Source organism: Aquarana catesbeiana, linkage group LG03, assembly GCF_042186555.1.
Source record: "Aquarana catesbeiana isolate 2022-GZ linkage group LG03, ASM4218655v1, whole genome shotgun sequence".
Lineage (NCBI taxonomy): Eukaryota > Metazoa > Chordata > Amphibia > Anura > Ranidae > Aquarana > Aquarana catesbeiana.
Genome location: NC_133326.1, coordinates 465,798,872 through 466,087,229, shown reverse-complemented (window position 1 = coordinate 466,087,229; position 288,358 = coordinate 465,798,872). Strand labels below are relative to the sequence as shown.

Genomic DNA, 288,358 nt, shown 5'->3' with positions numbered 1-288,358 from the left:
CATCCTCAGGGTACTTTGTCTGGCAAAGCAGCTGCCAACGCGGCCTCTTCCCTCGGCTCAATGGCATCAGTGACTCCTTCCCTAGTCCCACCATGTCCTCCTGAGGAGTCCCTCGAACAGTTTGACCACAGTGTTGGGTACATGCTCCAGGAGGATGCCCAGCGTTTAGAAGGCTCTGATGATGATACTTAGCTAGATGTAGGCAGTAACGTGAGCACGGACAGAGGGGGTGCCCAAGAAGGACAGCAATCTGGCAGTCATGCTCCCCCTGCTGCAGCATACTGCCAGGTTTGCTCCAGTGATGAGGAGGGGGGGATGATGAGGTCACTAACTCAACGTGGGTGCCTGATAGGAGAGAGGAGGAGGAGGAGGCACATCACCAACAAGGCAGGATGCCCTCCAGGGGCCAGCCTAAGGGCAGCACACTGACTGCATCACACCCCAAAGCTCCGCATGTGCAGGGCGCTGCTGTCTCTGCATGTTATTCCAAATGTTCTTTGGTGTGGGCCTTTTTTGAGATGAGTGCATCAGATCGCACCGCTGCTATTTGCAACATATGTCTTAAGCATATCTCACGTGACCAAAACATCTCCCGCTTGGGCACCACATACTTGACCAGACATATGTTGACCTGCCATGCAGTTCGTTGGCAAGCGTATCTAAAAGACCCACACCAAAGAACAAAGAGGATCTCTCCTTGCTCCTCATCAGCTGAGATCTCCAACCCCACTATACCTTCAGTCCTCTCTGAGACCTGCACTGAAAGGAATGAAGGTGTAGAATTAGGTGTGTCACAGCCAAGTACTTGTGGGCAATCTGCTTTCGATACACCGACGTCAGATTGTACCAGGCAAATTTCCCTGCCCCAGCTGCTGCACCGCCAAAAGAAGTTCGCTCCCAGCCATCCATATGCCCAGCGATTGAATGCTAGCTTGGCAAAATTGCTAGCACTTCAACTGCTGCCTTTTCAGTTGGTAGATTCTGCCTCCTTCCGTGAGTTTGTGGAATGTGCGATTCCTCAGTGGCAGGTACCCAAACGCCACTTTTTCTCACGGAAGGCGATTCTGGCTCTCTACCGGCATGTGGAAGGCAATGTCCATGCCTCGCTGGACAGGGCGGTCAGCGGCAAGGTGCATATTACCGCTGACTCATGGTCCAGCAGGCATGAACAGGGATGTTACCTAAGTTTCACCGCGCATTGGGTGACTCTGCTGGCAGCTGGGAAGGATGCAGGACAAGGTGCAGTAGTGTTGGAGGTTGTTCCACCACCACGCCTCCAAAATGCCACTACTAATGATTGTGACACACCTCTCTCCTCCAGCCCCTCCTCTTCTTCTCCCTCCATGGACTCTTCCTGTGCTTTGTCCTCGGAACCAGCGGTGCTCCGTAGCCATTCAAGGGGCTATGCAAGTATGCAGGCCAAAAGATGCCATGCGGTGCTTGAGCTGGTGTGCTTAGGGGACAGGAGCCACACTGGGGCAGAGGTTCTGTCAGCTCTGCAGGGGCAGGTTCAGAGGTGGTTGATGCCATGCCAACTTAAGGCAGGAATGGTGGTTTGTGACAATGGCACCAACCTCCTCTCTGCCCTCTGACAGGGACAAATGACCCATGTGCCCTGTTTGGCTCATGTCCTTAACTTGGTGGTGCAGCGGTTCTTGGGCAGGTACCCTGGCTTACAGGATGTAAGGCCAGGAAAGTCTGTGTGCATTTCTGCAGGTCATATAATGCCAGTGCTCGGCTGGCAGACCTCCAAAAGGAGTTTAACCTGCCCAAGAACCGCCTAATCTGTGACATGCCCACCAGGTGGAACTCAACGTTGGCCATGCTGCAGCGGCTGCACACACAACAGAGGGCCATCAATGAGTACCTGTGCGACTATGGCACCAGGGCAGGGTCAGGGGAGCTTGTTTTTTTTTCCCCCACGCCAGTGGGCCATGATCAGGGATGCATGCACTGTCCTGTCATCATTTGAGGAGGCCACGAGGATGGTGAGCAGTGACAGTGCATGCATCAGTGACACTGTCCCCCTTGTCCACCTGTTGGAACACATGCTGCGTGGAATAATGGATAGGGCACTTGAGGCAGAACAGAGGCAGGAAGAGGAGGACTTCCTTAGCTCTCAAGGCCCCCTTTATCCAGACAGTGTTCCTACGTGCCGGCTGATCACACAGGAAGAGGAGAAGGAGGAGGAGGAAGAGGAGGATTGTGTCAGTATGGAGGTGGAGCCTGGCACTCAGCATCAGCAGCAGTCTTTAAGGGATCAGTCCCAAGAAACACATGGACTTGTACAAAGCCTGGAGGAGGTGCCTGCGGACCATGTCGTCCTTAGTGACCCAGAGGACTCCGGACCGAATGCCTCAGCAAACCTACGCTGCATGGCCTCCCTGATCCTGCAAAGTCTGCGGAAGGATCCTCGTATTTGTGGTATCAAGAAGAAGGACCAATACTGGCTGGCAACCCTCCTTGATCCACATTACAAGGGTAAGGTTGCGGACCTTATCTTGCCGTCGCAGAGAGAGCAAAGGATGAAACATCTTCGGGAGGCCTTGCAGAAAGGTCTGTGCAATGCTTTCCCAGAGACTGGGAGGTTACAAACTCCTGTTTCTGGACAACGTGTTGCTGAGGCTTTGGTCAGTCAAAGAAGGAGCGGTGGAGAAGGTGGCCATCTGACTGATGCGTTCAGACAATTTTTTAGTCCACAGCCCCAAGGTATGATCGGTTCCAGCAACCATCACCAGCGTCTGTTTTACATGGTGCAGGAATACCTAGGGGCAAGATCTGACTTGGACACCATTCCCACCGAAAATCCTCTGGGTTACTGGGTCTTGAGGATGGATCACTGGCCAGAGCTTGCACAGTATGCAGTTGAGCTACTGGCCTGTCCTGCTTCCAGCGTTCTTTCGGAACACACATTCAGTGCTGCTGGAGGCTTTGTAACCGATCACAGGGTGCGTCTGTCCACCGACTTGGTCGATCGACTGACCTTCATAAAAATGAATCAGTCTTGGATCACCCCCAGCTACCAAGCACCTGATGCTGATGTAACCGATGTAATTTTTTTTGAAATCTCAGATCCCTTCAAAGACTGCCTATGCTGATGCTGAGTGACTATCCTGAGTAATTATCCTCTTTCTCCTCAATGAACACGCTGATAGCTTGAAAGAACATTTTTGGTTCTGGGCGCCGCCACCAGTGCCTAAGGCCCAATTTTTCAGCCCCTGTTTAACAGGGGCGTGTAATTACAATTTTTGATGCAATATTTTGCAGCAGGGCTCATTTCTGCGTTCCATCTAGAGTATCTGTGAGGGGTTGCAGTGTTGTGGCACCAGCACTAGTGCCTAAGGCCTAATTTTTCAGCCCCTGTTTAACAGGGGCGTGTAATTACAATTTTTGATGCAATACTTTGCAGCAGGGCTCGTTTCTGCGTTCCAACTAGAGTATCTGTAAGGGGTTGCAGTGTTGTGGCACCAGCACCAGTGTCTAAGGCCCAATTTTTCAGCCCCTGTTCAACAGGGGCATGTAATTACAATTCTTGATCTAATATTTCACAGCAGGGCCCGTTTCTGCGCCCACCAAGAGCGAGTGAGGACTTACAGTGTTGTGGCACCAGCACCACCACCACCACCAAAGGCCCAATTTTTCTGCCCCTGTTCAACAGGGGCATGTAGTTACAATTCTTGATCTAATATTTCACAGCAGGGCCCTGTGAGGGCTTGCAGTGTTGTGGCCACAACAACACCTAAGGCCCAAATTTCTGCTGAGTATATAGGGCAGGCCCCTACTTTCAAACATCCAACTTACAAATGACTCCTACTTGCAAACGGAAGGAGACAACAGGAAGTGAGATGAAATCTACCCCTAGGAAGGGAAATTCTCTCCTGTAAGAGTTAATATGGGAAAAACATTTCTCCTTTCCACTGATGCTTTATCACCAATCCTTGTTTCAGAAAAAACTCCATATTTTCAAAAAACATTTGTCATGGGGACAAAAAGTGAGGTGAAATCTTCTGAAGAGAAGCACAGACAGCAAAACAAATGTCACATGGGGGATAACCCTTCCCTATGTTTTCCAAAAAGCTTAAAATAGATTTTTTGGCAGGAGCTAAACACGTTAAAAATGTACCAGTTCAAAATTACAAACAGATTCTACTTAACAACAAACTTACAGTCCCTGTCTTGTTCGCACCGCTTGTATACTGCTGTTCAGAGCACAGAGCCTGTATACTGCTGTTTCCTTTTTTAATTTGGGTGCGGGGTTCCCCTTAATATCCATACAAGACCCAAAGGGCCTGGTAATGGACTGGGGGGTACCCATGCCGTTTGTCTCACTGATTTTCATCCTATTGCCAGGACCCGACATTACATTAAAGCCGCAAGCAGTTTTAAATGACTTTTTTTCCTTTAAAAATGACATTTTGTGCAGGGACTGTTCTAAGCATGGGAAACACGCGCCACTTTACAGGCATACTATAGACACCCCCAGGTACGATATTTAAAGGAATATTTCACTTTTTTTTTTTTTTTACTTTAGGCATCATTAAAATCACTGTTCCTGAAAAAACTGCCGTTTTTAAGTTTTTTTTGCATTGATACATGTCCCCTGGGGCAGGACCCGGGTCCCCAAACCCTTTTTAGGACAATAAAATGCAAATTAGCCTTTAAAATGAGCACTTTTGATTTCGAACATTCGAGTCCCATAGACGTCAATGGGGTTCTAACGTTCGTGCGAATTTTCGGTCCGTTCGCAGGTTCTTGTGCGAACCGGGGGGTGTTCGGCTCAGCCCTACTGTGTAAGCTCTGGCCAGTGATCCATCCTCAAGACCCAGTAACCCAGAAGATTTTCGGTGGCAAAGGTGTCCAAGTCAGATCTTGCCCCTAGGTAATTCTGCACCATGTAAAACAGACGCTGGCGATGGTTGCTGGAACCGATCATACCTTGGAGCTGCGGACTAAAAAATTGTCTTAACGCATTGGTCAGATGGCCACCTTCTCCACCGCTTCTTCTTTGACTGACCGAAGCCTCAGCAACATGTTGTCCAGGAACAGGAGTTTGTAACCTCCCAGTCTCTGGGAACGCGTTGCACAGCCCTTTCTGCAAGGCCTCCCGAAGATGTTTCATCCTTTGCTCCCTCTGCGACGGCAAGATAATGTCCGCAACCTTACCCTTGTAACGTGGATCAAGGAGGGTTGTCAGCCAGTATTGATCCCTCTCCTTGATACCACGAATATAAGGATCCTTCCGCAGGCTTTGCAGGATCAGGGAGGCCATGCAGCGTAGGTTTGCTGAGACATTTGGACCAGAGTCCTCTGGGTCACTAAGGACGACATGATCCACAGCCACCTCCTCCCAGCCACGTACAAGTCCATGGGTTTCTTGGGACTGTAAATGATCCCTTAAAGACTGCTGCTGATGCTGAGTGCCAGGCTCCACCTCCATGCTGACACAATCCTCCTCCTCCTCGTCCTCTTCCTGTGTGATCGGTGGGCACGTAGGAACACTGTCTGGATAAAGGGGGCCTTGAAAGCTAAGGAAGTCCTCCTCTTCCTGCCTCTCTTCTGCCTCAAGTGCCCTGTCCATTTTTCCACACAGCGTGTGCTCCAACAGGTGGACAAGGGGGACAATGTCACTGATGCATGCACTGTCACTGCTCACCATCCTCATGGCCCCCTCAAATGGTGACAGGACAGTGCATGCATCCCTGATCATGGCCCACTGGCGTGGGGAAAAAAAAACAAGCTCCCCTGACCCTGTTCTGGTGCCAGAGTCGCACAGGTACTCATTGATTGCCCTCTGCTGCATGTGCAGCTGCTGCAGCATGGCCAACGTTAAGTTCCACCTGGTGGGCATGTCACAGATTAGGCGGTTCTTGGGCAGGTTAAATTCCTTTTGGAGGTCTGCCAGCCGAGCACTGGCATTATATGACCGGCGGAAATGCACACAGACTTTCCTGGCCTGCCTCAGGACATCCTGTAAGCCCGGATACCTGCCCAAGAACCTCTGCACCACCAAGTTAAGGATGTGAGCCGGAGTTGCATTCTTGGTGTGAGCATGTGAGAGGTGGACGTTTAACACAGTTCCCGCCGACGACCAGCTTAATTACTAGCTAGGAGGAGAGGAGAATACCAGGTACTTTTTTTTTTTCTCCTTCTCTTGCAGTTCGCTTTGCTGGAGGCTTCCCCACTTCAAACTGATTGACTGTTTGCCGTTGTGCCGTTAAGAAGTTTCTTCCATACCCTGCTGTTTGAGCAGCTAAGGCTTTGTGTTTTCTGCCTTCTGCGATCTATTACATTTCCCAGAGTGCACCCTGCAGTCCCATACAGTAACGAGAGCGATGGGGAAGCGTCTCAAGGTAACTGAAGTAAACAGAACTGCTGGGGAGACAGGTGAGAGGAGCACACAGGAAAATGTCACTAAGCCCCAGCTCCAGACTGGGAAAAAAGACAAGGGAAGGGAGGCAGCAGCAAGGCTGGAAGGATTTGCCTGGAACCTGGCTCGGGACTTAAACGAGACACCGAATAAACCTGGTATGTCTACAGCATCTAGCATTTCTAGCATTCCTAGCATGTCTGAAATGTTTACTGAAGCCCCAGCCAATAAAGCAGTAGAAGTGTTGGAGGAGATGAGGAGACTTGGAAAGTCTGTTAATGCTGTGAGTTCTGTGCCATGTGAGGAGACGGGGATGGAGGGGGCTATACAAATAGAGCAGACCGTGGAGACAGGAGGGGAAAAGAAGGGGAGTACAGACCCAAATGCTTCTGGTGCTGCTGCTCTGCCTCTCCAGGCTGATTTAATGAGAGAGCAGACAATTAGGGATGTGTTCTTGGCAGTACAAAACTGTAATTATACCCTGACATCTCTATCCACTCAGTTTAACCATCTTAGGGAGGATGTGACTGTAATGCGCCAGGAAATGCAGAAAGTGCATGAGCAAACATCAGCTGTGGAGGGGCGAGTTGCCACTTTGAAGGATGAAATGGGTCGAATTCAGAGAGATTTTAAGGAAATGGGTTTGCAATCTGATCGCTGTGTAAATCGCATAGACGACCTCGAGAATAGACTCAGAAGAAATAACGTTCGAATCCTAGGTATGCCTGAACGCCTGGAAGGGGGGAAGCCAACTGAGTTCATAGAGAAGTGGTTGCTGGAAGTGTATGACAAACAAAATTTCACTCCCTTCTTTGCGGTGGAGAGAGCGCACCGTATTCCTGCTAGATCCCTTCCTCCAGGTAAACCCCCTAGGCAACTCATCTTAAAAATGCTCCACTACAGGGACAGAGACAAAATTCTATCGTTGGCCCGTATCAAGGGTAACATTGAAGTCAATGGTTCAAAAATTTCCTTTTTTCCGGACTACTCTGCTGAGGTTCAAAGGCAAAGAGCTCAATTTATAGATGTTAAAAGACGCCTTTGAGATATTCAAATTCAATACGCCATGCTTTACCCTGCTAAATTAAGGATTACAGCTAGAGGAGAAACTTTTTTTTTTGATAGTTCTAGGGCGGCAGTATCCTGGCTTGATAAGAATGAGCAGCACATGTCATCAATTATTAGCACTACTAGCTCTTGTGATGTGCAGGGAAATGGAATTGTTTGGAGGGGGGGGGGGGGGGGGGGGGAACACTCCCTTAGGCTGGATTCACACCTATGCATTTTTAGTGCTTTTTGCATTTTTCAGATTTGCACTGCAGAACATGTTCCATAAAAGCACTAAAAATGCATAGGTGTGAATCCAGCCTTAAGAAGCGACTAGGATGCGACAGGGTTGTGATTGGGAAATGTGAATGGGAAAAGTGTTGTTTTTGTCCCATTTCTTGCCCTTTTTTTGTCATCCTCTTAGTTCTCATTTCTTTTCCCCTTCTCCCCCCTTTCCTTCCCTATCCCTCCCCATTTCTTCCCTTTTTTTTCTTTCTTCTCCTCCGCTAACTTTTTCTTCTTTTTTTTTTTTACAATAGTAGCTAAAGGCGGGTTTCTCTGTTGTGCACGGTTACTAAGTGTATAAGCGGGATACAAAAACAACAGTTACAAATAAAGAAATCCTGCACTGCAGGGATTTATGCCCAGGCTCAACCCTGGATGGACTTTTGTTCTTCTCCCCCTTTTTCTTTTTTCCATCTTCCTGCGGGAATGTGTTTTGCATCCAGAAGTCTGGAATGCGCGTGTTTTTTTTTTTGTTTTGTATTTTTTTTTGGGTAATAAATGATATGATACTGTTCTATGTGACCCTGCGACATTATGGTACACTAAAGCTATTACCTGCATGGTGGGTTGGTCAGGACTTGTTCCCTATTTTGTCATCTGTAAGATCATTAAGATGGAATAATGATCTTGGTTATGAGTTATTCTTTTGTTTATATCATTCTATGGCGAATACTTGGATAAGATGCGCAGTAGGTCATTTAAACATGGCTAATAATGACTGCTGAGATTGGGATATGGTCATGGAATATTAGAGGGATTAAGAATCTTATTAAGAAAAATGCTATGTTTGCAGAATTGGCCCGGTGTGGTCCTCTGATTGTTTGCCTGCAGGAAACACATCTAACTAAGGATACTGTTAGCTTAACCACTTACCAACCGGCCCATAGCCGAATGACGGCTGCAGGGCGGTTGGATAACTCTGGGAGGACGTACTATGACGTCCTCCCAGAATTCCCCTCTCGCGCGCCCCCTGGGGCGCGCACCCGAACACATCCGTGACCGCCGGGTCCAGGGGACCCGGCGCATCACGGATCCCGGTAAATGGCCGCTGATCGCGGCCATTTACCATGTGATCGCGCCGTCAAATGACGGCGCGATCACATGTAAACAGACCGGCGTCATCTGATGACGCTGGTTCCTCTCCTCCCCTCCTGTGTACCGATCGGTACACTGTGAGCGGAGAGGGGGATGGATGGATGTCTGCAGCGCTGTGGGCTGGATGTGTAGTGCCCACAGCGCTGCACAGAGACATCCATCCATCCATCCATGCTCAGCCATCCCTACTACTATGCAATGCTGTGCAGTACTCTGCAATACCCCCACAATACTCTGCAATGCTGTGCAATACTCTGCAATGCTGTGCAATACTCTGCAATACCCCCACATTACTCTGCAATGCTGTGCAATACTCTGCAATACCCCCACAATACTCTGCAATGCTGTGCAATACTCTGCAATGCCCCCACAATACTCTGCAATGCTGTGCAATACTCTGCAATGCCCCCACAATACTCTGCAATGCTGTGCAATACTCTGCAATACCCCCACAATACTCTGCAATGCTGTGCAATACTCTGCAATGCCCCCACAATACTCTGCAATGCTGTGCAATACTCTGCGATGCTGTGCAATACTCTGCAATGCCCCCACAATACTCTGCAATGCCCCCACAATACTCTGCCATGCCCCCGCCATACTCTGCCATGCCCCCGCCATACTCTGCCATACTCTGCCATACTCCGCAATACCCCGCCATACTCCGCCATACCCCGCCATACTCCGCCATACCCCGCCATACTCCGCCATACCCCGCCATACTCCGCCATACCCCACCATATTCCGCCATACCCCGCCATACCCCGCCATACTCTGCAATACCCCGCCATACCCCGCCATACTCCGCAATACCCCGCCATACCCTGCTATACTCCGCAATACCCCACCATACCCCGCCATACTCCTCAATACCCCGCCATACCCTGCCATGCTGAGCCATGCTCAGCTGTACTCGCCCTCTGTATGTGGCCAGGCTGTGGAAGTCTCACACATGTGGTATCGCCGTACTCAGGGGGAGCAGGAGAATCTATTTTGGGGTGTCATTTTTGGTATGTACATGCTATGTGGTAGAAATATTGTATAAATGGACAACTTTGTGTTAAAAAAAAAAAAAAAAAGCGTTTTAACCACTTCCCGCCCGCCGGCCGTCATACAACGTCCTTGACTTTGTGCGGAGATATCTGAATGATGGTTGCAGCTACAAGCATCATTCAGATATCAGCTTTTTCAGCCGGCGATTCCCTACACCATGAGAATGATCATAGCAGCTGTTCCACTGTTTGATCGTTCTTACGGGAGGCAAGAGGGGATGTCCCCCCCTCCCGCGCTTCTACCGACTCACCGCTACGATCGAAGCCAGGATCGTTTTTTTTTTTTTTTTATTTCAGGCTTCCCAGCCTAGAGGTGGGATGTGGGGTCTTATTGACCCCATATCTCACTGTAAAGAGGACCTGTCATGCCATATTCCTATTACAAGGATGTTTATATTCCTTGTAATAGGAATAAAAGTGGTCAAATTTTTTTTTTTTTTTGGAAAAAAGCATCAAACTAAAATAAATAAAGTAAAATGAACAATAAAAAAAAAAAATTTTTTAAAGCGCCCCTGTCCCTGTGTGCTCGCATGCAGAAGCGAACGCATACGTAAGTCCCGCCCACATATGAAAACGGTGTTCAAACCACACATGTGAGGTATTGCTGCGATCGGTAGAGCGAGAGCAATAATTTTGGCCCTAGACCTCCTCTGTAACTCAAAACATGTAACCAGTAAAAAATTTTAAAGTGTCGCCTATGGGGATTTTTGAGTAGCAAAGTTTGGCGCCATTCCACAAGCGCGTGCAATTTTGAAAGGTGACATGTTGGGTATCTATTTACTCGGCATAACTTCATCTTTCACATTATGCAAAAACATTAGGCTAACTTTACTGTTTTGGTTTTTGTAAAGCACAAAACATTTTTTTTTCCAAAAAAAACGCGTTAAAAAATTGCTGCGCAAATACCGTGCGAGATAAAAAGTTGCAATGACCGCCATTGTATTCTCTAGGGTCTTTGCTAAAAAAACATATATAATGTTTTGGGGTTCTATGTAATTTTCTAGCTAATAAATGATGATTTTTACATGTAGGAGAGAAATGTCAGAATTGGCCTGGGTGCTCCAGAACGCCTGAAGGTGCTCCCCTGCATGTTGGGCCTCTGTATGTGGCCACGCTGTGTAAAAGTCTCACACATGTGGTATCGCCGTACTCGGGAGTAATAGCAGAATGTGTTTTGGGGTATAATTTGTGGTATGCATATGCGGTGTGTGAGAAATAACCTGCTAATATGACAATTTTGTGGGAAAAAAAAAAAGTAAAAAAAAACCTTGATTTTGCAAAGAATTGTGGGAAAAAATGACAACTTCAAAAAACTCACCATGCATCTTTCTAAATACCTTGGAATGTCTTCTTTCCAAAAAGGGGTCATTTGGGGGGTATTTGTACTTTTCTGGAATGTTAGGGTCTCAAGAAATTAGATAGGCCGTCAGTAATTCAGGTGTGATCAATTTTCAGATATTCGCACCATAGCTTTTGGACTCTATAACTTTCACAAAGACCAAATAATATCCACCGATTTGGGTTAATTTTACCAAAGATATGTAGCGGTATAAATTTTGGCCAAAATATATGAAGAAAAATTACTAATTTGCAAAATATTATAACAGAAATGAAGAAAAATGTATTTTTTTACAGATTTTTCGGTCTTTTTTCTTTTACGGCGCAAAAAATAAAGAACCCAGCGGTGATTAAATACCACCAAAAGAAAGCTCCATTTGTATGAAAAAAAGGACAAAAATTTCATATAGATACAGTGTTGCATGACGGAGTAATTGTCATTCAAAATGTGAGAGCACCAAAAGCTGAAAATTGGTCTGGTTAGGAAGGGGGTTTAAGTGCCCAGTTGTCAAGTGGTTAATACAGAATAAAAAATATCCTATTTACTATCACTCAGTATATTCAGCTTATGCAAGAAGAACAAGTATATTCATTTCCTCAAAAGCTCAGTTTTCCTGCAGGCAAGCAGTGGTGGACCCACAGGGCAGATTTATTTTGCTGGTACCCTGTTTCCCCGAAAATAAGACCTAGTGTGATTGTCAGTGATGGCTGCAATATAATCCCTACCCCCCAAATAAGCCCTGCCCTGTTTCCCCAAAAATAAGCCCTACCCTGAAAATAAGACCTACAAGGACTTTAACTAGGGCTTATTTTGGGGGTAGGGCTTATATTGAAGCCATCACTGACAATCACGCTAGGTCTTATTTTCGGGGAAACAGGGTATGTACATTATTTTCTATGCAATGTATTTTGGGGTGAATATATATCCCACCCCCATATAATTGCGAAGTAAAGCGACGTATAGGCTCGCTAATTGCAGATAATCCCTAGTGCTGATTATGGGGGACTTCAATATTGTATGTAACTTTAGTTTGGATAGATATCCAGCAGGCCCTAATGTAGATACTACCTTTTATAGATATATCCGGGAGTTGGGACTACAAGATATATGGCGTCTAAGAAATTAGTTTTCTAAGGAATATTCCTGTTGCTCCAGTACCTATCAGACCTTATCAAGATTAGATATGTTCCTGGGTACAGACTGAGTTCTTCCTTGGGTCTCTAATATTCAATATTTAACTAGAGGGTTATCAGACCATTCACCTATAGTAGTAACTTTAGACAAAATAAAGCCTAAAACTAGGACTAACAGGCGGGTCCCCTCTTTCTGGTATAAATTTCAACATCAGGCAGATTCAACGAACCAGGCTCTAACAGAATTTTTTCATATTAATGATAACTCGGCTTCCCCACAAGTGGTATGGGATACCATGAAGGCCTTTTTGAGGGGACTCCTGCTTAAAACCATAAGTGTTTATAAAAAAACTAGCCGGGAACAAGAATCCCTGCTAGCAGCTGAGGTGAAGCAGAAAGAAGCTCAGTATATTCGGGACTCCACTATTACCAACCGTGGGGCTTGGAAGGATGCACAATCTTTATACAGACCGGTTTCTATGAACAAGGCCGTGCGGACTGACTTTTTGTCCAGATGTCGTAGTTTTGAGGAGGGTGAAAAAACGGGCAGAATGTTATCTGTAATTGCGAAGTCCCAGGGAAACACCAAATTTATCTCAGCCATTCGTACAACAGGGGGAGATATTTCTCAAGATCAGAATGTAATCCTGGGATCTTTTGTCTCTTTCTATAGTAACCTATATCAAAATAAAACTAAACACTCCAAGATAAGAATTAAGGAATTCCTAGACCCACTAAAACTCCCCTCCTTATCGGTAAATTCTAAAGAGGAAATTGATGCCCTCCTGACCTTAGAGGAACTGGTCAGGGCAGTATCAAAAGCCCAAATGATAAGGTGTCGGATATTGACGGCCTACCTTCAGAAGTATATAAACATTATGGAGAGGTGTTGCTTCCAGAACTACTGAAGGTTCTCAATCATGCCTTGGAATCATTCAAGCTTCCAGATTCTATGAAGGACGCTTGTATCATTGTATTGCCAAAAACTGGAAAGGACCCTTTGGCCCTGGGAATCTTACCGCCCGATATCATTGTTAAACTCGGACGCTAAGATTCTAGCCAGGGTCCTTGCCACAAGACTAAATAGACATATTCAGAAATTGATTCACCAAGACCAGTGTGGCTTTATCCCTACAAGATCTGCAGCAACCAACTTGAGAAGGCTATATTTAAACATGCAATTACCATCTGATAACCCTGGGAGCAGAGCGATTTTGTCACTCGATGCTGCGAAAGCTTTCGACAGCACTGAGTGGACATACCTGTGGGAAGTGATGGGTGCGTTTGGCCTCAGGGAAAGATTTATACGGTGGATTAAAATGCTGTGTTCTACCCCAAGGGCCTGTATGCAAATAAATGGTATGGTATCTGAATCTTTTTCATTATACAGAGGAACAAGACAGGGATGTCCCTTGTCTCCTCTGCTATTTGCAATGGCCATCGAACCCCTGGCTGAAGCCATCCGACAATCAGAATCAATCTGCGGATTTATTAGAGGAACGAAAAAATCTCTCTATATGCAGATGACGCTCTGCTCTTTCTCGGGGATACGGATAAATCTTTAAGATCTTTATTGGCACTTATACAAAATTTTGGCCTGCTTTCGGGATATATCATTAACTGGGATAAATCTGTTTTGCTCCCTTTAGACAACCCTAGCTTGTCCAAGCTAAGAGAGGCTCTTCAGGTTAAAATTGTTTCTTCATTTAAATACTTGGGAATAATGATACATTCCAAGGTAGAAAATTATTTGACAGATAATTTATCTCCTATTCTTACTAAATTATAAGAGCATAAGAGTATGGCATGGACTAAGTTACCATTATCGGTGGTGGGTCAAGCAAACCTTATAAAAATGATCTGGGCCCCTCAATTATTATATATTTTTCATAACTCACCGATATGGATACCTCTCAAATGGTTCAAAAAGATTGAATCAATTTTTCGAAGGTTATTATGGAAAGGAAAAAATCCCAGGATTAGGTTATCAATTCTCCAGAGAGAAAGGGATGGGGGCGGATTGACGATACCCCACCCTGGACTTTACTTCATAGCTGCCCAGCTTCAGCATTTTGCTGGCTGGGGAGTTGCGAACTGGTTGGACTCTATTCAGGCCCTACTGCTAAGTAACAGTTCTCACTATAACTTCTTGGCCCAGCTGGAATCTGGGGTCTTTGCTTATACCTGTAAGAGCCCAACAATGATACTCATGAATAGAGTTTGGAAGGAAATGAGGAGCATAATGAAATATGCAGGTGCTTCGGAGTATTCACCACTCTGGGGGAATAGGCAATATAAAGAACTAGGTAAACTGAAGGGATATGAAAGCTGGCGCTTTAAGGGCCTCAAATATATAACACAGTTGTACTCACACAATATTCTACGCTCCTTTCAGGATCTGCAAGCATCTTTTCACTTACCTCATCATAATTTTTTGAAATACTTACAACTACGACATGCGGTCCAATCTCAGTTTAAAGGGGAAAAGAAAGTGATAAACCAATGCCACTTATAACTTTATTAGCACGGATGACAGAAAAAAAAGGCTTGATCTCATCTCTATATGGTCAACTTATGAGATCATATCGAGATGAGGGTGCTAGCCCGGGCAGAAGAGGGTGGGAGCTAGATATAGGGGATATTTCGGATGAAACTTGGCAAATAATATTAGAAAGGGTACCCCTAGTCTCATTATCACCAGCACAATGTCTGACCCAATTATTTATAATTTACAGGGTATATAGAACACCGGTCAAACTATTTAATGGGGGGCAGGCGTGATTCCCCGGACTGTCCACGGTGCCAAAAATCACCTGCTGATTTACGACATATGTTGTGAAATTGTGCTAAACTGGCTAAATATTGGCGAGAGGTGGTGAATACCATTAATGATGCATTTAATACATATATCCATAAAGACCCTAAAACGTGCCTGCTGGGCTACCTTGATGAAGAACTTATGCCCCATGAGATTTTGATACCAGTTAGCAGACTACTGTTTTTGGCACGAAAGCTAATTGCCCTAAGGTGGATATCTCCAAGTGCACCTTCCTTTGAGGAATGGCGCCTTCATGTAAACGACAATATTCTGAAGGAACAACAGATCTATTGTAACAGAGACATACCCGATTACCTGTACAAACTGTGGAAGCCATGGATCTCGGTTCCACGGTTAGCCCCATCCTCACCAGCTTTTGCGGATCTTTAGTAGGGTGGGCAAGTATAATTATGGATAGAGAATTTGGTACCAGACAGAAAATGGAGGTAGAGGGCAAAATCAGCGGGGAGAGAAGAGTCTACTGACTTAAGCAACCAGCAGAGGTAACTTTTCACATAGGTACAGATGCATAGAATACTATAGTGGGCAGGAAATGGAACAGTCATCCGAGTTGCTTGTGCTGGGGAATTTTTTTTTGTTTGTTGTTTTTTGTGTGTGTTGTTTTGTTGTATGTTGTTATTATTTGTGGTTAAATACTTGTTATGTTGATTGGAGAATATATGTAAGAAAAAGATAGAAAAATTTCAGAATTTGCTGTGGATAGATCATATGTATGGTATTCGAAATAAGGAATTTATGTACAAACTGTATAAGTGATAAGTACTATATCCAATAATATATTCTAGTTTATAATGTTGAAATATTTATAATAAAGAAGTAAGGAATTAAAAAAAAAAGGACGTGAGCCAAACAGGGCACATGGGTCATTTGTCCCTGTCAGAGGGCGGAGAGGAGGTTGGTGCCATTGTCGCAAACCACCATTCCTGCTTTAAGTTGGCGTGGCGTCAACCACCTCTGAACCTGCCTCTGCAGAGCTGACAGAACCTCTGCCCCAGTGTGGCTCCTGTCCCCCAAGCACACCAGCTCAAGCACCGCATGGCATCTTTTAACCTGTGTACTTGTGTAGCCCCTTGAACGCCTACGAAGCACCGCTGGTTTTTGAACATAAAAATCAACAAAATACCGCTCACAGGATACCAAACACTGAACCAGTCTGAAAGGTGATACTCCCACAGCCACACAGGTGCCGGCTCTGCACGATGAATAGATAATGAGTCGAAGGAGTCTGGATGGCCGCACCGCCGTGAAAAAAAGCACCTTTATTCCATAAAATGTTGCAAGTCACATAAAAGTGGATACAGAGGACAAGAAGCAGCTAACGCGTTTCACATCAATGGATAAGCTATGAGTAAGCATCCATTGATGTGAAACGCGTTAGCTGCTTCTTGTCCTCTGTATCCACTTTTATGTGACTTGCAACATTTTATGGAATACAGGTGCTTTTTTTCACGGCAGTGCGGCCATCCAAACTCCTTCGACTCATTATCGAAGCACCGCTGGTTCCGAGGACAAAGCACAGGAAGAGGCCATGGATAAAGAAGAAGAGGAGGGGGTGGAGGAGAGAGGTGTGTCAGAATCACCAGAAGTGGCATTTTGGAGGCGTGGTGGCAGAACAACCTCCAACACTACTGCACCTTGTCCATCCTTCCCAGCTGCCAGCAGAGTCACCCAATGCGCCGTGAAACTTAGGTAATGTCCCTGTCCATGCCTGCTGGACCATGAGTTAGCGGTAATATGCACCTTACCGCTGACTGCCCTGTCCAGCGAGGCCAAGACATTGCCTTCCACATGCCAGTAGAGAGCCAGAATCGCCTTCCGTGAGAAAAAGTGGCATTTGGGAACCTGCCACTGAGGAACCGCACATTCCACAAACTCATGGAAGGGGGCAGAGTCTACCAACTGAAAAGGTAGCAGTTGAAGTGCTAGCAATTTTGCCAAGCTAGCATTCAACCGCTGGGCATGTGGATGGCTGGGAGTGAACTTCTTTCTGCGGTGCAGCAGCTGGGGCAGGGAAATTTGCCTGGTACAATCTGACATCGGTGTACCGATAGCAGATTGCCCGCAAGTACTTGGCTGTGACACACCTAACTCTACACCTTCATTCCTTTCAGTGCAGGTCTCAGAGAGGACTGAAGGTATAGTGGGGTTGGAGATCCCAGCTGATGAGGAGCAAGGAGAGGTCCTCTTTGTTCTTTGGTGTGGGTTTTTTAGGTACGCTTGCCAATGAACTGCATGGCAGGTCAACATATGTCTGGTCAAGCATATGGTGCCCAAGCAGGAGATGTTTTGGCCACGCGAGATACGCTTGAGACATATGTTGCAAATAGCAGCAGTGCGATCTGATGCACTCGTCTCAAAAAAGCCCCACACCACAGAACTTTTGGAATAACGTGCAGAGACAGCAGCACCCTGCACATGCGGAACTCTGCGGTGTGATGCAGTCAGTGTGCTGCCCTTAGGCTGGCCCCTGGAGGGCATCCTGCCTCGTTGGTGATGTGCCTCCTCCTCCTCCTCTCTCCTATCAGGCACCCACGTTGAGTCAGTGACCTCATCATCCCCTCCCTCCTCATCACTGGAGCAAACCTGGCAGTATGCTGCAGCAGGGGGAGCATGACTGCCAGATTGCTGTCCTTCTTGGGCACCCCCTCTGTCCGTGCTCACGTTACTGCCTTCATCTAGCTCAGTATCATCATCAGAGCCTTCTAAACGCTGGGCATTCTCCTGGAGCATGCACCCAACACTGTGGTCAAACAGTTCGAGGGACTCCTCAGGAGGACATGGTGGAGCTAGGGAAGGAGTCACTGATGCCATTAAGCCGAGGGAAGAGGCCGCATTGGCAGCTGCTTTGCCAGACAAAGTACCCTGAGCCTGGGTGAGGAGGATGAGGACGGCTTGGTCATCCACTCGACCAAGTCTTCCGCATGTTGCGGCTCAACACGCCAGCTGCCGAAAAAAGGCCAAGCGTGTCCCATGGCCACATGCTGATTGGGATGCACCATGTCCACGACCAGCACTGTTGCCTCTAGACACAGAGCCTGCTTGCCCTCTTTTATTGGCTTGTGACTGTCTGCCTCTCCTTGTTGGCCTTCCAGACATACTATTGGCCTGCAATGATCTGCACAAAACTGGGATATATATATATATATATATATATATATATATATATATATATACCGATTATACTGCAGCTAGCAGAATCAACTGCCTGCCTTTAGTATTATTAGTATGATAACACCTGCACTTTTCTTCAGGTAGCTATACTGTAGGTGCAACTGTACAGGGTACACAGTACAGTAACTGGAAATACGTCAAGAGCCTACACAAGCACCTTGCTGCAGGTAGCTTTACTGTAGGTGAGACTGTGCAGGGTACATAGTACAGTAGCTGGAAATACTTCAATGAGCCTACACAAGCACCTGGCTGCAGGTTGCTATACTGTAGGTGAGACTGTGCAGGGTACACAGTACAGTAGCTGGAAATACTTAAATGAGCCTACACAAGCACCTGGCTGCAGGTTGCTATACTGTAGGTGAGACTGTGCAGGGTACACAGTACAGTAGCTGGAAATACTTCAATGAGCCTACACAAGCACCTGGCTGCAGGTTGCTATACTGTAGGGGAGACTGTGCAGGGTACACAGTACAGTAGCTGGAAATACTTCAATGAGCCTACACAAGCACCTGGTTGCAGGTTGCTATACTGTAGGGGAGACTGTGCAGGGTACACAGTACAGTAGCTGGAAATACTTCAATGAGCCTACACAAGCACCTGGCTGCAGGTTGCTATACTGTAGGTGAGACTGTGCAGGGTACACATTACAGTAGCTGGAAATACTTCAATGAGCCTACACAAGCACCTGGCTGCAGGTTGCTATACTGTAGGTGAGACTGTGCAGGGTACACAGTACAGTAGCTAGAAATACTTCAATGAGCCTACACAAGCACCTGGCTGCAGGTTGCTATACTGTAGGTGAGACTGTGCAGGGTACACAGTACAGTAGCTGGAAATACTTCAATGAGCCTACACAAGCACCTGGCTGCAGGTAGCTATACTGTAGGTGAGACTGTGCAGGGTACACAGTGCAGTAACTGGAAATACTTCAATGAGCCTACATAAGCACCTGGCTGCAGGTTGCTTTATTGTAGGTGAGACTGTGTGGGGTACACAGTACAGTAGCTGGAAATACTTCAATGAGCCTACACAAGCACCTGGCTTCAGGTAGCTTTACTGTAGGTGAGACTGTGCAGGGTACACAATACAGTAACTGGAAATACATCAATGAGCCTACACAAGCACCTGGCTGCAGGTAGCTTTACTTTAGGTGAGACTGTGCAGGGTACACAGTACAGTAGCTGGAAATACTTCAATGAGCCTACACAAGCACCTGGCTGCAGGTTACTATACTGTAGGTGAGACTGTGCAGGGTACACAGTACAGTAGCTGGAAATACTTCAATGAGCCTACACAAGCACCTGGATGCAGGTTGCTATACTGTAGGTGAGACTGTGCAGGGTACACAGTACAGTAGCTGGAAATACTTCAATGAGCCTACACAAGTACCTGGCTGCAGGTTGCTATACTGTAGGTGAGACTGCGCAGGGTACACAGTACAGTAGCTGGAAAAACTTCGATGAGCCTACAAAAGCACCTGGCTGCAGGTTGCTATACTGTAGGTGAGACTGTGCAGGGTACACAGTACAGTAGCTGGAAATACTTCAATGAGCCTACACAAGCACCTGGCTGCAGGTAGCTATACTGTAGGTGAGACTGTGCAGGGTACACAGTGCAGTAACTGGAAATACTTCAATGAGCCTACACAAGCACCTGGCTGCAGGTAGCTTTATTGTAGGTGAGACTGTGCGGGGTACACAGTACAGTAGCTGGAAATACTTCAATGAGCCTACACAAGCACCTGGCTGCAGGTAGCTTTACTGTAGTTGAGACTGTGCAGGGTACACAATACAGTAACTGGAAATACTTCAATGAGCCTACACAAGCACCTGGCTGCAGGTAGCTTTACTTTAGGTGAGACTGTGCAGGGTACACAGTACAGTAGCTGGAAATACTTCACTGAGCCTACACAAGCACCTGGCTGCAGGTTGCTATACTGTAGGTGGGACTGTGCAGGGTACACAGTACAGTAGCTGGAAATACTTCAATGAGCCTACACAAGCACCTGGCTTCAGGTTGCTATACCGTAGGTGAGACTGTGCAAGGTACACAGTACAGTAGCTGGAAATACTTCAATGAGCCTACACAAGCACCTGGCTGCAGGTTGCTATACTGTATTTGAGACTGTGCAGGGTACACAGTACAGTAGCTGGAAATACTTCAATGAGCCTACACAAGCACCTGGCTGCAGGTAGCTTTACTGTAGGTGAGACTGTGCGGGGTACACAATACAGTAACTGGAAATACTTCAATGAGCCTACACAAGCACCTGGCTGCAGGTAGCTTTACTTTAGGTGAGACTGTGCAGGGTACACAGTACAGTAGCTGGAAATACTTCAATGAGCCTACACAAGCACCTGGCTGCAGGTTGCTATACTGTAGGTGAGACTGTGCAGGGTACAGAATACAGTCACTGGAAATACTTCAATGAGCCTACACAAGCACCTGGCTGCAGGTTGCTATACTGTAGGTGAGACTGTGCAGGGTACACAGTACAGTAGCTGGAAATACTTCAATGAGCCTACACAAGCACCTGGCTGGAGGTTGCTATACTGTAGGTGAGACTGTGCAGGGTACACAGTACAGTAGCTGGAAATACTTCAATGAGCCTACACAAGTACCTGGCTGCAGGTTGCTATACTGTAGGTGAGACTGCGCAGGGTACACAGTAAAGTAGCTGGAAATACTTCAATGAGCCTACACAAGCACCTGGCTGCAGGTTGCTATACTGTAGGTGAGACTGTGCAGGGTACACAGTACAGTAGCTGGAAATACTTCAATGAGCCTACACAAGCATGGCTGCAGGTAGCTATACTGTAGGTGAGACTGTGCAGGGTACACAGTGCAGTAACTGAAAATACTTCAATGAGCCTACACAAGCACCTGGCTGCAGGTAGCTTTATTGTAGGTGAGACTGTGCGGGTACACAGTACAGTAGCTGGAAATACTTCAATGAGCCTACACAAGCACCTGGCTGCAGGTAGCTTTACTGTAGGTGAGACTGTGCGGGGTACACAACACAGTAACTGGAAATACTTCAATGAGCCTACACAAGCACCTGGCTGCAGGTAGCTTTACTTTAGGTGAGACTGTGCAGGGTACACAGTACAGTAGCTGGAAATACTTCAATGAGCCTACACAAGCACCTGGCTGCAGGTTGCTATACTGTAGGTGGGACTGTGCAGGGTACACAGTACAGTAGCTGGAAATACTTCAATGAGCCTACACAAGCACCTGGTTTCAGGTTGCTATACCGTAGGTGAGACTGTGCAAGGTACACAGTACAGTAGCTGGAAATACTCTAAAGACACCTGCCTGCCTATATGTATATATAATATATATATATATATATATATATATATATATATATATATATATATACTGACAGGCAGGCAGGTGTTTTTAGAGTATTTCCAGCTACTGTACTGTGTACCTTGCACAGTCTCACCTACGGTATAGCAACTTGAAACCAGGTGCTTGTGTAGGCTCATTGAAGTATTTCCAGCTACTGTACTGTGTACCCTGCACAGTCAACACCTGGGATGCATATATATACACAATACACTGTAACTGCAGCTAACTGACTCGACCTGCCTACGCTATCTAACTTAAATCAATTGACACTGTCTGTCTCTCTCTGTATCTCTCTATCTGAACGCTGGAACACACTGCACAGGGCCGCCGTGCAGGTGGCCTTATATAGTGTGGGGCGTGTACTAAAACCCCTGAGCCATAATTGGCCAAAGCCTCCTTGGCTTTGGCCAATTACGGCTCTCTGTTCAGACGGCGCTGTGATTGGCCAAGCATGCGGGTCATAGTGCATGCTTGGCCAATCTGCAGCCAGCAATGCACTGCGATGCTGCAGTGAATTATGGGCCGTGACGCGCCACTCAAATTTGGCGCGAACGGCCCATATCGTTCGTAATTCGGCGAACGACCGAACACACGATGTTCGACTTGAACACGGGTTTGACTCGAACACGAAGCTCATCCCTAGTATATATATATCCACTGCATACAGTTTAGCTATATCTCACTGCAGGCCATACTGTTTCTAATATACTTCAGGCAGGCAGGTGATTCAGCTAGCTGCACTGTATTTACTATATATATATATATATATATATATATATATATATATATATATATATATATATATATATATACAGATAGTCTTGTGGACTCATTAATGACGGGAATAGTACCGCTGGATTGGCGCAGGGCGAACGTGGTGCCTATATTTAAAAAGGGATCAAAGTCTTTACCAAGTAACTATAGACCTGTTAGTTTAACTTCTATAGTCGGGAAGATACTGGAGCGTTTAATAAAAGACCACATAGACGAGTTCTTGCTGGAAAAAAACATTTTAAGCAACAGACAGCATGGGTTCATGAAAGACAGAAGTTGTCAGACAAACCTGATTTCTTTTTATGAAGAGGTAAGTAAAACCTTGGACAGAGGGGTGGCTGTGGACGTGGTTTATTTGGATTTTGCAAAAGCGTTTGATACAGTTCCGCACACACGGCTCATGTGTAAGTTAAAGTCTACAGGCTTGGAAATATCAGTTTGTAAATGGATAGAAAACTGGCTAAAAGACAGAATTCAGAGAGTAGTGGTTAATGATTCTTACTCTGACTGGTCTAAGGTTATCAGTGGTGTACCCCAAGGTTCAGTGCTGGGACCCTTACTCTTTAATATCTTTATAAATGATATTGGGTCTGGGATCAAAAGTAACATTTCTGTCTTTGCAGATGACACCAAGCTATGCAGTGGAATAACGTCCTTACAGGATGTCTCCAATTTACAAGCCGACCTCAATGCACTGTCTAATTGGGCGACTATGTGGCAGATGAGGTTTAATGTTGAGAAATGTAAAGTTATGCACTTGGGGGCTAAGAATATGCATGCATCATACATGCTAGGGGGAGTACAACTGGGGGAATCTGTAGTGGAGAAGGATCTGGGGGTTTTGGTAGATCATAAGCTCAATAATAGCATGCAATGCCAAGCTGCGGTTTCCAAAGCGAGCAAAGTTCTTTCTTGTATTAAGAGAGGTATGGACTCCAGAGAGAGAGATATCATTTTGCCCCTGTTCAAATCATTAGTAAGACCTCATCTGGAATATGCAGTTCAGTTTTGGACACCAGTTCTCAAAAAGGATATCGGGGAACTGGAGAAAGTGCAGAGAAGGGCAACCAAACTGATAAGAGGCATGGGGGAGCTCAGCTATGAGGAAAGATTAGAGGAACTGAATTTGTTCACTCTTGAGAAGAGGAGAATAAGGGGGGATATGATCAACATGTTTAAATATATAAGGGGTCCATATAGTGAACTTGGTGTTGAGTTATTCACTTTACGGTCAACACAGAGGACAAGGGGGCACTCTTTACGACTGGAGGAAAAGAGATTTCATCTTCAAATACGGAAAGGTTTCTTCACAGTAAGAGCTGTGAAAATGTGGAATAGACTCCCTCCAGAGGTGGTTCTGGCCAGCTCAGTAGATTGCTTTAAGAAAGGCCTGGATACTTTCCTAAATGTACATAATATAACTGGGTACTGACATTTATAGGTAAAGTTGATCCAGGGAAAATCCGATTGCCTCTCTGGGATCAGGAAGGAATTTTTTCCCCTGCTGTAGCAAATTGGAGCATGCTCTGCTGGGGTTTTTTGCCTTCCTCTGGATCAACTGTGGGTATAGTATTGGGTATATTGGATTGTACGTTTTTTTTTTTTTTTTTTTTTTTTTTTTATGGTTGGACTGGATGGACTTGTGTCTTTTTTCAACCTGACTAACTATGTAACTATGTAACTATGTGTATATATATATATATATATATATATATATATTTAGAAACGATGAGTCAGGATTGCTGCACAGGAAATTTATTTCCATAAAAAATCACAAAGATTACAAAGACATCGAACTGATACCAGATGCAGCTGGCTGCGACGTTTCGGGCTTTCACAGATAACGCCCTTTCTCACAATCATATGTCTGCAACTGGTTACATACATCACATGTTATATATACACATAAGTTCATAAGTTTGTTAATTATACTTGATTAAGCCAGAATTAATTAACCCACATTTGGTAACAGGTTTTTTAACTAGTCATTTCTCCTCATTTTACGTGGTTGGAACAATCAATTATCCACAGGTGCTATTACTTCTTTGCCAAAAAAAGGAAAAAGGAAAAAGAAAAAAAGAACAAAAAATTATTAGATAAAAAATTATTAAATCAAAAACAAAAAAAACAAAAAAGAGGAAAAAAGGAAACAGAAGAAAAAAAATGAAACAATAAACAAAATATGGATAATAACACAAAAGTTTTCTCATAAAGAAAATATTCTTCCTAGAAAAACTTCCTTTTATGACATCTATAAAAACATAAAAATGCAACAATAAATCCGGAATGTTATCTCTTCACAATAACATCTAAACGAATAAATACAAATCAAAATCGGTATTCAACCCTTTAGGCTGTATCATATTTAAACGGTTAATCCAATAAACTTCACGTTTTTTCAGAATAAGTTCTTTATCACCCCCTCGTCTATTCATGGGTATACCACCGATGACCATATATCTTTTTTTTTTTTTTTTGACAAATTTTATTGAAAGTGAAAATACAGTACACGTTATGCAAGACGTACAATATAGGAAATTTTTCAGCTTACAATATTTGGTAATGCATATTACATATCTTATTACAGAATTTAAGAGTATATGGTTAAGTGTTGACTAGCTTCAGTAAATAGATAGTCATTGTACACTTGGTAGATTTAAAAATGTATTTTCATCTGAACGTGTCAGAATGGTGAAGAGAAATATCCGAATTCGTAAGACGGGATAAAATTGCTTTGCAGCCATACCTTCAGTAAATGTAAATCCCAAAAAGTTCTGTGTACTTGACTTATTTATATATGTTAGTGACAAGGGGTTTGGGTAGAGTCAGTAGGATTAGAGGTATATGTGGTTGGGGGGTCTCCTGTTTCCCTCTCTCTCCGCCACAGCCCCCCCCCCCCCCTCTCTTTCAGGATATACTCGTTTTGTATTCATCTGTGGTAAGAAAATGTAGCCAGCAGGCCCATGTGTGATTGAATTTGGTGGGTGTGTCTTTCGTTTGATGTATGAGTTCTTCCATTTCTGCAGTCTTTTGTATACGTTTGTACCAGTTTGCTACAGTTGGTGGGTCGGGGAATCGCCATTTGCATGGAACACACATCTTTGCTGCGTTTACCATGTGCATAGCAAGAGAGCGAAAGTATGAGCGTGTTAGAGTTGTGGAGTGGTGAAGGAGGAATTGCTCTGGGGTGTAGTCAAGTGTGTAGGTAGTTACTTGTTTGATAACTCTGTGAACCTCTTTCCAGAATGGTTGGATTTTGGGGCATGTCCACCATATATGTATGAGGGATCCAATGTCTGTATGACATCTCCAGCAGTGTTGGGGAAGAGCGGTGTTAAAGTGGTGTAGTGTAAGTGGGGTTCTGTACCACCTGGATAGTATTTTGAATGCATTCTCCTGTATTTGAACATTAATGGTTCCCTTGTGTATGTGCGTGTATATATTTTCCCAGTCTTTTTCTGTGAGGATGATAGCCAGTTCTTGTTCCCATTTTTTGTTGTGCCATAGTAAGTTTGAGTTCTGGTTCGAGAATAACATGGTATAAGTAAGAGAGATTAAGTGTTTTTGAGGTTCCTCTGTCAAGCATAGGGACTCGAAAGCAGTGGTATGTCTTGCCCATTCTGGTTGGGGTTTGGGTCTATTAAAAAAATGTCTAATTTGTACATATGTCCAGAAGGGGAATGAGGTTGCATTCATTTTGGTGGCCAATTCTTCTTGAGTCAAAAGGCGACCATCAGTAAAAAAGTGTTCTGCTCGAATGTTTGGATGAGGCCAGCCTTCAGTTAGAAAGGAAGGATATGTTCCTGGTGTGAACTCTGGGTTGTGTGCTAATGGAGTCATTGGACCTAGGATGGAAGAAATACCATGTTTGTTGCATGCTTCCCGAAAGGAGATCAGTGTTGGATTTATGAGTGGGTGAGATTTACATTCTGTGGGGACGTGTTGCGGTGTGGTCCAGGGGAGTTGAGCTAACGGGAGGGGTGACATTGATTGTTCCAGTCGGATCCAGTCTTTATACTTAGTGTGTACGTTCCAATCTATGATCCTTGTGAGGTGACATGCTTGTTGGTATTTTTTTATGTCGGGTAACCCTATTCCTCCCTTAAGTTTGGGATATGTGAGCCTGGTGTAGTTAAGTCTTGGTTTTATTTTACCCCACACAAATTTTATGCAGGCTGTGCGATACGTTGAAAAGAAAGCAGGTGGGAGTTTGATTGGGATTGTTTGCAAAAGGTATAATAGTCTGGGTAAAATGTTCATTTTAATGATTGCGTTTCTCCCAAACCAGGAAAATAACCCGGAAGCCCAGTTTGTTAGATCTTTAATTATGTTTTGTAGCAGTGGTAGGTGGTTTAGGGAGTATAGGTCAGTAAGGGATTTTGGGAGTTGTATGCCCAGGTAGGTGATTGCACGGTCGTTCCAGGTGAATGGGAATATTGTTTGGCAATGTTGGTATGTTGCGGGTGGTAGGGTGACATTTAAGGCGTTAGATTTTGTGAAATTAATTTGGAGGTTCGTTAGAGTCTTAAAGGTATCAAAGTCTTTGAGTAGGTTTGGGATAGTGGTGAGCGGGTCAGTAAGAAAAAGCAGTATGTCGTCCGCAAAGGCTGCTAATTTATATGTGCGGTTTTTAATATCTATGCCTTTCACATCTGGGTTCTCCCTTAGTCTTCTCAGAAGTGGTTCAAGTGTGAGGATAAATATTATAGGGGAAAGGGGGCATCCTTGGCGTGTTCCGTTCGATATGGAGAAGGCGTCCGACAGGTGGCCATTAACGCGGACTCTTGCGGTTGGGTTAGCATATAGCGCCATTATGAGGCTTAGCAGTTTTGCTGGGAGGCCTATAGCCCGTAAAGCTTCCGTCATGTAGTCCCAGGCCACTCTGTCGAACGCCTTCTCCGCATCGAGGGAAAGCATGAATCCTTGGTGTTTGGTGGAGGTCAGCCAATGGTGGACGTTTAGGGCTTTGAGCATGTTATCTCTCGCTTCTCTTCCCGGGACAAATCCAACTTGGTCGAGGTGTATAAGCTGGGGGAGGAGGGGGAGAAGTCTGTTTGCTAATGTTTTGGCGTACCATTTGAGGTCTACGTTGAGTAATGAGATGGGTCTGTAGTTGGAGACTATATTTGGGTCTTTATTTGGCTTAGGGATTACAGTAATATGGGCGCTTAAGAGGTCTCTAGGGGGTTCCGAGGAGGACGTGAACGAGTTGAAGGCGGATAGAAAAAATGGGATAAGTGTATCTGCGTATGTTTTGTAGTATCCTACAGTCAGACCGTCTGGTCCGGGACTTTTGCCTGTTTTTAGTTGTTTCAATGCTTGGGCAACTTCTTCTATGGTCAAAGGGTTGTCAAGATCTTGTGCCATGGACTCGGAAATAGGGGATGGACTGTATTTTCGTAAAAAGTCAGTGATTAGTTGTTTTCTTGTCCCTTCAGTTGCTATTGGGGTCGTGGGGGAGATGTTGTATAATTTAGTGTAGCATTTAACGAAATGATTTGCTATGTCCGGTGTCGAGTTCATTTTTTTCCCTAAGGTATCTGTGATTGAGTGTATTGTCGTTGAAGATTTTTTGTGCTGTAAGGATCTCGCAAGCATTTTACTGGCTTTATTGCCATATTCATAAAATGTTTTCTGCGATAGGATATATCTACGACGTATTTGTTTTCCTAGAAGGTCCAACAGTTCCTGTCGGGTTTGAATAAGTTCAGTTAGGGTAGTTAAAGCTTGTGTGTGCTTGTGTGCTTTTTCTAGATTTTGAATCTTTTCCGTGAGTGTTTTATATTGTCGTTGTCGTTCACGGTTACGTTTCGCTGCTGCTGCGATAAATAGGCCACGGACCACGCATTTGTGGGCTTCCCAATTAGTAAGTGGGCAGGTGTCGGGGGGTTTATTGTCTTGGAAGTACTGTTTAAGGCGGTTTTCGACTTCAACTGCGATGGTGGGGTCTGTGAGTAGGGAGGGATCCAGTCGCCATATCTGTGAGCGAGGAATGGTAGTAGGGATGGTCAACGTCATGGAGATAGGGTGGTGATCAGAGAGAAACATAGCGTCTATGGATGCGTGTTTGAGCATGGGCAGATCTTTTTGTGATATGAAAATGTAATCTATTCTGGAGTAACGACGATGCGGCGGTGAATAGAAGGTGAAATCTTTGCCATTGGGGTATAACGTTCTCCAAGCGTCGTGAAGTAGCAGGGTTTGAAGAAGTGATTTTATTTTTCGAAGGGCGGTATAGGGAAGAGATGATGTTCCCGTTGAGGTGTCTTGCGTTGGGTTGAGTGGTATATTAAGGTCTCCGCCGAGAAGGAGGATACCTTCTGGAAGGTGGTTAACAAGTCAGTGATGTTGCGAAAGAAGGATACCTGGTTGCTGTTAGGTGCATATATGTTAGCTAGTGTGATTTTCTGGTTCAGGTATGATCCTTTCAGAAATAGGTATCTGCCATCTTTATCAAGCAATGTGTCGGTTAGTTGAAAAGGGCATTTTTTCCCTATGAGAATTGATACCCCTTTAGATTTGGAGAGTGGGTTGGTTGCATGGTATACTGTCGGATAATGATGGTTGTGTAATTTTGGTGTGGAGTCGGACCGGAAATGGGTTTCTTGTATAAAGATAATGTCAGCTTTGTTTCGGTGCATTGTTAAAAGAAGTTGAGAGCGTTTTTCTGGTATGTTGAGGCCTTTAGCGTTAAGTGAGATCATTTTAAGAGTGGGCATGACTGCAGGATTTAACGGGGAGCACATCTTGCCAACTTATCAGTGAGACTGCTGGTGGAAGCGTGTAGTATGTTTGAGGGGCTGTGGCAGAGAGACAGGCAGAGAGATCGGGAAGCTGGAAACTTTGAGTGTGGGTGTAAGTAGTAAATGTATTTAAGTTTGTGGTGGTCTAGGAGCAATTGAGATGTGTGTGATGGTTTCTGTTTTGGGGGGGGGGGGGGCGTGTGGAGAAGGAAAGGTGGGAAGAGGGTGGGGGTGTTCCGGAGACAGGTGGCAGATGGTTCACCTGTCCGGGTGGGTGGGATCCACAAGTGTGGATAATCCGGAAAGTGTCAGTGGCGTGTGTTATTTGAGTTGAAATATGAGGAGGTAAGCTCGTATTATGCCACTGTGTGGGGGTTGGTCTTTCCAAAGAGGGATGTAAAACAAGTTTTACAGTCTGAGCCATCGGACTCATAGCCCATTCATGCGCATGTGTTAATAATTGGGGTTTAAGTGTCTGAGGTGGACACGTGGTACGGTGGGATAGTGATTATGCCTCGGGGTATGAGTATTTGGGACACAGAAAAAGTGTATATTGGAGGCTTTTTCTACTGCGTAGCAGTGATGGAACCCTTTGGGGAGGATGTAGTGGCATGTGCTTACAGTGTATAGACGAAGTCTTGTGTGGCGTAAACTGTAGAACTTTTAGATAAGTGATAAACCTGTGAACAATAAACTCACAGAATCTAAGTTTAACAACTCTGTAATTGCTTAGTTACTTTATCCCTCTCTGGGACTGTATTATTATTGAGAGTTGATGGTATAACAGGGATAAAGGTAATAGAGGAGGGGGGAGTTCCGCTGTCCCTGTTTCGTACGCTTCCCTTTCCTCTTCGTTGCATACCTTATGTGATGGTATAGACTTTTCCCCTCTTTCTCATCTGCTTTCTGCAATGCCTGTGTTGTTATGTATTAACAGAGCGGCTAGTTGCAGAAGTCAGAAGTGGCAGTCATTCACATATGTTTCACAGAACGCCTAGATGGGTAGAGCTCAGAGGTGGTTGTGAAGGGTTAGGCGGTATGCAGACGTTTTGGAACCCGGTTGTGTATTATTTATGAAAGTGGTAGAGGTATGGGAAAGCGCATTTGTGGGATATACCAGGCATCGTTGTTGAATTGGGGGAGAGAGAAGTTGTGTGCGGTTCTCTCTGTATCATAGGGATTATTCAGTTAGGGCATTTGGGTCCACACAGGATCGGGGCAGCTATGTTGTTAGCGCGAGGGAACATGGGAGGAGAGGTTAGAATGATCGTTAACTAAACCACCTCTGAGCTCTTGCTGTCGCTAGATACGTAAAACAAGTATCGAGGAAACCCTTCAGGAAAACTTTGCACTGCAAGATTAACTAGTAAACTGAACTGATCTGAAAACAAAAAACATGTATGAAGACATAGCAGATAGTAAATTACCCCAGTTAATGTCTAGTGGAGAAGAGAAGTCAATCCAAGGATAAGTGCTGTCAACCAGACTTCGTGTAGAGGGGTAGATTAACTTTGTGTTTGTCCTGTGGTCGCGATGATCGGTGAAGGGAGGTTGATTGAAATCTGCTCTCCAGGGTACGCTAGACCGTTTGCAGGGCAGCCGACCTGCAGTTGTACAGTTAATCTGTGAGAGATGTTTTTGTCCCATTGTTACCGAGATCATCTGGTGTAATTTAGGCATTGTGGGTTGGAAGTCCGGCTTCGGTAAGAGGGTAGAGTCTGGAAGAGTCGCGATAAGAGCTGTGACTTTTGCGCGTTCCTCGTAGTCGGCAATGTCCGTCGGTGTGGGGAATACTGTGATCTCTGCAAAGTGTGGAGTGTAGATGGGGGACTGTATTGGGGTTCGCAGCTCCTGTGAAAGGTTGGGAAGGGACCGCGTCAGTGTAGAGCCTCTCCTTGGATTGCGTTGGTGAGGTGGCGTGCAGGAGGATAGGGGGTAGGAGCCGAGCAGAGTGGACCGGTTAGAAAAATTTAAAAGTAAAAATAACGGCAAAGAAGGAAAGATGAAAAAAACTCTTGCAGGGGCTCCAGTACTGCGTAGGGAGGGTGGTGGTGTGGGACATTTCAGTAGTCACGACGGGCTCTGCGAGGCAGGGGAGCAGACATTGGACTTGCCGGTTGTCGCTGCAGTGTAGCATTGGAGCCGGATCTGTGAGCCAATGGGGATCTTTTCCTCCTGAAGGTCGAGTTTTGGGCTTCCATCGGTTCTTCTCGGATCGAGCTTTCCGGGTGAGAGAAGGTAAAGTCCGCATACCAATTTGGCACATCGACATAGGGTATGTTTAGGACTTGGCAGAAATTCTCCAGTTCTTCAGGAACTCTCAATAGGGCAGAGTTCCCTTGGTGTGTGGCTTGCAGGCCGAATGGGAACTTCCAGCGGTATCGGATTCCCTTGTTCCTGAGGACATCCAGTAGGGGCCGCAGGTCTTTACGGTGGCGGAGTGTGATCGCCGAAAGATCTTGATAAATGTGGATTGGGCGGCCTTCGAAGGTTAGTTGTTGTTTAACACGGGCTTTTTTTAAAATATCTTCTTTGAGGGCGAAATCGTTTATGTGGCAAACGATATCTCTTGGCGGGTCGGATTCTCTGCCACGAGGTCTGAGGGCCATGTGTATGCGTTCCATGGCAATAGGCGTGTGGCGCGGCTGTTCAAGGAGGCGGTTGAATAGGTCTGACACTGCAGAGAGAATCTGGTCATTATCAACAGATTCGGGGAGGCCTCTCACCCTCAAATTGTGTCTTCTCCCTCTGTTGTCGAGGTCTTCAACGTGACGCTGAAGATCTCGTAATTGTAAAGTATGTGTGTCCACCTTATGATGTATTTTCCGGATAGCGGTGGTATGTTGGGCCGTTGTGTTTTCTATGTGCTGTACTCTTCCCGCTATGGCCTGCATTTCGTGATGGAGGTCCGTTATGGCCGCAAACAACGTGTCCTTTATATCAGCAGCAACTGCTCTTAAATCGTTCAGGCTTGGTTGCTGGTTCAGGGCTGGGTTGTTGTCAGTTGGAGCGGGGGGTTGTTCCGTAGGGGTCAGTGTTGTCCCCTCAGGGCTGCGAGCGGTGGATGAGGTGGGAGCTGGAGCCGCCATGTTGGTTCTCTGGGTCCTGAAAATCTCCGGTATGTTCTGGCTGATACGGCCGCTGAATTCCCTCGGTGAGCGGGATCTTGTTGCTGAGGGTCCACGGGAGGAAGTCCCCATGCTGGGAGACTGTTTGTCGGGTGTGTTCCCCTGTTGTGTGCTTAGTATGGGCTATGGTCCGACGGAGCTCGAGGATTAAGCAGCCATCTTCTCCAAAGGCAAACCACGCCCCCCCCCCCCCGATGACCATATATCTTAACTGAGATACTGTGTGTTTCTGTTCTGTGAAATGTCTGGATAATGGAAGTTTATCCAGTTTGTCACGAATCGAGTACTTGTGCCTTGCGATTCTATTTTTTACCTTCTGGGTTGTTTCTCCCACATAAAGTAAACCACATGGGCATTTGATAATGTATATAACATAGGATGACTGACATGTGAAATAATCTTTAATGTCAATGTTGTAACCTCTATGTGGGTGACAAAAACTTTTCCCCGTTTATTATGCTGGTGCATTGGGTACATGATAGACAAGGATAGGATCCATGGTTTGGGGGACCTAAGAATGTAGTGCGAGGAATGGGTGTGCTATATTGATCTGATTTGACCAATCTATCACGCAGCGTTCTACCCCTATGATATGATGGTGGGGGGGGTGGTAAAACTCAGGGATGGTCGGATAATATTTATTCAATATTGACCAATGCTTTCTAATTATATTATTGATTTTATTAGAGAATGTATGAAATTGTGAGATGAAAGGCAGTCTATGGGTTACATTTTTTTCTCTATTTTGATCCAAACTGATACGTTCTTGCTGAACTATGTCACCTGGATATCCTCTTATATGTACAGTGCCTTGCAAAAGTATTCACCCTCCCTTGGGATTTTTCGTGTTTTGTTGCTTCACAACCTGGAATTAACACGGATTGTTTGAGGATTTGCATCATTTAATTTACAGAACATGCCCACAACTTTGAAAATGTTTTTTTTTTTTTTTATTGTGAAGCAAACAACAAATAGGACAAAATACCAGAAAAAGTCAATGTGCATAACTATTCACCCCCTTAAAGTCAATACTTTGTAGAGCCACCTTTTGCGGCTATCACAGCTCCAAGTCGCTTTGAATAAGTCTCTATGAGCTTGCCACATCTTACCACTGGGATTTTTGCCCATTCCTCCTTGCAAAACTGCTCCAGCTCCTTCAAGTTGGATGGCTTGTGCTTGTGAACGGCAATCTTTAAGTCTGACCACAGATTTTCTATTGGATTGAGGTCTGGGCTTTGACTAGGCCATTCCAACACATTTACATGTTTCTCCTTAAACCACTCAAGTGTTGCTTTAGCAGTGTGTTTGGGGTCATTGTCCTGCTGGAAGGTGAACCTCCGTCCAAGTCTCAAATCACACACAGAGTGGTACAGATTTTGCTCAAGAATATCCCTGTATTTAGCACGATCAATCTTTCCCTCAAATCTGAGCAGTTTCCCAGTCCTGACTGCTGAAAAACATCCCCACAGCATGATGCTGCCACCACCATGTTTCACTGTGGGGATGGTGTTCTTTGGGTGATGTGATGTGTTGGGTTTGTGCCAGACATAGCATTTTCTTTGATTCCAAAAAGTTAAATTTTAGTCTCATCAGACCAGAGCACCTTCCTCCATACATTTTGGGAGTCTCCCACATTCCTTTTCGCAAACTCAAAACGTGCCATTTTGTTTTTTGCTGAAAGTAATGACTTCTGGCCACTCTGCCAAAAAGCCTAACTCTATGGAGCGTACGGCTTATTGTCATCATATGTACAGATACTCCAGTCTCTGCTGTGGAACTCTGCAGCTCCTCCAGGGTTACCTTAGGTCTCTGTGCTGCCTCTCTGATTAATGCCCTCCTTGCCCGGTCCGTGAGTTTTGGTGTGCGGCCGTCCCTTGGCAGGTTTGTTGTTGTGCCATGTTCTTTCCTTTTGATTATGATAGATTTGATGGTGCTCCTAGGGATCATCAAAGATTTGGATATTTTTTTTATAACCTAACCCTGACTTGTACTTCTCAACAACATTGTCCCTTACCTGTTTGGAGAGTTCCTTGGTCTTCATGGCAGTGTTTGGTTAGTGGTGCCTCTTGCTTTGGTGTTGCAGCCTCTGGGACCTTTCAAAAAGGTGTGTATATATAATGACAGATCTTGTGACACTTAGATTGCACACAGGTGGACATCATTGCACTAATTATGTGACTTCTGAAGGTAATTGGTTGCACCGGAGCTTTTTATGGGCTTCATAACAAAGGGGGTGAATACATACGCACATGCCAATTATCATTTTTTTATTTCTGAAAAATTGTTTTGTGTATATATTTTTCAAATTTTACTTTACCAACTTAGACTATTGTGTTCTGATCCATCACATATAATTCAGTTTAAAAAAAAACATTGAACTAAAGACTGTAATGTAACAAAATAGGTAAAAATCCAAGGGGGGTGAACACTTTTGCAAGGCACTGTAGTCTGTCTTCCATCTCACTCAATCGCCTCTCTCTTATATCCATCTGATTTACAATCCTAGATATACATTTCAACTGGCCTCTTGGTATAGATTTAAATATCCCCGGGGGGTGAAAGCTGGAGTAGTGTAGTAACTGATTTCGGTCTGTAGGTTTTCTATACAGGTCAACCATTATACGGTTGTCCTGTATACTCAGCAGAGTATCTAGAAAAGGAACCGTTGTATCTGAAGAAAATATATTAAATTTCAAACCAGAACCAGGTTATTCAAATAAAAGTCAAAAAGATACAATGAATCTTGGTCGCCCACCCATATGCCAATCACATCGTCTATAAATCTAAACCATGTGATGCAGTTGTCTGTATATAATTTACAATGATAAATAAATGCTTCTTCTAACATGTTCATAAACGCATTGGCATATGGGGGGGTGACATTCGAGCCCATCGCTGTGCCTGTGCGTTGCAAGTAATATACATCCTTAAAAAGGAAGAAATTATCTTCAAATACTATAGTAAGCAACTCCAAAAGAAATTTGATTTGTCTGTCATCATATATTTTGGATGAATGTAATAATCGCTTGCAAGCTTCCAGTCCTAGGGTGTGTGGGATGGCAGTGTATAGATTAGCTACATCCCATGTTACCAATCTAGCACCTAATGGAAGGGTTAAATCCTGTATTTTAGACAAAAAATCTTGAGTGTCCTGAATATAAGATTTAGTGTTCTCTATCAGAGGGGTAAGATGTTTATCCAAATTTATCTATTGGCAATAGACATAGTGGCTGAATTAATGCTAAAAACGATTGGACGACCCGGAGGGTTATTCGGGTCTTTGTGCACCTTGGGTAGCACATAAAAGATAGGTGTAATGGGATGTTCTGGTATTAAATAGGTTTCCGTATTGGTATGTATTATTCCTGCCTGTAGGGCCTTCTTTACAACTTTTTAAATTTTAGTTAAAACCCGTGTGGTATATATATATATATATATATATATCCACTGCATGCAGTTTAGCTACATCTCACTGCAGGCCGTTCCTGGTGTACTGTTTCTAATATACTTAGAATATACTTAGAGTATACTAATATACTTTAATATTCAGTATACAGTACTGTGCACCCATAGTGCAGTTGCTACTCCTTTTCTGGTGGTGTACACAATACAGTACACCCATAGTTGTTATTACACTTCTGTTGGTGTACACAATACCGTGCACCCCTAGTGCAGTTGCTACTACTTTCCCGGTGGTGTACACAATACATACAGTGTATCCATTATTGTTATTACACTTCTGTTGGTGTACACAGTACTGTGCACCCCTAGTGCAGTTGCTACTACTTTCTTGGTGGTGTACACAATACATACAGCGTACCCATAGTTGTTATTAAACTTCTGTTGGTGTACACAGTACCGTGCACCCCTAGTGCAGTTGCTACTGCTTTCCTGGTGGTGTACACAATACATACAGTGCACCCTAGACATGTGCGTCGTCAATAAATTTGTTTAGTTTTGTTCCGTTCCATTCCGTTTCCTATTAGCCGTTAATTCATATTTTGTAATTTGTGTCCAAAATTCAATTTGGATTCATACGAAATACGAATTTGTACCCCTGCTGTGCTCATTATGAGGGGGCTCCCACCATCCCTGTGCTGTGCTGACTTCCTGGGTTTGTACCCCTGCTGTGCTCATTATGAGGGGCTCCCACCATCCCTGTGCTGTGCTCATTATGAGGGGCTCCCACCATCCCTGTGCTGACTTCCTGGGTTTTTAACGTCATCATAATGAATAATCTTAATTATTATGACAATAATAGAACTATATTAACGAACATTCTTATTTTGCCCGATTCTGAATCTCCCAGTACCAGTCTCCCACTCCCATATTAAAAAAGGTAATTTTCCCAATCCTCAGCAGAAGAAAACCTCTGATTGGTCAACAAAACACCAGTCACGTTTTCGTTGTAACGGAATTTGGATCCGAAATTCGTCAGCGAAATTTCCTATTTTGTATACAATTTGGAAGCATAGAAATTCATATTTCGGATGCTTCCAAATAAACGAATTTTCGGAAATGAACCGCACATGTCTAGTACATCCATTATTAGTTATTAAACTTCTGTTGGTGTACACAATACCATCATAGGCGTGTGCACAGGGTGTGCCGGATGTGCCCAGGCACACCCTAATCACCCCATGCGCATTAGTGTTATCGCTCTGTGTAGCAGCAGGAACATGGGAAAGATCTCCCTCTTACTGGCTCTGCCATAAGAGAAGTGTCTATGATCTTCTCTTTCACTGTGTCGGCAGGGAGATCAATGTGCCGGGGGCATATATATGTAGGCACATACACATGCATATGTGTTTGAGCTTAAGGGTGCACACCCTAATACAATAGGCTGCGCACACCTATGAATACCATGCACCCCTAGTGCAGTTGCTACTATTTTCCTGGTGGTGTACAAAATACATACAGTGCACCAATAGTTGTTATTAAACTTCTGCTGGTGTACACAGTACCGTGCACCCCTAGTGCAGTTGCTACTACTTTCCTGGTGGCGTACACAATACATACAGTGCACCCATAGTTGTTATTAAACTTCTGTTGGTGTACACAGTACTGTGCACCCCTAGTGCAGTTGCTACTACTTTCCTGGTGGTGTACACAGTACACAATACAGTGTAGTGTGGTTTTGCTAAGCATGTCTGGAAGGCCACCAAGGAGAGGTAGACGCTGACAGGTCACTAAAAGAGGGTAAGAAGGCTCTGTATCTACAGTTGACAGTGCTGTTTGTGGACACGGTGCATCCTCAGCACGTGTCCGTGGGGCACACTTGTCCTTTTTTTCTGCAGCTGGCCATTCTATTGAGCCACAACATGCAGAAGAGTTGGTGGAATGGATAACAAAGCCCTTCTCATCCTCCTCATCCTCTGTCACCCAGGCTCAGAGTAGTTTGTCTTCCAGTGCAGCTGCCAAAGCGGCCTATTCCATTGGCTCCATGTCAACAGTCACTCCTTCCCTAGCCCCACCATCATGCACGGAGGAGTCCCCCGAACTATTCAACCACAGTGTCATGTACATGCTGCAGCAGGATGCGCAGCAATTTGATGCCTCCGATGATGGTACCCAGATTGAAGAAGGGAGTAACGTGAGCCTAGAGAGAGGGGTTGCCCAAGAAGGTCAAGAAACTGGCAGTCATGTTCCCCCAGCTGCAGCATACTGCCAAGTTTGCTCCAATGACGAGGAGGGAGGGGATGATGAGGTCACTGACACTATTTGGGTACCTGATAGAAGAGAGGAGGAGGAAGAGGCACATCTCCAATGAGGCAGGATGCCCTCCAGGGGGCAGTTTAAGGGCAGCCACCCTATTGCATCTTACCACAGAGCTAAGCAGGTGCAGGGTGCTACTGACTCCCCACATATTTTGAAAAGTTGTTTTGTGTGGGCCTTTTTTGACATGTGTGCAGCAGATCGTACTGTTGCTGTTTGCAACATATGTCTGAAGCGTATCAAAACAGCAGCCGCTTGGGCCCCACATGCTTGAAAAGACAAATGACGCCCTCCCATGCAGTCCGTTGGCAACAGCACTTAAAAGATCCACATCAAAGAACAAGGCGGACCTCTCCATGCCTCTCATCAGCTGGGATCTCCAACCCCACTATACCTCCAGTCCTCTCAGAAACCTGCACTGAGAGGAATGAAGGTATAGAAATAGGTGTCAAAAGTACTTGCGGCCAATCTGCTAGCGGTACACCAACATCGGATTTTAGCAGGCAAATTTCCCTACCCCAGTTGCTAAACCGAAAGAAATTCAGTCCCAGCCATTCACATGCTCAGCGTCTGAATGCTAGCTTGGCCAAATTGCTAGCACTGCAACTGCTGCCTTTTCAGCTGGTAGACTCTGCCCCTTTCGTGAATTTGTGGAATTTGCGGTACATCAGTGGCAGGTTCCCAAATGCCATTTCTTTTCACGGAAGGCCATTCCAGGTCTCTACCAGCATGTGAAAGGCAATGTCTTGGCCTCGGTGGACAGGGCGGTCAGCAGTAAGGTGCATATTAATGCTAACTCATGGTCCAGCAGGCATGGATAGGGACGTTACCTTTCTTTCATGGCGCACTGGGTAACTCTGCTGGTAGCTGGGAAGGATGCAGGACAGGGTTCAGTATTGTTGGAGCTTGTTCCGCCACCACGCCTCCAAAATGCTAGTGGTGATTCTGCCACAGCTCTCTCCTCCACCCCCTCTTCTTGTTCTTCCTCTACGGCCTCTTCCTCTGCAGATTTCTCCTCTGAACCAGCGGTGCTCTGTAGGTACTCAAGGGGCTACGCAAGCACTCAGGCAAAAAGATGCCATGCAGTGCTTGAGTTGGTCTGCTTAGGGGACAGGAGCCACACTGGGGCAGAGATTCTGTCAGCTCTGCAGGGGTAGGCTCAAAGGTGGTTGATGCCACGCCAGTTTCAGCCAGGAATGGTTGTATGCGACAATGGCACCAACCTCCTCTTCAACCTCCGACAGGGACACTTGACCCATATTCCCTGTTTGGCTCACATCCTAATTTTGGTGGTGCAGCTGTTCTTGAGCAGGTACTCAGGTTTACAGGATCTCCTGAGGCATGCCAGGAAAGTCTGTGGTCATTTCCGCTGGTCATATAATGCCAGTGCTTGGCTGGCTGACATTCAAAGAGAATGCAATCTGCCCAAGAACCACCTCATTTGTGCCATGCCCACCAGGTGGAACTCAATGTTGGCAATGCTGCAGCGGCTGCACAAGCAGCAGAGGGCCATCAATGAGTACCTGTGTGAGTATGGCACCAGGACAGGGTTAGGAGAGCTTGTTTTTTTTTTCACCACGCCAATGGCTACTGATCAAAGATGCATGCACTGTCCTGTCACCATTTGAGGAGGCCACGAGGATGGTGAGCAGTGACAGTGCATGCATCAGTGATACTGTCCCTCTTGTCTTCCTGTTGGAGCACATGCTACATGGAATAATGGACAGGGCACTTGAGGCAGAACAGCGGGAGGAAGAGGACTTCCTTACCTTTCAAGGTCCCCTTTATCCAGATACTAGTATTCCTGCAGGCCCGCCAATCACACAGGAAGAAGAAGAGGAGGAGGAGGATTGTGTCAGCATGGAGGTGAAGGATAACACTCAGCATCAGCATGCAGTCTTCAAGGGATCGTTTGCAGTCCCCAGAAACCCATGGAGTTATACATGGCTGGGAGGAGGTGGTTGAGGATCATGTGATCCTTAGTGACCCAGAGGACTCAGGATCAAATGCCTCTGCAAACCTACGCTGCATGGCCTCCCTGATCCTGCAAAGCCTACCAAAGAACCCTAGGATTCATGGTATCAAGGAGAGGTATCATTACTGGCTGGCAACCCTTCTTGATCCACATTACAAGGGTAAGGTTGCAGAACTTATCCAGCCTTTGCAGAGGGAGCAGAGGATGAAACATCTTTGGGAGGCCTTGCAGAAAGGTTTGTGCAATGCGTTTCCAGAGACTAGTGCTGGACAACGTGTTGCTGAGGCTTTGTGCAGTCACAGAAAGAGCAGTGGAGAAGGTGGCCGGCTGACCGATGCCCTCAGACAATTCTTCAGTCCACAGCGCCCAGGTCTGATTGGTTCCAGCAACCATCGCCAGCGTCTGAATTACATGGTGCAGGAATATATAGGGGCAAGATCAGACTTGGAGACCTTTCCAACAGAGTATCCACTGGGTTACTGGGTCTTGAGGATGGACCACTGGCCAAAGCTTGCTTAATATGCAATTGAGCTACTGGCCTGTCCTGCATCCAGCGTTCTTTCTGAACACACATTCAGTGCTGCTGGAGGCTTTGTAACCTATCACCTGTTCGAGTGCGCCTGTCCACAGACTCTGTTGATCGGCTCACATTTATAAAAATTAATCAGTCTTGGATCACCAGCTACCAAGCACCTAATGCTCATGTAACTGGTTGATTTTTCTATGGATGTGGGATCCCTTGAAGACTGCATATGCTGAGTGACTATCCTATTATGATGAGTGACTATCCTATTCCTCCTCAATCTTAATGATGATAGCTTCTAGGAATATTTTCGGTTCAGAGAACCACCACCACTGCCTAAGGCCCAATTTTTATGCCCCTGTTTAACAGGGGCACATAATTACAATTTTTGATCAAATATTTAACAGCAGGGCTCATTCCTGTGCTCAACAAGAGTATCTGTGAGGGGTTGCAGTGTTGTGGCACCACAACCACTGCCTAACGCCCAATTTTTATGCCCCTGTTTAACAGGGGTGCGTAATTACAATTTTTGATCTAATATTTCACAGCAGCACCTGTTCCTGTGCTCAACAAAAGTATCTGTGAGGCTTTACAGTATTGTGCCACCACCGCCTAAGGCCCAATTTTTCTGCCCCTGTTTAACAGGGGAGCAAAATTATGATTTTTGATCTAATATTTCACAGCAGGACCTGCTGCTGCGCTCAACAAAAGTATTTGTGAGGCTTTACAGTGTTGTGCCACCACCACCACCACCAGCTCCTAAGGCCCAATTTTTATGCCCCTGTTTAACAGGGGTGCGTAATTACAATTTTTGATCTAATATTTCACAGCAGGACCTAATCCTGCACTCAACAAAAGTAACTGTGAGGGCTTACAGTGTTCTGGTACCACCAACACCTAAGGCCCAATTTTCCATCGAGTGTATAGGGCAGGCTGTATAGTATATACAGGTGGTCTCCTATTTTCAAACATCCGACTTACAAACGAATCCTACTTACAAAGGGAGGGAGACAACAGGAAGTGAGAGGAAATCTTCCCCTAGGAAGGGAAATGATCTCCTGTAAGAGTTAATATGGGAAAAGGTGTCTCCACTGATGCTTTATCACCAATCCTTCTTTCTACAACAACTTAAAATTTTCAAAATCCAATTCTCATTGGGACAGAAAGTGAGGTGAAATCTTCTAAACAGGGGCACAGACAACAAAACAAATGTTACAGGAGTGATGATAACCCTTCCAATGTTATTCAAAAAGCTTAAAAATAGATTTTTTGGCTGGAGCTACACTTAGAAAATGTACCTGTTCCAAATTACAAACAGATTCAACTTAAGAACAAACCTAACAGTCCCTATCTTGTTTGTAACCCGGGGGTTGCTGTTCAGAGTATATAGGGCAAGCAGTTTTAAATGACTTTTATGCCGCGTACACACGGTCGGACTTTTCGTCTACAAAAGTCCAACGGACGCTGACGGACTAAAGCTGGCTGGTAATCCGATCGTGTGTGGGCTTCTCCGGACTTTCAACGGACTTTTTTAGCCTCAAATCCGACGGACTTTAGATTTGAAACATGCTTCAAATCTTTACGTCGTAAGTACGACGGACCCCGAAATCCGCTCGTCTGTGTGCTAGTCCGACGGACAAAAACCCATGCTAGGGCAGCTATTGGCTACTGGCTATGAACTTCCTTATTTTAGTCCGGTGTACGTCATCACGTACGAATCCGTCGGACTTTTGTGTGGTCGTGTGTAGGCAAGTCTGTTCGTAAGAAAGTCTGCCGCAAGTCCGCCGAAGGTACGTCGGAAGTCTGTCGGACAGGCTGTCGGACTTTTGTAGACGAAAAGTCCGACCGTGTGTACGCGGCATAATTCCTTTAGAAATGTCATTTTGTGCAGGGACTGTTTTAAACACGGGAAAAATTCGCCACTTTACAGGCATACTATAGACACCCCCCAGGCATGATATTTAACGGAATATTTCACTTTTATTGTTTCACTTTAAGCATTATTAAAATCACTGCTCCTGAAAAAACGGCTGTTTTTAAAACTTTTTTTTGTATTGATTCATGTCCCGTGGGGCAGGACCCAGGTCCCCAAACACTTTTTATGAAAATAACTTGCATATTAGCCTTTAAAATTATCACTTTTGATTTTTCACATTCGAGTCCCATAGATTTGAACAGGGTTCGCATGTTCGCACAAATTTTTGGTCTGTTTGCATGTTCTGCCGCGAACCGAACCTGGGGGTGTTAGGCTCATCCCTACTTTTAATGTGTAAATGGACCGACTGACTATCTGTCTATGCATGTACATTCAGGAATATGTTTAATTATCACACTTGCAGTGGGAGAATAGAACTTGCTTGCTTTTGTAAGCAACACAAACTACCATGCACCTGCTAAATCTTTTACCTTTAGCAAAATGCCTTGAGTTGGCAGTTAAAGTGGTGTTCCGGCCGAAATGATACTTTTTAAATAAAAATACCCCTATAATACACAAGCTTAATGTATTCTAGTAAAGTTAGTCTGTAAACTAAGGTCTGTTTTGTTAGTTTATAGCGGTAGTTTGTTATTTTATAAACTTACAGCAGGCAGTGGCCATCTTAAGTGTGGGCATCTGAAGCCAGACTGTATTTCTTCCTGGATCTCATCCTTGCAGATCTCGCACATGCTCAGTGCAGCGCACTGTAACAGGTTTCAGGTCAGGTTTCCATAGCAACGGCAGTGTCAGAGGAAGTTGCCACCCCTTCCCAGAAGGCATTGCAAACAGGAAATGATGCGATGGGCCGCGGCCAGGGAGGAGGAAGTGAAAAATGAATACAGCAGATATACAGTAGGTGCTGAGAAAAAAAAAAAATATCCAATCTGTTTACAGTGCGCAGTTTAGTGAGGGATGCTGAAGAGTTGTAAAAGTGGGTGGAACTCCACTTTAAGTGTGAGATTCCAAGAGCAGGTGATCATAAATCATGAATGTTTACTGAGATGTCAAATTCTAAACTAGCAAGGAAAAGGGGCATACCAACAGTTAGACCCCTTTCACACTGAGGCAGCTTTCAGGTGTTTTAGCGCTAGAAATAGCTTCTAAAAAGCACCTGAAAACTGCCTCCCATTCTTCAGAGCTTTCACACTGGGGCAGCGCGCTTGCGGGACGTTAGAAAAAGTCCTGCAAGCAGCATCTTTGGGGCTAATTCGAAAGCGCCGTAAAACGGGTGTTTTTAGGATATTTTTAAGGTCACTTTGTCATGTGACCTTAAAAAAAGACTCACTAGCGCCCAAAAAGTGCAGCAAAAGCGCCACTATAATGCAGCTAAAGCACTGCAAAAACAGCCGGCACTTTAGCGCTGTGTGAAAGACGTCTAACAGCATATGTTAACTGGGTTTGTTCACATAAAGCATTGGTAGATAGAGATAGGGAGGGACTATAGCGGTGCCAATAGAAAAAGGTCAACCATGAGCATTAAAAAGTGACAATTTATTTTATTTACATATATAGAAAAAAGACATACACATAGGGTATACATACATAAACAAATCTATAATGAATGCATACATGTAATATAAAATATAAAACAGGACAGGCCTGGGTGTTATAGGCCAGTGATACAGGTAATCAATTCCTACATGTTTCGCCAAGGCTTTGGCTTCCTCAGGGATATGATATAAGCCTGTGCCAAAATTAGAAGGTTCTAGGTAAAAGAAAAAATGAAAAAACATAAGATGACAATACAACTTTGTTTACATTGGATATAATAGAGCGACCATTTATTATTGGATGCATAGCATGGTAACAAACCCACCCATGTTGGAGACCCAACCCGACAACCCATGTACGTACCTCCCCACCCCCAATGGGAGCCAAGCAGGAGAAGGCACCCTAAAAGAGGCAACCAAGGCTGCACCACATCTATGGCTGTAGGGGGCAGACAGAGACCTAGCAATAAGAAAAAGCATAAAAATAATTATGGTATCATGCCACATGGAAAATGTTGGGATAGACAATATCCCAAGACGAGAGGAATAGGGCTAACATAGCCTCAATAACTTACAGTTCTATGTTGTAAACGCAGGGGCGCCTGTAGCAGTATTTTACACAATAGATTGAAGTACATCGATACAAGTGAAGATCGTTGCAGTGTGTGTAGCTATAAAAAGAGGAAAAACAGTAATTAAACAAATAGATGCCAGGCACAAATAAATACATGCCTGTGAGGTGTAACCGATCAGTGAGCGGACAAGGAGGCTCCCACACATGCGCACCGCAGTTTGCACATGGAGCCTACAATGCCCATAGTGCAGTGCGGGAGAGTTCCGAGTCACATGGCGTGACACTTGGAAGGTTCAATTTTTTGGGTCTTCAAATAAGTATAGACCATGATGGAAACATTCACTCTGCCTATACCGCAAGCCATCATCTGGCAATACTATTCTCCATGCCAGCAGTGCCCATCCCAAACCCCTTTTAGACAGCATCCCCTTTAGCCAATATCTAAGAATTAAAAAATATTGCACGTTAGAAGCCGATTTTGTAAAAGCATCACGTGATTTATACATGAGGTTAAAAAAAAGAGGATACAGTCATTCCCTTCTAAAAAAGCCTACAACAAAGTCCAAAAACTAGATAGAAAAAACCTTATCTTTTCAAATAAGCCATTGGATACTCCTCAAACGGTTCATCTAATTACTCAGTTCTCCAGACAGCATGCTCAAATTAGAGACGTTTTGAAAAAATTCTGGCCCTTATTAACTGCTGACTCGGTTGTTAACAAATATATTAAGTCACATCCTGACATAACATATTGACAATCCCCTTCACTTAGGGATCGATCGTCTGATTACGAGTCACCATTCCCCTGCTCAACCGCAGTCTAACATGAATACCTGTACCTTTCAATGTGGTAATTGTGATGTCTATGTTTTTATTTCCAACTCTCGGGAAGTTACCCTTCCCAATGGGCTCATTCATACCATTAAACACCGGGTTACCTGCAAGACGATGGGAGTCGTATACTTGGCCACTTGCCGATGTGGTTCATATTACGTCGGCAAGACCAAACAACCTTTCTACGTCTGCATTAGAGACCACATAAAACCAATGTATAAACAAGTCTCCACCACAGCTATCAACAAACATGTTGGAGCACAACACAATTATGATCCTCATGCTGTCAGCTTCGCCGCCCTAGAACATGTACATCTACATGCTAGAGGTGGCGACATTGACAATAAATTGCTTCAACTTGAGACCAAGTGGATCCACAAATTGGATGCCACCACCTTTCCAGGGTTAAATGAATACATAAGATTTAAGTCCTTTTAATAAGTACATGGACATCTCTTATGTCTCGCTTTACCTCTTTTTATTAATGCCACCCTATATCCAACATTGTCGTCTACTTGTGTATAATTCTACTTATGCTTGTCCTCAGTCTCCCTTCCCCTTTTATTCTTTGCCTTTCCTTCTATTCTACAACCCCCCCCCCGCCCCATCAAGATCCCTTCCCCCTTTTTCTTCCCCCCTCCTCTCCTCCCTTCCCCTCTCCCTTCTCTCCCCCCTTTCTCACCACTTTTCTTCTTCTATGCCATGGATTTATAATCTGGGTTTTTATAGTATTTCACTTATCAGTTTCCAAAACTCTTTTCAATTATTATTACGCTTTATGCTTCTCTCTTCACTGTTACTTCTTATTACCTTGTCCCTATAAAAATACTGTAATAATATGATGTTGATGCAATTTTGTATTCTCTTTAATTGTACTTTGTATTCTTTTATAATTTTTGTTTAATATGTTGTTGTTTGTCTATGGATGCATGGCATGGTCACCAGTGGTGGGGTGTACCCTTGACCTACCCCCATCCTCCCTTGGTGTTAGGTCATTTTTGGGGGAGTCCCTTGGTCCGGCCCTTTCACCGTGATTTCCTCCCCCCATTTGGGGGCTCCCCCCGTGTCCCTGTGGCGTGTCCCCCACTCCTTGTGTGCTTGGTGGCAGATTGGTTCCCTTATCTGTGTCGCCAATCCTGCGCTACTGTTGGCTGTATGGACACCCAAGGGCAGCACTATTCCCACAGTGCTTGCCTGCCTCTGCTCCCATCCTTGCGGTGATTTTCCACCTATATCACCCGCCCTACCAACTGTTCTGGCTTGCTGTCATATCAGCTTCATGCTGACTGACAGCTCATCCATTGAACCTTCCGAGTGTCACGCCATGTGACTCGGAACTCTCCCGCACTGCACTATGGGCATTGTAGGCTCCATGTGCAAACTGCGGTGCGCATGTGCGGGAGCCTCCTTGTCCACTCACTGATAGGTTACGCCGATCAGGTGTGGGGGCTTATATAGCCAGCCAGTCCACTCACCACCCTGTCGGACTTCAGGGGCGCCTACACCGTCGCTGTATATCACCTGGGTATGTTTTATTAACACCCGCTGTATTGCTAGCCTAGTCTTTTTACACTCTGATGCTTATCTTTGGCTGCATACCTTTCTTTTAAATAGAGGCTTTGGAATACTGTTGCCGATCATTTTGGTACGTTTTTCTCCTATATCGGTCCCCTTTTGTCGCTTTTTATTTCTGTCCACCCTCACAGGCATGTATTTATTTATGCCTTGCATCTATTTGTTTATTTAATTACTGTTGTTCCTCTTTTTGTAGCTACACACACTGCAACGATCTTCACTTGTATCGATGTACTTCAATCTATTGTGTAAAATACTGCTACAGGCGCCCCTGCGTTTACAACATAGAACTGTAAGTTATTGAGGCTATGTTAGCCTTATTCCTCTTGTCTTGGGATATTGTCTATCCCAACATTTGCCATGTGGCATAATACCATAATTATTTTTATGTTTTTTCTTATTGCTAGGTCTCTGTCTGCCCCCTACAACCATAGATGCGGTGCAGCCTTGGTTGCCTCTTTTAGGGTGCCTTCTCCTGTTTGGCTCCCATTGGGGGTGGGGAGGTACGTACATGGGTTGTCGGGTTGGGTCTCCAACATGGGTGGGTTTGTTACCATGCTATGCATCCAATAATAAATGGTCACTATTATATCCAATGTAAACAAAGTTGTATTGTCATCTTATGTTTTTTTCATTTTTTCTTTTACCTAGAACCTTCTAATTTTGGCACAGGCTTATATAATTTCCCTGAGGAAGCCAATGCCTTGGCGACACATGAAGGAATTGATTACCTGTATCACTGGCCTATAACACCCAGACTTGTCCTGTTTTATTTTTTATATTACATGTACTGCATTAATTATAGATTTGTTTATGTATGTATACCCTATGTGTATGTCTTTTTCTATATATGTAAATAAAATAAATTGTCAATTTTTAGTACTCATGGTTGACCTTTTTCTATTGGCACCGCTATAGTCCCTCCCTACCTCTATCTACCAATTTTACCTATTGGGATGAGGTGCAGTATCTGTTGAGGATCTCCCAGCCATACCCCGATTTTTCTTCACATAAAGCATGTTTTGCATACCCATAAAAGTCTATAGTATGTCAAACCCACTTAAAGCAGTTCAAATTCAGGTCGGAAAGATATCAGCTGCAAGTCAAATGCACCTGGAAATGAATTCTGTATGATCTCAGAAGTGTCTCCAACTGATGTCAAACTAATGTCATTGACAGAAGCCCAAAGTCTGTCGACACAGGCCCTAATGCAAACTAAACTGTTTAGGAGAAGGAACTTTTATTTTCCCTCTTTTAATACAGTGTGAAGCAAATATTTAACCTCTTCCAGGGTGGCTATTGTACTTGTATGACCTGGTTGCTCCCCTACTGTTGCGGGAGGACGTACCATTACGTCCCCCGAGAACTGTGCTTCTCTGTCGCTTATGCATGCACAGTCCGGAGATCACCCTGTGATTGGACACAGCAGATCACACACAAAATATATAGAGCTAAAGGGAAAGGCTCTGTACCATATGATCACTGTGGCCAATCACAGCTAGCAGCTGTATGTCACATACTGACAATGGGTGTGTGAGATGAAAGAAAGTCTCCTGACCACCAGCCACAACTAGTGCAATACAGTACACTGCCAACAATAATAAAATACACCCCTCTAATGCCATTCGCCCCTCTATAATATGACAGCCCCATCCATGTCTCTTATTTAAACTATATATTAACCCCTTGGCGCCGACCATACGCATATATGCAATCTCACGAAAGTGGTTCTTTATCCCTGAGGCCGCATATATGCGTACCTGTCTTTATGTTGGTAGTGCGACACACAGTGTGCCCCCAGCATAGAGACTGGGCTCTCACCGCGAGCCCTGAGTCTAGTACTAACTATCAGGATCCGAGTCTCAGGATCTCGGATCAGGATCTGAGATTCAGAGTGGCAAGGATGTGGAATTCTCTTCCACAGGCGGTGATCTCAGCGGGGGGCATTGCTAGTTTCAAGAAACTAGCTTATCTAGTTTTTAGATAAGCACCTGAACGGCCGCCAACATACAGGGATATACAATGTAATACTGACATATAATCACACACATAGGTTGGACTTGTTGGACTTGTGTCTTTTTTCAACCTCACCTACTATGTAACTATGTAACTCCCTGTTCCTGGTCACCTGATTGCAGTGATAGCCTCTGATTAGCCAGCACAGTAGATTGTTTTAACCACTAGACATCCGCGCTATGGCTGAATGACGGCCACAGCGCGGACCTGCATTCCCGGGAGGACGTCATATGACGTCCTCCCCTGTGCACGCTCCCTGCGCGCGCCCTGCAGGGCGCGCGCCGGGCGCGCTGTGATCACCGAGTCACTGAGACTCGGCTGATCACCGATCTGAGTAAGGGGCCGGTCCCGGCCCCTTACCATGTGATCAGCTGTCAGCCAATGACAGCTGATCACATGATGTAAACAGGAAGATCGGTAATCGTTTTTTTTTTTACTCGCGCTGACAGCGCGAGTAGAGAAAAAAAACGATCACCGGCTCAGATGTCAGGGACATCGGTCCCGAAGTGGAAGCACAACACATTCCTCATCAGTGCCACCCAAAAGTGCCACCTAACAGTGCCCACAGTGCCACCTAACAGTGCCCACAGTGCCACCTATCAATGCCAACAAGTGCCACCTATCAATGCCCACAAGTGCCACCTACCAATGCCCACCTGTAGTGCCAATCAGTGCCACCTGTCAGTGCTGCCCATCACTGCCACCCATCAGTGCCCATCACTGCCACCCATCAGTGCCCATCACTGCCACCTATCAGTGCCCATCACTGCCGCCTCATCAACGTACATCAATGAAGAAGAAAAAGTACCCATTAAAAATTTTTTATAACAAAATATAAAAAAAAATTTTTTTTTTTTTTTAAAAATTCAGGTTTTTACTTTTTTTTTAACAAAAAGTAAAAACCGCAGAGGTGATCAAATACCACCAAAAGAAAGCTCTATTTGTGGGAAAAAAATGATAAAAATTTCATTTGGGTACAGCGTAGTATGACCGCGCAATTGTCATTCAAAATGCGTTAGCGCTGAAAGCTAAAAATTGGTCTAGATAGGAGGGGGGTTTAAGTGCCCTGTAAGCAAGTGGTTAAAAAAAGGCCTGTGATACTTTCCTAAATGTACATAATATAACTGGATGCTAATATTGATAGATAAAGTTGATCCAGGGAACATCCAATTGCCTCTTGGGGATTTCTATCAAGGAAATCATTTTCTCTGCTGGAGCAAATTGAATCATGCTTTTTTGGGGATTCCTCTGGATTAACTGTGGCTATAGGATAGTGTACTGTATATGAAGGTTTTTTTTAATTAGTGTGTGTGTTTTTTTTCTCTGTTGCTTGAACTGGATGGACACGTGTCTTTTTTTCAAACAGATTAACTATGTAACTATGAATGATCTAGGATCTGGGATATAGCATACATTATTGCATGCATGGAAGCCACCTATGTGCCAATATAGATTGGACATATATGCTGGAGGGGTGGTGTGTCCATATGCTTGCTAATATATGACAGGACAGAGGAACTGGGACTCTGAAGGGATCAGAATTTTTGTATTATTTTACATATACTCTGGTGGACTTGCCATCTTTGCTGGATCCAATAAATGCTATGCTCTCTGGAAAGAACCAAAGTTGCTGATTGAAATTTGGCACCATATTATACTGTATATTTACAACAATAACCATTTCATAACTGGAGTCTATATACCCCAATCTGACAGGGATATTTTTGAACATACTGTATATCAGGGGTCCCCATCCACTGAGCCTTGGTGGGGGGTGGATGGCATAAGAGAGCCAGGTGGGCGAGCGAGAGAGCCAGGTGGGTGGACAGATGAGATTGCCGGGCTGGCGGATGAGAGAGCCGGGCAGGTGGATGAGAATGCCGGGCGGGCAGGCTGGCATATGAGAGAGCCGGGCGCATGAGAGATCTGGGCAGGCGGGCGAGAGATGATATAATCCCTCACCGCCTGCCCATCACTGTGCAGGCACAGGCAGCAGAGAGATTACATCATCTCTCACTGCCCGCACTCACTCTAGGAGCCATGTGATAAAAAGCTGGGGAGAGACTGCCAGATCTGCTGTCACTGTTGCCTGCCACCATATTGCCTTTACATTTAAAAAGTAACAAGCTGCATCTGGTATTTTCTGGTGACAGGCAACAGAGGGAAGCTTCAGCTGGTGGCAGGATAGTGACAATCCACATCTGGTGGAAGGCGATGTGACAAGCTGCATTTGGTGGCAAGTGACAATCCGCATCTAGTGGCAAGCGATGTGACAAGCTGCATCTGGTGGCAAGCAATGTGACAAGCTGCATCTGGTGGCAAGAGAGAATCCGCATCTAGTGGCAGGCAACGTGGAAAGTGACAATCCGCATCTGGTGGCAGGTGACATGGCAAGTGACGTGGCAAGTGACAATCCGCATCTGGTGGCAGGCAATGTGGCAAGTGACGTGGCAAGTGACCATCCGCATATGGTGGCAGGGGACATTGCAAGTGATAAGCTGCATCTGGTGGCAGGTGACATGGTAAGCTGCATCTGAAGGCAGGTGATGTGACAAGCGACAAGCTGCATCTGGTGGCAAGTGATGTGGCAAGTGACAAGCTGCATTTGAAGACAGGCGACGTGACAAGCTGCATCTGAAGGCAGGTGACAAGACAAGTGACAAGCTGCACCTGGTGGAAGGCGATGTGACAAGCTGCATTTGGTGGCAAGGGAAAATCCGCATCTGGTGGCAAGCGACATGGCAAGTGACAATCTGCAGCTGGTGGCAAGCGACATGGCAAGTGACAATCCGCATCTGGTGGCAAGCGATGTGACAAGCTGCATCTGGTGGCAAGCAATGTGATAAGCTGCATCTGGTGGCAAGAGAGAATCTGCATCTGGTGGCAGGCAACGTGGCAAGTGACAATCCGCATCTGGTGGCAGGTGACATGGCAAGTGACGTGGCAAGTGACAATCCACATCTGGTGGCAGGCGATGTGGCAAGTGACCATCCGCATATGGTGACAGGGGACATTGCAAGTGATAAGCTGCATCTGGTGGCAGGTGACATGGTAAGCTGCATCTGAAGGCAGGTGATGTGACAAGCGACAAGCTGCATCTGGTGGCAAGTGATGTGGCAAGTGACAAGCTGCATTTGAAGACAGGTGACGTGACAAGCTGCATCTGAAGGCAGGTGACAAGACAAGTGACAAGCTGCACCTGGTGGAAGGTGACGTGGCAAGTGACAAGCTGCATCTGGTGGCAGGCAACGTGGCAAGCGACACGCTGCATCTTCTGGCAGGCAACGGTGGCACGTGACACACTCAGGGCTCCCACTGATTCTGCATTATGGTAAGATTAACTATTTCATTTTATATTACAATGTAATAATAGAAATAATGCACTTCAATCATCCTGGCACCATATCAACCATGGTCCCATGATGATTAAAGCGCCAACACCAGCCATTGCTCCAACAAATTGCCCACAAAGAACCGCATCGACCCCCCCGGCCTTGGCATCATTTTCTTACACGCAGCCCATCCCCTGTGGTCCCCCTCCGTTAGGGACCATTGCTGTATATTCTACAGTGGGGACGGAAAGTATTCAGACCCCCTTAAATTTTTCACTCTTTGTTATATTGCAGCCATTTGCTAAAATAATTTAAGTTAATTTTTTTTCCTCATTAATGTATACACAGCACCCCATATTGACAGAAAAACACAGAATTGTTGACATTTTTGCAGATTTATTAAAAAAGAAAAACTGAAATATCACATGGTCCTAAGTATTCAGACCCTTTGCTGTGACACTCATATATTTAACTCAGGTGCTGTCCATTTCTTCTGATCATCCTTGAGATGGTTCTACACCTTCATTTGAGTCCAGCTGTGTTTGATTATACTGATTGGACTTGATTAGGAAAGCCACACACCTGTCTATATAAGACCTTACAGCTCACAGTGCATGTCAGAGCAAATGAGAATCATGAGGTTAAAGGTTCTTAAGGTTCCTAAGAGCACAGTGACCTCCATAATCCTTAAATGGAAGACCTTTGGGATGACCAGAACCCTTCCTAGAGCTGGCTGTCCGGCCAAACTGAGCTATCGGGGGAGAAGAGCCTTGGTGAGAGAGGTAAAGAAGAACCCAAAGATCACTGTGGCTGAGCTCCAGAGATGCAGTCGGGAGATGGGAGAAAGTTGTAGCAAGTCAACCATCACTGCAGCCCTCCACCAGTTGGGGCTTTATGGCAGAGTGGCCCGACGGAAGCCTCTCCTCAGTGCAAGACACATGAAAGCCTGCATGGAGTTTGCTAAAAAAACACCTGAAGGACTCCAAGATGGTGAGAAATAAGATTCTCTGGTCTGATGAGACCAAGATAGAACTTTTTGGTCTTAATTGTAAGCAGTATGTGTGGAGAAAACCAGGCACTGCTCATCACATGTCCAATACAGTCCCAACAGTGAAGCATGATGATGACAGCATCATGCTGTGGGGGGGGGGTTCAGCTGCAAGGACAGGTCGACTGGTTGCAATCCAGGGAAAGATGAATGTGGCCAACATGGGATATAAACCTTCTCTAGAGTGCTCAGGACCTCAGACTGGGCCGAAGGTTTACCTTCCAACAAGACAATGACCCTAAGCACACAGCTAAAATAATGAAGGAGTGGCTTCACAACAACTCCGTGACTGTTCTTGAATGGCCCAGCCAGAGACCTGACTTAAACCCAATTGAGCATCTCTGGGGAGACCTAAAAATGGCTGTCCACCAACGTTTACCATCCAACCTGACAGAACTGGAGAGGAACTGCAAGGAGGAATGGCAGAGGATCCCCAAATCCAGGTGTGAAAAACTTGTTGCATCTTTCCCAAAAAGACTCATGGCTGTATGAGATCAAAAGGGTGCTTCTACTAAATATTGAGCAAAGGGTCTGAATACTTAGGACCATGTGATATTTCAGTTTTTCTTTTTTTAAAAATCTGCAAAAATTTTAACAATTCTGTGGTTTTCTGTCAATATGGGTGCTGTGTGTACATTAATGAGGTAATAAAATGAACTTACATGATTTTAGCAAATGGCTGCAATATAACAAAGAGTGAAAAATAAAAGGGGGTCTGAATACTTTCCGTCCCCACTGTATATGCCCATCTGCAGTCTTTTTTTTTTTTTTAAATATTTATTTATATAAATTTTTCAATACAAAATTACAACCATATATAACTCTCTTCCAACAGAGAGAATACAGTCTCACTTTTAATAACAACATTCCATCACAAAAACCCCACCTAATTCCCCCCTTCCCCTTCCCTACCCTCAACCCCCCCCCCCCCCAGCCCTCTGCAGGTTTGGAGTGCAACAGTTCTACCTGGGTTGTCAAATATTTCCTCAAAATCAGTCACACCTTGTCACCTCATCCAGATAGCTCCATGAATTTTTATAAATCCGCCATCCTGACCATTTATCACCCCGGGTCTCCCCCTCCTCAGAATCCAGTCCCCCTCCGTCCACTCCCTCCATGTTGTATATCTTGTTTATACAGAAGAGCCAATCTCGAATATTTGGACTATCTGGTTCCAGCCAGTTCTTCGCAATCTGTCTCTTGGCCACATCCAACAGTATAGAAACTGCGGAGTTTTGATATTGCTTAATTGGCTCCTCTGTACCGTGAAACAGACATACCCATGGGTCTTCTGCCACAGTTTTACCCGTAATAGTTTTAATCAATTCCATTATTTTTTTCCAGAAAGTTTTGATGACCGCACAGTCCCACCAAATGTGCGCCATCGTCCCAACAGCCCCACACTTTCTCCAGTATTCCTCTGATTTCTCTGGATCGAACTTGTTGAGTTTGTCTGGTGTGGCGTACCACCTTGCCAGACATTTGTAGTTTATCTCGGTCCTCTTACTGTATACTGCTGTTTTATGTAACAACTTCCAGATTTTCAAGAGTATAAATTTATCACAACGTGACCCTAATTCCCTTTCCCAAGCCTTGATATAATGAGGAACCCCCACCTCCTCTCTCTCACTTAGAATTTTATGAACTTGTGATACCAGACCCCTCTGGCGCTCCCCCTCACAGAGCTTTTCCAGTGGCCTATATTCTTCTACCCCCCTAAGGGGTTTCGGCAATTTCCCAATAAACATAGACAGCTGAAGTTACCTCCAAGGATCGATGGACAAGTCCTCAGGCTTCTCTTTTAATTCAGAATACGTGCATATTTTCCCCTCTCTAATTACATCTCTTATTTGTGCACTTATTTTACATATGAACCTGATCCCACAACTTCAAAGCGTTATGTTTTAGTGTCGGCATCCATTCTGTGTCTAGTGCTCTGTATTTGGGTGGGTTCCATATTATGTGGCTTAGAACCTTATTACTCATACTGTGCTCTATATTTACCCACCTCCTTTCTAGACCCCCCTTTGACCATTCTATAACTCATGTCAAAACCACCGCTTTGTAATATTTATAAAAATTTGGCAATGACAGTCCTCCTTTCTCTTTCCTCCTACTCAGGACCGAACTGGCAATTCTGGGCTTTTTACCACCCCAGACAAACCTCAGTATTAGGCCTTTTAAAGCCCTAAAGTACACCTGGGGGAGGGGAATAGGAAGCATCTGGAACTTGTATAGAATTTTGGCCATTATAGTCATTTTCACCGCATTAATGCGTCCAAACCATGAAAGGGGGCTATAGGACAAACCTCCCACCTCTCGTCTAATTTCGTCTAACAGGGGGATATAGTTGTTTAAATACAAATCCTTCAGATTATTCGATAGCTTGACCCCCAGGTAACTAATCATTTTCCTCCAAGGGAAGGGGAAAGACCCTGCAAGGCTCTCCTCCTCCTCCTTTCTCACATTCATATTAAGCACCTCCGACTTCCCAAGATTGATTTTAAAGTTTGAAACCTCCCCAAATTTTTTCATATTTTTCAGAATGTTCGGGAAAGTAATTCTAGGATTTGTGATAAAAAACAGTACGTCATCTGCAAAGGCCGCTAATTTATGTTCCTCTAGTCCTATTTTCACCCCGCTGCAGTCGGTGAGATTCCCTCTATATCATTAGTTCTGAAAAAGAATTCTAATTCATCTTTGATTTTTTCTACCACTTTAGGATCCGATAATAAATTTTCATTTAATTTCCAAGAATAAGACTGATTTTGTATTTCTGTGATCCTCACCCTTAGTGTTACTGGCGCATGGTCTGAGAGGGAAATCACCCCTATTCTAGACTCCTTGACAGAATCCACCAAACTGTGATCCACCATTTTATAATCTAGCCTCGAGTACATCCCGTGCACAGGGGAGAAAAAAGGTATAATCCTTGATTTTTGGATGCTGCATCCTCCACACTTCTATTAAATGATTTTCCTTTAACCGTTTTTTAATCATACTTACTTGTTACTTTAATCAGCCTTACTTGTCCCCTGTGCCCGGGACGTACTATCATATTCGGGGTCCAGACAGAAATTAAAATCTCCCGCCATCACCACCTCTCCCTCCCTAAATTCCACCAACTTAGAGAGCATCCCCTTCCAGAATGTCGTCTGTTTCTTATTGGGACAGTAGACGTTCACCAATGTAAGCTTTTTCTTATCCAACATACCCTTAAGAAACAAAAAAACGGCCCTCTGGGTCCGTCGATCTCCCCGATTCTAGGAATTTCACGGAGCCAGAAAGCCCTATTGCCACCCCCTTAGATCTACTTATTGGTGTGTCACTATAGAACCAGTTAGGCATCCATGAAGAATACAGTTTGATATTTGACCCCTGCATCAAATGTGTTTCCTGTATGAATGCTACATCCGCTCTATAGTGCTGTAGCTCCCTGAGAATCTTGTGTCTTTTTCCTGGGGAGTTCAGTCCCTTGACATTATAGGACAGTAGATTTAACTCAGCCATATCTGCTTCATCCCATTTTCTCTGACTAATTCTGTATACTCCCGACCTGCAGTTACGTCCCCCTTCCCCCCCAACCCACTCCTCCCACCCCCCTCCCTCTCCCCCTCAGCCCTATCAGCAGTTGACCTGAGCATATGGGACCGACTAGGTCTCATATCCCAAGCCACTTCCCCAGGGGTGGCTCTCCTCCAATGGCCACCGGTGCCCACCTCCCTGCCACCACATTCGGCAGAGAGCGTGGGCTAGCGGGACCTTAGCGTGCATTCCAGTCGGGTCGTGGATCGCAACCTTGTCACTCCAGCCCTATATATTTTATATTGCTATAACCCCATATCCCTAAGCCCCATCCCCCACCTCTCATATCAGAAAACACAAAGTCACAAAGTCGCCATCTTCAATCTGTCTCTCCGTCCGACCCCAAGACTTGGGGAGCAATGAGTAAGAAGGAGAGAAAGAAAGAAGGGGAAAAAAAAAAAAAAGTCCTCAATTCTTCTCTTCCTCTTATCCTTATCTTCATATCTCCTATCCGATTTTCCTCACATAGGCACATCTGGTGGTGTAATACCCAGATTTCCACAGAAGTCCCGTATTTCCTCCGGATATGTTTGAATGTTCTTCCTTCTTTTATCACTAGTAGGGATGTTGGGAACCTCCAGCTATATTTCAGGTTAGCCATTTTCAGTTGATCCAACAGGGGTTTTAGTTGCCTTCTTCTTGCTAATGTTCCTGCTGATAAGTCTGAGAAAATGTTTAACTCTTTGTTATCATAGCTGAGGGGAGGAGCCCCTCTGAGATTGGATCATATCTTCTCCTTGTCTTCATATGAATGAAACTTGACTATTACGTCTCTTGGATGTCTTGCCTCATATTTGGGGGTTTTCTGATCCTGTGGACCCTGTCAATCCTCAGGACCTCATCTTCTCTTCTTCCCAGGATTGGATTAAATAATTTCTGCAACTTGTTTCTCAAATCCTCGTTTTGTTGTTCAGGGAGGTCTCTTATGCGCAGATTTTGTTTCTGCTTTGGTTTTCCTGTTCTTCTAGTTTATACATCAATAGACGATTATCATGTTGCATTTTCTTCATTTGCTCTTTTAGGTCCTGTATCTCTTTCGCCTGCGAGTCTGCTGTTTCTTCTATTTCTTCCACTCTACGTAGGAGATGGCTCATATCTGATCGCACACTTAAGATTTCTGTTTTGATAAAATTTTCTAACTTCATGAACATTTCTGTCATCTCAGCTTTACTTATGGTGAGTATTATGTTTCTTATCTCCTCAGAATCGCTCAGGGCGGCAGCGCCCTCTTGCTACATTTCTTCTCTGGGCTTCTCCCCCTGTCCCCCTTTTTGTTTCAACTGAGTTTTTTTATCTTTCGTTCCTGCTTGCTTCATATCGGCAACCGGGCTTTTGGCGTTTACTTCCTTGAGATATTTCTGTATTGTGCTTGTGTTAAGGCTCTCCCTGGGAGTCTGGGGTTCAGCTGTTCTCTGATTGCTCCCTCTCATGCTTCACCGGGTTTGCTTAAAATATACCCAATCCCAGTACGCGGTCGTGTACCCGACTTTCACCCAGTCTTTCGCCCTTTCCGTATGACTTTTTCTATTAACACTGTTAAGCTGTATATAGAACTCTTTGGGGGGCAAGCGCCTAACACATTTATAATTCTGTGGCTTTGGTTACAGGCTTCTCACCTTCTTCCTACCAATGCCTCCTTCCTGATAATGCTTTAGGGATTAAGCGGGTAGTTGCCGGGATAGGTGAGCAGGGATAAGTGGACAGACTCTTATATACTCCTTTCCTTCCTCCTCCTATATTTTCACCTCCTGCCTCACCAGTCCATATCCATTATCATTTCATATTTCAATAGTTCATCAAATCAAACATAATCATACCTGGGGAGGAGGTTTTCTTCTGTATTTAAACTCACCAGGTCCTTATTTTTGCAGTGTGCTGTGTTGTAGTGTTTCTATATGATCCGGTCTCCTCTAGGTCCAGTGTGAGATGGGATGGGGGGGATGGCGCTGTTCATCAGCTTGATTTCCGTTTTTGACCCTGGCTCTGTTATGTGGGACTGTCACAGAGAGAGTCTATACAAGCCTCCCTCCACTCTATCGCTCTGCTCCCCTGCCAGGGTCTCCACGTGGGGATCTGTTCCTCCTCCTATTGCTGGATGTGGCAGGGATGCCGGCCGCGTCCTCTCAGGCACGAATGGCGCGGAGCAGCATCAGTCCCTCACCTCGCCGCCCGCCCTCTGTGCGCCGATCTATTCCTCCTCCCGTTGCTGACGATGATAGGGGCAACAGCCGCGTCCTTTCAGATACACAGGGCAAAGCAGCTTCAGTCTCCCCTCGCCACTCTCCCTCTGCACGCCGACCCACTATGTCCTGCACGCCTCCGTCCTCCACTCCGGCGCCACCTTCGGGCCCCTCCCCCCGTCAGACGTTCACGTCTGCATCTCTTTCCTCCCATGCCCATCTGCAGTCTAACACACTATTGGCTGCCTTAGATCACGGCCAGGCTTAAAGGGGTTAATCATTCCAGTTTACTTACAATTTGCTGTTCCTCACACAGATTACACATAATGTTGCCTCTAGGAATCAGTGATGTACTCCAATGTCCCAATGGGGGTGGGGGGTGGAGCTGAGGAAAGTGCTCTTATTTATATAGTCAATCATCCACTGTTGAAATCCCTTTAGATCACAGAAAAAGGAGATATCTTAAAGGCTATGTTCACCTTTAAAAAAAGGGCATTTTATTTTTACGGGATCCTGAAAATTATTGCACCCACAGCATGGTGGTGGTGGTTGGGGGAGTATTTGCACTAAATACAGGTGTCACATGTAACAAAGGTGAACTTAGCCTTTAATTCTCTAAATTATTAATACATCATCAATACATTTATTTTTTTAAATGCAAACAATGCAAGTAGCTGAATTTGACTTGGTAACAGTCTCTTGTTTTTTACAATCCCTTTACAATAAGGCTGGTGTGTGAGAGAAAGAAGCAGCACAGTTAGCTGATCAGTTCACGTGCTGTCAAGAAACATGCTGATGGCAGGAGTAAGCAGAGAGATAAGCTGCTTGAGAGGCTTCTCCCTTCACTGTGCAGTCACAGACTGTGGTGGGTCCAGGATGCCCTGAGCTCAGAAGGAGTGGGTTGAATGATGCTAACTGTAATGCCCCATACACATGGTCGGATTTTCCGACGAAAAATGTTCGATGGGAACCTTTTTCCGGAAATTCTGACCATATGTAGGCTCCATCGGACAGTTTCCATCGGAATTTCCGTTGCACAAAATTTGAGATCTGGTTCTCAAATTTTCCGACAACAAAATCCGTTTGCATAATTCCGATCATGTGTACACAATTCCGACGCACAAAGTGCCACGCATGCTCGGAATCAAGCAGAAGAGCCGCACTGGCTAACTTCATTTTTCTCGGTTCGCCGTACGTGTTGTATGTCACCGGCTTCTCGACGTTCGGAATTTCCAACCAACTTTGTGTGACCGTGTGTATGCAAGACAAGTTTGAGCCAACATCCATCGAAAAAAAAAAAAACATGGATTTTGTTGTCGGAATGTCCAATCGTGTGTATGAGGCATAAAACTGAGGACTTCTAGCAGAACAAGAATGTACTGTGGGGAAAGTCTCTGGACTGAAGGCAGGGGCAGCTCCAGCCAATTTTTTTTGCAGGTGCTATGCAGGTGCTAGGGGTAAAAGTGGGGAGCTAAGTCTCAAAAGCAAAACAAAACAAAACAAAAATGAAAGGCAGAGACACCAAATGACATTTGGACTAGAAAATAAGACATTTATTGTCTTAACAATTGATAAAAAAACAGTGCAATAATCACAGGAAGACTGTAAACACAGAAAATTAAATGTCATGCCCTGGAGAGAACATATGAAACCAGCAGAGGAGAAAGTCCATAGAACCCAAGAGGATTCCCTTTTATGTGACATTAAATCGGGTGGCACATTGTCCTACTCTTGTTTGATCATATCTCCCACAGGCTACAGGAAGTCAGCTAGGGCCTCAGGGCTCCTTTGTGATGCACATACAGTGGGTATAGAAAAGAACCACTCCCTCTAAAATAATTACATTGTGGTACACCCAATTGAGAATTTTTTTCCAATCCAAAACGGTCTTCATTTCAGGCTGCAAAGCAACAAAATGTGATTTTTAAGGGTGGGGGGGGTCTTTTCTATACCAAATATATGTGCATCACAAAAAAGCCACCTGGTCCATTTGCAGTGGATACATGCAGTTAAGCATTCACAGTAAAGAACCAAAACCCATCAATTTCTGCAGAGGCTATGGGTTTGCAACTGGATCCAGAGAAATTTAGATCCACAAAAAAATGCACAGGATGGAGTAAACCATAAATGCAATGGCAAGCAAGCCTAGGCCATTAACAGTCACAGAGCAAGAAGGAGCCCAAGTCATAGCCGACCTATGCTGTGGCCTGTGAGAGATATCTTTCTTTAAAATATTGCTTTATACTTACCTGCTCTGCATTTACAGTGAACAGAACAGCTCAGAACCTTCTCTTCTGGGGTCCCTTGCCAGCAATTTTGGCTCTTGCTTCTGTGTCTGTCCACATAGCAGCTAGCTATGAAAGCACACGTGTGGGCTTTGTTCTCGAGCTGGGGTGTGTCCATGGACACACAGCCCAGTTTGGCCACACCAGTTAGCCTCTGCTCAGCCTCATTGAGTTTAATTGACAGAACCAGGAGCCAATGGCTCCCCCTGCTATCTGCAAGGCCTGTGAGACCAAAAAATGGGGAAAGAAAACTTGCAGCCAAGACATCGCTGGGTCATCAAAGGACTCAGGTAAGTATTGGGACAATCAATGTCACTTTTTTTGTGTTAATAAAGTGAAGGCATCAAGGTAAAAAACCCTTTACAACTACTTTAACAGCACAGGTAAAGTACCATCAATACCTTTGAGCAAACGCACCCAGGACAAGGTTCTCCTAATAGAAAGAAAACTCTGCATGACCTTACCTTAAAGCAGAACCTTGTTGATGTGAGGCCTGAGAACAAGAGACAGTGGTGGATGACCCAGTAGACAGCAGTGGATGAGCAGCGGACTGGCAACCAGCAACTGTTGAGGCAAGAGGTAATTCAGAGAACAGCCAACATTCGAAAGTTTGAAAGTACTGTTTAAGAGCAGACCCAGGACATGACTCAGAACACATGGCACAAACCTACCTTAAAGCTGAACTTTGTGAAACTTGCTGCTGATTAGGGCTTAAAAGAGTGGTAGATGACCTGAAGATGGAATTGGCACCCAGTAGACAGCAGTGGACTGTTTAAGAGCAGACCCAGGACATGACTCAGAACACATGGCACAAACCTACCTTAAAGCTGAACTTTGTGAAACTTGTTGCTGATTAGGGATCAAAAGAGTGGTAGATGACCGGAAGATGGAACTGGCACCCAGTAGACAGCAGTGGACTGGCAACCAGCAACTGTTGGGGCAAGAGTCAATTCTGAGCACAGCCAACATTCCACACAACAGAAAGTGATATTAAAGTCTTGTTTTAAAAAGAATAAAGAAAAAAAACATTTAATACTTACCTGCTCTATGCAATGGTTTAGCACAGAGCAGCCTGGATCTTCCCAAGCAGGTGCGCTCCTGAGATGTAGCTCTGCATGTCCATTCACACACAGAGCCGAGCCTGATTAGCTCTCTGGCTGTGATTGACAGCAGTGGGAGCCAATGGCTACTGCTTCTGCCTCAACCAATCAGGAGTGAGTACCCACAGAGCCGAGGCTCTCGTGCACATCGCTGGAGCACGATAGGACTCAGGTAAGTATTAGGGGGATGCTACACAAGTTTTTTTTTATCTTCATGCATATGATGCATGAAGGTAAAAACCTTGAGCCTTTACATCCACTTTAAAAGCAGACCCAGGTCATGACTCATAAAGAATGCATTGCAGGAACCTACCTTAAAGCAGAACTTTGTGAACTTGTTGCTGGTTGTGGATCAAAAGAGGCAGTAGTGGATGACCTGAAGATGGAATTGGCACCCAGTAGTCGTAGACAGCAGAACTTTGTGAAACTTGTTGCTGGTTTGGAATCACGAAAGACAGTGGTGGATGACCTGAAGATGGAATTGGCACCCAGTAGATAGCATTGGATGAGCAGTGGACTGGTAACCAGCAACTGTTGGGGCAATAAGAAGTCAATTCAGAGCACAACCAACATTCCACACAACATAAAGTGATAAATTCTTGTGGGTTTTTTCTTTAAACATTTTATACTTACCTGCTCTGTAATGGTTTTGCACAGGAGCAGCCTGATCCTCTTTTCAGGTCCCCTGCCGACACTCCTGCTGAGTGCCCCCCAGAGCAAGCAGCTTGCTCTGGTGGCACCCAAGCAGGAGCACTCCTGGGATGTGGATCTATGTGTCTATTCACACAGAGCCATGGCTCGGCCTGGCCCCCTCCCTCCCTCTCCCTATTGGTTCACTTTCTGTGATTGACAGCCAATGGCTCCCACTGCTGCCTCAGCCTGCCAAAAGGAGTTAGTCCCCACAGAGTCTAAGATCTTGTGCACATTGCTAGAGAATGATGGGGCTCAGGAATTAGGGGGTGCTACACACAAGATTTTTTTTTTTTACCTTCATGCATGCAATGCATGAAGGAAAAAACCTTGAGCCTTTAGAACCACTTTAAGAGCAGGCCCAGGACATGACACAGAAAGAACACAGGAACAGGAACCTACCTTAAAGCTGAACTTTGTGGAACTTGTTGCTGGTTCTGGATCAAAAGAGGCAGTCGTGGATGACCTGAAGATGGAATTGGCACCCAGTAGTCATAGACAGCAGTGGATGAGCAGCAGACTGGAAACCAGCAACTGTTAGAGCAATAAAGAGAGGCAATTCAGAGCACCACCAACATTCCACACAACAGATCGAAAATATTGTTTAAGAGCAGACCTAGGACATGATTTAGAAAGAACACATTGCAGGAACCTACCCCTAAAGCTGAACTTTCTGAAACTTTTTGCTGGTTGGGGATCACAAAAGACAATGGTGGATGACCTGTAACTAGAATTGGCACCCAGTAGACAGCAGTGGATAAGCAGCGTACTGGCAACCAGCAACTGTTGAGGCAAGAGACGTAATTCAGAGTAAAGCCAACATTCCACACAACAGATAGAAAGTACTGTTTAAGAGCAGACCCAGAACATGACTCAGAAAGAACATTGCAGGAACCCACCTTAAAACAGAACTCTGAAACTTGTTGCTGGTTGGGGATCAAAAGAGGCAGTGGTGGATGACCTGAAGATGGAATTGGCACCCAGTAGTCGTAGACAGCAATGGATGAGCAGCGGACTGGCAACCAGCAACTGTTAGAGCAATAAAGAGGTAATTCAGAGCACTGCCAACATTCCATACAACAGATCGAAAGAAGTGCTTAACCGCTTTGGGACCACCCCATAGCAGCACCCCATATACACATGATTCTGCACTTCCAGGCTTTTACACAGTGGGAGCTAATCAGCAAGACCCAGGGACCGAATGTCCACCGGGACCCGCTGATCATTCAGTACTCTGACAAAATGAGTATGTAAACAAGGCAGATTGTCTTCTGTACACACAGAATGACATAGATCCTGTGTTTATGAAGCAGAATCACTGATCCATATCATCCAGTATGAAAAGGACCTTCCCCACAATTAGCAAGCACTCCCTAGGCACATATTTAACCCTTCGATCGCCCCTGATGTTAACCCCTTCCCTGCCAATGCCATTAGTACAATAACAGTGCATATTTTCAGCACTGATCACTGTAATAATGTCACTGGTTCTCAAAAGTGTCAGTGTCCAACCTGCTCACTGCAATAGCGCAGTTTCGCTATAAGTTGCTGATCAACACCATTGCTAGTAAAAAATAAAAATTGTATATCCGTGTATATATATTAATTTGTAGACACTATGGGGTTGATTTACTAAAGGAAAATAGACTGTGCAGTTTGCAAAGTGCATTTGCCCTTAGAAAGTGCAATTGCTTCAAAGCTTAGTACATAAGGTAAAGCTTCACTTTGGAAAGAATACCCAATCACGTGCAAGGAAAATAAAAAATAAAAAAAGTGTTTTTTCCTTGCACATGATTGGATGATGGAAGTTATCAGAGCTTCTGCTAATTTACTAAGCTCTGAAGCAAAAGCACTAGTAGAGTGCAATTGCACTTTGCAAAGTGCACAGTCTATTTGCCTTTAGTAAATTAACCCCTATAACTTTTGTACAAACCAATCAATATACGCTTATTGGGATTTTTTTTTTACCAAAAGTATATAACAGAATACATATTGGCCTAAATTAATGAAGACATTTGATTTGACGTTTTCTTATTGGATGCTTTATAGCAAAAAAGAAAATATTGGGTTATTTTCAAAATTGTCTGTCTTATTTTGCTCATTTAGCGTAAAAAATAATAAAAATGCAGAGGTGATCAAATACCACCAAAAGAAAGATCTATTTGTGGAGAAAAAAAAAAGGACACACATTTTATTTGGGTACAGCGTCACACAATTGTCAGTTAAAATAACACAGTGCCGTATTGCAAAAAATAGCCTGGTCATGAAGGGGGTAAACCTTCCAGAGCTGAAGTGGTTAAAGTGATATTTAAGTCTTGTTAAAAAAACACACACTCTAGTTCTGTGCTCTGTGCCCACAGCAGGACAGTGACCTGTACAGTGTAATGGTGCACTCTAATGGGGATACCTAATCATCATTTGGGTACTGACTGTACTGATCTGGGGGGACATTCTAATGATTGCAGTGCCAGAGTGCCCAGGGAAAATCAGAGTGCCAAGAATAGACCACAGGGCAGGATGACTCTTACAACAGCTCAGCTCAGACTCCAGATTAGGCTGCCTGCTGCTGACATAGATCAAATGAGACTGAGGATTGCAAAGTGGAGTCCCACTCCCCCCTCCCCCTATCCAGGCTCACTCAGCAGCAGCTCCCTTATGAAAAGAAAAGCCAGTAGCAGCAACCATCCTTCAAATGCTTCCTCCTTCTCCTCCATGGACCAACAACAGGAAACCCCCCTTCTCCCCCCTGCTCTTGTCAGATGTGACATCTGACTAGCACAGCAGACTCAGTCAGCTCGCTGCATACAGTAGCTCTTCTCCCTCCCCAGCGGTCTACCATGTAAAGAAACAGCCAGCAGGCAGCTCAGCTGTTAACATACCTTCAGGCTTCTGGGCTGGGCTCAAGCTCTCTCTCAACACTATGTGCTTCCTCCATCCCCTTCTTTTGCGCGCCAAATGCAGAGGCACCACGTCTCACAGGTAGGGATGAGCCGAACACCCCCCTGTTCGGTTCGCACCAGAACTTGCGAACAGGCAAAAAATTTGTTCGAACATGCGAACACCGTTAAAGTCTATGGGACACGAACATGAATAATCAAAAGTGCTAATTTTAAATTATATGCAAGTTATTGTCATAAAAAGTGTTTGGGGACCTGGGTCCTGCCCCAGGGGACATGGATCAATGCAAAAAAAGTTTTAAAAACAGCCATTTTTTCGGGAGCAGTGATTTTAATAATGCTTGAAGTGAAACAATAAAAGTCTAATATCCCTTTAACCACTTGCCGCCAACCCCAATTAAACAATGACGGCAAAGTGGTTTGACAATCCTGATCGGACATCATATGACGTGATCAGGATTTTCCGCTATTGCGCTCCCCCGGGGGCGCGCACCACGGCGATCGGGGGAGACGCTTGTCCCTCGGACACAGCGCATCCCCGATCAGGGTAAACAGCCAATGAAATTGGCTGTTTACCATGTGATCGGCTGTGTCCAATAACCGCCGATCACCTGTCATAACAAATCGGGCACGCGCGCAATGCGGGGCCCGCAGTGCGCCGATCGGAGAAGGCGAGTGTCCCTCGGACAAAGCGCATCTCCGATCAGGGTAAACAGCCAATGGCTGTTTACCCATGTGATCGGCTGTGTCCAATCACAGACGGTCACAAGTATAAACACTGTGGCGGTTTCCAGGGATCTCTCCTTCTCTCTCCTCACACACCGATCGTGTGAGGAGAGAGAAGGAGAGATCTGATCAGTGAGTAAAACATCTTTACTTTTACTGTCTGCACAACATGAACCCCCCCTCATCAATAAAGAGAATCTGTCACAGCCCATCAGAACCTGTCGCAGCCCATCAGGATCTGTCACAGCCCATCAGGATCTGTCACAGCCCATCAGAACCTGTCACAGCCCGTCATCGGTACCGCCATCAGCACAGCCACCGCCATCAGCACCGCCACCGCCATCAGCACTGCTACCGCCATCAGCACCGTCACCGCCATCAGCACGGCCATCGGTACCATCTGGATCTGACAGCCCATCTGTCACACAGGCCACCATCAGTACCACTAACGGTACCGCTATTAGTACCGCCATCGGTAACATCTGGATCTGACAGCCCATCTGTCATAGCCCATCTGTCACACAGGCCCGCCATCACTACCGTCGCACAATCCCGCCATAAGTACCGTCACACAGGCCATCACTAACCTGTCAGTACCATCACACAGGCCCAACATCAGCGAGCTGTCAGTAGCACCACCAGTTCTGTCACACAGGCCCGCCAAAAGTACCACCATCATGTCCCAAAGAGTTTATACACCTGAGGTGGCATATAACATCCTTACCATGTCGGATGATGAGAGCAGCGGGGAGCTCTCATTATCCGATTCTGGTTCGGAATACGAGCCAGTGGAGGGAAGCGGATTGGAGTCCGAGTCATCGGAGTAAACCGCCCCTCCTAAAAGAGTGAGGAGATCAGGGCCTAGATCAGAAAACCTGCCTACCACCAGCAGCGCCAGACCCCAGGAAGAGGAGCCCAGTACTGGAATTGCACATCCAACCAAAAGAATCCGGGCCCAGTCCTACCTTCCAGATGCCCTGGCAAACCCCTTATGGTTGCCTGCCAACTCAGGATCCGCTACAATCCCCCCTTTCACTGCACAGCCAGGTGTGCAGCCCAACACTTCGAATTTTTCATATTCGGACTATTTCCATTTGTTTTTCCCAGAAAATTTGTTGCAGTACATGGTGGACCAAACAAACCTCTATGCAGACCAATTTATTGCTGCCAACCCCAGTTCGTCCTACCCCCGTATTTTCCATTGGCAACGTCTCACACTAGACGAATTCAAATTGTTCTTGGGCCTTACTTTTAATATGGGGCTTACAAAGAAAAACGAACTGCATGCCTACTGGTCCACCCACCCCATCCACAACTTGCCCCTATATTCTTCTGTTATGTCCAGGACATGGTACAATATGATAATGCGTTTCCTACATTTCAATGACAATTCACAGTGCCCTCCCCAAGATCATCCCAACCACAACAAATTATATAAGCTTCGCCCCCTTATAAAATCTTTTACCAAACGATTTTCTGAAGTCTTTATCCCTGACCAAAATATTTGTGTAGACGAATCCCTTATCCACTTTACTGGCCGGCTGAATATCAAGCAGTATATCCCAAGTAAGAGAGCCAGGTACGGGGTGAAATTGAACAAATTATGTGACCGAGCCACTGGTTACGTGTACTCATTTCGTATTTATGAGGGAAAAGTCTCTCAGCTCCAGCCCCGTGAGTGCCCCAAATACATAGGAACCAGTAGTAAAATTGTGTGGGACCTTGCAAACCCCCTGTTCAAAAAAGGTTACCACTTATATGTAGATAATTACTACAGCAACTTGCCCCTTTTCCATCACCTTTATTGTGAAAAAACCCTGGCCTGCGGTACCTTCCGAAAAAATAGGAAGGGCTTCAAACAGAATTTACTAGCAGAACGGCTACAAAAGGGGGAAGCCGCATTCATGAGGAATGAGGAGGTGTTGGCCATGAAGTGGCGGGACAAGAAGGATGTTCACATGATGACTACCATTCACAATGACACCTTGGTGGAGGTTCAGAGAAGACGTGGCCCCGTAGTAAAGCCTGAATGTGTCCATGACTACAATCTGTATATGGGGGGGTGGATTTAAATGATCAGATGCTGCAACCATATTTGTCAACCCACAAGTCCAAATATTGGTATAAAAAAGTTGCATTCAAAATATCAAATATATCAAAATATCAAATATCAAAATATCAAAATTGCATATCAAAAATAACCCGAAAACCAACCCATCACCTACCTCAAATATATTGAAAACATTGTCATTGCACTTATTTACCAGCAAGGACCCGCCCCAGGAAGCATTCGCTCTGATAGTGTAAGTCAACTTCATGAGCAACATTTTCCCTATAACATTCCCCCCGCAGAATCTGGAAGAAGACGCCAAAAGAGATGTCGTGTATGCTCAAGTGGAGGAGCTAGAAGAGATACAAGTTTTTATTGTCCCCAATGTCCCTCCCAACCTGGCCTGTGTATCGGTGATTGCTTCAAAAATTATCACACATCCATCAGATATTAGTTCCCCTTATTAGTAACAGACTGCCATTTCCCCATTTCAATTACCTGTGTGCATCATTTGCCTGCCACCATGTTTCTACCTTCCATGTTAACTGACCCTGGCCTGTTTACCGACAATGTCTTTGCCTGCTGTTTTAACCACGTTTCTGACTTCCACATGCACCGACCTCAGTCTGTTTACTGATGATGCCTTTGCCTGCCGTTATAACCATGTTTCTGACTTCCACGTGCACCAACCTCAGCCTGTTTACCGACGATGCCTTTGCCTGCCATTTTAAGCACGTTTCTGACTTCCACGTGCACCGACCTCGGCCTGTTAAATCAACCATGTTTTTGCCTGCCACTTGGACTGATCTTTTGCCCTTCTACTTCAGTACACAGGGGTCTCACATATGTGAGGGGCTTCAGAATAGCGTTCTGAGTAGAGAAAATCAGTTTTTGGTTTTCTGTGTTCCCAGAACAGGGTCTGGTTGCCCAGAGGCTTCAAAGAGATTTGTGTGGGAGAAGCCTCTACCCCTGTACCCCTGGCCCTAAGCTTGATGGTTCTTCCTGCTGCCTGGACCAATACTTTGGCAGTGCTGACCATATCTCGGCCTGCTGCCTCTACTGACTATAGACAGTATTTTTGCCTGGACATCTCTGCCTGCTACCTGGACCAATGCTTTGGCTGTGCTGACAGTATCTCTGCCTGAACTAACTATGGACAGTATTGCTGCCTGGGCAATTGCTTTTGCTGTTGCTGACCACATCCCTGCCTGCTGCCTGGACTGATGCTCTCCTCTGTGGACCACTAAACTACTAAAACCACAGGTAATCTTTTGTTATTTGGTATGTACGTGTTATGTATTAGAAATATGAAGGGCCTTCAAAAATATGATCGGTAGTCATGAAATTATATGTGTAATTTATGGTCCTAGAACGACTGAAGGTGGTATTTGGATGGTGGGCCTCTGTATGTGGCCAGGCTATGTAAAAGTGTCACACATGTGGTATCGTTAAACTCAGGAGGAGTAGCAGAACGTATTTTGTGGTGTCATTTTTGCTATGTACATGCTATGTGTTAAAAAAATCTTATAAATCGACAACTTTGTGTAAAAAAAAAGTGTTTTCATTTTTCTCCCACGTTTTGCGAAAACTTCTGGAAAAAAATGAACCGTTCAAAAGACTCATTATGTCTCATAGATTATACGTTGGGGTGTTTGCTTTCCAAAATGGGGTCATTTTGTGGGCGTTTCCATTGTCCTGGTGTTCCAGGGCCTTCAAAAGGTGGTATCGCCATACTCAGGAGGAGTAGCAGAATGCATTTTTGGGTCAGTTGCAAGTATATGCATGCTGTGTTCAAGAAATAACCTGTCAATACAATAAGTTTGTGTAAAAAAAAAAAAGTCTTCATTTTCCCAAGAATTGTGGGAAAAAATTACAACTTCAAAAAACTCATTATGCCTCTTACTAAATACCTTGGAATGTCTACTTTCCAAAAAGGGGTCATTTGGGGGGTATTTGTACTTTCCTTGATTGTTAGTGTTTCAAGAAATGAGGCATTCAGTACATCAGGTGTGATCAGATGTGATCTATTTTCAGTGATTTGCACCCTAACTTGTAGACTCTATAACTTTCACACAGACTAAATAATACCCACTAATTTGGGTTATTTTTACCAAAGATATGTAGCAGTATAAATTTTGGCCCAAAGTTATGAAGAAAAATGACTTATTTGCAAAATTTTACAATAGAAGCTAAAAAGGTGTTTTTTTTCAAAATTTTCGCTCTTTTTTCACTTATATCGCAAAAAAAGAAAAAACTCAGCGGTGATTAAATACCACCAAAAGAAAGCTCTAATTGTGAGAAAAAAATGATAAAAATTTTGTTTGGATACAGTGTAGCAAGACAGATTTTTAAAATTTTTGACAGTTTTTTTAAAGAAATGGTAGGGGTACTTTTGTACCCCCTTACCATTTCACACAGGGGGGAGGGCTGGGATCTGGGGGTCCCCTTGTTAAAGGGGGCTTCCAGATTCCGATAAGCCCCCTGCCCGCAGACCCCCACAACCACCGGGCAAGGGTTGTGGGGATGAGGCCCTTGTCCCCATCAACATGGGGACAAGGTGTTTTGGGGGTCTACCCCAAAGCACCCTCCCAATGTTGAGGGCATGTAGCATGGTATGGTTCAGGAGGGGGGGCGCTCTCTCGTCCCCCCTCTTTTCCTGCGACCTGCCAGGTTGCGTGCTCGGATAAGGGTCTGGTATGGATTTTTGGGGAGACCCCACGCAATTTTTTTTTATTTTGGCGCGGAGTTCCCCTTAAAATCCATACCAGACCTTAAGGGTGTGGTATAGATTTTGAGGGGGACCCCACGCAATTTTTTTTTTTAATTTTGGCCGGGGTTCCCCTTAATATCCATACCAGACCTGAAGGGCCTGGTATGGAATTTAGGGGGACCCCCACGTCATTTTTTTTTTTAATCTTGGTTCAGGGTTCTCCTGGGGGGAATTCCCATGCCGTTTTTATCGATGAACTTTTATGTGGATTTTCGGACCGGCAATTCATTATAGCCGCGAGTAGTTTTAAATGACTTTTTTTCCTTTGCAATGTCATTTTGCTGTCAGACTGTTCTAAACACGGGAAACATGCGCCCATTTACAGGCATACTATAGACACCCCCCAGGTACGAAATTTAAAGGGATATTACACTTTTATTGTTTCACTTTAAGCATTATTAAAATCACTGCTCCCGAAAAAACGTCCGTTTTTAAAACTTTTTTTTGCATTGATTTAGTTCCCTGGGGCAGGACCCAGGTCCCCAAACACTTTTTATGACAATACCATGCATATAAGCCTTTAAAATTAGCACTTTTGATTTCTCCCATACACTTTTAAAGGGTGTTCCGCGGCTTTCGAATTTGCCGCGAACACCCCAAATTGTTCGCTGTTCAGCGAACTGGTGAACAGCTGATGTTTGAGTCGAACATGAGTTTGACTCGAACTCGAAGCTCATCCCTACTCACAGGGTCTTTTATAAGGTAGCACCTCTGCACAACATTCTGGATCAATCCCCCCCCCTCTCAGCCGGTGTTCTGCCGAGAAAGTTCCCCTTGGCTGATAATGACCCCCCTGTAGTGCGCAGGCGCAGCGCTTGCGCAGTAGGAACAACAAGGGAGCCGCCGAAAAGAGCCAAAGCTGAACACCTGAGTCAGCTGTACACAGCGCCTGTGTGCCAGGACTATAGTAAAAAAAACACTTTGTAACAGGCCCCTCACGGGCTCGCTACGCTCGCCACGCTTCGGGCATGGCCTCGCTGCGCTCGGCATTTTAATATTCTAACTCTATGTCCACTTGAATGGTCGAGCTTTAGCGTGGACTTAGGTCAGAATGTAGTGCGCAGGCGCCGTATAGAGCTGACGATCAGCTGTCTTTCTTCGGCAATTTTCGGCGGCTCCGTAGTTGTTTGTACTGCGCAAGCGCAGCACATGCGCAGTACAGGGGTGTCCTTATCCGCCCGAGGAACTTTCTCGGCAAGACACCGGATTTAACTAAGCATCAGCGGCTTATGCTGCTGTATCCCTCCTCTTCAAAAAAGAGTCCATAGCCAAGCAGGACAGGATTCACATCATGTACAATATATTTTTTCTTTAAATGTGCACATTTTATGCCAATACCTCAGTGGAATTTTTGGGGGTGCTATGAGGGTGCTTGAAGATATTTTGGGGGGCTTCAGCACACCCAAGCACCCACCTGGCGCTGCCCCTGACTGAAGGTAAATATTGCAGTAAAAGCTGGTTTGTTAATTTATGTCATTTTTATATTGTTATATTTGGCTGGAGTTCTACTTTAATTTTTTTTTCTTCCAGGCAAACATTTTAGTAGGGATTAATTATAGCTTAGGCTTTACAGAAGATTGCAATGACTACTAAACTGGAGAGCTGCACGATTCTGACCAAAATGAGAATCACAATTTTTTTGCTTAGAATAAAAAGATCACGATTCTTGCAGCGTAAAATCTTTCACATTATACAGAAAAAAATTGGGCTAACTTTTACTGGTTAGTTTTTTTTTTTTAATTCATTAAAGTAATTTTTTTACAAAAAAATTGCATTTGAAAGACCGCTGCGCAAATACAGTCTGACATAAAATATTGCAACAACCACCATTTTATTCTCTAGGGTCTCTACTAAAAAAATATTTATAATGTTTGGGGGTTCTAAGTAATTTTCTAGCAAAAAAAAAAAAAAAAATATTTTAACTTGAAACCACCAAGTGTCAGAAAAAGGTTTAGTGTTTAAGTGGTTAAACTTTCTTCACTACACACTTCCATTGACAAATTGTTACAATGTTTATAGTTAACTTTCACTGCTAAAGAATGTTCTGATTCTTGGGGACTGCCCAGATTTTTTCTTCCCTTCTTATGATGGCTGTGGCTTCAGAAGAGCAGAGAGAAAATTCCTTTGCATCTACTGAACAGTCGGGGGATTTGGTCCTTAAAAGTCAGGAAACTTTCACAATGAGTTGGCTAGTTACTCCAGCCAGAGCAAGATAACAGCTGAGGAACCAAGGGCAAGGGATGGTCCTCACTTCAGGAGAAAATTAGTGGAGGGTGGAATTCTTGTCTAACATTAAATATAGGACAAACCACTGATCTAAATACTCAAAACTTTTTTTAAATAGTCAATTCTGTTACCTATTAAATGGTTATCATAAGCCTTTAATGTTACCATAGTCATACAAATAAACAACTTGGACCTTTAAATAACTCAAAGTGTGTTACTGGAATGTTATATACCGTATTTACAAAAAATATACATAATAGGAAATGAAACCACTTTCTTGGTCATAAACTCTAATTTACTGACAGGAGGAAGGAACTCTGGTTCACACTAAAAAATTACCTATACAGCTATCTCTTTTTAGTGCTTGTGAAAAAAATGTGACTTCCTTTTGAACAGGTATCCAGCACATTAATTGCACTTAAGTAGTAAGCTGGAAGGATCCCAGTAACCTACATTTGCAATTTTGTGCTGCCCACAGAGCAGCAGCAGAAAGTACAGATGTGGCCGTTTAATGAATTGACTATCTGCATGTTGGTTTTGTGCATGGAGTTTACTTTTTCGTCTTGTGAGTAAACCTTTGTTCTTTATTGTTATTAATATTATTATCTCCACTCAAAATTGAATGGTTAACTCTTAGTTTGGCTTGGTTGAATTGCTTACCAACTTCGTATATAACATTGAGATGATGTAGCGGGGGTTGGAGCAAGGGATAAAAGGTAAAAGTAGGTAAAAGTGTTTTTATTGGTACACTAGACAAAAATGAGCATTCACTTTTGAAGTGTGGGGTGAACAGCACACAGTTGGCTTTGGAATAGATTTTTTTTTTCTACAATTTGTTTGGCTAATCTGAATTATTCTATTAGAACCCTTTTGCTGTCAGAGTTGTTTTGCCCTGTGTTTTATTTTGCACACGTTTAAAAAATCATTTTAAGTCTGAAAAATTAGGTAAAACCCTTAAATATTCGAAATTTTATAACAGCATAAAGAATACAATTGTGGTAGATCCAAATTTGTGTGTTGCACAATATTGCCACAGCTGTTTATCACATTTTCAGAAAAATTTTCAATAAAAAATACATTTAAGTAAATTTTTAGGGCATACAAACAGAATATATGACCCATTTTTGGTACAATATAAAATTGAAAGTTGCACTGGATAAATAGATAACAAACATGTCAAACCTTCAAACTGCATGTGCTTATGAAACAGCAAAGAAATTGGGTACACAACATTTTTCATAGGTAACCCTTTAAAGCTCCTACAGGTCATTAACTTATAGCTTTTCATACTGGACATTACCCTGGCATGAGTGTCAGTATGTAACATGTGTAGCACAGTCAACGTTTTTGCATGTAGGCGACCTGGACTAGCGTGTTAACATTCATGTGAACATGTACATAGGAGCTAGCTCAACATTCTGGCATGGTTTTAAGTGCTTGACTGTAACTTTGATTTTTTTTCCACGTAAGTCCCTTATGTGATGGCATTTTGTTTAGACAGGTTCTCTTTAATGAGACATCAGGGGTCTGTTCAACCCCTGATGTCTTACCTGCCTTCTATTGAAGCTAAGAAAATGAGATTGGTGAATGTGTTCAATTCATTCGTTATATCCACTATAATTTCTTTCGTATTAGTTGAAATTTGATATTTATGTATGTATATACAGTATATTTGTGATGATTCGTAGTTTGGAAAGTCGTTTGTTTATTGAATCTGTTAACACACACAATGACAATATCTCTTCTCCTCTGCTCAAATACAATACAACACCCTTTTCACTCAGTTCTCAGGAATGCACTAATCCAACCTCCAGCACAAAATTAATCAGCTGATTAGACTGTAAAGATTTACTTTGAGTTGACCTTTTGTTTCATTAGATCTTTAATGAACTACAGAATCATGTCAAATTCATTCGTTATATCCGCTATAATTTCTTTCATATTAGTTGAAATTTGTTATTTTCTTATTCGGAATTTATTCGATGCATCCGAATGTCCGAAAGATGCAAAATTCGGGCGAATTTCGATTCGTTACGAAACTGATTGCACATGTCTAATAATAAACACAAACATGTATGTGTGCAAAGTCCACATAAAATAATCTGTTATGCCGCATACACACGACTGGACTTTCTGTGAAACTAGGTCCGACGTTCTTCCCGCCGGACTTCCCGCCGGACTTTATGAATGGACGGACTTGCCTACACACGACCGGATTTCTGGCAGGCTAGGTCCGCCCGTCTTCCCGACGGACTTTTGCCGGAGTTACGGCGGACTTTCCGAATGAACTGACTTGCCCACACACGGACAAGTCTGTTCATTTTGAATGTGACTCGGGTACGACGGGACTAGAAAAGGAAGTCAATCTCGCCGTTTTTATCAGCGAGATTGACACCATGCGAGCCCCGTCACGGGGCATACCAGGCCCTTAGGTCTGGTATGGATTTTAAGGGGAACCCCTACGCTGAAAAAACGGCATGGGGTCCCCCCCAAAGTCCATACCAGACCCCGATCCGAGCACGCAGCCTGGCTGGTCAGGAAAGGGGGTGGGGATGAGCGAGCGCCCCCCCCCTCCTGAACCGTACCAGGCCACATACCCTCAACATGGGGGGTGGGTGCTTTGGGGGAGGGGGCGCCCTACGGGGCCCCCCCCACCACAAAGCACCTTGTCCCCATGTTGATGAGGACAAGGGCCTCTTCCCGACAACCCTGGCCGTTGGTTGTTGGGGGTCTGCGGGTGGGGGGCTTATCAGAATCCGGGCCCCCTATAATAAGAGATCCCGGCCCCAAACCCTGTGTGAATGAGTATGGGGTACATGGTACCCCTACCCATTTACCTAGGGAAAAAGTGTAAAAAAAATCTGATGTGACTTATGTAGGCAGAGATGCCGCCCCCTTATGCCGTCACAGTCCCTGGGCATGCTGGGACTGTGACGTTTTAGGGGGGGCTTGGTCAACATCACCCGATGACCATGCCCCCTAAAACGTCACAGTCCCAGCATGCCCAGGGACTGTGACGGAATAAGGGGGCGGGGTCTCCGCCTATATAAGTCACATCGGAGCGCTCAGAGAGCATTCCAGCCGGAGAGACCGTTGTGTCAACATTGGAAGAAGAGAAGAGGGAAGAAGCCGAGAAGCCAGAAGCCAGAAGCCAGAAGTCCGGGTCCCCGCTAGCAAAAGAGCGGCATGAAGATAGCTGAGGAGCCAGCAGAAGAACTGGAACACCGGGAGCAGAGGTCAAACACCGGGAGAAGAGGCCAGAGAGAGCGGAGAAGAACCAACCAGACGCCGGGAGAAGAGGAACCGGAGGGACCCCCCGAAGTCAGAAGAAGACCCCCGAAGCCGGAAGAAGACCCTCCCGGAGCTGTCTAATAAATTACTTTAAAAACCTGTGTAGTGTGTTTTTTATTGACACTTTTTCCCTAGGTGAATGGGTAGGGGTACCATGTACCACATACTCATTCACATAGGGTGGGGCCCTCTTATTATAGGGGGCTCCCGGATTCCGATAAGCCCCCCACCCGCAGACCCCGACAACCAACGGCCAGGGTTGTCGGGAAGAGGCCCTTGTCCTCATCAACATGGGGACAAGGTGCTTTGTGGTGGGGGGGCCCCGCAGGGCGCAAAAGCAACCACCACCCCATGTTGAGGGCATGCGGCTTGGTACGGTTCAGGAGGGGGGGCGCTCGCTCGTCCCCACCCCCTTTCCTGACCAGCCGGGCTGCGTGCTCGGATCGGGGTCTGGTATGGACTTTGGGGGGGACCCCACGCCGTTTCTTCGGCGTAGGGGGTTCCCCTTAAAATCCATACCAGACCTAAGGGCCTGGTATGCCCCATGCTCGCCGTATTGGAAAATTAGTTTTTCCTATTGCAGCGAGCGTGAGATGCAATACCCTGCCCTTGCATCGTATCTGGTCTGTCGGACCAGCATACAGATGAATGGGCTTTCCGTCAGGAACTGAGTCCGGCGGACTTACGATGGAAAGATTTGAAACATGCTTCATTTCTAGGTCCGGTGAACTCTTGGGAAAAAAAGTCCGCAGGAGCCTACACACGATCGGATTGTGCGGCGGACTCTGGTCCACCGGACCAAGTATGCCGGAAAGTCCGCTCGTGTGTACGCGGCATAACTCCAATCCAAGTAAAAAGGAATTAGAAAAAAGATGGAGAAATGTTCAAGATGATCCACCACCACCGAAGGGAACTTGAGATAGCCGGGAGAATTAAAAACTCTTACCAGATAGAGAGGACCTCCTATTAGAAGTGAGGTCAGCAGCGCCTGCGGATCTCGGTGGGACCGGCATTTTTAGACTCATCCTAGACCCCGTAGAGGGCTATATCTGCAGGCGCTGCTGACCTCACTTTTAATAGGAGGTCCTATGTATGTGGTAAGAGTTTTTAATTCTTACGGTGTATACCCCAAGAAAAGGGCTATCTCAAGTTCCTTTCGGTGGTGGTGGATCATCTTGAACATTTCTTGAACACCTTTTTTCTAATTCCTTTTCACTTTTGGATTGGAGTAACAGATTATTTTATGTGGACTTTGCACACATATACATGTTTGTGTTTATTATGTGATTTGATTCATTTAAATTACTTAACGTGGACTTTCTATGCATGTTATTTCTATTGATGTTTTTTCAATTTTTTAGACCAATAATTTGTGTTCAGAAACATTATTACTATTCACTTAATTTTTTTTAGGTCTTCACCTATGTAGTAGCGCGACTATTCCCCCCTTTTTTACATATTTTACTTACATGAATTTATCGCATTTTTTTTGTGTCGCTGCTTCTCCTTTCACTATTAGTTTAAATTCAAATTTTCTTTCATTAGCGCGGTATATACCCCACTTGCTTACATGGAATTTATACAAATCTGTGTCCAGAAACACCAAATTCCAAGCATAACGCCCATTATTGTCCTTTACACGACGCGTTTCAGTTTATTTCCTTTCCTCAGGGGTGTTTGTTAGGAAACAGATTGTACGCCTATAACATTATAGATAAATATTTAAATATCAATAAACATAGTTTGCTTTCAATAGAATATTTATGATAGATACAGTATTCAATATCTGGTAGACTTACATATACTATGGTAGTGTCACAGCTGAACATTCCATTGAAATATATTTTTTCTATATTTTTCTCAATACATAAGTGCCTATAAAGTCCGCTTAGGGGTATTCATTTTGTTTCTATTGAAGCTAATGGAGTGCAGGTCAGGCTGGTCAGGAAAAGTGACAGCCAAACCCAGAAGTAACATAATGCATTTCACTTCTATGTTAATTCTAGCTAGGGAAGATCAGCTAATGGATGTTCCCTGGCTTCTCTCCCCTCTACCCAGAAACACTCAGGGGCCTGGCTCTGGGAAATATTGCAGGGGGATCATGATGGGGGGGTCTGCAGCAGTGCAGGGACAAGGGCAAAGATGCCATACTCTGCCCCCTTCTCCTTGATGTGGGCACCCTCCCCATCATCTTCTGCAGTTGGGCTCTATGATATTAGCACAACCACGCTGCTTCTGCCTGTCTTACAGTGGCGAGGTGCAACAAGAAAGAAAAAAAGGCTAGGTAGCCAGAGTGCAGGAACTTGGTGCAGACCACACCCCAGAATCCCCCTAAGTATGCAACTGGTGCAGATAATAGAACTCACCACCAGAGACATCACTGTTCCTCTGCTGGGGCTCCTCCTGTCAGGAATGGAAGTCTCCAGGCACGTCAGTGGTAAAGGATGGAAGAGTAGAGGGTGGGCTCTCTTCTTGGCGGCTGAATGTGCTCTATAGGCTGCTGCTTCCAACATAGAAAGACACTGTGCCCAGGGTTTCTGCTCCTTCTGCCCCCCCCCATCATTCCCGGCCTTGGGCTGTATTACTAACGGCCTGTGGAAGTGTTTAGGCACAGCTGTACAGCTGCTTGACTGCCTGCTGTCAGGTGAAAGCAGTCAGTTTGTCAGAATTACATGCAGCCGGGTGTGTGTGAAACCCCCTGCTGCTGCCGACATATATCGGTGGAAGGCAAGGGTTAAATGTAATTTTAAAAGCATCTCTACACGAAACCCAAACTGTGTGTGCTATATATACTATGGGAACATTCAAAATCATAGGACTTTATGTGGACATGTATAAAAAAAACACACTTTTATTTCATTCCATTTAAAACTTTACAAACATATTAAAAATACTCTACAAAAAAAATTAAAAAATACTCTCTATTTAGAGGTTCACAGGGACACTTTTTAAAGGAAGCTAAAGAGTGCAGATATTTTCATTTAGCATACAAATTTAATAGTTGCAAATACTTAATCCACAGGGGATACAATATAAAGATAAAGCATACCTACACATTCAAGACCACTCCCGATCCTTATGAAGATATCAAAAGATATGGTTGGCTGGAATTTGCACCCTGAATATATTTCCCAAGGAGGTGCATCTGAAAAAGCCAAGATAGAGTCACTGCTTCTCAGGTGCAGACATTCAAAATTAGTCGCAAACCAAGCAGTTTCGCAAGTATAATCTATTTAGGGACATACAGATCAATGTATATTTTATTCAGGTCAAGCAAGATCACCATACATATATATATATATATACCAAGAATATACCAATATACCAATATTGGAATATACCAAGAGTCTACCTTTTTATAAGAGGATCTATAATGTGTAGCTATAATGTCTCAATAGGAAAAGGTGGCCAGCATAGCCAGTAGTTAAGAGCTTGTATATTCCAATAGTCTTCTGCTATCCATATGTACACCCTGCTCTGCCTGACTATTTGACACTGCTCTTTATTTTTGGTAATATCCTCTGCTGCCTCATATACAATAAACTTGTATATTTAATGCTAGCTCTATAACAAATGCACTGCACTAACCACATAACTTGTGATTGATTCTCAACTCCATTTGGTATGAGTGATCAAGAGACTCAATTACCTTTAATGACCCTAGCCTGTTGCTGTGGCTGGTCTGGTATTGTCCATCTCCCCTCACATATTCATGTGTCTCAAATCAGACCCTATATTGATCAATTGACAAATGCTTGCCTATTTAATCTTTCTATATATTTAAAGCGGCCCATGGGGAGGCGCAGACAGGGGCAAGGCGCAGACACCATGTCTCTTTCCTGAGTGTCTCTGTCACGAGTGTTGTGCAGTTTCACTGCTGCAGTTTAACTAAAGCAGGATAACTGAAGCTGTATGAAGATACAACAAGAACTCTGCTCCACTCTGGAAATACGGCAAGCAAGCCAACTTGTGACATTTAATTTTTTTGAAGTCAGATTCCCACTCTCTATCCACTAACATGCTCCTTCTTAGGGATGAGCCGAACACCCCACTGTTCGGTTTGCACCAGAACTTGCGAACAAGCAAAAAATTTGTTCAAACACACGAACACCGCTAAAGTCTATGGGACTCGAACATGAATAATCAAAAGTGCTAATTTTAAAGGCTTATATGGAAGTTATTGTCATAAAAAGTGTCCCAGGGGACATGGATCAATGCAAAAAAAAGTTTTAAAAACGGCCGTTTTTTCAGGAGCAGTGATTTTAATAATGCTTAAAGTGAAACAATAAAAGTGTAATATCCCTTTAAATTTTGTACCTGGGGGGTGTCTGCCTGTAAAGGAGCACATGTTTCCCATGTTTAGCAAAGTCTGACAGCAAAATGACATTCCAAAGGAAAAAAGTCATTTAAAACTACTTGCGGCTATTAATGAATTGCCGGTCCGACAATACACATAAAAGTTCATTGATAAAAACGGCATGGGAATTCCCCACAGGGGAATCCTGAACCAAAATTTAAAAAAAAAATGACGTGGGGGGTCCCCCTAAATTCCATACCAGGCCCTTCAGGTCTGGTATGGATATTAAGGGGAACCCCGGCCAAAATTAAAAAAAAAAACGGCGTGGGGTCCCCCCAAAAATCCATACCAGCCCCTTATCTGAGCACGCAACCTGGCAGGCCGCAGGAAAACAGGGGGGAGGAGAGAGCGCCCCCCCTCCTGAACTGTACCAGGCCACATGCCCTCAACATTGGGAGGGTGCTTTGGGGTAGCCCCCCAAAACACCTTGTCCCCATGTTGATGGGGACAAGGGCCTCATCCCCACAACCCTTGCCCTGTGGCATCCTCCTGGAGCATGTACCCAACACTGTGGTCAAACAGTTCGAGGGACTCCTCATGAGGACATGGTGGGGCTAGGGAAGGAGTCACTGATGCCATTGAGCCGAGGGAAGAGGCCGCGTTGGCAGGTGCTTTGCCAGACAAAGTACCCTGAGCATGGGTGAGAGAGGATGAGGAGGATGAGGACGGCTTGGTCATCCACTCGACCAAGTCTTCCGCATGTTGTGGCTCAACACGGCCAGCTGCCGAAAAAAAGGGCAAGCGTGTCCCACGGCCACGTGCTGATGAGGATGCACCGTGTCCACGACCAGCACTGTTGCCTCCAGACACAGAGCCTGCTTGCCCTCTTTTATTGGCTTGTGACTGTCTGCCTCTCCTTGTTGGCCTTCCAGACATACTAATGGCCTGCAGTGAGATGTAGCTGCACTAAGCTGGGATATATATATATATATATATATATATATATATATATATATATATTTACTGATACTGCAGCTAGCAAAATCAACTGACTGCCTGTAGTATTATTAGTATGAGAACACCACCAATCTTCTACAGGTAGCTTTAGCTGAACACTGTGCAGAGATCACACTACACTAACTTGTAGCTTTAGCTGAACACTGTGCAGAGGTCGCACTACACTAACTTGTAGCTTTAGCTGAACACTGTGCAGAGGTTGCAGTACACTAACGTGTAAATAATGTAGCTGCCTGCGGTAGTGATAGGAACAGGAAAATACCACCAACCTTCTACAGGTAGCTTTAGCTGAACACTGTGCAGAGGTCGCACTACACTAACGTGTAAATAATGTAGCTGCCTGCGGTAGTGATAGGATCAGGAAAATACCACCAACCTTCTACAGGTAGCTTTAGCTGAACACTGTGCAGAGGTCGCACTACACTAACGTGTAAATAATGTAGCTACCTGCGGTAGTGATAGGATCAGGAAAACACCACCAACCTTCTACAGGTAGCTTTAGCTGAACACTGTGCAGAGGTCGCACTACACTAACGTGTAAATAATGTAGCTGCCTGCGGTAGTGATAGGATCAGGAAAACACCACCAACCTTCTACAGGTAGCTTTAGCTGAACACTGTGCAGAGGTCGCACTACACTAACGTGTAAATAATGTAGCTGCCTGCGGTATTGATAGGATCAGGAAAACAACACCAACCTTCTACAGGTAGCTTTAGCTGAACACTGTGCAGAGGTCGCACTACACTAACTTGTAGCTTTAGCTGAACACTGTGCAGAGATCGCACTACACTAACTTGTAGCTTTAGCTGAATACTGTGCAGATGTTGCACTACACTAACTTGTAGCTTTAGCTGAACACTGTGCAGAGGTCGCACTACACTAACTTGTAGCTTTAGCTGAACACTGTGCAGATGTCGCGCTACACTAACTTGTAGCTTTAGCTGAACACTGTGCAGAGGTCGCACTACACTAACTTGGAGTTTTAGTTGAACACTGTGCAGAGGTTGCAGTACACTAACTTGTAGCTTTAGCTGAACACTGTGCAGAGGTCGCACTACACTAACTTGTAGCTTTAGCTGAACACTGTGCAGAGGTCGCACTACACTAACTTGTAGCTTTAGCTGAACACTGTGCAGAGGTCGCACTGCACTAACTTGTAGCTTTAGCTGAACACTGTGCAGAGGTCGCACTGCACTAACTTGTAGCTTTAGCTGAACACTGTGCAGAGGTCACACTACACTAAAAAATAATGTAGCTGCCTGCGGTAGTGATGGGATCAGAAAAACACCACCAATCTTCTACAGGTAGCTTTAGCTGAACACTGTGCAGAGGTCGCACTACACTAACTGTAAATACTGTAGCTAATAGGACCAGAAGAACACCAGCAATTTTCTTCAAATACTGTAACAACACCTGCCTGCCTGTCAGTAGGAAGATAATAAAAGGAACGGATCTAGCTAAACTGAATACAGTGTGTGTATATATACATATTTATATATATATATATATATATATATATACACAACACCTGGGATGCATATATATACACAATACACTGTAAGTGCAGCTAACTGACTGACTGTCCTGCCTAATCTATCTAACTTAAATCAAATGACACTGTCTCTCTGTCTCTGTCTCTCAAAGAGGCGGAACACACTACACAGGGCCGACGTGCAGGCGGCCTTATATAGTGTGGGGCGTGTACTAAACCCCCTGAGACATAATTGGCCAAAGCCACCCTGGCTTTGGCCAATTACAGCTCTTTGTACAGACGGAGCTGTGATTGGTCAAGCATGCGGGTCATAGTGCATGCTTGGCCAATCATCAGCCAGAAATGCACTGTGATGCTGCAGTGAATTATGGGCCGTGACGCGCCACTTGAATTCGGCGCGAACGGCCCATATCGTTCGCAATTTGGCGAACGATCGAATAGACGATGTTCGAGTCGAACCCATGTTCGACTCGAACACAAAGCTTATCCCTAATGTCTAACTAAAAATAAGAATACAATTATATTATATATATAACAGCTTTCACAATCATTAAATAAATTAAAATGGATGTCTGCCACAAAACACATACATAATAATAAAAAAAAACACTAAACAAAACTACACGTTTTTAGTTCCTCATTTAACCCCTTGGGGTTAAGTGAATCAAACATTTATATCCAGAACGCTTCCCTTTTGCATAACAGGGAAAATCCCTCGTTTATAGTTAGTGTTCCTTTGGGGATGGTTTCTATCACAAAGACCTCCAGGCATTTGATATCTTTATTATGAAAACGATGAAAATGCCGGGGAACACTGTGTTCGTCGCACCCCTTAGTAATGATTCTATGGTGGTCGCCTATTCTAGCACGTAATGCACGAATAGTACGACTCACATAGAAGAGGCCACACGGGCACCGTAGGACATAAATCACAAAGTCCGTAGAGCACGTAATAAATTGCCTGATTTCATAGTTTTTACCTAAATTTGTGGTAATTATCTTAGTCCAATGGACAATGAATTGGCAGGTCAGGCATCCTCTTTTTTTGCACCTGAAAATGCCTTTCCTTTCATCAAAGTACGACCTAATATCCAGAGGGGATCTGGTTGATTTATTTTATATTTTACTGGGAGCCAATACATTTTTTTATAGTGCGAGCTCTTCGGAAAGTGACCCGTGGAACCTCTGGTAGTTCTGGAGCTAAACGTTGATCTAACAATAAAATATTATAGTGTTTTTTTTATAATTTTAGATATTGATTTAAAACTATCATTAAAAGTTGAAACAAATCTTACAGTATGGTTATTTGCTAATTCCTCTCTAGAAGCCTTCTTTTTGAGAGGGGGGGGGGTTCATATTGGACAAAAAGGCTTCATTAACGAGCTCATGTGGATATCCTTTTTCTTCAAACTTTTTTGTCATCGTAGCCCCTTGTTCTATGTAATCCTCCACTCTTGAACAATTCCATCTCGATCTATTAAATTGTCCCTAGGAATACTACTTTTCCATGTGGGATGATGACAACTTCTAAAGTGGAGATAAGAGTTGCCATTGGTCGGCTTAACATGATTTTTTGTAATAATCCTGTTCTGATCATGAGATAATACTAGATCCAAAAATACGAGTTCATGGGAATCTAGTACATGCGTAAAAGACAGAACGAGGGGGTTAGAATTGCAATGGGCCAGAAATTTACTATGTGCTCTATGGACTTCGTGATTTATGTTCTACGGTGCCCGTGTGGCCTCTTCTATGTGGGTCGTACTATTCATGCATTACGTGCTAGAATAGGCGACCACCATAGATTCATTACCAAGGGGTGCAATGAACACAGTGTTCCCCGGCATTTTAATTGTTTGCATAATAAAGATATCAAATGCCTGGAGGTCTTTGTGATAGAAACCATCCTCAAAGGAACACTAACTATAAATGAGAGATTTTTCCTGTTATGCAAAAGGGAAGTGTTCTGGATATACATGCTTGATTCACTTGCCCCCAAGGGGTTAAATGAGAAACTAGAAACGTGCAGTTTTGTTTAGTGGATTTTTTTTTTTTTGTTGTTTTTTTTTTTTATTATTATTATTTATTATTGTATGTGTTTTGTGGCAGACATCCATTATAATTTATTCAATGATTGTGAAAGCTGTTATATATATATAATATAATTTTATTCTTATTTTTAGGTAGACATATGCTACACTAGACTCTAAAATAGCTGAGGATAGTAGTATTTATTGTGAATCCTCCGAGCAAGAAGGGGTTAATATTAGAAGTTTGATTTATCCCGCCCCTTAGCTTGGTTAATCTTTCCCACCCCAATTTTTGTCCCCCCCCTTTTTCTATTTAAACTTCTTTAGTTGCCCTTATCCTTGACTGTTATAAAGCACTGGAGTGCGAAACGCATCATCGAGGCAACTTGAATTTGGCATTTGGACTAGTCCCACGTCCCATCTATTATCAATTTTTGGGACCTTCATCATTGACAAACATTGGCAGTACAGACAACCTTCCCAGCCTGTCTGTTCAGACTTTCCACCAGTGTGGTTTACATCTTACAATAGCGGTTATACATCGGGTGACACCATAGGTGGAAGAGGAACCCTCACTATTGGGGAAGCATTGGACTGCATCGCGAGTGGCAGAGCGATCCATCAGCTGACACAGCAGCGGCTCCACCTTAGCGACGCTGGGCTTTCCCCTTCCTGATTCAGTGTCTCAGCTGGTCTGACGTCACTGACCCATGTGAGACAGAGCTCTGTTCCATCCTCCCCGCTGTACGCGGCTGTGTTATCCACCGCTCCACGTGCTGGATCGCTGTCTGTTGCTGGTGAGTTGTTTCCCCAGGGATCATACTCCAAACCCAGCAGGGACTCAGTTGGCTGTCTGCTGTTGATCTATCCAATTCACCCTCCCCCCTGTCCTTTGTTTTGGGAGAACCATTTTGGTTGGGACTCTGCTTTAGCTCTTTGTTGCTCAATGGATGGCTAGTGACCACACAAATCTGTTTATTTTTTTATCGTCATTGTGAGTGTACAGGACTGGTTTATATTTATTGCTATTTTGAATTAAATTATTCATTATTCAACATAATCTTTTCAAATGCTGCGGACTGATTTCTTTAACCCTTGGAGTGCTGGACTTTTTGTGTTTTAATCTATACATGTTGTGAACCTCTAAGTGTAGAGTATTTATAATATGTTTTATAATTTCTAAATAAAATGATATTCAGTGTTTTTATATATGTTAACATAAAGTCCTATGACTATGAATCTTCTCATAGTATAAATTTTAAGAGCATCACATGTGACAGGCTGATATAGATTGGCCAGTGGTTCATGGAAACTGTCCATTGGCACAGACCTTATTGTCGCCATATGGGAGGATCGTGAGTAAGCTATGAGAGAGCTTGACTTTATAGAACCCTTTGTATTGGTCTGAGAAGCAGACCCAAGGCTTAGGTTCGAGGCCTGAAGCAGCAGTGTGTTAAGAGTATAAGCCAGGAGGCTGAAGTATGCTGATTGTGCAAGTTAGAGTAATGGTGGAACCTCTTTTTTTAAATAAAAGTGGGCTACCATGCCCCTAAAAATAAAGTTTTGGACTGGCGCACTCATTGAAAACACACCTACCGCTTTAGTCTAGTCACCCAAATCTTACAGTATATAAAAACTACTCATACTAGGCAGAAAGCCAACAAGTCCCTCATGGCACAAGCCCCAGATCCAGGCAAACCTCCTGACTGAGGAAAAAAGAACCCCTAGAGAAGCTGCCTTCATGACCGAGCCCTTACTCAAAACTGGACTCCCACCTGGAACACTGTCAAAGGGTCCTAAAGGCCCTGCTTCTGAAAAACTTCCTGCTTAGGATGTAGCCCTTAGAGACAGGGTCTGCAACCCATCGATCGTGATCTACCTGTCAATCGCAGGAAGCCAAAAGGTAAATCACAATCTGGTCTGTACCAAGCTGATCCCCCAGTCTATGCCAGCGCTGCTCTCCCTTCTGTAGCAGAATGGAGTGAGAGGCAAAACAGTGCTGGACAGAGGGCAGGAGCATGGCAGTTGCTTTAGTTAACTTTGCAAGTTAACCAGCAGGTGATTGGCTGCTAGGCAGTCCTAGCAAATAATCTTCAGCTTTTTAACATTAAAATTTAACTAAAGCAGCTCCTGGTCCTGCCCTTTATCTAGCATTGTGCTGCACAGCTGCTGTAAGGCAGGAGAGAGCTACAGCTGTGTGTTTTCATTACTTATTTGGGAGAGGAAGAGAAACAGAGGAAATCGCTACAGAAGGGCTATGCAGGGGGGGCAGAGGACACTGATAGGAGGGGCACTACAGAGGGGGGAGGGCAGAGGACACTACTACGGGGGGGGGGAGAACCAGAGGATAGTGCTTTGCAGGGGGGTAGCGAAGAGCATACCACTGTGGGGGGGAAGGGATTGCAGGGGACACTGCTATGGGGGGTAGTACAGAGGGGGGGGCAGAGGACACTACTGTGGGGGGGTTGAAGCAGAGGATAGTGTTATGTAGGGGGGCGAGGAGAGGACACTACTGTGTGTGGGGGCGGGTGCAGAGGACACTGCTATGGGGGGCACTACAGGGGGGGCAGAGAACACTACTGTGGGGGGAAAGGCAGAGGACACTGCTATTGGGTGGCAAAGGGCATTACAGAGGGGGGCAGAGGACACTAGTGTGGGGGGGTTGCAGAGGACACTGCTATTGGGGGGCACTACAGAGGGGTAGCAGAGGTCACTGCTCGCTTATGGGAGGGCAGAGAGTACTACAGAGGGGGGAGGGGGCTGGGGACACTACTGTGTGTGTGGGGAATGGAGAAGACAGTGCTATGGGGGGGCAGAAGGCACTACAGAGGGGGGCAGAAGACACTACAGTGGAGGGGGATGGCAGAGGACACTGCTATGGGGGCAGAGTACACTACAGTGGGGGGCAGAAGATACTGCTTTGGGGGGCACAGGACACTACTGTTGGGGGGGGTTCAGAGGACACTACCGTGTGTGTGTGTGTGTAGGGGGGAGGGGGGCAGTGGACACTACAGTGGGGGGGCATAGTATATTACTGGGGGAATGATGTGAAAGGGGGCAGAAGACACCACTGGGGTGGCGGCAGGGGATACTACTGTGGGATAAAGACTGATTTGAAGCAGGACACAATATGTGTTTTTATTGGAGGTTTTTTTTTAAAGGGCGACAAAGTGTCCCCCCCCACCGGGGATCTTTGATTTTCTACATGTTGTCCAGGTAGATCTCAACCTCTGAAAGGTTTGTCCTTACTCCAACTGGACTGGAGGTGATCCCACTTGGAGCTGTAAGTCACCAAAGGATCCTTCCCAGCTCAAAGTTTTGATCACGGCAAACTTCCTGGCTGAAGAGACAGCCCTTAGAGTGCATGTCTTCATAGCTCAGTCTTTACCCAAGGTGGACTGAAAAGAGATTTCATCTGGAGCTGCCAAGGAAGTCCAGAGAAAGTAGTAAATCCTACCTATAAAGTATTGGCTCTCCCTCAAGTCTCATATGCATCCCTCCATCAAAGTATTGGATGAGTAAGGGATAGTCCACCCATGAGACATTGTATATGACAGGGACTGCAGAAATATGCCTTCTAGAAGAGCTTAAGATCAGTTGTCCAGTAGTCCAGAATGTACCTAACCATAGGACCATAGGCGTGCGCACAGGGTGTGCCGGGTGTGCCCAGGCACACCCTAATCACCCCGTGCACATTAGTTTTATCGCTCTGTGTAGCAGCAGAAACAGGGGAAAGATCTCCCTCTTACCGGCTCTGCCATAAGAGAAGTGTTTATGCTCTTCTCTTTCACTGTGCTAGCAGGGAGATCAATGTGCCGGGGTCATATATATATATATATATAAACACGCATGTGTGTTTGAGGTTAAGGGTGCACACCCTAATACAATAGGCTGCGCACACCTATGCATAGGACTGAAGCAAAAGAAAGTAGCAGTCCAAACTGAACAAACTTTATTCAAATCCTTTTGTAGGATTTATAGATATTAGCTTAGAGAAAAATATATAAGCCTAATCAGTCTCCTCCTGCCAGGGTGAGAAACTGGAAGAGCTGAATAAGACTGGAGTATTGGGCTTGGCGCAGGCCCCTAGGGAAAAGCTTTCTAGCTAGTAATAGTAAGGAGATGCTAGCAGATCTAGCACTGACATCTTATGTAGGAACCACTTGTTGCCAACTTGGGCCACAGAATATGAATTCTTCCCAGAAGTTCTGAATGTACACTCAAATAAGATGATAGAGAGATTCTACTCCAACCAGATCACAGTCATTTCTACCTCTTCTCAGTGGACTGACCCTGCAGGTTCTGACCTGCCCCCTGATGTAGGACACCACTGTGATGTTGTTCAGCCTCGTTGGAGACTGAAGCCTGCTGTCAGGTGATGAAAGGCAAAAAAAGCATAAAAGAGCTTGCCAGAAAACCAGAATGTTCAAAACAACTTCCTGACAGGGGAGTTCCACTGGCAAAGCAACTTCCTAACAGGGGAGTTCCACTAGAAAAACAAATTCCCAACAGAGGAGATTCACTTTTTATATAGCTCTGCAGCACAGAAGGTTTATTACTGTGCCAGTACCCAAGGCTTCATCTTCTTGTTTGCGAGACCTACAGTATCTCACAAAAGTGGGTACACCCCTCACATTTTTGTAAATATTTTATTATATCTTTTCATGTGACAACACTGAAGAAATGACACTTTGCTATAATGTAAAGTAGTAAGTGTACAGCTTGTACAACAGTGTAAATTTGCTGTCCCCTCAAAATAACTCAACACAAAGCCATTAATATCTAAACCACTGGCAACAAAAGTGAGTACACCCCTAAGTAAAAATGTCCAAATTGGGCATAGTTAGCCATTTTCCCTCCCCCGTGTCATGTGACTAGTTATTGTTCCAGAGTCTCAGGTGTGAACGGGGAGCAGGTGTGTTAAATTTGGTGTTATAGCTCTCACGCGCTCATACTGGTCACTGGAAGTTCAACATGGCACCTCATGGCAAAGAACTCGCTGAGGATCTGAAAAAAAGAATTTCTGCACTACATAAAGATGGCTTACGTTTTAAGAAGATTGCCAAGACCCTGAAACTGAGCTGCAGCACGGTGGCCAAGACCATACAGCAGTTTAACAGGACAGGTTCCACTCAGAATAGGCCTTGCCATGGTCGACTAAAGAAGTTGAGTGCACGTGCTCAGCATTTATATCCAGAGGTTGTCTTTGGGAAATAGACGTATGAGAGCTGCCAGCATTGCTGCAGAGGTTGAAGGGGTGGGGGGGGTCAGCCTGTCAGTGCTCAGACCATACGCTGCACACTGCATCAAATTGGTCTGCATGGCTGTCGGCCCAGAAGGAAGCCTCTTCTAAAGATGATGCACAAGAAAGCCTGCAAACAGTTTGCTGAAGACAAGCAGACTAAGGACATGGATTACTGGAATCATGTCCTGTGGTCTGATGAGGCCAACGTAAACTTATTTGGTTCAGATGGCATCAAGCCTGTGTGGTGGCAACCAGGAGAGGAGTACAAAGACAAGTGTGTCTTGCCTACAGTCAAGCATGGTGGCAGGAGTGTCATGGTCTGGGGCTGCATGAGTGCTGCCGGCACTGGGGAGATACAGTTCATTGAGGGAACCATGAATGCCAACATGTACTGTGATATACTGAAGCAGAGCATGATCCCCTCCCTTCAGAGACTGGGCCGAAGGGCAGTATTCCAACATCATAATGAACCCAAACACACCTCCAAGATGACCACTGCCTTGCTAAAGAAGCTGAGGGTAAAGGTGATGGACTGGCCAAGCATGTCTCCAGACCTAAACCCTGTTGAGCATCTGTGGGGCATCCTCAAAGGGAAGGTGGAAGAGTGCAAGGTCTCTAACATCAGCTCCGTGAGGTCATCATGGAGGAGTGGAAGAGGACTCCAGTGGCAACCTGTGAAGTTTTGGTAAACTCCATGCCCAAGAGGGTTAAGGCAGTGCTGTAAAATAATGGTGGCCACACAAAATATTGACACTTTGGGCCCAATTTGGACATTTTCACTTAGGGGTGTACTCACTTTTGTTTCCAGCAGTTTAGACATTAATGGCTATGTGCTGAGTTATTTTGAGGGGACAGCAAATTTACACTGTTATGCCCTGTACACACGGTCGGATATTGATTGAACATTCCGACAACAAAATCCATGGATTTTTTCCGACGGATGTTGGCTCAAACTTGTCTTGCATACACACGATCACACAAAGTTGTCGGAATTTCCGAACGTCAAGAACGTGGTGACGTATACCACCTACGACAAGGCTGTAAAAGGGCAGTTCAATACCAAGCGTAGCACCCTTTGGGCTCCTTTTGCTAATCTCGTGTTAGTAAAAGTTTGGTGAGAGACGATTTGCGCTTTTTCAGACTCATGGTTTTCAGATCGTATTTCTGCTGTTCAGTTTGTGCTTGTGGGTTTGTATCTGGTCTTCAGTGCATGCAGTGAGTTCCCATTGATTTGTCATTGTGTTCTTGTCCGTTCGTTACTGGTTTTCAGGTCGCTTTTCACAGGCCTTACTGTTCTTCAGTGCACTCTGTTACTGTTCTGACCAGCCGACCATTTTATAGCCATGTTGCATGTACGTACTCATCGTAGAGTTCATGCTGTGTGGGGGCTTGGTGTTGGGGTTCCTACTTTGACACAAGTCCAGTCCATGAACAGGGCGAGGAGGAGTTCATGGACCAAGAATTGGTTGCTCCAGCGTGACCAATTCTGTCACATGCCTTTGCTCTGTGAGATCCGTGAGAATAATCCTGACAATTTCAGGAACTTTCTCCGGATGACGGACCCCGTATTTCACTGTTTGTTGGCTTTGCTGACCCCTTATATCAGCAGGCAGGATACCTGCATGAGGCAAGCCATCACTCCGGAGCAGAGGCTAGTCGCCACCCTGCGGTACTTGGTGACGGGGGGAAGCCTACAGGACCTCAAGTTCTTGACAGGCATCTCCCCCCAGGCTCTGGAGATCATTATCCCAGAGACCTGTTCTGCCATCATCCAGGTCCTGCAGAAGGAGTATATTAAGGTAAGATTTTTATCCTTTAACATCACATTTTATTGTACTTAATGTTTGCTAATGTAATGTATTTCTTTCCTTATCCCCTAATTACCATGATTGTAATATGCTGTGAATGTCCCTTTTGTCCTCATGCATGCTGGTTTTATTTGACATTTTTTTTTTGTCCTTCATACATATTTGCCTTCACTTACCTCCCCAGCATGCTCTCCTGGGCCTATATCCACCTCGCCTAGTCACTTAACAATGTATTTTGTCAGCTCCATAGTAGTGCTTTACCCTAAAATGTGTAAACATGTTATTTGTGCTTTAAATTCAGGCAGAGTGCCAGAGGCTTTTTTTTGGGTCCCAAAATCATTTGAACCCTCCCTCCCCCCAACCGCTAACTCAGCTGATACCAATCCTCTATCTGCTGACTTTGCCAAACCCATACACACTATACCTATCTCTTTTGTGGTCAGATTTATGGATGAATTCCCCAAAGCATGTAGTGCAAGGGCCTGCCTGAATACTTTCAAATGGTACTGTTTAAAGTTTTTGTATCCTATTATTATCTTGATAGGTAATATCAGAATGTAAAAATGTGCTAAAATGTGTACAGTGTGTATTTATATCTTTGTATTATGACACTTCTTACCTGTCCAGTGGGCTGCCAATAGTGTAAAGTAAGGAGGGGCTGGCCAAAGTAATACACATTATTTAGGTATTCATCTCTCAATGAAGTGGAGAGGGTTACCTGTCCAAAACATCTCCCCCCCCTAAATTTTTAAAATAGCCCATGGGGGGGGGGGATCTGATAGGTGGACCTTTGTCTTTAAATGCTCCCTAAAATAAATGTTATACTGATGTTGGCCAAGAATGTTTGTGTCTAATGTGCTTTCATTGTTTATGTGCAAAATGATTAATTTTTGGTTCTTGTTTGACTCCACAGTTTCCTTCCAACCCACAGGAATGGCAGACTGTGGCCTCCCACTTTGCCCAGCGGTGGGACTTTCCTAACTGCGGAGGGGCAATTGATGGGAAACACGTCCACGTCGTCCCACCCACCAACTCGGGGTCATACTATTACAACTACAAGGGGTTCAATAGTATTGTGATGTTGGCAGTGGTGTCGGCTACTTACGAGTTCCTGTATGTGGACATGGGGAAGAATGGCCGGATGTCAGATGATGGAGTCATCACCCAGACGGAGTTCTACAGGCGTCTCCAGAATGGAAGCTTGGGCTTGCCACCTCCAGAAGACAATACGGAAGGACTCCCATTCGTCTTCGTTACGGATGAAGCGTTTGTGCTGGGGGACCATCTTATGAGGCCATTCCCTATGAGGACCCTCACCCTGGACCGGAGGGTTTTTAATTACTGGCTGGCCAGAGCCAGAAGAGTGGTGGAGAACACGTTTGGAATAATGGCTAGCCGGTTCCGCCTATTTCTTACACCCATACACATGGTGGAATATAAACTCAATCACATCATCCTGTGTTGCTGTGTTCTCCACAACTTTTTAAGGAGACATTTTTGGAACTATGCTGCCTCAGTTGGGCCTGAGGCCGGAATTAATAATAATGAACCAAACCTGACGGCGCTTGAAGCTGGCCGTCCTGGCTTGCCCCCCCAGAGTGCCCGCGAGGTCCGTATAAGACACATGGAATACTTTGTGGGTAGGGGGGCCATCGATATGCCAGAACATGTCTGAGACATTTTTTAAATAAAAATATATTTTAAACTGAACAAATATTTGCTTTGATTTCCTGCTTAGCTTTCTTTTAGCTGTCTCCTCGGTTATCTTTTATTAATGGTCTAATTTTTGGGCCTTTTTCTTCAACAGTGCAAACGAAATTTCATTGACACATGAGGTGACAATCTCTTCTTCGGCTAACTATTAATTATTATGTGGTGGGTCTGCTACACACACACACCTTGTTTTTTTTTTTTGTGAATGAATGTAATGCATTACTGACAAAAATAATAATAATTTTCAACACCATGCCCTAAATTTTGTTGAGTCCTGAAAATGGCGTGATTGTGTAAAATTAGAAAGCACTGTTGGGTGTTATTTACTAAAGGAAAATACACTTTGCACTACAAGTGCACTTGAGACTGCACTGAAATGGCACTTGTAGTGCAAAGTGAATTTGCCTTTAGTAAATAACCCCCATTGTCCCTGAAAACACCAACTTTGCTACAAAAAATGCTTTTGAGCATTGAAAGAAGAAGCCACACATTGTTGATTATCAATCTTTTTAATCAAAGCACAATCACATGTTTGTTGTATAACAATTTTTTGGGTCACATTAAAATAATTAGAAATTACCCTTTAAGGTAAAATGGGCATGTTTAAAACCATAAAAAATACACAACTCTGGAACTTACAAAGTTCAACTTTTACAGAAAGTGAAGGCAATATCAGACATGAGTATTTTTAAACTGTGTTTGATATTGTGTTCAGCAGATGGGGTGAAGTCACCCCTGGAAAAGCCAAATTTTTAAGATGCACACAAATTGCCTAATGTCAACATGTGCTAGCTGCCATCATGGGGGATCAATGGACGTGTTTTGTGTGTGCAACCCCTTCTTCTCAGCTACTTTATTATTGAGGAAGGGGTTGCAAATCCCTATTACACCCCATTATCTCCCCAATGAGGATCTGGGCACTTTCACTGGTGAAGTGACATTCCTCTTCCACAACATCACGATCACCTAAAATATAAAAAAAAAAAAACCACACCATGTATTATAAATATGCAGGCACCCATCTCTTACCTGAAGCTGTGGTCGAAGACACTCACCTGTTGTGGTGACAATTTCCATAACGTCTCCCTCCTCCTCCTCTGGTTGGGTTTGGGGGACTTCCCCTTCTTCCTGAGGTGGGGGGTCCATGGTCTCCTCTGATGAGTGGTGTCCTCCGAGTCTTTTCTCCCCATGTTAAAAAAAAATAGCTATACTTAGCACACACATATTTGATGGCAGAAATAGGAATATGAAACATTGCTTGGAAGTGGGGTACAATTGTCTGTTTTGGCAGAGTTCCAAGATGAAGAAATATTTTTGTCCTTTGTCAAGCTTAAATACTTACCTGTTTTGTACAAGCTTCACAGATGGAGTCATAGTATACACTGGAGCACCTGTGTGGGCCCCCTAATAAAAAGCTCCAGCGTCCAGATGTGTAAACTGCTGCTGAGTGTCCTCTCCTTACACAGAATCTAGTTTGCATTTCATTCTAGTTACTAACCCATCTAGACAACAAACTTATTTTAAGAGAAGTAGGCCAGAAAAAAATGTATTGAACTGCATCTGGACAAAACATGGTGTTTTATTGGCCGAACGAACAATGTTTCCTACGAACGAATAATGTGTCCATGAACATGAAAGTTGCCATTTTAAACTGTACAACAGTAAAGAAAAGTACATGGAGCAGCACGAATGTAAGAAAAATAAAGAATAGGAACACAGGACAACTACTTGCTTTTTTACAGCACTCTCCTGATCCTTCTATACTGATCGGGCTCCCTTAATTTGAGATCCGACCATCGCTTAATCAGTTGATCCTTGGATCGCCGTACCCCAAAATTCCTGTGCAGACTCTTCACAACTTTCACCATGATCTTGGCCTTTCTGACATTGGGGTTGGGGTAAGGTCCATGCTTCCCGTCATAGTCGGCCCTCTTCAATATGTCCACCATCTCCACCATCTCTACAAAGGACATATTTGATGCCTTAAATCTTCTCCTCCGGGATCGTGACATTTCTGGCTCCGGGCTTTCCTCCTCCTCGTTGCTGTATTTATCATGCACCTGCTCTGTCTCCGTCATGTGCTCTTCCCCACTGCGCCGAAAGAGAAGGGGCGGGGAATAGACTAGAAAGAACATCAGGGGCGGGCGGAGTTTCACGCATGCGCAGTGTATATAAAGTGTTAATATAAAGTGTTTTACATATCAATAGACAGTAGTGGGCAAAAATAATTGGGACAATAATGAAAAATGCTGGGCTCAGAATGATAGTCTTTTATATTTGCTAACATTCAATTTGCAACAGTCATGAGGTGAAAATTGTGTGTGATTGATGAAGAAAAAACTAAAACTATGTCCCTTTTTCATAAACGGGAAGACCTCAGCCAGGAGGAGGCTGTGGAATATGGCACACAGGAGGAGGCTGTGTAATGTGGCAGCCAGGAGGTATCCGGTGTAAGTGGCAGCCAGGAGGAGGTGGGGGTAAGTGGCAGCCAGGCCCAGTAGGAGCCTCACAGAATCGCAGATCCCTCCCCTCCGCCTTCCAAACAAAAGACCCAGGAAGGGGAGTAACGTAGAGGAGTCAGCGCTCAGGCTGATTCAGGAAGCTTCTGCGTCTCTCAGAGCCACCCCCACTTGTGGAGAGGCCTTTGCTTGCATGGCTGCCACCAAACTGCAGGACATGCAGGAAGGCCAACGCCTCATGTGTGAGGACATCCTTTATAAAACATTAACTAAGGGGGTAAGGGGCAAAATCACACCCAATACCCACCTGTGTGAGTTGCGTCATCCTCCTCCTCCTCCTGCCACATCTCCAACACCACAGACACAACGTGGAAGGAAGCGTGGAAGGAAGACAAGAAAGTGATGGCCTGGGTTCAGTCTGGTCTGACAAAAGATACAGCCTCTTGTATGACCACAGCCTGGGGACATGTATGTCATCTGCTGCTGTTCATGATCTCTTGGACTTCTGGACCAGATTGTATTCCCTTATATATGGACTCCTCAGGCCACCAATTTTGCCTCAAAATAATTGATGTGTGCCCTGGGGGCCAAAGGCTTCGCCAATTTCTGCTGTTTCTCCAGCGTTGCCTCCCTCTTTCTTTGGTTATGACCCCTTAATAAATTTTTGGTTTGTTTTATTATACTCGCCTATGTGTGTTTTCCTTCAAAAAGGACGGTTTGTTTGTGAGGAGGCAGGTACATTTCAAAAATACAATGTGAAATTAAGAAGAGACACCAACAACAAGCATCCTCCTTGAGATTAAATAATACAAGATAATAATCGTGTTGTGGTAACTTGACACACAAAACACACCCAAAACTATTCTGGAGTTAAAAAAAAATATATACAAAAAATAACAGGAGATCAGGATTTCTAAAAATAAAAACAAAAAAAAAATCTAAAAACATCCAAAAATGTAATTCTTTTCGGGAGATGTGACAAATAAAAATATTATATTCATGAAATCACGATAAATAATAAAGAAAGAAGTTTGTGATAACTCTGTGTGAATATGAGCAGCAAAACAACTTCATTCTTCTAACATTATAAAGAAGAAGAGAGTGCGCTGCATTAAACAATTTAAAACATTGCAGCGTGACGAAAGTGCTAGATCCATTACGAACGCTAATTTTACCAGACCGAACAGTTCCATCTTGGAATTTGTTCTGAGCATGCGTGGCACTTTGTGCGTCAGAATTGTCCACACACGGTCGGAATTGACGCGGACAGATTTTGTTGTCAGAAAATTTTATAGCCTGCTCTCAAACTTTGTGTTTCGGAAATTCCGATGGAAAAAGTCCGATGGACCCCACACGTGGTCAGAATTTCCGTCAACAAGCTCCAATCGCACATTTTCCATCGGAAAATCCGACCGTGTGTACAGGGCATTATACAAGCTGTAAACTCACTACTTTACATTGTAGCAAAGTGTCATTTCTTCAGTGTTGTCACATGAAAAGATATAAAAAAAATTTACAAAAAATGTGAGGGGTGTACTCACTTTTGTGATATACTTTAAATAGCTGGGTGCATGATCAGTATGGGAGAAAAAAACCCTTTCAGGACAGGGAGCCTTTTCCATTGAGCCCACCTCAATATAGGGATGGGAGAGACTATGGTCCTGATTATCGGGCATCAAGATGCTGACAGGTGAAGAGAGGAAAGCCAGTATTACCCGGCATCCTACCACCAGTATGCTCTAGTGGCAAAAACAATGTTTCCTGAACCGTGGTGAATTAAGCACCCAGATACACAAGGATTTGCATAGGAGTCAGATGACCCTTTTTGAAAGACTAGCCAGCTAATCTCTGTCAGGGTTCTAGGAACTCCTTCTGTATTCTTGCCAGGGATTCCTGTCTAGTGAAGGAGTGGATCGAGAATCCAACCAGCAGACATGTACAGTATGCTGCATAATGTCTTGACCCATGTAAAAACAGAGGTATTTCAGAGAGAAGACAGCTTTGGGAGTTAGAAATAGGCAACCATAGCACTCATCTTAAAATCACCTCTACTGGAATTGGAAATGCCAACTCTACTCCTAGAGATGATTGATGTTGACTAGCAGAACTTGTTTATTGTTGCTGGAACAAAGGATTCCTCCTGGCACAGTCAGAGGCTTAAAGGTGACTAAAGGTTCTGCATGGCCTGATGTGCTTGTCCTGACAGTCCAGCCATCCGAGACCAAAGCTGTACCCTCCTATCAGAAGAGGAGCAACCAGGTACCCATAAGATATGTATGGGTGGCACAATCTGAAAAGACCAGTAAGCAACCTCTCCCCAGAAGTGGAGTTCTTTGCTGACTACTTGGTTGAGGGTACTCTTTCTCTCTTCAGATCTTTCTGGACTCCAGACCAGCACTGCAGGAGCAAACTCTTTAGAGTTAGACACCAACTCTAGAACTGCAGTCTTCTTCATTTGACAAACATTTATTCTGAAGCAGGAGGCCAGGCTAAATGCAGCTCTTTGCTATTAAATGAGGCTAGCCCTTGAAGGAGACTATTTAGACTCTCACAAAGCAGACAAGAATATCCAATTTTTAGAATTATCCCCAGCTCTTTGCTATCAAATAGAGCTAGCCCTTTAAAGGGACAGTTTAAGTTCACGCAATGCAGACCAGATTGTCTCACTTATCAGAATTATTCTTTAGGACGGAAATAATATTCTTCATCCCAACTTCCATTACATTTGTAGAGAGGCGATAGGCAAGGGTTAAGGCAGGTTCCCATGCTGCAACTGCAGACAGATATCCCCCTTAAGGACAAGTCCCACACCCAATTGGCATGATTGAGTATACCCTTGAATGACACAGCATCCTCCAATGACAACTCCATGCATATGACTAAGCTCATGAAGCTCATGAAGGCCACATCACACGTTATGCTGGAAAACCTCTTCCTCATAAGTGCCTAATCTGACATCCTGCAGTGCAGGTAGAAGTGTCCTGATTGGGTTTGGCACTGAGCAACCCAGTGCTGCAAGGTGTTGTCCTCTAAGACATTCTGCTGCTCTATCCTTCTATTCAGTTTGCACCCCTCTTCTAGAATGAGCTTCTAGCTTAAACATCATAGGGGAAAAAGGCAACACACTCCTTTGGAAATGCTAAAATACTTGCATTGCAGGTACCTCTGCAGGATCTTATATTTTAGGCCTCCTAACAGCCTTATAAAAGGCTGTTAGATATAGATCATCCTCATCTGCATCTTTTTTTTTTTTTATATTTATTGAGTTTTCACAATGACCAAATAGGTACAAACATGAAGTACAGAACTGAAGAGCCTTAAACACAGACTCTGTACACTATGCAAATATGACATAAACAAGGGTCCAACAAGGACAGGAGGGGAGAGTGGAGAGGGGAGGGGATAAAAACAAAATAAAGGGGGTGGGGGAGGAAGGGTAGGGAGGCAGAATCACCCGTAATCAGTATAATGAAAAAGATGCAAAGTGATGCAACAATTTGAAATAGAACCCTCAAGAGTAGAAATGGAAAAAATGTAGCAGCGCTGAAGACGTGAATGAAAAAAACAAATATTAACTAAGTGTAAACCAGAATGGCAGTGGTGTTTCTATTCAACCCAAAACCAAACAATGATTATTGAATAATGATTATTAGCACTGCTAAAACATATTAGCGTATAGGAGAACACAAGTAAGTATGGGATATTGTTCATCCGTGATATAACTGTCCATCTAAAACAGAACTGTTCATAACGCAAAATCCATAAACCGAGTGTATATGTGGAAATGATACTGAAGAATCCTCCACCGCAAACAAAGTGCCAACACCACATGAAGTGCACGCTTAGCATAAGGCAAGCTAGGTAAGCTTGCGGCCAATTACCCGGCCAGGGCCTTTATCCAGACATGGAAAACGGTGCTTCAATAGGATCCATAGGGTATAATCAGCAACCAACACGAATCCCCCAGGCCAGAAGGTTCCAGCAGAGTACTCAGATGTTGCCCAAAATGAAAAAGGAACTCACCATAGCATAATTCTGATGGACCATCATTTATTAAAAAGATAAAATAACACTTACAATATCCAAGATAAGAAACGGCAACAAAACAGCCGGCCGGCTAATGCAAACACCCGTCCGCTTAGACTGCAACACGCGATGTCAGCACGTCAGCTCCTCCCGACACGCGTTTCATCATATAATGACGTCATCTGGGGCACGGGCGACGCACTGACGCATCTCGTTTTATACAAGGCCAGGATGAACCAAGCCTCGATGTGAATCAGGACCGGAAATCATCGCATGCCATACAGAAAAGACTGGCGGACCGCCAGATCCGCCATACCAGAAGCTAGAAAACAGTCTGTCACAACTATTTCGCCAGCCTCAAAAATTAGAAATAAAGAAAAAAGTAACGAATTTTATTTAAAAAGGATCTAACAACAGCGAATAACGATGAGAACATCCAGGTCCAGATTGGTAACTAGAAATTATCTAAAAAAACATCTAAAAGAACGCTTCAGTCCCCACACACACCACAAAATTGTGAATAGGGGCAGTGGGCATGTGGGAATAGATGTTTGGGGCAGCGAGAACAAATGGGACATTATAAATGATTATATAAAAAAAAGGATGGCACACACAACCAAACTCGGTAATTATGTGACAACCAAAATATATATATGTATTGATGAACTACACATACTGTATTTATTGGCGTATAACACTCACTTTTTCACCATGAAAATCGGGTGCAAATAGCGTGTGCGTGTTATACGCCAATACTTCAATTTTAGCTGCCTCGGAGGGGACAGTGAGGGGGGCGGGACGAGTGCCATCAGATTACATACAATGAGAATCTCCTGTTTATTTGGCGGCCTCTGTAATAGGAAGTCCCATCTTCTGGGCCGCCATTGGACCACTGTTCTGTCTATCATAGGAGATTCTCACTGTATGTAATCTGTCGGCGCTCGTCCCGCCCCCTCCCTGTCCCCTCTAGGCTGCAGATGGGCATCGATCAGGCTGCACTGATGGCAGTGGTGAGGCTGCTGCATTGATGGCAGTGGTGAGGCTGCTGCATTGATGGCAGTGGTGAGGCTGCTGCATTGATGGCAATGGTGAGGCTGCTGCATTAATGGCGATGGCAAGGTTGCTGCATTGATAGCAATGGTGGGGCTGCATTAATGTGGACTAATGAGGCTGCATTGATGGCACTTGTGAGGCTGCAGATGGTCATTGATCAGGCTGCATTGATGGCAATGGTGAGGCTGCAGATGGGCACTGACCCTTATTTTGCTTCAAAGTTCCTTATTAAAAATTTAAGTTTTTTCCCTCTTAAAATGAATGTGCCTGTTATACGCCTGTGCATGTTATACGCCGATAAATATGGTATATATTATGGACATGAAGAATACCACATAAATAATTTTATCTAGACTGTGACTCATTATTTTAAAAGACAAAGTTAGGACAGAATGGCCAACTAAATGGTCAGTATTAAGGAAACTTGTACTATCATGAGAAATAAATCCAAAGACAGGTGAAGTCAATAGTAGAATTAATTAGAAGCGGACCAGATCATTCAAATTTAATCGGAAAAAAATATAATCTGTATTTCCATCGTGGTGAAGCTAAAGATGATTTCCACTGATCCACATAGAGCCTGTGGCACCCTCTCAGGCATAATTCCATACATAGACAATAAGAACCAATAAAAAATAACAAAAAAATAATAAATAATATATATCACTCCCAACAAGATAAAGAATTATCTTGGTGTCCACATCCACATTTAGACCATAGGGGGTATAACATTTCATTTTATGAACCCATAGCATTTCTAACCTAGAAATGCTCCTAACCAAGGAACTCCCTCTCCAATGAGGGCAGTATTTGTCAATCCCCATAAAGATGGTCTTAGAAGGATCCTTGTTGTGTGCTGTGAGATAGTGCTTGGAAACCGAATGCTTAAGAAAACCATTCTTTATATTTGTGATGTGTTCATTCAGTCTGATGGAGAGGGGTCGTTTTGTCCTACCCACATATTGGAGCCCATAAGGGCACTGGATCAGGTAAACGACCCCCTCCATTGAGCATGTGATAAACGGTTCAATCTCATGCTCTTGCTGGGTAGTGAGGGAAGTGAACTTTTGAGTACGTCTTTGTATGCACCCATTTATAGAACATACCCGACAACGTCCACATTTGTAAAAACCTGTAAGGTTTTGAAAGAAACCCCTTTTAGTAGTAGGGGGATCTAAAACATTCGGGGCCAATCTATCCTTTAATGAAGGGGCACCCTTATACACAACCTGTGGCCTATCAGGTAGGACAGATCTCAGCAATGGGTCGTTGCTCAAAATGTGCCAATGCTTTCACAGGTTTTTTTATACTATTGTGCTGCACCGAATACGTAATAACAAATGGGGCAAGGGAGAAATTATTCTCACAGGGTGGCCTCTCTGCCAATAAGTCCTTTCTATCCAGAGTTTGATTTCATCTAAAGTGTTTGTTAATGAATCAATAGGATAGCCCTTTTCAGTGAATCTCTTCACCAGAATGTCAGCTTGTTCCAGGAATTGATCAGCATCAGTACATTTGCGTTTAATACGCAAAAATTGACTCTTGGGTACGGATCGGAGCCAAGGCTCGTGATGACAACTATCTACTGGTATATAAGAATTACGATCCGTATGTTTAAAAAACGTAGAGGTTATGAATTGATCATGCCGAATTGCTATGTTAAGGTCCAAAAAGTTAATAATGGACTGACTAGCCTCAAAACTTAGATGGATTCCCTTGGTGTTCTCATTATGATTTTCCATGAAGAGATCAAGTTCATCCTGGGTTCCATCCCATAGGATTTACCTAGCCCACAGCTTCAGCTGGGGTCTCTGCAAACATGGACAACATCCACCTCACAAAGGGCCATAAAAAGGTTAGCAAGACTGGGGACATATTTCTCCCCCATAGAAACACCACCATCCTGACGATAAAATTGCTGATCAAACCAAAAATAATTGTGTGATCCTGCATATTCTAGAAGCTCCAAAATGAAATGGATTTGCGCATCTTGAAGCCCCGAGTCACGTCTAAGATAATGCTCCACGGCAAAGAGACCCAAGTCATGGGGTATTATCGTATAGAGTGATGTCACGTTTGCTGTGACCATCCACATATTGGCAGTGGAAGTAAAACTGGACAAAAGGTTGATTACTTGTCTTGAATCCTTTATAAGAGAGGGCATCTTGGCCACTAAGGGCTGAAAGAAATCAATATACCTGCTGGGACGTGATGGAATCAATCCCACTCACAATGGGATGTCCCGGGGGGCAGGTAGGATGTTAATGAATTTGGCAGGTAGTATATAATCGGGGTATGAGGCGCTTTAGGAATAAGGTACAACTTCTCTTTCTTATTGATTATACCTTGTGAGAATCCTCTTTGTATGATCTCAACCAATTGTTTCTGATAAGAGATCTTGGGGTCAGAAATAAGAGGGGTGTACGTATCCCGGTCACCCAAAATCTTGTACATTTCTGACAAGTAATCTCCTCTATTGAGAATCACAATCCCCCCCTTTGTCAGCAGGTCTAATAACCAACTCTTTGTTATTACATAAAGAGTCCAGACCTGCCTTTAGTTCCTGACTGCTTCTCACCCTTTTAATGGGCATCTTGTCAAGATCCCTATGTAAAACATCCCTAAATACCTTAATGGAGGGAGCTACTGCCCCAGGGGGATTAAAAAGAGAGACATTTGCAAGTCCTGAATGTTGATAATCTGTGGACACCTCTCTATTATCCCCAATTGGGTTAGAAAGCATATACCGCATGATATTTAGTTTGCCAATGAACTTATGTATATCCATGTAGGTTACAAATTTATTGAGCCTGCGTGGGGGTGCAAATTTCAGACCCTTGTCTAATACTCGTTTCTTTTGTTCACCTAAATTGACCGTAGTTAGATTAAAAATACCTGTCCCGGCTACAGCCTTTTTCTTTTTAATTCGTACCCATCTCCCCCCTCTGTTTCCTCTCCTTGGTCTACAGCTCGCTTGGTGCCCTGGCTCGGCATGTGAAAACCCCACTGCTGTGGGTCCTGGCCAAACTAACCTGGGCCACCATGTGTAGCACCACTGTTATTGATGGGGTAGAAGAGTAGAAGCAGAGTAATATGCATGTAAGTGGTGAACACAAAGGATCATATGATGGCATTAGTGATGAACAGGGAAACCTATCAGGGACATTTGAGTTAGAATAGGCCAGTAGTCCCCTAACAACTCTGGTTTTCAAGGGAGGGAAAAATCAAGGGGCTCATTAGGAGCTGGTAGTTTAAGTTTTCCTAAAGAGTTGGTAAGGTCTCGTTTCAGATACCATTCAATGTAGCGAAAAGGGCTCATAGCAGAGGATAGTTGTTCCTGGGTAAATGTGAACTCCATAAATATTCACCATCTGGCAAAGAAGCGTTGAGTAGAACGAAAGTACATCATAATGGTGTCTAGCCTTTCTAAGTTATGAAGCAACAGTATCGCTCGTTTTACAGCCGGAAGACAAGGTGGTGAGGATTTGATCCAATTATTCATGATTGTCCTGCGAGCTATCAGTAAGCATATTTGAGTCCTTTGTGAGAGGTTGTTCGATGTAATTGTTGCAGATGAGAGAGCTGGTACTTCACATCCAAAAAGGCATAGTAAAGGGTCTTTGGGTAGTTGAGTCTTAGTAACTTTGAGATGTAGGCAATAACAGAGTCCCAGTATCGAGAAATAGTCAAGCAATCCCATAAGCGGTGTAGCAGTGTAGGGTGTGGTACTGTGCACCAAGAGCATTGTGCTTGCCAGGAGTCTGACGAGGTAGTGCGGAAGTGGAGGTAAGCCCTGTGGATGATCTTAAACTGAGTTTCCCGCCAAGTCTCTGATACAATACGTTTATGGATGTAGCGGTAGCTTTTAAGGATTTTCTCTTGTAGGTCAACGTCATCAAATATGGAAGCCTACTTTCGGAAAAGAACAAGATGGTATTTGTCCGACTGATGCAAGATGAGTTGTGAGTATAGGCTGGATATAGAGTAGTCATCACGTTGGAGCACTACATCAACAAAGTACTTTTGGAGAGGATCAACTTGAGAACCATGGCAAGTTCGTAGGTAGCTAAGTAGTTGTTGATGATGGAAGAAGTGTGAACATGGCAGGGAATATTCTTGTGCAAGGATCCGGAAAGTTTTAAACGCACTAGGGCTGCCATGGTATGGCGCCAATGATCAAAGATTTTATAAATGGTAGATGGGAGAAACAAGGGGTTACCCTGGATAGTTAAATGACAGGATATGTTAAAGGGTAGCCCCAGCAGCCTCCGCACTTCCCTCCATGCGAAGACTGTGTCGCTAATGAGATTATTGGATCTGAGGTGAGACGGTAATGCCCTTAATGTGGAATGAAGAACGGCAGGGAGGGCGAGCGGGGAGACCAGGGCATCCTCAAGCATAAGATTAGAGTAATGGAACTTTCCAGATATCCAGTCTAGGCCCTGCCTGAGTAAACAGGAGAGATTGTAAAATCATAAATTGGGCAGGCCTGCACCACCCTCGGACTTAGGGAGACAAAGCTTCTGGAGAGCTATGCGTGGTCTCTTACCATACCACAGGAAAGCAGTCAATGCCTTATGGATTTTATGTACATCAGAGTGTTTCAGTAACAGTGGTAAGGTTTGCAGTGGATATAATAGACGTGCAAAATACACCATTTTAAAAAGGTGACATCTCCCAAAGATCGAGAGGGGGAGGACCGCCCAAGCTTCCAACTCCTTAACAATCTTAGTTACTAAGGCTGGTTAAGGCTGTATAGAGAGGAAGGTTTGCAGCCTATGCGTATGCCCAAGTAAGTAATGCACTGTTTAGCAACAGTAAATGGGGAGGATAATCACCAATTAGCAGACAGTCTAGGATTTAGTGCTAGGACCTCACTTTTGTCAAAGTTAATTCTGAAGCCAGAGCTAAGTCTATAGGTCACAAACAGTTTCTGGAGCTTGTCAAAATCCGATGTAGGATTGGTGGAAAACAGCAAAATATCATCTGCAAAAAGGGCAAATCGAAAAATTTGGTCTCCAACATTGATACCACTAACACCAGCAGAAGAGTTGACAAGTCTAGATAGGGGCTCAATGGCTATATTGAAAAGTAGAGGGGAGAGAAGGCATCCCTGCCTTGTTCTGTTTGTCAATGGAATGATGTCTGAAATAAAATCTGGAGTGACAAGGCGGGCCGTCAGAGATGCATTCGTTGAAGAAAACTCACGACCGAACCCGAGAAAACAAATGCAGCCATCACTCTAAACAGCCAAGAGAAGCTAATGTTGTCAAATGCATTTTCAGGGTCAATAGAGATGACGGCGACATCTCGGTCAGGGTGTGATTTAGCATATTATAGTGCTAGCAAAACTCTACGTATGTTCAGGGTCGCAGACCGTCCCGAAACAAAGCCGGATTGGGCTGGATGAAGCATGGAAGGTAGTAAGGGAGCTAAGCATGATGCTATCTTGGAAAGTATTTTTACATCTACATTGATTAGGGAAATCGGCCGGTGTGAGCCAGGGTGAAGGGGATCTTTCCCTGTCTTGGAGATAAGTTTAATATGCGCCTTTGTTCCCATAGGGAGATAAGGACCACCTTCCCATAAGGATGTATAGACATGTTTTAGTGAGTTTGTAAAATTCGACCATGTAGCCATCAGGACCTGGGGCCTTAGCCAAAGCCAGAGATTTAATGGTCGACTGGATGTCTTCTAGGGGGGTGGGAACATTAGGAGCCTCTAAGTGGATCGAATTAAGTTGAGGTAGATGCACTTTGGCTAGCAGAGCTTCAGCTGCTGTGTGATTGATCGGGTCCTCAAAATAAAGGGAAGTGTAATAATCAGCTAGGACTTTGCTAATCTCCACAGGTGAAGTAACAAGGGAATCTGTGGAATTCTTTAGAGCAGAGATATACATGGGTCGACTAGGACCTGCACAAAGTTTGGTTAAAAGTTTGCCCACTTTGTTACCAAATCTGTGAAAACGCAAGGTAGAGTAAAATGTCTTAGCTGCCTCTTGTTGCTCTGCCCACAGGTCAAAGATATGTTTGGCCAGTTGCCAGGTTTTTATAGTAGCCAGCGTATGAGCCTGTGTTAGGGTTTCATGTGCTTAACGCAAAGCTTCACTAGCCTGTTGGAATTACTGCTGGGAATGCTTTATAACCACTTCAATATAGGGCACTTAAACACCTTCCCCCCCAGACCAATTTTCAGCTTTTAGTACTCTCACACTTTGAATGAGAATTACTCTGTCATGCTACTCTGTATCCAAACAAAATTTTTATCATTTTTTTCTCACAATTAGAGCTTTCTTTTGGTGGCATTTAATCACCGCTGGGTTTTTTATTTTTTGTGATATAAGCGAAAAAAGAGCGACATTTTTGAAAAAAAAACCCACTTTTTTTTAGTTTGCATTGTAAAATTTTGCAAATAAGTCATTTTTCTTCATAAATTTGGGCCAAAATTTATACTGCTACATATCTTTGGAAAAAATAACCCAAATTAGTGCATATTATTTAGTCTGTGTGAAAGTTATAGAGTCTACAAGTTAGGGTACAAATCACTGAAAATTGATCACATCTGATCACACCTGATGTACTGAAGGCCTATCTCATTTCTAGATACACTAACAACCAAGGAAAGTACAAATACCCCCCAAATGACCCCTTTTTGGAAAGTAGACAGTCAAAGGTATTTAGTAAGAGGCATGGTAAAGTTGTAATTTTTTCCCACAATTCTTGTGAAAATGAAGACTTTTTTTTTTTTTTTTTTACACAAACTTATTGTATTGAAAGGTTATTTCTTGAACACAGCATGCGCATACTTGCAACTACACCCAAAAATACATTCTGCTAATCCTCCTGAGTATGGCGATACCACATGTTTGAGACTTTTACACAGCCTGGCCACATACAGAGGCCTAACATCCAAGTAGCACCTCCAGGCATTCTAGAAGCAAATTTACACATATAATTTCATGACAACCTATCTCAATTTGAAGGCCCTAGAGCACCAGGACAATGGAAACGCCCACAAAATGACCCCATTTTGGAAAGCAAACACCCCAACGTATTATCTATCAGGCATAATGAGTCTTTTGAAAGGTTAATTTTTTTCCAGAAGTTTTTGGAAAATGTGGGAAAAAAATGAAAACGCATTTTTTTTACACAAAGTTGTCCATTTATAAGATATTTCCAACACATAGCATGTACATAGCAAAAATGACACCCCCAAATACATTCTGCTACTCCTCCTGAGTATGGCAAAACCACATGTGTGAGACTTTTACACAGCCTGGCCACATACAGAGGTCCAACATGCAGGGAGCACCTCCAGGCATTCTAGGAGCAAAATTACACATATAATTTCATGACGACCTATCTCACTTTTGAAGGCCCTGGAGCACCAGGACAATGGAAACGCCCACAAAATGACCCCATTTTGGAAATCAAACACCCCAACGTATAATCTATGAGGCATAATGAGTCTTTTGAACAGTTCATTTTTTTCCAGAAGTTTTCAGAAAACATGGGGAAAAAATGAAGACGCATTTTTTTTACACAAAGTTGTCCATTTATAGGATATTTTCCTTGTCAAAAGAAGTTTATTGAGTATACAATGTTATAAAGATACATAAAGTAAGTTTACAAGGATCTATAAAGTAAGCTCATTGTTTTACAGTAGGGTTTATATAGGTAAATATCATGAAATTTCAAATATTAAACATTGGGTTCACGTAAACCTAAATTAAAGATATATATCATTTCCTTAGTTACTTTTGTAGGTATTTAAATGATTTATACCTACTATACATATTGTTTACAAGTAGAGTGTATATAGGTCAAATAAATTCTGATAATGAGCTTTAATCGTAAGGTGGAGAAAAGGAAAGAGAAAGAAGAAAAAGGGTTGAAAGGTAGAGGTATGGTCCACAAGGTTGTCCCGCTTGTCAGTTTATTATTCTTTTTAGTTCTCTTTGAAGCCTTAGAATGGGTGTCTCTGTAAGTCATTTAATCTGTTACCATGGCAACAGGACAGAGTCATTGAAGTTTGACAGGAACTGTTGTTTTATCCAAGGATGCCAAAGTTTTTCAAATTTTGGAATTTGATTTTGATCAATGGCTACCATCTTAGCATGGGACATTGTATTATTCATTCTGTGAATTGTTTCTGCTAGTACCAATGTAGGAGATTTCCATGCCTTGGCCACTGTTTGTTTTGCAGCCGTTATTAGTTGGATCATAAGTTTGAATTTAGAGAGTGTTAACCATTCCGGTTTTAGATTAAGTAAAGTTAAATATGGATCTGGTTGTATTATTTTTTTAAATATTTTAGATGCAATCACGAAGACTTCCTTCCAGAAGGTTTGGATTACTGGGCACGTCCACCATATGTGTAAATATGTGCCTATTTCTGGGCATCCTCGAAAACAAAGAGCTGAGGTATTAGGTGAATATTTTGCCACTCTAGCGGGTACAAGGTACCAGCGAGTTAGGACTTTATAATTTGTCTCCAGTGCTAAGATGTTGGGTGAAGATGACTTAGATGTGAGCCATATGTTAGACCAGTCCGTGTCTTCTAAAGTTCGTCCCAGGTCCTCCTCCCACCTCTGAACGTAAGAGGGTCTATTAAGATTTGCTACTCTATATAATTGATTATAAAGTGATGAAATTGTACCTTTAGCAAATGGATCTTTTGTACAGATTGATTCAAAAATGGATAATTGGGATAATGGTGTATCCCCCTTTAGGAATGGTGTATAGAAATTTTTGATTTGGAGATATCTAAATATCTCAGAGTTTGGTAGATCATATTTTTCTCTAAGCGATGGGAATGAAAGGAATGATTTAGATGCTATGAAGTCATTTAGTGTCTGAATGCCTGATGTTGTCCAAGCTTTAAAAGAATTTGGGTAGATCCATGCCGGATAAAAGGCCGGATTTCTGATGAAAGAAAGGAGAGGATTGTGTGGAGATTGTAACTGATATTTGGTTTTTAGTTTATCCCAGAGAGATAAGAAGTGTTTAGTTATGGGATTATGAATTTTAAAGCGGTCTTTAGGATCAAGCCATAATAAATTTGATATTAATAGAGGGTCATTTTCTGAAGCCTCTATAAATACCCATAATGGGATTTCCTGTTTTGCATGGTATTTGGACAGACTGGCCAAATGTGCCGCTCTGTAGTAGTTAGTAAAATTAGGGTATCCCAGGCCTCCTTTATTTTTGGGAAGCTGTAGTGTGTGTATAGGTATACGTGGTTTAGAAGAGCCCCATATAAACGAAGTTGCTCTTTTTTGTACTATTCTCAAAAAATAGGAAGTAATTGGAATAGGGAGGACTCTGAATAGATAAAGCAATTTGGGTAGAATAGTCATTTTGATTGCATTAATCTTCCCCATCCAGGATAAAGGAAGTTGCGACCATTGTTTTATTAGATTTGTGATCTGTCTTAATACAGGAGGATAATTGGTTGAGAATAAGTCAGAATGAGATGCTGTTAAATGAATTCCAAGATATGGGATTGATTTTTCTGCCCATGTGAATGGGAGTGCAGCCCTAGCCGGGATCAATTCCATGTTTGTGAGTGAAATATTAAGCACTAGGCATTTCTTAGGATTATTCATAAGGCCGGATAGGGCTGCAAATCCATCAAGAGCTGGTATTAAGTTAGGACCAGAGACCTGTGGTGATGATAGAAAAAGTAATATATCGTCTGCAAATATACATAATTTGTGTGTAATACCTCCTACTTCAATGCCAGTTATAGTTTGGTTTGTTCTGATATATTGGGCCATGGGTTTGAGTATAAGGGCAAATAATAAGGGAGATAATGGGCAACCCTGTCGGGTACCTCTTTCGATATTAAAGGCTTCAGATTTGTATCGAGCATATTTTATATAGGCTTTGGGTTTATTATATAATGCTTTGATCCATGTTAAAAAGTGGGGTCCAAAACCCCATTTTTGTAATGAATATTGCATATATTGCCAGGATACTGTGTCAAATGCCCTCTTAATATCGAGAGATAGAAAACATAAAGGGATTTTCCGTTTTTTAGCAATATGTGCCAATAACACTGCCCTGCGTATATTATCGCCTGCCTGTCTATTTGGCATGAAGCCTACTTGATCTCTATGTATTAATTTTCCTATAATGCTATTGAGGCGTTTTGCTATTATTTTTGCTAATAATTTAATATCGAGGTTTAACAGAGAGATAGGCCGATAATTCACACAGGAAGTATCATCAGAAAGGGGTTTTGGGATCATACAAACAATTGCCATTAGTGTTTCTTGCCGAAAAGAATGTCCATCTAGAAGTTTGTTAAAAGTTTCAGTGAGAATGGGAGAGAGTATTTCTGAGAATGTTTTATAGTATAAAGCCGAGTAGCCGTCTGGGCCTGGTCTTTTGTTAAGTTTTAGGTCTTTTATGGCATTAGCAACTTCATCTATAGTTATAGGCTTATCCAAACTGCTTTTTTGATTCTGAGATAACTCAGGTAAGGTTATTTTTGAGAAGAAGGATTCAGCCTCTGTAGGATTAAATTCATTGTTTGTCTTGTATAAAGTTGCGAGATGTGAGTGAAATTTATGGACTATTTTAACTGGATTACAAGTGTAAACATTTTTTGATAATTTCAAACGTATTGGTTTGAAAGATTTGTTAGTTGAATTTAATGCCCGAGCCAAATATGTACCTGATTTGTTTGTATTCATGTAGAAATTGTGTTTGGAGCGTTTGAGGGATTTATCAACTGACTCAGTGAGAAATAGATCGTATTCCAATCTAGATTTTTCCAGATGGGATTTTGTACTCTGAGATGGATTATCTTGAAATGATATGTAGGCTGCATTAAAATTGAGTTCTAGTTTTTTTGCTAGATTTTTGCGTTCCCGTTTAAATAGTGCCATTTGTCTTTGTATTGTACCACGCAAGACAGGCTTATGAGCTTCCCACAGTGTTATTGGGGAGATGTCTGTTGTATTATTAATTGATATGTATTCCTTTAAAGCTTGTTCAATGGCCATCTGATGTAGTGGTTGTTTGAGCATTATGTCCGGTAAGTACCACGTTGGGTAATGCGCTTTTGGTATGGCTGAGGCTATAGTAGTGTATACTGCATTATGATCAGACCACGGAATCGGAATTATATCTGATGCAATAATTTCTGGTATCATTCCTATTGTTAGAAAAATATGATCTATTCTGGTGAAGGTTTGATGAGGGTGCGAGAAATAAGTGAATTTCTTTTTCATTGGGTTACTTTCTCTCCATGAATCTACCAGATTGTATTTGGAAAGAAGTTGAGAAAAAGGTAATCTAGAGGTTATTTTGGATGGTGTAAAAGGTGATTTATCTAGAAATGGGAGGAGGACCTGGTTCGAATCCCCACACATTATCACTGTTCCTATTTTGTGTGTATTAATCACTTGTAATATATGTGAGAGGAATGGTGTAGGTTGTTTGTTAGGAGCGTAGTAGGAAATCACTGTGATTGCTGTATCCATTATATAACCCATGAGTATCAGGTATCTACCTTCTGGGTCTTTAATTTCTGATGATAAGGTGAATGGTGTGGATCGGTGAAATGCAATTAGAGTTCCCCTTTGCTTGGTACAGGCAGAAGCCGTGTAAATTTGTTGATAAAAAGGAGAAATATATTTTGGAGTAGAATCTTTGGTGAAGTGTGTTTCTTGGAGGCATACTATGTGAGCCTTCTTGTTATGGAAAGTACGGAAGGCTTTGGTCCTTTTTTGAGGGACATTTATTCCCTGAACATTCAGGGAAAGTATATTCAGTGGTGCCATGGCAATAGATCAAATAGTTTTGACTTACTTTTTGTTATGTAGAGCTGACTGCGCAGATCAACCTGTGTGGACTGAAGAGATGAATAGATAGAAAAGAAACCAGTGAATTCTGGAGTAAAGAGTAAACAAAAAACATATGAGATTAGATGATACATTGTATAAATTATTTTTTGCAAATAATCACAATTTACCCGTGAAAGAGAATAAATATCTCTCTCAGGGGAATAAGTGCCTTCGTCACACTCCCACATAATATGGTTGGGAGAATGAGGAGGGCTAATGGGGGTACACGGATCTTCCGCTTACAGGAGAGAAGTGCTATGTCAAAAGACATCAAAATGATGTTTCATTATTGGAGTGCAGAATATAGTTTTTGTTGAAATTATTTATTCCAGGGTGGTTGTATATGGTTAGTCTTGCCCTAGGCTAAATAATTCAGTTAGAAAGGTACGGTTAATAACTTTGGTATTGATGAAGATAGTTTGAATTATTTTGGGATTTTAACCCTTTTAGAGTAAAAAATTACATATTTTATTCATATGTAACTGTTTAGATATGTTAATTCATAAAATTGAGGTTGTATTGCTTCAGATTAGAATAAACAAAAACATAATTCTAGGAACTAGTTAGGTAATAATATATTTGTTTTAAGAAAAGAAAGAAAAAAAAAAAAAAAGCTTCCATTACGTCTGGATTATTGAACATATTTGTCCTAAAAAGTAATAAATCTATTGTTATTACCTGATAATATATAACTGAACAAGAATTTCCTTATTTCACTTATATATTCTAAGGCTATATGAATCAGAAGTAATAAGAAATATAACTGGAATGTAACATGATCCCACACAGTGTGTGACTATCAGAATGCAGTTACATTCAGTTATAAATATAGGTTTTTTATAGAGAACCATCTCTTAGTATAATAAATGAAGAGATATCAGGAATTAGGATGTCAGTCCATTGAATCTTCTTGGTCCATGGATGATGTGGCATAACGGCCTCTTTTGTGAGAATGATGATTCCCATTTTGTTCTGGAATTTTCTGGGTGCTGCCTGAAGGTGAAGATGATGTCATTCTTCTGCGTGTGGGAGTGTTGCTGCTTGTGGGTTCTGTCAGATTTAATTTTAAAAGGGTTTGTTGTAGTTCATCTGCTGATCTGCTTCTGTAAATTGTACCTTGGTAGTTAAATCTGACTGAAAAGGGGAAGCCCCATTGATACATAATGTTGTGGCATTGCAGTTCCATTAGTTGGGGTTTCATGGATCGTCTTTTAGTAATAGTAAGTTGGGATAGGTCAGCAAAAATTTGATAATTGTGTCCTTGAAAATTAAGTTCCTTTTTTTCTCTTGCAGCAATTAGTATTTGTTATTTCGTTCTGTAATAATGAAATTTTGTGATTATATCACGTGGGGGTCCATCTTTCTTTTTGGCTGTGAGGGCTCTGTGTACTCTGTCCAGTTCTAAACGTTCAATAGGGATATCTGGCTTTAGTTCTTGTAATAGAGCAGTAATAGTAGATTGCAGGCCTGTCACAGTTTCAGGTATTCCCCTTATGCGTAAGTTTGAACGTCTGGCTCTATTTTCGTAATCTTCGAGCTTAGTTTGAAGTATTAAATTCTCTTTTTTTAATTGTTCCAATTCTGTTATATTTTCTTGGGTTGTAATTTCAATTTCATCCATTTTTATTTCTAAGGCTGCGGTGCGGTTTCCCAGCTCTCTTATTTCTTTGGTTAGGCTTTTTGTTATTTGGTCTGAGGTTTGTTTTAAAGCCTTATGAAGCATCTTTTCAAATTGTAATAATATTACTGGGGATACTGAGGAGGCTTGTGGAGAAGTTTGTGAGAGTATTTGTTCTGTATCTGACTCAAATGGAGAGTCTTGCTGTGACAATTTCTGTCTGTGAGAGCGCCCTGATGCTGTATCTTGTGAGGTGACTGGAGCTGCTTCAGCTGCAGTGAGTGCCTGTGAGCTCTTTGTGAGGTGATTTTTATTTCTGCCACGGTTTCCTCCCAGTACCATATTTCCTGCCCAAACTTTCACAGTTTGTTCCCTGGGGCAAAAAGGTTCAAATGGATACCTTTTGAGCCTGCAGGCTCCGCTTTGTCCTTCTCTTCTCTCCTCAGCGGTGTGGAGCTCTAACAATGCATGTCTGCTCCGCTAGGCTCCGCCTCCTGCCCCCTTATAGGATATTTTCAACACATAGCATGTACATAGCAAAAATGACACCCCAAAATACATTCTGCTACTCCTGAGTTTAATGATACCACATGTGTGACACTTTTACACAGCCTGGCCACATACAGAGGCCCAACATCCAAAAAGCACCTCCAGTCGTTCTAGGAGCATAAATTACACATATAATTTCCTGACTACCAATCACATTTTTGAAGGCCTTTATATTTCTAACACATAACATGTACATACCAAATAACAACAGATTACCTGTGGTTTTAGTAGTGTAGTGGTCCACAGAGGAGAGCATCGGTCCAGGCAGCAAACAGGGATGTGGTCAGTGACAGCAAAAGCAATCGTCCAGGCAGCAGGCAGGAATACTGTCCATAGTTAGTACAGGCAGAGATACTGTCAGCACAGCCAAAGCATTGGTCCAGGTAGCAGGCAGAGATGTCCAGGCAGAAATACTGTCTATAGTCAGTAGAGGCAGCAGGCCGTGGTCAACACAGCCAAAGTATTGGTCCAGGCAGCAGAAAGAAACACAGTCCATAAAGTCCTGGGTCATTACAGGCAGCGATATGGTCAGCACAGCCAAAGTATTGATCCAGGCAGCAGGAAGGACCATCAAGCTTAGGGCCAGGGGGACTGGGGTAGAGGCTTCTCCCACACAAATCTCTTTGAAGCCTCCGGGCAACCAGACCCTGTTCTGGGAACACAGAAAACCAAAAACTGATTTTCTCTACTCAGAACGCTATTCTGAAGCACCTCACATATGTGAGACCCCTGTGTACTGAAGTAGAAGGGCAAAAGATCAGTCCAAGTGGCAGGCAAAAACACGGTCGATTTAACAGGCCAAGGTCGGTGCACGTGGAAGTCAGAAATGTGCTTAAAATGGCAGGCAAGAAAAAAGTGGAAACTTCCCCACGGGGCTTTTTAGCAGCAAATAGGAGTCAAATATTTTGTAAAAAAATCACAGATTTTTTATTATTTCAAAAGGATGGTTAGACACAAAACATATATAAAAAAATAATTAAAATATGAGCTCTGATATACAAGGCGAGACAAATTAGGCTAGGAAAGGTTATACATCAAGAGTGATACACTGTTACACTTGAAATTGCACTATCCGATGCATGGAAATGCCCCAATGCATTTCGACCTCAAAGGTTATGGTCTTCTTCAGGGGGTCCTTACATTTCTATAAATACATCAAGAGGACAGATTTCAATATTCTAATTGTCATGTAATTTAATATCCAATACAGTATCATTTATTACGTCTACATTGTTTCGTGTTTGATTTATGTATTCACAGTGTATTTACCCTTTCCGCCAGGAAGGCTCGCTTAACCAGAGACTTCTTTAAAAAAACAGATAATCCTCTCAAGTACGATCCCGGACCCACTGAGAGCCTGTCCATGCCCTCAACCCAAGGGGACGACCCAGATCAGTGAGGCTTACAAGTGGTCACATGTTTAACTGCCCCCCCAACGGGGAATCAAATGGGCAGGAGCACCCGAAAATTGTAATTATACATAATTAGCATACCGAAGAGGTAAAGGTAGTTTTTTAGGACATTGTGAGAGGGGGAGAATCCTAATGAAAGGGGTCACCCTCTGTGCGTTGCCGGGGTTGTTTCAATGTTAACTCAGCATATAATCTAAGTTTTTTCTCCATAGAGGGGTCGGGAAGTTTATATCCAATCCCTATATAGGAGAAACCATGTCACGCCGTACATGGTATATCATTTTCTATTTGGTTGTAGTGGTGAATTATGCGTTGTTCCCACAATCATCTTAGTATTAGGCATACAACAGATGATCTGGGTATGTTATAAACAGTAAGGAGTGACACAATGATATTGTGTCAGCAAGATAAAGAGAGGAAATAGGTGCATGTGTATGTGTGTGGTTACCGCTTATGGCGGCCAAATGAGTGTAATACCATTAGAAAAGATGCATGTCATAAAAAAGGGTGTAGTAAAGAAAATATATGTGTATTAACCACTTGCCGACTGGGCCATAGCCGAAAGATGGCTGCAGCGCGGTCGGCTAGTTCTGGGTGGACGTCCATGGGACGTCCTCCCAGAATCCTGCTCTCGCGTGCCCCCTGGGGCGCGCACCTGAGAACTTCGCGGCCATTTACCATGTGATCGCTCCGTCAAATGACAGAGCGATCACATGTAAACATTTCATGACGCCGGTTCCTCCCTCCCATCTCTGTACCTATCGGTACAGTGCGAGGGGAGAGGGGGAGGGATCGGATGGCAGCACCGCTGTGGGCTGCATGTGTGGTGCCCACAACGGTACTCAGTGACAATTGCAGTCACATCCATCCATCCCTCCATGCTCAGCCATCCCGGCAATACTCTGCAATATGCCCGGCAATACTCTGCAATATGCCCGGCAATAGTCTGCAATATGCCCGGCAATATACCCAGCAATATACCCAGCAATATACCCAGCAATATACCCAGCAATACTCTGCAATATACCCGGCAATACCCTGCAATATACCCTGCAATATACCCTGCAATATACCCTGCAATATACCCTGCAATATACCCAGCAATACTCTGCAATATACCCAGCAATACTCTGCAATATACTCTGCAATACTCTGCAATATACCCTGTACTACTCTGCAATACCCCGCAATACTCCGCATGTTAGGTATCTATTTACTCGATGTAACTTCATCTTTCACATTATGCAAAAACATTGGGCTAACTTTACTGTTTTTTGTGTTTTTTTAAAGCACAAAACTGTTTTTTTTCCCAAAAAAACACGTTCGAAAAATTGCTGCGCAAATACCGTGCGAGATAAAAAGTTGCAACAACCGCCATTGTATTCTCTAGGGTCTTTGCTAAAAAAAAAAAAAATATATATATATATATATATATATATATATATATATATATATATATATAATGTTTTGGGGTTCTATGTAATTTTCTAGCAAATAAATGATTATTTTTACATGTAGGAGAGAAATATAAGAATTGGCCTGGGTGCTCCAGAACACCTGGAGGTGCTCCCTGCATGTTGGGCCTCTGTATGTGGCCACGCTGTGTAAAAGTCTCACACATGTGGTATCACTGTACTCGGGAGTAATAGCAGAATGTGTTTTGGGGTGTAATTTGTTGTATGCATATGCTGTGTGTGAGAAATAATCTTCTAATATGACAATTTTGTGAAAAAAAAAGAAAAAAAATCTTGATTTTGCAAAGAATTGTGGGAAAAGATGACAATTTCAAAAAAACTCACCATGCATCTTTTCAAATACCTTGGAATGTCTTCTTTCCAAATAGGGGTCATTTGGGGGGTATTTGTACTTTTCTGGCATGTTAGGGGCTCTAGAAATTAGATAGGCCGTCAGTACTTCAGGTGTGATCAATTTTCAGATATTGGCACCATAGCTTTTGGACTCTCTAACATTCACAAAGACCAAATAATATACACCAAGTTGTACTTATTTTTACCAAAGATATGTAGCAGTATAAATTTTGGCCAAAATTTACGAAGAAAAATTACTAATTTGCTAAATTTTATAACAGAAACAAAGAAAAATTCATTTTTTTACCAAATTTTCAGTCTTTTTCTTTTATAGCGCAAAAAATAAAAAACCCAACGGTGATTAAATACCACCAAAAGAAAGCTCTATTTGTGTGAAAAAAAGGACACAAATTTCATATGGGTACAGTGTTGTATAACTGAGTAATTGTCATTCAAAATGTGAGAGCACCGAAAGCTGAAAATTGGTCTGGTTAGGAAGGGGGTTTAAGTGCCCAGTGGTCAAGTGGTTAAATCAAATATAAATTGAGGGTGTGCACATGAACAATTTCTGTCCATACCACAAAACAGGCAAACATAAGTGAAAAATAAAATAGGAATGTTAAAAAGGTGACAAAAACTTACAAGTGTATTATATTCAATAAGGTTTACAATGAATGAGACAAAATACGTGGTGTGATATTAATGCATCCAAACCAAAAGGACGAGAGGATGCCTAGTGAAAGTAAGTGTTACAAAGAGTGCTATGGAGTAACCATGTATTACATAAACAAAAAGTAAAGGGGATTAAAAAATAAAATAATTAATACCTTGTTGCGTTGTTGAAGTAATTGTGTGTTCAGATCAGAAGAGTACTGCATCTGTGTTGAAGAAATTTGTAATGAACTAATCAGTAATAGATTTTTTCAATAATGAAACCCAGCAGCACACTAATGTCTGTTCTTACCCATCCATCTTGCAAAGCATGTATGTGTGCTCTCCCCGGGCGTCGTCTGAGGACTGCTGGTGGGGGGCATATCTTAAGTACCTTTGTAATTACTTTGAAAATGGATAACAGGTGTGTGCTTCTGCCTCTGAAAGTTCCCCTTTGGGGGAGGGGGCCAATGAGCCGTCTATGGCAGCCCTTCTGTGGCCACCTCGGCGTTTCTTCAACACAGATGCAGTAGTTATACTCTTCTGATCTGGACACACAATTACTTCAACAATGCAACAAGGTATTAATTATTTTATTTTTAATCCCCTTTACTTTTTGTTTATGTAATACATGGTTACTCCATAGCACTCTTTGTAACACTCACTTTCACTAGGCATCCTCTCGTCCTTTTGGTTTGGATGCATTAATATCACACCACGTATTTTGTCTCATTCATTGTAAACCTTATTGAATATAATACACTTGTAAGTTTTTGTCACCTTTTTAACATTCCTATTTTATTTTTATTTTTTATTTTATTTTTCACTTTTGTTTGCCTGTTTTGTGGTATGGACACAAATTGCTCATGTGCACACCCTCAACTTATATTTGATTTAATACACATATATTTTCTTTACTACACCCTTTTTTATGACATGCATCTTTTCTAATGGTATTACACTCATTTGGCTGCCATAAGCGTTAACCACACACACACATGCACCTATTTCCTCTCTTTATCTTGCTGACACAATATCGTTGTGTCACTCCTTACTGTTTATAACATACCCAGATTATCTGTTGTATGCCTAATACTAAGATAATTGTGGGAACAACGCATAATTCACCACCGCAACCAAATAGAAATTGATATACCATGTACGGCGTGACACGGTTTCTCCTATATAGGGATTGGATATAAACTTCCCGACCCCTCTATGGAGAAAAAACCTAGATTATATACTAGGTTAACATTGAAACAACCCCGTCAGGGCACAGAGGGGGACCCCTTTCATTAAGATTCTCCCCCTCTCACAATGTCCTAAAATACTACTCTTACCTTTTTTGGTATGCTAATTATGTATAATTACAATTTTCAGGTGCTCCTGCCCATTTGATTCCCCGTTAGGGGGCCATTAAACATGTGACCACTTGTAAGCCTTACAGATCTGGGTTGTCCCCTTGGGTTGAGGACATGGACAGGCTCTCAGTGGGTCCGGGATCGTACTTGAGAGGATTATCTGTTTTTTTAAAGAAGTCTCTGGTTAAGCGAGCCTTCCTGGCGGAAAGAGTAAATACACTGTGATTACATAAATCAAACACGAAACAATGTAGACGTAATACATGATACTGTATTGGATATTAAATTACATGACAATTAGAATATTGAAATCTGTCCTCTTGATGTATTTATAGAAATGTAAGGACCCCCTGTAGAAGACCATAACCTTTGAGGTCGAAATGCATTGGGACATTTCCATACATCGGATAGTGCAATTTCAAGTGTAATAATGTATCACTCTTGATGTATAACCTTTCCTAGCCTAATTTGTCTCACCTTGTATATACCAGAGCTCATATTTTAATTAATTTTTTATATATATTTTGTGTCTAACCATCCTTTGAAATAATAAAAAATCTGTGATTTTTTTTACAACATATTTGACTCCTATTTGCTGGTAAAAAGCCCCGTGGGGAACTTTTCACTTTTTTCTTTTCAAAGATTGTAATTGGGATGTGCAGCCCTCTCAGACTCTCATATATGTGTCGCTCTATGATATAAAATGGAAGGCAAAGGCATCGTCGGTAATCAGGCTGAGGTTGGTGCACGTGGCAGTCAGAAACATGGTTAAAACGGCAGGCAAAGACATTGTCAGTAGGGATGGGCTATCTGTTCGAGTCGAACATTGAGTTTGACTCGAACATTGGCTGTTCGTCCATTCGCCGAACAGCGAACAATTTGGGGTGTTCAAAGAAAATGAAAATATGAGAATAATAAGTGTGCTAAATCTGCCAACATCCTATATTATATTTATAGAAAAAGAGCTGCAACAAAGTGCATAGAAGGGATGCCCCCTTGGATTTTAAAGGGCAGAAGAAATAGTAATAAGAGTAAATATAATATAAAATGCACCAAAATGCCAACTTTATTTGTGTACAAAAATAGTTATTGAAAAGTGAGCAAAGTTCAATCTTGTAAAACAACGTATCAATGAGTTAATATGTAATTTGAAATATACAGTACATATCACCCAGAGCTAGCAATCCCAATTATAACCTCAAAAAAGCTGAGTTCAATTGTTGATTAGTAGCTAATATTTACACCCCAACATGTTTCGGATAATAGAAAAAACGTATCACTTCTTCTTCAGGGGAGTTTATAAGGTTGGGTGAATTATTCATTTATCTGAAATATAGATACATATATATGTAATATATTGTAATGACATTGACATAACATCATAAGAAAGACCTCAAAACACAGTCTATAACTTATTTATGCGGTTACATAAAGTACCAAATACTCCCATATATAGACTCATTGGGGGTTAAATAGAAAGGGAAAATACATGCTGGGTTTGAAATTCCACATAAATAGCCACAAGTAGTCCATGCGTCCATAGGCCAATCCTCTGGAGCACTTTCACAAAAGGCGCCTAGTGCTACCAACAGCTAACAATTTCAATATCACTGTGGGAGCAAATATAGCACAAAAGTGATAGAGTCTAGCTTCTGAATATACACATGAGAGGATAAAAAGAGTATTTATGACAGGCGTGGAAATATGTCCATGTTATCACATGGCATATAAGGACCAAAGTATAGGTATTTACCTCAGAGTGAAAAGCTGAGCATACTGCTGACATCCCAGTGATGGCCAGTGAACTGACACTGACCATCCGGTTGTGAGCGATTAAATAGCCAGGTGCCTAAAGAGTAACCAATGGATACATCCATATTGCCGACACAGCTGTAAACAATACAGCTGATTGCGGCGATCAGGGCGTCTTTTTGACGGGGGGCGTGCATCGTGGCCACGCCCATATGTGAGGGGGCAAAGATAGAGGATGTTCCCCCCGCTGCACAGGCGGAACCTACCTGCCGGGTGTCTGCGCAGAAGCAGAGTGGCAACGATGCTGGGGACACCCTGTGGACAAAAACATGGAAACAGCCAGCAGGTTTATGAAGTCGACTCACACTATCAAAGCGAATGCTTCCTGGGGTGGGTCCTTGCTGGTAAATAAGGGCAGTGACAATGTTTTCAATATATTTGAGGTAGGTGATGGGTTGGTTTTTGGGTGATTTCGGCTGAATCTGTGCCCACAATTGCCAACAATCTGTGCCCACAATTGCCAGCAATCAGTGCCCACAATTGCCAGAAATCAGTGGCCATTAGTGATACCAGTCAGTGCTGGCTATCACTGCTGCCCATCAATGCCTTCCATCAGTGCCCATCAGTGCCGCCCATCAGTGCCGCTCATCCGTGCCCACCAGTGCCGCCTATCAGTGCCCATCAGTGCACACCAGTGCCACCCATCAGCACCACTTATCAGTGCTCATCCATGCCACATATCAGTGCCACCTATCAGTGCCTATAAGTGTGGCATATTCGTGTCTCCTCATCAGTGCCACCTAATCAGTGTCCATAAGTGCAACCTCATCAGTGCCCATCAGTGCAGCCTATCAGTGCCCATCAGTGTCACCTCATCAGCACCCATCAGTGAAGGAGAAAAATTACTTATTTAAAAAATTTACTGACAGAAACTAAGAAAAACTATTTTTTTTCAAAGTTTTCAGTCTTTTTTAAAAAAATAAATAAATAAATAAAAAACCCAGAAGTGATTAAATGCCACCAAAAGAAAGCTCTATTAGTGTCAAGAAATTGAAAAACATTTCACATGGTTACAGTGTAGCATGACCGCGCAATTGTCATTCAAAGTGTGACAGCGCTGAAAGCTGAAAAATGGCCTGGGCAGGAAGGGGGTGTAATTACCCTGTATTGGGGTGGTTAATCACACTGTGTGATTCTTTGCATTCTATTTTACTAATATAAGTCTCTAAATTGCATAACTGCATTTAGAGCAGAACTCCGGCCAAAACATTTTTTCCATGTCCTTGTTGCTGATCTCCTACCTTCACCCACTTTGCCATCCATGTTCTTCTGAGCTCTCTAGTTCCTCTGTAATAGGCTGCTGAACTTGCTGAAAAACTCTTATTGCCTGCTGACTTCTTGTTTGTAAGACCACTGGCTGCTATCCCTCTCCTAAGCTCAGCCAGCGGTCTGACACCCCATTGTAGTCCTCTGAAAGCGAAGCAGGAGGAAGCAGACATGTTGTGGGTGGAGGAGGTCTCACAGTCCCCGGTCTGTGCTGCCCATGGAGGAGGTGTCCTCCTTCTCCTCTCTCATCCCTCCTCCTCCTCTGCTCCCTGACAGTCACCGCTCCATCTTACCTCCACTCCATCCCTGCTGCACCGCACCGCCCCTTGCCTGCTATCATCAGTATTTACTTGCATGACACATCTCCCATTGTGTCCGGTATTGTATATGAGAACACCGATGCTGATGTCACACACCCCCGCCATTATAGGAACAGTGCGCTGTCAATCACAATAATGGCGGGGACGGGGCATCAGCGTTCTCATATAACAATACCGAACACCGCAGGAGATCCCCGCTGTGTACATACAAGTAAATACTGATGATAATCCCCGCTCTGCAGTGGTGGTTTCTGACAAGTGGCACTGGTGGTCCCTGACATGGTGGTCCCTGACAAGTGGCACTGGCGGTCCCTGTCATGGTGGTCCATGACAAGTGGCACTGGTGGTCCCTAACATGGTGGTCCCTGACAAGTGGCACTGGCGGTCCCTGTCATGGTGGTCCTAAACAAGTGGCACTGGCAGTCCCTGTCATGGTGGTCCCTGACAAGTGGCACTGGAAGTCCCTAACAAGTGGCATTGGTGGTCCCTGACAAGTGGCACTGGTGGTCCCTGACATGGTGGTCCCCGACAAATGGCACTGGTGATCCCTGACAAGGTGGTCACTGACAAGCGGCATTGGTGGTCCCTGACATGGTGGTCCCTGACAAGTGGCACTGGTGGTCCCTGACATGGTGGTCCCTGACAAGTGGCACTGCTGGTCCCTGAAAAGTGGCACTGGTGGTCCCTGACATGGTGGTCCCTGACAAGCGGACCCGGTGGTCCCTGACATGGTGGTTCCTGACATGTTGGTCCCTGACAAGCGGCACTGGTGGTTCCTGACATGATGGTCCCTGACAAGTGGCATTGGTGGTCCCTGACAGGTGGCCCTGGCGGTCCCTGACATTCGGCACTGGTGGACACTGATAAGCTGCACTGGTTTGCATTTATATTAAATGCATTAAATGTATTAATTTAATTTAAATGTATTTATTAAATGTATTAAATTAATATTATATAAATATTCATTTAAATTAAATTGCTTTATGGTCACACACGTTATGGTCTTTAAAACCAATAGAAATGTTATAAAGACCATAACGTGTCCCTTCATTTTAAATTACACTATAACCAACGCCTTGGGTCTAAAATTTTGGGGTATTGACCACATTAAGCCCGCATGGAGGGGCTCCAATATGGTGAGAGAACTCTCAAAGAGAGAAACTCAGTGGATCTATTTGACTGATAGTCTTACCCCTAGAGGGTTAAATGAAGATCTTGATCTCAATTGCTTTATAAGTGACTATTATATACACAAAGTTTATTTTGGGGTCAGTGTATTTATATTGTTCAATGTAAGGCTTATTTTTATCCTTGCTTGTAATAACGCAGTGTCCCTTTAAGAACGATTTTATTTATTTATATATTGTTCCTAATGTAGAATTATTCTGTGGGTGTCATGATATCTAGTGTTTATAGATTTTGTTTAGATTTTAATTTACTTTTTACCTATGGGTGTAATTAAAGTATGTAATTTTGGTCATTTTTAATATACTTAATCCGTCTTCCATTTAAGATAACTTCTTTTTTTTAGCTCTTTATGTGAAATTAGTGGATAGTTATATATATATATATATATATATATATATATATATATATATATATATATACACATATATATATATGGATCTGTAGTTTCAGTGTAAATTATGCCAGATATCCGTATAGTGGGTCTATTCGAGAGAACTAAATATTTGAGAGAATAATTCAATGACCCATTATAAGTAATGTAAATTAAAAAAATATATATATATATATATAATGATGCGCTAGAGTGTGCTAAACGTGTCCCTAACACGGCACAAAGAGATATAGCACATATACAACAAAGTACAAAAGTGTCTGCCACACTATATACTATATCCCATAAAATAAATGAACATAATGTGCACAAATAAACAGTACAATTAGCATATAAAGTAATAATAATAATGATAATAATAATAATAAAAATTTTTGCTTCAAAAATAATTCATAAGTGCAAACAGATGCTAAAAAGTGACATGTGCCAACCAAAAGTGCTAAGCGTCCCACAATGCTTATACTTAATAGTCCATCATGAACTAAATATATATTGAAAAAAAGTCCTTAAAAAAAGTAATGACAAGTGATCTTCAATGGTGATGTATTTAAATGTGCTTAAAAATCCACGTGCCACAGATCATGCGATGGTGAATCAAAAGGTGACCCCCCCAAGGAAATGCGCTCACCTTAGAGAAAGTCGCTAGACAAAGTCAGAAAACGCTTTTGAGCCACCCAGGGCTCTATGTGGATCACAGGATTACAGGCTCAAACAGTAAACAGGGAAAAAAGAAAGGGGACCATATAGTGTGATATCGTTTAAAATATTTATTCCAAGGTCAGATAAAAAACTCTCCCCCAAAGGGGGTACTCACATTTTGAGGGTGTGTCAGTGCACCACTCTGAACAAGCATATAATCTGGATGTAACAGTGAGGATATGGAGACCATCCCAGCACGGACAGCTGCTGCTGCCTAACACTCCGTCCTGGCCCCTCCCCTTTTTTCTTCCATTATAAGTAATGAATGCTGTTTTATACCTATTCTTTTATTAAGAAAAGACATTTAACTTGGATTGTAATGGTCCTTAGTTTGGTGTCGGTAGTTGCCATTAAACATTGACTAATTGACTATCCATGGTTAACAGCTTGCAGCCTCCACTATGCACCTGTTTATTATGGTGGCTACATGGCTTACAAAGAGTTAATGGTAATTGAGAAATTTTGGAATAAATTCCGGGACACCGCGCCGTGAAACCACGCCCTTTGACAAAGTTGGAATGACGAAACTGGTCAGGGTGTGATCTCACGGCGACCAGAAGAGACGTAACCAACGCTGCGTAGCGTGGCCTCGAGATACGCACATGTCAACATTTCTCTGCTTTGAGCTGTTCCGGTTTCAGGCAGGCGGGCGGTGTAACGCACGCTATACCACGCTGCCCACCAGCTGTGAGCCGGCTATTGGAGCGTTGTTAGCTCCTGTTTTTTAACTAGATTACCCATTTTTATGGATCTTAATAATAAATTTAATATTTTCGGATTCACGCTATGAGGTTTTTTTCTTTCTACCTCATATGGATGTCTATTATTGGGGATACCACAACATCAGAGAAGGATAAAGCACCCTCAGACGGAGGATCGCTTCCTGGGTTCATCATCACAGGATTTTCTACACATGCCTCTCACCCCTGCAGGGGTTAGGCAGTCCGGTGAGTGAAAGCACGAGTGGGGGTGCAGTGAAGGACGGGGGCAACACCAGTTATTGCTGAGACTACATTTCTTCCACCAGAGGGACACACTTTTAGGATTTTTATTTTGGACACTTACCGTTTTCCACAGATTTGGGATTTTTTAACACTGTTTCCATACACAAAAAAATTTTTTATACACAATTGTATTTATTATTGGATTTCTTATGTACACATGTTGGGGATTCTTACTGTTATAATTGTTTGCATTTAGGATTTTGGCATTCTTTCTGTTTTTTTAGCTTCACAGTTTTGGGTACATTCCTTTATATACAGTATATAGGTATTTGGTATATACTGAGATTCTGGTACGTGTATACTTATATTAGGAGCACGTTGCATTTTACCACATAACATTGTTGGGCGTGGTTTCTGCACCTAGATATGCTTCAGCCCTCACAACACATTGGTTACACGTATAAATAATTTTCATTTTTTATTTTATATATATATTTTATATATATGTTTTTTGTACACATATTTTTATGGACACTTATATATGAACCACCATTAATGCACATATAGCCGGACAGCGGCAATTCCCCTGTTTAGAGTACACGTAACCAACGCTGTGTTCCAAGGACCTAGCTGAGAAACTGGAGGGAGGAAGTGCTAAGCGGTGAGTGTATTGAGACTGTTCCCGCAGCACCTCCAGTGCCTCTGACCTCCCAGTAAGGACTAACAGATAGATCGGTATAGCGACACCCAACTATGCGATCAATTGTGGAACCAGGACTTGTATTAGTTGGTAGATTTTTATACAATATTAAATTTTAACCGGAGGCACACAATAGAAAGTTAAAATGGAACTGTTCTATGTGGCGTTTATTTCTCCTTATGTTCCTGGATTTCCTGATCACGTGAGGCTTTCCAGTGTGATCAAATCCGTGTATGCGGCAGGTTATCGTGGACGTTTGGGATTAGATTATATCTCCATCCCGACTTTTTAGTGTGATTGAATCTGTGTATGGGTCAGGATAACGTGGATGTTTGAGGCTTGATTAAATCATCATTCCGGTGAGTTTAAACCCCAGTGGGGTGTGTGGAGGATTGTGGTGAAAGGTGCACTCGCCAGCTGATTCCCTTAGGTCCACTGATTAGACTTATCACGGACTGTACTCTTTATATCATCCACTATACTAATTTATTATTCTGCCATTTTGCTAGTTTATTCAATATTTTATATTTATTGATCGTGTATGTTTATATGCATATGCTAGCCAGTCAATATGTTAATTTTGACAGGAGCGCCACTTTGATAGAATTGTTATATCTGGTTGAATTTTCGAACAGCGGTACATTTTTTTATCAAATGCTAGTATATACTGTGTTTTTAAGTGGCTGCTGAATGACATATATGTCTTTTGTGCAATTATAACATCAATTGCCTTTATCGTCTAAGCTTGAAACCCATAGCGCTGAGATAGGGGGAAGTAGGAGCAGTTTATAGTGATTTTCTTCCCTTTTTAACATGTATTTCTATGTGCTACTCTTGCCACAGTAAACAAATTTAAACTGCTTTATTTATACAGTCACTTATTACGGGAGGAATTGCAGAGTTGGGACAACCAGTGGGGTACAGATTCTACCAGCGGCCCTCACGGGGGTAGCGCTACACTTATATAAAAAGAAGAGTTGGCTTAAAGCATTTGTTAACCCCCCCCCAAAAAAATGGATCCTGCTCCTTTAAAGCATGTTATATGACACAGTGCTTATCCTGTATCATGTGGCCCCCTGTAACACCTAAAAAACCTGATGATCCTGCCAGTTTCTGCCCTCCCCTGTTACGTACAGCAGAGCCCGAGATGATGAGGGTGGCCTCTTGCACAGTTTCCGGTCCAAGCACCCCTGGTGGTGGACACAGGGACTGCTAGGGCAACGGAAGGGTGCAGACGCCTGCAGGCTGAAGCTTGGAGACACAGGAACCTCTGTTGAGAAGATGTGGAAACTGTTTACCAGACTTGTTCAGCGGGAGCCAATTAGGTAAGTACAGGATCAACGGCAGCGTCAGGAACAGGCAGAGGTTGGCAACGGGGTACACAATCAGAAGGCAGAACCGTAGTCAGGGACAGGCAGAGGTTGGCAACAGGCTGGCAGCAGGGTACACAATCAGAAGGCAGAGCCGTAGTCATAAGTCCAAGCCAAGGTCAGTACTGTAAGCAGAGGCAGATGAACAGGCAGGGAAGATCCAAGAGAGTGGTCAGAGGAAGCCGGGTTTTCAGGAACAAGGTCAGCAAGCACCAACAGTAATCAGGAACACAGGGATAAGGTGAAGACAATCCAGCACTGACACTAGGCAGACTCACTGTTTATATAGGGCACCGTGTGCCAGGATTAATGGATGTGTGTGTGTGCGCGCTAACGCACATTCGCTCATATGGAAGCGCCATTGCGCATGCATGCTCCGAATTTCACTTGTCTCTGTCTAAGACTCTGCGCATGCACATTGGCATGGCATTAGAGGAACAGGGATTGGCAGCTGCTGCATGGAGACGAGCACTTGCTGTATGAGTTCTCTGACATTGCCCCCTCCTTAGGGGTAGCCTCCGGATGCCCATTTGAGCCATTTTCTCTGGGTGAGAACGATGAAAGGCCTGTATAAGTCTCTGGGCATGGAGATTTGTCTCAGGCTCCCAGGAATTTTCCTCCGGGCCAAAACCTCTCCATTTGATCAGGTACCGGTTCTACCTTTGTCGTTTCCTACAATCCAAAGTAACTTCAGTCTCAAATTCTTCTTCCCCTTCCACCATTATAGCTTATGGGGGTCCCACTTCACAATCCAGAAAGGGATTCACCACTTCAGGCTTTAGTAGAGAGGCATGAAACACAGGGTGAACCTTAATTGACATAGGAAGTTCAAGTTCATAAGCTACTGGATTAATCTTTCTCTTAACCGGGAAGGGCCTCAAGTATCTAGGTCCCAGTTTCTTGGAAGGGCATGCCAATTTCAGATTTACTGTTGAAAGTCACACACGGTCACCAGTCTTTAAGTCCAGTTCCCCCCTCCTTCTCTTATCAAAGAAACTTTTATTATCCTCCTGTGCAAAGAAGTTTAATCTAACCTGGATAGCTGGCAAAGGAGAGTCCGGTACCAGTGTTGGCAAAAAAGAGGGATGAAAACCATAGTTGGAGAAGAAGGGTGATTGGTCTGTGGCAGAGTGGGTAGAATTATTAAATGCGAATTCCACCATGGGCAGCAGTGAGGCCCAATCTTCCTGGGTGAAAAAGGAGAAACAACGTAAGTACTGCTCCAGCGTTTGGTTAGTAAGTTCAGTCTGCCCGTTGGTCTGAGGGTGGTAGGCCGAGGAGAAACTGAGTTTGATGTCCAGTGCTTCACATTGTGCTTTCCAGAACTTTGACTTTAACTGTACTCCACGATCAGAAACAATGTCACCGGGAATTCCGTGAAGCCTAACAATTTCTTTAATGAACACCTTGGCAGTTTCTGTTGTTGATGGAGTCCCGTTCATGGGGATAAAATCTGCCTTCTTGGAAAGACGATCAATCACCACTTCAGAAAACCCTTCAGAAGGAGGAAGCTCAACAATGAAGTCCATTGCGATCCTATCCCATGGTCTTTCCGGAATGGGCAGTGGTGTTAACAATCCCCAAGCCTTGTTTTTACTGTTTTTGTTCCTGAGGTAGGTTAAGCAAGAACTAATGTATTTCCTGCAATCCTTTGCTAGGTTGGGCCACCATAAATGTCTTTGAACTAAGTCCATAGGCTTGTATCACCCGAAATGACCTGCCAAAGGATAGTCATGGCAGACCTGTAAGATGGTGGTGCGCAGGTTCTGTGGTACAAAGGTTTTATTTCCCTCCCAGTAAAGTCTTTTTCTTGAAGGTTCGTGCCCGGGGTTAGGGAAGCTAAGGGGTTAGGGATGCCTGACGGATCTGTGACATTAAATCAGATTGCGTTAACAGAAAATTTCCAGCTTGCAGGATAGTATCTGGTTGGGATGAAACTTCGGCTTCCGTAAAACATTATCTTCCGTGAAGATAATGCATCGGGTTTAACATTCTTGGACCCTGGCAGGTAAGTATGCAATATGAAAATTAAGGCGTGAAAAAAAGCCCATCTCGCTTGTCTGGGTCTGAGGTGTTTGGAAGTTCTGAGATATGAGATCAATAATGGGTGTGCTGCTCCCTCCAAGAGGTACCGCCACTCACTCCTCCAAGGCTGATTTTATTGCAAAAGTTCTCGGTCCCCCACATCGTAATTCCTTTCCGATAAACCTATTTTTTTTTAAAAGAAAGCCACGGGGTGCATTAAAGACTTAGGTCCTTGGCGCTGGGACAGGATGGCCCCCACTGCACTCTCTGATGCATCTACCTCTAGGACATATGGCAGAGCAGTATCAGGATGTTTTAGTACTGGAGCAGAGGTAAATAATTCTTTTAGCCTGTCAAATGCAACTTGAGCTGCTTCAGTCCATTGAAAACAGCTTTGTTTCTTTGTGAGCTGTGTAATAGGTTTTATGATACTGGAGAAATTTTTAATAAATTTTCTGTAAAAGTTGGAAAACCCGATAAAACGTTGTACCCCTTTCTTATTGGTTGGGGGTGGCCAAGACATTATAGCTAAGACCTTCTGAGGGTCCATTGCTATACCCCCAGTTAATATTACCAGGCCCAGAAAGTGAATGGTCTGATGTTCAAATTCACATTTCTCGGCCTTAACATAAAGTCCGTTCTGTCTCAGTCTGTGGAGAACCTGCTTCACATGGTCACGATTTAATTCCAGAGAAACTGAAAATATCAGAATGTCATCCAGGTAGACAATCATGAACAAGTCTAGGAAGTCTCTGAAGATGTTATTAACAAAATGTTGAAAAGTGGCTGGTGCGTTGCAAAGTCCAAATGGCATAACGAGATACTCAAAGTGGCCAAAACGTGTCTGGAAGGCTATTTTCCACTCATCCCCCTCACGGATTCTGATCAAGTTGTAAGCACCTTTATAAATCTAGTTTTGTAAATGTAGCGCTGGTAGATTTTTTAATCTACCGCTGATAGGTAAATCTTGTGGGTTACTTGTTAGAGGAAGTTAGATTTGCCTCTGTTCCAGCTTGGCTGAGTTGCGTGTAGTTCCACCCTGCGGCGGTGGGTGTCGTTGTCACCATGGGCTGGTTTTGGAAAGGCAACATGTTGAAGCGTATGAGTGCTCCTCTGTCCCGGAGACAACAAAACCCGACAACAAAATCCGTTGTCGGAAATTCCGATCGTGTGTACACAAATCCGACGCACAAAGTGCCAAGCATGCTCAGAATAAATTAAGAGACAAAAGCTATTGGCTACTTCCCCGTTTATAGTCCCGACATACGTGTTTTACGTCACCGCGTTCAGAGCAATCGGATTTTCCGACAACTTTGTGTGACCGTGTGTATGCAAGACAAGTTTGAGCCAACATCCGTCGGAAAAAATCCTAGGATTTTGTTGTCGGAATGTCCGATCAATGTCCGACCGTGTGTACAGGGCATAACAGGAGAGAATTTCCCTTCCTAGGGGTAGATTTCATCACACTTCCTGTTATCTCCTTCCGTTTTCAAGTAGGAGTCGTTTGTAAGTTGGATGTTTGAAAGTAGGGGCCTTCCCTATATACTCTGCAGAAATTGGGGCCTTAGATGTTGGTGTTGCCACAACACTGTAAGCCCTCACAGTTACTCTTGGTGGGCGCAGGAATGGGCCCTGCTGTGCAATATTAGTTCAAGAATTGTAATACATGCCATTGTTGAACAGTGGTAGAAAAATTGGGCCTTTGGTGGTGGTGGTGGTACTGGTGCCACAACAATGTAAGTCCTCACAGTTACTCTTGGTGGGAGCTGAAACGGGCGCAGGAATGAGCCCTGCTGCAAAAAGTTGCATCAAAAATTGTAATTACAGGCCCCTGTTAAACAGGGGCTGAAAAATTGGGCCTTAGGCACTGGTGCTGGTGCCACAACACTGCAACCCCTCACAGATACTCTAGTTGGAGCACAGGAATGAGCCCTGCTGCAAAGTATTGCATCAAAAATTGTAATTACACGCCCCTGTTAAACAGGGGCAGAAAAATTGGGCCTTGGCCACTGGGGGCGGTGCCCAGAACCAAAAATTTTCTTACAAGCTATCAGCATGAAATTTGAGGAGGAGGAGGATTGTGACTCAGCATAACAGGATAGTCACTCAGCATCAGCATAGACAGTCTTGAAGGGACCTCACATTAAAAAAAATCAATCAGTTACATCAGCATCAGGTGCTTGGTAGCTGGTGATCCAAGACTGATTCATTTTTATGAAGGTCAGCCGATCGACCGATTCAGTGGACAGGCGCACCCTGTGATCAGTTACAAAGCCTACAGCAGCACTGAATGTGCGTTCCGAAAGAACGCTGGATGCAGGACAGGCCAGTAGCTCAATTGCATACTGTGCAAGCTCTGGCCTGTGATCCATCCTCAAGACCCAGTAACCCAGGAGATTTTCGGTGGGAAAGGTGTCCAAGTCTGATCTTGCCCCTAGGTAATCCTGCACCATGTGAATCAGATGCTGGCGACGGTTGCTGGAACCGATCAGACCTTGGGGCTGCGGACTAAAAAATTGTCTGAACGCATCGGTCAGACGGCCACCTTCTCCACCGCTCCTTCTGTGACTGACCGAAGCCTCAGCAACACGTTATCCAGGAGGACCAGGAAATTGTAACCTCCCAGGCTCTGAAAACGCGTTGCACAAACCTTTCTGCAAGGCCTCCCGAAGATGTTTCATCCTCTGCTCCCTCTGCGATGGCAAGATAAGGTCCGCAACCTTACCCTTGTAATGTGGATCAAGGAGGGTTCATCTAATAAAGAAATAGTACGCTACAATTAACTTCCTATTGACATATTAAAATAAACCATATCATATACTATGAAGAATGCCATGAATAAATCCAAAGATAAATGTGAAGCACATGCCTATTTAGAAAATACCACAAATAAAATAAAATATAAATGTTCCATAACTGCCTTCATGTGGTAAAAAACAAAAAAAGTATCAGAAGAAATATTGGATGATAATCTGGATCCTTCAGGAGATATAAGCAAATGTTCTATATGTGCTCAGCAGAAGAACACACCGCAGATACTATTGCTGGTTGCTTTAGTCAACAGTTTCTATGGAATGTGTGAACATTTGCTTATATCTCCTGAAGGATCCAGATTATCATCCAATATTTCTTCTGATACTTTTTTTGGTTTTTACCATATGAAGGCAGTTATGGAACATTTATATTTTATTTTATTTGTGGTATTTGCTAAATAGGCATGTGCTTCACATTTATCTTTGGATTTATTCACGGCATTCTTAATAATATATCATATGGTTTATTTTAATATGTCAATAGGAAGTTACGTATTTATCGGTGTATAACACGCACAGGCGTATAACACGCACATTCATTTTAAGAGGGAAGTTTCAGGAAAAAAACGTAAATTTTAAATAAGGAACTTTGAAGCAAAATAAGGGTCAGTGCCCATCTGCAGCCTCACCATTGCCATCAATGCAGCCTGCTCAATGCCCATCTGCAGCCTCACAAGTGCCATCAATGCAGCCTCATCAGTCCACATCAATGCAGCCTCACCATTGCCATCAATGCAGCAGCCTCACCATTGCCATCAGTGCAGCCTGATCGATGCCCATCTGCAGCCTAGAGGGGACAGGGAGGGGGGTGGGACGAGCGCCGACAGATTACATACAGTGAGAATCTCCTATGATAGACAGAACAGTGGTCCAATGGCAGCCCAGGAGACGGGACTTCCTATTACAGAGGCCACCAAGTAAACAGGAGATTCTCACTGTATGTAATCTGACAGTGCTCATCCTGCCCCCCTCCCTGTCCCTGCCGAGGCAGCTAAAATTGAAGTATTGGCGTATAACACGCACCCACTATTTGCACCTGATTTTCATGGTGAAAAAGTGAGTGTTATACGCCAATAAATACAGTAATTGTAGCGCACTATTTCTTTATTAGATTTACTTACATTGTAGTGTCATCAGAGCACTTTTATATGGGTGCGGCTTAATTATTTGGTTATTTCCTAGCACTTTCCTATATCCCATTAATTGGGATTTTTTTTTTGCACAACTATTCACGTATAACCCATTTTTTTGGGATTTTTTTGCATACATTTTTTTCATAATATTTTTTCAGAATATTTTTGCACAGCATCCACTCCACAAACACAATTCACATATCAGCGCTTTAGTATAAATACTTATTATGATCAAGGAGGGTTGTCAGCCAGTAATCATCCCACCCCTTGATACCACGAATACCAGGATCCTTTCGCAGGCTTTGCAAGATCAGGGAGGCCATGCAGCGTAGGTTTGTTGAGGCATTCGGTCCAGAGTCCTCTGGGTCACTAAGGATGACATGATCTGCAGCCACCTCCTCCCAGCCACGTACAAGTACATGGGTTTCTTTGGACTGTAAATGATCCCTTGATGACTGCTGCTAAGTGCCAGTCTCCACCTCCATGCTGACACAATCCTCCTCCTCTTCTTCATCCTCTTCCTGTTTGATCGACGGGCACGCAGGAACACTGTCTGGATAAAGGGGGCCTTGAGAGGTAAGGAAGTCCTCCTCTTCCTCCCTCTGTTCTGCCTCGAGTGCCCTGTCCATTATTCCACGCAGCGTGTGCTCCAACAGGTGGACAAGAGGGACAGTGTCACTGATGCATGCACTGTCACTGCTCACCATCCTCATAGCCTCCTCAAATAGTGACAGGACAGTGCATGCATCCCTAATCTTAGCCCACTAGCATGGGGAAAAAAAAACCTAGGTCCCCTGACCCTGTCCTGGTGCCATAGTCGCATAGGGAATAATTGATAGCCCTCTGCTGCTTGTGCAGGTGCTGCAGCATGGCCAACGTTAAGTTCCATCTGGTGGGCATGTCACAGATTAGGCGGTTCTTGGGCAGGTTAAATTCCTTTTGGAAGTCAGCCAGCCGCGCACTGGCATTATATGACCTGCGGAAATGCACACAGACTTTCCTGGCCTGCCTCAGGACATCCTGTAAGCCTGGGTACCTGCCCAAGAACCGCTGCACCACCAAGTTAAGGACGTGAGCCAAACAGGGCACATGGGTCAGTTGTCCCTGTTGGAGGGTGGAGAGGAGGTTGGTGTCATTGTCACAAACCACCATACCTGGCTTAAGCTGGCGTGGCGTCAACCACCTCTGAACCTGCCCCTGCAGAGCTGACAGAATCTCTGCCCCAATGTGGCTCCTGTCCCCCAAGGATACCAGCTCAAGCACCGCATGGCATATTTTTGCCTGCATGCTTGCGTAGCCCCTTAAAAGCCTATGGAGCACCGCTGGTTCCGAGGACAAATCAGCACAGGAAGAGGTCATGGAGGAAGAAGAAGAGGAGGGGGTGGAAGAGTGAGGTGTGGCGGAATCACCACTAGTAGAATTTTGGAGGCGTGGTGGCGGAACAACCTCCAACACTACTGCACCCTGTCCTGCATTCTTCCCAGCTGCAAGAAGAGTCACCCAGTGCATGGTGAAAGATAGGTAACATCCCTGTCCATGCCTGCTGGACTATGAGTCAGCTGTAATATGCACCTTACCGCTGACCGCCCTGCCAGACATTGCCTTCCACATGCCGGTAGAGAGCCGGAATCGCCTTCCGTGGGAAAAAGTGGCGTTTGGGAACCTGCCACTGAGGAACCGCACATTCCACAAACTCACAGAAGAGGGCAGAGTCTACCAACTGAAAAGGCAGCAGTTGAAGTGCTAGCAATTTAGCCAAGCTAGCATTCAACCTCTGGGCATGTGGAGAGCTGGGAGCGAACTTCATTTGGCGGTGCAGCAGCTGGGGCAGGGAAATTTGCCTGGTACAATCTGATGTTGGTGTACCGATAGCAGATTGCCCACAAGTACTTGGCTGTGACACACCTAATTCTACACCTTCATTCCTCTCAGTGCACGTTTCATAGAGGACTGAAGGTATAGTGGGGTTGGAGATCCCAGCTGATGAGGCGCAAGGAGAGGTCCGCTTTGTTCTTAAAGAAAGAAGTTTGTGAAAACTCTGTGTAAATATGAGCAGCAAAACAACCACATTCTTCTAGCATTATAAAGAAGAAGAGAGTGCGCTGCATTAAACAATTTAAAACATTTCAGTGTGACGAAAGTGCTAGATCCATTATGAATGCTAATTTTACCAGACCGAGCAGTTCCGTCTCGGAATTTATTCTGAGCATGCATGGCACTTTGTATGTCGGAATTGTCCACACACGGTCGGAATTTACGCAAACGGATTTTGATGTCGGAAAATTTTATAGCCTGCTCTCAAACTTTGTGTTTCGGAAATTCCAATGGAAAAAGTCCAATGGAGCCCACACATGGTTGGAATTTCCAACAACAAGCTCCGATCGCACATTTTCCGTCTGAAAATCCAACCGTGTGTACAGGGCATTAGGGTTTTTTTACTAGGAAATACTTCAGCCAGGACAAATCCTATACTAGGAGGACGGGTGGGGAGGTTCATAAAATGCAGGACATAATGTTTGTTTGGTTTTTTTTTCTGCTTTGGAAGATATAAGAGGAGGGGACATGTAGCACGTACACATGGATAAGTCAGAGGACCAACTACAACTAATTAAAACTTATAATTTTATAACTTTTTCATTTATCAGTGCAGAAAATACAATATGAGTGATGGATGTCTTACACAGGGGTGGTTGTTTTACACAATAGAGATTATTGTTCTTTTGTTTTTTTTTGTAGTGAAGATACCTTGGCGTGATTTTATGCGGAGTAATGGAATGTGGGGGGATTGGGATTTTTTTTTTTTGTTTGTTTTTGTTACACGTGTGTGTAAAAACACAAATGAGGAGAATTTAAGATCACTTTACACTTTTTCACTTTATAGGGAGAAGGGGGTAATTTAGAGGTGATTATACCACTGACTGTGGGGAGTGAATGTGAATGTGTATGGATCTAGGCAACTAGATCCAGTATTTTCCTGTAAAAGAGCTGGGAACCCCCTTTGATCCTCCTTTCGTAGAGTAATACTCCTAGGCACCCTAGCGAGGGAAGGAAACCTATATTCAATGGAATCCGGTTAAAAAGTAATTGGGAATGAGATATTTGATCATGCCTCATTACTGATAGACTTAATTAGCAGATGGCATAGGGGTGACCCCCTCTTTTTTTTTCCTGGAATTATGTAATTACCTTAATACTACAGTATGAGATACGATTGTTTGATATTATTTGTAATAAAGAACTAATATATATTAAGGGATATGATGTAATTTGTATGATGGTTATGAGAAATAAGTAAATAGGTAAGGGGGTGTGATTTCTTTTCTTAGGGAGCCTAGACAGGCGTATCAAGAAATGCGATATGTAGGCAATAAATTGTTGGTATTTATATGGGGATGTTTAGGCTGATTATAGGGTGCACTTGGATAGATATTGCAGCTCAGATCTTTGCCTTGCTTATTCACTTTCCTCACTGTCAACGACTCTCCTCCAAGTGGGGGAAAGTCGGAGGCGTTTTTATTTTTTCCTATTAAGCGAATAGCAGGCAGATTTGCAAATTGCATAGTGCCTGCTGTCGCTGAGCTTACACGTTACTTGGGATCTTGGATAACTAGCCAAACCCTAAGATATTTTTTTTTCTTTTCTTTCTTTTTTTTTTTCCTGTGTTGTGTTGGTATCTGCCGCCTCTTCCCTCCTCCTCCCCCTTCTCCACATATCCCCCTCGTCGGTGGTCTGAAGAATTAAACGTTAAGATGACCAGGATAACTTTAACCTCTTATAACGTGAAGGGGTTAAATAGCCCAGAGAAATGTACTAGATTACTAAGTGAACTGGGGAGACTTAAATCTCAAATTATTTTTCTACAAGAGACACATTTCAGAAAGGATAGAATTCCAAGATTAGGGAACCAGAGACTTCCTACAGTGTACCATGGTGCCTCTCAGACCACAAAGGCAAATGGAGTATCAATTATCATTGCAAAACAGATACCATGGAAAGAATCAAAGATAATTACAGATGATGCAGGATGTCTCCTTATTGTAAAGGGATTTCTGTGCAAGCAAAAAGTTACTTTAGGTAACCTATATCTACCGAATGAGGATCAAGTTGCAGCCCTTGAGACATATTTAAATTTAGTACATCAAAATAAAGAGGGGATCCTGATGATGGGAAGGGACCTGAATATGGCGTTAGATCCTACTCTTGATGTCTCAAAGGATGCCTCCCATCCAGGGGCGGACTGACAACTCATGGGGCCCCCGGGCAATAGGAGATTATGGGGCCCCCGGGCAATAGAAGAAGATTATGGGGCCCCTGGGCAATAGGAGATTATGGGGCCCCCAGGCAATAGGAGATTATGGGCCCCCCAGGCAATAGATTATGGGGCCACACAGTATACACACACATACAGTATACACACACAGACACACAATATACACACACAGTATACACACACAGAATACACATACACACACTGAAAAGGAACTGGAAAGGCGGGGCAGCTATAATCTTGGGATTTTTTTAAAAACACAGATTTTTACATACTGTCCCTGGTTTTATTGAGGCTGGCAACCCTGATGGGGCCCCTTAGTGGCATGGGGCCCTCGGGCAGTGCCCGAGAGCCCGAATGGTCAGTCTGCCCCTGCTCCCATCTATCTTATTCAAAATTGCGCAGAGCAAAGAGACTGCTGCAAGACTTGCAATTAATGGACAGCTGGAGAACCCTCCATGTACATGACAGGGACTACACATTCTTCTCTGAAAGACACAAGACATATACTAGAATTGATTATGTCTTTATATCTTAGAATGCCCTGTCGTGTATATTGGAGGCCTCCATAGGTTCATTTACATTATCGGATCATGCACCAACTAATTGTGTCATAGAATGAGGAGACCCAGGTCCCCGGAAATGGCACTGGAAGGTCAATGAGACACTCTTGAAAGAACCAGAATATGAGAAACAGAATTAGAATCCTTCTTTTCAATTAATGAATCAGATGAAACACACACCTGGCCATGGAACAGCTGAGCAGCAATATTGTCCCATTACTTTTGGTCCCTTAAAAAGTGGGAGGCACATATACAAACTGTTGTAATTCCTACACCATTCACCTGATTTGGATGTAAATACCCTCAAATTAAAGCTGAAAGTCTGCAGTTAAAGCACATCTTGTTTGTTTCATTTCAAATCCATTGTGGCGGTGTATAGAGCCAAAAAGATTAGAATTGTGTCGATGTCCCAATATTTATGGACCTGACTGTATATTAGAGGAGTCCTCATATCCTTAGGAACATATAGGAAACACTCTCTGGGTGCTAAGCTGGACTCTCTGCTCGGAGAAATCCGTATACTTGAATTGGCACACAAGAAATCCCATGCACAACAGACTGATGAGAAACTCTCGAGTCTACGAGATTAATTAAATTTACTATTAATGGATAAAGCAAAAGCTAAGCTAACTCGGTGCAGGCGAGCATTTTATGAATACGTAAATAAGCCGAGCAGGATGCTGGCTAATGCGCTCAGAGAGACGAGAGCATGGAATCATATTGATCGTATTAATACTCATGGAGATGTACTAGTTAGCTCCTCACAGGTAATTGCGAAGGCATTCAGAGACTACTATACTAGTCTAAATCAGATAGAGAGTCAAGTACCTACTTCGATGATACCTAATGGAGGGGAGGTGGCAAAGGAATATATATTGGCGTCAGGAATGCCTAAGCTGCCCAAAGAGGGAGAAGGGGACCTAGATGGCCCAATTACAACAGAGGAATTCTTAGAAGCCCTTAGATCACTAAAACCAGGTAAGGCTCCAGGCCCTGATGGGTATATCCTGCTCTATTATAAGACCTTTGCTGAAAAATTGGCACCGAAATTTCTAGCTGCTTTCAATTCGATACGTGATGGGCAAAGGATGCTCGTAGAGACATTAATGGCCCACATAACAGTAATTCCCAAGGAGGGAAAAGATCCATTGCAATGTTCTAGTTATCGCCCAATCTCATTGTTAAACATGGATCTTAAGATCCTCACGAAAATACTCACCACTAGATTACTGACTTACATCCCCTCCTTAATACATCCTGACCAAGTGGGATTTACCCCTGACAGAGAAGGTAGAGAAAACAAGCAAAAGGGTTCTAAATGCCATACATTTTTCACAATGCCATTAAAAAACCTTAGTGCTTATATCCACAGATGCAGAAAAAGCATTTGATAGAGTAGACTGGACATTCCTGAGAGCCACGCTGCAACATACAGGACTGAGAAATGGGATGAAGAACTGGATTACAAGTCTATATTCATGCCCGAGAGCAAGGGTTAAGAGAAAAGATATAATGTCTGAGCCCTTTTCTATATGTAATTGAAAGCGGCAGAGATGTCCACTCTCGCCTATCATTTTTATCCTCACAGTAGAACCCTTTTTAAGAACTATACGGGCTAATCCAGATATTAGGAGCATTTCAATAAAGGGAGAAGAAAACAAACTTGCCGCCTATGCGGATGACTTGTTATTTTTTATAACCTCTCCAGTTATATCTCTCTCATGCCCAATTTCGGAGTTAAGCATATACATTATGGCGGGATGTCCAATTTTAAGGTAAACTATAGTAAATCAGAAGTGATGGGAGTAGAAGTGAATACTTCTTTGCAACATCAGTTATCGGCTCACTTCGCTTTTAGATGGACAGACTCCCATATATGCTACTTAGGGACTAAAATACCAAATAAGCTAAATAGAGTGTTCAAACCCAATTTTGCCCCATGGGCACGACAGATTAAACTAGACTTTAAGCGGTGGGATAAGGAAGTTTTTACATGGTTTGGTAGAATTAACATCATAAAAATGAACGTAATGCCAAGATTACTATATTTGTTTCAGACCCTACCTATTAAGATATCCCCAGGATTTCTGAGGGATCTGAGATCAAGGTTTGCAAGGTTTATATGGGCGGGAAAACCAGCAAGAGTATGTAGAGATATTTTAACTCTACCAAAAGAAAGAGGAGGGGTCGGATTCCCGGATCAGGTTAATTACTATGAAGCATCACATTTAGCACAGGTAGTGGATTGGTGTGTCCTCCAAAAGGATAAGCCATGGATACACAAGGAACAAGCAACGACTACTATACCTTTGGAGGGAATAGCATGGCTCTTGGATGTAGAGATACCACAGGCTGTGAGGAGACACCCTACCGTGGTTGTGAAAACTGAGATATCGACACATCCAAGTCCCATGATCCCAATCCTGGGTACCCCGAGTTTCGAGCCAGGCCTAACAAACCAGGGTTTTAAGGATTTAAGGCAACAGGGAATTAGCAGGCCTATGCATTTCTCGACAGACAATCATGTGATGACTAGTGAGGAGATTGAACGAGTGTTCTCAGGTGATTTAGACCCATTTAGGCGAACACAGCTTAATGCTTTCCTCTGATTAATAACACTGCGAATGTCAGCGGTACGTACATCATCTAAGTTTGAGCAGTAGCTGCTTAAAGGGGGAACCACTGAGACACTCACTCTCATTAATGTATTCCTTGCTGATTGAGTTGGAATCCCCACAAGAACTGGCCTTCTTACAAGCATGGGAAAGGCATCTGGGGGTTACATTTTCTAAGGCACAGAAAAATAAAATCTTTATGTTTACGCATAAGGCTTCCATGGCAACTAGATTCCAAGAAGGGGGATATAAAATTCTGGCTAGGTGGTACCAGAGCTTTTTTTCTAAAACAATAGGTGCTGGAACTCAACCACGACCCCCTAAAACCCCTCACCCTACTGTCCAAATCACATCAAATAGTGGTTGTGGTCAGTCAAATTTCACATACAGTAGAAGGGTCTTAAAGGGGCATTAAATACCAGCATTGAATTACATACAGAGTGCAGAGCTGTCACTTGTAAACACAGAAACCAGACTTCTGTGTTTACAAGTGATTGTGGTGAGCAGGCACCAAAGGGTCTGAGCCAGAGGTGGTGGAAAAAAGCCCTGGGTGGTACAGAATCCCAACACTATGGTACACATATTCTGGGAATGTCCAGGACTGAAAGAATTTTGGAAGATGGTTTCCGAAGTAGTTAAAGAAATTACGGATGTGTCTCTTGGAGAAAACCCAGTAGCTTTCTTGGTGCATGACATCCCATTATCAACTGAAAAATACAGAAACTCCCTCTTAACCTCCCTGGCGGTATGATTATTTCGGATTTTAGGTGCTGAAAGAGGTACAATTAATTTGCATGGAAATTTGGCGTTCTATAGTGTAGGCCTGTAATTCTTAATAATAACACACTTAAATCTGTCCAAACAAAAGTCTAGTAGATATCCCGGGTATGATGAAGTTTGAAACACAAAAACATAAATTATAATATAATAAATAAATATAAATAATTAAAAAAAAAATAATATAATAATAATAAAATAAATTTCCCCACGATTCACTATCGCTCAATTCTGCAAGTGCTCTAATTTACTATTGCTGTTTTCTAGTTGGTCTAAAGCCACTTTTGACATAAAGGGACATTTTTTGGTTGCTATGGACAATCTTCAGTTTCCAGGCAGAAAGAACAGAATATATAACATAAAACTGCATGCAGGGCATGGGCCAAAGCATTGGGGACAAAAGGGAAGTGAAATAATTTCATACAGTACTGTAATCTGTAAAATTATAGTACTGTATGTGTTATGATTTTTAAATTTTTTTGAATTTGCCACCAGGCTCTGCCCCCGTACGTCGCGACGCTCGCAGGGAACGGAGCCTGGCATAGAGAGGCTTCGGAGGAGACAGAGCCCGCAGACACAGCGGGGGACATTGCAGGATCCTGGGGACAAGGTAAGTAACGCTGCACCAGGATCCTGCAATTTAATCCCGAGTGTGGCTCAGGGTTACCGCTAATGGGACTGAAATTTAACCCCGAGCCACACTCGGGAAAACCGTCAGGGAGGCTACGGCATCTGCTTATGGCAGCAAAAGCTCGTATCCTGGTTCTTTGGAAAAGTACTGTATCTCCAACTAGATCACAATGGCTTGGTAGATAGCATAACAGAAATTCAACAAATGGAAAATCTTACTATGATGCTGAGAGAGCAAGAGGATAAGTATCGGAAAGTCTGGACTCCCTATATTATATATAGGGAACAAAATCCCTAAACAAAATCCCTAAATTTTGTAGTATTAAATAATTTCTGGAATTCCTTTTGAATTTTTGTTGTGTCTCTTTCTTTTGTGGAGGATAATCATGGCTGTCCCTGGTTAAGGAAAATGTAACAAAGGTAGAAATTAGGCGGTCCTATATTAGATTAACATAAACAAAAACGTGTAGCGCTAAATGAAGAAAAAGGGCACTTTAGAAATAATGGGTTAGAGAGCAAATGCCTTGTGTGTAATACAGCTGGAACGCAAGTAATTAATTCCCATAGAGGAACACTGATAGAGGAAAAACTAGAAAAACCTAGTCAGTGAATTGGAAACTAAATGGGTCATCACTTGAGAGTGGTGTGGAAAGAACCTTCACCAGCATACGTCATAAAGTTTTAGAAATGATGATATGTAGTAAATCATTAACAGTCCTGCTTAATATGTTGAGTGATGTATAAACGGACTAGTTTCAAAATATCACACCACAGTGTCTTCACAAACATGCAATGCACTCAGATGGTATAGATGGAGGCTTACCGGAGGGTTTGAACCCAAGACAGTGTATACTGTGAGGGTCAAACCGGCTTTTATTGCTCCCTGGCAATAGTGAGAAGACTTTGGCAGCCTGAAGATATCACAGGAAGTTTTCTGAAGGCGTATTTTCTCCAAACACAACAGAAGTCCTTGCGTATGACTCATAAAGGGTATAAAAAGGACCACATAGTGTAATACCGTAGAAACTGTATTTATTAAAATTGAAGAAATACACTTACATGATGTAGAGGTTAAAAAAGCGCTTGTACATAAAAAGGGGCGGCAGTGGAGTTCTCCCGACGCGTTTCGTCTGAATAGACTTCGTCCTGGGGTGCCCTCCACTGCAGCCCAACTCACTAATATAGGCACTATGGTCCTTTTGATGTGACTCCAGCCCGTTCAATTTCGTCAATTGGCACTTCTGGGTTGCCCAAAATGGCGGACCCGCGTGCGTTCCAATCCTCAGTTTGGTGGATGTAATGTGCGTTCCACCTTCCAACGTTACAGCCAAGTGTTCCCCATATATCAAATAATAAATGTTGTTAGCAGGTTATTGTGTAGTGTTAAAAATGAATCTAAAAGATGGAATCAACCATCTACTAGTATTTAGGATTATTGAGCTTTAATGCGTCTCACACTGTGTGTGGAGACGAGTCCTAGCCGGTCTCGCGATATGACGCTTTAACGTCACGGCGCGAGAGCGGAAGTCGTAATATGAGTCACACAGCTTGCGTTCCAGCGGTGGTTAACCGGAAGCTCGCGGTGTGACAGCGAGTAGGAAATGACCTCGGTATGGGATAGCTTGCGTTCCAGTCTCAAAGTAGAAAACCGGAACAATGCATATCGCCTCATATCCTGCAGCCAAGTCGGGCGACTTAGCATAATTAGGAATAAATGCACACATTTATTACTAAAAAAGAGACAACTGGTGTTATTAAGATGGTTGGATGCCCAAAAATACATCCTTTGTTGTAGAATTTAAATGTGACAGATGGATGTAAGGCCACACCCACCAGTAAGCCTAAATGGTTGTATAAAACCGTAGTCAGCCTATATCTGTTCACCTGTACATACACCTTGTTGATCCCACACCAATAATTACACATGCGACCTGATCAGGGCGGGCCATGTGTGAAGTTGGCATGTGTAATAGGATGCACAAAATGCATATATATAAACCCTTATGGTGTAATAAATAAGCGTAATTCAATGAACTGGATTCACATGAGTCATCATAATTTATATCTGTGACAACTACAAAACATATCAACCCTAAGACATACCCAAAAATCAGACTTTTCCATATGTCAGCAAGTCATAAAGTAATAAATGTATGCACTATACACCTTATGATTCGTCCAGGAAGGCATTAACATCTACCTCTACATTGAGTCCTAGGGGGGTAAAGGTTTGTAACTCATGTGCCCAGAACATTTCGAGGCGGGATATATTAGATTATTATGAAGTGTGAATAAACGACGAACTAGCTTAATGAAAATATAATTTCTCTGTACGAGTAATAGTAATCGACGCTTGTCGAGTGGATGTTAGTTAGAGGGTATGTTGTATTGATGTATTTACACGCAACATTGCATTACTATCTTTATAAAAAAAAAAAAAAATAATAATTTATAAAAAAAAAGTCCTAGGAGGAACTGGTAGTGGAGAGCGGTATTGTTCCATTGTGTATCGGAACTCCACCGCTTAAAGTCTGTTACATAGTCCTCCACCGGCCTACGACCCTGCTGGAGGGCATGAAGGCTGGCCTTAGCCGTTGTGGTACGCAGGGGGTCATCATATAATTTTGCCATTTCATTCAGGAAATAGTCCATAATGTTCAAAAGAGGACTGGCCTGTTCCATCAAGCGGCGAGCCCAGGTTTGGGGTTCTCCCTGAAGTAGCGAGACAATGAAACCCACTTTAGTGCTTTCCAAAGAGAAGGTGCGTGGTTGCAGCAAGAAGTATAACTGGCAGGCATTCCTGAAGGCACAGAACTTGCTGTGATCCCCCGAGAACCTCTCAGGAGTAGGGACTCAGGGGGTGTGGGTGGCACCACTACTGTGGGTGCTGATGCTCAGGCTGCTGTAACAGAGGGCATAGGTGCTGTTGCGGTCTGATGCCCTGAGGTCTTGGAGATAGAGACTCTATTCTTTGCTCAAGTTGACGATAACCATCTTTGTAGGCCCTGGACTGCCTGGGTGAGGGCTGCAATCTGCTGGCACAGTGCTTCTAAAGGTGACGGCACCCTTTCGGGCTCCATGTGGCTGGATTGTACTGTCACGTACCTTACAGCAGAGCCCAAGATGATGAGGGTGGCCTCTTGCATGCTTCCAGTCTGAGCACCCCTGGTGGTGGAGACAGGGACTGCTAGGGCAATGGAAGGGTGCAGGTGCCTGCAGGCAGAAGGCTGAAGCTTGGAAACACAGGAACCTCTGTTGAGAAGATGTGGAAACTGATCACCAGATTTGTTCAACGGGAGCCAGGTAGGTAAATACAGGATCAACTGCAGCATCAGGAACAGGCAGAGGTTGGCAACAGGCTGGCAGCGGGGTACACAATCATAAGGCAGAACCGTAGTCAGGGACAGGCGAAGGTTGGCAACAGGCTGGCAGCGCGGTACACAATCAGAAGGCAGAGCCATAATCATAAGTCCAAACCAAGGTCAGTATTGTAAGCAGAAGCAGATGAACAGGCAGGGAAAATCCAAGAGAGTGGTCAGAGGAAGCCGGGTTTTCAGGAACAAGGTCAGCAGGAAGAAACAGTAATCAGGAACACAGGGACAAGCAGAAGACAATCCAGCACTGACACTAGGCAGACTCACTGTTTATATAGGGCGCCGTGTGCCAGGATTCATGCGTGCGTGCGTGTATGTCTTACATTAAATAAAGTGCATATCAATACACACATTGGCAGATAGTGCAGGCCACTGCATATGCTTATAACGAGTTTGTATAGATGCTTGTCTAATGAATACTTTAAAAATATATTTTTGAGTATGGCGACATCCATCTGAAAGGTGTCTTTTTCAAGAATACATTTTTTTTTTAGTTTTTTGATATGATACCTAGGAATGTAACATCTCATGATATATGATAATAAAAATAATTTTGTAATTTCATGTATGTTCAAACAGTCAGAAATGATCTCATCTTTTCTTATGTAATCTTGCATGTCCCTGGGTGGCTACACTAACTCCTTCACTATATCTATGGAGGGAGCCATGGTTGCCACCAATGGCGGCTGGTGCTAAATTTTTTTTGGGGGTGCGGCAAACCTGGCCCCCTCAATCCCAAATGCCCCCCCGCCGCTTGATCGATCGATCTATTGCACACTTGCCCACCAGAAAATCAGTGAGTCAATCACACAAGCAGGAAATTATGTTTCTAGGCGGGCATTCTGTACACGTTCTATACAGAACACCTCTAGGTTGTGTCCTTGGAAATCACCTCAAGAGCACCTCTAGGTTGTCATATTGCACTTTCAGAAAACTACAGGGGCTGCAGATAATAAAAAATACCTTTCCTTTTCAAACATTCAATTACAATATGACTAGTGTCTCAGTTGTATACGCTGTATTCTTTTTTCTTCATTTGGTATTTTGTTTCCCCACTAAAGTGTACAGTAGCTACCCTTTAAAGACTAGGATAAGGTTAGAGTTCAGGTTCAGGATTATGGTTGGGGCTACATTTTAGGGGGTTAAATGCCATGGTCATTAGATTCAGGTATGTATGTTAATGGATGTAGTGTGTTTTCACATTTTGTGATCTTGTAGAGAGTTAGCTGTGTGTCTGATAGTATTCTCTCAGCATTGATAGTATTATTTTAGTTTAGTTAATCAGCTGTCTTAGGGGACTGGTGGTGCATGCTGGGTGAGATATTAAATATCTGAGGCACTTCCGGGCTTTTGGTCTTCGCTCCTGGGCTGTGAAGATATTGCTGCAACACCTTGGGGGCGATTTCCAAAAGCCGTGCGCCACCAGTAGAGGCGCAAGGCGTGGCACAATGCACATTTCCATATATATATGAAATGTTGCGCTAGTAACAGAGCGCGAATCCCCCAATTACTACAGCGATCTCGGCACACGGGAGAATGCAATCTGTGCGCCACTATGGACATGGCGCACGGCATCTCCAAATCAATATTGACAGAAGATGGAGGTGCCAATAATATAGGGTGATGTGTGGAAGTTTAGTAACAACTGCCCAAGTAACAAATATGCCCAAAATAGCATGAGAAAGTAACTTTTTCAGAGAAAGCCTGCTGTGCCTGCAAGTACGTTTAGAACTGCGTGAGATTAATGTAAGCAGTGTGCATGCGCAAGCGACTGTTGCGCTTCTTCATATGCGTTTGTTCAGTGCGCGGACAAAATCTTAGTAAATGTTAAGCAACGTAAATGCAATTGCATGGGTTGAACGGGTGCACCTCTAAATTTTTTTTACGCTGGTTCACCTATATGTTTTTTTTGAGGAGATTTGCACACAGATCATGTTAGCGTGTTACGTTGCCAACATGTGACATTGGCACCTTGTTAAAATTATGTAAAAAGACTCTTGTTCCTCTAGCTCCTCCTCAAATGCATATGATTTCCTTGGGCTAGCTTTTGCTTTTAAAGGGGAACTCCACACTCCATTCTCCACTGCTCTTGTCTCCCCCCTCTAACCCCTTGGATTTCCATGGGCTAACTTTTGCTTTTGAAGGGGAACTCCACACTCCATTCTCCAATGCTCTTGTCTCCCCCCTCTAACCCCTTGGATTTCCATGGGCTAACTTTTGCTTTTAAAAGGGAACTCCACACTCTATTCTCCAAAGACTGTGAGCTGCCTTCACCAATCCAAACCACATTCTTTTTCAGAGTATACAACAGGGCCAGCTAGGAAAGGGGCGAGAAGAGTGATCACCCAACCCTCTGCTGAATCATACAAGGCCATATGCTCTCAACATAGCTGGCTGCCTTTGGGGCATGTTGGGCTCAGCCTAATACCAACCACAAAGCACCTTGTACCCACTAGTTTAAAGAGGTTTTCCACATTCCGTAAAGCCCCCTGTCTGCAGCCCCCACAACCCCAGCCTAGGGTTGTGTGGAAGTGGCCCTTGTCCCCCTGAATATGGGAACAAGTTGGTTGACTTTTGGGGTGCCCGAGCCCCTCTTGCCCCCAAACATCCTCCCCACTTTCATGGGCTGGCTTGCTGTGTGTTTGGCTAGGGGTTTGTAAAACCGTGTACACACAATTTTTTTTTTCTGACGGGAAATGTGTGATGACAGGCTGTTGGCGGAAAATCTGACCATTTGTATGCTCAATAAAAAGATATTTATTCCTGCGCTACCATGTAGGGAAAAAAAGGCAGGTGGAAAAGCTGCATGCACCGAATCAGGGTCAGCCAAACCCAGATGGACAATAATGTAAAAATGGGGGGAGGTGCTGCGCTAATCCATCACGAGACGGTAATCAGTATGAATATAAATATATCACTCCAAGGGAGAGGACACAATATTAAAAGGATCCCAAAACTGGGTTAAAAAACTACTGAGGTGAACAATTAATGCTGTGGCTGAGTAAATATATAAAAGATGAAAAAAATATATGGTACAAACATGCAGGGAGCCGCTCACATGATCACTAAGGTGATAAATGGTGAGGATAAACAACCTAAAAACACCTGAAAAAATGATTATGTCATCGGGGAAAAGTGCAAAATTCCTTAATATAAGTGAGAAAAAAATTGACCACTAACAAGTTAACAAAATAAATATAAATGTATAGTTATCAATGTGACATAATAAATAGAGTGCAGCATGCAAGCATCTAATCCAAAAATTGTCACCAAGACAGTGTGACGCATATAGCACTACAATCACTCTGTGCTGAATACAATGTGCAAAACTCTGCAATAAATAGAAACTGCAGGGTGAAGTGCAAAAAATATATATAGAATGTGACAATAAATAATAAGATTCAAAAAATTAGATGTGACTATAAATAAGAAGGTTCAAAATAGTCCATATGTGCAAATAGCAATGTGCAAAACTCTATAGTAAATAGAGACCAGATATAGAAAATAAATATATAAAACTGTAAACCAGGGAATGCAAAACAGTTCATATGTGCAAATCGCAAAACAGTGATGAATGGGTCAATATGACAGTATTTCTTCTTATGCCCTGTACACACGGTCAGATGGAAAATGTGTTATAGGACCTTGTTGTCGGAAATTCCGACCGCGTGTGGGCTCCATCACACATTTTCCATCGGAATTTCCGACACACAAAGTTTTAGAGCTTGCTATAAAATTTTTCGACAACAAAATCCGTTGTTGTGTACACAAATCCGACGGACAAAGTGCCACGCATGCTCAGAATAAATTAAGAAACGAAAGCTATTGGCTACTGCCTCGTTTATAGTCCCGACTTATGTGCTTTACGTCACCGCGTTCAGAATGATCGGATTTTCCAATAACTTTATGTGACCATGTGTATGCAAAACAAGTTTGAGCCAACATCCGTCGAAAAAAATCCATGGACTTTGTTGTGGGAATGTCCGATCAATGTCCGACCGTGTGTACGAGGCATAAGAGTGAATAAAAGTTCCAATGTGAAGTGCTTGAATAGAGAAAAGTAGTGACTCCTCTTCGTGTACAAGTCACACAATAATAAGCAGTGGCCTCTTACCTTACGGTGATGAGGTAATAGCATAGGGTGTATACCAGTGAAGGCTACCTCTCCTTGTAGTCCTAAGCCGCGGTAAAATCCCTACAGGACTTGGTCCCTCGGTAGGTGTGGAGGAGGTAAAACAAAAGAGGGTACCGAATAGTGTGATATTGTTTAAACACTAATGACCTTTATTGAAAAAACAGCATCAGGGTACTCACATAAATGACAAAGCAAACAGCATTGAATTCCGACGAGCGGCAAGCTTGTAAGTCCACGTCAGAGCAGAGTGTCTATCCGGTCCCTACACGTGACATCACACACACACGTGACTTCATCAGGGGATAAAGGGAAGGCATAGAAGGTGTCCTTAAATAGTCTGGGCATTATTTTCAATGAGCGGCCATTTTCTTGTGGTTCAGCCCAATAATACTTATAGCATCGCGGCCATTTTCCAAAGGATCGCGGGCGCGGCCATTATGTTGGTTATCACCTGATGTGCAGCACAGCAGGCGGCTAACATTGATATAAACACAGCCAGAACGCAGGAAGTAACCACGAGCTGTCAGCAAAGATGAGTGGAACAAAAATAGGTCATCATGGGCTGAGAATAAAATACTCTAGTAATTTGAAAATACAGAAGGGGTAACTGAAGTTAGAAAAGTTAAAAACAAAAAAGACAACTATATTATTGTAGAAAAGGGGAGTAGGGGAAAACTTTAAACAGCTAACAATGGGCCGATCGGATCGGATAGACCTCAGCACTGACTTAAACAAAAATGAGAAATACAAAATAGATAAAATATGGTAATCATATCGACACATTAGACATAGTAAAAATAGCCATTAAACGTGATAAATGTAAGTGTAATAATTGCAATAATAAAAATAATAATATATAACAAGCAAAAAGGGAGATAAAAATTAGGCAAAAAACAAGGCGCATGCGCGGCAGCGGCTAAGATGGCCACCGGCTGCTAGAGCTCCGCTCCACCGCTACCCCTCGTTCGCCACCACAGCTTCCTGAGCGAACCCCCAGGCACACAACAGGGACATACAGGTGGGGGAAGCCCCCGGGAGCATAATCATCAAAACGGCGCTGGCCAGGAGAAACCTTACGGACCAGATGACGGCGGCGGCAGCTCCGGCCAGTTATGCCAAGATGGCGGCGGTCCCACGAGGCTCTCTCATCAACACAGGAGGAGAGGAGGAATCCATAGCGGATCAGGACAATCAGACCCCATCCTCCCCAGGTATGGACTTTCCCCCACTGCCTCAGACCTCCTCTCCCACATCAACAGAATCTTTGCTGGGACGGATGGGTGCCGGCTATCCCTCTACCCCTATGACAGACCCACATACAGGGATGCTGTTAACAGTGACAGAAGCATCTGCAAACATCCCTGCCCCCACAGACTTCCCCTCCATGATGGAGGCTTTCACACAATTACTTTCTAAAAGCCTGGCCCAGAACGCTGTTCAGATAACTTCCTCCATACATGCTGACTTACAGCAATTTCTGATCACATTGAGCAGAAAGCTGACCAGGCAGCATCTCGCATCAACCAAAACTCAGCCAGAATACAGGACCTGCAGGACCAACTTGAATCTGCCTTCTCTAAAATCGACGACCTCGAGAATAGATCAAGACGGTACAATTTCCGTATTAGGGGTCTCCCAGAGACCGAAAAGGACACTCATGCTGCTGTCAAACGCCTGCTAAGAGACCTTATCCCTGACATCTCAAATCATCGTCTGGAGATTGACAGAGCGCACAGAGCCCTACAGCCCCCGCGTTCAGATGGTCTACCTCGCGATATAATCGTGAAACCTCATTTTTACTCAGTTAAGGAGGAGGTCATGAGGAAATCCAGGGGCTCAGCCGACCTCAAGTTGCTAGGCCACAGGATTCAAATTTTTGTGGACTTATCCCCATATACGGTCCAGAAAAGGCGTTCTCTTAAACCGTTGATTCAATGTTTGATCGAGAAAGAAATTTCTTACCGTTGGTCCTTTCTCCTGCGCCTCAATTTTGCATATAAAAACAAGAACTTTGGCTTCTCTACCCTTCCTGAAGGAGAACATCTGTTCCTACACTTGGGTCTAATTTCTCACGATCCGTCATCCCAAACGCAAAGCAGAAGCACACCCGCTTCCACGAAACGTCCACCACCAGCAAGCCCACTATAACCTTCTTGGCTGAAGCAAGGTTACAAACGATCCAAAGAAAACTTCCCAACTTGATGTCGCTTAAATAGCAGGATCAGGGACCTGAATCCGGTTTCTCTCTTTTGGCCACACCGGCCTGGTTCGAACTCACAGACTCTTCTTATCCCTTCTCCCATCACGGGTCCTAATTCTGGGGGCCCTTACCAAAACAGGATCTCTGATATGTTTCCCTCCCCTCGAGGATACATCTCCCGTCTTTGATCGTGAACTTCGGCACTTCGGATCTGCGGATGCTTCCAGGATCTCTGTATCTTAGCTGAACTCTGGCCCTCAGGACCAGCATCGGTCATCACGACCTACTTGGGACTTTTATTTCTTAGTCTCATTTTTACAGTTTGTCGGGGGAGGGGAGCGTCTGCCCCGGCTCACAGGGTGATAGGGGTCCAATCCCCTGGCACCCTGGGACTCAGGGTAGCGACTTATTAGGGCTACTGCCCATCATTGGGGTTTTGGGGGAGGGGTATGGTTCATAGGATGGAGGTCCAGTTAGTTGGTGAATAATTTGGTATTAGCTGCTAATAAAGGGGACCCTTTTTTTTTTTTTTTTTTTTTTTTTTTTTCAGCCCCCTTGAGATTACGCTACTAAGGGTATTTGTTTTACTTCCTCCTTATTATTCTCAGATATTTTTATTTTTATCTTTATTTTTAATAGTGTCCTCACTGGTTCGCTCTAACAGTTATATCGAGGAGGAATTCCAGTTTACTTCCTCCTCCAATATAGTTTGTTTTTCAAGGTGGCGGGGTAGAGGTGGCAACATTGCACCTCCCCTAGGAACCAAAGGCAACTTTTTTGCCATTGGCTCTCTTACCGGTGGATCCAGGAATGGTTCCCGGTCCTCTCAGGACTTAGGGGTAAGGGGGAGTCTCCCGTCTTACCCTGGGACAAGGGGGATGCCTAGAGCCCCCCCCCAAGTTGTATACATTGTTTGTTGTACGTTCAATTACCTAGTATTCTGAAGGTTAAACTAACGCTTGTGTTTTCTTTCCTACTATTACTCATCTCTTTTCTACTCTTCTCCCTCTTCCTGTTCCCCCACATTCACAGATGCAGAGTCCAGTCTCGGTCGCTCCTCCCAGGACTTAACAGGACAGCCTTGCGCTCGCTCTATTACTTGGATCCCCCGGGCACTCGTCAGTCCGGTAAGACCTTTACCTACAGAGTACACCACATGACCCCACTGGATGGCTAACTCTACTCTAGGGTCGAATACCCTTAAGATCATCTCTCACAACACACAGGGCCTCAACTCCCCCACAAAACGTACAAAGCTTTTTCAGCTCTACAAGACCATGCACGCAGATATCCTCTTTCTACAAGAGACTCACTTCCCTTCCTCTTACAAACCCTCTTTCATTCATCATCAATTCCCTCAATTTTTCCTTGCCTCTGCCACAAACAAAACGAAGGGTGTTGCAATATGTTTTGCAAAACACATTAACTTAGCTGACTCGGAAGTTGTGTTGGACCCCCTGGGTCGTTACATTTTATTCTCCGGGACAATAGATGGGGTGTTATACACCTTTGTCTCATATTACGCCCCTAACAAGGGCCAGAAAGCCTTTTTGGTCGCCCTGCTGGATAAGATACAACCACATTTGAAGGGCACAATTTTTATTGGTGGGGACTCCAACACAGCTTTCGACTTCGCACTGGACAAGTCAAGTTCCGGTATACCTAGATCCAAACGCCCGTCCAAGCAAAGTTCTAAAATTGCAAAACTCCTGCATGATAAGGGTTTAATAGACATCTGGAGGGAATTGAATCCACATTCTAAAGATTACACTCATTTTTCAGCCCCCCATAGCTCCTATGCCAGGATAGACCACATATTTACCAGCCCACACACGATCCCGCTGGTCTTAAAATCCAAGATCGTGGACACCCCCCTGTCGGACCACTCAATGGTCACCCTAATCACTAAAAGAGCTTCGGAACTTTCTAACTCCCCAAGATGGAGACTACAGGAATCCATCTTAAGTGACCCCATACAATGCACCATCATAGATGGAGCCATTAAGGAATATTTTGCCATAAATGCCACGAACGAGGTCTCCCCCGAGACTGTCTGGGCAGCGCACAAAACAGTGATTAGGGGGAAAATAATTCAAATCACATCCCAGTTACAGTCAGAACATAAAGCAGACACGCGAAAATTCACAGCAGAATTCCAGGCTCTCTCAAGAGCTCACAAATTAAATCCGTCCCCTGAATTGTTAGACAAATTAGATAAGGCTCGAGCTCAGTTGAGCATGACCCTAACTACGTCAGCAGAGAAACAACTTAGATGGTCGGGGGCCAAATTCTATTCCCAAAAAGACAAAATAGGCTCCAAACTGGCAATTAAGCTTAGCCCCAAACCCAGATCTCTAGCATTCCCCAAAATAAAAGTTAAGTCCGGGGACCTATCTCAGAACCCCGTTAAAATAATGGAGGCCTTTCTCCAATACTATGCGGACTTATATCAACCGCACCCTCCTCATATCACAAAAACACAACAGGAATTCCTGAATTCCATAGGCTTACCCTCCATCTTGAAAGAACATAGCGATCTGATGGAGAGCCCCTTCTCCCAGACAGAAGTCTTAGACACAATCAAAGCTTTGAAACTAGGCTCCGCCCCGGGTCCGGATGGTTTTTCCACGGGATACTATAAAAAATTTGCTCCAACTCTAGCCCCGCACCTTTCAAAATTCTTTAATTCCCTTAGGAAGGGTACCCCATTAGGCTCAGATCTAAATACAGCCTATATTTCAATGATCCCCAAACCAGATAAAGACCCCAGTGAGGTGGGTAATTATCGCCCAATATCATTAATCAATAATGACATTAAGATTCTAACAAAAATTATGGCAAACAGGTTATTAAGCTTTATCCCCTCATACATTCATAGGGATCAGGTGGGGTTTATTCCTAGATGACAGGGAACGGATCAGATCAGACGGACAATAGACATTATCTCACTGTTAAAGTCACACTGGGATGGAAGTCCTCCCCAATCCGGTTTTCTTTTATCGATAGACCTACATAAGGCTTTTGATTCCATAGACTGGAATTATCTATTTGATACTTTACATAAATGGGGCTTTGGCCCAAACTGTCTGAATCTGATTCGCTCCCTGTATTCACACCCGTCGGCGCAGGTTCGCCTGATGGGCAGGTACTCCACCTCGTTCCCCATAGGCAGGGGCACCAGACAAGGATGTCCCCTTTCCCCTCTCCTTTTTGCGATAGCGATCGAAACCCTAGCCATAGCTATTAGGTCAAATCCAGACATTAAGGGGGTTCAGTGCGGAGATCAGGAACACAAATGTGCCCTCTACGCAGGCGACCTTATGATATATGTCACTTCCCCTCTCATCTCCGTTCCGGAAATATACAAAACCCTCAACGCATTTAGCGCGGTATCAGGCTTAAAGGTCAATGTGGGCAAATCCACGGCGCTAAACATTTCGGTGCCGGCCAGTATTCTCCCCCAACTCGCGAGCACTTTTGACTTCCCGTGGGCTCCGAAATTCATTCGATATTTGGGAGTCAATCTCACAGCGGACATCGGTGATCTGTTCAAAATGAATTATATACCCATGTTCAGTAAATGCAGGGGTGAACTAGATAAATGGGCAAAGTGTGGTCTATCCTGGCTGGGAAGGGTCCATGCAGTCAAAATGACACTTCTCCCGCGACTCCTGTACTTGTTCCGCTCCCTTCCCATCCCAATCAAGAAAAATTTTCTACGAAAATTACAGTCGGAATTAATAACTTTTGTTTGGGGTAGTAGAGGATATAGATGCCCATCCAGTATCCTATTACGTCTAAAATCCCAGGGCGGATTGGGGTTACCTGATCTCTGGGCATATTATCAAGCGGCACAAATGGCTCAATTGTCTATGTTATTCTCCCAAGGTCCAAAACCAGATTGGCTCGCTATCGAGAGAAGAGCGACGCCTCTTCACACCTTAGACTACCTCTTGTGGTGCGACCCCAAAGTCAGACCAGCAATCATGTCCCCCACTCTATCTCATTCCATTTCTCTCAGTACTAGATTGCTCAAGCAGTCGTCTATGGCCTCTCCAATGAAACCCCTTGCACACATTTTCCATAACGCTGAATTCCCTCCGAGAGTACATATTAAAGCATTCAAATGGTGGACAGATAAAAGACTCTACCGCATAGGACACTTTCTTACTGCAACAGGTCCAATTACCTTAGCTTACTGCCAGAACACTCTTGAGATGCCTGAACCTGAGAAATTCAGGTTCACACAAATCTCACTTTTCCTTCATTCAATCTGGCGCAACAATTTAAATTCTTTATCCATCACTCCTTACGAACACTGGTGTGCTAATATCCAGGACCAGAAAGGGGGAATCTCCCTGATCTATTCTGCATTGATGACAAAATCGGACAAACCAGCCTACACAAGGTCCTGGGAGGAGGAGACCGGCCAGGCGAGGACAGCGGTAGATTGGTATAAATATTGGATTCGCTCCTTTAAAGGTATATGCAACATATCTCTCATAGAAGCCAGCATTAAGGTCATTTCTAGGTGGTATTATGTTCCCGCCAGACTGGCGGCGATGTTTCAGGGAACATTCCCCTTATGTTTCAGGGGATGCAAACAGGAGGGTTCAATGATACATATCTGGTGGACTTGTCCCCGAATTAGACCCTTCTGGAGAAGAATTTTCAACATGATTAGATCCTTATTTAAATTACCGGTATACCCCAATGTTCATTATGCCCTTCTCAATCAACATATACCAGGGTTATCAAAATAAGCGCAAGGCCTCTCATTCTTTATCTTATTAGGAGCTAAAATCACCTTAGCTAAAAGTTGGAAAAAACCTTCGGTTTCCTTCAGGAGTTGTATTAATAAAATTTCATGGATTATGTCTCAAGAGCATCTTGTAGCTAAACTTAACGATAAAGTGGGGAGGTTTATGTCCACTTGGGAACCGTGGGCTACTTTCCAGAACATCAACCTCATACCAGGTATGACAGGAGGAGGAACCCACCCCCCCTTCCCTCTGGACTTAACTCTCTTTAACCCACTTCCCCCCTCTCTTGCTCCCTTTCTCCGGTTCCTTCGTTTTCCTTTTCACCCCTCTTTTGGACTCTATTGTCCCTAATTCTTTGTTTGCAAGCAGGACTACGAACCCCTTTTCTTAAGGAACTCCCCGGTGGACTCCACTCGCCCACCGGAGGGTCATCACTCATTACTGAAAATTTTGGTTTATTTTTCTTACTACGGAAAGGTTTAGGTTCATAAGGGCCCCTCCTGTATTGTCCCCAACATTTTTCCACTCACCAGACCCTAGAACCTGGGGTTTGGACTCGGGGAGCACTACGCACACTTCCACAGAAAGTTCCCAGTGGGGTGGGGTATGCGTGGCGTCCCGGATAGTTCTCCTTGAATGACTGGAGAGCAGGAGGACCCTACAGGATTGGCCCTATCCCCAGATCAGGCTCATTCCTTTTAGCTATATCCCGGTCTCTGTCTAAATGAGCTTGAGTTATAGATTTTTGTTTCTACTGAATATGTTATTTCAAGGACCAAAAACATGTTTTGTTTCCCTCATGACGCCTTTCCTCGATATTTGTACCTTGATAATACTCTGTCACTTTTTATGGATTCATGGTCTGCTTTTACATGATTGTAAAATACTCTCTATTCAAAATTAATAAAAATATTTAAATAAATTTAGGCAAAAAAAAGGGAATAAAAATTGGGAGTACAAATTAAATATAATAAACAAAAGGGGAGAAAAACCACAGAGGAAAAATGTTCTGATATTGGGCTAATTATTCGTGGATCCCAATAAGACACCGAAGGATGTCATACGCTAAGTATAAGATGTATAAAATATGAAACGTATATTAGGACCATAATAGAAGACTAGTAAAAATAGAATATTAAAAAATTTATAAAAAATATATATAAAATATATATAATATTAAAAATCACTGAGGAAACCACTGAGGTCGAATTCAATATTCAGGCCTCTAGGGGCAAATGTATCTAATGTAAATATCCATTTGGATTCCAACTGACTGGGGCTCCTGACCTTATGTCCCCCCTGCCAGTGTCTAATGTATGGTTCAATTCCCCAGAATTTTAGATGGGTCGGATCCTTATTATGACATAAAAGGAAATGTTTAGATACGTTGTGTTTATCATATTCATTAAAAATATTTTTAATGTGCTCCTTAATCCGCACTCTGAGTGGCCTTTTAGTACGGCCTATGTATTGTAGGCCGCAACTGCACTCGAGGGCATAAACAGCCCCCTCTGTGTTACAACAAATAAACTCTTTAACCTCATACGTATCTCCCGTGCTAGTGGATGTAAAGTGAAATTTCTTTTCATTCGGGAGTCTAGTTCTTAGGCATGCAAAGCATCTCCTACAGGGATAGAAGCCCTTCCCAGTAAAGAAAGAAAAGGTCTTCTTAGGTGGATCTATCACATTCTTCACTACTTTATCTCAGATAGTTGGTGCTCTTTTATATATAAATGTGGGGTTCATCGGTAAAGTATTATATATTTGTTTGTCTGCTAGAAGTATATGCCAGTGCCGTCTAATAATCCTTTCTATTTTCTTATGCTGCGCATTAAAATCCAGGATTATGGGTGCTGTTGCCAGTACTGGTCCCTGTTTAATCTTGTCTTTAATTAATTCTTTCCGATTCATTTCAGTCACCTCTACTATCTTCTTTTAAATAAACAGATGGTTGTAGCCTTTCATGGTGAATCTGTGTCCCATCTTCTCTGCCTGGTCTAGGAAAGTGTTTAAGTTAGTACAGTTGCGTCTTAACCGCATCAATTGTCCTTTAGGGACATTAAAAAGCCAATTTTTGTGATGGCAACTCTCAATTGGGAGATAGCTATTCCTGTCGACATTTTTAAAGTGCGTCTGTGTCAGGAGTTGAGAGTCCTCTTGTCTAATCTCCAAATCCAAGAAAGTTAAATTTTTCTCACTAATGTCCCAGGACAGTTTTATGTTCCTATCATTCATATTCCATGTTTCCAGAAATTGGGTCAGCCGATTAAGATCCCCTTTCCATAATATAAAAACATCATCGATATATCTTTTATATATCGTCAATTCACCAGGTCTGTTATTAAAGACATTATCTTCTTCCCACTGGGCCATGAACAGGCCTGCCACACTCGGGGCAGTTTTGGCTCCCATTGCTACTCCAGTTTGTTGATGATAGTAGTTTCCATTGTAACAAAAGTAGTTATTCTTAAGGCAGAAATCAGTACATTTAATTAAAAACTTTCTCTGCATGCACGGCAGCTTAGTATACGCCCTCAAACCCCATTTGGCAGCTTCGCACGCTTGATGGTGGAGTATTATCGTGTATAAAGAGGCAACATCTGCAGTAGCCATGATCCACGGTCCCTTTTCTCTGGGGGTGCCTTCTATAATTTGTAACATTTGTTTCGTATCTCTAAGGTAAGCTTTTGTACTTTGGACGACTGGTTGCAAGAAAAAATCTATGTATTGGCCCATCCTTGATGTGAGCGAATCTATACCATTCACTATTGGCCTTGGTGGTGGATCCGTTTTGTTCTTGGGTATTTTTGGTAGTGAATATATAATAGGTGTATGGCAGGAGTCCGGTATTAAAAAATGGGCTTCTTTTATATTAAGTATATTTTTCTTTACCCTTAATATCACAACTTGTTCAAGTGCCTTCCTGCACTTGAACATAGGGTTACTCAATAACTTGGTATAGGTGTTGTCATCTCCCAACATGTTTATCATTGTGTTATGATATTGTTCCTTTGAGAGGATCACTATACCACCTCCCTTGTCCGCTTGTCGGATGACTAGGTCTTTCCTCTTCGTCAGTTTTCGAATACCATTTCTTCTATAGCTTGGATCTTCCTTTTTCCTAATTTTAAGGTCCTTAATATCCTCTAAAACAACTCTTTTAATATATTTATTGTCCTTCACAGGTGGGTTAAAAGTCGATCTGTTCCTCGCTGTACTGTGTAAAATTCCATCATTCTTGGTGTCAATATGTCTGTACCTGGGAGGGTTTCCTGCAATATATTTTTGAATGTTCAATTTTCTCACAAATTTCTGGATGCCAATATAGGTCTGAAATTTATCCAAATTCTTGGTCGGCGTGTACCTCAAACCTTTATCCAGAACCCCAATTTTCTCATGTGTTTATTGTTGACCGCTTAGGTTAAAAATCCCTTCCCCTTTTATTCCCTTTTTCTTTTGCTCTCTCTTGCCGGATCTCCGTCCTCTCTTCTTTCTGGGCTTTTTTTGGAGTTTCTCGTCTGGATTCCTTGATGTGTGATTCTCTCTGCCCCGGTTTAAAAAAGACCTAGTTGAATCCAGGCCCCCATAGTGTGTAGGATATTGTCTGTCACACCTCTCTTCCTCATCTCGATTCATTAGCGGGGCATAATAATTGTAGGTGGGTATTGGGCTGCGCTCATTTTGGCGGGCATTTCTCTGCTGTGGTCCTCTTCTTTCACCATATCTGTATTCTTGAGCCGGGCTCCTATTTGGTTGAATAATAATGATTTGATTTGTTATATTTTCTATATTTTTGGATGCATAGAATGCACTTTTTGGTTAAGTTCTATTGGCAGATAGCATGTCTAATTTTATTTGTTATTGTTTTCTTTATGTGTTTTACTTCAAATGACAGTTTGGGAGTAGGCAGTTACATTTAAAAAAATACAATGTAAAATTGACAAGGAACATCAACATAGTTGTATCTTTGATCTTAAAAACTATGGTGTTGTGGTAACTTGCCCAAACAAAAAAAAGAAAAAAAAAGCATAATAATATTATTCTTGATATCACTAGAAAAAAAAAAGCCTTTGAAAATTAGTTTGCAATAACTCCATCTGTTCCTAGACTGGACTTGGATCAAAGCAATAACTCCAAGGCCAATAATAAATAACATGTTATCTCCTCCGATTCCACAACATGTCTGGTTGATGAACTGTCATTCAGAAACGAACTGAAAAGCACAAAGTGAAAAACGCAATCTGAAAAGTGCTAAATGAAAAGCACGAAATGAAAAGGACGAATCAACACTCACCAAACTTCTACTAACAAAAAATTAGCAGAAGGAGCCCAAAGGGTGGTGCTAAAGAGCTGAAAGACCATGTAGTACCTCACTACGTTTGTGTTTGTTTGCCGACAATTCTTTGCCGTTTGTATGCCAGACAAAATCCAGGCACATGCCTTCGGACAAAAGTCCAAGGTTTTGTCTGCGGAAAATCCGATCGTGTGTATGAGGCTTTAGTGTGTGGAAGGGGCACAATATTTTTTTAGTTTTGGGGTGGTATTTTTCACGTGGGGGTTCTCACTTTAAGCCTTAACAGACCCAAATAACCTTGTATGTATTGGGGGGGCAGGCTATTTTTTGTTCTAGGTTAAAATCTTGCAGCTGCAATGTAGATTTGCATGTTTTCTCTAAAGCCGTACATCTTTGAAGCAGCATTTTGGATACATGCTACAGATGCACCACTTTACAGGCAGAGTAAGCCCCCCCCCCCCCAAGTTACTAGCTTTTAAGCAATTTTGCATTTTTAACCACTTGACGACCGCCTCACACCGATTTACGTCGGCAAGGTGGCACGGACAGGCAAAATCACGTACATATACGTGATTTGCCTTCCGCGGGTGGGGGGTCCGATCGGAGCCCCCCCCGGTGCCCGAGGCGGTCGTCTTTTGTCCCACGGCGATCGGAGATGAGGGGGAGGCCATCCGTTCGTGGCCCCCCCTCGCGATCGCCGCCGGCCAATGAGAACATTCCTTTGCTGCTGTATGCTAAACAGCAGCAAAGGAAATGATGTCATCTCTCCTCGGCTCAGTTATTTCCGTTTCGGCCCGAGGAGAGAAGACAGGTATGTGAGTGCACAACACACACACACACAGTAGAACATGTCAGGCACACAAAACACCCCCGATCCCCCCCCCGATCGCCCCCCAATCACCCCCCCCCCTGTCACAAACTGACACCAGCAGTTTTTTTTTTCTGATTACTGCATTGGTGTCAGTTTGTGACAGTTACAGTATTGGGACAGTTAGTATTACCCCCCTGTAGGTCTAGGATACCCCCCTAACCCCCCCTAATAAAGTTTTAACCCCTTGATCACCCCCTGTCACCAGTGTCACTAAGCGATCATTTTTCTGATCGCTGTATTAGTGTCGCTGGTGACGCTAGTTAGTGAGGTAAATATTTAGGTTCGCCGTCAGCGTTTTATAGCGTCAGGGACCCCCATATACTATCTAATAAATGTTTTAACCCCTTGATTGCCCCCTAGTTAACCCTTTTACCACTGATCACCGTATAACTGTTACGGTGACGCTGGTTAGTTTGTTTATTTTTTATAGTGTCAGGGCACCCGCCGTTTATTACCGAATAAAGGTTTAGTCCCCTGATCGCCCGACGGTGATATGCGTCGCCCCAGGCAGCGTCAGATTAGCGCCAGTACCGCTAACACCCACGCACGCAGCATACTCCTCCCTTAGTGGTATAGTATCTGAACGGATCAATATCTGATCCGATCAGATCTATACTAGCGTCCCCAGCAGTTTAGGGTTCCCAAAAACACAGTGTTAGCGGGATCAGCCCAGATACCTGCTAGCACCTGCGTTTTGCCCCTCCGCCCGGCCCAGCCCAAGTGCAGTATCGATCGATCACTGTCACTTACAAAACACTAAACGCATAACTGCAGCTTTCGCAGAGTCAGGCCTGATCCCTGCGATCGCTAACAGTTTTTTCGGTAGCATTTTGGTGAACTGGCAAGCACCAGCCCCAGGCAGCGTCAGGTTAGCGCCAGTAGCGCTAACACCCACGCACGCACCGTACAGCTCCCTTAGTGGTATAGTATCTGATCGGATCAATATCTGATCCGATCAGATCTATACTAGCGTCCCCAGCAGTTTAGGGTTCCCAAAAACGCAGTGTTAGCGGGATCAGCCCAGATACCTGCTAGCACCTGCGTTTTGCCCCTCCGCCTGGCCCAGCCCAGCCCACCCAAGTGCAGTATCGATCGATCACTGACACTTACAAAACACTAAACGCATAACTGCAGTGTTCGCAGAGTCAGGCCTGATCCCTGCGATCGCTAACAGTTTTTTTGGTAGTATTTTGGTGAACTGGCAAGCACCAGCCCCAAGCAGCGTCAGATTAGCGCCAGTACCGCTAACACCCACGCACGCACCGTACACCTCCCTTAGTGGTATAGTATCTGAACGGATCAATATCTGATCCGATCAGATCTATACTGGCGTCCCCAGCAGTTTAGGGTTCCCAAAAACGCAGTGTTAGCGGGATCAGCCCAGATACCTGCTAGCACCTGCATTTTGCCCCTCCGCCCGGCCCAGCCCACCCAAGTGCAGTATCGATCGATCACTGTCACTTACAAAACACTTAACGCATAACTGCAGCGTTCGCAGAGTCAGGCCTGATCCCTGCGATCACTAACAGTTTTTTTGGTAGCTTTTTATTGAACTGGCAAGCGCCAGCGGCCTAGTACACCCCCGGTCGTAGTCAAACCAGCACTGCAGTAACACTTGGTGACGTGGCGAGTCCCATAAGTGCAGTTCAAGCTGGTGAAGTGGCAAGCACAAGTAGTGTCCCGCTGCCACCAAGAAGACAAACACAGGCCCGTCGTGCCCATAGTGCCCTTCCTGCTGCATTCGCCAATCCTAATTGGGAACCCACCGCTTCTGCAGCGCCCGTACTTCCCCCATTCACATCCCCAACCAAATGCAGTCGGCTGCATGAGAGGCATTTTCTTTATGTCCTCCCGAGTACCCCTACCCAACGAACCCCCAAAAAAGATGTTGTGTCTGCAGCAAGCGCGAATATAGGCGTGACACCCGCTATTATTGTCCCTCCTGTCCTGACAATCCTGGTCTTTGCATTGGTGAATGTTTTAAACGCTACCATTCATTAGTTGAGTATTAGCGTAGGGTACAGCATTGCACAGACTAGGCACACTTTCACAGGGTCTCCCAAGATGCCATCGCATTTTGAGAGACCCGAACCTGGAACCGGTTACCGTTATAAAAGTTAGTTACAAAAAAAGTGTAAAAAAAAAAAATATATATAAAATAAAAAAAAATAGTTGTCGTTTTATTGTTCTCTCTCTCTCTCTATTCTCTCTCTCTTGTTCTGCTCTTTTTTACTGTATTCTATTCTGCAATGTTTTATTGTTATTATGTTTTATCATGTTTGCTTTTCAGGTATGCAATTTTTTATACTTTACCGTTTACTGTGCTTTATTGTTAACCATTTTTTTGTCTTCAGGTACGCCATTCACGACTTTGAATGGTTATACCAGAATGATGCCTGCAGGTTTAGGTATCATCTTGGTATCATTCTTTTCAGCCAGCGGTCGGCTTTCATGTAAAAGCAATCCTAGTGGCTAATTAGCCTCTAGACTGCTTTTACAAGCCGTGGGAGGGAATGCCCCCCCCCACCGTCTTCCGTGTTTTTCTCTGGCTCTCCTGTCTCAACAGGGAACCTGAGAATGCAGCCGGTGATTCAGCCAGCTGAGCATAGAGCTGATCAGAGACCAGAGTGGCTCCAAACATCTCTATGGCCTAAGAAACCGGAAGCTACGAGCATTTTATGACTTAGATTTCGCCGGATGTAAATAGCGCCATTGGGAAATTGGGGAAGCATTTTATCACACCGATCTTGGTGTCATCAGATGCTTTGAGGGCAGAGGAGAGATCTAGGGTCTAATAGACCCCAATTTTTTCAAAAAAGAGTACCTGTCACTACCTATTGCTATCATAGGGGATATTTACATTCCCCGAGATAACAATAAAAATGATTAAAAAAAAAAAAAAATGAAAGGAACAGTTTAAAAATAAGATAAAAAAGCAAAAAAATAATAAAGAAAAAAAAAAAAAAAAAAAAAAGCACCCCTGTCGCCCCCTGCTCTCGCGCTAAGGCGAACGCAAACGGCGGTCTGTCGTCAAACGTAAACAGCAATTGCACCATGCATGTGAGGTATCGCCACGAAGGTCAGATCGAGGGCAGTAATTTTTGCAGTAGACCTCCTCTGTAAATCTAAAGTGGTAACCTGTAAAGGCTTTTAAAGGCTTTTAAAAATGTATTTATTTTGTTGCCACTGCACGTTTGTGCGCAATTTTAAAGCATGTCATGTTTGGTATCCATGTACTCGGCCTAAGATCATCTTTTTTATTTCATCAAACATTTGGGCAATATAGTGTGTTTTAGTGCATTAAAATTTAAAAAAGTGTGTTTTTTCCCCAAAAAATGCGTTTGAAAAATCGCTGTGCAAATACTGTGTGAAAAAAAAAAAAATTAAACACCCACCATTTTAATCTGTAGGGCATTTGCTTTAAAAAAATATATAATGTTTGGGGGTTCAAAGTAATTTTTTTGCAAAAAAAAAATAACTTTTTCATGTAAACAATGAGTGTCAGAAAGGGCTTTGTCATTAAGTGGTTAGAAGAGTTGGTGATGTGTGACATAAGCTTCTAAATGTTGTGCATAAAATGCCAGGACAGTTCAAAACCCCCCCAAATGACCCCATTTTGGAAAGTAGACACCCCAAGCTATTTGCTGAGAGGCATGTCGAGTCCATGGAATATTTTATATTGCGACACAAGTTGCGGGAAAGAGACAAATTTTTTTTTTTTTTTTTTTTTTTTTGCACAAAGTTGTCACTAAATGATATATTGCTCAAACATGCCATGGGAATATGTGAAATTACACCCCAAAATACATTCTGCTGCTTCTCCTGAGTACGGGGATATCACATGTGTGAGACTTTTTGGGAGCCTAGCCGCGTACGGGACCCCGAAAACCAAGCACCGCCTTCAGGCTTTCTAAGGGCGTGAATTTTTGATTTCACTCTTCACTGCCTATCACAGTTTCGGAGGCCATGGAAAGTCCAGGTGGCACAAAACCCCCCCAAATTACCCCATTTTGGAAAGTAGACACCCAAAGCTATTTGCTGAGAGGTATAGTGAGTATTTTGCAGACCTCACTTTTTGTCACAAAGTTTTGAAAATTGAAAAAAGAAAAAAAAAAAAGTTTTTTCTTGTCTTTCTTCATTTTCAAAAACAAATGAGAGCTGCAAAATACTCACCATGCCTCTCAGCAAATAGCTTGGGGTGTCTACTTTCCAAAATGGGGTCATTTGGGGGGGTTTTGTGCCACCTGGGCATTCCATGGCCTCCGAACCTGTGATAGGCAGTGAAGAGTGAAATAAAAAATTTACACCCTTAGAAATCCTGAAGGCGGTGCTTGGTTTTCGGGGCCCCGTACGCGGCTAAGCTCCCAAAAAGTCCCACACATGTGGTATCCCCATACTCAGGAGAAGCAGCTGAATGTATTTTGGGGTGCAATTCCACATAGGCCCATGGCCTGTGTGAGCAATATATCATTTAGTGACAACTTTTTGTAAATTTTTTTTTTTTTTTTGTCATTATTCAATCACTTGGGACAAAAAAAATAAATATTCAATGGGTTCAACATGCCTCTCAGCAATTTCCTTGGGGTGTCTACTTTCCAAAATGGGGTCATTTGGGGGGGTTTTGTACTGCCCTGCCATTTTAGCACCTCAAGAAATGACATAGGCAGTCATAAACTAAAAGCTGTGTAAATTACAGAAAATGTACCCTAGTTTGTAGACGCTATAACTTTTGCGCAAACCAATAAATATATGCTTATTGACATTTTTTTACCAAAGACATGTGGCCGAATACATTTTGGCCTAAATGTATGACTAAAATTTAGTTTATTGGATTTTTTTTATAACAAAAAGTAGAAAATATCATTTTTTTTCAAAATTTTCTGTCTTTTTCCGTTTATAGCGCAAAAAATAAAAACTGCAGAGGTGATCAAATACCATCAAAAGAAAGCTCTATTTGTGGGAAGAAAAGGACGCAAATTTCGTTTGGGTACAGCATTGCATGACCGCGCAATTAGCAGTTAAAGCGACGCAGTGCCAAATTGGAAAAAGACCTCTGGTCCTTAGGCAGCATAATGGTCCGGGGCTCAAGTGGTTAAAGGAACTTCTCCTTGTTTTGTTTTTGGGGTTGTGACATTGATATATGTGCCTCAGGGTGGGACCTGGGCCCCCATACTCATTTTAAGGCCAATAACTATAAAAATAAAATATATAATAAATATAAGCCAGCCAAGTGGGGACTAGCAAAATTAACAAGTCAGTTCCCATAGACTGCCATGGCATTTGTTGTATAACTTTTGCCCATGTTAGGCTCTTTGTCTGCCCCCCTAGATCGGGCGGTGTTTGTTCCATCTGTAATTTTGTAGCATGCTAGAAGATGTGCTTAATTTTGGACAGGGGGGTGGCTTATTTTGTGCTAGCTGCATTTGGGTTGTTCTGGGCATGCTCGGGAATTTTTTTTTTTTTTTGTGCTTTTTGTGTGTGAACGGCATATGTGTGTGAACAGCATGTGTGTGTGAACAATTTTCCATTTTAGTGCAGTGGTTCTCAACCTCAGTCCTCAAGTACCCCTGACAGGACATGTTTTCTGAATTTATCTTAGCTAAAATAGCTGTCCAAAATACCAAGCCATTGACTGTGATTTAAAGCACCTGTGCAAGATGAAGGAAAACCTGCAAGCATGGCCTGTTGGGGGTACTTGAGGACAGGGTTGAGAACCACTGATTTAGAGCACTGAGCTAAAATCTATCTGAAAACAATCCTATTCTAATTGTGGGCATTTGAGGGAAACCAACTGAGTTTTAGAACCCCTGCTTGTCTTTTTTAGGTTGGGCTTTGTGTCCCTTTTCTGAAAATTGGCTTCACTTCCTGTCACATAGCCAAACAGGAAGTGAGGGTAAAAACCTACCAATGTCTGTCCTTGGGGGCACACATGTCAATCTAACTAGTGTCCCCATTAGGCAAATTGCACTCTAGCACTTTGGGATTTATTAAAGGCAAATCCACTCTGCAATGCAAGTGTACTCACTGTAAATCTGAGGGGAAACACTGGTGATTATATCATCCAATTATGTAGAAGCAAAGATGCTGTTTTTTTATTATCCTTGCATGCCCCCCTCAGATCTCCAGCAACTGCACTTCCAAGTGCACTTTTAGTGCAAATTGGAGTTGCCTTTAGTAAATAAACCACAAAGTCCAAGATACCTAATAATTTGGGGTGTACACAGCAAAATGCTAGAGTGCAATTTACCTAATGGGGAATCTATTTAGATTGACCTGTGTGTCCCCAAGGAAAGACATTGATAGGGTTTTACCCTCACTTCCTGTTTGGCTATGTGACAGGAAGTGAAAAAATTTGAAGGAAAAACTGGCAACATTGTGCAGACATCCCCAAAAACTGACAAGACTTCTAATCCCTCTGCACTCTATCCCCAGGCAAAAATAAGAAAGGATTTAATTTAGTTTAACTTTGCAAAGACACATTCCTAAGTTCAACTGTGATGCATGTCAATGGCCCATTTAGACCTTGTTTAATAGAAAACACCAGTTGCCTTTCACTATAAACATTTGTTAGTCCAGTCCTGGAAATCTACATCTGCTTTACTATTAATTTCCATAAAAATTGGGTTCCTGCAGCTAGATGCACCAAAAGCATCTAGATGTGCCAAATGCATCTAGATGCGCGATCGCTGTGTGTGTGAGATGTGCAACTGCTGTGTGCACATAAGTATGTACCCGTGGCGCATATCTGGTTCCCGGAAGTGGTGGCCAGCACACAGGAATGACATCCCGCCCCTCCAGGAAGTTGCTTGTCCTGCTGCTAATTTCTTCCCACCCTTGTACTGGTGCTAATTTCTTCCCAAATGATCCTTATTTGCAAATTAAGATAATTTTTAATTTATTTTTACATTGGGTGGTGTTTGTGTGGGTCATGTGTGTATGTCTAAATGATTTGGCCTCAAAACACACACCTACTTCCTGTGTACAGATTCACTTCCGGGATAATGTATATTGCTTCCTGCTTCAGTGTGTGTGTATATATAGATATATCTATAGATGTAGGTTCTTGTGTCCACCAGCAGAGAGAAGTTGGGTAGATGCCACACTCCCAATTCTGGAGGCATAATAATGGTCTAGCACAGGGGTCTTCAAACTACGGCCCTCCAGTTGTTCAGGAACTACAATTCCAATCATGCCTCATCAGAGTTTTACAATACCTCATGGGATGTGTAGCTCTGCAACAGCTGGAGAGCCGTAGTTTGATGATTCCTGATCACTTTAGCATGTCTTGAAAAAAGGTGGTTTTTCATGTGCCTTGTATAATGGCCAAGAAATATCGCTTGAAAAATACAAGTGGGTCATGGCACATCTATACATTCCAAATTTGGCACTTAAGATGGTCATGCACTATCAGATTGGCCAATCTCTGTACAACTTGATATTTAGGCAAAATAGGAGGACGCACTTGAAAAGTTATTTCAAATTATACCAAATCAAATAGGCTCTTGCACTAAATCTAATTTATTTAAGATCTAACTGATTGTAGTGTATGATCACCTTTAACCAGTTGACATCCACGCTATAGCCGAATGCCGGCTACAGCTACACTGAGTCACTGAGACTCGGGTGATCACCGATCCGAGTAAGGGGCTGGTCAGCCAATGACAGCTGATCACATGATCAAAACAAAAGCTCTGTGATCATTTTTTTTTCTCCTCGCGCTGACAGCGTGAGGAGGAAAAAACAGCCGATCACCGGCTCATCAGCAAGGGGCATCGGTCCCGAAGAGGAAGAGGCATGCCTCATATGTGCCACCAATACCCCCTGCCAGTGCCACCTGCCATTGCCACCTGACAGTGCCCACAGTGCCCACCAGTGCCACCTATTAATGCCTATGAGTGCCACCTATCAATGCCTACAAGTGCCACCTATCAATGCCCACCAGTGGCGCCAATCAGTGCCACCTAGCAGTGCTGCCTATCAGTGTAACAGATCAGTGCCCATTATTGCCTCCCATCAGTGCCCATCACTGCCACCCATCAGTGCCCATCACTGCCACCTATCGGTGCCCATCAGTGCCGCCTCATCAGCGTACATCAATGAAGGAGAAAAATTACCTTTTTAAAAATGTTATAACAAAATATAAAAAAATATATATATTTTTTTTAAATTCTGTCTTTTTACATTTTTTTAACAAAAAAAAATGCAAAGGTAATCAAAAACCACCAAAAGAAAGCTCTATTTGTGGGAAAAAAATGATAAAAATTTCGTTTGGGCACAGTGTTGAATGACTGCGCAATTGTCATTCAAAGTGCGACAGCGCTGAAAGCTGAAAATTGGTCTGGATAGGAGGAGGGTTTAAGTGCCCAGTAAGCAAGTGGTTAAAGATCAAGATCTGAAAATAATAATTTGTTGGGTTTAGAAACTCGTCTCTGTTCTTTGTAATGTATTGAAAGATTTGGGTAAAAAAAAGAAAAAAAAAAAAACATTTCAAAGATATATTAGAAGTGATAGGAATGAGATAAGCATCAAAAGGGTTAATTAACCTACTAATTGCCTAACAAGTCACATCCAATGAGATGAAATTACCCAATTGTATTGGGCGTGCACTATTATCAATGAGAAAACCGTAGTTACCCTAGCGACAGTTGCAGTTTACATATGCGGGTATTTATTATCGTTATTTGCGCTTCAATGTGTATCAGTTCGCACGTTCAATTAATGACTTTTCCGGCGCACAAATTAATGTATGAACTGGTGTAGTGCCTTCTACTTAGTAAATCTTCCCACTTGTCTTGTCTTTAGACCTTAGAGCTCAAGGATGTGGGAAGCTTCAAGGATCTCCCCTCCTGGGAGACCTCCTTGGAGATACTAGCTGCCATGGAGTGCTATTTTGGTCCTAGATGTAGCAGATTACAGTTTTCACCCACATTTGGCGGTGAGTGACCAACTGAGTAGGAAAGTAATATAGGAACCTTTCTATTTCTGTCCTGCCTTGAATACTTAAGCTGGTTATATGCTTTAACATAGGCATGCACAGGGGGTGTGCCAGGTGTGCCTGGGCACACCCTAATCACTATGTACGGTGCCGATTCCCCCTACTGCCTGGGCTCCCCCCCTTGTTGCCCCTCCACCCTGCAGTGCTGCTAGCTTCCATCCTCTCCTCTACCCCGGCTGCTGCAGGGGATGTTTCAGGATTGAGAACAGGGGAAGGGGCTAGTAAATATGTAATTTAAACAGCACCTTTCTTTTCTAAATGAACATAGTGAACACACACGCTCATTGTGTCCATTCATAACTGAAGCATAGTAAACTGTGTAAATAATAATAATAATAATAATAATAATAATAATAACAATAATAAATTGATAAATTGTGGTTTTTTTTTTTTTTTTTTTGCTCATACTGCATAGTTTTGGTAACTCTAAAGGGATTGTACAGACATTGTACTATACAAATGTCCCCTGATTTTCTGTCAGGTTTCTTCAGGGGTGCCCCTGCAAAGTGTCTAAAAATTTACCCAAAAATTGTATACAAGTTAGTGGGTTGATCAAGCTTGCCTTTTGGTTATACAAAGAGCTAGGTTTTCATTTTGCATTACAACTTTCCAGCCGCCGGGGCCCTAACAACCAATGATGTCATAAATTGATAAGGAAGACATTGGGTGCCTGCACAGCATCCTTGTTTGCCTCTCCCCTACCCCTTTCTGTCATCACTGGGATCACATTAGTAAGGGAGGGAAACTGAGGGAGAAGAGAAACACTGGTACACTAGTCAGTACCAGTGTGCAAAGGTCTATTTGCTTTTGAAGTTAAATGCTGGCTGTTAGTAAGACTATGTTTAATATTGAGTTGGATGCCGAAGAGCATCACATGTCTGTCATCAGTCCATGGGTGCAACTCTCTCCTGGTGGATCATTGAGATTGAACAATACATTTGGGCCAGCACAATGCAGTTACTGTAAATACATTACATTAATTAGTTCCCAAATTGTTTAGGATGCTTGGCAGTGGTCAAGATGACTCTCCAGTGCTTTGTCTTAAACCCTTTTTGGGTGCTTTTTGACGTGTGCTGTGGGTCATTATCCTGCTGTAAGACTCATGAACTCTCACAGAGACCCAACTTTCTGACACTGGGCCCTACATTGCACACAGAATTCTTTAGTAGTCTTCAGATTTCATAATTCCATGCACACAGTCAAGACATCCAGTGCCTAAAGCAACAAAGCAACCCCAAAACATCAGTGAACCTCCACCATGTTTGACTATAGGGACTGTATTCTTTTCTTTAAAGGCCTCATTTATTTTTCTGAAAACAGTAGATAATAGGCTTTACCAAAAAGTTGTAATTTTGTTTCGTCTGTCCATGGCATATTCTCCCAAAAGGATTTTGGCTTCCCCAGGTAAGTTTTGGCAAACTCCAATCTTCTGGCTTTTTATGTTTCTTTGTCAGCAGTGGGGTCCTCCTGGGTAGCATGACCAAATTTCCAAACTGCCATTCATGAACACCCCCCCTGCCCCCCTTCTCAAAAAAAGATTGGGGGAGTTGGGGGAATCTAGTCTCGGGGTTGACGGGGAATTCAGCGGCAGGGGTAATTTGTCAGGTGAATGGCTGGTGTTGTACTACATTGTAATATATAATGAAATTGTTCAACTCACCATAATGCAGAATCAGTGGGAACCCTGAGCTTGTCACTTGCCACCTGATGCAGTGTGCCACTTGTCAGCATTGCCTGCCACTAGATGCAGCTTGTTACTTGCCACTGTTGCCTGCCCCAAGATGCAGCTTGTCACTTGCCACCAGATGCAGTGTGTCACTTGCCACCAGATGCAGTGTGCCACTTGCCACCGCTGCCTGCCACTAGTGAAGCTTGTTACTTGCAACTGTTGCCTGCCCCCAGATGCAGCTTGTCTCTTGCCACCATTGCCTGCCGCCGGATGCAGCGTGTCACCTGCCATCAGATGCAGCGTGTCACTTGCCACCAGACGCAGAGTGGCAATTGTAACCCATTGCCTGCCACCAGATGCAGCGTTTCACTTGCCACAATTGCCTGACGCCAGATGCATTGTGCCACTTTACACCCATAGCCTGCCACCAGATGCAGTGTGCCACTATTCACCCGTAGCCTGCCACCAGATGCAGTGTGCCACTTGTCACCTGTAGCCTGCCACCAGTCCGATACACTGGAGCCCCGGAAAAGTGAATGCCCCTCTCGCCACTGGTTGCTGATGTGTCACATCTTCAGCTCTAAGGGGTTCATGCTGGGGCCAGTAGTCCTTCACTTTTGGGGGAGGGTCACCTCCCCCAAAAGTGAAGGACTACAAGTCCCAGCATGAACCCTATCCTTGATATCCTTGATATAGGATGGGACAACCCCCCCAAATTGATGGACTGCAGGTCCCAGCATGGACCCCTGAGAATGAAGGGTGTGACCCCATAGATTTCACATGCTAATGCTGGGACCTGTAGTTTTTCACTGATTGGGGGGGCATCAGATCTTCAGTTCTGAGGGGTTCATGCTGGGACCAGTAGTCCTTCACTTTTGGGGGGGTCACATCCCAGCATAAACCCTGTCCTGATAGCTAAGGATGTGTCCTCCTTCTATCCCTCCAAGGGTGTCATCTCATCTGTCAGTGTCCTCTCCTTTTCTGCAGACCCCTTATCTGCTGACCATCCTCTTATCAGTGCTAGCTCCAGGCTGACACACACTTGGAGCTCCTGTGAAGTGCTGACAGTTCTGCACAGAATGCTGGCTGCTGGGGGAGAGCTGACTGAGGATTTTAACCCCGATCTGTCCATGGTGAGTACTTTGGATTCACTTGCCTTTCTACAAAACTCATCTCTCCTTCGTGTACTTCTGCTTGCTGCCTGCTGAACGATGCAGGGAGGAGGTGGGTGGAGCTAATCAGTAGGTGCGGAGGAGGAAATTAAATCTTCCCGCTGTGAATGCTGGGGCTCTGTCGCTCTCATTCTCATGATGTCACTGGTTGCTAGATGCGAGGCGGGCAGTGGCTAGCAACCATTTGGGCACTGAGCCAACGGCTCATGTAAAAGGGGTCTCACCAGCCAGGGGTCCACCTCAGGCTGTCAGTGAGTGATGGCAGCGATGTGAGGGATATTTTAGATGGCATCAGATCGGTCCAGGGCCAGGGGGCAATTCCAGGACACTGTGTCCCGGAATAAGGGTGCCCAGGACCCGGGACAGACCTGCTAATTGCAGGATTGTCCCGGGCATTCCGGCACACGTGGGCACCCTACTCCTGGGTCTCCCACTATAGCATCCCTTTTCATTCAGATGGCAATGTAAAGTGCAAGCTGACACAGTTGTACCCTGTGCCTGAAGGTCAGCTTGAATTTGACTGGAAGTTGATCGAGATTCTTTATCCACCATTCAAACACTCCTTTGTTGCGATCTTTGATCAAGTTTTCTCTTTCATCCACATCCAGGGAGATTAGCTACAGTGCCATGGGCTGTAAACTTCTTGACAATGTTGCGCACAGTGGACACAGGCACATTAAGATCTCTGGAGATGGACTTGCAACCTTGAGATTGTCCATGGTTTTCCACAATTTTTGTTCATATCCTTAGACAATTCTTTGCTGCTCTTTCTGTTCTCCATGCTCCATGTGGCACACAGAGACACAGAACAGAAAGTTCAAGTAAATTTTATACCATTTTAACTTGTTGCTGGTGTGATTTCTGTATTGTCATACCAATACAAACAAAAGAAATAAACATGAAAGTGCCTAAACATTTGTAATTGCAACAATTTTCTGGGCAAAGTGGTGCATTATCTGACAGAAATGCAGGGGTGCCAATATTTTTGGCCATGCCTGTAGTTATATAGTATAAAGGGTTAAAAAAAAAGACATAGATCTATGCAGCTCCACCATACGTAGGAACATACAATTCCATGACCTGCCTAAAAACTCATACTTGCAGCATTCTTGCATTAAGGCTGGGTTCACACCGCAGCACGCTTCGGCTCACAGCAGAAGTCCATTCACCGTTTCAGGTCTGATTTCAGCCCAAATTTTGTGCTGAATTTGGACCTGAAACAGACCAAAAGATGCACAGGGCTCCTGTGCAATTTGCAGAGGAGCCGATGCAAAGATATGTGAACTGGCTCCAAAGAGAGCCGGTCACAATCTTCTGCGGAAACCCGCATCCAATTCGCATAGGTGTAAATCCAGCCTTATATGATCACAGAACTGTTTCCTTCTATCAATGACATGGTGTATTACTGCCTTTTTGAAATAAGTGCCTAATTGATCTTCTAGATTTCCTTCTTGGTTCTGATGTCACTCTGAAATGCCCATGCCTAAACGAAGATGAATCACAGTGTTCTGTTTCATACTCCATGAAAAACAGCAATGCTAAAGAATTCCGCTATGAAGATTCACTATTTTTATTAATTACAAACTTCTGTGAAAAAAATCAAGGCAAATATATTTGCATTAAAAATGGCCTATATAGCTCTACAACATTTGAGTTAAAAGATCGTAAGTATGAAATTCCATATTAAATTTAATAAGTAGATATTTTAATACCAACTTCATGTATCTTTTCACATAAGTGAGAACTATTTTATGTTGCCCCGCTGTCCCTGTAAAATTACAAATGGAAGATAAGGGGGGCTGTAGAGCAACTTAGAATAGTCCTTAATGTAAATTGTATGATAAATAAGACCTATTTTAAGATTAAAATGATTGTAAAGTCTTGTTTAAAAAAAAAAAAATAACAAACATGTTACACTTACCTCCTCTGTGCAGTTGGTTTTGCACAGAGCAAAAAATCTATAAGAGCGGCGCTTAAAATTGATGATGTAAAAAATAGTGAATCCAAGGTAAAGGGAGGAAGGTTCCAGTCACCGGTAGAAGTGCATGGATGTGGAAGCACACAACACCACGTGGTAAAGTAATCTGCTTACCAGAAAGCAAAACAAGCTAGGCATGTATTTTAATCCACAGCTTATCCGACAAGTTGGGCTCCACAGTACAACCGCTAGAATTAGGAACAGCAGTATCCAGATGACATTCACACCCGATATAATTTCTCCAGGGATTCACATCAATGGTATAGGCTCTCAGTGAACAGATTAACCATGCTCAATGAAAGAAACATAAGCAACCAATAGTGAAGCCCGTAATACCAAAAATTTTTTTTTATTGTAGTAACTTACATTTAAAATTCAAGAATGCATGCATCAAGGAAACGATAGGCTGTAGCGTTCAGTGTGCTGGTGTCAACCTGCCTGACATGTTTCATCACAAATGGATGTCTTCAGAGGCGTGGTTATGCAGACACCAACACACCCTAAATATACGGTATATATGTTCATACCAGGAAAGCAATTAAGCATGATTAGAACAAAACCAATCCCCCACCAAACAACTGAATCTCTTGGATTATAACACATGTGAAGAGACTAATCAATAGCAAACCTCACATGCTGTTATTTCCCTGGTGGTCTAGTAGGAAATATAGTGTGAGTGAAAGCAGACAAATCGTGCTATGGGAGGCACGAGAAAACGCTGTTGTCATGGCGCATGCGCCTATAGAGGCCCTGTTATTTGCTCACAGAGACTGCAGCGATCCCTGCGAGCAGAGCCAGTGTGTCATCACGTCTAGAGTGATGACTGCGGCGCTGGAACGCAGATGAGTACACATCCGTACTCCGACGGCGCGGCCCGGAAATCGTCATACTGTGAGACAGCGGTGGTGGAACGCAATGCGGTCCATCATCCCGGAAACCAAATATATAGAAAAATCCATATTAAAATAGTGATTACTACTGAATAAATGAAGAGAAAAAATGACATAAAAATGCTAATGGGAACATGATGGAGGAGATACTTTCCAAAGAGCCATATATATATATATATATATATATATATATATATATATATATATATATATATATATATGTACAAAAAAATGATAAAAACAATGAAATACAAATAATAGGTAGAATATAAATAATACCCGATAAAAATGTACCGATATTGACAAATAGAAAGAATAATAAAAAGGATGAGGTAAATATAATACAAGCACAAAAAAGGAAGTTGGATGTCAAACACGGGTGGGTGTAAATTTAACTTTTATTAATAAAGCTATTAACATCCCATTCCACGTTCAACCCAAAGGGGCTATAGCATTTCAAATTGAATATCCAGCGGGTTTCCATCCGCGAAATCTCCCTCTTCGTATAACTCCCTCTCCAATGTGGGGTGAATCGGTCGATGGCGGTGATGGTTGTCCCAGCTGGATTTTTATTGTGATGTTCCAAGTAATGGCGTGACACTGTGTGTTTAGGGAGCCCTTTTTTTTATATTAGCTAGATGTTCCTTAACACGCACATTCATGGCTCTCATAGTGCGGCCCACGTATTGTAGACCGCATGGACAGGTTAACATATATACTACATTTTTAGATGTGCATGTTATAAAGGTATCTATATTACAAGCCTTAGTGGTAGTATGGGACTTGAATTGGCTGATATGTCTATCTTTATTCATGTTAACCCTGCAAACATTACATTTACGGCAAGGAAAAAAACCTTTTGATTTATGAAAGAACGATATCCTGTTTGGTGCATCTAAAACATTTGGGGCAACCTGCAGTTTAAGGGGTGGAACTCCTCTAAAAATCACACAGGGATTATCAGGTAAAGCAGGGCCCAAAATTTTATCGTTTTTTAACACCGCCCAGTGTTTTTTAATAATCCTTTGTATCTCATGATGTTGCCGTGAATAGGTGGTAATCAAAGAAAATTCATTATTATTAGCCAATCTATCCCGTCCTTTCAACATGATAGCCCTGTCCATACCATGTACCTCTTCAATGACCCTATCTAGTTCTGTACCGGAATAACCTTTTTCCAAAAATTTGTTCTTAAGATCTGAGGCCTGCATCAAGAAATCATCCCTAAAGGTATGGCGCTAAATTTGCGCCGAGTATGGCTAATTTGTTCATGGCAAAATGGGAGGAGGATGTCGTCTATTCTGACAGAAGACCAGAGTTGGTGTTTTGGGGCAGATATATAGACGACATCCTCCTCCTATGGGATGGCGATGAGGTGTCATTGACTGGTTTTATGCAACAACTTAATGCCAACACTCTTGGGATAAATTTACATTTTGAAATGAGCAGAGTTGCTATTCATTTTCTTGATCTAAATATTCAGATTGTTAACCATAAAATTAAAACTACTACCTTTTTCAAAGAAACCGACCGGAATGGGTATATCGGGCAGGGAAGTTGCCACCACCCGTCATGGATGAAATCCTTCCCTAAGAGCTAGTTCGTCCGTTTAAGGCGTAACTGTACCTTTAGGGATGATTTCTTGATGCAGGCCTTAGATCTTAAGAACAAATTTTTGGAAAAAGGTTATTTCGGTACAGAACTAGATAGGGTCATTGAAGAGGTACATGGTATGGACAGGGCTATCATGTTGAAAGGACGGGATAGATTGGCTAATAATAATAATTCCCATGAATTTTCTTTGATTACCACCTATTCACGGCAACATCATGAGATAAAAAGGATTATTAAAAAACACTGGGCGGTGTTAAAAAACGATAAAATTTTTGGCCTTGCTTTACCTGATAATCCCCGTGTGATTTTTAGAGGAGTACCACCCCTTAAACTGCAGGTTGCCCCAAATGTTTTAGATGCACCAAACAGGATATCGTTCTTTCATAAATCAAAAGGTTTTTTTCCTTGCCGTAAATGTAAGGTTTGCAGGGTTAACATGAATAAAGATAGACATATCAGCCAATTCAAGCCCCATACTACCACTAAGGTTTATAATATAGATACCTTTATAACATGCACATCTAAAAATGTAGTATATATGTTAACCTGTCCATGCGGTCTACAATATGTGGGCCGCACTATGAGAGCCATGAATGTGCGTGTTAAGGAACATCTAGCTAATATGAAAAATGGGTTCCCTAAACACACAGTGTCACGCCATTACTTGGAACATCACAATAAAAATCCAGCTGGGACAACCATCACCGCCATCGCCCAATTCACCCCACATTGGAGAGGGAGTTATACGAAGAGGGAGATTTCGCGGATGGAAACCCGCTGGATATTCAATTTGAAATGTTATAGCCCCTTTGGGTTGAACGTGGAATGGGATGTTAATAGCTTTATTAATAATAGTTAAATTTACACCCACCCGCGTTTGACATCCTTTTTTGTGCTTGTATTATATTTACCACATCCTTTTTATTATTCTTTCTATTTGTCAATATAAGTACATTTTTATCGGTTATTATTTATATTCTACCTATTATTTGTATTTCATTGTTTTTATCATTTTTATATATATGTATATATATATATATATATATATATATATATATATGTGTATATATATATATATATATATATATATATATATATATATATATATATATATATATATATATATATATATATATATATATATATATATATATATATATATATATATATATATATATATATATAGCTCTTTGGGAAGTATCTCCTCCATCATGTTTCCATTAGCATTTTTATGTCATTTTTTCTCTTCATTTATTCAGTAGTAATCACTATTTTAATATGGATTTTTCTATATATTTGGTTTCCGGGGTGATGGACCGCATTGCGTTCCACCACCGCTGTCTCACAGTATGACGATTTCCGGGCTGCGCCGTCGGAGCACGGATGTGTACTCATCTGCGTTCCAGGGCCGCAGTCATCACTCTAGACATGATGATGCGCTGGCTCTGCTCGCAGGGATCGCTGCAGTCCCTGCGAGCAAATAACAGGGCCTCTATAGGCGCGCATGCGCCGTAGCTTTGATGGCCAGTGCGCATGCGCCGTGACAACGGCGTTTTCTCGTGCCTCCCATAGCACGATTTGTCTGCTTTCACTCACACTATATTCCCTACTAGACCACCAGAGAAATAACAGCATGTGAGGTTTGCTATTGATTAGTCTCTTCACATGTGTTATAATCCAAGAGATTCAGTTGTTTGGTGGGGGATTGATTTTGTTCTAATCATGCTTAATTGCTTTCCTGGTATGAACATATATATATTTAGGGTGTGTTGGTATCTGCATAACCACGCCTCTGAAGACATCCGTTTGCAATGAAACATGTCAGGCAGGTTGACACCAGCACACTGAACGCTGCAGCCTATCATTTCCTTGATGCATGCATTCTTGAATTTTAAATGTAAGTTACTACAATAAAAACATTTTTTTGGTATTACGGGCTGTTCCTAATTCTAGCGGTTGTGCTGTGGAGCCCAACTTGTCGGATAAGCTGTGGATTAAAATACATGCCTAGCTTGTTTTGCTTTCTGGTAAGCAGATTACTTTACCACGTGGTGTTGTGTGCTTCCACATCCATGCACTTCTACCGGTGACTGGAACCTTCCTCCCTTTACCTTGGACTCACTATTTTTTACATCATCAATTTTAAGCGCCGCTCTTATAGATTTTTTGGACTTTATGTTTGGTGATCAACAAACTTTGCTGGCTGCTTTTTTATTGAATAGCACAGTTATTTCTATTTTATTTATTTGCACAGAGCAGCCCGGATCCTCCTCTTCTCGGTTTCCTCTTTGCTGCTCCAGGTCACTCCCTCCTATCGAGTGCTCTCACAGTCAGCAGCTTCCCATGGGGCACTGGAGTCACAGCTCTGTGTGTCCATTCAGACATGGAGCCCCGACCCAGTTTCGCCCTCTCTCTCCCCTGATTAGCTGACTGACTTTGATTGACAGCTGCGGGAGACAATGGCACTGCTGCTATGTCTCAGCCAATCAGAAGGAGTGTCCCGGATGGCTTAGACCAGCCCTCAAAAATTACACTCACCTGCTCGCATTTTGCGAGTGAATTTTGAGGGCTGGCGAGGAAGGGCTGCCTGGGAGCAAGGGGGGGCAAGCACTCCCAGCCGGCGGGTTGTATTGGAGTCCTTTTCCCAGCACTTGAGGAGGGGAAGAGAGAGTCGGCTGGATGATCAGAGCGCGAGGACTAGCAGCTTTCATTTCAATTGCCGAGTGTTCCCCGCACTTGCTGTCACACACAGCCCCGCCCCCTGGTCCCGGGGAATTTGATAGACAGATCATCCGTCCAACCCAGGACGAGTGATGTGTATCAAAGTTCCCTGGGTAGGGGGCGGGGCTGAAAGGGACTCCGAGCTGTGGGAACACACAGCAATTGAAATGAAAGCTGTTTCAATAATGTCCCACAGCGCTCTTATCATCTGGCTAGCAATGCTCTTCTTCTCCTCTGCTCCCCTTCATGATGGACACAGGTAGGCAGCATGATGAACACGGACAGGCTGCATTGGTGGACACAGGTGAGACTGCATTGGTGGACACGGGCGAGGCTGCATTGATGGACATGGGCAAGGCTGCATTGATGGACACGGGCAAGGCTGCATTGATGGACACGGGCAAGGCTGCATTGATGGACACGGGTGAGGCTGCATTGATGAGCATGGATAAAGTTGCTTAATTCTGCATAAAACATTTAGGGTAATTTCATGAGATAATTGATGAGGGCGTGTTTAGGGGCAGAATTAGGGGAGGGACAGGGGAGGGGTTGGGTGGAGCAACTGGTGGCGAGTAACCCTTGAGGCCTGGCTAGTAGGTCAGGACTTGAAATTTTGAGCCCTGGCTTAGACATTCGTGGACATCACTGAAGAGAGATGGGGCTCAGGTAAGTATTAAGGGGTGCTGGGGTGGCTGCTACACACAGAAGGATTTTTTATCTTAATGCAAAGAATGCAACCCCTTTTAAGGGTCAGGCTACCAGAAAGTAAAATTTGAGTTGAATCGGACCAAACAGCAAAAAATGTATAAATTGCAGCTTACTAGTCCTTAAATGAGGTGCATTTGTTTCTTTTCATTTAAGGGTAGGTATTATTATTATTTTGTTTTTAGATACGCTTTAAATACAGATTTTGATAAAGTGAATCACCCACTGCTTGTTGTATTGCTGTGACTTGAATGCCACAATATGTGATTCTAGTGACCCTCAAGCCTTATACATGTACTCCTTTAGATATAGTTTGCATCTCAATCCCCCTCTTGCAAACTGTATAATGTGCAATAAAGAAGGTAGAATTAAACTTAGGCTGGCCATACATGTTCAATTTTCTTGTACAATTTTCTTTTAGATTTACCAAAAAACATATTAAAGCGGAGGTCCGCTGAAAAAAAAATATTAAAAGCCAGCAGCTACAAATACTGCAGATGCTGACTTTTAATATATGGACACTTACCTGTCCAGGGAGCCCGCGATGTCAGCAGCCAAAGCCGATCCGTCCTTCGGCTCTCGTCTGCTGCCGCCGCCATCCTCAGTAAGGGCATAAGAAAGTGAAGCCGTGCGGCTTCACTTCCTGGTTCCCTACTGTGCATGGGCGAGTCGCGCTGCGCGTCCTCTCTGGTCCCTGCTGTGTTCTGTGTCTCACAGAATACAGCAGTGGAGGAGAGTGTAGGTGCCGGAAGTGGCGTAGGTCACCGCAAGCACAGCGGTGATCTATGCCAGGAAGTGGGAGCAAATACCTATATTAGACAGGTATCTGCTCCCTCCTCCCCCCTGAAAGGTGCCAAATCTGACACTGGAGGGGGGGAGGAATCCAAAAATTGGAAGTTCCATTTTTGGGTGGAACTCCACTTTAATATAAGGTCAAAACTAAACAACACTTTCAACGGCATCCAATTAGGCAGGCCCTTACACTACATAGTTGAAGGTAAATCTAAAGAAAATTGTACAGAAAATTGTATGAAAATTGTATAATGTATGGCCAGCCTTAGACGGTAGGTAAATCTAGGGAGTCATGTGTAGAGAGATCTATCCACCATAACAGCTTTATACAAAGTTTGTGTCAGGTTGTTAAAACTTTCTAGGACCTCATAGGGAACTGTTTGCAAAAGAGCATCAAATGGCTGTCATCGGCCCATGGGTGCAACTCTTTCCTGGTGGATCAGTGAGAATGAACACTACAGCTTACATTTGGGCCAGCATAGCACATTTAAGCTCAATAAACAACCCTGTTCCTGATTTTTGAGGGTACTATAAACACTATATTACCAAAAGTATTGTGACACCTGCCTTACACGCACATGAACTTTAATGGCATCCAAGTCTTAGTCCGTAGGGTTCAATATTGAGCTGGCCCACCCTTTGCACCTTTAACAGCTTCAATGCAGCTTCAAGCTTCTGGCAAGGTTGTCCGCAAGGTTTAGGAGTGTGTCTATGGGAATGTTTGACCATTTTTCCAGAAGCGCATTTGTGAGGTCAGACACTGATGTGGATGAGAAAGCCTGGTTCACAGTCTCCGCTCTAATTCATCCCAAAGGTGTTCAATCGGGTTGAGGTCAGTCAAGTTCCTCCACCCCAAACTCGCTCAACCATGTCTTTATGGACCTTGCTTTGTGCACTCGTCCTAATCATTTGGTAGAGGGGGGATTATAGTGTGGGATTGTTTTTCAGGGGTTGTGCTTGGCCCCTTAGTTCCAGTGAAGAAAACTCTTAGGGAATCAGCATACCAAGACATTTTGGACAATTTCATGCTCCCAACTTTGTGGGATAGCCCCTTCCTGTTCCAACATGACTGTGCACCAGTGCACAAAGCAAGGTCCATAAAGACATGGATGAGCGAGTTTGGGGTGGAGGAACTTGACTGGCCTGCAGAGAGTCCTGACCTCAACCTGATAGAACACCTTTGGGATGAATTAGAGTGTCAGGCCAGTGGCATAACTAGAACCTTCAGGGCCCCAGTGCAAGAAACCATGATGGGCCCCCCCTTCCATCCGAGCCCCAGATTTCCAATTTTGGGAGGGTGTCCATGTACATCATCCCAAAAACGTGGTTCCCGCATGCCCCCTGGGACGAGCATCCAGCGCAATCACAGTGGCCCTTTATCATGTGATGACAGCTGATCACATGTAAACAGACTTGCCAGTTATCCGCAGCTCTTTCCTCCCACGCTGTGTCTGTGTTAGGAAAGGACTGCCATTAACTGTCAAGAATGTCAGAAAAGTTCTTCAGTGTTCTTCAGTGCCCATCATTGTAGCCTATGAGTGCCCATCAATGCCTCCTATCAGTGCCTCCTATCAGTGCCCACCAGTGCCTCCCATCGGTGCCCATCTCAGTGCCCCCTAGTGCCTTCTCAGTGTCCCTATCAGACTCCCCTAGTGCCTTATCAGTGCCCCCTATCAGTGCCCCTTAGTGCCTTCTCAATGCCCCCTATCAGTGCCCCCTAGTGCCTTCTCAATGCCCCCTATCAGTGTCCCCTAGTGCCTTATCAGTGCCCCCTATCAGTGTCCCCTAGTGCCTTCTCAATGCCCCCTATCAGTGCCCCCTAGTGCTTTCTCAGTGCCCCCTAGTGCCATCTCAGTGCCCCCTATCAGTGCCCCCTAGTGCCTTCTCAGTGTCCCCTATCAGTGCCCCCTAGTGCCTTCTCAGTGCCCCCTATCAGTGCCTCCCTTCAGTGCTAATCAGTAAATCCTATCAGTGCCTCCCATCGGTGCCCCCTATCAGCGTCCCCTATCAACACCTTCTATCAGTGTCCCCTATCAGCGCCCCCCATCAGTGCCTTCTATCAGCGCCCCCTATAAGTGCCTTCTATCAGTGCCCCCTATCAGTGCCTTCTATCAGTGTCCCCTATCACTGCCCCCTATCAGTGCCCCCTATCAGTGCCCCCTATCAATTTCCCCTATCAGCATCCCCTATAAGTGCCTATCAGTGCCCATAAGTGTCCTCTATCAGTGCCCCCATCAATGCCTATCAGTGTCCTCTATCACTGTCCCTATCAGTGCCTCCTATCAGTGCCCATCAGAGACCTCTGTCTTCTCAGGACAGCACGGCTCTGAGCGGAGAGCGTGTCTCTCAGGTAACAGCAGCACAGAGACACCGGCATTGACAGTCTTATATCCCTCTCCGACAGACACCGTCCGGTCTGTCTTCTCTCGCACGGGATGACAGAGGACACACAGCTGATCTCTCCCTTCTCCCCCCTCCCCTCTCCTGTGCTCCGCGGGAAATGTGAGCTCATTAGCTTCACACTTGACTGCCCGTGGAGCACACAGGAGAGGGGAGGGGGGAGAAGGGAGAGATCAGCTGTGTGTCCTCTGTCATCCCGTGCGAGAGAAGACAGACCGGACGGTGTCCGTCGGAGAGGGATATAAGACTGTCAATGTTGGTGTCTCTGTGCTGCTGTTACCTGAGAGACACGCTCTCCGCTCAGAGCCCTGTGAATAGCAACCCCGCTGGGCCCCCCCCACAGTGACAGAATACCAGGGCCCCGTGGCAAGTGCGACTGTGGCGACCCTAGTAATTCCGCAACTGAGTCAGGCCTTCTCGTTCACATCAGTGCCTAACCCCACAAATACGCTTCTGGAAGAATGATCAAACATTCCCATAGACACACTCCTAAACCTTGTGGACAGCCTTCCCAGAAGAGTTAAAGCTGTCATAACTGCAAAGGGTGGGCCAACTCAATATTGAACCCTACGGACTGAGACTGGGATTTCATTAAAGTTCATGTGCGTGTAAAGGCAGGTGTCCCAATACTTTTGGTCATATATTTTTCAAATGTAAAAAATAGGTACCGCGTATCTCCATGACTTACATAAAATCTTGTATTTGCAGCCTTCTTGCATTTCTATGATCAAATAACTTTTTTTTTTTTTAAAGAGTAGGATGTATTTTTTTTAAATGAGTCCCTATTTGATCTTCTAGACTGGGCATCACTAAATGGCAGACCGTGGGCCACGTCCGGACCAAGGCACCCTTCCTCCCTGCCTGCCACGATCCTGCCATTTAGGAGTCGCCTCCCCCCTCAGCTGTCACCACCGCTGACATCCCCAATGGGCTGCTATCGGCATCGGGAGGCAAGACAGTTCTGGACAAGGGTAGAGCTGCAAAGTTAACTTTTCATGTTAAGCAGCAGGTGATTGGTTGCTAGACAGACGTTCCTAGCAACCAACCACAAGCTGATTAACAGAAAAATTTTGCAGCCCCTGTGCTCCTTTCAGAACTGTCCTGCCTCCTGACGTCAGCGCTAGACCTGCTGTGTCTGCCGTGCTCAGCCCTGTGTAAGGTAAGACAAGGGAGAGGACTATACAACTGCTGTGCTGTATGGGGAGGAAGTCGGGGGTGATATAAAAGGGGGTCAGTGGACAGGAATATAAAGGAGTGGGGGGTGATTTGAAGGGGGGGGGGCTGAGGACAGAATTGGGGGGTGTGATACTGTATAAAAGAGGACTGGAATGTAAATGGAATACAGAGGTAATATGAAGAGAAGCCAGGACAGGAATGTGAAGGAGGAGGGGGATGATATAAAGGGGGACTGAGGGCAGGGATGTGAACGGGGGAGGGTCATATGAAAAGGGGGGGGTGATATGTAGGGGGGACTGAGAATATTAAAGTATTATTGGGATTGTTGTGTGGAGGATGAAGGATCTGGGGTTACGCTTACATTATTGCAACCTGCATTGTGCATGTAGGCAGCCTGTTAATTTCAATGGGCTGCCTTACATGCAGAAAGGCAGAAGAAAGAAGTCCCTGATTCTATTTTAAATCGCGCCATGCTGAGCCGCATGGTGCTGCAGCAGTTTTCCAATGAGCACAGGTGCTATTATTAATCAAACATGCTATTCGGACCTCTGCTGGAATAAAATTTTACTGACTGGATCTCCATGGATTTCAATTCAATACCCCTGTTCTAGACCCTCAGAAAAAAGATTTCATTCCCAAACTGTTTTGGGACAGTGCATCAATGAAGTCACACAATTCATACAAATGTGTTTCTTTATTCTGACTGTAGGCATTCAGTAGAGAAGATAAATACAACTGTTGTAATATGTGATCTGTTTAATTGTTGCATTCTACAACGAAGTGTCAACTGTAAATATTGAAAAGGTTCCCATTATATATTCTTTCCACGCCTCTTGGTGGGTTACATGTACATTAGTGTAAATGCTTAAAGTGGTTGTAAAGGCTGAAGGTTTTTTACCTTCATGCATTCTATGAAGGTAAAAAACCTTCTGTGGTCTGCTCCCCCCACAGCCCCTCTAATACTCACCTGAGCCCCCTTTCAATCCAGCAATGTGCACGAGAGCCTCAGCTGTTCTGGGTCTACCTCTCCTCATTGGCTGAAACAGCAGCGGGAGACATTGACTTTCACTGCTGTCAATCACAGGCAGTGAGCCAATGAGGAGTGGGCGGGGCCGAGCCACGACTCTATATGTCTTATGGACACATAGAGCAGGGCTCGGGAGTGAGCATGCAGCAGTGCCCCATAACAAGCAGCTTGCTATTTGGGGCACTGGTCAAGGGGGGGGGGGGGAGCCAGGAGCACCGGCAGGGGACCCGAGAAGAGGAGGATTGGGACTGCTCTGTTCAAAACAACTGCACAGAGGAGGGAAGTAAAACATGTTTGCTATTTTTTTTTCTTAAAGCCGAACCTTTAGTACCGCTTTAACATTACTGGTGTCAGTAGTAGCAGCATATGGCATATCCACAGGTCATCCCAATGTATAGATATGTCAGACTAAACAGATCTTGTTGGAGGTAAAACCAAAACCATTTTATGAAGTCAGTGAGATGAAATTAGATTCCACTGTTGTGTCCTCAATAATGCCCTGTACACACGGTCGGACATTGAACGGACATTCCGACAACAAAATCCATGGATTTTTTCCGACAGATGTTGGCTCAAACTTGTTTTGCATACACACGGTCGCACAAAGTTGTCGGAATTTCCGATCGCCAAGAACGCAGTCACGTACACCACGTACGACGAGACTATAAAAGGGCAGTTCAGAACCAAGCGCGGCACCCTTTGGGCTCCTTTTGCTAATCTCGTGTTAGTAAAAGTTTGGTGAGAGATGATTCGCGCTTTTTCAGACTCGTGGTTTTCAGATCGTTTTCTGCTGTTCAGTTTTTGCTTGTGGGTTTGTATCTGGTCTTCAGTGCATGCAGTGAGTTCGTATTTGATTATTCAGTGCGTTCTTGTCCGCTCGTTGCTGTTTTTCAGGTCGCTCTTCACCTTGCTGTTCTTCAGTGCTTTCTGTTACTTCGTTCTGAGCAGCCGACTGTTTTCTAGCTATGTTGTGTATACGTACTCATCGTAGAGTTCGTGCTGTGCGGGGGCTTGGTGTTGGGGTCCTTACCTTGACACAAGTCCAGTCCATGAACAGGGTGGGGAGGAGTTCATGGATCAAGAATTGGTTGCTCCAGCATGACCAGTTCTGTCATATGCCTTTTCTCCGTGAGATCCGTGAGAATAATCGTGAGGATTTCAGGAACTTTCTCCGGATGACGGACCCCGTTTGTTGGCTTTGCTGACCCACTATATCAGCAGGCAGGATACCTGCATGAGGCAAGCCATCACTCCGGAGCAGAGGCTAGTCGCCACCCTGCGGTACTTGGCAACGGGGAGAAGCCTGCAGGACCTCAAGTTCTTGATAGGCATCTCCCCTCAGGCTCTGGGGATCATTATCCCAGAGACCTGTTCTGCAATCATCCAGGTCCTGCAGAAGGAGTATATTAAGGTAAGATTTTTATCCTTTAATATTACATTTTATTGTCTAGAATGTTTGTTAATATATTGTATTTCTTTCCTTATTCCCTAATTACCATGATTGTAATATGCTGTGAATGTCCCCTTTGTCCTCATGCATGCTGTAATTTTAGGTTTTATTTTTTGTCCTTCATGCATATTTGCCTTCACTTACCTCCCCAGCATGCTCACCTGACCCTATATTCACCTCGTCTACTCAATTAACAATGTATTTTGTTAGCTCCATAGTAGTGCTTTACCCTAAAAACCCCCTAAAATTTATAAAATTGTGATGTGTGTTTGAAATTCAGGCAGAGTGCCAGAGGCTTTTTTTTGGTGTCCCAATAATCATTTGGAACCCTCCCCCCCCCCCCCAACTGCTAATTCAGCTGATAACAATCCTCTATCTGCTGACTTTGCCAAACCCATACACACTATACCCACCTCTTTAGTGGTCAGATTTATGGATGAATTCCCCAAAGCATGTAGTGCAAGGGCCTGCCTGAATACTTTCAAATGGTACTGTTTAAAGTTTTGGTATCCTATTATTATCTTGATACGTAACAGCGGAATGTAAAAATGTGCTAAAATGTGCACAGTGTGCATTTATATCTTTGTATTATGACACTTCTTTCCTGTCCAGTGGGCTACCAATAGTGTAAGTAAGGAGGGGCTGGCCAAACTAATACACATTATTTCGCCATTCATCTCTCGATGAAGTGGAGAGGGTTACCTGTCCCAAACATATCCCCCCCCCCCCATAAAATTTTACAAAGGGCCAATGAGAGGGGGGAGGAGGAATCTGATAGGTGGACCTTATATCTTGGTCTTTAAATACTCCCTAAAATAAATGTTATACTGATGTTGGCCAAGAATGTTTGTGTCTAATGTGCTTTCATTGTTTATGTGCAAAATGATAAATTTTTGGTTCTTGTTTGACTCCACAGTTTCCTTCCAACCCACAGGAATGGCAGACTGTGGCCTCCCACTTTGCCCAGCGGTGGGACTTTCCTAACTGCTTCGGGGCAATTGATGGGAAACACGTCCACATCATCCCACCACCCAACTCGGGGTCATACTATTACAACTACAAGGGGTTCAAAAGTATTGTGATGTTGGCAGTGGTGTCGGCTACTTATGAGTTCCTGTATGTGGACGTGGGGAAGAATGGCCGGATGTCCAATGGTATAGTCATCGCCCAGACGGAGTTCTACATGCGTCTCCAGAATGGCAGCTTGGACTTGCTACCTCCAGAAGACAATGTGGAAGGACTCCCATTCCTCTTCATTGCGGATGAAGTGTTTGCGCTGGGGGACCATCTTATGCGGCCATTCCCTATGAGGACCCTCACCCCAGACCACAGGGTTTTTAATTACCGGCTGACCAGAACCAGAAGAGTGGTGGAGAACACGTTTGGAATCATGGCCAGCTGGTTCCGCCTATTTCTTACACCCATACACTTGGCGGAGTATAAACTGAATCATATCATCCTGGCGTGCTGTGTTCTCCACAACTTTTTAAGGTGAAATTCTGCCAACTATGCTGCCTCAGTTGGGCCTGAGGCCAGAATTCAAGTAAATGAACCAACCCTGACGGCGCTTGAGGCTGGCCATCCTGGCTTGCCCCCCCTGAGTGCCCGCGAGGTGCGTCTTAGATACCTTGATTACTTTGCGGGTAGGCGGGCCATCAATATGCCAGACAATGTCTGATACATTTTTCAAATAAAAAAAAATTTTAACTACTAAAATCTTTGGTGACATTTACTGCTTGTGTTTCTTTTAGCTGACCCTGACAGAAATGTGGGGAGTCCTGAAAATGGTGTGATTGTGTAACCTAAAAAAGCAGTGTTGGGTGTAATTTACTAAAGGAAAATACACTTTGCACTACAAGTGCACTTGAGCCTGCACTGAAACTGCACTTGTAGTGCAAAGTGGATTTGCCCTTAGGAAATAACCCCCATTGTCACTGAAAACAACAATTTTACCACCACAAAATTTTAGGAGCATTGAAACAATAATCCACACATTCTTGAGTATCAATCTTTTTAATACCAGCACAATCACATGTGCATTTATAAAAGGTTTTTAAAACAAACCAACATGTTTGTTGTATAACAATTTTTGTGTCACATTAATAAAAGTAGAAATGTCCTTTTAAGGTAAAACAGGCATGTTTCAAACAAACAAGAAATACACAAATCTGGAACTTACAAAGTTCAACTTTTGTAGAAATTTAAGGCAATATCAGACATGAGTATATCTAAACTGTGTTTGACATTGCGTTCACATGGGGTGAAGTCACCCCTGGAAAAGCTAAATTTTGAAGATGCACATAAATTTCCGAATGTCAACATGTGCTATCACGGGGGGATCAAGGGATGTGTTTTGGGGGTGCAACCCCTTCCTCACAGCTACTTTATTATTGAGGAAGGGGTTGCACTCCCAAAACGCCTACATTGATCTCCCGTGATGGCAGATAGCACATATTGACACACTGTGTGCATCTTCAAAACTTGGCTTTTCTCGAATATGTCCAAAAATCTGAAAAATTTTTCAATTCAAAAAACCAAGAAAAAGTAAGGGATTTGGAGGTGTTTTAAACTCTACCTAAAACATCAATGATGTTCTTCATTTTGTTTTTAACATCATTGATGTTTTTCTGGATGTTTTCCAAGTCCCTATTACACTCTATTATCTCTCCGATTAGGATCTGGGCACTCTCACTGGTGAAATGTCCTTCATCCACAACATCACGATCACTTAAAAATATAAAAACAAAAACACACAGTGTATTATAAATATTCCGGCATCCATCTCTTACCTGAGCCTGTGGTCGCAGACACTCACTGTTGTGGTGACTATTTCCACCACGTCACCTTCCTCCTCCTCCTCCTATTGACTGTTGGATTTCCACTTCCTCATGAGGTGGGGGGTCTGTTGACTCCTCGGATGAGTGGTGTCCTACGAGTCTTTTCTCCCCTATGCAAAAAAACAAATAGGTATACTTAGCACACAGATATTTGATGACAGAAATAGGAACATGAAACATTGCTTGGAAGTGGGGTACAATTGTCTGTTTTGGCAGAGTTTCAAGATGAAGAAATATTTTTGTCACTTTGTCAAGCTTAAATACTTACCTGTTTTGTACAAGCTTCACAGATTGAGACACCCCTATAGTATCCACTGGAGCACCTGTGTGGGACCCCCTAATAAAAAGGGTGTTCTTGTGTCCCATACTAGTGCTCCTGTGTCCAGATGTGTAAACAGCTGCTGAGTGTGTCCAGATGTGTAAACAGCTGCTGAGTGTCCTCTCCTTACACAGAATCTAGTTTGCATTTCATTCTAGTTACCAACCCATCTAGACACCAAAACTATTTGACAAGAAGTAGGGTAGCAAAAATTTATTCAAATGCATATGTCCAAAACATGGTGTTTTCTATGCCAAACGAACAATGTTTCATACGAACGAATAATGTGCCCATGAACATGAAAGTTGCCATTTTAAACTGTACAACAGTAAAGAAAAGCACATGGAGCAGCTCGAACGTTAGAAAAATAAAGAATAGAAACACAGGATAACTACTTACTTTTTTGCAGTACTCTCCTGATCCTTCTGTACTGCTCGTGCTCCCTTAATTTGAGGTCCGACCACCGCTTCCTGAGTTGATCTTTCGATCGACGTACCCCAAAATTCCGGTGCAGACTCTTGACAACTTTCGCCATGATCTTGGCCTTTCTGACATTGGGGTTGGAGTAAGGTCCATACTTCCCGTCATAGTCGGCCCTCTTCAGGATGTCGACCATCTCCAACATCTCCCCAAAGAACATATTTGAGGCCTTAAATCGTCTCTTCTGGGATCGGGACGTTTCTGGCTCTGGGCTTTCCTCCTCCTCATTGCTGTAATTAGCACGCACCTGCTGTGTCTCCGTCATGTGCTCTTCCCCCACTGTGCCGAACGAGAAGGGGCGGGGAATTGACTAGAAAGAACGTCAGGGGCGGGCGGAGTTTCACGCATGCGCAGTGTATATAAAGCGTAACACGCGTGCGTCTTACGTACGATCTGTGAGCAGAGGAAGGAGTATCGGAGACGCCGATCGTGATAACAAAGGTAAGATCTAAACTTGGGCCTATACTGCTTCTAGATTGAGGCCTATATTGTAACAAGATTAGGAGAGTTTCGCCTGGCATTAGGGTTTGTCTTGTGTTGTGTCTTGCAGATAAAATGGATGGCTTCAATGACCACAACTTCCTCCCCTTGTTTATAGACAAATACAGGGAGCTGCCCTGTCTGTGGCAGGTCAAACACCCGCATTATAATCATAAACAAAAGAGGCAGGCAGCGCTGGAGAAACTGCTGGAGTTGATGAAGCCGGTGGTCCCCACAGCAACCATCCCCTGTTTAAAAGCCAAAATTAGTGGCCTGAGGAGCACTTATCTTAGGGAGCGCAAGAAGGTCACGGATTCCAAGAGATCAGGAGCTGCAGCAGATGACTTTTATGTCCCCAGGCTGTGGTACTAGGAGAGACTGCGATTTCTGTCCGACCAGACTGAAGTCAGGGAATCCCTCTCCACTCTTCCTTCCATTCTTCCTTCCACCCTATCTTCCACCCCAGCTGAGGCTTCCGATGTCCAACCTGGGACTTCCAGCCAGGAAGAAGTGGAGGAGCCCAGCTGGAGTCAGGTATAGCATTGTTCTACAGATTTCTGGTCAATAAATAAATTATGTTTACTAGATGTTATTATTGATCACTAATTGCTGATTTAATAAAGTGTTTTACATATCAATAGACAGTAGTGGGTAAATATAATTGGGACAAGAATGAAAAATGCTGGGCTCAGAATGATCATCAGTTATATTTCTGAACATTCAATTTGCAACAGTCATGAGGTGAAAATTGTGTGATTGATGAAGAAAAAACTAAAACTATGTCCCTTTTTCATACAGAGGAAGACCTCAGCCAGGACGAGGCTCTGGAATGTGGCACACAGGAGGAGGCTGTGGAATGTGGCAGCCAGGAGAAGGCGGGGGTAAGTGGCAGCCAGGAGGAGGCGGGGCTAAGTGGCAGCCAGGAGAAGGCCGGGCCCAGTAGGAGCCTGACAGAATCGCAGGTCCCTCCCCTCCGCCTTCCAACCAAAAGACCCAGGAAGGGGAGTAACATGCAGGATTCAGCACTCAGGCTGATACAGGAGGCTTCTGCTTCCCTCAGAGCCTTACCCACTCCTGAAGAGGCCTTTGCCTCCATGGTTGCCACAAAACTGAAGGACATGCAGGAGGGTCAATGCCTCCTGTGTGAGGACCTTCTTTACAAAACACTAACTAAGGGGGTGAGGGGCGAAATCACACACAAAACCCACCTGTGTGAGTTGGACCATCCTCCTCCTCCTGCCACAACTCCACCACCAGAGACACAGCGTGGAAGGAAGCGTGGAAGGAAGACCAGAGAGTGGTGACCTGGGTTCAGTCTGGTCTGGCAAAAGATGCAGGCTCTTGTATGACTACAGCCTGGGGACATACATGTCATCTGCTGCTGTTCAGGATCTCTTGGACTTCTGGACCAGACTGCACTCCCTTAGATAAGGACTCCTCAGGCCACCAATTTTTCAGTAAAATAATTGATGTCTGCCCTGGGGGCCAAAGGCTTCGCCAATTTCTGCTATTTATCCAGCGTTGCCTCCCTCTTTGTTTGGTTCTGATCCCTTAATAAAGGATTTTTTGTTTTATTATACTCGCCTATGTGTGTTTTCCTTCAAAAAGGACAGTTTGTGAGGAGGCAGGTACATTTCAAATATACAATGTGAAATTAACAAGAGGCACCAACACCAAGCAATCTCCTTGAGATTAAATAATACAAGATAATAATGGTGTTGTGGTAGTGTTGTGGTGGTGTTGTGGTAACTTGACAGACAAAACACACCCAAAAATATTCAGGATGTAAAATCAAAAAATAAAAAAAAATTAAAACACGATCAGGCTTGAAAACAATACCAACCAAAAAAAAAAAAACAAAAACATATATCTTTTTTGTCAGATGTGACAAATCAAAATATATTGATGAAATCACGATAAATAATAAAGAAAGAAGTTTGTGAGAACTCTGTGTGAATATCAGCAGCAAAACTACTTCATTCTTGTAGCATTATAAAGAAGAAGAGAGTGCGCTGTATTAAACAATTTTAGACATTGCAGCCTGACAAAAGTGCTATATCCATTCCGAACGCTAATTTTACCAGACCGAGCTGTTCCGTCTCGGAATTTCTTCTGAGCATGCGTGGCACTTTGTGCGTCGGAATTGTCCACACACGGTCGGAATTGACGCGATCGGATTTTGTTGTCGGAAAATTTTATAGCCTGCTCTCAAACTTTGTGTGTCGGAAAATCCGATGGAAAATGTCAGATGGAGCCCACACATGGTCGGAATTTCCGACAACATGCTCCGATCGCACATTTTCCGTCGGAAAATCCGACCGTGTGTACAGGGCATTACAGTTGGGCTGCACTAAAAGTAATTCTCAGTCTAGGCTTATACTAAGCTTAGTTTGAGGTCTATTTAGGTTGAACAGTACAAAATGATGTTGATGTCAAAGTCACTCCCTACCCACTTGAAACATATTGTTACAAAAGTAACTTCCCAGGAAATAGGCTGGGACTTGCAATATAATCTATAAAACATATATATATATATATATATATATATATATATATATATATATATATATATATATATATATATATTTTTTTTTTTTTTAATAACAAACATGTTATACTTACCTACTCTGTGCAGTTGGTTTAGCACAGAGCAGCCCCGATCCTCCTCTTCTTGGGTCCCTCTTGGGCGCTCCTGGCCCCTCCCTCCTCCCGAGTGCCACCAGAGAAAGCAGTTTGAAATGGGGCACCCACGCAGGCTCATTCATGAGCCGCGGCTCTGTGTGTCTATTCACACAAAGAGCCATGGTTTAGACCCACCCCCCTCTCTCCTCATTGGCTCACTGGCTGTGATGTACAGCAGCAGGAGCCAATGCATAGAATGCATGAAGGTAAAACACTTTGAGCCTTTACAACCACTTTAACTAAAGCAAAAAAACTGTTTAGGAGGGGTGGGATATTTTATTAAAGTGTATCTATGGTCAAAATGTAAAACTATATAATTTCCACATTGTTTAAATTTTTTTCTAGCCTCTCCATATTATTCTAAAAAGTATGCCAGTGCACCCCTAATGGACAGGCTGCCAGTGATTCCTATTGATCATTTTCTTGCAACCATCATGTAATTGTTTAGCTTGTAGCTTCTGTCATATTCCATTTACTTTCCTGAACAGCATTTGAATAATCAAATATATCATAGAAGGAAGTACTGCAATGGATAACAATTTGCTCTGATCTTCTTTGCTTCCTCCTTTAAATAAAGCCCAGCTGAAGATCTAAAGAAATAAAACTGTTACATACACTTCTATCTACACACCAAACCCACAAAAGTCAAATTGTAGTCCATCCTTTAATTCAAATTACTCTTTGGTCTTGCAATATGTTGACTGGATTATTAGCGCCATTATTTCAGGGGGGGGGGGGGGGGGGGGGCTCTTCCAGTGGGGTACAGGTTATTGGTCAAGACTGGGAATACATTCTTTGTGTGGGGAGTCTGCATACATTGTTTAGTCTATGAACAAATGTTGCATACTATGTCAATGAGGAAGATAGGGAAGTTTCTATATAATACTTTGTCTTCTAGGGAATACAAAAGATGAATTTACAATGTACCGGGCCAATAAGGATGATGTTGTGTTACTCTACAAAGTGCCAAAAACAGTCACACATATTAGCTGGCACTGGACATCACATGATGCAGTAACCAAAGACACTATACATGTGAATTTTAATAATAGCAGTACAAGCAGTGGAAAATTTCACAACCACATGAACTGTTCTAATGGAGTCAAACTACCTGTGAGTTTGAATGTTTCTGGCCAATACAAATGCATTCTTCCAGATAACAGCATTGGGATTACAATAAATCTTGTAACGGTTGAAGGTATGTTGTTTTACTACTTTACATTTACTAATCTAAATTATATAATGCATGTGTTGTTATCACATGTGCTTTTATTATATGTGACTGATTTACTAAAGGAGTAGAAAGTGTTCACTATACGGGATCAATATTCACTTACTTCTGAATGCCATTCAGCTGCAGCACTGATCTGTTTATTCTGACAGTAACAGGGTTTGCTTTCAGAATACATAATTCAGCGACTGCACCGCAGTTAAAAAAAGAATGTATATGCCGAACCATGGGGGCTGTAGTGGTCAGAGTGCAGATCGCCCCTATCCGTTGGCATATATTTGTTACTCTTTTTTGGCACAGATTGCAATACAAAAAAAAAGTTGTTGATTTATTGAGTTAATGTTTTATTGGTACTGTGTTTTATTGTTAACTGTTGTTTGCTTTGCAGGAACGCCATTCAGCTGCAGCACTGATTTGTTTATTCTGACAGCAACTGGGTTTGCTTTCAGAATACAGTACATAAATCAATGATTGCAGCGCTGTAGGAGGTGACTTAAAAAAAAAAAAAAAAACGTATAGGCCAAAGCATGGGGGCTGGGGTGGGCAGTGTTTTTACATTTCTTGGCAGAGACTTCTTCATCCACATCGATTGATGTAAATAAAGGAAGCCCCATGGGCTGAGCGAAAAAAAAGTACATTGCGTGTGAACATTGCATGTATGCTCATCATTAGAAGTGGGTGGATGCAGGGCAGTATATTCTAAACTAGACTTTTTCTGGCAGAGATTTCTATATCCATATCCATTGATTTGATTGGAGGAATCTGTTAGGTTCTCTTTTTTCATTTAGCCCACATGCTGCATGAAAAAAAGAACATTACAATACATATCCAACAAGGACCAACATCATATTGCTATCGTTTTTTTCAGCCAGCAGTCGGCTTTCATGTAAAAGCAATCCTAGCTGCTAATTAGCCGCTAGATTACTTTTACGAGCAGTGGAAGGGGTCTTCCCTTCCCAATGACTTCCATTGTTTTCTCGGGCTCTTCTGTCCAACCAGGGAACCCGAGAATGCAGCCATTGGTTCCTCCAGCAGACCATAGAGCTGATCGGAGACCGGAATAGCTCCAATCATCTCTATGACCTAAGAAACCGGAAGCTATGAGCATTTCATCACTTCGGTTTCACCGGATGTAAACAGCACCATTTTTAAATTGGGAATCATCTTTTGACACAGATCTTGGTGTGGTCAGATGTTTTAAGGGCAGAGGGGAGATCTAGAGTCTAATGCACTCCATTTTTTTCAAAAAAGTGTACCTAGGGGATATTTACATATTTTGTGATAACAATGCAAGTGATTACAAAAAATGAAAGGGGCAGTGTAAAAATAAAATATTAAAGCAAAATAAATAATAATAAAAAAAAAAATTAAAGCACCCCTCTCCCCGTTCGCAAAGGCGAACGCAATCATCGGTCTTGTGTCGTATGTAAACAGCAATTGCACCATGTATGTGAGGTATCACCTTGAACATCAGCTCAAGGGCAGCAATTCTAGCACTAGACCTCCTCTGTAAATCCAAAGTGGTACACTGTAAAGGCTTTTAAAAATGTATATAGTTTGTCGCCACTTCATGGGAATCATTTTAAAGCATGTTGAGTTTGATATCTATGTACTTGGTCTAAAATCACCTTTTATATTTTAGAGAACAATTGAGCAGTATATTCTGCTTGTGTGCATTAAAATTCAAAAAAGAAAATCTCTGCGCAAATGCTTTGTAGCAAAAAAATTGCAACACCCACCATTTTATTCTGTAGGACCCCTGTTTTTTTTTTAAATATATAATATTTGGGGGTTTAGAGTAATTTTCTAGCAAAAAAAAAATGTAAACAAAAAGTATCAGAAAAGGCTTGGTGGTTAGAAGAGTGGGTAACATAAGCTTCTAATGTTGGGTATAAAATGCCAGGACAGTTCAAACACTGCCCAAATGACCCCTTTTTGGAAAGTAGACACTCCAAGGTGTTTGCTGAGAGGCATGTTGAGTCCATAGAATATTTTATTTTTTGCCACAAGTTTCTGGAAAAATGACCAAAATATTTTTTTACATTTTTTTTACACAAAATTGTCACCCACATGCCATGGGTATATGTAGAATTATACCCCTAAATACATGCTGCTGCTTCTCTTGAGTATAGGGATTCCACATGTGTGAGACTTTTTGGCAGTCTAGCTGCGTACACGATCCCAAAAACCAATCACCGCCTTCAGGCTTTCCAAGGGCGTAAATTGCTCATTTCACTTCCTCACTACCTATCACAGTTTTGGAGGCCCTGAAATGCCAAGATAGCTGAACCCCCCCCCCCCCCGCCAAATGACCACCTTTCAGAAGGTAGACACCCCAAGCTGTTTGCTGAGAGGCATTTTGAGCCCATGGAAGTTTTGCCACAAGTTTCTGGAAAAATTACAATTTTATTTTATTTTTTTTACACAAAATACTTTAATGATATATTGCTTACACATGATATGGGTATATGTGGAATTATACCCCAAAATACATTCTGCTGCTTCTCCTGAGTATGGGGATATCACATGTGTGAGACTTTTTGGCAGTCTAGCTGCATACAGGACCTCGAAAACCAATCACCGCCTCCAGGCTTTTTAAGGGCGTGTATTTTTTTACAAAAGGTGAGATCTGCAAAATACTCAACATGCCTCTCAGCAAATAGCTTGGGGTATCTACTTTACAAAAAGGGGTCATTTGGGGGGGGGGGGGGGGGTGCTATCTGCTATCTTGGTATTTCTGTGCCTTCGAAACTGTGATAGGTAGTGAGGAAGTGAAATGAGCAATTTACACCCTTAGAAAGCCTGAAGGCGGTGATTGGCTTTCGGGGTCCTGTACGTGGCTTTTTTTTGTTAAAGTCAAAGTGCCCTTTTTTTTTTCTTTTAAGGGTAAATGAGAGATCTGGGTCAAAAATATTTTTCTAACACATAGCATGTACATAGCAAAAATGACGCCCCAAAATATATTCTGCTACTCGTCTTGAGTATGGCGATACCACATGTGTGAGACTTTTACACAGCCTGGCCACATACAGAGGCCCAACATGCAGGGAGCACTGTCAGGCGTTCTAGGAGCATAAATTACACATATAATTTCCTGATTACCTTTGAAGGTCCTGGAGCACCAGAACAGTGGAATTACCCACAAAATGACCCCACCTCGGAAAGCAAACACCCCGACGTATATTCATTGATGAATAATGAGTCTTTTGAACATGTCATTTTTTTCTAAAAGTTTTTGGAAAACATGGAAAGAAAATGAAAACTTATTTTTTTTTATACAAAATTGTCAATTTATAAGATTTTTTTTAACACAGAGCATGTACATAGCAAAAAATAACACCCCAAAAAACATTCTGCTACTCTTCCTGAGTATGGCGTTACCACCTGTGAGAGACGTTTACACAGCCTGGCCACATAGAGAGGCCCAACATGCAGGGAGAACCATCAGGTGTTCTAGGTGCATAAATTACACATGTAGTTTCCTGACAACCTATCACACTTTTGAAGGTCCTGGAGCACCAGGACAATGGAAACACCCACAAAATGACCCTATTTTGAAAAGCAAACACCCCAACATATATTCTAGGAGGCATGAGCTGGTGACAGGTTCTCGGGTATTCTGATGGGCTGGTGGGAGGTACTTGGGTATTCTGATGGGCTGGTGATAGGTACTCGGGTACTCTCATGAGCTGGAGATAGGTACTCGGGTACTCTGATGGGCTGGTGACATGTACTCAGGTACTCTGATGGGCTGGTGACAGGTACTCGGGTACTCTGATGAGCTGGTGACAGGTACTCGGGTACTCTGATGGGCTGGTGACAGGTACTCGGGTACTCTGATGAGCTGGAGATAGGTACTCGGGTAGTCTGATGGGCTGGTGAAAGGTATTAAGGTACTCTGATGGGCTGGTGATAGGTACTTGGATACTCTAATGGGCTGGTGACAGGTACTTGGGTACCCTAATGGGCTAGTGACAGCTACTTGGGTACTTTGATGGGCTGGTGATGTCACTGCAATCAGTCGAGGCAGTGCGTTATCCCAACTTCCGAAGTCTGGATCTGCCAGCTGCCCTGACTGATGGCAGTCTCAGCGAGCCGCTGTGATGCTGAGATGGCCGCTCCCTGCCCCTCCACAGCTCAGTGCTCCAATGAGCATGGAGGAGGAGAGGAGGAGCAATGCTGACTGTTAGTCAGCAGCTCTCTGCTCGGGGAGGAGTGAGAACCGAGCCATCAGTTGTGTTCGGTGGCTCGGTTCTCAGTGCAGGGACACCGGGCGACAGCTGCAGCAATGGTCTAATGCTGCATCCACCTAGGTAAGTATAAAAACATACTTCTCTTTTACGACCCTTAGTTTTGATTGCAAGGGAAGGGAAGAAAATAATTTGCAAACATATATTTTATTTGTCCCAGCTGAAATGCTCTGAACTGATTTAAAACGTTCCCTCCCTAAGTTTGCCTTTGCAAACTTTTACTGTAGTTTTTCAATCAATAATAAATGTTTGTTGTCTTTTTATCTTACAGTTAATGCCTACTCATCATCTGCAGTATTTCGGAATAGCAATTTATCAATTACATGCAAAGTGTCCCATGTTATAAGTAACAGTCGTGTTTTATTGGTGTGGGCTAAAGTGAACAGATATACCTCTGTTGCTGTAAAAAAACACAATGTAACCTCTCAGTCAAGGCAAATTACTGTAAATGTTACAGATATCGATGAATATTCAACAAACTGGACATGTTTGGTATTTAGTGGCAATCAGTTGGTTGCTCTGGCTCCACTCACACTGAAATATAAGACAGATGCAGAAATTCAGCAGACAATCATTACTGACCTAACTACAAACATCCGAGGTACATGCTTCAATGTTATTTAGTTGGTTGTTGGGATACTGTTGAAGAGGCATTTTATTTTTTATTTTTTCAGAAAATCCCTTTAAATATTATCATTTTAAGTTAACAACATTAACATAAGGGGAAAATGACATTCTATTAAAATATATTGCAAGTACTGAACCTTACTAAAGCTGCTAGCTATACAGAGCCTTCTTTTGGGTTCAACAAGACAGCTGAACAATTTTTGAAAAATATTGCTGGATGTTAGATAGTCAATAGGACCACATCCCTATGTTGAAGTACATAGATAGGAGGAACATAATGGTATTTTTAGGGTGCCAAAAATAAATCAGGAACAAACCGATATATAAAAATATCAAATTTATTTATACATAAAAACATCAGGATATCACCATACAGTAACCATTTTGTAGATGAACAGCAGTATTTTCTTGCTCTACATGTTTATATGTAATCTTGCTCTACAAGTCTATATGTAAGACAGCTGAACAGTTGAAAGGTATTGCCTGTCTCTGCCTGAGCATCAGTTCAGTAAGGTTCTAACTCTTTTCTCTGAAGGTTGGCTTCAAGTAACTGGGAATCAAAATGCAAAGGTTCTGAAGGAAGACCATTAAGAGTTACAAGTAATTATCTGAGTGCTCTGTATTAGGTTATGTGACAATAAGAAGTGTGGAGGGAATCTGAATCTAGACTCAGTTTTCTAATATTACATACACTTACACATTATTTTTCTTAGAGAAATGGGGCCACACTGTTGCATATGAATACTTATAAAATTAAACAAATATAAAAAATAATGTTTCAACCATTTTAAAACTATAGCTATTATTTAATAAAAAAATATTCTGATGATAATACCACAAAGATGTTCAGGCACTTTCTGTTACAGCCTGACAATGCTCTGTCTCCATCTCCCAATTGTTCTCTTGTTGTCACCCTGTTATGCAGGCTTAAGCGAGACCATGATGGCATGGTCCACTGTTTTTTACCATCAGAAAATCCACCCTAAGAAATGGTGGTGATTGGTGGAGTGCATGAATAGAGACAGGAAGCGGCTGCGTAGAGACTGAAGGAGATCAGCAGCACCAACAGAAAACAAATAGAAAATAAAAAGTGACCGTTGTTTATGGTGTACAGTGCTTTAGAAAACCAAATGTCAGGGTTTGCTTATTTTTTAATATGTTTATCAGCTGCATTTCATTAAGCATATATGTGTATGTCATAGTTATTATAGCCAATGTCCATTTAACTAAAAAAAAAAAAATAATACATGTTAGCTTTTTTAAATCAAACCTGGCAATAGATTACTTTTTTATGTTAAAGTATAGCCAAGTATAGCCAAAGTGTAGCCAAGACATTTTGGATATGGTAGTTATGGGTTAAAACCGCTACCAGTTTATTTGTTGCAATTTTGGGCAAATTTCCATTCAATTTCCATTCACTTCCTGTCCCAGAGGCAAATCAAGAAGTTTAGAAGAAAATATAAACCTAGCAATAGATTACTTTTTTATGTTAAAGTATTTGTAGCCAAGACATTTTGGATATGGTAGTTACGGGTTAAAACTGCTACCAGTTTATTTGTTGCAAATTTGGGCAAATTTCCATTTGCTTCCTGTCCCAGAGGCAAATCAAGAAGTTTAGAAGAAAATATAAACATTTGATAGAGCATCTATCTTTCCCCCACTCTAAAAAAAGGTTTTGCCTTTAAGTGCATGCATTCTGAGTAATGTGTAAGTGTAACACAGGTATTTATCAGAAAATATAATATATTAGCAAGGTAATTTCATAGGGAAAGAAGCAATATATCACTTGCAGTAACTCATAAATATTTTGCTATCATCATTCAAGACTGGATGCTTTCCCAAACTACAGACCTGTTGTTGGAATTAGCATGCACTGACAACTTATATATGAGGGTAGGGCAATCGGGGTGCTCTACCAACTCACCCACTGGGGGCATTGCTGCCTTCCCTGGATAACACTAGGGCAGTAACAATGCTGATTGCCTCAACATGGAGAGAGCATCAAAAACCATTAGAGATGGGAACAGCCCAGCAGAGGTTTTTGCAGAGAGATTTATCCTTATTTCCTGTTTGGTGAAATCATGTGGCAATAAGAGAGGAGAAGACTTACTAACAGGGCCAAGGACAGCATTGTAAGCCTAACAGGGATTCTAAACCTTCCCACACTATTCAAAATGAAAAAAAAAAACTTGTTTCCTACTGATCGCAGCCTACCAATTGGACAACGAAGGAGCAGCAATACCTTGATAAGGTCATCTCTGTGCTCTCCCCTTCTGAAAGTATGTTTATGATGTTGCCTTACAGTGCTGTTCAAAAGAATAGATCTCCGAAGGGCAGACACATCAGCCAATTTCTCTTCTAGTGCAGCTGAATGGGAGATTATAGGAGAATTATTTAAAGCTAGATTCAGGTCGTTACATGGACAATTATGCATTTAAGGTTTTTTTTGGATCAATATATAACCACAATTTTGTTTAAAGTTTAGCTTTAGTGATTTGTGAACTATAATGCACTTAGTAAGCAAACTATTTTGATGTTTAATGCTTTATTGCCCTAAGTTTGATGTAATGGAACAACTCTGCAATACATACCAACTATGACATGTTTTTCTCCTTTTTTGTATTTCCTATCCTTTCACAGATGAGAAACATCATATAATCAGCACAATTTACATCTATATAAGTGTTATGGCTGTGGTTATAATAATTGCAGGTTTACTTTGGATGCTGAGAAGATCAGGTATGTTGTTTCTAAAGGGACAGTAGAAAAAGTTGATTTTAGTTAACATTTAGCTATATTAGGGATGCTAATGGACACATCACAAAATGGAAGTTACATCTGAGTATTGAATTAACACATACATTCAATGAACGGAGGTTCCTGAGCGATGATACTTTGTAGTAGGGATAAGATTTAGGTTCAGGACAATGCTGGGTTCAAGTAGAACGCAAGCTATTTGAGGTTCAGGGATCCATTGAACAACTCGACTGTCCAGATTTGTTGTAATGATAATGCACTACAAGGGTCTTTGAAGTTTGTTCAGCTGGCCTATAAGGGCCAATAATGGGGGCTATGTTATATTCCCAAGATGGGAGGTGGGGGGGGGGGGAGGCACAGAGCAACCATAGGGGTTGATTTACTAAAACTGGAGAGTGCCAAATTTGGTGCAGCTGTGCATGGTAGCCAATCAGCTTTTAACTTTACCTTGTTCAATTAAGCTTTGACAAAAAAGAACTGGAAGTTGACGATGACGCACTTTTGGCTCTGAACTGGGCTTTATGCCAACGCGAGGATTTGCCACAGAATCAAAAAGTCTTCATTAGAAATGCCCTAGACTTCTGCCTAAGCCATAATTTTTTTTGGTTTAATGGCCGTTTCTTCTCCCAATGCAGGGGCGTTGCTATGGGGGCCAAATTTGCCCCAAGCATAGCAAATTTGTTTATGGGTGAGTGGGAGGATAAAACGATTTTTTCGGTACCCCGCGCCCAGCTCCTGCTGTACAAACGATACATAGATGATTTGTTTTTTATTTGGGAAGGGTCTAGCGACAGCTTACATGAATTTTTAAATGAACTTAACTCTAATGCTAATAATATTAAACTGACTAGGGAATTTAGCCAGAATGAGATACATTTTCTGGATGTGAGCATTTTTAGACAAGGTGACAAGTTGGGAACCAGGGTCTACTTTAAACCCACAGACTCTAATAGTTACTTGCCCATTGACAGTGGCCATCACCCTATGTGGTTAAAAAATATTCCGAAGGGACAGCTCACTAGGGTGAAAAGGAATTGTTCAGAAGATGGGGATTTCTTGGTACAGGCTCAGATTATAAAGAAAAAATTTATGGAAAAGGGATATTATGAAGAAGCGCTAGATTCCATTATTCAGGAATTAGCTATGCAACCTAGAGTAAACTTTTTAGAAGAAGGCCCACTGGTCCCAAATAGGGACAGTCATGAATGGAGCTTCATTTCAAGCTTTCATTCTCAGTACAAAGAAGTGGAAGGCATTTTTGCCGCCCCCTGGCATGTGCTGTGCATGGACAAAGTGTTACAATCAGTCCTACCCTGTAGGCCTCAGTTTATTTACAGAAGGGCCCTGAGTTTCTCAGACAAAGTAGTGCGGAAGGTGTTGGACCCTCCGACTAGGCCCCCCACTTTTTGGAATAAGAATGGTTTTTATAGCTGTAGGAGGTGTCGTGCTTGTAAGGACGTAGAGAGACCGTTAAGAGCGTTGGAGAGTTTTACATCCACCTCTAATAATAAAGAGTTTGCCATTAAAGAGCTCATTACGTGCAACACCTCCTATGTTGTCTATGCTCTCCAATGTCCGTGTGGGCTTATGTATATAGGCTGTACTAAGAGACTTTTAAGAATCAGGATCGCAGAGCATATAACCAACATAAAAATAGGTTTTAAAGACCACAATGTCTCGCTCCATTTCAAATTAAAGCATAACCAAGACCCCTCTGGCCTCAGGTTCTGGGGCATTGACCATTTAAAACCGAAGTGGAGGGGTTCTAATTTGGTCCGTGACCTGTCTAAGAGAGAGACCCAGTGGATCTTCTTGGCGGATACATTATCGCCAAGAGGGTTGAACGTGGAGTTGGACATTAACTGCTTCATAAGCGATTTTTAATTGTCTGCTATGGGGTAGAGATGATCAGTTTCTTATTAATGCCTAATCTGCTTATATACTTTATGCTGTATACAGTTGAGGTTTGCGCATAGTTTATACGTATAGTCCTATTTTTTATAGTATTTTTTATATAGTAATGTATGTCGTTTTAAGCGTATATTGGTTTTAACTTACCTGATTGGGGTCCTTTTTTAGAAATCAACTGCCCACTATTGGTCTCTTTTAACTGACTGTATTTAGAGATATAATGTGATTTTTTTATTATGTGTTTTTTTATTATGTGTTTTTGATTGAATATTCACTGTTTGTACTTAATGATTTATTAGCGATTGAATTATATGGAATCAGTGATTTGCTATACGCTATATTTGTATATGCGCCTGATATGCTGCATTAACAAGCAGTTATCATGCTTCATTGATCGCCTGATATGCTGTAGTGTCATGTAGCGATCATTTTTAGTGATTGCTGCAGTATGTATATGCATATCGGCGGGCTTAATATGATAGATTCAACTTATTTGTTGATTGCATGTGATGATGTATTGTTAGCCCCTATTATAAAAGCATAATGTGTAATGTCATTTTTTACATGTTTTACATTCACTGGCTGGCGCTGTTTAGCCTGGGAGTGTATATGCTCGCTTATGCGAGCCAATGTGCAAAGTGGCTATTTGTCTCTCCCCCTCTCCTGTGGAGAAGCCGTCAGTATGTATCTCGGCCGATGACTTGCACCTGTCGTCACGCCGAACGCTTATCTGATTGGTTAGGGCGAATGGGGCTGGGCAATATAGACCTGTCCGTTAGTCGTGTAGGCACGCCCTCTGTTGAAGTCAGGATATGACAAAACGCGTCAGGGCGTGGCCTACACGACGCCGGAAGTGACGCTTGCGCTCCACCACAGCCTGTATCACAACCAGGAAGTTAGAGATCGCTACTTGGGAAGCTGAACCGGCTGAAGTTTACCATGGTGAAGTGCTGTGTCTAATACTTCCTTCTGATGTGCTCTTTTGATTGCAACAATAATGTACGTATAATATTTGAAGGGGGGTCTTTGTGTGATGTGAAGGGCTTTTAATTAATAAATAGGATTACGCTATGTGCGCTTTTCTTTTTGTTGTCTGGTGATTTGTGAGCCCTGATCGTCTTGGATTCCTCCGGAGGGTTGCTGACAGTGGCCTGTGGCTTGGATCTCTCTTTTCTTGGATGCTTATGGTTATTAGGCTCTGGTGAGTTTAACCCCCTGAGGGGAGTGTGTTCTCACAGGGTGGAAGTGGATGGATCGGTGGAAGGTGCACACTGAATTTCTATACTTCGATCACCTATGAACACTTTCTGAACCACTGTGCTTACTGCTCTTCTCTCTCAAAGGACTTTTGTTTGTGAAGTTGGCCACATTTATCCGTTCTAGCTCAACATTAGCGCTCTTTTTAGTGTGTTATTATAGTCATATTTTGCTGATTATGGTATGCCACTATTTATGAAAATTTGAAAACAGACCTCACCTTGCATAGTTAACCAAAATGAATAATAAATCTAGAGCCCACAGCAAAAAAACTCAAGACAGAACTTCTATAAAGGTTCAATTTCAGTTTCTGTCCCAAGTTCTGTACAAAATATCTAAAAATATCCCTATAAAAATAGGGTTTCTTATATATGTTTAAAGAAAACAATACAAAAAGAAAAATATCTGACTCTTATGCAGCTAACTTATAACAAATACATTTTTGTTTACATAGAAAGTATAAAGACACACAAAGTCAAGGTAAAAACAAAGGTGTACCTAGTAAAGGTAGTAGGTATACTTTTGTTTGTAGCTTGTGTCTCTGTGTCTTTATATTTCTTTCTATGTACTAAAATGTATTTGTTATATAATTATCTGCATAAGAGTCCATTATTTTTCTTTGTTATTGTTTTCTATAAATATATATCAGAAGCCCCTATAAAAAACAATATTTTTACAGTAGTTGGGACAGAAACTAAAAGTGACCATTGGTATTAAATCCACCACAAAATAAAATGAAGGACAAAAAACACCCAATAGTAAGTACTAAAACGGCAGCTAAAGGGTTGCTTGCCCAAAGAGCTAGTGATCAAATTTAAAGTACAGATTCCTAACTAACACCAATCTTTTCCTATGCACTTTGTCAGCTACAGTTTGTTCCCTACAACAGCCTCCAACTCACTGACACTATGGCTACTCTGTGCCCCACTTTTTATAGTAAGAGGGGGCCTTAATCAATATCCCCCTATTGACCCTTCTAAATCTGTTGACCATAGTTCAAAGACCATGCACTATGGTTGACAAAAATTTTCTGGGGTGATTCTGTATATAAACCCACTGGGACCTCTAATCTTGTACCCACAGGATTTGTCTTGAACTCATGGTAGTGGCAGACTGGAACCTTATCCCTAGTATGCTGTGCTATACTTCAACCACAGTGTTTTGTACACCATACAGCACACTACAAAATCTGAACCTGTGGTGGACATATCTGCTGTGCAGCCCATGCAGGTGATCAGGCGCCTCTGAGGTCCTGCAAACTGTTTCTTGTAGGGTCTGTTCCAGAATCTCAGTCGCAAGATGATGGTCAAGGGTGCTTAAGGTGAATGAAAGAGAAAATGTATAGGTCTGTGGGCAGTAACTGACCATACCTCATACTTTGGGTGCCAAGGGTGCAGCAATTAGGATGTCCAGCTCCTATTTCAGGAAAAGTAACTACCAATGAAGAGGGGCTCTTAAACCAATATAAAAGGCCATTCCCTCACAGAACACCAATGATTGAGGTACTTTTTTATATTGGTAGTCTGTCTAAATACTCCATTATAGGGGATTTGATGCTGAACACTAGGGATGAGCCGAACACCCCCCGGTTCGGTTCACAGCAGAACATGTGAACAGGCAAAAAATTCGTTTGAACACGTGATTACCGTTAAAGTCTATGGGACACGAACATGAATAATCAAAAGTGCTAATTTTAAAGGCTTATATGCAATTTATTGTCATAAAAAGTGTTTGGGGACCAGGGTCCTGCCTCAGGGGACATGTATCAATGCAAAAAAAAGTTTTAAAAACTGACGTTTTTTTCGGGAGCAGTGATTTTAATAATGCTTAAAGTGAAACAATAAAAGTGAAATATTCCTTTAAAATTCATACCTGGGTGGTGTCTATAGTATGCCTGTAAAGTGACGCATGTTTCCAGTGTTTACAACAGTCCCTGCACAAATTGACATTTCTAAAGGAAAAAAGTCATTTAAAAGTACTCGCGGCTATAATAAATTGTCGGTCCTGGCAATACACATAAAAGTCATTGAAAAAAAATGGCATGGCATTCCCCACAGTCCATTACCAGGCTCTTTGGGTCTGGTATGAATATTAAAGGGAACCCCGAACCAAAATTAAAAAAAAAAAATTGCTTGGGGGTCCCCCCAAATTCCATACCAGGCCCTTTAGGTCTGGTATGGATGTTAAGGGGAACCCAGCGCCAAAATTAAAAAAAAAAATAGCGTGGGGGTCCCCCTCAAAATCCATACCAGACCCTTATCCGAGCATGCAACCTGGCAGGCCGCAGGAAAAGAGGGGGGGAGAGAGAGCGCCCCCCCTCCTGAACCGTACCAGGCCACATGCCCTCAACATGGGGAAGGTGCTTTGGGGTAGCCCCCCCAAAGCACCTTGTCCCCATGTTGATGGGGGCAAGGGCCTCATCCCCACAACCCTTGCCTGGTGGTTGTGGGGGTCTGCGGGCGGGGGGGCTTATCGGAATCTGGAGGCCCCCTTTAACAAGGGGACCCCCAGATCCTGGCCTCCCCCGTGTGAAGCGGTAACGGGTACAAATGTACCCCTACCATTTCACAAAAAAAGTGTGAAAATGGTAAAAATGACATGATACGGCTTGGGGACAAGTCCTTTATTAAATAATAAAAAAATAAAAATGTCCCATGAAGTCATCTTCTTCTTCTCTTGCTCCGCCGATGGACCGAAAAAGAAAAAAAAAACCCGCACGCCGCCACCGATCCGCCTTCATGGGAGGCACCCGCCGTAATGACCGGCCTCTCAGGTGAGAGTTCTTTTATAACTGAGGACGGGGCCACACAGTGACATCGTCGGGTGACCCCGACCCCCTCTGATGCACGAGGACATCCCTATGGCTTCCCTGTAGCGTCAGAGGGGGGCGGGGCCACACGGTGATGTCCTGGGTGACCCCGCCCCCTCTGACGCACAGGGACATCCCTATGGCTTTCCTGTAGCTCCAGAGGGGGCGGGGTTACCCGGCGACATCACCGTGTGGCCCTGCCCTCAGGTACGAAATTTAAAGGAATATTTCACTTGTATTGTTTCACTTTAAGCATTATTAAAACAGCTCCCGCAAAAACGGCCATTTATAAAACTTTTTTTTGCATTGATACGTGTCCCCTGGGGCAGGAGCCAGGTCCCCAAACACTTTTTATGACAATACTATGCATATAAGCCTTTAAAGTAGTACTTTTGATTTCTCCCATAGACTTTTAAAGGGTGTACTGTAGCTTTCGAATTTAGCGCAAACACCCCAAAATGTTCGCTATTCGACAAACAGGCGAACACCCGATGAACGTCGGTCTCATCCCTACTGAAAACCAGAGTGTTTCGGGAGCTTTTATGGGGGAGAAGTCTAAATTTGCTGAATGAATGCAATAAGCAACAAGTTATAATGCATGTATTAGTTTCAAATAAGATATTTACTTTTATGCATATGAATATTAGCCTTCAGTTCTCATTGGATTTTGTGTCGGAAAATAACGATTGTTATTATTATGGAACTGGAGAAAGTGCAGAGAAGGGCAACCAAACTGATAAGAGGCATGGAGGAGCTCAGCTATGAGGAAATATTACAGGAACTGAATCTATTCCCTCTTGAGAAGGGGGGATATGTACAAATACATAAGTAGTCCATATAGTGAACTTGGTGTTGAGTTTTTCACTTTAAGGTCATCGCAGAGGACAAGGGGGCACTCTACAGCTAGAGGAAAAAAGATTTCCAAATACGGAAAGGTTTTTTTCACAGTAAGAACTGTGAAAATGTGGAATAGACTCCCTTCAGAAGTGGTTCTGGCAAGCTCATTAGATTGCTTTAAAAAAGGATTTTTTCTAAATTTACATAATATAACTGGGTACTAACATTTATAGGTAAAGTTGATCCAGGGAAAATCCGATTGCCTCTCGGGGGACGAGGAAGGATTTTTTTCCCCTGCTGTAACAATTTGGAGCATGCTTTGTTGGGTTTTTTTGCCTTCTTTTGGATCAACTGTGGGTGAAGGATTGTGTATATGGGATTGTATGTTTTTTTTTTTTTTTACTTGAACTAGATGGACTTGTGTCTTTTTTCAACCTGACTAACTATGTAACTATGTTATTATTTAGTGTAAAGAGGGCACCAATATTATTTCTGCACAGGGGCACATTGTTTACTTATTTTTCACTTGTGTGAACCCCTTCACATTATTCTGCGTGTCCCATACCGAAGACTGATGCTGTTTTTTATGCTGAATACAGTAGATCACTACCCTCTGTATTTTTCCAATGCTAGAAATTGAAGCCTGGTTAGGAACAGTAAAACTCTAAAGTTTTTGTGGTTCCAGGTTGCATAAATAAAATTACTGGTACATGCAAGGAAGCTTTAGAAAATAGTGGTGTTAGTGGTTACCTAACTGACTGCTGGTCTCATGCTGCTGGCTCTGCTGAGCAATATCATGACCAGTGATGGAACTTTGTAGTGACGAACATACTCCGTCCCCATTTTCACTTCCTGACGTGGGCGAGAGTTGGGTGTGGGGGCAGAGTAAACTATTGTTTTCATTTTCTAGGTTTTAGTTTTAATTTAACCATAGGATGTTTAGTTTCAAATTCACAGATCTGTATCAGGTTTAGGTAATGCATCCTGCTATACAGGGTCTCTTTTTTAAAATAATTTCTGGCTGTTTCAGTACAGTGCTTATAGTGTCTCTGCAGATATGTTTCTGTTTGTACCAGAACAGTACTTGTTTTATCTATGCACATATGGCAGGGGTTTGCTTGCATTGCTGAGTGTTAACCCCTTAAATTCTGGGACATCAGTAATATATAGGGGTATCCAAGACCAGATGTCTGAAATATTGGATTCCCCATACACTTAAGCCTAGTACACAATGATATTATCAGACGAATGGTAGTCTGTTTTTTTTTTTTTGCGCATGCTAGTATCCATATCGAAAATGAAGAGGTTACTAAAGTTAGGAAAATTCTCGTACAACAGAGTAAAAATTTGGAAATTATGTAATGTATTGCATAGTATTTGTATTGTATTTTCAAACAAAAACTGTACTGATTAAATAAAAATCATACGATCTGGTATCGTATGAATCATACGAGAAAAACTTTCGTGTTTGTTCCCTCAGATAATTTCGAATGAACTGTCCTGATCCGTTTTGGAAAGCTGTGTACTAATTAGATTATTATACTATCGCTTCAAAAGCGGCATTTTCCGTCCAATTTTCTGAATATGTGTACTAGGCTTTAGCCAGTAGAAGAAGCTCATGCCCCAGGACTCACAATGTGATACTAAATTAATTGAGACTGGGGCCCCCAAGACACCACAGGGTGGCCAACCAGCATGGCAAAACCTGATTAATTCAATCAATTTTTTCTCATATGCACGATCTTGTATTGAGGGATATTTCCCGAAATAAAATAATGTTCAGGCTAGAAGGCAATGCTTAAATGAGATTCTTTTACTGAACAGGATGCATCCAACATAGAAACTGTAAACCATTCAATGCAGTTCCATTACAGGCAAGATAAGCTTCATTAGGAAAATTTGAGGGAGGGTGGTAATATAACTGGTGCACACAGGATATGGTTCAACTGTGCACAGTACCAATTTAGCTTTGTGGGTTTTATTGTCAAAGCTTAATTGAACAAGCTAGAAGCTGATTGGTTACTATGCAAAGCTGCATCAGATTCTGTGTGCACCAGTTTTAGTAAATACCCCCCTTAGTGCCCACTATAACTGGTGTAAATAAAGTATACTGTCCTCTACTCCACAAATCCAAGTATAGCTGTAATTCAACTCCACAACGAAGTAGTCCCTCAGGGTGCACCCTTACAGTTCCTACTCCCATTGTGAGACTCTCCAAAAGAATTAGAGCACCTCCTTAGCTCCTTCTTGCCACCAGCTGCCAACTCAACTTGACCCTTCTGTCATTTTACACACTGAAGAAGGGATTTTCCCTGAAAGGACCTTTCCTTAATGGAACAAAGTTAAACAAAGATGAGTGGGGACATTTGGTGCTGTCAGTAAAATTTACAACAAAATTTTCACTAAGGAAAATAACAGTAGAGCCCTAACACTGTTACATGCATGTTCATACAGTACTGATTGTGTCTTTACGATCATGTTCCTAGTTGTGTCAGTACATAACTTATTGTGCATCTGCAGACATGTCTCTGGCTGTGTTAGTAAGGTACTGATTGTGTCTTGCAAACATGTTTCTGTGTTAGAATTATGTCAAATCTCCCATCTTTGCATTTTCATGATTCCAAGGACCTCCACCAAGACTTCTTCCGGGATATCCAGAATTCCTGTCAGCAGTTTCAGTGCTGCTCTTTGAATTCCTGCCTGATACTGAAAATTATCCTTGCCAGTCCTTCCTATGAATCTCTGCCAGTACTCCAATGCTGCTCGCATAATCTCTACCAGGACTTCCAGTATCCCTGCCAAAACTTACAATGGTACTCACAGGATCTCTGCCAGTATTTCCAATACTGCTCAAAGAATCCCTACCAAGATTTCCAGTATCATTGCCAGTACTTCCAAGAGCACCCATAAAATCTCTGACAGTACTTCCAATGGTGGTTGCAGAATCCATGCCAGGCCTTTTAGTGCTCTCTAAAACTATGCTGAACATATCGTCTGAACCAGAAGAGTATTTAAAGGAGAAGTACAGCCAAAGCTCATTTGTCTGTACCTCCCCTGTGGATCACAGGAGTGCAGTTTATTCTGCACTCCTGTGACCTGTCATAGAGCTGGCCCAAGCTCAGGCAAGATCGCGACAATGGAGTCAGGATCCACCCACATGCCCGGACCGCCATCTGGCTCAGCCTCTCAGCGAGCCGCTAAAAATCTGAGTAGGCCACTCCTACCCCCCTCCACAACCCAGCGCACCAGCGCACGTGCGGAGGCAGAGCAGAGAGCCGGTGACTGCAAGTCACCGGCTCTCTGCTTGGAGAGCTCTGAGAACCGAGCGATCTGCGGTGTTAGATCGCTCGGTTCTCAGTCTTATGCTGCGTACACACAAGCGGACTTTCCGGCAGACTTGGTCCGGCAGACCGGACTCCGTCGTACAATTCGATCGTGTGTGGTCTCCAGCAGACTTTTTTTTCCCAAAAGTCTGACGGACCCAGAAATAAAACATGTTTCAAATCTTTCCGACGGACTCGAGTCTGGTCGCAAAATCCACTCGTCTGTATGCTAGTCTGACGGAATAAAACCGACGCTAGGGCAGCTATTGGCTACTGGCTATCAACTACCTTATTTTAGTCCGGCCGTACGTCATCACGTACGAATCCGTCGGACTTTGGTGTGATCGTGTGTAGGCAAGTCTGTTCGTTAGGAAAGTCCGTCGGAAGTCCGCTGAAAGTCTGTCGGATAGAGCGTCGGACCTAGTCTGCTGGAAAGTCCGGTCGTGTGTATGCGGCATTAGAGGCACCGGGGGACAGATGCAGCATCAGACCTATGCTGCATCCAGCTAGGTAAGTGTGATTGGGGAAAAAACCTTAAACATATACTTTTCTTTTAAGCATCAGCCCAGGAAATGGCTGTTACTGTCTCTTCTTGCCAGCTACCTGATTTGTATAAAACCGCTATACTATATCACTGACCACCTTTTTCATTACTAACCTGGATATACCTGACTATTCTCTTGCCTTAAACCTGACCTTTCTTCTGCTATCTTGTTCATTGTCAGCACAGATTTCTCTGACCTCTTTTTACTGTCGTGCCTGTTTCTGACCCCTTCCATGGATGTGACCATTCTCCAGTCACTCCCAGTTGTACAATCTCCATATTGTAGCATCCCTATCCCTGCTCACCCTTTGGTGGGGCAATTCTGTGGGTCGCAACCTGGTGACAGAATAAAGCGAAACCCATCACTATTATCAGGAACTTTGGTGAAATCCCTGGTGCTTTGACTTTGCACCTTGGGTGAGCCTGTGTCATTTGCTGGGGGTTATTGTTGTAACATTCTTGTCACTACAGTATTGATACTGCACATGTTTTTAGTTGTGTTGGAACTGTACTGTTTATGTCTCTGAAAACATGTTTCTGCCTATATAGTGTATTGATTGTATATTTGTGGACTTGTCTTTGTTGTTCAATGTTCATTTATTGATCTTTATGCTTGGTTCAAACTATTGTTGCTCTGTGAGCCGTGTTCACGTGCACTTCTTTATGCACAATCCTATACCCACAGTTGATCCAGAGGAAGGCAAAAAAAACATAAAAGCATTAATCAGCTTGCTCCAGCAGAGTAAAAAAATCCTTTCTGATCCCCCAAGAGGCAATCAGATATTCCTTGGATCAACCTTACCTATAAATATTAGTATCCAGTAATGTTCTTACGTGTCTATTATTTGATTAAATACATTTTTAATTCAGTTAACTACTGTTTAATTCACTGTGTGCAATTGATTATTTCCTCACATTTAAGGGAAGTGGGGCACACGAGGTGTGTGTGTAATGGAAGTGCCTAAACTATTCAGGGAACAGGGGAGAGAAATATGGTATATGGCCTAGTGGAGAAAAAAAATGTAAATCTAGCCCTGAAGATACTGTATGTGTATGTTCCTGTCCTGAAGCTTTATTGTGTGGGCTATAGGAGGATTTACCAATATTGAAATCGTTTTAAATGTTTCTGCTCTGTGTTATGTACATGTTGGTATACACTGTGTACTGTACAATATAATGCTATATACCCCTTCTCTTGAGGTATCCATGTGCTGTGTGGCAGCTCTGGGCTACAGCAATGGCCAACTTTTCTTTGCAGAATGTAGATCACACTATCTCAGATATCAAGGATAACTTGCCACAAATGCGTAGCATTGTTGAATTGTAAGTCTTGTTAATTTGCTGCTCATTTTCACTGGCAAGTTGTACACTTGCAGAGCACTTGAAGCACAAGTTCTAGTTGACACTTTTCCAAATTCAGCCACAGTGACCCCTGTGGTGGGATGAATATTGCACAACAAAACTGAACCAGAACTTGCAGCAGACTTGCAGAATGCAAAGAAAGTTGATCTGGAGTCATGCAATGCAGACTTGCTGCAATTGTGCAACAAACTTGTGAAGCCAGGCAAGTCTAGCAATAGCTTAGCAAGTCATTTTCAAACTTACAGCACAATTGCTTGCTATCTGGGATATACCAACAACCAGTTAATTTTCTACTGCGATTTCAAGGAGCAATACAAGAGAGTTAGAATGGAGGCAAAATCACATTGCATTACCTGGCCAAAGCCCTTAATAACCAATTTGGCTATCCATGTAGAAATGCAGTATCTGTGTGATAACTACCAAATAATATTGCTGCATAGAACCTTAGTTATTAAGCAAGTTCTACAGTTAGATCATTTTAAACTGTGGTTATCATCAAAATTCTACACAAGTTGCTGCCTGACCTCTTGCAAATCATAGGAGATGCTGGGAACAATGTATGAAGATTGTTCATGAGTGGCATGTGTGTATGGGGCAAGGGGGAAACTTTGGGTGTATCAGGGGGATCATGATTGGTACAGGAATGGAAGATAGGTCAAGTGGAATGTGGTTTAAGAAGATGATGATGCAAATAGGGGACTGGAGCTTTGTGGATGGTAATGGGATGAATTATTATCCACTTAACTTTAGTCTATATCCATTTATATAGAAGACATGACTCCAAACATATGACCTAATGATTAGAGGTAAATTAATAGCATACATGGTAAGTTACTAGAAAAATGCATGTCTACCAAACTTTCATGTGACTGCTGCTGTGTTGGAATGAAAGGGAGAATATTATTGTGGCAACATGTTTAATTTGTCTTTCAAAAGCTTTATGAGGCTAAATACTATCTAATAAAAACATGAAAAGTCCAAAATAGTTCCATGGTCTATGATCACTCCACCCTCTCTATAGTTCTGGCCATGTCTGGCATGCACACACAACACAACATACGTAACACTTGTAAGGTGCAAATTTTTGTAACATGTTTGGATCATGCACCTGTTTCTCATTCTTCTTGACAAAATTGACCTACAGTAACTCTATCAAATTGGATGATGACCATTAGTGAACAGCAAGTTTCAGGTTGTGCCACGGATTTTCATTTGGATTGAAGTATGGGATTTGAAATGACATTCAGATTTTTTTTTCTATTAACTTCAGTGTAGCATTGGCTGTATTTTTAGTGTCATTGGCCTACTGCAAAGTGAACCGCTCCCCCAGTCCCAGGCTCCTTGCTGACTAAAAGAGGTTTTTGGTTACTCTTCTAAAAAGCTAAGCTTTAATAAATATTCAAGGGGCAGTTGTTACACAGACAGCTGCCCAACATCAGCTGTGGGTCTCTGCATCTCTTTTCAGCATTGCCATTGGCCTCTTGGTTACTCCTCTGTATGCACATTCTTTCTTTATAATATAAAAACAGAAGACCACATTCCGTTTGTAGGTGGGGTGCAGGGACAATAATTCACACAGTCAGGTGCAATATAAAAACTTGTATTGAAGTAATGTAGCAACAGTTCCCAACAAACCTGGTGGGACAGCCACCCAGCTGGGCACACGCACAGTTTGCAAAACGTAAAAAAGGAGGTTCCAGCTAAACTGGCAGCATCTGTTGAGAGGGGACAGAATGCCTGGCTGTCTCAAGCCCAATCAGCAAGGTATCCAGAGAGTTGCGACCCTACGCTTTCTCTCCTCATCAGGAACCTTTCCCTATCGCTAGTACGGTCCCTAACAGACAGGCTATCTTTCCCTACTCTACCCATTCTTATGAGTACTCCAAACCCAGGGGTCGGGGTCTTAAATAGACTCTGCCACACCTAAGACAGGTGTCAGAGTCACATGGGCAACCAGCATCCAATCAGATCACTACCCCACTGACTCCAGAAGCCCTGTTCCCCATGACTTGAATGCTACCTGCAGTGAAGACAGTAGACTACACCTGGCTTCATGTTTCCTTTGCGAAAAATACTGGAGACCTCTTGTGCCTATACGGTTTTAAAGTCTCAGTGGGCATGCCCCAACCACCTGTCTGTTCTCCTTCACAGTTTTCAGTCACTCCTTCCAGTTTTCCTTTGTAGAGTACAACTCTTGCTTCATGTAATAGAGGATTCTGGCACACATTCAGTTTCACATCCTTATCACTAATGCAGCACCTCTCTCTGCTTTCCATCTCAACACTGCACTTCATTCCAAACCACCTTTCTCCCTTTAAGTGTTACATGTCTGCTTCTCTTTGTGTTGTCATCCTGTGCCCTCACTGCAGTATACAAGATTTTGAAGACTGCATACTAGGAAGTTAGGGCAATGCACTCCCTGCTTACAGCACACAGTGTTAGAGACACACACACACACACACACACATACACACACACACACACGCTGTCATGCTTACCTCTAACACAGATGGCCAGACACTATAGCTGGCTACTGTGTTCTTATCCTAAGGCAAGCAGGCCCACCAGTATTCGGTTGCCCCCAGGACTTATACACAATGCTAAAGTGTCTGGCCACCATTCCAGGGCAGATGCAAACTGAGCAAAACAAACAAGTACTTGCGGTTGGCAGACAAGCAGAGTTGTTCAATGGCAGGCAGTGTTCAGAGAATAGTTGATATCCGATCTGAGGTTATAAACAGGGAAATCCAATCTAGCAGAGCAGAACAGACAAACAGGCAGCTCGATCAGGTAAAACACCCTCTATCACAAGCATGAGACTGCAAGCTTGGCTAGCTTATAACAGGTTTGGTCTCCACCCAGAGTCTGGCCACAATCAATCACCTTGCAGGTGGACAGACAGACAAGGAGAATGCCACAGCTAAAACCAGGATGCTGGAACCGGCAGCTATGATGAAGTAGGAGCGCACATGCTCCTGACATTAACCCCCTCTGATGAGGGGCCCCCGGACCCTTAGAGACAAGGTGGACATCCAGCACAGGACCATCAGGCTGGGCAAAGGTCAGGGGGTCAGCAAGGTCTGGTTGGTTAGCAGGTGACGTATCAATGGAGTCAAGCTGGATAGCTGGAACACAAACTGGATGCAGAGTAGCTTGAAGAAAAGGTCGAAGCCCCCACCTGGCCAAATGAGGCAGTCTATCTAAAGGATGGATGGAACTTCTTAGACAGGTTTGAGCAGATGTAGTTGCAGTAGGTTGAGGCCAGGTTACTGAAAGTCCCAAATATGAAAAGGCAGGCGGCTCAATTGGCATGTGCTGAACCGGAACAACTGGTGTGCAGAGACAGACTGAACCACATTGGTGTTATCAGAGTATTGAAATTATGTGCTGGAGGGGCGTATGCACGGAGTTTGACAGAGCGGTAATGTGCTGCTAGAGCTCCGCTCCGTGACAGAGGAAAAGCTGCGGTAAAGTATAAACCCGCCGGTAAAAAATCCCACCCTCTTCTCCCGCTTACTACCGTGACCCCCCGTGGGTCTGTTTGGGACACATAAAATGGTGTTGGGAGGCAATCGCAACAAGTTTTAAAACTCCCCCATTAAGGAGAGACAGACGTGGGCCGCAGCTAAAATGGCGCCGGCATCTGCCTCACACAGCACCTCATCAGAAACAAAAACTTATGCAACCAAACTCTCCAGGTGAGTCGGACACAGAACTGTATCCCTCACAAGACACTGCTCTTGAAAGCTCTGCTCCCCCAACACTTATAAAACAATTTGAACATATGCTGCAAAAAGCACTAAAACAAACATCAGAGCACATTACAAATAGTCTTACAAAGGAAATAAGAGAACTGGGTAACCGTGCAGAAGCATTAGAACACAGAGTTGATGACATTTAAATATCAGCACAACATCTTTTAGCAGAAATGGAAAATCTGAAGAAAATTTAATACTACAATCCAGACTGGAAGATTATGAAAACAGAGCCAGACGTTCCAACCTCTGCATTAGAGGAATCCCAGAAACAGTAATAGATTTGCAATCAACCATAACGGCTCTATTCCAAGAACTACAATAGGCTTTACCAATAGAACGCTTAGAAATGGACAGAGTTCATTGGACCCTCACACCCAAAAAAAAGATGGCCCTCCACGCGATATAATCGCAAAATTTCATTACTATCGCACGAAAGAGCAACTATTGGCAGCAGCTCGGGAAAAAAACGCCTTAACCTTCCAGGGTTATAATTATGAACTATTTGCTGACTTATCCCAACTGACCATTAACAAACGGTGCTCAATGAAACCTCAACTTATGCCGCGTACACACAATCGGACATTCCGACAACAAAATCCTGGATTTATTTCTGACGGATGTTGTCTCAAACTTGTCTTGCATACACACGGTCGTACAAATGTTGTCAGAAATTCCGGTCGCCAAGAACGCGCTGACGTACAACATGTACGACGGCACTAGAAAAGGGAAGTTCAATAGCCAGGGTGCCACCCTTTGGGCTCCTTCTGCTAATTTTGTGTTAGTAGAAGTTTGGTGAGAGACAATTCGCGCTTTTCAGCCTCATGCTTTTCCAATCGTTACTGCTCTTCAGTTTGTGCTTGTGGGTTCGTATCTGGTTTTTAGTGCATGTAGTCAGTTCGCATCTGATTTTCAGTGCGTGCTATTTCTAGTATGTATTTGATTTTCAGTGCATTCTTGTCCGCTTGTTTCTGATTTTCAGGTCGCTCTTCTGTTAGTTCATTCTGACCAGCCGTACTGTACTCGTCACAGAGTTCGTTCTATGCGGGTGCTTGGTGTTGGGGTTCTTACTTTGACCCAAGCCCAGTCCATGAACAGGACGGGGAGGAGTTCATGGACGAAGAATTGGTTGCTCCAGTGTGACCAATTCTCGCACATGCCTTTGTTGTGGGAGATCCAGGGGAATAATCCTGATGATTTCAGGAATTATCTCAGGATGACGGACCCCGTTTTTTACCATTTGTTGGCTTTGCTGTCCCCTTATATTACCAAGCAGGACACCTGCATGCGGCAAAACCATCACTCCTGAGCAAAGGCTCGTCGCCACGTTGCAGTACTTAGTGACGGGGAGAAGTCTGCAGGACATAAAGTTCTCGACAGGCATCTCCTCCCAGGCTCTGGGGATCATTATTCCAGAGACCTGTTCTGCCATCATTCAGGTCTTGCAGAAGGACTATATTAGGGTAAGTTTTCTCCTTTAACATCACATTCTATGTATTTAATATTTGCTAATGTGTTGTATTTCTTTCATCATTCCCTAATTACCATGATTGTAATATGCTGTGAATGTCCTTTTTGTCCTCATGCATGCTGGAAGTTTTTAATGCTCCTTTCTTGTCCTTCATGCATATTTGCCTTCACTAACCTCCCCAGCATGCTATCCTGGGCCCATACATACCTAGCCTAGTTACTTAAAGTGGATGTAAGCCCGAAATTTTTTTTATATAATTCTGTAGAGTATAAGATTTCCTATCATTTGAGCCCAGTCTTGCCACACAGAGTTAATCCATCTCTGAGCAATCCTCTTTTATTGTTCAGTGAGATAAATCTTGACAAACTGAGAAAAACTTTGTCAAATCCTCCCCCTTGCTGTGAGTGACAGGTGATTTACATATCTCGTGCATTAGCCTAAGAGACATGCATTATTTTTTAATTACCTCCCCCTCCTTTCTTCAGCAGCTCTGCAAGGATTGGCTGTTCCACACCTCACCATGATTTGGCATGCTGAAGTCATGTGGTTACTTTCCTGTCTTTTCACTGGATGTTAGAGATCATAGCAGAAGTTCAGTGTTAGAAATACACAGGAGAAAATTAATATTGACAAGGGGAGTGTAGAGGTGGGCGGGGAGTCTACTGACGTCACGACTCCACCCACCAAGCTCCAGACAACAGACCCACCCACAGAATATGCAGTTTTTCGGGTCTAATAACAGACAGAGGGGAGACATTTGACAAGTAAAGATACATGCAGGAGGCATGTATATCCATATAGATAACCCCTATGGCAGTAGTTTAGAAAGGATGACATTGGGTTTACATCCACTTTAACAATGTATTTTGTCAGCTCCATAGTAGTGCTTTACCCTAAACACCCCCTAAAATGTGTACAAATGTTATTTTTGTCCTTAAATTCAGGCAGAGTGCAAGAGGCTTTTTTGGGGGGTCCCAAACTTATTTGGAACCCTCCCTCCCCCCAACCACTAAGTCAACCGATACCAATACTCTGTCTGCTGACTTTGCCAAACCCATACACACTATACCTACCTCTTTTGAGGTCATATTTATGGATGAATTCACCAAAGCATGTAGTGAAAGGGCCTGCCTGAATACTTTCAAATGGTACTGTTTAAAGTTTTGTTCTCCTACTATCTTGATAGGTAATCACAGAATGTAAAAACGTGCTTCAATTTGGACAGTGTGTATTCATATTTTTGGATTATAACACTTCTTACCTGTCCAGTGATCTGCCAATACTGTAAGTAAGGAGGGGCTGGCCAAAGTAAAACACATTATTTATGCATTTAGCCCTCAATGAAGTGGAGAGGGTTAACCGTCCAAAATATCCCCCCACCCTAAAATTTTTACAATGGGCCATCAGAGGGGGTGAGAAATTTGATAAGTGGACCTTATATTTTTGTCTTTAAATACTCCTTAAAATAAATGTTTTATACTTATGTTGGCCAAAAATGTTTGTGTCTAATCTGCTTGCAATGTTATGTGCAAAAGTACTAATTTATTTTTTTTATGTTTCACTCCACAGTTTCCTTCATTGCCACAGGAGTGGCTTCCCAATTTGCCCAGCGATGGGACTTTCCCAACTGTGGAGGGGCAATCGATGGGAAACATGTCCACATCATCCCACCCCCCCAACTCGGGGTCATACTGTTATAATTATAAGGGGTTTCATAGTATTGTCATGTTGGTGGTGTTGGCGACATACGAGTTTCTCTATGTGGACGTGAGGAAGAATAGCCGGATGTCGAATGGTGGAGTCATCACCCAGACAGAGTTCTATGGACGGCTCCAGAATGGTGGCTTGGGCTTGCCACCTCCGGAAGACAACGTGGCTGGTCTACTGTTCATCTTTGTTGCTGATGAAGCATTTGGGCTGGTTGATCACCTGATGCAGCCATTCCCGATGAGGACTCTCACCCCGGACCAGAGGGTTTTTAACTACCAGCTGGCCAGAGCCAGAATAGTGGTGGAGAATGCTTTCGGCATAATGGCCAGCGGGTTCCGCCTATTCCTGACGCCAATCAACATGGCAGAATATAAACGAAACCATATAATACTTGCATGCATTCTACACAACTTTCTCAGGAGAAATGCTACGAACCATGTGGCCTCAGTTGGGCCAGAGGCCGAATTTCCAGAACAAACAACAACCCTGACGGCGCTTGAAGCTGGCTGTCCTGGCTTGCCCCCCCCCCCCCAAAGTGCCCGTGAGGTCCATCAAAAATATATGGAATACTTTGCAGGTAGGGGGGCCATTGATATGCCATCAAATGTTTGATAAACATTTTTAAAATACATTTTTATTTTAAAATGAAGTAATATTTTATTTGATTTACTGCTTGTGTTTCTTTTAGCTGTCTCCTAGGTTCTCCAATGGGCTTTTCTTTTTGGCCATTTTCGACAATAGTGAAAACATCATTTATTTGATACATGAGGTGACAATCTCTTCTTCAGCTATTATGTTGTGGGTCTGCTACACACACACACACATTGTTTTTGTTGTTAATGTATGTAGTGCATTAATGATTAAAAAAAAAACATTCTTTTCAGCGCCATGAATTAATTGTTTTGAGTCCCGAAAACTGGCCTGATTGGGGCAAATTTTAGAGCACTGTAGGGGTTATTTGCTAAAGGAAAATCCACTTCGCACTACAAGTGCACTGCAGGTGCACTTGAAAGTGCACTGAAACTGCACTGAAACAGCACTTGTAGTGCAAAGTGGATTTGCTCTTAGTAAATAACCCCCATTGTCACTGTAAAACACCAACTTACTTTTTTAGGTTTGACAGTAGAAATAGCCTTTTTTGGGTTAAACAGGCATGTTTTTAAAACCATAAAACACACACAACTCAGGAACTTACAAAGTTCAACTTTGACAAAGTGAAGGCAATATCAGACATTAGTATGTCAAAACTGTGTTGATATTGCCTTCATCAGATGGGGTGATGTCACCCCTGTGAAAGCTAAATTTTGAAGATGCACACAAATTGGGAGTCAACGTGTGGATTTCCCTCCTGATCCCAGGCCTAATGTCAGCATGTGCTAGCTCCCATCATGGGGGATCAATGGACGTGTTTAGGGGGTGCAACCCCTTCCTCTCATCTACTTTAGTTGCGAGGAAGGGGTTGCACCCACAAAACGCATACATTGATATCCCGTGATGGCAGATGGCACATGTTGACACACTGTGTGCATCTTCAAAATTTGTCTTTCAAAATACTTTAAAATCAGAAAAATCAGAAAATTAAAAACAAACTTGAATAATTTTGGGGTGTTTTAGATTCTGCCTAAAACATCAATGATGTTTTAAAGTCTTTTTTCCACATCATTGATGTCTTCCTTGATCTTCTGTAAATCACGATTGCACACCATTATCTCCCCGATGAGGATCTTTGCACATGCACCTATTACCTGAAGCTGTGGTCTCAGACACTCACCTGTTGTGGTCATTATTTCACCCACTTCATAAACCTCTCCTTCCTCCACATCCTGATGTTGTGGTGTGGTGACTTCCCCTTCTTTATGATGTTGGGGGTCCCTTGTGTCCTCTGATGTCCCGATCAAAAAAAAAGGTATACTTAGCACACAGATATTTGAGAGCAGAAATATGAACATGAAACATTGCTTGGAAGTGTCGTACAATTCTCTGTTTTGGCAGAGTACCAAGCTGAAGATATTATTTTTTTCACTTTCTAAAGCTGGAATACTTGTTTTGTGCAAGTTTCACACATGGAGACACCCCTAGTATCCACTGGATGACCTGTGTGGGACACCCTAAAAAGTTTTTTCTGGTGCCCCACACTAGTGCTCCTGCTTGCATTTTGTATTTCATTCTAGTTATAAACCCATCTAGACAACAATGTACTAAACTTCTTTTAATACAAATAGGCATGAACAAATGTAGTTAACCTGCATCTGCCAAAAACATTGTTTTGAGCGAACAAACAATGTTTACTACGAACGATTACTGTGCCCACAAACCTGAAACTTGCCATTTTTAACTGTACAACAGTGAAGAAAAGCACATGGACCAGCACGAACGTAATAATAATAATAATAATAGGAACACATGACAAAATACTTACTTTTTTGCACCACTCTCTTGATTCTTCTGTACTGATCCTGCTCCCTCAATTTGAGGTCTGACCATCGTTTCCTCAGTTGATCCTTGGATCACCGTACCCCAAAATTCTTCTGCAGACTTTACAACTTTAGCCATGATCTTGGCCTTTCTCACATTTGGGTTTGGGTGAGGTCCATGCATCTCATCATAGTCGGCCCTCTTCAAGATGTCCACCATCTCCACCATCTCTACAAAGGACATATTTGAGGCCTTAAACCCCCCCGGGATTGGGACGTTTGTGGCTCCGGGCTTTCGTCGTCCTCCTAGTTGCTGCTCTCCTCTGCATCCACTTGCTCTTTCTTCGCCATGTGCTCACCCACTGTGCCAAAATAGAAGGGGAGGGGAATATACTAGAAAGAAGGTCAGGGGCGGGTGGAGTTTCATGCATGCGCAGTGTATATAAAGCGTAACACGCGTGCATCGTACGTATGATCTGTGAGCGAAGGACAGAGTAGCGTAAGCGGCAATCGTGATAACGAGGTACAATTTTAACTTGGGGCATCAGTGGCCTATACTGCTTATAGATTGAAGCCTATATTGGGACAAGATTATGAGAGTTTAGCCTGACATTAGGGTTTGTCTTGTGTTGTGTCTTGCAAAGAAAATGGATTGATTCAATGATCACAGCTTCCTCCCCCAATTCATTGATATGTACAGAGAGCTGCCCTGTCTGTGGCAGGTAAAACACCCCTTTTATACTAATAAAATAAAGAGGCAGGCAGCGCTGGATCAATTGCTGGAATTGGTGAAGCCGCAGATCCCCACGGCAAACATCAACTATTTGAAGGCCAAAATTGGTGGCCTGAGGAGCACATATAATAGGGAGCGCAAGGAGGTCCAGGATTCCATGAGATCAGGAGCAGCAGCAGATGACATTTATGTCCCCAGGCTGTGGTACTACGACAGACTGTGATTTCTGTCAGACCAGAGTGAAACCAGGCCATCACTCTCAACCCTTCCTTCTATGCTTCTTTTCACCCCAGCTGAAGCTTCCGGCATCCAACCTGGGCCTTCCACCCAGGAAGAAGATGTGGAGGAGCCCAGTTTGAGTCAGGTATAGCATTGTTTAACATATTTCTCAAAATTGTGTTTGATGAACAATAAACTAAAACTATGTCCCATTTTCATACACAGGAAAGCCTCAGCCAGGAGGAAGCTGTGGAAAGTGGCAGCCAGGAGGTGGCAGGGGAAAGTTGCAGCCAGGAGGTGGCGGGGGTAAGTGGCAGCCAGGAGGTGACTGGGCCCAGTAGCCTGACCGAATCCCAGGTTCCTCCACTCCGCCTTCCAACCAAAAAGGACCAGGAAGGGGAGGAACGTGCAGGGGTCAGCGCTTTCTTTGATTCGGGAGGCTACTGCAGCCCTCAGAACCACCCCCAATATTCAAGAGGCCTACACCTGCATGGTAGCCAGCAAAATGCTGGAAATGGAGGTGGGCCAACGCCTCTTTTGTGAGGAAGTGATCTATCTGGCCCTAAATAAGTGGTTGAGGGGCGAACTCACAAGCAAAACGCACCTGTGTTGAACCATCCTCCCCCTCCTCCACCTCCTGCCACAAACTCCAACACCAGAGCCACAGCCCGGAAGCCAACGTTGGAAGCAAGCATGGAAGGAAGACAAGAGTGTGATGGCCTGGGTTCAGTCTGGTCTGACAAAAGACGCAGGCTGTTGTATGACCACGGCCTGGGGACATATATGTCATCTGCTGCTGCTCCCGATCTCTCGGAGTCCTGGACCATATTGTGCTCCCTATTAAATGGACTCCTCAGGCTACCAATTTTGCCTGTCAAATAGTTGATGTGTGCCCTGGGGTACAAAGGCTTTGCCAATTTCACCATGTTTATCCAGTGTTGCCTTCCTCTTTATTTTGTTATGACCCCTAATAAATGTCTATTTTTTTATCACAAATACTTGGCTATGTGTTTTAGTCCAAAAAGGACAGTTTGTTTGTGAGTAGGCAGGTACATTTCAAAAATACAATGTGAAATTTACAAGGGACACCAACACCAACCAATCTCTTTGAGGTTAAAAAATACTATAATGGTGTTGTGGTAAATTGACACACAAAACAAAAAAAAATATATATTATGGAGATCACTAGAAAAAAAGGAGATTTTTGATAAAAAAAAAGTAGATCACTATTAAAAAATATAAACATCATTCTCTAGATCTGGCAAAAAAATTATAAATATTAATTATGAGATCACGAGAAATAATAAAGAAATCAGTTTGTCAGAATTCTGTGTGAATATCATCAGCAAAACAACTTAATTATTCTAGCATTCTAAAGAAGAAGAAAATGCGCTGCATTAAAAGATTAAAAAATTTGCAGTGTGACGAATGTGCTATCTCCATTACGAACGCTAGTTTCACCAGACCGATCGCTTCCGTCTCGTACTTGATTCAGAGCATGCGTGGAGTTTTGTGCGTTGGAATTGTGTACACACGCTTGGCATTTACGACAATTTCAGGTTATATATGTTTATAAGTACTACACATTTGTTTTTGATTTAATTAGGTTGTATGCAGTTTTACTTGTTACAGAATAGATCAGATGTCATCGTCCTCTACTCCCATTATTGTATTCAAATGATATTATTAACTAAGTACAAGTACAACTCAAGCAATCCTTTTCACAACTTCTCTTGAGACACAACTTAGTTGACTCATGGAGAGAAAATAATCCGGCAAAAAGAGAATATACTCATAATTCGCACCCACACCAAACCTGCTCTCGTATTGACCATTTATTTCTAACTATTGGTATGATACCTGAGATTCTCTCATCAAACATGATCCCAATCCCTTGGTCAGATCATAGCGCGGTCTATACTACAATAGCCTCCACTATACCTAAAGCACATGACACATCTTGGTACCTCCCCAACAACTTATTTAAAAATCCATCTCATTGCAAAATAATTGAACAAGCCCTAAAAGAGTATCTGATACACAACACCTGCCCTGAAATCTCTCCACTAACTCTCTGAGAAGCACATAAACCAGTGATATGTTTAAGCGAGAAAAAAGAAATCTTGAATGAAAATTAGAGCTAGAATACAACAATGCTTTTGTACTCTTCCAAAATAATCCCTCCTCAACCACAGGAATAGGCTCATCTGGTATATGATCTATTCCTCAAAGAAAGAAAGGATCTCCACTCCTAGCCAAAGCTTTTAATATAATATTAGAAGGATATTCCTTTAGACAAGAATGGCTAATGGCATATATTTGTATGATACTTAAGCCTAACTCCGATAATACCTCTTGCACTAATTAAACCTTGACATAAAAATCTTAGCAAAAATCCTGGCAAATCGCTTCAACAAAATCATAGGCATTCTCCTTCACCAGGATCAAGTAGGTTTTATGCCTGCATGCCAAGCGGGTGACAATGTGCGCTGAGCAATTCTTTTGGCGCACATTACTCGCCGCATCCCCTCTTGCTTCCTTCCCCTTGACATCAGGAAAGCCTTTGATTCTGTTTCATTGCCCTATTTGCTACACACCCTCCAGAAACGGGGTTTTGGCCCCCACTTCACTAAGTGGATAGCCACACTATACGACAGACCTCAAGCATACATAAAATATGCAGGTTACAAATCAGACTCCTTTAAAATAGAAAGTGGCACGCATCAGGGATGTCCACTCTCCCCCCTCCTATTTGCCCTTTTAATAGAACCCCTTTCTCAATACATCCGATCAAACCCAACAATAACTGGAATAGAATTAGGAGGCTATCACAACAAATATTGCTTATTCGCAGATTACATTTTTTTATTTTTATCATCTCCTCAGGTCTCAGGCCCCAACCTCTTACCTATCCTCAGTAGGTTTGCCTACATCTCAGGACTAACAATCAATCCTAAAAAGTGCTTAACACTGAATATATCCCTATCTGAGAGAGAAATAGACACAGTGAAAACTGCACTTCCCTTTACCTGGGCCGAGAAAACAATCCCATACCTAGGAATTCACCTAACAGCTTCCGTTTTGGATCTCTTTTCAGCCAACTACCCTTCTACCCTACAACATGTAACAAAATTAATGAAACAATGGTCACACCTTCCAATATCTTGGCTATGTAGAATTAATATTATAAAAATGTTGATCCTACCCAAACTACTATATTTGTATAGAGTCCTACCAATCCCTACTCCTGCCTACTTTACATGACTAATCCAGAAAATGGTGATGACATTTGTATGGAGATCCTCCAAACCACGTATACCCTCCTACACTCTATATCTTCCCAAATCTAAAGGTGGCCTTGGCTTTCCAAACTTTGCAGCATACTACAAAGCCACTCATATTGCAAGCCTACCCAAATATCATGCAACACAAGAAACTCCTCTATGGGTGATGATAGAAGCAGCTGATTGCGATCCTTTATTGGTCTCAAATCTACTATGGCTTAGCCCTAAAGACTGTCCTGGTTTGTGTAACCCTATCACTAAACACTTTATATCTCTTTGGGATAGTCTTACATTTAAACACTACTTACAATCCCCACACAACCCTCTCCTCTCCTTCCTTAAAAACCCAGATTTTTATCCAGCATGGGTCTCCCCCAAGTCATTCAAAGTATGGGCTTCACTGGAAGTTCTGAGATTACACAGATTTGTCACATCTTCAAACATTATCCCTTTCCAAGATCTGCGCGAGACTTTCGGATTACCTCAATCGGAAATATTCCAATACCTCCAAATCAAAAACTTCTTCACACCTTATACAAATATGAACACACCTCTGAATCAAGTTACAAGCTTTGAAGACACATGTAAAAAAGATCCACACGCCAAAGGACTAATCTCTTCCCTTTATTCTCAGTTACTAATTAAACCCAACTCAGACAAACCATCCTACACTCACAAATGGCAGGAGGGCCTTGGACGAACTGTTACTGATACAGAATGGTTGGATATTTGGCTGGCAACTAAAACATCCTCTCCTAACATTTTAGCAATTGAATCCAATTATAAAGTTTTCACCCGTTGGTACCTTGTATCCTCTAGAATAGCTAAATACATTCCAACTTACACAGTTCTTTGCTTCTGAGGCTATCCAGACCTGGGCACACAAACGCATGTTTGTTGGGCCTGCCCTATAGCCCAAACCTTCTGGAAAGAAATATTTACAATTTCCTCCAGAATGTTCAAGTTATCAATACAACCAGACCCTACTATGTCACTACTTAACCCAAAACCTGTATATTTGACTCATATACAGTTTAGGCTCTTTGTTCAACTCCTTACAGCCTCTAAAAAAACTCTGGCAAAAGCATGGAAATCCCCTTCTTTGGTGGTAGCTGAGACAAAGCATAGAATGAATGATTTCATGATTCATGCAAAAATGTCAGCTATAGAACATAACCAAATCCCCAAATTCAAAAACATGTGGCACCCATAAGTTCAGCTTTCCATAGCATCATCTTTAGATGATCCTGCCATGGTAGTTGATTATAAAGGGTGGATATAGGGCCTTACTTTACCACACACACTGGCTCTCGGATCAACCTTGTGAACTCCTTCCCCTCTCTACTCCTCTCTTTCCCTTTTTCTCCCCCTCTTTTATGCTCATCTTCTCTTTCCTGTTCCTTTTGTAATTGTGATCTTTCAATACAAATATCTCATCCACAGAATCTTAACAGATTCAAATGTTGGATTGGTTAATTACCCTTATTTGAATTGTATCCTCTTATCTCCTCACCAATACTACAAGTTATACACAGTAATATATTACATGTTTTGTACCTTCATTTATTCATGTAAGTAACAAGCTTCATTCCATCTGTCGTCACTTATGTATTAACATGTATGTAATGCCTATTAATGTGAACTAAATAAAAGCTTTTGACAAGAAATTATGTGCTGGAAGCTTCTTGTATACAGCATACAGCTTTACTTTTATGAAGAAATATCAGAACATGTGTTTTCATGGAACAGAAACAGTAACAAGGAGCATACAACTACACACTTAGGAACAAAGGTACTTCCTCTGATTACATTAACATAGAATACACTCTATAATACTGCAGTCCCATCTACTGGTATAGATAGATATAATGCATATATATATATATATATATATATATATATATATATATATATATATATATAGTTCACAGTACAAAGCAACTTTACATTACTTGCTGTTCTTTCAACACATCTTCTCAACAGCATGTGTTTTGTCAATTTATATTCAGCTTCCTCTGGATATAATTATGACGTTCCTTCAACAAAGGCTCTTCAGTTGCAGACAGAGCGACAGTTACTAGCTTTCGACTAGACCAACTTATGGTTCCTTCACCATACTGGAAGATTAATCTAATTGTGGATTTGCGGTCTGTGCAGTCCCCTATGCTAGGCTTTGATCCATGCCACATTTCGAATGGAGTACTTTTAATGGCTCTTGAGGGTAGTCTGTTCTGCAGGTAGATTGGCATCCGACAACATGCGTCTGGCCATTTCTATAAGAGTGCAATTTTTCCTTTCTGCTGCACCGTTTTGTTCAGGAGTGTATGGTGTGTTTTTCTGGTGTACTATTCCTTGTCTCTTCAGGTATGAGGTCACTTCTTTGCTTATGTATTCTCCCCCATTGTCGGTGCATATTATTCCTGGTTTCTGTTGGAATTTGTTGCTAGACATGGCAAAGAACTCTTGAAGTTTCTCTGATGTTTCATCAGATAAGTAGTTGGGTACCTGGAATAATCATCAATGAAGGTCAGTAGATATCTGTTCCCACCTGATGTGGGAGTTTTCATTGGACCGCATACATCACTGTGTATGAGTTACAGGGGGTGAGTAGTTTTTCTTTGAGACGCCTGTGGAAGGGGAGCACGTGTGGCTTTTGCTTCATTACAGCATTTGCATTTCATGAGCACTTTGCAAGGCACTATTGTCAAATCTTCTGCTAAGCCTCTCTTTATAATGTCCTGCATAGCTTTTGGGCTTCTGTGCCCCAGTCGTCTGTGCCATATGGGAATATATTTGCTGTGTAGGTCATTAGCGACTATATTGGCTTGCTGGTCTGTGGTGATGAGCCTGTATAGGTGATCATCCAGTTTTCCTTTTGCGAGGAATTGCTTATTATTGTGAATTGTGCATTTATCACCCTGGAATTTAACTGTGAGACCGTTGTTTGCAAGACTTTTCACTGATAGAAGGCTGCCTTCTAGTTCTGGAACGTACAGCACTTTCTTTACAAGGTTACTCTACTTGCCTTGTGGTATAATGCAGTTCAGAAAGCCTTGCCTTTACCTTCTGGAGTGATGCTTTTCCCATTTGCTAGGAAAACTTTGTCTTTTGCACTGTAATCAGTGTTTGTGAAGAAGGTCACATCGCTAGTCATGTGGCTTGTTGCACTTAAGTCTATGCACCAGCGGTGTGGCTTGCTGCTCTGTGTCACTTTAAAGATGCCACTCCATGATGTGTCTTCAGTATCCTTTGTGATTCCTTTGACTCTTTCTATTGTAGATAGCTTTAGCTTTCACTGCTCGGCTTACCATATAGTCCCTTTTTAAGTGACCGTTCCTTTTACAGTGAAAGCAGGCTCTGCTTTCTTTGTTGTGATCTTTGCATTTGTACATCTTAAGAACTTTGTCATCATGGTGCGTATTTTCTTTCCTTCTGCCATGTTAATCAAATAATTTGCCTTTGACATATTACAGTGTCAGCTCCTGCTCGGGTCTGGTTTCTAAAGCGTGAATAAGAGCAGTATATGTCTCCGGAAGGCTGCAGAGGAGCAGGATAACAATATGGTTATCTTTGATGTCCTCTCTGATGGCACGTAGCTGCTTTATGATCTCTAGCATAGCTTTCACCTGGTCACACATATGCTGGCCTTCTTCTAGTCTCTTCTTATAAAATTTTCTTAGTAGAAATAGCTCGCTGTTTAGACTTGAACACTCATACATTTTTTGTAATGTCCATATACCTTTGCCCATTTTCTCTGTTCCTATGTGGATAAGCTGGTCATCTTGCACTAATAGACTTATAGCCGCTTTTGCCTGTCTATCCTTCCTGTCCCATTCCTCCGTCTCTACATTTGTGGGTCTGTCTGTATTTAGCACTTGCCACAAGTCTAAACTAGTTTAAACTTCCACAGCTGGTAATTGGCATTGCTCAGCTTTGCAATTGCAAACTTCACATCTGAACCGCTTGCCATCTTTCAGCTGTATCAAAAACATAATGTTTACCTTAGACCAGATGTTTGGAGTGTACTGCTAACATCCCGATAGTGGCCAGTGAACTGACACAGGCCGTTCGGGTGTGAGCATTAAAGTACCTGTTTAATGAGGGAATCTGCCAATGAAAAAGAAGGCAAGCATCTCCGCCAGTGCAGCTGTGTGTACACACAGCCTAATGGCGAAAACCAGAGCGTCCCCCTGACGTGGGGGCGTGCGGCGTCGCCACGTCCAAAATGGGCGTGATGACGTCACTCATCGGCTTGTCACCGGTGGGTAAGGACTCGCCAATCGTCAAGGAGACGATGGCGAGAACGTGGACACGCTCCTCCTCGCGCAGCCATCACTGGGCGAAGACAGAAGCAAGTCCGTCATAAGCCCCCGCTGCACAAGTGGAGCTTACCCCCTGGGTGTCTGCGCAGAAGCAGAGGCGGCTGGGGCACAAGATCGCAGGCCATCTGGTGGATGGAAGTGGAATGACAGCCAGCAGGTTTACATAAAAGAAACGGATGCAAAGAACGAAAGAACAAAACAAGGAAATGGGCAAAATAATTACATAAAATATAAATGTGCAATGTGCTGGCATATAATCATTGCATTAAGTATATAAAAATGTAAAACAAAATAGGAGCTAAAAAGTAACCAATATTAAGTAGCTTAACAGTACTGTAATGCCCTGTACACACGGTCAGATTTTACGGCCGAAAATGTGCGATCAGGGCTTGTTGTCGGAAATTCCGATCGTGTGTGTGCTCCATCGGACTTTTTCCATCGGATTTGGGAGCAGGCTATAAAATTTTCCGACAACAAAATCCGATCGCGTCAATTTTCCGACCGTGTGTGGACAATTCCGACGCACAAAGTGCCACGCATGCTCAGAATAAATTCCGAGACGGAACTGCTCGGTCTGGTAAAATTAGCGTTCGGAATAGATACAGCACTTTCGTCACGCCGCAATGTTTTAAATTGTTTAATGCAGCGCACTCTCTTCTTCTTTATACTGCTAGAAGAATTAAGTAGTTTTGCTGCTCATATTCACACAAAGTTCTCACAAACTTCTTTCTTTATTATTTCTCGTTATTTCATCAATATAATATTTTTATTTGTCACATCTCCCAAAAAAATAATCTTTTTGTGATGTTTTTAGATTAAATAATTTTTTTTTTTAGTTTTTTAAAGCCTGATCTTGTGTTTTATTTATCTTTTTTTTTTAATGCAGCATATTTTTGGGTGTGTTTTGTGTGTCAAGTTACCACAACACCATTATTATCTTATATTATTTAATCTCAAGGAGGTTGCTTGGTGATGGTGTCTCTTGTTAATTTCACATTGTATTTTTGAAATCTACCTGCCTCCTCACAAACAAACTGTCCTTTTTGAAGGAAAACACACATAGGTAAGTATAATTGAAAAAAAAATTCCTTTATTAAGGGCTCATAACCAAACAAAGGGGGAGGCAACGCTGGATAAACAGCAGAAATTGGTGAAGCCTTTGGCCCCCAGGGCACACATCAACTATTTTACTGCAAAATTGGTGGCCTGAGGAGTCCATATATAAGGGAGTACAAGCTGGTCCAGAAGTCCAAGAGATCATGAACAGCAGCAGATGACATGTATGTCCCCAGGCTGTAGTCATACAAGAGCCTGCATCTTTTTCCAGACCAGACTGAACCCAGGTCATCACTCTCTGGTCTTCCTTAGATGCTTCCTTCCAGGCTGTGGCTCTGGTGTTGGAGGTGTGGCAGGAGGAGGAGTAGGACCTGGAGGAGGAGGACCATGGGTGAGCTCACAAATGTGGCTTTGGCATGTGAGTTGGCCCCTCAACCCCTTATTTAGTGCTTCTAAAATGAGAAACTCGCATAAGAGGCGTTGGCCCTCCTCCATTTGCAGCATTTTGCATGCTGTTAGGTCAGCAAAATCCTCTTCAACACTGTGGGGTGTTCTGAGGGCCTCAGTAGCCTTCCAAAATAGGCCAATTGCTGCCTCCTCCAGGTTACTCCTCTTCCTGCCACTTTTTCTTTGAAGGCGGAGGGGAGGGACCTGGGTATCGGGCAGCCTACTTGGCCCAGCCACCTCCTGGCTGAGACTTTCCTGTGTATGAAAAAGGGACATTGTTTTAGTTTTTGGTTCATCAATCACAATCATAAATTAGTAATCCAAACTAACATAGATTTAAAATCATTAATTTGACAAACAGAAATATTTAGAAGAATGCTATACCTGACTCAAGCTGGGCTCCTCCACATGTTGCTGCCTGGAAGGCCCAGGACGTCTGAAGCCTCAGCTGAGGGGGAAGGAAGTGTGGAAGGAAGAGTGGAGAGTGCTGGCCTGGGTTCAGTCTGATCTGCCAGAAAATGCAGCCTGTCATAGTACCACAGCCTGGGGACATAAATGTCATCTGCTGCTCCTGATCTCTGGGAATCCTGGACCTTCTTGCGCTCCCTTAGATAAGTGCTCCTCATGCCACCAATTAGGGCCTTCAAATAGGGGATGTCTTCCGTGGGGATCACCGGCTTCACAAATTCCAGCAATTGATCCAACGCTGCCTTCCTCTTTGTTTGATTCTTATAATGTGGGTGGTTTACCTGCCACAGACAGGGAAGCTCCCTGAACATATCAATGAATATGGTGATAAAGTCCTGATCCTTCAATATATCCATTTTCTCTGCAAGACACAACACAAGACAAACCCTAATGTCAGGCTAAAGTCTCCTAATCTTGTCCCAATATAGAACACAATTTCTAAGCAGTATAGGCCCAAGTTTAAATGTTATCTTCATTATCACGATCGGCGCCTCCGATACTCCTTCCTCCGCTCACAGATCGTAGTACTACGCACGTGTGTTACGCTTTATATACACTGTGCATGCGTGAAACTCCACCCGCCCCTGACGTTCTTTCTAGTCTATTTCCCACCCCTTCTCGTTCGGCGCAGTGGGGAAGAGCACATGGCGGAGACACAACAGGTGCGTGCTAATTACAGCAACGAGAAGGAGGAGGAGGAAAGTCCGGAGCCAGAAACGTCCCGATCCCGGAGGGACAGGTAAGTATTCAAGCTTGACAAAGGAAAAAAATATTTCTTCACCTTGGAACTTTGCCAAAATAGACAATTGTACCCCACTTCCAAGCAATGTTTCATATTCCTATTTCTGCCATGAAATATCTGTGTGCTAAGTATACCTATTTTTTTTAACATAGGGTAGAAAAGACTCGGAGGACACCACTCATCAGAGGAGACAACAGACCCCCCACCTCATGAAGAAGTGGAAATGCCACAAAGCCAACAGGAGGAGGAGGAGGGAGACATGGTGGAAATTGTCACCACAACAGGTGAGTGTCTGTGACCACAGGCTCAGGTAAGACATGGATGCTGGCATATTTATAATACATAGTGTATTTTTTTAATATATTTTTAGGTGATCGTGATGTTGATGAAGGTCATTTCACCAGTGAAAGTGCTCAGATCCTGATCTGGGAGATCATGGGGTGTAATAGGGACTTGGAAAACATCAAGCAAAACATCAATGATGTTCAAAACAAAATGAAGAACATCATTGATGTTTTAGGGAGAGTTTAAAACCCCTCGAAATCCAGATTTATTTCTGTTTTTTGCTCCGGAGAATTTGTTGTACTTTTTTTGACATATTCTCGAAAAGCCAAATTTTGAAAATGCACACAGTGTGTCAACATGTGCTATCTGTCATCACGAGAGATCAATGTATGCGTTTTGGGGGTGAAAACCCTTCCTCAATAATAGGGATGAGCTTCGAGTTCGAGTCGAACTCATGTTCGACTCGAACATCGGCTGTTCGCAAGTTCGCCGAACAGCGAACAATTTGGGGGGTTCGCGGCAAATTCGAATGCCGCGGAACACCCTTTAAAAGTCTATGGGAGAAATCACAAGTGCTAATTTTAAAGGCTTATATTCATGGTATTGTCATAAAAAGTGTTTGGGGACCTGGGTCCTGCCCCAGGGGACATGGATCAATGCAAAAAAAGTTTTAAAAACGGCCGTTTTTTCGGGAGCAGTGATTTTAATAATGCTTAAAGTCAAACAATAAAAGTGTAATATCCCTTTAAATTTTGTACCTGGGGGGTGTCTATAGTATGCCTGTAAAGGGGAGCATGTTTCCTGTGTTTAGAACAGTCTGACAGCAAAATGACATTTCAAAGGAAAAAAGTCATTTAAACTACTTGCAGCTATTAATGAATTGCCGGTCCGACAATACACATAAAAGTTCATTGATAAAAACGGCATGGGAATTCCCCACAGGGGAACCCCGAACCAAAATTTAAAAAAAAAATGACGTGGGGGTCCCCCTAAATTCAATACCAGGCCCTTCAGTTCTGGTATGGATATTAAGGGGAACCCCGGGCAAAATGAAAAAAAAAAAATGGCGTGGGGTCCCTCTCAAAATCTATACCAGACCCTTGTCGGAGCACGCAACCTGGCAGGCCGCAGGAAAAGAGGGGGGACGAGAGAGCGCCCCCCTCCTGAACTGTACCAGGCCACATGCCCTCAACATTGGGAGGGTGCTTTGGGGTAGCCCCCCAAAACACCTTGCCCCCATGTTGATGGGGACAAGGGCCTCATCCCCACAAACCTGGCCGGTGGTTGTGGGGGTCTGCGGGCGGGGGGCTTATCAGAATCTGGAAGCCCCCTTTAACAAGGGGACCTCCAGATCCCTTCTTGTCTTCATCTTCTTTTTGGGCTGCTCCGCATCCATGATGGCATGGAGGGAGGCTCCCGCTGTATGATGCTTCTCCTCTTCTGACGGTTCTTAAATAACGCCCGTTGACCATGCCCCCCTCTGACGCACGGGGACTTGACGGGACTTCCCTGTGGCATTCCCCGTGACGTCACAGGAAAGTCCCATCAAGTCTCCATGCGTCAGAGGGTGGCCCCGCCCCCCGTTATTTAAGAACCATCAGAAGAGGAGAAGCATCACACAGCAGGAGCCTCCCTCCATGCCATCATGGATGCGGAGCGGCCTGAAAAGAAGATGAAGACAAGAAGATGAAGACAAGAAGATGAAGAGAAGAGAAGAAGATGAAGAGAGAAGCGTCACACAGCGGGAGCCTCCCTCCATGCCATCATGGATGTGGAGCAGCCCAGAGAAGAAGGAAAGAAGACGCCAACGCCGTGGAGGAAGATGCCGGACGAGAACACCGGAGGAAGAACCAGAAGAACCAGAAGAATAAGAAGATGGAGGAAGAAACCGAAGGAAGATAGAAGAAAGAGGATAGAAGAAAGAAGAAGCATTTAAATAAAGGAATTGTCATTTTTAACATTTTTGACACTTTTTTAGTGAAATGGTAGGGGTACTTTTGTACCCCCTTACCATTTCACACAGGGGGGAGGGCTGGGATCTGGGGGTCCCCTTGTTAAAGGGGGCTTCCAGATTCCGATAAGCCCCCCGCCCGCAGACCCCCACAACCACTGGCCAGGGTTGTGGGGATGAGGCCCTTGTCCTCATCAACATGGGGACAAGGTGTTTTGGGAGGCTACCCCAAAGCACCCTCCCAATGTTGAGGGCATGTGGCCTGGTACGGTTCAGGAGGGGGGGCGCTCTCTCATCCCCCCTCTTTTCCTGCGGCCTGCCAGGTTGCGTGCTCGGATAAGGGTCTGGTATGGATTTTTAGGGGGACCCCACGCCATTTTTTAAAAAATTTTGGCGCTGGGTTCCCCTTAAAATCCATACCAGACCTGAAGGGTCTGGTATAGATTTTGAGGGGGACCCCACGCCATTTTTTTTTTTTAATTTTGCCGGGGTTCCCCTTAATATCCATACCAGACCTGAAGGGCCTGGTGTGGAATTTAGGGGGACCCCCCACATCATTTTTTTTAAATTTTGGTTCGGGGTTCCCCTGTGGGGAATTCCCATGCCGTTTTTATCAATGAACTTTTATGTGTATTGTCGGACCGGCAATTCATTAATAGCCGCGATTAGTTTTAAATAACTTTTTTTCCTTTGAAATGTCATTTTGCTGTCAGACTGTTCTAAACACGGGAAACATGCGCCCCTTTACAGGCATACTATAGACACCCCCCAGGTACGAAATTTAAAGGGATATTACACTTTTATTGTTTGACTTTAAGCATTATTAAAATCACTGCTCCCGTAAAAACGGCCATTTTTAATACTTTTTTTTGCATTGATCAGGTCCCCACACACTTTTTATGACAATAATTTGCATATAAGCCTTTAAAATTAGCACTTTTGATTATTCATGTTCGTGTCCAATAGACTTTAACGGTGTTCACGTGTTCGAACAAATTTTTTGCCTGTTCGCAAGTTCTGGTGCGAACCGAACAGGGGGGTGTTCGGCTCATTCCTACTCAATAATAAAGTAGCTGAGAGGAAGGGGTTGCACCCACAAAACACGTCCCTTGATCCCCCATGATGGCAGCTAGCACATGTTGACATTCAGCAATTTGTGTGCATCTTCAAAATTTGGCTTTTCCAGGGGTGACATCACCCCATCTGCTGAACGCAATATCAAACACAGTTTATAAATACTCATGTCTGATATTGCATTCAATTTCTACAAAAGTTGAACTTTGTAAGTTACAGATTTGTGTATTTCTTGTTGGTTTTAAACATGCCTGTTTTATCTTAAAAGGACATTTCTACTTTTAGTAATGTGACCTAAAATTTTTTTTATACAACAAACATGTTGGTTTGTTTTAAAAACCTTGCATATGTGATTGTGCTTGTATTAAAAAGATTGATAATAAACAATGTGTGGCTTCTTCTTTCAATGCTCAAAAACTTTTTTGTGGTAAAATTGGTGTTTTCAGTGACAATGGGGGTTATTTCCTAAGGGCAAATCCACTTTACACTACAAGTGCAGTTTCAGTGTAGTCTCAAGTGCACTTGTAGTGCAAAGGGTCTTTGCCTTTAGTAAATAACACCCAACAGTGCTTTAGAATTTTACACAATCACGCCATTTTCAGGACTCCCCAAATTTCAGTCATGATCAGCTAAAAGAAACACAAGCAGTAAATATAAGCAAATATTTGTTCAGTTTAAAATATTTTTTTATTTAAAAAATGTCTCAGACATTGTCTGGCATATTGATGGCCCCCCTACCCGCAAAGTATTCCATGTATGTTATTACGGACCTTGCGGGCACTCTGGGGGGGCAAGCCAGGATGGCCAGCTTCAAGCGCCATCAGGGTTGGATCATTGAGATTAATAACTCCGGCTTCAGGCCCAACTGAACCAGCTTAGTCCACAGAATTTCTCCTTAAAAAGTTGTGGAGAACACAGCAAGCCAGGATGATGTGATTGAGTTTATACTCCGCCATGTGTATCGGTGTAAGAAATAGGCGGAACTGGCTGGACGTTATTCCAAACATGTTCTCCACCACTCTTCTGGCTCTGGCCAGCCAGTAATTAAAAACCTTCTGGTCCGGGGTGAGGGTCCTCATAGGGAATGGCCGCATAAGATGGTCCCCCAGCGCAAACGCTTCATCCGCAACGAAGACGAATGGGAGTCCTTCCGCATTGTCTTCTGAAGGTGGCAAGTCCAAGCTGCCATTCTGGAGACGCCTGTAGAACTCCGTGTGGGCAATGACTCCACCATCTGACATCCGGCCATTCTTCCCCACGTCCACATACAGGAACTCGTAAGTAGCCGACACCACCGCCAACATCACAATACTATTGAACCCCTTGTAGTTGTAATAGTATGGGTGGTGGGATGATGTGGACATGTTTCCCATCAATTGCCCCTCCGCAGTTAGGAAAGTCCCACTGCTGGGCAAAGTGGGAGGCCACAGTCTGCCATTCCTGTGGGTTGGAAGGAAACTGTGGAGTCAAACAAGAAAACAAAATTAATCATTTTGCACATAAACATGGAAAGAAGATTAGACACAAACATTCTTGGCCAACATCAGTATAACATTTATTTTAGGGAGTATTTAAAGACAAAGGTATAAGGTCCACCTATCAGATTCCTCCCCCCCTCTCATGGGCCACTTAAAAAAAATTATGGGGGGGGGATGTTTAGGACAGGTAACCCTCTCCACTTCATTGAGAGATGAATGTCTAAATAATGTGTATTACTTTGGCCAGCCCCTCCTTACTTTACACTATTGGCAGCCCACTGGACAGGTAAGAAGTGTCATAATACAAAGAGATAAATACACACTGTACACATTTTAGCACATTTTTACATTCTGCTATTACCTATCAATATAATAATAGGATACAAAAACTTTAAACATTACCATTTGAAAGTATTCAGGCAGGCCCTTGCACTACATGCTTTGGGGAATTCATCCATAAATCTGACCACAAAAGAGGTGGGTGGATGGGTTTGGCAAAGTCAGCAGATAGAGGACTGAGGATAGATAGAGGATTGGTATCAGCTGAGTTAGAAGTTGGGGGGAAGGAGGGTTCCAAATGATTTTGGGACCCCAAAAAAATCTTCTGGCACTCTGCCTGAATTTCAAGCACACATCACAATTTTCAACATTTTAGGGGGTATTTAGGGTAAAGCACTACTATGGAGCTGACAAAATATATTGTTAATTGAGTAGACAAGGTGGATATAGGGCCAGGAGAGCATGCTGGGGAGGTAAGTGAAGGCAAATATGTATGAAGGACAAAAAAAAATTACATAAATTCCAGCATGCATGAGGACGAAGGGGACATTCACAGCATATTACAATCAAGGTAATTAGGGAATGAGGAAAGAAATACATTACATTATCAAACATTAAATACAATAAAATGTGATGTTAAAGGATAAAAATCTTACCTTCATATACTCCTTCTGCAGGACCTGGATGATGGCAGAACAGGTCTCCGTGATAATGATCCCCAGAGCCTGGGGGGGATGCCTGTCGAGAACTTGGGGTCCTGCAGGCTTCTCCCCGTTGCCAAGTACCGCAGGGTGGCGACTAGCCTCTGCTCCGGAGTGATGGCTTGCCTCATGCAGGTATCCTGCCTGCTGATATAGGGGGTCAGCAATGCCAACAAACGGTGAAATACGGGGTCCGTCATCCGGAGAAAGTTCCTGAAATCCTCAGGATTATTCTCACGGATCTCACAGAGCAAAAGCATGTGACAGAACTGGTCACGCTGGAGCAACCAATTCTTGGTCCATGAACTCCTCCCCACCCTGTTCATGGACTGGGCTTGTGTCAAAGTAAGGACCTCAACACCAAGCCCCCACACAGCACAAACTCTACAATGAGTACGTATACACAACATGGCTAGAAAAGAGTCGGCTGCTCAGAACGAAGTAACAACGCACTGAAGAACAGCAAGGCCTGTGAAGAGCAACCTGAAAATCAGTAACGAACGAACAAGAACACAATGACAAGTCAATGGTAACTCACTGAAGACCAGATACAAACCCACAAGCACAAACTGAACAGCAGAAATACAATCTGAAAACCATGAGTTTGAAAAAGCGCGAAATGTCTCTCACCAAACTTTTACTAACACCAGATTAGCAAAAGGAGCCCAAAGGGTGCTGCGCTTAGTACTGAACTGCCCTTTTATAGTCTCGTTGTACGTGGTGTACGTGACCGTGTTCTTGGCGTTCGGAAATTCCGACAACTTTGTGCGACCGTGTGTATGCAAAACAAGTTTGCGCCAACATCCGTCGGAAAAAATCCATGGATTTTGTTGTCGGAATGTCCGATCAATGTCCGACCGTGTGTACGGGCATAACAGTTCATATGGAGGAGGCTCAACAATATTGTGACACTCCATATGAGAGAAATATCCTTGGTAGGGATGAGCTTCACGTTCGAGTTGAACCCATCTTCGACTCGAACATCGGCTGTTCGATCGTTCGCCGAATTGCGAACGTTATGGGCCGTTCACGCCAAATTCGTGTGGCGCGTCACGGCCCATAATTCACTGCGGCATCGCAGTGCATTGCTGGCTGATGATTGGCCAAGCATGCACTATGACCCGCATGCTTGGCCAATCACAGCGCCGTCGGTAGAGAGAGCTGTAATTGGCCAAAGCCAGGGTGGCTTTGGCCAATTATGGCTCAGGGGGTTTAGAACACGCCCCACACTATATAAGGCCGCCTGCACGGCAGTCCTGTATAGTGTGTTCCGGTGTGCTGAGAGATAGAGAGAGAGACAGTGTCATTTCATTTGAGTTAACTAGATTAGGCAGGACAGTCAGTGAGTTAGCTGCACTTACAGTGTATTGTGTATATATATGCATCCCAGGTGTTGCATATATATATATATATATATATATATATATATATATATATACACTGTATTCAGTTTAGCTAGATCCGTTCCTGTTATCTTCCTACTGACAGGCAGGCTTGTCTTGTTACAGTATTTACAGCTGCCTGAAGAAAATTGCTGGTGTTCTTTTGATCCTATTAGTACCACAGTCAGGCAGCTAGACTATTTACAGTTAGTGTAGTGCGTCCTTCTCACAGTGTTCAGTTAAAGCTACAAGTTAGTTTAGTGTGACCTCTGCACAGTGTTCAGCTAAAACTACAAGTTAGTGTAGTGCGACCTCTGCACAGTGTTCAGCTAAAGCTACAAGTTAGTGTAGTGCGTCCTGCTCACAGTGTTCAGCTAAAACTACAAGTTAGTGTAGTGCGACCTCTGCACAGTGTTCAGCTAAAGCTACAAGTTAGTGTTGTGAGACCTCTGCACAGTGTTCAGCTAAAGCTACAAGTTAGTGTAGTGAGACCTCTGCACAGTGTTCAGCTAAAGCTACAAGTTAATGTTGTGAGACCTCTGCACAGTGTTCAGCTAAAGCAACAAGTTAGTATAGTGCGTCCTGCTCACAGTGTTCAGCTAAAGCTACAAGTTAGTTTAGTGTGACCTCTGCACAGTGTTCAGCTAAAACTACAAGTTAGTGTAGTGAGACCCTGCACAGTGTTCAGCTAAAGCTACAAGTTAGTGTTGTGAGACCTCTGCACAGTGTTCAGCTAAAGCTACAAGTTAGTATAGTGCGTCCTGCTCACAGTGTTCAGCTAAAGCTACAAGTTAGTGTAGTGCGACCTCTGCACAGTGTTCAGCTAAAGCTACAAGTTAGTGTTGTGAGACCTCTGCACAGTGTTCAGCTAAAGCTACAAGTTAGTGTAGTGCATCCTGCTCACAGTGTTCAGCTAAAACTACAAGTTAGTGTAGTGCGACCTCTGCACAGTGTTCAGCTAAAGCTACAAGTTAGTGTAGTGCGTCCTCCTCACAGTGTTCAGCTAAAACTACAAGTTAGTGTAGTGAGACCTCTGCACAGTGTTCCGCTAAAGCTACAAGTTGGTGTAGTGTGTCCTCCTCACAGTGTTCAGTGAAAACTACAAGTTAGTGTAGTGTGACCTCTGCACAGTGTTCAGCTAAAGCTTCAAGTTAGTGTAGTGTGTCCTCCTCACAGTGTTCAGCTAAAACCACAAGTTAGTGTAGTGAGACCTCTGCACAGTGTTCAGCTAAAGCTACAAGTTAGTGTAGTGATACCTCTGCACAGTGTTCAGCTAAAGCTACAAGTTAGTGTAGTGCGTCCTCCTCACAGTGTTCAGCTAAAACTACAAGTTAGTGTAGTGCGACCTCTGCACAGTGTTCAGCTAAAGCTACAAGTTAGTGTAGTGCGTCCTCCTCACAGTGTTCAGCTAAACCTACAAGTTATTTTTTTGCAAGCTCTGCACAGTGTTCAGCTAAAGCTACCTGTAGAAGGTTGGTGGTGTTTTCCTGATCCTATCACTACCGCAGGCAGCTAAATAAGCAACAAGTTATTTTTTGGCGAGCTCTGCACAGTGTTTACCTAAAGCTACCTGTCGAAGGTTGGTGGTGTTTTCCTGATCCTATCACTACTGCAGGCAGCTAAATAAGCTACAAGTTAGTGTAGTGCGAGCTCTGCACAGTGTTCACCTAAAGCTACCTGTAGAAAGTTGGTGGTGTTTTCCTGATCCTATCACTACCGCAGGCAGCTAAATAAGCTACAAGTTATTTTTTGGCGAGCTCTGCACAGTGTTCACCTAAAGCTACCTGTAGAAGGTTGGTGGTGTTTTCCTGATCCTATCACTACCGCAGGCAGCTAAATAAGCTACAAGTTAGTTTTTTGCAAGCTCTGCACAGTGTTCAGCTAAAGCTACCTGTAGAAGGTTGGTGGTGTTCTCATATTACAGGCAGGCAGTTGATTTTGCTAGCTGCAGTATCAGTACATATATATCCCAGCTTAGTGTAGCTACAGGCCATTAGTATGTCTAGAAGGCCAACAAGGAGAGGCAGACAGTCACAAGCCAATAAAAGAGGGCAAGCAGGCTCTGTGTCTAGAGGCAGCAGTGCTGGTCGTGGAGACGGTGCATCCTCATCAGCACGTGGCCGTGGGACACGCTTGGCCTTTTTTTTTTTTTCGGCAGCTGGCCGTGTTGAGCCGCAACATGCGGAAGATTTGGTCGAGTGGATGACCAAGCCGTCCTCATCCTCCTTATCCTCTCTCACCCATGCTCAGGGTACTTTGTCTGGCAAAGCAGCGGCCTCTTCCCTCGGCTCAATGTCATCAGTGACTCCTTCCCTAGCCCCACCATGTCCTCCTGAGGAGTCCCTTGAACTGTTTGACCACAGTGTTGGGTACATGCTCCAGGAGGATGCCCAGCATTTGGAAGGCTCTGATGATGATACTGAGCTAGATGAAGGCAGTAACGTGAGCACGGACAGAGGGGGTGCCCAAGAAGGACAGCAATCTGGCAGTCATGCTCCCCTTGCTGCAGCATACTGCCAGGTTTGCTCCAGTGATGAGGAGGGAGGGGATGATGAGGTCACTGACTCAACGTGGGTGCCTGATAGGAGAGAGGAGGAGGCACATCACCAACGAGGCAGGATGCCCTCCAGGGGCCAGCCTAAGGGCAGCACACTGACTGCATCACACCCCAAAGCTCCGCATGTGCAGGGCGCTGCAGTCTCTGCGCGTTATTTAAAAAGTTATTTGGTGTGGGCCTTTTTTGAGACGAGTGCATCAGATCGCACCGCTGTTATTTGCAACATATGTCTCAAGCGTATCTAGCGTGGCCAAAACATCTCCCGCTAGGGCACCACATGCTTGACCAGACATATGTTGACCTGCCATGCAGTTCGTTGGCAAGCTTATTTAAAAGACCCACACCAAAGAACAAAGAGGACCTCTCCCTGCTCCTCATCAGCTGAGATCTCCAACCCCACTATACCTTCAGTCCTCTCTGAGACCTGCACTGAGAGGAATGAAGGTGTAGAATTAGGTGTGTCACAGCCAAGTACTTGTGGGCAATCTGCTTTCGGTACACCGACGTCAGATTGAACTAGGCAAATTTCCCTGCCCCAGCTGCTGCACCGCCGAAAGAAGTTCGCTCCTAGCCATCCACATGCCCAGCGGTTGAATGCTAGCTTGGCAAAATTGCTAGAACTTCAACTGCTGCCTTTTCAGTTGGTAGACTCTGTCCCCTTCCGTGAGTTTGTGGAATGTGCGGTTCCTCAGTGGCAGGTACCCAAACACCACTTTTTCTCACAGAAGGCGATTCCAGCTCTCTGTGGAAGGCAATGTCTTAGCCTCACTGGACAGGGCGGTCAGTGGTAAGGTGCATATTACCGCTGACTCATGGTCCAGCAGGCATGGACAGGGACGTTACCTAAGTTTCACTGCGCATTGGGTGACTCTGCTGGCAGCTGGGAAGGATGCAGGACAAGGTGCAGTAGTGTTGGAGGTTGTTCCGCCACCACGCCTCCAAAATGCTAATGATTGTGACACACCTCTCTCCTCCACCCCCTCCTCTTCTTCTTCCTCCATGGCCTCTTCCTCGGAACCAGCGGTGCTCCGTAGTCGTTCAAGGGGCTACGCAAGTACGCAGGCCAAAAGATGCCATGCGGTGCTTGAGCTGGTGTGCTTGGGGGACAGGAGCCACACTGGGGCAGAGGTTCTGTCAGCTCTGCAGGGGCAGGTTCAGAGGTGGTTGAAGCCACGCCAACTTAAGGCAGGAATGGTGGTTTGCGACAATGGCACCAACCTCCTCTCTGCCCTCCGACAGGGACAAATGACCCATGTGCCCTGTTTGGCTCACGTCCTTAACTTGGTGGTGCAGCGGTTCTTGGGCAGGTACCCGGGCTTACAGGATGTCCTGAGGCAGGCCAGGAAAGTCTGTGTGCATTTCCGCCGGTCATGTAATGCCAGTGCTCGGCTGACGGACCTCCAAAAGGAGTTTAACCTGCCCAAGAACCGCCTAATCTGTGACATGCCCACCAGGTGGAACTCAACGTTGGCCATGCTGCAGCGGCTGCACACGCAGCAGAGGGCCATCAATGAGTACCTGTGCGACTATGGCACCAGGACAGGGTCAGCGGAGCTTGTTTTTTTTTCCCCACGCCAGTGGGCCATGATCAGGGATGCATGCACTGTCCTGTCACCATTTGAAGAGGCCACGAGGATGGTGAGCAGTGACAGTGCATGCATCAATGACACTGTCCCCCTTGTCCACCTGTTGGAGCACACGCTGCGTGGAATAATGGACAGAGCACTTGAGGCAGAACAGAGGCAGGAAGAGGAGGACTTCCTTAGCTCTCAAGGCCTCCTTTATCCAGACAGTGTTCCTGCGTGCCGGCCGATCACACATGAAGAGGACGAGGACGAGGACAAGGAGGAGGAGGAGGAGGATTGTGTCAGTATGGAGGTGGAGCCTGGCACACAGCATCAGCAGCAGTCTTTAAGGGATCAGTCCCAAGAAACACATGGACTTGTACGTGGCTGGGAGGAGGTGGCTGCGGACCATGTCGTCCTTAGTGAACCAGAGGACTCCGGAACGAATGCCTCAGCAAACCTACGCTGCATGGCCTCCCTGATCCTGCAAAGCCTGCGTAAGGATCCTCGTATTCGTGGTATCAAGGAGAAGGACCAATACTTTCTGGCAACCCCCCTTGATCCACGTTACGAGGGTAAGGTTGCGGACCTTATCTTGCCATCGCAGAGGGAGCAGAGAATGAAACATCTTCGGGAGGCCTTGCAGAAAGGTCTGTGCAATGCGTTCCCAGAGACTGGGAGGTTACAAACTCCTGTTTCTGGACAACGTGTTGCTGAGGCTTCGGTCAGTCAAAGAAGGAGCGGTGGAGAAGGTGGCCGTCTGACCGATGCGTTCAGACAATTTTTTAGTCCGCAGCCCCAAGGTATGATCGGTTCCAGCAACCATCGCCAGCGTCTGTTTTACATGGTGCAGGAATACCTAGGGGCAAGATCTGACTTGGACACCTTTCCCACCGAAAATCCTCTGGGTTACTGGGTCTTGAGGATGGATCACTGGCCAGAGCTTGCACAGTATGCAATTGAGCTACTGGCCTGTCCTGCATCCAGCGTTCTTTCGGAACGCACATTCAGTGCTGCTGGAGGCTTTGTAACCAATCACAGGGTGCGTCTGTCCACCGACTCGGTCGATCGACTGACCTTCATAAAAATGAATCAGTCTTGGATCACCGCCAGCTACCAAGCACCTGATGCTGATGTAATCGAATCATTTTTAAAAAAATCTCAGATCCCTTCAAAGACTGCCTATGCTGATGCTGAGTGACTATCCTGAGTAATTATCCTCTTCCTCCTCAATGATCACGCTGATAGCTTGTAAGAACATTTTTGGTTCTGGGCGCCACCACCAGTGCCTAAGGCCCAATTTTTCAGCCCCTGTTTAACAGGGGTGTGTAATTACAATTTTTGATACAATACTTTGCAGCGGGGATCGTTTCTGCGTTCCAACTAGAGTATCTGTGAGGGGTTGGAGTGTTGTGGCACCAGCACCAGTGCCTAAGGCCCAATTTTTCAGGGGCGTGTAACAGGGACGTGTAATTACATTTTTTGATGCAATACTTTGCAGAAGGGCTCGTTCCTGCGTTCCAACTATAATATCTGTGAGGGGTTGCAGTGTTGTGGCGCCAGCACAAGTGCCTAAGGCCCAATTTTTCAGCCCCTGTTTAACAGGGGTGTGTAATTACAATTTTTGATGCAATACTTTGCAGCAGGTCTCGTTTCTGCGTTCCAACTAGAGTATCTGTGAGGGGTTGCAGTGTTGTGGCACCAGCACCAGTGCCTAAGGCCCAATTTTTCAGCCCCTGTTCAACAGGGGCATGTAATTACAATTCTTGATCTAATATTTCACAGAGGGCCCGTTTCTGCGCCCACCAAGAGCGAGTGAGGACTTACAGTGTTGTGGCACTAGCACCACCACCACCAAAGGCCCAACTTTTCTGCCCCTGTTCAACAGGGGCATGTAATTACAATTCTTGATCTAATATTTCACAGCAGGGCCCTGGGAGGGCTTACAGTGTTGTGGCCACAACAACACCTAAGGCCCAAATTTCTGCTGAGTATATAGGGCAGGCCCCTACTTTCAAACATCCAACTTACAAACGACTCCTACTTGCAAACGGAAGGAGACAACAGGAAGTGAGATGAAATCTACCCCTAGGAAGGGAAATTCTCTCCTGTAAGAGTTAATATGGGAAAAATGTTTCTCCTTTCCACTGATGCTTTATCACCAATCCTTGTTTCACAAAAAACCCCAAATTTTCAAAAAACATTTGTCATTGGGACAAAAAATGAGGTGAAATCTTCTGAAGAGGAGCACAGACAGCAAAACAAATGTCACAGAGGTGATAACCCTTCCCTATGTTTTCCAAAAAGCTTAAAATAGATTTTTTGGCTGGAGCTAAACACGTTAAAAATGTACCAGTTCAAAATTACAAACAGATTCTATTTAACAACAAACCTACAGTCCCTGTCTTGTTTGCACCGCCTGTATACTGCTGTTCAGAGTATATAGGGCCTGGTGGCCCCGCGCCTTTCCTTTTTTTAAATTAGGTGCGGGGTTCCCCTTAATATCCATACAAGACCCAAAGGGCCTGGTAATGGACTGGGGGGTACCCATGCTGTTTGTCTCACTGATTTTCATCCATATTGCCAGGACCCGACATTACATTAAAGCCGCAAGCAGTTTTAAATGACTTTTTTTTCTTTAAAAATGACATTTTGTGCAGGGACTGTTCTAAACACGGGAAACACGCGCCACTTTACAGGCATACTATAGACACCCCCCAGGTACGATATTTAAAGGAATATTTCACTTTTTTTTTTAACTTTAAGCATCATTAAAATCACTGCTCCTGAAAAAACGGCAGTTTTTAAAAGTTTTTTTTTGCATTGATACATGTCCTCTGGGGCAGGACCTGGGTCCCCAAACCCTTTTTAGGACAATACCATGCAAATTAGCCTTTAAAATGAGCACTTTTGATTTTGAACATTCGAGTCCCATAGACATCAATGGGGTTCTAACGTTCGTGCAAATTTTCGGTCCGTTCGCAGGTTCTGATGTAAGCTGAATCGGGGGGTGTTCGGCTCATCCCTAATCCTTGGTATAGAAGACATTGAAAGTTTAAAGGTAAAGTAGAGATAGTATTATTCTAGCCAGGGGAGCAGAGAAGGAGGAAAAACTGATGGCATCCTTGGGATTAATTACTTATTATTATCATGATTGTAGTGATAGATCAGTACCAAAAAAAAAAAAAAACATTTGTGGGTCTGTCTGTATTCAGCACTTGAAACAAGTCGTCCTTGCTGAGAATCATTTATAGTTTAAACTTCGACAGCTGGTAATTGGCATTGTTCAGCTTTGCAATTGCAAACTTCACATCAGAACCACTTGCCATCTTTCAGCTGCTTGTATACAGTACTCACAGACTGACTGTACTCAGTTGCAGAATTCTCTTTCCAGTGCCTTGGTGCTGCTGGGTTTGCTGGGCACATAACCTGTTGTCGGAGTATTGATATTATGCGCTGGAAGCTTCTTGTATACAGCATACAGCTTTACTTTTATGGAGAAATATAAAAACATGTCTTTTCATGGAACAGGAACAAGGAGCATACAACTACACACACTTAGGAAGGCACTTCCTCTGATTACATTACCATAGAATACACACTATAAAACTGCAGTGCCACCTACTGGTATAGATAGGTATAATGTGTGTATATATATATATATATATATATATATATATATATATATATATATATATATATATATATAGCGCTGGTAGATTTTCAATCTACTGCTGATAGGTAAATTTAGTGGGTTATCTGTTTATACGTAGTCAGATTTGCCTCTGTTCCAGCTTGGCTGAGTTGCGTGTAGTTTCACACTGTGCCTGTGGGTGTCGTTGTCACCATGGGTCAGTGCTGGAAAGGCAATGCGTTGAAGTGTATGAGTGCTCCTCTGTCCCGGAGATAACTCGGTGGAGGTGGTCCTCCAAGTTGTATTCTGGGAGAGGGTATTTATGGGACAGACGCCATGTTTTAGGGGGGTTTTCATTCCACCTGCTGGCTCTCCTGGCCGACAGGTATGCACTAAGAGTATTACCTCATGGTCCTGCTGCGTGTGGGTGGGTCCAGAAGCCTGTCTGGGGCCTACCACGGCAGCAGAGGAATGGTCCTGGGCTGTCTATCCTATGTGAAGAAGCTGGACAACTGAGAAGATCCCAGGGGAGGACCTGTCATGGAAGGATCATGCAAAGTGCTGGTCTGGAGAGGGGCCTGGTGACTCAGTTGGAGGACGCATCCTAAAGTAATCCCACCGCATAGTACTGCCGGGTCAGCTTAAAGGTTCTAGTGCTGTGTTTGCTGTTCATCATAAACCATTACATCCTGTGGCAGAGGATTGTACGGGTTTTGTTCCAATCAAGTCTGTGGCAGAGACTTTTGTTCGTGCTGCGTACTGGCTGCTAGGTTAGTGAGAGAAACCTATCCAGGCGGGCAAAGATTCAGCTCTACAGAGAGAGTATATTCATCTACAAGCTTTCAATTCCTAATACTACACTAAGAAAAGGTATTTGAACTTCCCTGCAACTTTCCTTCTACCTCTTTCCTGCTACTTCCTTCAATTTATATTTATTAAAGCATTGGATAAGACACTCAAGTGTCCGGTGCCTACATTGTCTGGTGTTAAACTCAGCAGCTCCACCGAGAGTTATTGCTACATATATATATATATATATATATATATATATATATATATATATATATATATCAATACAAATCACAGTACAAAGCAACTTTACACTACTTGCTGTTGTTCTTCTTCCAATAATTGTCAGGTGTAGAGATGTAGAGACAGACTGGACCGCATTATCAGGTGTAGAGGCAGCAGAACTTGAGAGCAAGTTAGCCTAGATGTGCGTCCAAGGGCATTAAGGGACAGGCAAATGTAGGGGTAATCCAGAGGGCTTGACTTTTGAGGACTTATAGTTCTGCAAGCCTTTACATAGGAACAGGAGTCCTTATGGAGAGAGGGCCACTAAAGCCCATGAGAAACCAAAGAAAAAGTTTTAGTAATCCCTGGGTGCCCAGTCGTCTTAGAGCCATGTGCTTCTGAAAACACATTAAGCCTAAGGTGGAGGAGAACAAACAGCTTCCAGGGGGTAGATTGGGTGGAGCACTAGACTGAGCCTTCAAAAGGTCAGGCGAAAAGTCCCCCATTACTTGTGCTGTAGGTAAGATATTGTGAAACTTAGAGGAAGTTTCCAGACAGCGGGTAAGTAAGTTTGGCCTCTTGCAGGAAAAGATTCAGACTGTGGCAATTGGCTGGAGAGGTGGCCTGTACAGGATTCAATAAACGTGTCAGTGTCTTTTGCTAAAACAGAGTCATATAAAGGCAAATGGTTATGCAAGCTGGAGACACACTTGGAAAAATTGTCATGATCAAGATAGGACTGTAATAAAGGCACATGGTTGATACTGGCCACAAAAGAGTTACAAATGGGCAACAGTCAGCAGTTTTAATGCAGTTCTGGATACAGGTCTGGGACCAGGACCTAATCTTCCCTGTAACCCAATCTATGTGCAGGTTATGAAGTTTAAGCCAAGGATAACCTAAGATAAGGGAAAAGGCAGGAGATATTATGAAGTAGAAGCTGATTGTCTCCGTATAAATTTCCCCAATGGTTAGAGTAATAGGCACAGTGCATAAGGTGACTGGGCCCATGGACAAGGGAGAGTTATCAAGAGCTAAGACTGAAAAGGGTCTGTGCACATTAGTCAAGGGAATCTGTAGATGGTGTGCTAGGTCCCTATCAATGAAATTGCTAGAGGCACCAGAATAAATGAAAGCTGGGAGGTGATGAGAAAACTTGGCAGAACCAAGTTGTGCAGAAACAAATAGGCGCGCACTGAGCAAAGCAAACAGGTACTTGCGGGGTTGGCAGACAGGCAGAGTGGTTCAATGACACTCCAGGTAAAAGGAAGGCAGCGTTCAGAGAATAATTGATATCTGATCCAAGGTCATGCACAGAGAAATCCAATCTAGCAGGGCAGGGCAGACAAACAGACAGCTTGATCAGGTAGTACGCACTCTGAAACATTCTATCACAAGCATGAGACGGCAAGCTTAGCTAGCTTATAACACGTTTGGTCTCCACCCAGAGTCTGGTCACAATCAATCACCTTGTAGGATGCCACAGCCAAAAAAAACAAAAAAACAGGATGCTGGAATCAGCAGCTATGATGGAGCAGGAACGCACACACTCCTGACACACAATGCCAGGTAGAAACATGCACACATACAGGTAAAATGTCAGAGCTGATACACGCATAGTGTCAGGGTGAACACCAACACGAACACTGTTAAGGCAGACAAACACACACACACACACAATGTCAGACATATGCACAGTATGTAGGGGAAGAGAGATAGAGAAATAGACATATACACACAGTATGAGGGCAGACACACAGACATACAAACACTGTCAGCTTCACACCCCGCGCAGTGTCAGCACAAGCACACCCACAGTCAGCGCATATACAACACTCAGCACACAGACATACAACACAGTAGGAGCACACAGGGAATTCACATTTGGAAGACACAAATACCTTACTATACCAGTTGTTAATGTTTTGGTAAGTGTTGTTAGAAAAGCGTGGTTATATGGTGAAATATTTATTCTTGTTTTAAAAATTGCTTTGATATTTGTGTTTACATGTAATGCAGAATTTGCAACATGTTGAGGATTTCCTTGTTGTATTTCAGCAAGGTGGAAATCTGGGATATAGCCAGTTATGGTTTTTGCACAGTAGCAGTGTGATCAGTGACAAAAAAAAGTCAGGATAATCCTATGAATAGTTGCAGCATTAATCTCTCACGTGCAGTGGGCCATAACAGGGTGACATTTAGTCATTTAATAAATACACTGTCAAGACACATCACACTTGTGAAGAGCTACAGGAAGTCAGCATCATGTTATACCCAGATATATGAGGTTGTGCATGTGGGTCCCCAAAAGTATGGAGACAAATAATGTAACCCTGTGGCTTCCACAAACACAGTCATCCTTCATGAGCCATGTGCTAATATGGCCATAATACTGGAGAGTATACTGTATGTTGAAATCCAGATGGGTATTCTAACTGATTATCTGTGCATAAGCAAACATCTTTCATGCTTGTGATGTCCATTTGGCACTATTTAGCACACAGCTGTATGATTTTCAAGCAGCCATATTGTTACACTGTCACCCTCTATGTGTCAAAGACTTGCTATAACCATTGCTTGCAATAGAGTATTCTAAAATGCAACATAAGCCACACAACTAATAGCACAATTAAATAAAACACAACATTCTGAATTAGCCATACTGGGTTTGAACATGATTTGATAGTATATATAATAATAATCATTTGCTTTGTGGTCTATTATAGGTGGAAAAGCGGAAGACATGCACACTTTATCTTCAAAATGTGAAGAAATACAATATATATCTGTGTCTTTCAGAATGCAAAGTACAGGTATGCAGATTATAGTTTTTTTGTTAGGCAGTAGTGGTCAATAGTTTCTGTTCTTGCCTGGGAAAATGCTGAATTCATCCTGAACACCACAGGTTTATTCTGAAAAGCTAGAACCCAACATCTGTGGTGTTTAAACGTTTTGAATTTGGTGCACAAAAAGGTGCTAAAAACCTTGTACTGTATGAGCATAGCGGTAACTATACACACAGCTCCTTAAAGCTAGCAGGGGTCTATATGCATTGTTAAATGATAAATTGATACAGGGATGGTTTATAATTTGGCAATGATTGTCACCAAAATTACATAGAAAGATCCCCACAGCTGTGGGGGTTATATAGTAATTATAAGGGCTTTTTTTCTCAGATAATAGGTGCTGGAACTTCCACCTACTGAGTCACTTCTTGTCTCTGCCCCCTACCCACCACAGAGCAACATCTCTTGGTTCCACCGCTTACCCACCTCCTAGCACCGTCTCTATCAGAGAATACAGAGCCAAGTATGATTATGTCATGCTATGCTAAAGTAATTTGTATGGAAATTGGTAATGATAACAAGAAAAGCAGTACAATAGATTCCCTGCAGCCGGAAGCAATATACCCCCCCCCCCCCCCCCCCCAGCAACATAGAACCCCAGCAACAAAATATCATCACAGCAAAAATAGACCCCCGGCAGCAAGACCAGATCTCCCAGTGGCCAGCATCAATAGACTCTCCAGCAGCCAGAAACAATAGACCCCTCCTTTAACAGTAGATCCCTTTCAGCAGCAGTTGACCCCCCCAGCAACATAACCTCACCAGCAACAATAGATCCCCCACAAGCAACAATAGACCTCCCCAGCAACAATAGGCCACCACACAAAAACAGATCCCCTCCAGCAACAATAGATCTTCCAGCAGCCAGCATCAGTAGTCCCTCCAGCACAACCCAGCACCCCTTGCCATTAGATACATTCAGTGCTGGAGGTGCCGGAACTGCGTTCCACCGCGTTCCCGCTGAAAAAGAGCCCTGGTAATTATAAATGTAAAAAACATGGAGTGGGGCTCCAATTAATATTTCAACCATACCCTTATCTAGACATGCAACCTGGGTGAACAAAAAAGGTAGAGCAGCAAGCGAGCCCCCTCTGTGTATCATACTAGGACATATGCCTTTCCACATGGGGAATACCTTGCAGGCTTCCTCCTCACCTTTGTGTGCTTCAAAAAAAAGGTGGGAGTAAAAGTAAAATGGGGCTTATGGTGGAATTTATAAGTTCACTTTATGTTAAGTGGGGTGACCAGATATTCGTCCCTCCCAGGGGAATGAGTACACTGAATTAAAAATTCTTTAACAGAAAAATATACATGATTTTAAAATAACGTTTAAGTTAAAAATGTCCCCAGAAGTACATTCAGTGTCAGTATCTTTCAGTAAAGTTGTCCAACAAAGCAATTCACATTAATCATAATGACCTGTCACCCGCCAATCTGTACACAGCACATGCCCGCCATTAAATCATAGGTTACCTGCTGCGGTACATTAAAATTACCACCGGAAATCCAGCGGAATACCACTGACCAAATTTGGTTAACAACATCACCCGGGATTGCAGGTGGTAATGCTTTAGCCAGGAGTATATTATTTACCAGTGGTCCGCATTCCATTACTATTGACTTCAGTGGTGTTCAGATTGGGGCTAAAGGTTTTGACAAATTTGGCCCTATTAGGTTGAACATTTAGTGAGTCAAACACAGAGATATTCAAGCAACTCTAAAACTGAGTAAATATATGGGGCTTCAAATGCCGACCCCACGTGTCCAGAGGACTGCACAATAGCTTAGGGCACGTTTGCATAGATACGTTACAGATGCATGAGGTAAAAAGTGTGTTTGCTGCTACTACAACATTATATTGCAACATCCCCAGGAAAATATCATCTAGTTGTGTAAATTGGGAATTAACATTAAAGTGATTACATAGTTACATAGTTACATAGTAGGTGAGGTTGAAAAAAGACCTCAAAGTCCATCAAGTCCAACCTATGTGTGTGATTATATGTCAGTATTACATTGTATATCCCTGTATGTTGTGGTCGTTCAGGTGCTTATCTAATCATTTTTTTAAACTATCCATGCTCCCCATTGAAACCACCACCTGTGGAAGGGAATTCCACATCCTTGCCGCTTTTACAGTAAAGAATCCTCTACTCAGTTTAAGGTTAATCCTAATTTCTTCTAAATTTTAATGAGTGGCCATGTGTCTTATTAAACTCCCTTCTGCGGAAACGTTTTATCCCTATTGTGTGGTCACCAGTGTGGTATTTGTAAATGGAAATCATATCCCCTCTCAAGCGTCACTTCTCCAGAGAGAACAAGTTCAGTGCTTCAACCTTTCTTCATAACTAATATCCTCCAATCCCTTTATTAGCTTTGTTGCCCTTCTCTGTACTCGCTCCTTTTCCAGTACATCCTTCCTGAGACTGTTGCCCAGAACTGGACAGTATACTCCAGGTGAGGCCGGACCAGATTCTTGTAGAGTTGGAGAATTATTGCTTTATCTCTTAAGTTAATCCCCTTTTTAATGCATGCCAATATTCTGTTTGCTTTGTTAGCAGCAGCTTGGATGCCATTGCTGAGCCTATCATCTACTAGGACCAGGGCCGGGACAAGGGGTGGGCAGGAGGGGAAGCTGCCCTGGGCGCAATGGTTTACTTTAGGGATGGGGATGCCTACCTTCTGTTCCAAGGCTGACAGCAGCAGTGATTTTAACAAGGGAGTGATTGCTGGGTATAGGATCTCGTAAGCTTGCACAACATGAATGGGGGGGGGGGTTGCCATCTTTGCCCTGGGCGCTGGATGACCTTGTCCCAGCACTGACTAGGACCCCCAGGTCCTTTTCCAACCTATATTCCTACAGAGATCCCTCCCCCCAGTGAGTAGATTGCATTCATATTTTTGCCACCCAAATGTATTATTTTACATTTTTCCACGTTAAACCTCATTTGCCATGTAGTTGCCCACCCCATTAATTTGTTCAGATCTTCTTGCAAGGTTTCTACATGCTGTGGAGAAGTTATTGCCCTGCTTAGCTTAGTATCGTCTGCAAATACTGAGATTGAACTGTTTACTTCATCCTCCAGGTCGTTTATGATCAAATTAAATAGGAACGGTTCCAGCACAGAACCCTGGGGGACCCCACTTTCCACCCCTGACCATTCCAAGTACTCATTTATCACTACCTTCTGAACTCGCTTTTGTAGCCAGTTTTCAATCCATGTACTCACCCTATGGTCCATGCCAATGGACCTTACTTTGTACAGTAAACGTTTATGGGGAACTGTGTCAAATTCTTTTGCAAAATCCAGATACACCACATCTACGGGCCTTCCTTTATCTAGATGGCAACTCACCTCCTCATAGAAGGTTAACAGATTGGTTTGGCAAGAACGATTCTTCATGAATCCATGCTGATTACTGCCAATGATGCCGTTTTCATTACTAAAATCTTGTACAGTATATAGTCCCTTATCATCCCCTCCAGCAGCTTGCATACTATTGCCCTTTTTTAAATATTGGTACTACATTGGCTTTTCTCCAATCAGCTGGTACCATTCCAGTTAGTAGACTGTCAGTAAAAATTGGGAACAATGGTCTGGCGATTACTTGACTGAGTTCCCTAAGGACCCTCGGGTGCAAGCCATCTGGTCCTAGTGACTTATTAATGTTAAGTTTTCCAAGTCTATCTCTAATTCTGTCCTCTGTTAGCCATGAGGGTGCTTCCTGTGATGTGTCATGAGGATAAACACTGCAGTTTTGGATACTGAAGCTCCCCCCGATTCCCTTGTGAAGACTGAGGAGAAGAATAAATGTAATACCTTCGCCATCTCCCCATCCTTTGTAACCAGATTTCCTTCCTCATTCTTTATGGGGTCAATATGGTCTGTCCTCCCTTTTTTACTGTTTAAATACTTAAAGAATTTCTTGGGATTTTTTTTCTCTCCTCCACTATGTGCCTTTCGTGTTCTATCTTAGCCGCTCTAATTGCACTCTTACATTTCTTGTTGCATTCTTTGTAAAGTCTAAATGCTGATAATGATCCCTCAGCCTTGTGTTTTTTGAAGGCCTTTTCTTTTGCTTTTATATGCATTTTTGCATTGGAGTTAAGCCATCCAGGACTTTGTTCGCTTTGTTAAATTTATTTCCCAATGGTATGCACTGGCTCATGCCCTTATTTAAAGCAGAGGTTCACCCAAAAATGGAACCTCCACTTTTCTGAACCCTCCCCCCCTCCGGTGTCACATTTGACACCTTTCAGGGGGGAGGGGGGTGCAGATACCTGTCTAATACAGGTATCTGCACCCACTTCCGGGAATAGACTCCCGCGGGAGTCATGCCCACTCCCGCACCCCCTGCTGTCTTCTGGGAAACACACAGGTCCCAGGAGATAGCGGGGACCAGTTAAGATGCGCAGCGCGACTCGCGCATGCGCAGTAGGGAACAGGGAAGTGAAGCCACAATGATTCACTTCCTGATTCCCTCACCAAGAATGGTGGCGGCAGCAGCCGAGAGCCGAGCGATTGATCGGCTTAGGCTGCCAACATCGCTGGACTCCAGGACAGGTAAGTGTCCATTTATTAAAAGTAAGCAGCTGCAGTTTTTGTAGCTGCTGGTTTTTAATATTTTTTTTGTAGGTGGACTCCCTCTTTAATATGCTCTTAAAACAAACCCATCTCTCCTCCGTGTTCTTTGTTCCTAAGATTCTATCCCAATTAATATCTTCTAGCAAGGTTTGTAGTTTAGGGAAGTTAGCTCTTTTGAAATTCAGTATCTTTGTATTCCCCTTATGTCTCCTATTTGTGTGTTTTATACTGAAGCTAATTGACCTGTGATCGCTGTTTCCTAATTTTGCCCTTATTTCCACATCCGTGATCAGGTCTGTATTGTTGGTAATCAGTAGGTCTAATAACGCTTTGTTTCTAGTTGGTGCGTCTACCATCTGACCCATGAAATTGTCCTGCAAGACATTTTGGAACTAGCGAGCCTTAGACAAATGCGCGTCCCCCATTATGATGACACTTCCCATCTTTGCTGATAGTCCAAATTCTGATAGGAGGTCTGTCTCCCCCTCCTCCCTCAGGTTAGAGGGCCTATAGCATATAGTATTATTTTCCCCTTAGTTTCATCCCTTTGGAGTTCTATCCATAAGGATTCCACCTCCTCCCTAGCTCCCTTAGTGATATCATCTCTCTCATTCACTTGTACATTATTATTGATATACAGGCATACCTCTCCCCCTTTTTACCCTCTCTATCCCTGCGATAAAAGGATAACCCTTGAATGGTTACAGCCAATCATGAGAGCTGTTGAACCAAGTCTCTGAAATTCCCACAAAATCTAAATCCTCCTCGTACTATAGTAACTCTAGTTCTCCCATCGTGTCCGCCAGGCTCCGGGTATTGGTGAACATGCCACATAGTTTAGACCGGTCGCATACTGTCCTCTTATTGGGTGTTCCGAGATTGCAAATAGGACTTGTTACTATACTTACCTTGGGTTTATGTGCTTTAGTCAACCTACCACAAATGCCCCCAATACTACCCTCTGGAATATTTTCTACGCTGACTATCTCTACCTCTGGTCCCTCCCCCTCCTCACCTAGTTTAAAAGCCCCTCTAACTTTTCGGCCATCTTCACTCCCAGCAGATCTGCACCCTCCTCATTTAGGTGCAGTCCGTCCCTTCTATAGAACTGGCAACTGAGAAGTCAGGCCAGTTCTCTATGAATCCAAACCCTTCCTTACTACACCAGCTCCTCATCCACTTATTTACTTTCCTAATCTTTCTCTGCCTTTCTGATGTGGCTTGAGGTACCGGTAGTATTTCTGAGAGGTCATTTTACTCAATTTAGCTCCTGAGTCCCTAAGATCGTTCTTTAGGACACTCCATCTGCCTCTGACTTTGTCATTGGTGCCAACATGCACCATGACAGCCAGGTCTTCCCCAGCCCCTTCCAGTAATCTTTTCACCAGATCCATGATGTGAAAAACCCGAGCGCCCGGTATACAGCATACTGTGGTGCTGGCCCCTGCCGGCACCTGATGGGTACGTTCCCGGCTCTCCTTTAGTATGGAGGGTCTTCTCAGCGATGACAGTTGTTTCCCTAGATTCAGAACCTGGGCTTCCAGGGAAACAATGTGCTTACATTTTGCACAGCAGTATTCGATCAGATGATCAAGGAATGCAGACATGCCGCAAGATGTACATCACAACCGCCGGGCATCGTAGCTACTAATTTAATGGGGATTGGGGATTATACCTTGTCCATATTAACTAATAACTAGCTTCCTGTCACTAATACTCAACACTCAACAATACACAGGTACTCAACAATACAATACACATGTACTCACAGCTCACGTGTACTTGCAGCCCACTTGTACTCGCAGCCCACTTGTACTCACAGCCCATGTGCACACGCAGCCCACATGTACTCACAGTCCATGTGCACTCGCAGCCCACGTGCACTCACAGTCCACGTGACTTACAGTCCAAGTGCACTTGCAGCCCACGTGCGCTCGCAGTCCACGTGCACTCTCAGTCCACGTGCACTCGCAGCCCACATGCACTCACAGCCCACATGTACTTGCAGTCCACATGCACTCGCAGCCCATGTGTACTCGCAGTCCACGTGCAATTGCAGCCCACATAGACTCACAGTCCACATGCACTCACAGTCCATGTGGTTGTAAAGGTAGTAGTTTTTTTATCTTAATGCATTGCTAAATTAAGGTAAAAAACCCTTCTGTGTTCAGCTCCCTTTTCAGCTCCTCCCTAACTACTTACTTGAGCCTGATCTCAAACCAACGCTATGCCAAAGAGCAGCAGCTCTCTCCTCTCTCTCTGGACACAGAGGCAGCAGCAGTGGTAGCCATTGGCTCCTGCGGCTGTCAATCAAATCCTGTGAGAAGGGAATAGGGGGCAGGGATGAGCCACGCTGTGCTTGTCAATGGAGCCTGGCTCAGGATCAAGCCCATATGGGTGCCCTCATAGCATGCTAAACTTGCCATGTTGGCACTTGGAAGGGGGAGGAGTCAGGAGCACCCTCAGGGGACCCCAGAAGAGGAGGATCAGGAACATTCTGTGCAAAACCATTGCACAGAGCAGGTAAGTATAACATATTTGCTATTTTTTTTTTAAATTACCTTTACAATCACTTTAAGATTATATCTGGAAGGGTATGCATAGGCAGGAATCAGCGTGATGGAATCCTTTTGCCATAATTAAAGTGGAAGTAAAGTCCACTTTTTAACTTGTACATACAGATAAGCCTATAATAAGGCTTACCTATAGGTACAGTGAATATCTCCTAAACTTGCACTGCTTAGGAGATATTCACACAGCAAGCAGCTGGTGACCTCATCGGCACATGCGTTCTGAAGGGATGGGCTCCCTCACGCAGGAACGAGAGTGATGTCATCGCCGCCCCGGCCATTCATACAGCTGGAGCCTGTGAAGGAAGGAAGGAAGACTGGGTGAAGAAGGAAGCCCCAGGGAGTTGTGACAGTGCTGCGCTGGATGGCTCTGTGTACGGGTAAGTCTGTCATAATGTGCTAGTATGTGGTGCACACTAGTACATTATGACTTACACCTGCAGGGGGCCCGCATTTTTAAAAAAAAAAATTATTTCACTTTTTCCATAAACACAATGCATAAGCATTGTGTTAACAATTCCTGCTACAAGTACCCCTCTGTTGCAGGAGAAGAAGTCCAGGAGCGGATTGATTCAAATCTTGGGCTTATTGCTGGACTGTGGTTTGCCAATGACAGCCAACAGTTCCAGCACTAAAGCTAACTGGAACTTTCAGGAGTCAATGGCACTCAGTGTGAAACCCACTGTAATAGCTGTAAGGGTGTGAGATAATAGAGAAAGTAAACTTTCAATTCTTAGGTAGAGGCAGGATAAGTTCCCTGGGAAAAAAAAAGAATTTTCAGGAACCACCTAAAGGTGGACAGAGTAAGAGATAGCGGAAGAGATCAGGGTAGGAAGTTCCAGGTGAGAAAAAAGGTTCTGGAAAAATCCTGGAAGTAAGCCTGGGAGGAGGTGGTGACAGAGCCAGACTGCAGGAGGTCTTTAGTGGAGTGAAGTGGATATATTGTGCCTGTGTAAATGTTTCCGAATGAGAAGAGAGTTACAATAGTTGAGGTGAGAGATAACAAGGGAACAAATAAGTATATTGGTAGTGCGCAATTTGGGAAGAAGGCAGGATCTAAACATAGTACTATAATCCTGTTTGTTTTGACTAAATCAGAGGTGTAACTAGAATTTTCAGGGCCCTGGTGCAAAAAACCATGAAGGGCCCCCTGACCTCTGGCTGGGGCCCTTTACTCCCATTGCAGGACCCTTTATTATGGTCCCTTAGCAGGACCCTTTCACATGTTCTGCAGCGAGTCCCCCTATTGTGGCAGAACACCATGGCCTAGTCACAAGTATTATTATTATTATTATTCAGGATTTATATAGCGCCAACAGTTTACGCAGCGCTTTACAATATAAAAGGGAGACAATACAGTTATAATACAATACAATACAATAGGATTAAGAGGGCCCTGCTCAGAAGTACAACCTTTGCGACCCTGGTAGTCCCACCACTGTTGTCTGTTATTTTTTTTATTTTTTTTTCATTATTTATTTCCTGATTTTTTTATTTTTTTACAATTTTAATTTAATTTATTTTTTTTACAGTTTTTTAGGAGCTCCATTGGGGGGCTTTGCTAAAATATCAGTGGTCTAAACCAGTGTTTCTCGACTCCAGTCCTCAAGGCGCCCTATGTTTTCAGCTTGCCATTATTTTGCACAGGTGATTTGATCAGTTTCACTGCCTTAGTAATTACCACAGCCATTTCTTCTGAGGGAAATCCTGAAAACATGACCTGTTGGGGCGCCTTGAGTACTGGAGTTGAGAAACACTGTTCTAAACAGACCTATGATGTTCCACTTTTGAGACAGAGAAAGTAGAGGGAGGACACAGCCTTCAATCTCCATCTCTGAAGCCTGAGCTGCAGAGAATGTACAGGAATAGCTCTGTACAGAGCTTCCCGTTCATTCACAAACTGAAGAATAAGTTTACTATGCCTCAGTTATAAATTTACAGAGTCAGTGATCGGTACTGATCACTGACTCTGTCCATTCAGAAAAGGAAGGGGTCAGTAAATTACATATTTACGTGCCCCTTCCTCCACTCCCCATCCTGACACATCCCCTGCAGTAAACGGCAGGAGAGGAATGCTGGCAAAGCTACAGGGAGACAAGGGGGGGGGTACAGGAGAGCACACAGAGGCCTAAGAACAGCAGGATCTGGATGGGAGGAGTGGTGAGGTGGTATATAGATATATAGAGGAACTGCTGATTTCCTGTGGGAGGGGGAGGAGGAGAAGTGGGCTCTCAGTGGCTGCACAAGGAAAATGGAGAGGTTTGGTTCTTCTAAATGCCACCTCTCCTATCCAGGTGTACAGGGGAGCCGCATGGGGCGAGGTTGCAATTTGTAACCTCTGCTACCCCTGTATGTATGTGCCTGATACAAGTTATTAATTCAGACTTATTGCTAGTGATTCCAATAGTGTTAAAACACCTAATTCTTAGATAATGTTTTCTCCATAGGTGATGAGGGAAGTCTGGCCCCCTGTGATATTTCAGCTGGTGTAAGTATGCTTTTTATTAAAAAAATTGCACAGATCAGTCCAATTGTTTGAAAAAATATTAATTTGAAATTAATTCTTCTATATTGAGAGCAAATATTCCTCATTGCCTTTTAACTACTTCAGCTGCGGGTCAATTCTGACACTTCTCACATATACATATACTTCTCACATACATTTTTTTTTGCTAGAAAATCACTTAGAACCCTCAAACATTGTACATTTTTTAATCAGAGGCCCTAGAGAATTAAATGGTGGGTACAGGTGCTTGTTCAAGGCGGTAACGGCTTCTTTACGTGAGACCAAAAAAAAAGGAACAAAATCCTCATCACTTCCTGTTTCTGATATCACACAGTGGGAGGAACAACATCAGTTCCTCTCAGTGTGTCCAAAAAAACAGTTGCCACTGGTTGCATCCTTACCGGGCTCTCTGATTGCAGAGGTGGCGGTAGTGGGGTGAGACCCCTTTATGCTGCCTGTAAAAGTAATCCAGCAGCTTCTTAGCTGCTAGGATTACTTTTACTTTGAAAGGAATCGCTGGCCCTAAAAAATTATATCTCAATCATTGCTGCAGTGATGACCGAGATATCCCCTTCCAATCCAGCAACGTACCGATATGTCGCTGGAAGGCAAGTGGTTAAAATAATCCACATTGATAGAAGAGGTGAATAATGACAGCTATTTAATGGTATCTGTATTTTAAGTAGAAGATTTAGCTCGCATATGCAGTTTAAAAACACTAACGACACAATGTATTGTTTAACCTGGAAGAGAAGTAGCACCGTATAACTTGATCTGTGAATATGCACGGGACAAGGCTGGAGATAAGGTGAGTATGGCAGCCCAAGCTGGTATTTAATTTTCAGGGTATGCTGGGGAATTATATTTTTTTATTTATGCCTGTGCTGGACTCCCTCTCTAAACTTTGCAAAGAAGGAGCTACATGGGGCTGCAGGATAGGTAGCGACAATTTTGAAAAAAAACACAATATTTTGTACTTTTTGCTAAAATAAATTTAAAATAAATATCCCCATTTTTTTTAAAAAAAGCTAATTTTTTCCTCAGTTTAGTTTTATTCTTCTACATATTTTTGGCAATAAAAATTGCAATAAGCGTATATTGATTGGTTTAGGCAAAAGTTATAGTGCCTACAAAATAGGGAAAAGATTTATGGCATTTTTATTATTATTTTTTTTTTTTTACTAGTAATAGTGGTGATCAGCGTTTTTTATTGGGACTGCGACATTATGGCGGACAGATCGGACACTTTTGACACATTTTTGGGACCATTGACAATTATACAGCGATCAGTGCTATAAAAATGCACTGATTACTGTGTAAATGTCACTGGCAGGAAAGGGGTTAACACTAGGGGGCAATCAAGGGGTTAAATGTGTGTTCCCTCAGTGTGTTCTAACTGTAGCTAGTAGGAACACATGATCTGTCTCTCCTCTCCTCACAGAACAGGGATTCGTGTGTTTACACACATAAGTCCTTGTTCTGGCTCTCGTGCCCGCGATCGTGCATGGCCGGCAGTCATCGTGACCGCCGGCCGCGCGCATCGGCACGCCCCCGTGCAACGTTGTGCGCACGCCTGCTATCCCTGCTTAAAGGGCCGATGTACAGCTACGACGGTTTGTGGGAACATGCCGACCTGCTGCAGTATAATGGCAGCAGCTGGTTGGCAAGTGGTTAAGGTGAAACTTTAATTAAAAAAAAGGATGTGAACAGGGAGGCTTTCTTTTTTTTTTGAAAAGTTTTATTTATTGCTTTTTTAACATAACATAACATAACATAACATAACATAACAGGTACATACAAGACCCATTGGGCCACACACAAAATAAACTATTTACATTTCGTCAGCATTGGCTCTCTCCTCCTTCCTCCAGACCTTTGCTCAGTGAAAAAGAAAAAAAACAAAAAACTAAGATAATAGTAATTAGGCCACCTTTTCACAATATCAGTCAATGAAAAATTTAAAATATGTCAGATAGTTACATACATGTTAAAACCCACTGTATGCATATTCCATTAGGTACCACTCAATCCGCTACCGTAGTTTCACTATTCATCCAACTGCCCCACACTTTATCAAATTTTTGTGGTATGCCCCTGCTAATGTATGTAGTCTTATACAAAGGTGCAGCCCTATTCACCACACCCTTCCATGCTGACTCAGATGGAGGATTAGGCTTTTTCCATGACAACACTATCATTTTTCTAGCGTAATAGATCAGGATCGTTCGCAAAGTATGAGTTCCTCTCTTTGGGGCTAGATTGTCCACCAGCCCCAAAAGGGGGCTATTGTGGGCTGTATAGGAATGGCTGTTACTTCTGCTATACATTCTGTAACTCCCTTCCAAAATGTTTGAATGTTCGCGCAATTCCAGAAGATATGCATGGAATCAGCAGTGAGGGAACTGCACCACCAGCAACCAGGTGACCAGGTAGGGAACATCCTAGCTAATCTAGCTGGAGTAAGATATATACGATGAAGGAACTTAAATTGAATGAGTTGGTCTCTAGCAGAAACCAATCTAGTAAAATGAATGTCCCATACATCGTCCCAGTCATCCCCGTCCATCTGGGGGAACACCTCACCCCACATCGCCCTACACTTTGCAAGGAGATCTCCCCCCCTCACTGAACAGTTGTTGTATATTGTAGACAAGGCCTTGTCCAAAGTGTCCTCCCTCAGTAAAGACTCAATATCACTCCTTTTCGGGGTAACTCCATTATTTACAAATTGGGCATTGTATGCATGTCTTAGCTGAAGATAACAGAACAGGTGAGTGTTGGGAAGATTAAACTTAGTTTTAAGGGCATCAAACTGTAGAAGTTCCCCACCACCCACTATGTCTTTCAGTGTCTTAATACCAAATTTAGTCCAGATGATTGGATCTGGGTGCTCATAGAAGTGTGTTAATTTAGGATTCTTCCAAAGTGGTGTATGAGGAGAAATCTCAGAAGCATTGCCCATCTTGGTCACTGCCACTCACGCCCTACTGGTCGCACACATGGATATCGTGAGTCTATACGGAGCCCTGAAACCCCGAAACGGGAGATGTTTCAGTGCCTCATAAGAACCAACAACCACTGCCTCTAGAGTGTTAGCAGTGTCATCCTCAGGCATAACAAACCACCTATGTATGACTACTAGCTGACTCCCTAAGAAATATCTATGAAAGTCTGGGACCACCAATCCCCCTTGCTTCCACAGCAGTTGTAGCACCCGAAGTTTAATGCGGGAGTTTCGTCCCTGCCACAGGAAAGTCGTTATGAGCTGATCTATTCTTTTGAATATATATCTCAGAATCCAAACAGGGGAATTCCGAAATATATACAGAAACAGAGGCAAAAATGTAATTTTCACTAAGTTCACCCTACCTATGAGTGTCAAAGGTAAATTCTGCCATGCTTGTAGCCTGGACTTTAGTTTAGTCAGAAGTGGATCGACATTCAAAGCAATAAAGTCTGATACAGAGTTGGATATGTGTAACCCCAGATACTTAATCACCTCTACCCTCTGCAAAGGACAATCTGTGGGAATCTCACACCTGGGGGATGGCGTCTTGAGTAGGGATGAGCTTCGAGTCAAACTCATGTTCGACTCGAACATTGGCTGTTCGCAAGTTCGCCGAACAGCGAACAATTTGGGGTGTTCGCGGCAAATTCGAATGCTGCGGAACACCCTTTAAAAGTCTATGGGAGAAATCAAAAGTGCTAATTTTAAAGGCTAATATGCAAGTTATTGTCATAAAAAGTGTTTGGGGACCTGGGTCCTGCCCCAGGGGACATGGATCAAATAAAAGTTTTAAAAACGGACGTTTTTTCAGGAGCAGTGATTTTAATAATGCTTAAAGTCAAACAATAAAAGTGTAATATCCCTTTAAATTTCGTACCTGGGGGGTGTCTATAGTATGCCTGTAAAGGGGCGCATGTTTCTGTGTGTTTAGAACAGTCTGACAGCAAAATGACATTTTGAAGGAAAAAACCCATTTAAAACTACCCGCGGCTATTGCATTGCCGACAATACACATAGAAGTTCATTGATAAAAACGGCATGGGAATTCCCCAAAGGGGAACCCCGAACCAAAATTAAAAAAAAAAAAGTGACGTCGGAGTCCCCCTAAATTCCATACCAGGCCCTTCAGGTCTGGTATGGATATTAAGGGGAACCCCGCGCCAAAAAAAAAAAAAAAAAACGGCGTGGGGTCCCCCCAAAAATCCATACCAGACCCTTATCCGAGCACGCAACCTGGCAGGCCGTAGGAAAAGAGGGGGGGACGAGAGTGCGCCCCCCCTCCTAAACCATACCAGGCCACATGCCCTCAACATTGGGAGGGTGCTTTGGGGTAGCCTCCCAAAACACCTTGTCCCCATGTTGATGAGGACAAGGGCCTCATCCCCACAACCCTGGCCGGTGGTTGTGGGGGTCTGCGGGTGGGGGGCTTATCGGAATCTGGAAGCCCCCTTTAACAAGGGGACCCCCAAATCCCCACCCCCCCCTCTTCTCTTCTTCTCTTCTTCATTTTCTTCTCCGGGCCGCTCCGCATCCATGCTGGCATGGAGGGAGGCTCCCGCTGTGTGAAGACGTCTCTTCGTCTGACAGATCTTAAATAACGGGGGGCGGGGCCACGGGACATGACGGGACTTCCCTGTGGCATTCCCCGTGACGGGGTCACCGGTGGCCCCGCCCCCCGTTATTTAAAAACTGTCAGACGAGGAGCGCGTCACACAGCGGGAGCCTCCCTCCATGCCAGCATGGGTGCGGAGCGGCCCGGAGAAGAAAATGAAGAAGAGAAGAAAAGAAGAAGAGAAGAAAAGAAGAAGAGAAGAGCGGGAGCCTCCCCCCATGCCATGGGTGCGGAGCGGCCCGAGGAGAAGAAGATAGAAGATGCCGCGGAGGAGATGCTGGACGAGAACGCCAGAGGAAGAACCAGAAGAGCCAGAAGAACCAGAAGAAGAAGAAGATGAAGGAAGATAGAAGAAAGAAGAAGCATTTAAATAAAGGAATTGTCAAAAACTGTCTCTTGTCATTTTTAACATTTTTGACAGTTTTTTAGTGAAATGGTTGGGGTAAGTACCCCCTTACCATTTCACACAGGGGGGCCGGGATCTGGGGGTCCCCTTGTTAAAGGGGGCTTCCAGATTCCGATAAGCCCCCCGCCCGCAGACCCCCACAACCACCGGCCAGGGTTGTGGGGATGAGGCCCTTGTCCTCGGGGACAAGGTGTTTTGGGGGGCTACCCCAAAGCACCCTCCCAATGTTGAGGGCATGTGGCCTGGTACGGTTCAGGAGGGGGGGGCGCACTCTAGTCCCCCCCTCTTTTCCTTCGGCCTGCCAGGTTGCGTGCTCGGATAAGGGTCTGGTATGGATTTTTGGGGGGACCCCACGCCGTTTTTTTTTTTTTTGGCGTGGGGTTCCCCTTAAAATCCATACCAGACCTGAAGGGTCTGGTATGGAATTTAGGGGGAACCCCACGTCATTTTTTTTTTTTAATTTTGGCCGGGGTTCCCCTGAATTTAGGGGGAGTCCCACGTCATTTTTTTTTTTAAATTTTGGTTCGAGGTTCCCCTTTGGGGAATTCCCATGCCGTTTTTATCAATGAACTTCTATGTGTATTGTCGGCAATGCAATAGCCGCGGGTAGTTTTAAATGGGTTTTTTCCTTCAAAATGTCATTTTGCTGTCAGACTGTTCTAAACACAGGGAACATGCGCCCCTTTACAGGCATACTATAGACACCCCCCAGGTACGAAATTTAAAGGGATATTACACTTTTATTGTTTGACTTTAAGCATTATTAAAATCACTGCTCCTGAAAAAACTTTTTTTTGCATTGATCCATGTCCCCTGGGGCAGGACCCAGGTCCCCAAACACTTTTTATGACAATAACTTGCATACTAGCCTTTAAAATTAGCACTTTTGATTATTCATGTTCGTGTCCCATAGACTTTAACGGTGTTCGCGTGTTCGAACGAACTTTTTTCCTGTTCGCATGTTCTGGTGCGAACCGAACAGGGGGGTGTTCGGCTCATCCCTAGTCTTGAGTGATAGAATCTGGGATTTTCCCCAGTTGACCCTCAGGCCATGAAAAGCCAATAAAGGAATTTAGGATGTCTAAAGCTGCCGACAGGGAATTCTTGGAGTCTCGCAAAAAAAGAACCGTGTCATCCGCATACAGTGCCGTTTTTTTCAGTCAGGCTACCCACCGTTATCCCTTGTACCTCTTCAGAGGCTCGCAAGGCCGCTGCCAAGGGCACTATCATGATAGAGAAAAGACCCGGGGATAAAGGGCATCCTTGGCGAGTGCCCCTATATATTGGAAAAAATTTGGATAACATATTGTTCAACTTTATGGCTGCTGTAGGGCAATGATATAGAATGTCGATCCACTTCCACAACCTAGGACCGAATCCAAGTACCTCCAATACCACCCTCATGTAATTCCAATCCACAGAATCAAAGGCCTTTTCCAGATCTAGAAAGACCAGTATTCCTGGAAATATCTGGGCCCAGCTGAGTGTGGGTGAAAACCCTGCACAAGTTAATATCCGTGGCCTTTTTGGGCATAAACCCTGTTTGATCTGGGGAGATAACCTGATGCAGGACCAACATCAATCTAGTAGCTAACAGTTTGGTCAGTATTTTGAAGTCCATATTTAATAAAGAAATGGGCCTATATGATGAACACTGTAATGAGTCCTTATCTGGCTTAGCCAACAATACAATGTGAGCCTCATAAAAGGGAAGGGGGAGGCTTCCCTTCTAAAAACAGTCTGTGTATAATTGAAGCAGTCTGGGCGCCAAGGTCTCCGAGTAATGGAGGTACCACTCAATTGGCAGACCGTCGGGTCCAGGAGCCTTACCAATAGGGAATGACCCTATTGCCGAGGCTACCTCTTCCTCCATGAACTCGGCATCCATAAAACTTTTAGATTCCTCTGGCAGCCCAGGCAACTGTAGGGTCCCCAAGGTGTCCCTAAGGTCCTCAGTGTCATATGAATCTATAGGGAAATACAGTGACCTATAGAAGGACACAAACTCCCGTATTATGTCTTCTCCGTCTCTCAATATTTTTCCGGACGGAGACAATATGCAGGGAACTACTGTCTGGGACGTGTCCACAGCCGTCAGGAAAGCTAATAGTTTACCATTTTTATCTCCTTTTTCAAAGACTCTTGCTGCACTTCTTTGCAACTGGCAAGTAGTCACATCATGATAATGGAGAGATATATTCCTCCTTGCGAACTGCAACTGAGCCTTAGGCCCTAAGGCATGTGCCTTAGCGCATCCTTGTTCTTTGTCCTGAAGTTGTTTTCCTACACTATTCTGCTCTGTTTTCAGTGCTTTTATGGCTGATATGTATACCCCCCGAGTTGTGGCCTTGAAGGCCTCCCATTCAGTGTGTTCCGTTGCTGACCCTTCATTAATCTGCCAATATGTATCAATGTGCGGTTTCTGCATCTCCTCCACAGTGGGTTCGTCAACCCACCTAGGAGACAAACGCCAAACTCTCCTTGAGTTCCGGGAGCCCAGTTGCAAGGTAATCTGCAGAGGGGTGTGATCTGATAAGCCTCCTGGAAGATAGGCCGCCCCAGTCACCAGTGATAATAATGTCCCATTGGCGAACGCCAGGTCTATTCTGGAGGACGAAGCATGTACCGAGGACGAATATGAATAGCATCTGTCCGTGGGATGCTTCCACCAGCAGATCTCTGTGAGACCCGCAGCTTCCGCCCCATGGGACAAGTCATGGTTCGGAGCCCTATGTGGATTGGACGTGTCTAACGTATAATTAAGAATATTATTAAAATCTCCGGCCACCAACAACTGAAATGGAGCATGTGGTGCCAATTTCTCCAGCACCTCATACAGGATATTTCCTGTAAAAGGAGGGGGAATATATACATTTATCAGGGCCAACCTGCGGGAATAAACTTCAGTTAGTACCACCAAGTATCTGCCCCCAGGATCTGTAATCACCATTTCTATGGAGTAAGGTAAGGACTTGTGCAACAAGATAGACACACCTCTAGCATAAGAGGAATAAGTGGCATGTATGGCTTTGTGTATCCAAGGACGTTTCATGGCTAAAATTTTGTTGCCTAGTAAATGAGTTTCCTGTAAAAACATTATGTGAGGATGTTGGGCCTGTAAAAATTTCAGCACCAAAGCTCTCTTGAATTTTGAATTCAAACCCCTGACATTCCAGGAGATGATGCTAATATTCAAGGACATGACTGTAATTCAGAAATTTGCCACTAGATGGAGGCCTAGGAGCACAATTGAAGTCCAGAGGCACACAGAGCCATACAGTATGCTAAAGAAAAACATTTACCCACCCTTCCCAGACAAAGCATACCGCCATTAAACCTACTGGAAAGAAGAACTTTGGATAGGATTATAGGCAAGTATATGCGCCCGCCAGAGCACAGTCAGCCTTCACTGTACCGGATTGTGGTAAAGAGCAAAAAAAAACAAAACAAAAATAAACGATGATTCACTTCAATCCCAGGTATCCAGTCAATCTGAGACATCCGAGGGGACCTCAAAGAATTTCACAGTGCCCCGGTGTTCAACACGGAGCTTACCCGGGTACAGCATACTATATGTGAGTCCCTTTTCCCGGAGCCTCTTCCGAACCTCCACAAACGTGCGACGGCGCCGCTGCACTTTCGGGGAAAAATCAGGGACAAAAAACATGGTCGTATTCTCAAACCGGAGCTGTGGTTTCTTCCGGGCTTCAGCAAAGATAAGCATACTATATGTGAGTCCCTTTTCCCGGAGCCTCTTATGAACCTCCACAAATGTGCGACGGCGCCGCTGCACTTTTGGGGAAAAATCAGGGAAAAAATGCAGGGGCGTATTCTCACGCTGTGGTTTCTTCCGGGCTTCAGCAAGGATAAGATCTCTATCCCGGTAGTTTAGAAACCTCACCAGGAATGGTCTGGGCAAGGCACCTTGTGGTCTCGGGCCCGTGGGTACCCTATGAGCGCGCTCCACAATGTAAGTTGAGGATACTTGCTGTAAATTGAGGATGTCTTTAAAGAAATTTTCAGCAAAGCTGGCTGGATGGGAGCCCTCCGCGCCCTCAGGAAGGCCCACCACGTGCACATTATTGTAGCGCAGTCTATTTTCAGCGTCTTCAGACCGCGCCATCAGGGTTTTAACCGTGTGTTGCAGGTCAGCGACATTTTGGGAAGTGGTAGCCACGGTGTCCTCGACCTCCGAAATACGATTCTCTGCAACAGTGACACGGCCCCTAAACTTGTCCATGTCTTGGCGCATAAGACCACACTCTATGGCCAGTGTATCTATCCTCCCCATGACCATAGTTTTACTCTCCTCAATGGCCGCCAGGATGGCTGCAGTGGAGGCAGTAGCTGCTGATTGCTCCATATTTGAGGGCTGCTGCACGTCTTCTACGTTCTGCTCCATGTCCCTCAAAAGCTGTAGGGCTCTTTGTATGGCTGCGGCTTGCTCTGCACCGGAGGGTGCGACAACAGCCACACGTGTCACTGCCGGAGAGCTCTGTGTCCTGGGAGGCGGCTGTTTCTTTGTCGATCGCCGTTTGGATGGCATCTAAGGAATCAGGAGGTGCCCCCAATCACACTGTCGCCGTCTACCGGCCAGGAGACCACTCGCTGTAGGGTATCAGAACAGAGAGCCGGGGGGATGGAGGCAGCGGGATGTGGATTATACTGGGCCCTGGACATGGCTGTCAGCCCACAGAGTGCTTGGCAGGATGATGGGGTAACTAAGGACTATTTTTCAGCGAGCTGGGACAGGGGCAGGAGGATATTGATGATGCTGGGTCCTTGGACACTGCTGCCAGCTCTCACAGGCAGTTTCCACCCAATACTGAACTGTTCTTGGCAATATGATGGGCTAACTGTGGGTAACTGCCAGAGAGCTGGGATGTAGGCAGGAGAATGTGGGTAGCGCTGGGCCCTTGGACTCTGTCCCCAGCCTACACAGGCTGATTCCACCTAAAACTTATCTGGGCTTAGTAGGATGGTTAAGAGGGCGATGTCAACAGCCTCTGCGCCCTGGATTGCAGTCCGTACTGGCCGCGGCACAGGCCTCGTAGGAAAATGTGGTGGGCGGCAGGCTTCACTAGGCCGCACTAGGCCGTACCAGGTGGGACTCGTTCGCAGCCGCCCCAGGCAATCCCGGTGGCCCCGCGGATCACCGGACCCCACCAGGCACAATAAAGGGCAGGCTGGATGATGAGGGAGTCCCCTACTATACCTCCAGGCCGGCAGCAGCTCCCTCCATCAGGATGTAGGCCGGGAAGATGGCGGAGGCCGCGAATGTGTGGGATCCGTGTTTCCCTGGCCAGTCCCTGACAGATCCCGCCCAATACAACCACCGGGTGCAGCCAGACAGGTAGAGGGACAGGCTGGTAAAGAAATCAACTGAATTTAGGCTGTGTAGTGCTCGGATGGCTAAGGATTAGGGTCAGGATTTCTGGAGCTCCTCTCTCTCACGTCTGTCTCCTCTCATATCCGGACACGCCCCCCAACAGGGAGGCTTTCTAATACAGAAGAAAGCCTCTTGGCGCTGACGGCACGCAAATTTGCGGCCTCTTGGTTTGTGGGCATACCACATTGCAAACACAGCTGTGTTGAGAGCATGCACCTTGCGTGCTCCCTGTACAGTTACTGGTGGCTAACGAAAAGCTCCTGAACGCTGCTTGCATTTGGGAGCTTTTAGATCCTGTGATGGCCAATCACGGTGGTCACATAATAATAAACCCCGCCCCACCTACCAGCATCTGCAAACCCTTAAAGGGCTGGGAGGTGTAGAAGCCAAGGGGTTAAAGTATTCTTACCTCCTGTTCGCACTGTACACTGAGCTGAGTATGTGCCGCTCTGAGGAAAATTTCCACATCTGCCGAGATAAAAAAGCTCCCGTACATGTGCAGCAGTGATATCATCTCGGTCCTACCACTCAAAATGATTGAAGATGGGAACACAGAAGAAGACCCATCAAAGCTGTCAGTGACTGGAATACTGCATCGCTGGAACAGAAGTATGTAAAGTCCTGTTTTAAGGCAGGATGAAAAGCAAAGCGCTTTGATCGTGCCGAGTGTTGTACGTATACTGTATGTCAGCTTCAGATTTTATTTAACCATTCTCTTTTAACCCCTTCAACTGTTACAGCAGTTTGGCAAAATCCACCATTTGGTATGATGCAGTTTACTACTTTCCTATGGGCCCTTTACTTTGGGGGTTTGGTTCTGTACCTGCACCTATTCTCTGACAAAATGTCCTAACAATTTGCTGAAAGTAGTTTTAATGTATAGGTAGGGAATGTTAAAAAATCCTCCATCCCAAGTGCCATATTTACAAGGTAAGTCACTGATGCTGGTCCACTTCACTTCAAATATAAAGGAATGTTTTCTTAATATTGCAATTTTTACAGTGAGGACTGTATGCACGAAACACAACAGCCATAGATAATACAGTTTTACACTCTGATCTATCAGCACTGTGCTGATGGTTCTGGCTAATATCCGTTTATAGAGGTTTGAAAATGGGGTTTGCCCACTAGTCCTTTATCCTTTTGGAAAAGGAATATTAGTAGTACCTATGGAATATCGCCTGAAGTCTTCTAGCTAGTACTTTGTATATGTAATCCAGTGAAATCACTTTGAATCCTGAATAGGGAGACCCAATAAGCAAAGTTAATGTACCAGAAGATGCTCTGGGAAACCTCTGAAGAAAAGGACTCCTGCTAACCTACTTACCGTTTGAAGTGCAACTGTCCCCAGACTATGGACATTAAATAATGTATATATTCCTAATAAGAAGTAAGAGAGCTTTCAAACATGCCATCCTTGATCGGTCTATCTGCGTTTAACGTAAAATTATTTATTATTAAATAATCAATTGTTCCTAATTTTTACTGACAGTCTACTGACTGGAATGGTACCAGCCGATTGGAGAAAAAACAATGTAGCACCAATATTTAAAAAGGGCCCAAAATACATCCCTAGGAATTACAGACCAGTTAGCCTAACATCAATAGTATGTAAATTCTTGGAGGAGATGATCGCACCGAAAAACAGAAAAAATGCAAAAAAATCGCACCAAAATTAAAAAATTAAAAATTTGCACCAAAATGCAATTTATCGCACCATATATAAAAAACGCATTAGTGCATTCATCCCAGTAAAAGTGACTGTTCGTGCTTAGAAGAATTGTAACAGGTGACTTTAGTGCTCACAAAATCTTGACAGGTGACTCGCGTGCTCCCCCTCAAGGGTCCCCACTCACCAGCTCCTACTACCCCTACAGGGGTAATACGCATGTAACTCCTTAAGGTAGGCAGGTAACCACTGGTGTCAGCCTCTGCAGTTCCTCGAGCAGCCTTGGGATATCCGAATTGTAGTAAATGTAAATATTCATAATCCTGTTCTTCCAGCCATCCTGAATGATGTGAAGCTGAGCTCTGATGGTCTATTTGCGGTTACTTTAGTGGTACATGGAAGACCACTTGCTGGAATGGAACTAAACTTAGCAATGAAGCCGACTTTCAGCTCAGCTTGCCAATCCTGTTCTCTCAAATGCTCGTAGCACTACAACACATCCAAAGTTGGGGTTCCTAGCACCAAGTGGCCCTGAGATAAGGGCCCCAAAGTCGGGTCGCAAAATGTCATTCTCTGCTCTGCAATATGTTCAATATGGGATCCATTTCCAAAAAAAAAACACAGAAAGAGAGGCAAATGCAAGTATACAACTGCTCTCTCTGCTGCTGCTGCTCACTCTGATCAAAATGGCAGAAATAGTTAAAATTTATTGTGCTTTCTGAGCTTGGGGAGGGTCTTTGTTATCTTAACTAAACGCTTCTAGACGCAAACGCGGCTAAATGCGGCTAAACGTGGCATGCAAAAATGGCATTTCTAAACGCCGGTTTCAGCTTTTAAAAACATGTGTTTAGCAGAGTTTGCACCGGCGTCTCGTGTGCATGAAGCCTTAGATAAGCACCTGAACGACTGCAACATACAGGGATATACAATGTAATACTGACATATAATCACACACATGGGTTGGACTTAATAGACGTGTGTCTTTTTTCAACCTCACCTACTATGTAACTATATAACTATGTAAAATGGGTTTCAGTCAGTCTCTAAAAACCTCATGTACTTTTGGAACTTGAGCATAGAGCATAGTGCAAATGAGTGTACAAGTGTGAACAGGGACAGTTAGAAAGGCTGGGATTCTGCATGTTGAGCGTAGTCAGGCATAGAGAAATGGGAAAAAAACGCTCAAGTGTGAATGGGGGATATTGACTTAAACACCTGCTGTGTTACATTACATTAGATTAGCAGCCTGCTATGCCAAGATTAGGACTGCAATGCCTATGTTTTGAATTTTGAAAATGAATTTCTCTCTTATAGATACAAATGTGAAGGAGAGGTTTGTTTTACAGAGCAAATATTTTGGTGTGCATGAGTCAAGTCTAGGCACAGGTTCACTTTAAATACTCTGCAAACAATTGCTTTTAATAAGTATAAAATCACATGCTTGTTCTGTGCTTAATTATGCAAAGCTTCTTGTGTTCAGGCTTGCAGAATGGCAAAACTCTTAACTTCATTTCAGTAAGTTCAAGCTCATAGCACCCATTTTTAGGGTGCTATTAGGTAGGGCTCCACTTATTTTTTTATACACTCACCAAAGGGCCTCATAGTACAATTTCAGCACCTGCTGAGTTAAATGGTTAGATTCTAATAGGACCTCTACCAGATCCTCTTCAAAATCTTATTCTCATGACCCGTACACACGAGCGGAATTTCTTTCGGAAAAATCTTGGATCGTTTTTCCGACGGAATTCCTCTCAAGCTTGGCTTGCATACACACGGTCACACAAAAGTTCTCTGAACTTTCGACCATCAAGAACGCAGTGACGTACAACACTACGACGAGCCGAGAAAATGAAGTTCAATGCTTCTGAGCATGCGTCAAATTTTTTCCGAGCATGCGTGGTTTTTTGCGCATCGGAATGCATACAGACGAACGGAATTTCCGTCAAGAACTTTTTCTGTCGGAAAAATAGAGAACCAGCACTTAATCTTTTGCTGCCAGAAATTCCGACAGAAAAAGTTGGATGGAGCATACACACGGTCAGAATATCCGACCAAAAGCTCCCATCACACTTTTTTTTTACAGAAATTCCGACCGTGTGTATGCAGCATCAGTCTTTCAGACCCAGTCTGTACTGTTCTGGGCAATATATTTGTAGAAAACAATATCCTGCATTAGTCTCAGAGTCTTATGGAGAAAAAAATATACACTGGTGCTGCATTGTGGGGAGCCTATTTAACCACTTGCCGACCGGGCCATAGCCGAAAGACGGCTGCAGCGCGGTCGGCTAGTTCTGGGTGGACGTCCGTGGGACGTCATCCCAGAATACTGCTATCGCGCGCCCCCTGGGGCGCGCACCCGAGAACTTCCGTGACCGCCGGGTCCAGAGGACCCGGCGCATCATGGATCGCGGTAAACGGCTGCTGATCACGGCCGTTTACCATGTGATCGCTCCGTCAAATGACAGAGCGATCACATGTCAACAGACCGGCGTCATGTCATGACGCCGGTTCCTCCCTCCCCTCTGTGTACCGATCGGTACAGTGCGAGGAGAGAGAGGGAGGGATCGGATGGTAGCACCGCTGTGGGCTGCATGTGTAGTGCCCACAGCGGTGCTCATTGACAATTGCAGTCACATCCATCCATTCCTCCATGCTCAGCCATCCCTGCAATATACCCTGCAATACTCTGCATAATACCCTGCAATACTCTGCATAATACTCTGCATAATACTCTGCATAATACCCTGCAATACTCTGCATAATACCCTGCAATACTCTGCATAATACCCTGCAATACTCTGCATAATACTCTGCATAATACTCTGCATAATACCCTGCAATACTCTGCATAATACCCTGCAATACTCTGCATAATACCCCGCAATACTCTGCAATATACCCTGCAATACTCTGCATAATACCCCGCAATACTCTGCAATATACCCGGCACTACTCTGCAATATACCTGGCACTACTCTGCAATATACCCGGCACTACTCTGCAATATACCCGGCACTACTCTGCAATATGCCCAGCAATACTCTGCAATATACCCAGCAATATACCCTGCAATATACCCTGCACTACTCCGCAATACTCTGCAATACCCCGCAATACTCCGAATTTTTAACCAGTTCCCGCCCACAGTCATTCAACGTCCTTGACTTTGAGCGGGGATATCTGAATGATGGGTGCAGCTACAGGCATCATTCAGATATCAGCTTTTTCAGCCGGCGATTTCCTACACCATAAGAATGATCATAGCGGCTGTTCCACTGCTTGATCGTTCTTATGGGAGGCGAGAGGGGACGCCCCCCCCTTCCCGCCACCCTCCGGTGCTTCTACCGACTCACCGCTACGATCAAAGCAAAGATCATTTTTTTTTTTTTTATTTCAGGCTTCCCAGCCTAGAGGTGAGATGTGGGGTCTTATTGACCCCATATCTCACTGTAAAGAGGACCTGTCATGCCATATTCCTATTACAAGGATGTTTACATTCCTTGTAATAGAAATAAAAGTGATCAAAAATTTTTTTTTTGGGGGGGGAAGTGTCAAACTAAAATAAATAAAGTAAAATAAACAATAAAAAAAAAAAAAAATTTTAAAGCGCCCATGTCCGTGTGCTCGCATGCAGAAGCGAACACATACGCAAGTCCCGCCCACATATGAAAACGGTGTTCAAACCACACATGTGAGGTATCACTGCGAACGTTGGAGCGAGAGCAATAATTTTGGCCCTAGACCTCCTCTGTAACTCAAAACATGTAACCAGTAAAAAATTTTAAAGCGTCACCTATGGAGATTTTTAAGTAGCGACGTTTGGCACCATTCCACGAGAGTGTGCAATTTTGAAGGGTGACATGTTAGGTATCTATTTACACGGCGTAACTTCTGTTTTGTTTTTTTTTAAAGCACAAAACTGTTTTTTCCCAAAAAAACACGTTTGAAAAATTGCTGCGCAAATACAGTGCAAGATAAAAAGTTGCAACAACCGCCATTGTATTCTCTAGGGTCTTTGCTTAAAAATATATATATATAATGTTTTGGGGTTCTATGTAATTTTCTAGCAAATAAATGATGATTTTTACATGTAGGAGAGAAATGTCAGAATTGGCCTGGGTGCTCCAGAATGCCTGGAGGTGCTCCGTGCATGTTGGGCCTCTGTATGTGGCCATGCTGTGTAAAAGTCTCACACATGTGGTATCACCGTACTCAGGAGTAATAGCAGAATGTGTTTTGGGGTGTAATTTGTTGTATGCATATGCGGTGTGTGAGAAATAACCTGCTAATATGACAATTTTGTGAAAAAAAAAAAAAGAAAAAAAAAATCTTGATTTTGCAAAGAATTGTGGGAAAAGATGACAATTTCAAAAAAACTCACCATGCATCTTTCTAAATACCTTGGAATGTCTTCTTTCCAAAAAGGGGTCATTTGGGGGGTATTTGTACTTTTCTGGCATGTTAGGGTCTCAAGAAATTAGATAGGCCGTCAGTACTTCAGGTGTGATCAATTTTCAGATATTGGCACCATAGCTTTTGGACTCTCTAACATTCACAAAGACCAAATAATATACATCAATTTGTACTTATTTTTACCAAAGATACGTAGCAGTATAAATTGTGGCCAAAATTTACAAAGAAAAATTACTAATTTGCTAAATTTTATAACAGAAACAAAGAAAAATTCATTTTTTTTACCAAATTTTCAGTCTTTTTTCTTTTATAGCGCAAAAAATAAAAAACCCAACGGTGATTAAATACCACCAAAAGAAAGCTCTATTTGTGTGAAAAAAAGGACAAAAATTTCATATGGGTAAAGTGTTGTATGACTGAGTAATTGTCATTCAAAGTGTGAGAGCACCAAAAGCTGAAAATTGGTCTGGTTAGGAAGGGGGTTTAAGTGCCCAGTGGTCAAGTGGTTAAATAATACTGCATTTCCAAATTATTTAAACATAATTTATTATTCCTGTTTTTACAGAATAGGTTGTTAAGCTTCTGAAAGGGCACTCTATAATATTTAAGTTTAAATGTAAATAATGTTAATCAGAATTCTTATTTATCCTCATTTATTATGCATCTTTATTTCTGTTTAATTTAGAGACCTAAAGAACATGAAGTACTTTATGCACAAGTAAAACAGAATACATGAAGAACAACTGTTATTGATTTTATGAAATGGACCTTAAACCAATCCAAACACATCTCAGAAAATGTTTAAACAGGATGAAGTAGATTGTAATAGACTGGAGGGAGAATATAATATTGTTTTGAACACAGTGATGCTCTGTGTGTACCATGCAAACCTTATGCATGGTGAGGCCATTGCCTGATGACCTGTCTTGTTTTTTTTTTAGGTTCAATTCTAATGGGACCTCTACAAATTTTTATTTCCAGTCTGTACTGCTGTGAGCAATAAACCACTCACAGGAATAGCAAGTCTGAGAAATATTTTAGATCCCTTTCACACCTATGTGTTGTAACATGCACGCTGTGATGCACCAAAACATACTATTTGCCATCCTATTGTTTTTAATGGGTCTGGTTTATAAATTGCAGCATGTTATGGGAAATAGTTTCTGTACACTTTATTTATCTGTCAATGGGAGAATGCATGACGTGTGTTTATGTGATATTGAGCACATAACTTGAGGAAACACACTGGGAAAATACATGTAAATGCATGAAAATGTGCTTTAAAAAAAATAAACAAGTTTTTTTTTTCCAAGTATTCGTTTTCTTTTATGTAAAAAAAAACATTTGCAGAACATAACTTGAGCGTTTCATTTTAGTATACATCTTCATAAATAGTATACTGTACACAGGGGCAGACTGACAACTCATGGGGCCCCCGGACAATAGCAGATTATGGGGCCCCCGGGCAATAGGAGAAGATTATGGGGCCCCCGGGCAATAGGAGATTATGGGGCCCCCAGGCAATAGGAGTTTATGGGGCCCCCAGGCAATAGATTATGGGGCCACACAGTATACACACACACACATACAGTATACACACACAGACACACAATGTACACACACAGAATACACATACACACACTGAAAAGATACTGGAGAGGCGGGGCAGCTATAATCTTGGGATTTTTAAAAAAACACAGATTTTTACATACTGTCCCTGGTTTTATTGAGGCTGGCAAACCTGATGGGGCCCCTTAGTGGCATGGGGCCCTCGGGCAGTGCCTGAGTGTCCGAATGGTCAGTCCGCCCCTGACTGTACATCTATTGTAAATACTTCCTAGAGATTTTACATATGGTTCATGAATGAAATCATTTTTCAGAGAGGTGTTTTTGCATACTAGATTCCTTATAATCTTGTGAGAAAATGTTTTATTTCTAAAGAGGCAGAGGTATAGAAGGAGTTTAAACCTTTTCCCATTTTGCTAAAAAAAAGTTTTCTTGTGATCTCTGTTTCTATTGAAATAATTTCCATATACTTTCTGTCCACGCAACAACCTGTCTCTGGGAAAGGAAGTAAGAAGAAATCTCACTAGTGGGGTCACAGACAGTAATAAATATCTGGTCAAGGTTCCATCCCTTTCCTATTCATTCCAAAGTAAAAATAAAATTTTTGGCTGGAGTTGGGAACAAAGTACAAACAAATCATATTTTTTATTTCTTGTATGCCAATAACATTTAATATTACACAGTAGGGATAGGCTTTATGTTCGGGTCGAACATGAGTTCGACTGGAACATTGGCTGTTCGCCCGTTCGCCGAATAGTGAACAATTTGGGGTGTTCGCAGCAAATTCGAAAGCCGCTGAACACCCTTTAAAAGTCTATGGGAGAAATCAAAAGTGCTCATTTTAAAGGCTTATATGCAAGTTATTGTCATAAAAAGTGTTTGGAGACCTGGGTCCTGCTCCAGGGAACATGTATCAATGCAAAAAAAAGTTTTAAAAACAGACGTTTTTTCGGGAGCAGTGATTTTAATAATACTTAAAGTGAAACAATAAAAGTGTAATATTCCTTTAAATTTCATACCTGAGGGGTGTCTATAGTATGGCTGTAAAGTAGCGTGTGTTTCCCGTGTTTAGAACAGTCCTTAGTGAAAAATTACATTTCTAAAAGAATAAAAGTAATTTAAAATTACTATCGCTAGCGCCGGCTATAATGAATTGTCGGTCCGGCAATACACATAAAAGTTCATTGTATAAAAACGGCATGGAATTTCCCCACAGGGGAACCCCGAACCAAAATTTTAAAAAAATGCCTGGGGGTCCCCCTAAATTCCATACCAGGCCCTTCAGGTCTGGTATGGATATTAAGGGGGACCCCGCGCCAAAATAAAAAAAATGGCGTGGGGTCCCCCTCAAAATCCATACCAGGATTATAAGGGAAAGCCCGCGCCAAAATTTTTTTAAAAATGGCATGGGGTCCCCCCAAAAATTCATACTAGACCCTTATCCGAGCACGCAACCTGGCAGGCCGCAGCAAAAGAAGGGGGACAAGAGAGCGCCCCCCCTCCTGAACCATACCAGGCCACATGCCCTCAACATTGGGAGGGTGCTTTGGGGTAGCAGCCCTCCAAAGCACCTTGCCTCCATGTTGATGGAGAGAAGGGCCTCATCCCCACAACCCTTGCCCGGTGGTTGTGGGGGTCTGCGGGCGGGGGGCTTATCTGAATCTATCTGAATTTAACAAGGGGACCCCCAGATCCCGCCCCCCGTGTGAATTGGTAATGGGGTACAAATGTACCCCTACCATTTCACAAAAAAATTGTCAAAAATGTTAAAAAAGACAAGAGACGGTTTTTGACAATTCTTTTATTAATTTATTTTTATGTAAACAGGGTGACCCTGCCCCCCTCTGACAACACAGGGAAAGCCATAGGGCAGTCCCCGTGTGTTAGAGGGGGGCGGGGTCATCGGGTGGCCCCGCCATCCATTATATAAGAACTGTCACCTCAACAGAAGCGTCACACAGCAGAAGACTCCCACTGAGGCGGATCGTGCAGAGGACGAAGCGGAGAAGAAGCTGGAGGAAGATGCCGGACGAGAAGACCAGAGGAAGAAGCGGAGGAAAAAGCTGGGGAAGAAGAAGATGGAGGAAGAAGAACAACACCGACGGAAGACCAGAAGAAAGAGGATGGAAGAAGAAGCCGGGAAAGAAGAAGATAAAGGAATTGTCAAAAACCATCTCTTGTCTTTTTTAACATTTTTGACACTTTTTTTGTGAAAAGGTAGGGGT

The 288,358-nt window shown here is 43.5% G+C and overlaps 1 protein-coding gene across 2 annotated transcripts; it reads left to right on the top strand.

Moving 5' to 3' along the window:
* The first annotated feature begins 74,283 nt into the window (after window positions 1–74,283).
* On the top strand, window positions 74,284–285,857 carry LOC141132458 (uncharacterized). Of its 2 annotated transcripts, XM_073620847.1 has the most exons (8): window positions 74,284–74,458; window positions 178,006–178,227; window positions 199,013–199,312; window positions 203,867–204,196; window positions 206,863–206,961; window positions 258,290–258,376; window positions 268,013–268,053; window positions 285,253–285,857. In XM_073620847.1, exons 1-8 carry the CDS (start codon window positions 74,392–74,394, stop codon window positions 285,301–285,303), a joined length of 1,197 nt encoding a protein of 398 aa, XP_073476948.1. In that variant the 5' UTR covers window positions 74,284–74,391; the 3' UTR covers window positions 285,304–285,857. The 2 variants fall into 2 exon arrangements, with proteins under 2 accessions (XP_073476948.1, XP_073476949.1); XM_073620848.1 differs by lacking the exon at window positions 203,867–204,196.
* The last annotated feature ends 2,501 nt before the right edge of the window (window positions 285,858–288,358 follow it).

Excerpts from the sequence above, each read along its gene's own strand:
- LOC141132458 (XM_073620847.1), top strand. The coding sequence starts at position 74,392 with ATGTGGCCGTTTAATGAATTGACTATCTGCATGTTGGTTTTGTGCATG. Across the intron at positions 74,459-178,005 it reads GGAGTTTACTTTTTCGTCTT|ATTTCCTTCTTGGTTCTGAT; the intron begins GTGAGTAAACCT and ends TTGATCTTCTAG. Across the intron at positions 206,962-258,289 it reads TTGGATGCTGAGAAGATCAG|GTGGAAAAGCGGAAGACATG; the intron begins GTATGTTGTTTC and ends GGTCTATTATAG.